This window comes from Amphibalanus amphitrite, unplaced genomic scaffold, assembly GCF_019059575.1.
Source record: "Amphibalanus amphitrite isolate SeventyFive unplaced genomic scaffold, NRLGWU_Aamphi_draft 000493F_arrow, whole genome shotgun sequence".
NCBI lineage: Eukaryota > Metazoa > Arthropoda > Thecostraca > Balanomorpha > Balanidae > Amphibalanus > Amphibalanus amphitrite.
In genome coordinates, this window is record NW_024881987.1 from 220,872 (window position 1) to 501,040 (window position 280,169).

At 50.5% G+C, this 280,169-nt stretch overlaps 11 protein-coding genes across 19 annotated transcripts; 4 read left to right on the forward strand and 7 right to left on the reverse strand.

Moving 5' to 3' along the window:
• Positions 1–17,222: 17,222 nt before the first annotated feature.
• LOC122392616 (coiled-coil domain-containing protein 96-like) lies at positions 17,223–19,509 on the reverse strand. The gene has a single exon (XM_043387668.1). The coding sequence runs from the start codon at positions 19,267–19,269 to the stop codon at positions 17,530–17,532; it is 1,740 nt and encodes a 579-aa protein (XP_043243603.1). The 5' UTR covers positions 19,270–19,509; the 3' UTR covers positions 17,223–17,529.
• A 525-nt stretch (positions 19,510–20,034) lies between these two features.
• Positions 20,035–47,729, reverse strand: LOC122392617 (collagen alpha-1(XI) chain-like). Of its 2 annotated transcripts, none has more exons than XM_043387670.1 (28): positions 47,593–47,729; positions 36,875–37,057; positions 35,755–35,849; positions 35,464–35,567; positions 34,290–34,455; positions 33,764–33,946; positions 33,245–33,457; positions 32,687–32,872; positions 32,331–32,466; positions 31,816–32,138; positions 31,362–31,478; positions 30,901–31,089; positions 30,254–30,460; positions 29,724–29,930; positions 29,129–29,380; positions 27,819–27,980; positions 27,314–27,475; positions 26,748–26,964; positions 26,195–26,508; positions 25,758–25,874; positions 25,108–25,269; positions 24,628–24,843; positions 24,107–24,339; positions 23,406–23,587; positions 22,521–22,705; positions 22,018–22,121; positions 21,479–21,596; positions 20,035–20,801 (listed from the first exon to the last, which is right to left on the reverse strand). In XM_043387670.1, the coding sequence occupies exons 1-28, from the start codon at positions 47,663–47,665 to the stop codon at positions 20,658–20,660; spliced, it is 4,950 nt and encodes a 1,649-aa protein (XP_043243605.1). In that variant the 5' UTR covers positions 47,666–47,729; the 3' UTR covers positions 20,035–20,657. The 2 variants fall into 2 exon arrangements, with proteins under 2 accessions (XP_043243605.1, XP_043243604.1); XM_043387669.1 differs by having other exon boundaries at positions 36,875–37,060; positions 47,593–47,728.
• A 9,640-nt stretch (positions 47,730–57,369) lies between these two features.
• Positions 57,370–61,193, reverse strand: LOC122392619 (cytochrome P450 2J4-like). Its single transcript, XM_043387675.1, has 2 exons — positions 61,035–61,193; positions 57,370–59,171 (listed from the first exon to the last, which is right to left on the reverse strand). Exons 1-2 carry the CDS (start codon positions 61,117–61,119, stop codon positions 57,799–57,801), a joined length of 1,458 nt encoding a protein of 485 aa, XP_043243610.1. The 5' UTR covers positions 61,120–61,193; the 3' UTR covers positions 57,370–57,798.
• A 1,250-nt stretch (positions 61,194–62,443) lies between these two features.
• On the forward strand, positions 62,444–95,703 carry LOC122392618 (glucose transporter type 1-like). Of its 4 annotated transcripts, none has more exons than XM_043387671.1 (21): positions 62,444–62,629; positions 66,876–66,998; positions 67,205–67,708; positions 73,712–73,872; positions 74,342–74,445; positions 77,916–77,936; positions 78,185–78,341; positions 78,895–79,041; positions 80,092–80,187; positions 80,503–80,663; positions 80,938–81,062; positions 81,472–81,587; positions 81,900–81,954; positions 82,255–82,362; positions 88,886–89,073; positions 90,869–91,199; positions 92,315–92,400; positions 92,563–92,699; positions 92,976–93,020; positions 93,526–93,602; positions 95,289–95,702. In XM_043387671.1, exons 3-21 carry the CDS (start codon positions 67,216–67,218, stop codon positions 95,528–95,530), a joined length of 2,850 nt encoding a protein of 949 aa, XP_043243606.1. In that variant the 5' UTR covers positions 62,444–62,629; positions 66,876–66,998; positions 67,205–67,215; the 3' UTR covers positions 95,531–95,702. The 4 variants fall into 4 exon arrangements, with proteins under 4 accessions (XP_043243606.1, XP_043243607.1, XP_043243608.1 ...); XM_043387674.1 differs by having other exon boundaries at positions 62,611–62,629; positions 93,526–93,662; positions 95,289–95,703; XM_043387672.1 differs by lacking the exon at positions 93,526–93,602 and having other exon boundaries at positions 62,446–62,629; positions 95,289–95,350.
• Positions 95,704–97,575: 1,872 nt separating this feature from the next.
• Positions 97,576–130,100, reverse strand: LOC122392596 (protein argonaute-2-like). 4 transcript variants are annotated; one of them, XM_043387647.1, is made up of 14 exons: positions 129,776–130,095; positions 112,383–112,532; positions 110,944–111,094; positions 110,221–110,657; positions 103,111–103,481; positions 102,703–102,918; positions 102,579–102,611; positions 102,169–102,363; positions 101,639–101,762; positions 101,298–101,464; positions 100,921–101,073; positions 100,124–100,486; positions 99,545–99,744; positions 97,576–99,218 (listed from the first exon to the last, which is right to left on the reverse strand). In XM_043387647.1, exons 1-14 carry the CDS (start codon positions 129,948–129,950, stop codon positions 99,083–99,085), a joined length of 2,871 nt encoding a protein of 956 aa, XP_043243582.1. In that variant the 5' UTR covers positions 129,951–130,095; the 3' UTR covers positions 97,576–99,082. The 4 variants fall into 4 exon arrangements, with proteins under 4 accessions (XP_043243582.1, XP_043243581.1, XP_043243583.1 ...); XM_043387646.1 differs by lacking the exon at positions 102,579–102,611 and having other exon boundaries at positions 102,670–102,918; positions 129,776–130,100; XM_043387648.1 differs by lacking the exons at positions 102,579–102,611; positions 129,776–130,095 and adding an exon at positions 120,600–120,784 and having other exon boundaries at positions 102,670–102,918.
• Positions 130,101–135,784: 5,684 nt separating this feature from the next.
• Positions 135,785–141,712, forward strand: LOC122392601 (protein OSCP1-like). The gene is made up of 7 exons (XM_043387653.1): positions 135,785–135,978; positions 136,579–136,733; positions 137,016–137,180; positions 137,568–137,727; positions 138,089–138,242; positions 138,576–138,824; positions 139,062–141,712. The coding sequence occupies exons 1-7, from the start codon at positions 135,867–135,869 to the stop codon at positions 139,216–139,218; spliced, it is 1,152 nt and encodes a 383-aa protein (XP_043243588.1). The 5' UTR covers positions 135,785–135,866; the 3' UTR covers positions 139,219–141,712.
• Positions 141,713–144,006: 2,294 nt separating this feature from the next.
• LOC122392602 (insulin-like growth factor-binding protein complex acid labile subunit) lies at positions 144,007–156,612 on the reverse strand. Its single transcript, XM_043387655.1, has 8 exons — positions 156,477–156,612; positions 153,583–155,661; positions 153,122–153,222; positions 152,611–152,806; positions 152,205–152,293; positions 145,730–145,901; positions 145,195–145,423; positions 144,007–144,831 (listed from the first exon to the last, which is right to left on the reverse strand). The coding sequence occupies exons 2-8, from the start codon at positions 155,651–155,653 to the stop codon at positions 144,501–144,503; spliced, it is 3,189 nt and encodes a 1,062-aa protein (XP_043243590.1). The 5' UTR covers positions 155,654–155,661; positions 156,477–156,612; the 3' UTR covers positions 144,007–144,500.
• Positions 156,613–160,550: 3,938 nt separating this feature from the next.
• LOC122392603 lies at positions 160,551–189,399 on the forward strand. 2 transcript variants are annotated; one of them, XM_043387656.1, is made up of 8 exons: positions 160,551–160,725; positions 175,274–175,375; positions 175,550–175,656; positions 176,226–176,398; positions 181,852–182,082; positions 182,900–183,047; positions 187,362–187,509; positions 188,131–189,399. In XM_043387656.1, the coding sequence occupies exons 1-8, from the start codon at positions 160,665–160,667 to the stop codon at positions 188,292–188,294; spliced, it is 1,134 nt and encodes a 377-aa protein (XP_043243591.1). In that variant the 5' UTR covers positions 160,551–160,664; the 3' UTR covers positions 188,295–189,399. The 2 variants fall into 2 exon arrangements, with proteins under 2 accessions (XP_043243591.1, XP_043243592.1); XM_043387657.1 differs by having other exon boundaries at positions 160,556–160,725; positions 188,112–189,399.
• A 12,294-nt stretch (positions 189,400–201,693) lies between these two features.
• LOC122392595 lies at positions 201,694–225,187 on the reverse strand. The gene is made up of 3 exons (XM_043387645.1): positions 224,877–225,187; positions 202,707–202,834; positions 201,694–202,504 (listed from the first exon to the last, which is right to left on the reverse strand). Exons 1-3 carry the CDS (start codon positions 225,172–225,174, stop codon positions 202,403–202,405), a joined length of 528 nt encoding a protein of 175 aa, XP_043243580.1. The 5' UTR covers positions 225,175–225,187; the 3' UTR covers positions 201,694–202,402.
• Positions 225,188–244,022: 18,835 nt separating this feature from the next.
• Positions 244,023–246,161, reverse strand: LOC122392604. Its single transcript, XM_043387658.1, has 3 exons — positions 245,579–246,161; positions 245,084–245,241; positions 244,023–244,469 (listed from the first exon to the last, which is right to left on the reverse strand). The coding sequence occupies exons 1-3, from the start codon at positions 245,591–245,593 to the stop codon at positions 244,337–244,339; spliced, it is 306 nt and encodes a 101-aa protein (XP_043243593.1). The 5' UTR covers positions 245,594–246,161; the 3' UTR covers positions 244,023–244,336.
• Positions 246,162–260,952: 14,791 nt separating this feature from the next.
• Positions 260,953–275,324, forward strand: LOC122392600 (influenza virus NS1A-binding protein homolog A-like; the record flags this gene model as incomplete). Its single annotated transcript, XM_043387652.1, has 3 exons — positions 260,953–261,166; positions 268,203–268,361; positions 275,107–275,324. Coding segments are annotated over exons 1-3 (431 nt in total), but the record flags the coding sequence as incomplete, so codon positions are not given.
• Between the last annotated feature and the right edge of the window lie 4,845 nt (positions 275,325–280,169).

A 280,169-nucleotide genomic window follows, 5' to 3' on the forward strand; every position in this document is an offset into this window, starting at 1 on the left:
TTCGAGATATAAGACTTTTATTTTTGTTTACTTTTTGGGAAATCCGCTGTTTCTATGACGTCACATAAAGGTTTTCTTTACGTCGGCATTTGGAAGCAATAGTTTGGTATCAAAGTGCGACAAATATTGCGCGAATGATGCGTTTATCTTATCAAATCAAGGTCAATATATGATGGCCAATAAAGGATTCCAGGACAATTCTTATGGCATTTCTTCGTATCGCAATTCTTCGTCTGCAAATCTTCGTCAGGGCATTTATTCGTACCTATCGCATTACTTTGTCTCGCACCAGGGTATATGAAAATCGGCTCGCATTTCTTCTTCAACGCAAATATATGCAAGAGTAAGCATTGAGGGACAAATAAATGCACCGACGAAGATTTGTAGACGAAGAAATGCGGACGAAAAATTGTGCTACGAAGAAATGTCATGCGAGGATTCGTTCGGGCACCATGACATTTATGTGATTTCAAAGTCAAGGTTCACAGCTGATCTGCTAAATCAAGCCAAGAATCCAAACTATCAAAAAACTATAAATATTTGTTTGTCTGTCACAGAGGTCTCAAGCAATATAAGGTTGACATATGTTGAATCAAAAATCTACTGCCACAACTCACATCTCCTGCCTTAGTTGTTTTAACCGTTTTAACTTGCTTTCAAGAGAAACAGAAGCCAGTATCTGATATCACTTCAGATGATTGTTACAATATCTGAGTTCAAATGGAAATAAAAGCAAGAGCAAGATGAAACAGGGATTATTGCTGTAAAAGTAGTTTGGCCATGATACAACAAGCACATAAATCATTAGTCAAATCAAATACTGGTTGGTTTGTCAAGATGTTTGTTGTCTGTCGTCTGTCGAGCTGCTATGAACACTGAACGCTCTCACTCTTACTTTAAAGAGAGTAGTTTAAGTTGAATGGTAGTGAGCTGTAATTAGACAAAGCAGCTATTCAGTGCTCACATCAAGCCAGGCTAGGAAATGGCATGAACTGTGGTGGGAGGAAGCAGGTTCGGCAGCCCTATGTTGTAAACTTCTGTTATGTCTTGTGTTTGATCAACTGATGTTTTCTGCTCTGTTTTGTGCAGTGATAGTAGTAGGTAACTGCATGCTTGTCAAATTATGTGAATAAACGAATTCATAACATTGCATTTTTCTCTCCATGCAAGGAACAAGTAAGATGTTGTAGAAAATGTAATAGAGGGCTGCATTGCTGATTTTGCACTTTATCAGAGCTTTATTTAGAATTGCTTTCCTGAAAGCTACACACAGGCCACAGTGCTGAAATTCACAATGTCATAGCTTTTGGCAGAAAAAAGAAAAGACTTACCTAGGTAAAATTGGCTGAAAGTATGGCAGAGCAGGTCTTGATGCGTATGCCCATCCGTGTGCTTGCCGAAGCCGAACTGACTGCAACACATTTAACTCTGACCCACCATGGTGGCTGGCATATCCTGAACTTTCACCACTCTAAACAAGACAACTTTCACCCCTCAGCATTGTATTAAAACACTGTACAAAACACTCAAAATTTGTTTCAGTGCCATCCACGGACAACATCAGTCGCCATTCACCAGGCCAGTAAAAACAGAATAGATAATAGCTTCAAACCCATGTAGTCAGAGTTACTAGGTCTGCACCTCAAAACAAAATCCAGGTGACATTCACCACGCCAGTAAAAAACAGGTACTTAGGTAACGTAACAGCTTCAAATCTGGTAACATGTTGGTCGGACTTTACACTACCATATTTACATGGAATAATATGATACCAAGCAATAGTGCAACCATTCTGGACAACAAAAGTGTATGATAAAATTAATTTAGAATACTCTGGCAGCATGATTTACGAGCACAGGCAGGTGTTACCTACCAGCCTTCTCAATGCTCGTAAAACCAACATTGTAGTTTTGATTTTACCTTACATGATAACACACTTGGCTGCAATGGCACATTTAATTTAATACTGTGAAAAGACCAGTTATAACCACTTCACAAGCATAATTGCACCTCATGCCAACATCCTTTTCCAAAGACAGTCAGCAGCGTCTTTCGTCAAAACTGGAAGATAAATCCCCTTTCAACTGTTAACATCAAAAATATTTCTTCATGGTGTGACTGTGATCTCCATATGGAAACCTTGCAGGAAAAGAATTAATGTCAATTGTCAGCTCTTCAAATTTCTTTGGACTTTAACTTGCAGTACCATATCCAGTTTGCTTTGATAATTGATATTTTGTTTTTTATTCAATGTTGAAGTTGAACACCAAGCTCCAGATATAGCAGGCAGCTTGATCATCTTCGGCCTTGGTATAATATCAGTCCAAGTTCCAGTGGTGGGTATCTTCTAATATTCAAATTAAAATGAAAAGCAATAGGCTTTCTCAGCGCCGACGACGGATTTCACGTTGATAAACAAGGGAGCTCAAGGTCAGCAAAACTCGGGTTCAAGGAATGGCGGGCGTTGAAATGACTGCTGACGTCATCAAAAAACCGCTAATGGTTAAGAGATAGGGACTAAGCTGGTCCCACCCTGCAAGTAAAGGGAAGAAATTTCTTGAACACCATAAAGCTGCGGGGGTTGCGACCAGGATAAATGGTGGTTTCTGAGCCTGGCCGCAAACTTGGCTATCTCAACTCAAAACTAATGTTAAGGTGGGATGGTCCCTTTAATAGGGATCACATTGGTATAGAAAGAATTTTTCCAAGTTTAAAAATCAAGCGTTGGCATCGTAAGAAGCGTTAGGGTGGCCGCTTTGCCCCACCCTCCCCTACAGATATGATACCAGGGGCACTAGAGGGTTAAAATCTTTCCGACTCAGACTCCGGAGGAGTAAGCACTTCATGGCTCAGTCATGTCCTACACGTGGCTGCTTGACGACATTTTGCTCCTTTACCTTTCAAAATCAGATTTTGTTGAAGCTAACGACATACCCCTGATTTGGACGAGAGTTTTCATTAAAAAATCTAAAGACGGCCGCTTCGTCAAGACTTATTTTTATTTCTGCATGCTATTTAACCCGCGCCCGAGTGGCGGTCTCAGCCAACTTGGCCCTAGTGGGGGGGGGGATATGTTACCACCCACCTCTAACTCAAAAACTAAGAGGGCTAGAAAGACGCGGTAAAAAGCAGTCGATAGCTCTCAATGCATACGTTTGAAAGTATTTCAGTCATTTTTAACCTTAGAGCAATATTGGGGTCACCAGAGGTCATCAAAGGTCAAAATTTGCCAATGGCCATTATATTTTTCAGAAAACATGCCGTTATCTCAGGAACTATGGTAGCTAGAAAAACGCATTAAAGAGCAATCGATAGCTTTTGAACTCTTCTTTTGATAAGGTTATTATCAAAATTGACCTCAGGTCAACGGTTTAGCCTCCAGAGGGCAAAAACTCCAAAAATAGCTGTTTTTACGAAAAGTGTTTTTCGACAATAACTTTCGACTACAAAAGGCCACAAGATTTATATTGCCAGAAATGGGCTCCTCTCGCTGAGACGCGTCGAATGAACTATAAATTGACCTTGAAAGGTCAACTTGAAAATTTGACCTCAGGTCAAGGTCATGACCTGACCGGAAAAGGTCATGTTGCATATCAGTCGATGCGTCTCAACAAGACAAACACAATGAGACCATCCCCAGTGTTCTATCCCTTTCCAATCGCGAGTTATTGGCAAAAATCTGTTTGTAGCCTCAAATGACCTCGGATGACCTTTCTAGAGGCTACCCGCAAAAATGACACCTTGGTCGTCACGGGTGGTCCAAATCATTGTGATTCTGAAATATTTGGACTGTTCCTATGCGTACACACGGATCTAGAGGCATTTTCATTTTTCTCCATTGACTTGTAATGGAAAGGTCACGCCACTGACCTGACCTTAGGTCACGGATATAAAAAATCCGAGATATACAAATTGTAGGCGCCCATAACGTCATGCAATCCACCAAGTTTAAAGCCTTTCTGACAAATACTGCAGGCTGGACATGATTGCAAACTTTTTTTAGGCTTGGTCAGTTAACTTGACGTGCAGGTGACCTGACCTGACATGACCTGGGGTCAAAAATTTCACACATTGTCCAAAATTAATGTACCAAAAGCTACCCCAAGCGGCGCGGCGCTACGCGCCGCGGTTTTTTATTCACACGCAAAAACGCGACAGGGTGGTAACATATGCCCCCCCCCCCACTGGGGCGAAGGTTAACCCTCGCCCGCACATGCCATTTTCCCATCCTAGAACGCACATGGGGGGGGGGGGTGGTTGCCACCCCCCCCCCGCGCCATTTCGTTCCTGTTGGAGATAGAGCTTAGCAGTAAAGACCAAAAAGATTCTTTGGGAAGAGACGAATCCAATGATACCCAGTTTTACCTTCTCAGGTCAGTCATTGACCTTCCAGGTCAGGTCAAACTAAAAAATGTTGCTGTTTTGGGTCACCGTTGGATATCAAGTGCGCTGCTTATCAAATACCGATGACGACGCTGTTTTCTGGTGCCAAGCCAGCTAGAACCTCTTTGTCACACTATCCGACCAGAATTTTGCTGCTGAGGTCATGTCAGGTCAAGTTAGGTCAAGGTCAATTATATGTGTTTGTATGTCTGTGTGTGTCTGTGTGTATACTGATGTGTGCACCGATTGTTTTTGGGTCCATATCACATGAAATCATGATCTGAGAAGCTTTTACCAAAAATGCAGTAAAAAAAACTTCACAAAAAAACAAATTCAGCTTGCCTAAAACGCAATTATCTTAGATGACCTAGGTTGACCTTGACCCTGACCTTGACCCCTGTACATCGTCGAACAACATGTTCCATGATAGGTGGGAGGTAAGACTGGCAAAAAAGGCCGAAAACAGGGTGTCAAAAGCTCACAAGGCCCATGGCAAACGCAAGATGTTGAGAATTGGCCATTTGGGTCATGACATGACCTGAAAAACAAGGTCATATCTCCGAAACCAAAAATCACAGAAACATGAAATTTTCAGTGGACATCAAGAAAGGATAGACGAGCAGCTATACGAAAAATCAGCCTTCTAGCTCTAAAAATGTTGAGTGCAGAGCAGAAAGACTGCCTGGGGGGGGGGGGTGGCAACCACCCCCCCCCATGTGCGGGCGAGGGTTAAAATACTTAGGCACTTGCAGTGCAAACCCTTGTAACGCGCAAACGGTCGCTTCAGGAAAGATAAAAAGATATCCGACATGAAATTCCATTTCATTGTATGGACTTCATGAGCAATGTCCGGAGTCGAAGACGGAGCTGGAGCTGGAGTCGGAGTCGGAGGCGGAGTCGATTTTTGAAGCCGAAGTCGGAGTTGGAGTCGGGGTCGCCTAAAAATCCATCGACTCCGCTCCGCAGCCCTGCCCGTGACCCATCCTTATGTCCCTGAGGTCATCTCAGGTCACGATATTTATGCAACAGTTTTCGCTAACAACTTTTGATAGAGGCATGCTAGAGCGATGATTACACCTTTGATGTGTTCAGCTCGACGACACGAATCAATTGATATGCGACACGACCTTTTCCGGTCAGATCATGACCTTAACCTGAGGTCAAATCTTCAAGTTGACCTGTCAAGGTCAAATTCAAGTTCACTCAATGCGTCTTGACGAGAGGAACGGGAGCTGGTAAACGAACCTAGGCTCGTACAAGTTTTCAATCAAAAGTTATTGCAGGAAAATTTTCCACAAAAGAGTCTATTTTGGCAGTTTTTGCCCGCTGTAGGCTAAATCTGAGACATTCTGAGAACTTTTAACATTTGAATAACTCAAAATGAATGACCTTTTCCTCGAATATAGAAAGTTTAAATGTCGAAAATGATGTATTTAGGTGAATTTTCGCCCACAGGGCATCATCAGACAAGCCATTGGCACAAATTGAACATCAAACACCATATCTTCAACAACAAACACAATATCAAACACCATACAACATCAAACAATCTGAGGACAATTAGGGAATGAGCGTAAAAAGAGCTAGGTAGGTATCGAATGTGCTTTTCCACGACGCTGTAACTATCCGTTCCTGAGCTTTGCACCGGTTTGTTGACAATTGTCAAAGTTTTACCAGGAAATCGGCGATTTTTTACCTTCGTTGACCTCTGGTGATCTGACCTTTTACCTGACTTAAATTAGACCGAAGTAATTTCTTCATTATTTTTGACGATCTTTCGAGCGTCGCCTACGGCGTGTCTCTAGGTGACCCAGGAGCCGAGTTAGTGTTCAAACCGTCCCCCAGCAGCCTGCGTGGAAATCCAGGAGCCCCATGTGGGACGCGGGTTAACCCTTAGATATTAAAGAACTAACCACAGTAGCTGCATCGTAAACGCTAAACAGCAATGAATGTTTTTTTTTTTTGGAACTCTTTACATTCATCAAGGACTTCGATGTCCGGGCTCCATGGGCCTTGACCCCGTAACGTTGCGTGAGTAAAGAAAGCCGTGTCGCGCAGCACCCCGAAACTTGGATCAGATCGTTTTTGACCTTAGGTCATATCAATAAGGTCAGTTCACCAGTTCAAATTAAGTGACCACGCCAACCCGCGCGGGGCTGGGGGGGGGTTAAATTTTACCCCCCTCGCGAATTTTTGCGATATCTCAAAAACGGCGGCGCGCAGCGCCGCCAAACTTTCAGTACCTTTTCTTACATCAATTTGACACGTTCCCTGAAAATTTGAGCGAAATCCGTCGGAAAATTTTTGAGAAATTGACGTTTTAGTGACGTCATGTTCGCCATTTTCGCCTCAAAAACGGCAAAAGTTCAAACGCCGCTAACATCTTCATTTTTAAAGGAATCAAGACGTAACAAAAAAGGTTATACGTAATTTTACTTTGTCTATCAAATGGCTATCTCGGTTTTTTGAAAATTTTGGATTTTGGCCTGAATTTTTTTCAAAAAACTGACTTTTTTGGGAAAATGATTATAAAATCCAACATTTTGAGTCCATCGAAAAAAACGGAATATATGTTAGAGAAGTGGTCTATGTGCACCTACATACCAAATTTTAGAAGAATCGGTTCAAAAATGTGGGAGTTATTCAAAATTTTATGACGTCACGACACACAAATTTTTTGAAAAATGACTTTTTTGGAAGTTCTAGACCTCGTACGGAAATAAAAATAGCACCATTCGATTCGCCGTGAAAAACTGCATCAGATAGACACCTTTTTAGGCCTTATCAACCAACTTCAAAATTTGACCTCACTTGACCTGACATTGACCTGACCTCGACCTGAAATTCATCCAGAGGTGGTCCATATCACTTATTGAGTGTGCCTTTTGAATTCTATGAGTAAATTGACCCATAAAACATGTGTCGCACATGCCCTTTTCTATATTTTGTTTTTTGGTGACCTGACCTGACCTGACCTGACCTTGACCTTGACCTCTGAATGATATTGTATGCAACGAATATTGTCTTGGTAGCCTAAGAACACGTTTTGGGCGATCAGTCTCAGTCCATGACTCCATTCTTCGGCAACTACGGTGCAAGGCCGTGGCCGATACTGTAGGAACTTGCAATTTGTACCCTTGACCTGACCTTGACCTTGACCTCAAACTTAAAATTAAGTACATGTTTTTAGTTGTTCGTGATGAGAGCTTTCGATTGGCGTTTGAATTTTCCAAATCGGATCATTAGTTCGGGAGATAACAGGGGGGTAAAATTTACCCCCCCCCCAGCCCCGCGCGTTCGGCTGGAGACCCCAGCCCCGCGCGGGTTAAAAAAGAAACTTTGTGATTCTGTCATTTCTACAGTTTATATCCTAGACGTTTGAAACTTGAGTTATTGCATGAGGGAATCAGTACCAACAATTTGTATGCTTTGGAATTTTGATATTGATGACCTAGGGTCAGGTCAATGTTGCGATCTTTCTATTAGGTATACATCATTGAAATAAAATTGAGAGGCGCTTTTTTGGACGAACGTCATTTTGATGAGCTTAAGTGATATATAAAAATGTTTTATATATAAAAGGTGTAGAATTAACAGGGCTATAAAACTGCAATCTTGGATTTGTGAAATTTTTGGGATTTTGACCCCCAAAATAATTTTGTTTAAAATATAATAGCTAAAAAACCCAAACGTTTTTTGAATTTCGAAAAAACGAAATATATGTAATAGTCCCTACCGCCTTCTATTCACATAACAAATTTTAGCCACACCTCTTTTTTTTTGGCCAAGTTATAGCGAAAAACTTCAAAATTGATGACGGGGAATTTTCGAACTCAATTTTTAGCAATTCTAGACCACGTAGTTGCTGTTTCATTACAACTGTCAACTTTGTAGTGAAAGCAAGTGCAAGGAATGTCTATCACAAAAATGTCTATCACATTTAGTCCTCGAAAACGCTCGTTTTGGAATAGAATATGGTGTTAAATCTAGCATGACATTCATATTCGCTTAACTGCTGTTGTTGTACATCCGATAACCGATGAAAATAATGCTGAACTTGAATCACTGCAATATCCACATCTTTTTTTTACAAATATTCCCACGTTAGTAAAACAGAAATGCCCTTGAGCCGAAAGTTTTTTTTTACCAAATACCTATGACACAGAGCCTCAAGCGGGCAGTAAAACGTTTACCGCCGTCACGGGTTTATCCTAAAACATGCTTCGGCATACGGTAATAACTGTTTTTAGCTGCTGGCTTACATTTGGTCACCTTTGGTATGATTTGGTCAAATCCGGTTCGTAGTTGTTTCTTAGTAGTTTTCAGCTTGGGTTGCACTAGTTGCTTATATACTTTATGTATTGAATTATCTGACAATGTTTTCGATTGAATTAAATTCATGCCATGAAAACCTTCACTGTAAAAGAGATTTGTTTATATTTGGTCAATGTTCTGTCTGCGGGTACTGGCCGCCCCGACACAATTGTTCTGTCTGCGGGTACTGGCCGCCCCGCCACCTAGTGGTCGGCTGGCCACCCGCGCTCGCGCCCGGCGCCGGAGTAGGCGGCCGGGCAGTCGGTATTGACGAGGCTTGGCGCAAGCACGGTGGAAATACAACAAGTGGCGACAAGGATGAGATCGGGAGTTAGTGCAGCCCACTGATTCCCTATTGCTTAGTGCCCACCTGCTTAGTGCCCTGCTTAGTCGCTTAGTGCTCTGTGTGGAATCTGAGGCCCAGATAACCGCACAGAAACCGGCTCGCTCGCTCGCTCATTGCCCGCTCACTCATTGCCCCTCGCTAGTGTCGGAATGGCGCAAAGCCTGCCCATTCCGCCGCCTTTCCAACGGGGAGAGGACTTCTCGCGGTGGCTTCGCAGCTGTGAGTGCTATATGCTAGCCGTGAACATTGATAAGCCGGCCCGTAAAGCAGCTACAGTGCTAACGCTTCTCGGCACAGACGTACAAGATCTTGCCAGGACTCTGCCCGCAGTGGAAGGTGCCGCAGCCGATGACTACAGCCAACTCACTGCCAAACTGAAAGCGCACTTCGATGCGTCAGTTAACGCAACGTATGAGCGAGCGCAGCTGCAAGCCCTGGTGCGCAAAGACGGTGAGAGTTTTGCGCTTTTCGTCAGTCGGCTAAGGCTGCAAGCCGATAAATGCAACTACCCGCCCGAGCAGCGGGAAAGCAGTGTGCTGGAGTGTGCCGTAGCCCGCTGCGCTGACAGGGAACTCCAGCGCAAATTCTTCGCTATCGCTGATCTCACGCTGCCCCGCGCCCTAGAAATGGCAAAACAAGAGGAGGAGATCAGAGCTCAGGTCAGTGAACTCAATGCCGGATTTCAAAGACACGCGCCTGCAGTGCACGTCGTGCAAGAGTCGTGCTGCTCGAGATGCAACAGCCGAAAACATGCAGCCGCAGAGTGTCCCTTTCGGAACAAGCTGTGTTTCCGGTGCAACAAGAAAGGACACTCGCAATCTGCCTGTCGGGGTGCGGCCCCGACCCAGAGCAGGTCAGCAAACTCAGCAACAGCTTCGCCTGCCAGTCCATGCTCAAGGTGTCTGAGCAAACGTCACCAGCCTGCCAGCTGTCCGTTCAAGTCCGCTCAGTGTTTCAAGTGCCGCAAGATAGGCCACACCCAGGCGGCCTGCCGAAGTGTGAGGGGTGACGGTTCTGCGCCTGCAAGGGACCGTGCTCATCATGTGTCCGACGCCAGTGAAGTCGCTGAAGCGCCTGCCGACTCCAGCCTGTTCACGCTCCGCACAGGATCTGATCGCATGGCTCCAATCGAAGTAAAAGTCTACATCAACGGAGAGCCTGTCACAATGCAAGTGGATACAGGTGCCAGTCGCTCTATCATGAGCAAACGTCTGTTCAAAAGTCTACCACTCCAGCCCCAGCTGCAACCACCCGATCGTGCTCTACTAACGTACACACAGGAGGAGGTGCCCGTGGTAGGTGTCGCTGAAGTAGAAGTGGTCTACCAAAGTCAAAAGGCAGTGCTCCCGCTAGTGGTGGTGGAGACGCCCGGACCCCCACTACTGGGCCGGGAGTGGCTACAAAGGATTAAACTGGACTGGGCGGCCCTGTTCACACAGGATCCAGTCCTATCTGTCGAGCCTAGCGCGGCTGAACAGGATCTCTCTGCATCGCTAGCCTGTGTTCGTGCCGAGTTCCCAGAGCTGTTCGAACCCGGCCTGGGTCACTACAATGTTCAGAAAGTCGCTATCCAGCTCGACCCGGAAGTAAAGCCAATCTTCCATAAGCATCGCCCTCCGCCCTTTGCGCAACGAGAAGCAATCGAAAGGGAGTTGGATCGCCAGGTATCACTAGGCATCCTGGAGCCTGTCAAAACTTCACGATGGGCCGCTCCAGTGGTTGCGGTGAAGAAACCTGACGGCAGTGTTCGACTGTGTGGCAGTTACGACTTGACTGTCAACAAGGCCAGCAAATTGGAAAGGTATCCTCTGCCCCGAGTTGAAGAGCTGTTCGCCGCCCTGGCAGGCGGGAAAAAGTTCACGAAGATAGACCTTCGAGAGGCCTATCTGCAGCTCGAACTGGATGAAGACAGCAAAGAAGCGTTGACTATCAACACGCATAAGGGCCTGTTCCGCCCTCAGCGTCTATGCTATGGAGTCAAAAGTGCTGTCAGTCTATTCCAAAGAGAAGTGGAGACACTCCTGGCTGGCATCCCCAATGTGGCCGTCTTTCTGGACGACATAGCCGTGACAGGCCCAACTCCAGAAAAACATCGCCAGAATGTGCAAGCAGTTCTGCGCCGTCTCAGTTCAGCCGGTTTGCGCGTCAACGCCGACAAGTCGGTGTGGTTGGCTGATGAAGTCAACTACCTCGGCTTCCGCATCTCCTCAGCAGGAGTCCAGACCACATCCGAAAAGACACGAGCCGTGCTCGAAGCACCTGAGCCGTGCAACCTGTCCGATCTGAGAGCGTATCTCGGCATGCTCCAGTACTACGGACGGTTTCTGCCCAACCTGGCTACAGTTGCCGCCCCGCTGTATGCGCTGGAAAAGAAGGACGCTACCTGGATCTGGTCATCTCCTCAGCGAGCCGCGTTCAACGAAACGAAGGAAATGCTAGCAGCAGCTCCGGTGCTCGCCCATTACGAGCCTGACAAGCCACTCGTTCTCACCACCGATGCAAGTTCGTGCGGTGTGGGAGCCGTCCTCAGTCACCCAGATGCCACGCTCAACATAGATCGCCCAATTGCGTATGCAAGCCGTACTCTGTCTAGTGCGGAGAAAAACTACAGCCAACTGGACAAGGAAGCGTGTGCAATCATGTTTGGAGTGACCAAGTTCCATCAGTTTCTCTATGGCCGATCGTTCGTCATAAAAACGGACCATCAACCACTGCTGGGTCTGCTCAGCCCGGACAAAGCCCTGCCTCAGACCGTCTCGCCCCGGCTGCTCCGCTGGCGCCTGCATCTGAGCGGCTATCAATACAGTCTGAAGTTCACGCCGGGAAAGCTGATCAGTAACGCCGACGGCCTCAGCAGACTGCCGCTACCAGAGCCGGCAGACCAGGACAATGCCCAATACATCGCCAATGCAACGGGGAACAATGCCGTCCCCGCTGACATCATCCAGATGTTAGAAGACGTCTCAAAGTCCGTGGACGTGGATCACGTCCGCGCTGCAACTGACCGTGATCCTGTTCTGTCACGTGTTCGCCGCTGGCTGCAAACACAATGGCCTGAGTCATCGCCCGGAGATGAGTTCCAGCCATATCATCATCGCCGTCTAGAGCTCAGCTTGCAAGATGGCTGCATTCTGTGGGGGTGCCGGGTCATCGTCCCTCCCCCTCTCCGGGATCAAGTTATCACAATGCTACATGATGGTCATCCCGGCATCAGTCAGATGAAACGTCTGGCGAGGAGTCACGTATGGTGGCCCCTACTGGACTCGGACATCGAAACGTGTGTGAGAGCGTGCCACAAATGCCAAGCAAACCGCAGCGCACAACCAGAAGTGCCCGCTCAGCCCTGGACATTCCCACAGCGCCCATGGCAACGAGTCCACGTGGACTTTGCGGGTCCGCTGGAGGGAAAACAGCTTCTGGTGGTCGTGGACGCATATTCCAAATGGTGTGACGTTCACATCTGTCACTCTACCTCCAGTGCAGCTGCAATTGAAAAGCTCCGAATGAGTTTCAGCTCCAAGGGACTGCCAGCAGTGCTGGTAACCGACAACGGCACCGCGTTCACATCTGCCGAGTTCCAGGCCTTCATGAAAGGAAATCGCATTCTGCACAAGTTCAGCCCGCCTCTCCATCCTGCCTCAAACGGTCAGGCAGAGGCACTGGTCAAGGTCGTCAAAACAGCGCTCGCAAAGCGCACGGATGGCTCGCTTCAAACAAGGCTATCTCGTTTCCTGTTCTCATACAGGAACACACCGCATAGCACCACAGGTCGCTCGCCAGCTGAGCTGCTCCTGGGCCGCCCACTTCGCACACCCCTGGACCAGCTGCATCCAGATATCGCTGCAAAAGTCGCTCGACAACAATACTCATGGAAACACCGCACGGACCAGTCCGCATCCGACAGACAGTTTCAGGTCGGTGACTGGGTCTACGTAACAGCGATCACCAACGCCGTCGACAAATGGCTACCAGCAACGGTCGCCGCCGTGCTCGGTCAAAGCTGTGAGGTACAGCTAATGGACGGCCGACTGTTCGTGCGTCACCGCTCCCATCTCCGAGCCCGCAGCGCGCCGGCCTCGGCCCCAGCGGCCGTCTCATCCGACCTCAGCCGGTCCGGTGCCCGGCCGTCACCGCCGCAGCCTGGCCAGACGCCACCTGACACCGGTCCGGATCAGCTGACTCGTGCACCGCCGCCGCCGCCCGCTGGTGCACCGTCGTCGCCCGCTCGTGCATCGGCGCCGCCTGCGGCCGAGCCGTCTCGGTCGTCCCCGGCGCTGACACCTGGACCCGCGCCGCGCACATGGACTCCGGCCCGCCCCGTTCGTCAGAGGCGGGCCCCTGACCGTCTGATCATGTGATCGGCATACTGTAACGTGCTTCATCGTGAAAATGCTGATCGCATATTTTGTTCTGTGCCTCTTACGGCCTTATGTACTGCTTGCTTTGCGTTTTACCAGCTTCTCACGTGTTGCTTGTTTCCTCCCGATGTGCTATACCTAAGAGGGGAGGAATTGTTCTGTCTGCGGGTACTGGCCGCCCCGACACAATTGTTCTGTCTGCGGGTACTGGCCGCCCCGCCACCTAGTGGTCGGCTGGCCACCCGCGCTCGCGCCCGGCGCCGGAGTAGGCGGCCGGGCAGTCGGTATTGACGAGGCTTGGCGCAAGCACGGTGGAAATACAACAGTCAATTTTGGTGCATTCGCCAGATAGGCTGTCGTGAAAACGGTCACTGACATTTCGGTGGCGATATCGGCATGTCTTTAGCAATTCGCATATATTTGAGTTAGCAGGCTTGGGACCGGCTCCCCTTTTCCCGACGGCCACGGGGCGCGGCCTAGACTGTGCCACTTCCTTCCAGAGGCGGATCCAGCTCAGAGTTTTGCGGGGGGGGGGCAAACCATAGAAATTTATCGATTCTTTCCATGCATCGTCCATAGGCGTAATGTTAAAATCATGCCGTTTGTGGGGGGGCAAATGCCCATTTTGCCCCCCCCCCCCTGGATCCGCCACTGCTTCCTTCTCCGTATCTACGTCGGCTCTTCGCGCTGTGACGCACGTTGGACGCAGCTGCGTGCGCTCTGGTGTGGTCAGCCGTGCCCGCTGGCCCACTGGCCACAGTGCATCAGTTCCGCACTGCGCAGTTGCAGTGAGCGCATGCGGTGGATTCCAAGGCCGAGCCGGTGCAACCAGATAGAGGCCCCGCCGAGCGCCGACCCAGGAGTATTAGAACGTAGGCCCGACCGGCCCCTGTCCGCCTGACCGCAGCCGGCCGGTCGGTGGGCATCACAGAGGCTCAGCTCGGGGAAACGCCGTGGCAGAACAGGACTGGGCGACGCTACTTGATTGGAGCGCGGCAGGCTGTCCTTGATTCGGAGCTACTCCGCGGTAGTCTATTTTTAGCCCGTCTGTGTGTGGTCGTCTGACAGCTATTATGACAAAGCCGGTCACGAATGTCGTTCGGCAGGTCTTCTATCAGCGGCTGTGTGCTGCACTACTGTCGACTAATGTAGGTATGTAGATAGACGGGATTTCTAAATAGCTGGTCTTTGAATCGTATAACGCGACTGAAAGTTTCAAATCAATAGTTGATTTTTTATAATAGCGTGAGCTCGCTGTCAAGTACCTACAGCCTGTAGCTAGTCGGTAGAGCAGGTCTGTGGTGTGATGGGTAGGGCATGCATATCAGTGGACACAGATGGCCGCGCAGCTGTAGGAACGCGTTTGGCCAAGTGGTGACACATCGATAAATGCCCGCATATGTACTGTACTCATACCCTGTATGTAGGTGCCTAAATGTCGCGGAAGTTTCACAAAGATGGAGTAAGTGCACAATAAATATAGCAAGATGTGTGAGTGAGTGAGTGAGTGAGAGAGTGAGTGAGCGAGTGAGTGATAAAAAAGGAGTGAGAGGGGGAAGAGTCCTCCAAATAAATAGACAGGTCAACATAAGCACGACAAAATTTCTATGTTTTTTTTTTAGTATTTATTTACAAAACGACATTCATGTTTGGTTTGACATTGCACAATTCAAATCGGACGCGCACATGATTTCGCAATTCCGTCCTTCAGCAGAAAAGACTCACGGACGAGTGTAACATAGTCGCTTAGCAAAGCAACTTCAACTTTAGCTCATATCACAGAATCGCGTCCTGTCTTTCAAATCCGTTTTACCTGACCCGTGCACATATGGAGCCCTGGCCTCGTACATAAAGCGCCGGCGCGACATAGGAAAAGGAGGACAGTGACCGCGCACACTACACATTGCACACCAACGAGCACGATCCCAACTACGGACCGGCCAACAACAAGGCGTAACTTTCTATCCGCCTGCGCACTTTTCTGAGTTACAGTAGTGTTGCAACCACGGGGTATAGCGGGGCGGAAGGAGCCAACACCTACAGATAACTTGTCAGTCAATGTCCAGTGACGCAACGCACACGTGCGCACACAACCTCACACACCGTTATCGTTCAACTGGTTATCAACATCGCCGCCTGGACCTCATGCGGCTTCTCTGAGTTGGCAGCCGGTGTCGCCTGCTGGTGTGAGACGTCTACTGGTCTCTGGCGCTCGGATTCCCGTCTTGAATACAGACTGTCTTCGACATGTCGAGATGTCTGCGTCTGTCTGCACCGCCTCGCTGCCCTGAATACAGAACTGTCTGATGGTTGTCCTAGCCAGCTCCTCACTCGTGCCTGAGTGTCGACTGTCGACGGTTTCCGGCTACACGCACCTCTGCTCGAAGTGCCAGTCGCACGTAAGGTTCGCACCAGAGCCATCGAAGTGCCAGTCACTTCAGGTCCATACCAGAGCCACCAACAGACTGACGACGGCGAAAGACTATAAACAACTGACTGACAACAAAGTCTCCCGGCATTTTGCGGCGGTTGACCTGGTCTCCTCGTCTTACCAGGAGCCCTCGGTGCCGCAGGACCCTCAGCGCCGCTGGGGTTTTAGTGACTCTGGGTCCGGCAGTGCCTCTGAGGACCATCAGTGCCACTGACTTCTCAGTGCCGCTTGGGCTTCAGCGTGGCTGGGCCCCTCAGTGCCACTGCAGGATCCTCTGCCATTGGGGCCTCAGTACCTCCGAGGCCCTCAGTGCCGCTGGTGCCGGCCGCTGCCGGGACCGTAGCCGTTCACCTTGTGGTAGTAGGCGTAGGCGGCGGCTCCGGCAGTGACCGAAGCCATCAGCTGCAGGGCGCGGCCGGCCGGCGCCGGTGCCACCGCCTGCACGGGCCGCGCGCCGTACCCCCACGGCCTGCTGGGACAGCCGGATGGGTGCACGGCCCGCCACGCCGCCGCTCCGCCCTGGCCGCGCGTCTCACCGGTCGACGGGAACATGGCTGCACCTCGGCACCGCTCTAGGACTGGTCTCCGCGCCGCGCGCGAGAGCACTGACGGGGGTGTCGGCGCCGACCTGCACCACTCGCCGGCGCCGGCACCGGCCGGTGGCAGGCCGCCAATCGCCGGACAACGACCGGCCGCCTGCGCGCGCCGCCGCCAGGGGCCGGGCGTGCACTGAGGCCGGCCCGGGGCGCCTTTCTCTGCACCCTGCACGCCCCGCCGGTCATGGGTATACGTGAGCCGGTTCACGCAGTTGCTGCGGGCGTCAGGCGCTGCGCAGTTGATTTAAGCCGCGCGTCAGGCCAGCCGAGCGGAACAGAGCACGTCCAGCCAGATGCCAAGGAGCCTTGTCCGCTAATTTTGGCACTGGCTTTGATATCAGGACCCGGCTCTTTGAAACGGAACCAGTGTTCATTATGGCTCTGCTAGATCGTTTACAGACCCTAGCGTTACCATCTCGTTATCTTTTAGATCTGTTGCAGAACATAATGCGTTGAAAACAAAGGTAGTGTGCAAAATGGTCCCCTAGAAAATGCCAGCCAAGCCACGCCCACGTTATCAAATACCGGACTACGATAACTTGAACTCAGCTCATGCACCATAGCCCTGTGAGCTTGCTATCCCAAGATGAGGTATGAGTTTAATTTCGTTTTCCCTTGTGTTGGTAGATAACGGTACCTACCTATGGTATATTTTCCTGTTACCTTTAAACATCAACATTTGTCTCCATTTCAAGATATACACAAATCGACATGAACTGTTTTATTAAACAAAACAAAAAATCATTGCATCTTTTCAATAGATAAATCTGACGTTCTTTTTCTATAGAGTAGGTATGTATCAGCGCGTTGGCTTGCCACCGTTATGCGTCGGGCTCTGTTATAATGTCTAACGTCAGTGTCATTATTTGCAACAGGAACGTATTCCCCGGTGGAACATGACCGTCATGCATTATTTTTACTGCCGTCCCGTCAGTGTCTGCCCATATTTACTCTGCTGACCTGCGCCCTCCAGCGTCTGCTGACCGTCCTACGACTACTCCACTGCTTTCTCAGCGAGTGTCTGTCGCTGCTCCGCTGCTCTCCCGGTCAGTGTTTGCTGGCCGACCTGTGCCGTTTGTCGTGCTGCTGCTGCTCTCCCGGTCAGTGTTTGCTGGCCGACCTGTGTCGTTTGTCGTGCTGCTGTTGTTTGCGCGCGCGCACCGTCTGACGAATTTCCTGCGTCATCCGCTGGTGGTCGGCGTACTCCTTCTTCAGCGTCTGCAGCTCGCGCACCAGGCGCGCCTCCTCGTCCACCCGCGCCTCGAAGTCGCGGAGGAGCGCCTCGTGCCCGAGCAGGCCGGCCGTGGCGCGCTGGCTGGCCGTCCGGTTGCGCACCTGGTCGCGGCGCTGTTTGAGCTGCGCCAGACTCTCTCGGCCGTGGGTGACCTCTGCCGACACGGTCTCCAGGTGCTCCCGACGGCGCGTGTTCTCTGTCTGCTCGAACTGGATCCGCTCCTTCAGGTGGGTCAGGATCTGCACGGTGCTGCTGATCTTCCTTCGCAGCTTGGTGAGGTCCTCGTTGCGCTCCTCAATTTTCTCGGCGTACGTCTGATTCTCGATTTTGAGCTGCTCGAAGTCGATCAGGTGGATGCCGCCGGCGAGCTCCTCGCTCTCGCGCAGGGTCTGCTCGAGACGGTTGAGGCGCGTCTCGCGGCGGAGGCTCTCCAGGCGCGCCTCCTGCACCTCGACCTCCTTCTGCTGCTCGCGACTGATGAGCGCCTCCACCTCTGAGGCAGCCATCAGGCGGCCGGTGCGACTGCTGCGCGACTTTAGAGCCACCTGTCTGCGCAGGTCCACTACCTCGGCGTAGGCGGAGGCCACCAGCTCGCTCTGCTGCTCCACCTGGGCGCGGAAGGCTGCCAGCTCCTGCTGGCGCCGCTCTCGCTCCTCGTCCGTGAAGCGCTGCTGCTCGCGGATGCCGTTCAGGTAGCGGCTGTAGCGCGCCTCCAGCTCGCCCACGTTCTTCTCCACGCGCTCGGCGGCGTCGTCCGTTTTGCGGCTGAAGTGCTGGCTGAGCCGCTGCTGGAGGCGCTGGTTGCGCGCCAGCAGCTGGCGGCGCAGCAGCAGCAGCGCGCGGTGCTGCTGCTCCAGGTTGCTGCGCTCCACTAGACGCGTCAGACTGCTGCGGCCGCCGCTGTCCGCGGAGCCAGGCGTGGTCGCTTCCTCTGCCGAGGACCGGTCTGACGTGCTCTCGTCCTCTGGTGTGTGGGCGGATGTGCTCTCCGCTGATCCGCGCTCTGTCGTCTGCTCCGCGGCACTCGCTGTGTCTTCATCGTCCGCAGGCTGTTGCGATGTGATGTCAGTGACCCCGTCCTCCTCTTCCTCTCCCTTTCCAAGTGAGGACGCGTCGTCCTCTGCGACCGTTGGCTCCCCTCCGGTGGTGGAGTCGTGAGCAGCCTCGTCGGTTTCCTGTTGACTTGCGTTAATGGTTGGAGTGACTCCAGGGTCAGCCTCCTGAGGAGTGGCATCAGATTGCGGCGCAGCACCTCCCGCAGGATCTCCGTCTGTCGGGGCGACATTCTCTCCCTCTGTCACTCCCGTTTCTGGGCTTGGTTGGACTGCGCTTTCCTCATTAGGTTCCGCCGCCGGCTGTTGGCCTTCTGGGCTCAGTTGCGCAGCGCCTTCTCCCGCTCCCTGATCGCCCGGATCGGGAGGTCCCTCAGGAGGGTCGGCTGTCTGGGAGTGCTCGACCGCCTCCGCATCCGGAGCTGCGCCAGCCCCTTCCTCAGCAGGTGCGGACGCGTCTCCGCTCGGGACCTCCTCCGTCTGCTGTGCGGGATCTTCGGCTGCAGTGGCCTCTGCAGGGACCTCCTGTGCTTCACCTTCCTCAGCCATGCTCATAAACGACAATAATTACTTCAATGCTGCATTTGGGTCAAATTGGGCGACATGGATATAACAGGTTCTAGAAATGCTGTATCAAGTAATAGGCCGTGGGGAACAATTGATGCAGAAATAGCCCTGATATAAAAGAACGAAGTATATAGACGAATTCAGATAGTATTTCAGCTTATGAAGGATATTTCGTGCCCGGGTGAGTGCAAATGAAATGGTGCTAAAGTCCGTAACTAAAATTCGCTGACGAACAAAAGCGGACAAAGCGTCTCCAAATTTCTGTGTTAATTTGAAGTTTGAGCAAGGATTGAAGCGTCTTGTTACCTGTAACGTGCTGCGTTTTACAGAACCCCTCCTGCAAAAGTGATTTGTAGGTATGGGCTCTGATTCGCCTTGACTGGTTTATGCATAAAGATCATAAGATCTCTAAGATCTCTATGGGTATTTGATCATTCCTGTAGGTAATAAAAACATGCATGTTTTACTTATTATTAAAAAAAAAAAACTTCTGAAACATACCAGTACCCTGAGGTTAAACTGAGCTCAAAAGATGCACTATCGGGTTCTATCGAGTCTAACTTTGCATAAATCATCAAGCGTGTGCCTCAACCGTCCATGGCCATTGTCCAATGCCTCATTTACAAGTTTCCATGCTGAAAGTCTTCGCCGTTTGTTGAAGGCTTTCCATTTCCTATGGGTGACTTCGAATCCTTCAAAGTCATTCAAACGTTCGGCTCAGATCATGTTCATTGCATAAAAACACGACCTTTAATGTTGTGCATTTTTATTGATTTTCTTAAAAATGGCAGTACTTGTGCTCTTAACCTATGGATGACACACAATAATGGTACACAGTTAAATCCCTGACTGGGCTGTTAACGATGCCTTATATTACATACGATGCAACAAACCTACCTAATGAGTGGCCAGGGGCTGCGGGTTCGCCGCCGGGCCGGCCGGCCCGCAGCAGCAGCAGCCGGGCCGGCGGCCGCGGCGGCGCCCCGCGCCCCGGGACGCCCTATAGCGCGCCCCCGGCGCCCGACAGAGCCCGAGGGGCGCGGCGGCGCCCGCCCCGCCCCCCGGGCGCACAGCCACCCAACCGTGATGTGTTCTGCAGCACCACCGGCGCTCTCCAGCGCTCGCTCCGCCCTCTGTCTGCTCTCTCCACTCCTCCGTCCGCTCCCTCCGTCCCTCTGTCCGCTCCTGACGGTCTCCCTCTCGTCTCTCCCGTCTCCTCCCTCTCTCCGATCTTTCTCGCTCCACTGTCGGCCTGGATCCGGCCCTTTTCCCGTCGCCCCGCTGGTCTTCAGTTGTTGTGTTCACCAGTCGCTGTTCTGGGGCGCTGGGAACCTCCTGTCTAAGGCGCTGACCGTCTGGTGAAGCGCCCCTGCCGCTCAGCGCAGACACAGGGGGCCCACCTCGAAGCCGAACGCCTGGCTGGGCACGCCGTAGTCTACCGGCAGGAAGTCCTCGAGCGGCAGCTGGTCGAGCTCGGCAGAGCTGACCTCGAGCACGGTCTGACCGGGACCGCGCCGCGTCTGTCGACACACGGGTGCGCATGTGATGCTGATAGCATGACACGCTGACACTTGCCATGAACATGACACACTGACTAGCAAAAGTAGACTACGACATGACCGGCAGTGGTACACACTGAAGTCAGTCTTAACAAGACCGTCAGCTCACAGACAGACGTTGAGTCAAGCATCTTCTGACACGGCAGGGACCGTACAGTTGTTTGTGATCTGCGTGTAGTTCCTGCTGGCCGTCGTGATTCACAGCTTGGCACTGATAATGGCCGGTCTAAACATCACCACAGCCGTACTGCTTGGGCCTGAACTTAAGCATAACACTATCGTTTCTCACTGCCTGATGGGGGACTCTGTTTCATAGGCGGCGGAACGGAGGGCACCGGGGCACCGTGCCCCCCTTTGATTTAGGCATTTTAACATTAGCCCTATGGACATTGCATGGAAAGAATGGGACCAAAAGTCGGCAGTGCCCCCCCCCCCCTCTTAATTGAAGGTGTTTCGCTGCTACTGCTCTGTTTGTGTTTGTCACTGTGTTTAATAAATGGTCATGGAGTTGATTATAATTTCGGATGCTGCCAACACAATACAGCTTCTTTACGGTGCAGATAATGGCTATTTTCTTTAAATGCTTCTAAGCCCAACTGATCGAAGCATAAAATGTCATAAAATGTAGTAAGACTTACGCGGCATCCATCCTCTTGTATTCGAATATTTCTTGCGTATTCTTTGCTGCTGAAAACAACGCCATTCGATCCGAGGAACTTGATACTTTTGTCGTGATTCTTCTCCTTCGTGTCGTACCTGCAAGCATGCCATAATTAATTATTCATTGCGCTAAGCTGACTTAGGAAATTCCTGTTTATAAACTCATTAATATACATACATAGTTATAGCATCGTATGGCTAGAAACTGTTAAGAAAAGCGTTCTTGTTTCGTACACTGTCGTTAACTTTCGTTAACTTTCGACTAACTGCCACTTCACAGTTAGTAAGAAAGGAAATATCCGTCTGCAATCCAGTGTTGTTACATTTGAGCCACAATGGCAGAACAAGTCGGGTTTAAAATCGGCACCTCACGTCATGCAATACGACGTCTGGTAAACACTTCCCGCCGCCGGCGGCTCGCTCAGCCAACAGAGACTGTGAGCTGCCGAAACTGACGCCGGCTGAGCAGGAAGCGCACCTCACGCGTGTTGCTGTTGGCAGCGCTGGACGTACTCACCAGGCGGCAGAGTTGACGCATGAGTAGGTGAAGTTCTGACGCCCCTGCTCCGAGAGCAGTCGCAGGAACGTCATCTGAACAGGCCCGATCGATTCGTACGTCATCTGAAAACATACGCACAGACGGGTGTAAGTGGAATCACCGCCAGGGTGAGTGACCGATGACTGATCGGAAACAAGGGGCAATGAACTCAGTTTCGCCGTACCACGTACGAGCAGTGAAAATCGAACAGGCATTGAGTTTTCTCCGAATGAGGTTATCGTATTGAGATAATCGATGCAGCATGTGTTTGCTATTTTTAGCGTCGGCTTTTTATTGCCAACTGACTGTAAACAATGACTCAACTCCTGAGCATAACAAGCTCGCATTTCTGCAAACAACAAATTGCAGGCAGTTGGAATGGACACACGTTTCGAAGGCTTCGACTTCGTGTTCTGTGCATAATCAGGCAATTTACAAAATCACACTGCGTCAGCCATCATTTGTGTTCTACAATTACTCACCTTGAAGCCCCCTCTTAGCGTGGAGAACCAGTTGGCCTGTTCGGTGGTCTTCCTCCAGGGTATCCTGGGCATCTTGCTGGCGTGGGGGTCCGGGTAGACGCACGTCTCGCCGGAACTGGTGATGTTACAAAACACCAGGATGGCGTCGTCCGGCATCCCCAGGTTAGGGTCGATCCAGTACCAGCCTGCGCGGTGAGAGAAAATAATGGTGCTACAAACGCTGGTGCACTAGCTACACTTAGCCAGGGGCGCGGGAACTACTTTCCGACTGGGGGGGGGGGGGGGGGGCACACCATAATAGAGATTAACCTAGGGTACCCCCAAATCTAGTTTTCTCACCGGTTTTAGGCCACTTATTTTTCACCCCTCGGCTTTTTCAACAAAAAAAGAAAACATTTGCAAAAAAAGTGTGGTATTCCGTCTCAAAGCTGCGGGGGCACCGCCCCCACGGCCCCAGAGTTGGGGGGCAAGCTGCCCCCACTGCCCCCCCCCCGGCTCCCGCGCCTATGACTTAGCCGCATAGCGTGACTAATGACGTCCGTACTAATTACAATACGTGTCAGTGGATTGCACGTTTTCTAGTTTGATTCTGTTACATGAAGGCTAATTATGAGATAAAACCTGAATAAACAATTTTCAAAACTACTCAGTGATTTAACTCTTGTCGAGTTCTTGCTATACAGTATACCCTATTCAGAATTATTAGGTACCCTGTAAATGTTTAGGTCTTTTGCCTCTCGATTGGATATTTTTCATATCTCCTTTATTCTGATCGATCGATCTGTTTTATTCTATGACCTTTTTTCTCCCCTTTATTCTGGTCGTTAATCTTACCAACGTCTGACAACTTCAGTTTCGCTTTAACAGATGAAAATTGGACTGTACCGTCTCCGAATTGCGGGTGTCCGTAGAAGAGGTCTCGGCACGTCCGGACCGGGTTGTCCTTGGTTCCGATCGGCTTCTTGACTCGCTCCAGGTCCTGGCGCATTGTGTAGATACCGCTGTACATGTCCAGCAACTGCGAGGAGAAGGCCGTCTCGCCCTTCACCTTGGCCGCCTCCTCGTCCCTGCCGCGCAAATTGACACGTAGGTAAAACATTGCTCGTTGCTTCTGCTCCTACTGACATATGTAAACTTCTCCATCATATCCATTTAAAAACGCTGCTTTCATTTCTTTACCTGATTAAAAGGCATATCAAGTTCCCCAGTTGCCACCGCCGATGAGCAAAGCTATGTGTTTCTGTAAAATTTCAGCCTTACTGTATTGCGGAACAGCATAACTTCAGGCGTTACCGCTACCGCCACCTAGCGGCAATTATGAAAGCTCTACTTGTCAAATTACTGAGGCGGCGCTGCTGTAGCATCGCAGTCTGGGAGCGGACGGACGACGATGCCATTGACTGGGTTGGGCCTAGTTTTTTTTTCAAATACAAATACTATACAGAATAATTGTATGTGTTAACGGTACGACTGCCCGTTTCCTTGTAATTCCTATCGAGTTTCGGTTCTCCCACTGCATTTTTTTCCCTTTGTTACCCGGCGTATGCCACTAGTTTGATCCCCTGGGCCCTGGTGTGCCTACTCACGTCTGCCTCCTCTTGCGCACGAGTCCCTTGGTGTTGGACTGCTGGAAGAGCAGCTCGGGCGGGATGATGGGCTGCTCGCCGGGAGGACCAGGTGGCCCGGCCGGGCCCGGCATGCCGCGGTCTCCCTTGTTTCCGTCGGGGCCCGAGCTGCCCTTCTCGCCGGGACGACCCTCGACTCCGGGCAGACCCTGAGGCCCCGGGTCGCCCCTGGGGCCCTCGTTGCCGATCGGACCCTGCAAGAGATGAAAGGGATTAGTGTGTCAGAATGTGCTGTACAGTGTACAGATAGCTGCCGTCTTTCACAAAGATATGACTGGATAATTGACGTGGCACGATGTGATTATTCTGTTATCGGAATAGTGGATACGTAATATTCCCAACAACTTCAACAACTTGCAACATACGCTAAAGCTTTGCTTTATTCATTTCGTTTGAAACCACACTTTGTAGCTACTTTTGTAGTCACATACTAGTGTAGCTAGAGTCAGACGCTCAAGTCGCTTGTACTGGAGTGGACTCACCATTTCGCCCTTTTGTCCTGGCGGGCCCACCGGACCTTTTGGTCCCGGCTCGCCCTTCTCTCCGATCTGGCCCTCCTTTCCGGAGATACCGATCTCTCCGCGGTGGCCCTTCTGTCCGGGCCGGCCGGGGCGGCCCACGCGGCCCGGAGGACCGGTGTCTCCGGGCAGACCGGGTTCGCCCGGCTCTCCGGCCGCTCCGGGCGCGCCGGCCTCGCCCTGAGGGCACAGCGAACAGTCAGTCAGAGGATTTGACCAGGAAGGAACACAGGCTCGGCGCTCTGCCGGATTCTAACAGCTGGAAAACTCCTGGCGCATTTTTTTTTTTTTTTAGAGTGAACATGCTTTGAAGCTGGCAAGACTGTCAATAAAACCGAGGATTATTGAAAGACATCAATTTTCATGAGAAACAATTACACATCATGTCAGAGGCTTCCAACAGCAGTAAAAAAAGCATTGATCAGTCAATCGCTGAGCCCTTACCGCCGGTCCTGGTGATCCCCGGATGCCGGGAGGGCCCTCGGGGCCCGGCAGGCCGCTGGGGCCCACGGGACCCGGAGGGCCTGGCGGTCCGTCCGCGCCCAGGTCGCCCTTCTGTCCGGTCACACCCTCGCTTCCCTGAGGTCCGGCCGGTCCCTCTGGTCCCTGGAAACGGACTGCGGTCAGCGGCTGGAACTCCCGCGGACATACTGATGCTTATAGAGCTGAGAGGGCTGAGTCGGTTATGACGACAATTGGGTTGGGTTTTTGACGGCACACAAAGGCCCTTTTGATACACATTATGAAGAGCTGACTAAGCGTATCATTCACCTGAGAACAAACTTTGGTTCGAGCCCGATCCTTGAGGCATCAGTAGCACACTTTTTAAAACAAATCCTGAGAAGTTATACACATAAGCTAACACGGACTAATCAAGCGACTAGCGAGTAATCCTGGTTAATTTACACTTAATGACTGCTTTTTGCAGGAATGCCAAAGGCAATCTGATTTTGTGAACAGCTATCACCACCGTTGGTTTTGTTCTTATAACGATACGTTTGCTATCGAAATAGCGATACAATGCACGGTCCTCTTCCCGGCATTTTGTGGGTGCGAGGGAGCGGAGGAAGTCACGACGTTTGGGAGCTCCTTACCGGTGACCCCGGCCCGCCGTCCTGCCCGGGCTCTCCGCGCGGTCCTGGGTCACCAGGGGGACCGGTCGGCCCCGGCTGACCGTCCTGACCTGGTGCTCCCGGCTCGCCCTTGGTGCCCTGAGGAGCCATTGGATAGATAAGTGTCAGTCGGTAAATAAGGGCAGACCGGTCGTCGAAAATGGAGACGGGTCAAACAGATCAAGGGAGGTCAGCGTAATTTTACAGCTCAAACTGGGGTATGTAGACAATGAATGATGTGACCAATACATATAATGCCGATGAGCGAATTCGGATTTGCGGATTAAAAAAAAAGAAGTTTTTTTGCACCGTCATGAAAGCAACTTCGCTGAGCTCTGAGAGCGCAATAAAAGACCAGGCTAGTGCTGTTGAGGACTAGTCACATCATACCATTTCACCCGTCACCACTCAGTGCTTACCTGCACTCCAGACTCTCCGGGCGGTCCGGGGGCGCCCTCTGTGCCGGGGCTGCCGTTGGGCCCCTCGGGGCCGGGCGGGCCGCGGGTGCCGGGCGCGCCCTGCAGACCCAGCAGACCCTGCTCGCCCTTCTGTCCCTGCCGGCCGGGCCGCCCGTGCTTTCCGTCGGGCCCATCCGGTCCTGGTGGGCCCGTGTTGCCTGGCTCGCCCTTGGCTCCCTGCAGGCCTTCAGGGCCTGTGGGGCCCGGGAGGCCCTCCTTGCCGCGTCCGCCGCGATCTCCGCGCTCCCCGACCTGACCCGGCGCTCCCACCGGACCTGCAGACGTCACCCCGGTCACCATCAGTGAATGATGGCATAGCGTGATGAAAGGGACAGTTGCAGTTGATGTTGCGGCAGTTGTAAACTTCAAAGAAGTAACCGTACATTTTTTTTTTAAACAAGAACAATTTTTTTTTAAACAACACGTTAGCAGCTCGTTATCATCACTCCCAAGTCCCAATACCTCCCGAGAGCCTATTATACCCGTCCCTGTCGCCCCCTGCGTCCCCTCTGACCTTTGTGTCCGCGGTCGCCGGTGCTGCCCTTCTGACCGGCGATACCCGGCAGGCCCTGTCTGCCCGGGGCGCCGGCCACGCCCGGCTTGCCGTGCGGTCCCGTCTCGCCCTTGCGCCCCGGTCGGCCCATCTCTCCGATGAGACCGCGCTCGCCGGGAGACCCGGGCGGACCGGGCTCGCCGCGGGCGCCGATCGGGCCCGTCGGTCCGGGTACTCCCTGCCAGACGGGTGGGTCAGGCGCGGTTAGTGCACAGAGCATTGCGCTCTTAATGTAGTCCACATATTTTCTCCCAAAGCTAGACCCTTTTAGAAATATTATCTAAAGAAGGAAGTTCGCACCACTCGGGACACCCAAAGCAGCATCGTTTTAAAATTTAAGTAAAATTATATATAATATTAATTCTTATTTGTGATCAATGCCAACCAAATCGTACATCACATACTCGTATATGTTCGGCAAATACCTAATAATGGCGCCTGGTGAGATATTCCACCTCTTTCGACGCAGGTCTCAAACACTGTTCATATGCTCTCCTTTAGTCCACTGCACCCCTTTCCGTCCGTACCATGTCACCCCGCTCGCCCTGGTGGCCCTTCTCTCCGGCCGGTCCGATGTCTCCCTTCTCCCCGTCTTCTCCGGGTGCTCCGATGGGCCCGGGGGCGCCGCTGAGACCCCGCATACCGGGCAGGCCGTCCCTTCCGGTGGCACCAGGTAGTCCAGGCGTGCCCTGGGGGAAGGCAGCATATCGGTCAGGGTACAGATCGGTCAGAGCCTGCGACTGGGTGTGATAGCGCTGTTTTGTTCTTCCTTGGCTGTGCGGTGCTTGGAGCTAATGTTCCGATTGAAGTATGTTCTTTTATGGTTTGATATTAAGTTTCAAAGTTTGCTTCACTTTATTATCCAGGCGTGCACGTCCTCTGCAACTGTAAATATTCAAGTTTCTAAGCTTTCTTCATCCAAACTAATTTTTTTTGTAAGACATGCATTCGAATGAGCAACATCTCGGTGACAGCAGTGAGTAGGGGTTCACATTAGCACTTGTAAAAAGATCTTCTTCCGATTTAGCTCACCTGATCTCCCTTGGCGCCGGCGGGCCCCTGACCTCCGACGAGTCCGATGGGCCCACGAGGTCCTCGAGGGCCCTCCTTTCCGGATGGACCCATTTGACCCTTGTCACCTTGGACTCCTTGGATGCCCTCTGGTCCCATTTCGCCCTTCAAGCCTTGAAGACCCTGCGAAGTACAGAGATGTTGTAAATGTCATGAATGCTTATTACGGAGCGAGCGAAGCGAGCGGAGTCTCATACTGAATTAAGGGAAAATCCTGAGTATGAGCGGCCGGCCGGCCGGCCGGCCGTGGGGACGCTCTTCAAAAGCTAATATCTTAGGAACGGGACATCCGATTGACAAGCGGTCTTCTTTACTGAATGTCACTTGGACGTAAAAGTTCTGTGGTGTGATGGCCACCATGCGTTCTTGCCAACCACCGCACGTGGCGCGTGGTAAAGTTGGACATTTTTTAAGAACCCCCAAAATTGCAACCTCAATAACGGCACAACGGTTGGGCCGATTGAATTGAAACTCGGTACACAGTTAGGTCTCCATCAGATAATTCATCTGCATGTGTTAAGGTTGGGGTGCTACAGCACGTGCGCACGTGCAGGGGGCGCTCCCAGATCTCGAGAACGGCTGGGCCGATTGCGCTCAAATTTGGTACACGGTTGGGGACCAGTTAGTAGGGTGCCGTGCAAAAGTCAGTTTGGACCCCGCTTGCACGTGCGCACGTGCAGTGTGCCGCTTCCAGATCTCGAGAACGGCTTGGCCGATTGCGCTGACATTTGGCACATCGCTAAAGACCGGTTAGTAGGGTGCAGTGCACAAGTTAGTTGGAGGTGCCCCCTCGCAATTTCGCACGTGCAAGGCCCATCCTCTCGCTCGCTCCGTTAGTCGCCCAAAAGGCGTTTTACTGGTATTTACTAAATATCTTTGAAAATCTGAAGCTCTTGGCCATTTAAAGTTTCTAAATAACCGAATGAGCTTCACGGCTATAATTAGCAACTTCTCAATTAATTCTGCAGCTTTTTTTGATTTTTTTTTCTGGGATAATTTATTATCGCACACTGCATTAGTAAATCATGAACTTGCACCGTCCGCTGTGAACTGTTCTGCAAATTGCGGAAAAAACTTTTCGATCAATTCTGCAGCTTTTTTGATTTTTTTTCTGGGATAATTTTATGATCTCACACTGCATTAGTAAATTATGAACGTGTACTGTCCGCTGTGAACTCTTATGCGAATTACGGAAAAGAAAACATCAGACCCGTTCCGCTTGTTAGCAGCTACCAGCAGTCAGTTCAGTGCGGTGCCGTAGCAGCACGTACCGGCAGTCCGGGCAGGCCGCGGTCGCCAGGGAAGCCCGGCAGGCCTGGAGAGCCGATGGCCCCCGTTTTGCCCTGCGGTCCGATCGGCCCAATGGGTCCCTCCTTCCCGGCGGCGCCCGGAGGTCCAGGCTGACCCGGCTGACCGGGCAGGCCGGGCGCTCCGTAGTCGCCGGTGGGACCGGGCTCTCCCATGGTGCCGGGAGGGCCCACCACGCCGGCAGGGCCCTGGCGGCCCGGCGGACCCGGCTCGCCCTGCCGATACACAGATATACACAGTGTGTCAGTGGAGGGAATGTAGACGAACAAACGGGACAGACGCCTATCGGCCATTATATGAAATAAAGTAGGTACACAGAAAGGACAACAGTGGTACGGAAATGCCGTTGGACTCTACGGGAACCGACATCAATGAAAGCGGCAAATAAAACCAAACAATCTGGGAGAAAATCGTTCCAAGTTGTAAGTTATAATTGGCAGGCTGTGATAGAGTATTGACAAACTACTTTTTCGACCTTTTCGATTGATAAGCTACTTTTTCGACTTTTCTGCCCCCGCTCCACCCTGTCCATTGTCCAACCCATTCTTCCCCACTCACCTGCTGGCCTCGTTCTCCAGGCGGTCCCGGCACGCCGTCCTTCCCGTCGACTCCCGGTGGGCCCTGCTCTCCCTGGAAGCCGCGCGGGCCCTCGGGGCCCACCAGCCCAGACTGGCCCTGGGGCCCGGGTGGGCCCGGCCGGCCGGTGTCTCCTTTGGGTCCGATGGGCCCTCGTGCTCCACGGCGGCCGCGGGATCCGCGGAATCCCTGCTCGAAAACGACACAGAATGGCGGGTCAGATCCGTCAGAATGATGCTGCTATATTATAACAGAAAGTGTGTGATATTTCACCCATTAACACTCTGCAATGGTCTGCTTTCAGCTGAAAATTATTCCATGTTTTACAGGGTTTGATTGATTCACATGTGTGCCGTTCGAATGAATGGCGCTGGCGACTGGTTTTAGCCGGCTATTCCACTAAGCTGAAGTTAAAAGCTCGTATGCAAACTAGTTCTGCTCTGATAGACCCTCCCTGGCGACTGGCTGCTCGTCACCGCTACTCAGAAAGTCTCTCATCTCGGTCGACTCACCCTCGGTCCTCGCTCTCCCCGCTCGCCGGGAGGCCCGTCCGGCCCGTGCTCGCCCTTGTGGCCCGTCTGACCCTGCTGGCCCTCGGCACCCTTGTCGCCCTTTTCGCCGGGCGAGCCGGGGTAGCCCTGGAAGCCCTGGGCGCCGGGCGTGCCCTTGTCGCCCTGCAGGCCGACGGGCCCCACCTCGCCGCGCGGGCCCTCGAAACCCTGGATAAACGGGGAAGGGTAGGGGTCGGTCAACATCGCTCAGGGACTGCACGGCAGGTGTGGTTGCTACAATGTACTGCCTTCCTTACAGCGTTGCTCGACAAAGACATGTCACTTAAGCATGCATGTTATGGTTGAAGTAAACTCACAGGTTCGTACACAAACTTCAAAGGCTCGCCTCTAAGTCTACACGGAACACATGCATGATAAGAATGGACAACATTACGAAATGTCTGCAAATATTTCGCGATTTGTACAACGCTAGCAAACACATAACAGACACGGGCGCTAGTGCCAATTCATAATTTATGTTTGCAGCCAGAAAGTGCCGGTAGCAATTCATTGTTGTTGATTGAGCTGTATGTCAGAGGCATGCCGGTTACATATTTAACGCCATGAGGTGCTGTGTCATTACAAGCCAGTTTTCGCCCGTCTCTTACCTTGGCTCCCTCGGGCCCCTCGAGGCCGGGGAGACCCTGCGGCCCGGTCTCTCCGCGTTCTCCCTTCTCCCCCATGTCTCCCTTCTGGCCGTCCATGCCCATGTCTCCCTTGGAGCCCTTTTCGCCGGACGGTCCGCGGCCGCCCCGGTCACCCTTGGTGCCGCGGGGGCCCGGGAAGCCGACGGCGCCCTGAAAACACACCAGAGAGTGGTCAGGTAGGGAAACGAGCGTGATCACAGGATGAGCGTGTGAGGAACTCGATAACTTCATCAGCATTTACCTGAAAACATTATTTTTATTACCAATGCAATCGTTCGATCAGTCGTCACGAATGACAACGCTCTCCCAATCACTCTCCTCTGTGTTTTTCTCTCCTTCTGTCCATCGCTCACTTCTCTTCCTCTGCATAGTTCTCCCTCCCTGTCCCTTTCCCGCTCCCTCCTTCTTCTTCTCTTACTCACCGGAGCCCCGATGAGGCCTTGGTCTCCCTTGGCGCCGGCCTTTCCGGGCAGACCCGGCAGACCAGGTGTGCCCTCGTGACCCGGCAAACCCTGGAGACCCTGCTTTCCAGGCATGCCCTACAGACACACACACAGCCCAGGTCAGCAAGTTTGTAGGGTCAGAAAAGATGGGGTCAGATGGTAAGATATGACGTATGGAGCACTGACTGGTAGGTCATACGAACTGAGTTGCTACTCATAGAACCTAAAAAATGCATACTTGCTTTTGATTCTGACTAAGCAATTCAAACAGCTCGCCCTTGCATTTGGATATTTGCTTATGAACGAAAATGGAATTTTCAGATTCATACGTGTACATTGCTGAGCTAGATCGTGAGCAATATTTGTGAGCTAGCTATGCGCAGGGTTCCTGATCTACCAGCCACGGCCAGCTCTGCTGCCAGTGCGGACTCACCGCTGGTCCGGTGGGCCCGACGGCGCCCTGGGGGCCCGTGGTGCCCGGCGGGCCCCGCGCGCCCGGCTGGCCCGTCGAGCCCGCCTGGCCAGTCGGCCCGGCGTTACCCTTGATGCCGGGCGGGCCCTCCGATCCGGGAATGCCCGGGTTTCCGGGCAGGCCGCCGAAGCCGCGAGCGCCGGGGAAGCCGCGCGGTCCCATCTCTCCGGGCACGCCGGGGGCGCCCTGGGGGCCCTCCTCTCCGCGGGGCCCGTCCCGGCCGGTGGTACCCCGCTCTCCGCGGGGGCCCCGCCGGCCGCGGTGGCCCTTGTCGCCGGGAAGACCTGTCGGGCGGAAAGGAATATGGTGATCAGCCCATCAATAAACCTCGGCTAGCTGTCAGCACGCACGCACATCACGCACAATGTAGCATTCACTTGGGCAATCAACGGTATCCAATGGATCATGAAAGCAATCGAAATACTGGAAATAACACGAGACTGTTCTCGAGTAAGTTCGGCAGCCGCCGCACTCACCTGGCATGCCTCTCAGTCCCTGCTCTCCCTTCTCGCCGGTGGGTCCCGAGAGTCCCCTCTCGCCGTCCCTGCCGGCGGGCCCCCGACGTCCGTCTCTGCCGGTGGGTCCGGCTGGGCCGCGCCGACCGCGAGCGCCCTGCAATGGAGGCGGAACGGCGGTCAGTTGTGGGCCCTCACTAGAGCCAATAGAGACAGATTCGACCAGCCATGGACCCTCAGCAGAACAAAAGAGACACGAGAAAAAAAAACTAGTAAATGAAGCGCCCGTTAGCTCCAATGAACACAGAGAGAAACACTTCAACGCATAACTCTGTCGTTTCATCCGCTATTCTAAAATCGTACGATGTCTCACTCACCGGCTCTCCGGGTTCGCCAGCCTCTCCTTTGACGCCGGCGTGACCGGTAGGGCCGACCGGGCCCGGCAGGCCGGCCATTCCTCTCGGACCCTGGGCGCCCTTCATCGAGGCCATGTGCTGGTTGAGCATCAGTCGCATCGACTCCACCTCGGCGTCGGGACCCTTCTCGCCGTTAGCGCTGTTAATCTGCGAGGGGAAAAGGGGAACGGGTTTGTGACATGACCGATGTCGAGTGATGAGGAGGAAAGACGCGCGAAGTTTGCAGAGATAGATGATTACGCAAATACACGCTTGATTATACGTCATGCATCCATATACATAGAATCAGGAAAATAATAATTATGGGCACCAAAAAGTGAGCAGCTATTCAGACAATACCGATATAAGTTACATGAACTTTTTGCCCCAAAACAAACAACAGTGAAACTGCACAAAAATGCTTCACCCGCCACCAGCTCAAGAACCCCCTTATTCATGACTGGTTACACCACTCAGCCAGTCTTATGACCCAACCACCGCATCAGGTGCCGCTCAAGAAGATGGGCGCGTGCCACTGACCGGGATCATGAACACGTTGCCCGGCGGACCGGAGATGCCGTTGCTGCCGGGCAGACCGTTCCTGCCTGGCTCTCCCTTGGGTCCGGGGGGCCCCGGCGGGCCGGGAAGGCCCCGCAGGCCCTGCTGGGGAGGTGGCCGCGGCGGTCCGGTGGAGTCGGAGCCTCCCAGAGGAGGAGGCGGCTCCATCGGCGGCAGTGACTCCTCCGGCGGGGGCTGAGAATGGGTGGGGTCCGGTCAAATCACAGGGTTCGTCATTTCACAATTTAATTTAGTGTCATACTTAAGCGGGGTTCAGAACATGTGACTGATCATCCCACCTGATAATAGACAATGATTGGATTTATTACACGATGGTGACTTCACAAATGCAAAACGTTCACAAATGCCATTTCTGTTTGTGCCTAAGTCATAACATGAATCCTGTACTTGTGATTTCATGAAGAGACTGGCAATAATACCCAAATGCGTAAACCATTCACCCAGACATGCTTTCCTCCCGCCTTTCCCCGTTGTTCCCACCTGTGACTCGGCGTCGTAGTCAATGTCCTGTCCGTTGTAGTCTCCATAGTCGGTGATGGGCAGCTGTCGGTCGGTTGGCTCCTCCAGCACGGGTAGCGGCACGGTGCAGTCGGGCGAGAACTGGGTACAGTAGTCGTAGGCGGCCGCCGGGCTGGGCACGACCAGCACCTGCTGCAGGTCACCCTGTGGGGAGGGAGAGGCGAAACAGGCGTTAGCTGCTGGCTAGGCGCTACGTTATGCAACGGTGCATGTAATTACCACGTAACAGCGTGTTGTTAGTGATAGGTATTATGTGACTGTATGTGACAACTGACAGCGCTTTCATGACAGTGCTCTTGGTATATGTACTTATATAAAGGTGTTGGTTATATTATATATCTACATAAGAGCGTTTTAATGTGACATCCTCCCTACGTAACCTGATGTTTGAATGCGACAGGTGCCTGTGTTAGACTGTCACTTACAAATGACAACATACCCCTGTGACAGTGTTTATAGGAACATTTAGTGGAGTCGATGTCCTCACCTGGAATGCCTGGCTGCCCAGCAGGTGCTGTCCGACGATGGTCACTCCGGCGGTGTCCAGACGGAAGTCGGGCCTCCTCTCCAGCGCCTGCGTCAGGGGCTGCTGGCCGCAGTCGACAAACAGGGTGGCAGAGTCGCCCTTGACGGCCACCGACAGACGGTGCCACCTGCGCAGAGAGAGGTGAGTTAACTGAGTTACACGCTGAGTTAGCCGAGTTACACGCTGAGTTAGCTGGCTATTGACGACCACCGACAGACGGTGCCACCTGCGCAGAGAGAGGTGAGTTAGCTGAGTTATATACAGAGTTAGCCGAGCTACACACTGAGTTAGCTGCCATTGACGGCCACCGAGAGGCGGTGCCACCTGTACAGACAGAGGTGAGTTAGCTGAGTTACACGCTGAGTTAGCCGAGTTACACGCTGAGTTAGCTGGCTATTGACGACCACCGAGAGACGGTGCCACCTGTACAGAGAGAGGTGAGTTAGCTGAGTTACATACTGAGTTAGTCGCCCTTGACGGCCACCGAGAGACGGTGCCACCTGCACAGAGAGAGAGGTGAGTTAGCTGAGTTACACGCTGAGTTAGCTGAGTTATTGACGGCCACCGACAGACGGTGCCACCTGGGCAGACGGAGGTGAGTTAGCTGAGTTATACACTGAGTTAGCTGACATTGTCGGCCACTGACAGACGGTGCCACCTGCGCAGAGAGAGGTGAGTTAGCTGCTATTGACAGAGACAGAGAGAGGTGAGTTAGCTGAGTTACACACTGAGTTAGTCGCCTTTGACGGCCACCGACAGACGGTGCCACCTGGACAGAGAGAGGTGAGTTAGCTGAGTTACACGCTGAGTTAGCTGGCTATTGACGACCACCGAGAGACGGTGCGTGCCACCTGGACAGAGAGAGGTGAGTTAGCTGAGTTACACGCTGAGTTAGCTGGCTATTGACGACCACCGGCGTCACCTAGACAGACAGAGGTGAGTTAGCTGAGTTACATACTGAGTTGGCTGTTATTGACGGGACGAGGTGAGTACCGAGCTAGTCGCCCGCTTATGAACCAAATGATCCATCTCGTTTAAGTTGCATTCTCACATGAGTGAAAACAAACGAAGATAAAAAAGCTGCAGAAGTAGCGAACCTGCCGTTCGTCCGCCTGATTGCAGTGTGGTAACTCACTTTCCGTTGTTGATCTTGGCTGGGAATTCGATAGTTTGCGCCTTTCCATCGTCTGTTCCGATCGTGAGTTGTACTGTATCGCCGACAACTAGCAAAAGTTGATCCTGTAAAACACCGGTGACCAATTATCAACTGGTAGTTCTGGTTTTCTACGGCACTGTTCGACTCTGGATATATCCGCTCCTCAGTTTTTACTTCGAGACTTTACAAAGCAAAAACATGGTAATACAAATACAAAGACTAATGCAGATAAGCATAACCGTTACAAAGAGGGAAAAGGGTCATTCTTACCTCTCCTTCGTTGCTATATACACCGAGTACGATGCCAGTCGTTCCTTGTTTTGATCGTATTGTTGTTAAAATTGAGAAGTCAGGAGGAAGGCTCTCTGAAGAAAAAAAAAACAAGACAAAGGTTAACAGTGCATCCCGTAAGTTCTGTTCTGTCATATAATGTTCCCAGCACTTAAATAAATAAGAACGTAATTATATGGCACTTATGAAAAACTAACATTTAACTATGGGTAGCCAGTTTAGGGTCATTTGAGTATAGTCAAGGCCTCTAGGGACATATAATTTGTAGGCAAAACACGCAAGTCTACAAAAAATGCCGGGGATTTTGGAGCTATAAGAAGGATACACACATGAAAGACGCTCCATTAGGTTGTTTTGCGTGCAATACTGACCGGAGGTCTTTGCAAGTACTGACCGAAGGTCGTTGCGGGCACGGAGACATTGCGGGTACCGACCGAATGCCTCTACGAATACCTACTAAACGGCACCTACTAAACAAAGGCCTGTGCGGTGTACTGACCGAAAGCCTGTGCGGTGTACTAACCGAAAGCCTGTGCGGAGTACTGACCGAAGGCCTGTGCGGTGTACTGGCCGAAGGCCTGTGCGGTGTACTGACCGAAAGCCTGTGCGGTGTACTAGCCGAAAGCCTTTGCGGTGTACTGACCGAAGGCCTGTGCGGTGTACTGACCGAAGGCCTGTGCGGTGAACTGACCGAAAGCCTGTGCGGTGTACTGACCGAAGGCCTGTGCGGTGTACTGACCGAAGGCCTGTGCGGTGTACTGACCGAAGGCCTGTGCGGTGTACTGACCGAAGGCCTGTGCGGTGTACTGACCGAAGGCCTGTGCGGTGTACTGACCGAAGGCCTGTGCGGTGTACTGACCGAAGGCCTGTGCGGTGTACTGACCGAAGGCCTGTGCGGTGTACTGACCGAAGGCCTGTGCGGTGTACTGACCGAAGGCCTGTGCGGTGTACTGACCGAAGGCCTGTGCGGTGTACTGACCGAAGGCCTGTGCGGTGTACTGACCGAAGGCCTGTGCGGTGTACTGACCGAAAGCCTGTGCGGTGTACTGACCGAGAGCCTGTGCGGTGTACTGACCGAAGGCCTGTGCGGTGTACTGACCGAAGGCCTGTGCGGTGGGCACGCTGGCGATGACGCCCGGCTGGATTGAGTAGGCCACATCGTCCGCCAGCGAGCCGTCCGTCTGTGGCCGGTCCTCACAGCGGCCCTGCTGCGGGCTGACCTCGAGCAGGCCAGAGGAGATGCCGGCCGCCCAGAGCAGGTCGGACGCCGCGCCGCTGCCGCCTGCTGCAGGGAGGGACACACACAGGGGGAGTCACCTTATGTAGGGGTACTCCACTCACTGCAGGTCAGACGCCGCGCCGCTGCCGCCTGCTGGGGAGGGACACATACAGGGGGAGTTACTCACTGCTGGGACACTCACTATAGGTCGGACGCCGCGCCGCTGCCGCCTGCTGGGGGACAGATACACAGGAGTCACCTTATGAGGGACACTCACTATGCTGAGTACTGAGTGTATGGGGATGGTTGACACTGCGCCGCTGCCGCCTGTTGGGGACACATTCAGGGGGAGTCACCTTACTGCTGGGACACTCACAATAGATCGAATGCCGCCGCTGCCGCATGCTGGAACATTATGGTGGGTTATTGGTCACTGGTCACTCATTGTGTGAGGAACACTCACTTCTGAGTCTTAAGGACAGTGGACACACACAGCGCAGTTTGCATGAAAGACACACGGGTTAGAGAATCGCTCACCGCAGGCGGGGCACACACTGTGCCAATGTTGCCTGCTGAAACACACGCCGAGTGGGGGAGGGGCCACTCACTGCACGGAGACGGAAGACTTAGGATGAGAAGCGGAAAATTTGTATCAACATTCAACTGCCGCTGGCTACCTGACAAACGCAGAATGATCTTTAGGATCTTGGCCTGATTCAAGCTGATTCGGGCCTCCGCTATGCTTCGAATGAAGCCATGCTCTAAGCATTTAACTGAAACGTGCAAACTGTTAAGTGCGCATGTTTCTGGAAGTGCGCTGGCGCGCATAGCGTGTCGGGGTCGGTTGCTCCACTGTTTATCTGTGCAGGGGTCGGTACCGGTCTCGGAGATCCGCAGTGGCTGCAGGATCTGCCGGCTTCGTGCCGAGGAGGCGAGTGCAGGACCCGCTAGTGACGGACAGACTCCACAGGGAATCAGAGCAGCACGGGGATTCTGAACTGCTGCCGACGTCTTCAGACGGAGCAATTGCAGAGACTGACATGTCTCAGCGGTTGGAGGATTTTGTTTAGTTTGTATTGAATGAAACGATGTACGAATAGGCTTGGTGAATCATTTTCCGCTATAGGTCAGTTCAAGTAGCTTTCAGCGGTGACACTTTCTGGTTCAGAAACTATGGTACCGGTAGGCTAAGAGAGCTCCCAATTTTAAAACTATTGGTCTGGGAACGCCATCACAGGGAAAATTTGCATCACTATGGCAGACGTTGGAGAAACTTCATCAGCTGGCATCGCTGACTTAAGTGATAAGTCCGCTAGGTTTCAAACCATAATCCATTTCTTACAAACAAACATGCCTTTTGTCGAGTGAAGTTCTTCCTGACTATGTTCAGAGCTTATTCTTCTTCTTCTGGTTGCACTGACCGCCACTGCCGGGCCTCCGCCGTCAGTCTGCCTACCCTCACCCTCCAACAACGCTCTCACCAGTCAGCAATTCTACACCCCGCCCCGCGCCCAGGCTGAGCGTGAGAGTGTTCCGAGGTGGGGATGGGGTCCGCCGCGGAGCCAGGCGGCACTGGTCGCCGGGCTGCGACCCAGTGGCGCGGCTGGAGGAAGGTTTTGCCGCTGGGGTCGTCGGCCGCAGCGCCGGGCCGGCCGGACGGACACACGGTGAATTCGTTAGAGTGCTCAGCTCGTCAGAGCGGCTAGGAACAACATTGCAGCGGGCCGGCGACGGCTGAGACGAGCCAGGCGCGCCCGGACGCGCGCCGGTCACCAGGAATTTGGGTCTCCGTAGTGTAAACATTCAGAAGACGAGCCGAGCGCACTGGGCACAGAGCGGACTCGCCGGCCGGCCCGAAACCCGTGAAAGACCGCCCTCGGCCGGGACGACGGCGGACAGCTGTGTCAGGGGACTTAGCACGAGTTTGACTGAGCCAAGGACTGAGCCACAGACGTGCGTAGAGATAGGATGAGGGTTCAGAGGAAACAGACTTTGTGGGCAGATACCTAGATTTCAGCCCTCGATGCGGTCTTTCGGTCATAGACATGTCAAATACGCTCGCCAAGATGGACGTCAAGTAAGTTCGTTTCCCGTTTTTGCTCGGCTGACTTCTAACGGTGCTGCTGCTGGGACTGTAGCGATCCGGCTGTTTTCTGAGGCCGGCTGCAGCTGGCGGCGAGCGGATCCGGCGTCCGCAGACGCGCTCACATGCAGGCGGCGAGGTTTGTTTAATTGGCGGCGCCATCACGTCAGCCCGGACACGGAGCCGGCACTGAGCGAGCCGTGGCTCCGGGCCGGCCATGCAGCGGCCGCCCCCGCCGACCGCGCCGGAACGAGTACCGGAACAGCGCGGCTGCACCAGCGTAACGGCGTGCTCAGCGAAAACACGCCGAGCGGCGCACAGCCGTCTTAGTTTGTGTCGTCACGCAGGCTTGAGTGTAAATGAATCGTATAGCAGTCGGACCTGCGTGTTTTGCTCAGATAGAAAACAAGACTGAGTTTTCCCTAAAATCCTTTTCATTCCCCCAATATTTGGAACATTCGGAATAATGTTAGGAATTCAATTAATATTTTCCCACTCGTGGGTAATCGTGATCTCAGAAAAAAATACATTTTATTTGGTTGTCTAAACCATGAAGCAAGCTCAAGATGACACTTCTAGGGCAGCTCTGGGATAAGGGCATATGTAATTTAACAGGCGCTTTTACAACCTTTTTTACTTTTTTCAAATGATGGTGACAGACAAAAAAGTGAAACACCGGAACCGAAAGTGATGTTCACGAAATTCAATCGGTGGCACTTTGAATTCACCTCTTGCAAATTTATGTTCATCTGATTGGAAGTTTCTATCAAACAATTGGTCTCATAAATATCCACCAATCACTGAGATTTTTACTGTCAATTATCATGGTTTGCCATTTAAAACACGTGTTTGACCAAACATTATGTCGCTCTGGGTCACACAACATCTCAAAACGTGAATTGTCAAACCGCGTCCATCTTGGCTTGAACATGAACACCTCCTGGAGGTTTTTTCGTGAAAATCTTAACCTTCCAGGCGGTGGGGGGGGGGGGCAATTTTTTGCCCCCCCCTTTAGTTTTTTTCGATATATCTCGAGAACCGCTGCGCCGATCGTCACCAAACTTTCAGTACCCTCCCGGGAGCAGCTAGCGCACATGGTGACCAAAATTTTTTTTCCAAAGGCTACGATAGGTTGGCCGCTAATGACGTCAGAGTGACGTCATTTTTGCCATTTTCGACCCAAAAAAAGGTTTCGCGGGAAGAGCTGTCAGGCCTACAGCTTTAGAGATACAGAAAAATGTTTTTAACATAAAAGGTGTGGAATTGACAGGGCTACAAAACTGCTATCTCGGTTTTTCGAATTTTTTGGATTTTGACCCCCAAAAATCAAAAAATAGATTTTTTGAATATAATAGCCAAAAAATCCAAAAAGTTTTTTGAATTTCGAAAAAACCGGAATAAATGTGATAGCCCCTACCGCCTTCTATCTACATACCAAATTTGAGATCGATACCTCTTTTTTTGGCCAAGTTATAGCGAAAAAACTGTTCAAAATTGATGACGTCAAATTTTCAAACTCAATTTTTAGCAATTCTAGACCTCGTAGCGCAACACAAAGACCACCATTAGACTCCCCGTGACGAGCTGCATCGAATCGATACCCATTTTATGCAAAAATATCAACTTTGATATTTGACCTTTTTTGACCTGACCTTGACCTGACCTCCACCAGAAAGTGACCTAAACCGTACCTGATGGTCTTATAACCAACACCATTGAGCTTGAAATGAAAAACTGGCCATAAAACATGCATCGCCTAACCTTAGTAAAGTTGGGCTCATGTGGTGACCCTTGGTGACCTTTGGTGACCTGACCTGTGACCTGACCTGGTATGACCAGTGACCTCTAATAGCAACATATGTACTAGACAACTGACGCCTTATCGCTGATTTTCGACAAAATGCGTTTTACTCGGTGTTATAGCGCTTTCCCTAGAAGCCCCTTGAACGGTGAAACATTTTATCTTTGACCTGACCTATGACGTCATCGGTGACCCCGAGGTCAATGAAATTTGGTTTCCCTCGACAAATTTGACAGGGCTATCGAACGCCGTTTGAATTTTCCGGATCCGTCCAGTAGTTTCGGAGATACGGGGGGGCAAAAAAGTGCCCCCCCCCCCACCGCGCGGAAGGTGGCTGGTAGGCCCACCGCCTGCCGGGTTAAAAAAGGTTTAGCACACCTTTTTATACATTCTTTCTGCACATGTTTTAAAAATGCCAGACCCGGTTCATTCAAGGTTAGGTCAGGTCGACAGGTCACGCCAAGTAGCATTACGCTAGAAAAGCTTCTATGCTTGCCATAGCTACACCGATTGGCCGATCGCTTTAAAACGTTCAGTAAATGTGGAGGGCAAGAGTAAGTATGTATTTATAATTCAGAATTTTCAAATCGTTTACCTAATGTCAGGTCAATTTTGCGACTTGTCCATCGTCCATGGGATAACATTGGACTGTGCCTGTTTTGGACGAAAGTCACACTTAACTCCAAAACATCTGGATGCAGGCTATCATTAAGCATTTAATCGAAAAATTGCACCCGTGATCCTGCTTCATAGTGCTGAGTGCTGAGGTCATCTCGAGGTTACGAAACGTCATCAGCAGTTTTTCGACAACTTTTGATAGAGGTCATGCTAAAGTGATAACTTGAATGTATTCAGTTCAAGGATCCGGTCCGGATCGACTGATATGCAACACAGCTTTTTTTTTGGTCAGGTCATGAGATGGTCTTTAGTCAAAGTGTGAAGTTGACCTTTTTAGGGTCAACTGGACTCTCAGCATTTAACCCTCGACCCGTTGGGGGGGGGGGGGGGCAGTATGGCTCCCTGTGGTTTTTCCTGAATAGCAAGAAAATACATTTTCAGTACCTTTTCGGGCATTCACTTGACACCTTCACACAAAATTTAAAGTCCTTGTCAGACTTGGTCAAACTGAGGTCATGTTCGAGCAAAAATGAGCAAAACACATGAAATCTTGAAAGGCTCACAAAAGATACAGTAAACAAGCAATTTCAAATTTCTTTATATGGTCGTGTAGAGAAAAGACGGCACTACACAACTGCTATCTCGGGTGTTCAAAATTTTGTGATTCTGACCCAAAAATAAAAGATAATTTAACAGCAAAAAATCCCAAGTTTTTTCCAATAAAAAAAAACGGAATATATATGATAGTCCCTGCGCTCTTCTATCTGCATAACAAATTTCGATCGATACCTCCTTTTTTAGCCAAGTACTAGCAAAAAAACTGTTCAAAATTGATGACAATTTTTTTACCTCAATTTCTAGCAATTCTAGACCACGTAGCGCAAAACAAAGACCACCATTAGACTCCCCATGCCGAGCAGCTGCATCGAATCGATACGCATTTTATGCAAAAAATATCAAGTTTGAAATTTGACCTAATTTGACCTGACCTTGACTTGACCTTCACCAGAACATAACCCTAACTGGCCTCAAAGGTTGCCTGACCCACATAATAACATTTGTCATTTGAAAAGGACCATAAAACATGCATCACATAGTATTTTCATATTGTGACCCTCAGTGACCTGACCCATGTGACCTGACCTGGTATCAGTGACCTCAGATAGCAAGATATGTGTTTGACGAACATAACTCCCCATCGATGATTTTCAATGCCATGCATTTTACTCGATTTTACACCACATTTCTTAAAAGGCCTGTAAACGGTGAATATTCGACCTTTGACCTGACCTGTGACGTCATCGGTTTGACCGAGGTCAATGAACTTGGGTCACTCACAAGCTAGTTCCCGGTTGGGGCTATCCAACGCCGTTTGCTGCTTGTCGCTATGTTGCGTTGTTCTCGAGATCTTGGGGGGGGGGCAAAATGCCCCCCCCAATGGGGCACGCTGCACGGCAGACCCCAACGGGGCGCGGGTTAAAGTCAAGTGTCGGTAAATATTGATAGAGAAATGCTAGATTTAGATGCATTCAGTTCAACGATACGGATCGACTAATATGCAACACAACCTTTTCTGGCCACGTCATGACCCTGGTCTTAGGTCAACTTGTCAATTTGACCTTTTAAGGTCAACCTATAATTCATTCGACAGGTCTCGATGAGAGAACAGGATGCCGGTAAAAGATCTATCGCATGCATCTTAACGCGATTTTGTGGCTCAAATAATTAATTCAAGAGCTAAAAACTAGATATTTACCTAGCTATTCAAAAAGGTCGAAATGGGGAGATTTTCCTTTTGATGACCTGTGGTGACATGACATTTCACATGACCAAAGATGATTGAATTATGTATCGTGATATTGGACGTGATATATCACCTGCTTGAACGTTTGAAATCATGAAAAGACTGCAAACGCGCGGCTAATGCGAGCCGACATACGCCGAATCGCGATTCCGGCCAAACATGGTCTCGGAAAGTAGGTCACAGGCCAAAGGTTATTTGAGTCAGGGTAATGATATTTTTAGCGCAGGTGTCAAATTGATTAACTCGAGGGTACTGAAAGTTTCGTTGCGATTGGCCGCTTTTTACGTGAGTTATTTTTTGAAAAACCGAGGGGGTTCGTTCACCCCCCCCCCCTCCATACAGGCGAGGGTCAAGTAGTGTTACAAGTCACTATGTCTGTCGGACCATTCACTGAACGAGCTGTGATGACCCGGTGGCCGGTCTGCTGGACCATCGGACCATGTGATCACTCGGTCCTTTGGACCGCTCCACACCGCCGTTCCTCACGCCGCCTCTGGTGTGTTTATACTGGTAGCGGTCTGCCGCAGTGGCGGTCCCAGGGTGATCTGGACTGCGTGCTCGGATCTGCAGTCACTGCCCCCTACTTGATAAGAATTGGTCAAATCAACCGCAAATGATCACTGGAGTAGTACCCCTTTGGACGGACGGAGACGTCGCGCCGCAGTTTCCTTGGATGAACTGAAGAGGACTTATAATGCGTCCTGAAAAGCGTATTATGCCAAGCGCTTAGATTAACAGGTATTTTAGATATGCGGGATATCCATGTGCTTTGTGCACTTTGTGCCATTTTTAACCCGCGCGGGGCTGGGGGGGGGGTAAATTTTACCCCCCCCTCGCGAATTTTTGCGATATCTCAAAAACGGCGGCACGCAGCGCCGCCAAACTTTCAGTACCTTTTCTTACATCAATTTGACACGTTCCCTGAAAATTTGAGCGAAATCCGTCGGAAAATTTTTGAGAAATTGACGTTTTAGTGACGTCATGTTCGCCATTTTCGCCTCAAAAACGGCAAAAGTTCAAACGCCGCTAACATCTTCATTTTTAAAGGAACCAAGACGTAACAAAAAAGGTTATACGTAATTTTACTTTGTCTATCAAATGGCTATCTCGGTTTTTTGAAAATTTTGGATTTTGGCCTAATTTTTTTTTCAAAAAACTGACTTTTTTGGGAAAATCATTATAAAATCCAAAATTCTGAGTCTATCGAAAAAACCGGAATATATGTCAGAGAAGTGGTCTATGTGCACCTACATACCAAATTTTAGAAGAATCGGTTCAAAAATGTGGAGTTATTCAAAATTTTATGACGTCACGACACACAAATTTTTTGAAAAATGACTTTTTTGGAAGTTCTAGACCTCGTACGGAAACAAAAATAGCACCATTCGATTCGCCGTGAAAAACTGCATCAGATAGACACCTTTTTAGGCCTTAACAACCAACTTCAAAATTTGACCTCACTTGACCTGACCTTGACCTGACCTCGACCTGAAATTCATCCAGAGGTGGTCCATATCACTTATTGAGTGTGCCTATTGAATTCTATGAGTAAAATGACCCATAAAACATGTGTCGCACATGCCCTTTTCTATATTTTGTTTTTTGGTGACCTGACCTGACCTGACCTGACCTTGACCTTGACCTCTGAATGATATTGTATGCAACGAATATTGTCTTGGTAGCCTAAGAACACGTTTTGGGCGATCAGTCTCAGTCCATGACTCCATTCTTCGGCAACTACGGTGCAAGGCCGATACTGTAGAAACTTGCAATTTGTACCCTTGACCTGACCTTGACCTTGACCTCAAACTTAAAATTAAGTACATGTTTTTAATAGTTCGTGATGAGAGCTTTCGATTGGCGTTTGAATTTTCCAAATCGGACCATTAGTTCGGGAGATAACAGGGGGGGGGGGGGGTAAAATTTACCCCCCCCCCCCAGCCCCGCGCGTTCGGCTGGAGACCCCAGCCCCGCGCGGGTTAGCCTTCGCCATGGGGGGGGGGGGGGCTGCCCATCCCCAGCTTTCTGCGTTTGTAAAGAAAACCATGCAATGCTGCGAAACTGTAGGAATACCTACAACTCGTCATTTGTCCATTTTGCATCGTGTGCAAAAATGTTGACCCCAGGCGATCTAAGATCAATTGTGCAGCTTTTTGAAATTGCAGTTGTTCGTTTCTACAGACAGGTACCTCCTAGTTCAAGTTTTAAAACTCGCTGTGTTGCACAATGACATTAATTCCAACAATGTGTATATGTAAATTTTCACAGTGTCTCCCACTCGGAGTCAGGAGAGAATTGAAAAACAATGGGGAAAAGTATAAATCCCTCCTATTATGAACACATGCGCCAATACTTCAAAATGTTTTCGGAATCATGAGATCTTCACACATATGCCTTTGACAGGGTGTCGATAATGGCGGCAGCGATCACGTGAAAGATCATGGTAGGTCATGCCATAAGCAGCTTTTCAATGGCAATCAAATTAAATTCAATGGCATCTCATAAGCAGAAGATCAACTTTTGATTGAGCCAAGGTAGAGCAATGAAATCTCCTGGCACATCTTGAGCTTTAGCTTTGATTTTGAGGACGCCTCGGCGACGAAGGCCATTTGGCATTTGTTGAGGTTGAAAACACGGATCGAGAGATATGCAACGCGGCCTTGAGGTTAACTTTTAAAGAGAGACCAATTCAGGTCACTATTGTAAATCGTTAACTTATCCACATGGTGAACAGTTGAACATGGTGCTGCTAAAATAAATGTCATATATCAAAGAAGGCTAAGGCGCAAACGTTTCGGGAATATCGGTCAATTTGGGTGGTTTTCGTGCTCTGCGGGTCAAATAGTTGAATTGACGTCAAATATGAGGATATGTCTGATGTCAGTCAGCGGAAGAGCTTTGATAGATATATCGAATGCGCTTTCCGTGACGTTGCAGCTCGTTTGGTAGCTAAGGTCGTTGTAAAGCTGAGATTAGCCGTGGTGAGCTGTAGCGAGTTATGCGCTGGCTTATAAAGCGTTCCAAGATCGGGAAATTTTAACAAAACCTTGCATCTTTGCATTTGATAACCTCTAGTGACCAGTTTTGACTTGAATGAAAAGCGACTTTATACCTGTAGAGCAGTTGTTTAGAGCTATAAATTGCCCTTCTGTGTCTTTTTAGCCTTTGAGATAGTGGGATGTGGTCGTCACCCCTCCTCGTTCCACCATGGTGAAGATGCCTGAAACCACACTCGGCATTTGAGACCCATAGTTATCGGAACTCCTGATTGGTTAGATGATTCTGAATAGGTGCGACGGCGTTTATTTTATGGTGATAATGCAAGCTTGTGATCGCTATAATGGCAAATGATAAAAAAATGCCCCCTTTACGTTTTGTGGAATAACTCCCAAATCTAAAAAGCTATTAACGTGAAACTTGGCATAGCTTCAAATAAATACCTAGACAATGTTTGATAGACGTTTGGTGGCTATAGCACTTAATATAACGTCACAGTGACGTCATAAAGTTTTGTCGTTTTCCAATATGGGCCGTTTCTGTTGTCGCTGAGCATGAAACTCAACTGACAACTGTAAATGAACTAGACAGCACCTGCTGTCATCCTAAAACATCTAAGTACACTTTCAGCTAGTTCCTGACCAATAATCGGCCCTTTATATTCGGTCTCATATATCAGATATATCGTGAGGAAACTGAGAGTCGCAAATCTATAATTTGACTTCTGACGTCACTATGACGTCTTTTTACATGGCATCGACACCAAAATGGACACAACCTTGGTTGGGTATTCAGGAAGATGTGTGCAAAGTTTCGCTTCGCTATCTCTTCGCGTTGCGACGATATCGTCGCAGAAGTAAAGGGGGGCAACTATATGCCCCCCCCCCCCAGCGGCCGGGGGGGGGGTGCGGAGGCCCAGCGGCCGCTGGGTTAAATTGACCTATTTAACATTCAAGCCTGCAGTATGTAGCGAATATTTAATTGATAACCTTTGGTAGGAAGTAAGAAAAAAGGGGAATGCCAAGGAACAACGATGCTCAATGCGATCGACGTCAGCTTTGACTGGATTTACACCCAACACGCATAGTCAGATGATGACAGCGAAACGGAATATGTTGCAAGCTGAACACATGTTATACCTTCGCCTGCTGATCTGCCGGGTGTGCGGCGTGCGCACTGCGCAGGGTCACCTGACTGGGCTGCCGGGTGGCCGGGGACCGGACTGACCTGTCTGGGGCGCTGGGCCGGGGGCGGGACTGACCTGTCAGGGGCACCGGGCCGGAGGCGGGACTGACCTGTCTGGGCGCGGACCCGTGCGCTGAGGCCGCCGCCGACAATCAGCAGCAGCAGCGGCAGCCGCCAGCTCATGGCTCGGGCGGCGGGCGGCGGCGGCTCAGCACGCCATGCTGCCGCCGGCGGCCTGGCGGCCTGTCTGGCGGCGGGCGCCGAGCGGCGGCCGCCGCGCCACTGCCGCGCCGCCCCGCCACCGCCGCCGGCCGCCCGCCCCGCCCCGCCCCGGCCCGGCGCGACGTACCGCCGGAAACGACACCAGCCGCCCCGCACACGACAGAGGAGGGCCCCCAGTGGCCCCCTGGAGACTTCGCCTTCAAGTGGTGGGGGGTGTGGACCTGGGGCTCGCCTCGGGTCTGCCCCGGCGCCGGCCGACTCCGGTTCCGGGGAGCCAAACGAAGTCACGTGCCCTCTCCGGGGCGCAGCTGGGGGTGGCTGCCCGCCGTCGCCGGCTGCTCTCCCGGATCTCCTCCTACCGGAAGCTACTCTCCAGCTACCGCAGCGGGCCTGGGAGCCGCGGCGTCGCACGCCGCGGCCCCGGCCCGCTAAATGATTAGACCCCAGGCCGCGCCCCCTCCCGCTAGCGCCGACGGGGGGAGGGGCGCCGCTCCGGGGGGATCGGCCCGGCGCCCGGACCACCACAACCGTCGCCTCAAGAACCGTCGCTACCACCGCAACAGGAACCGGAGAAGCCACGTGAGAATCGTCTCATGGAATGCGGAGGGGCTCCGCACCAAGCAAGCGGAGCTCCAGCGCTGGCTCACGACTGTCAGAGCGGACATTGTGGCGATACAAGAGGCGCAGCTTCCCGAGGTGGCTCCGAGGCTGGCCGGCTATCAACCCCCGGTAGTAGTGCGCCGTGCGCGAGGCCGTACAGCAGGCGCGGCGGTGAAGGGCGGAGACGTCTGCATGTACGTGCGGGCAGGCCTACACTTCACCGTCCTGGAGGGCCCGTTCCTGGCGAACACGGACGACACGACCGAGATATGTGGCGTTCGGGTCCTCGGCCAAACCCCCCTCGACGTCATCAACATATACAGACCGCCCATCCGGGCGACGGGAGACGATCGACAGGACCACTTCGACCCGCACTGCCTCCCTGATGGCCCCCGAGTGCTCCTGGTCGGCGATGTAAACGGACACCACCCTTCCTGGGACGACAGCTGCGGGGAGGCTGATTCGGTCGGGGAGCGCCTGGCCGACTGGATGGAGGACATCGGGTGGAGGCCCCTCAATAGCGGCGCCCCGACCTTCATCAGTTACCGGACCGGGAGTCAGACGGCCCCCGACCTCGCCGCCTGCGGTTTCGAACTAGCTGCCAGGACCCACTGGACGCGGGGCTCCGACCTCGGGAGTGACCACCTCCCTATGGTGGTCGAACTCCGTGGGGCGGATCCCCCGCGAAGGAAGAGGAAAACGCGGTGGGCCCACCACAAAGCCGACTGGGTCGAGTTCGGGAAGTCGTGCGAGGCAGCCCTCTCCGTTCCGGCCCCCCCACAGGCCACGGTTCAACTTCTGGCCACCCGATTCACCGCAGCAGTCCAGGACGCCGCGAAGGAATTCATCCCCCGGGGAGCTAGGAGAGACGCCAAACCGTGGGCACTCCACCCGGATCTCCAGCTGGCGATTCAGGAACGCCGGGCAGCCAGAGACAACGTGAAGTCGGGAGACCCCCAATCGAGAACCCGCTGGATTGAGGCTAAGCGCCGGGCCAACCAGGTGGAGAAGCGAGTTACCAGGGAGCAATTCCGGGACTTCGTTACCACCGAGCTGAACCGACCTACCAGCGTGGGCCGAGTCTCCCGGCTCCTGAAGAAGTGGGAGGGTGCCGTGGACGACGACCACCGAGAGGGCGAGGCGATGCGGATCGGAGACCGGTTACTCGTAACAGCCGAGGAGAAGGCCAATGCGTTCGCCGCCCAGTACGCCCATGTCTCCCGCCAGGTGAGGGCGCCGAAGATCGACCGAGCTGCGCGACGACGACTGTCGGATCTCAAACCGCGTCGCTGCGCCGACTGTGACGGCGACCACACCGGGTGCTGCTCGCCATTCTCCGAGGAGGAGCTGACCAGAGAAATCCAACTTCTCCAACTGAAGAAGTCACCAGGACCAGACGGGATCACCAACGAGATGATCAAGTACCTCGGTCCGGTGGCGCGCAGAGCCCTTCTCCGCGTGATTAACCTCTCGTGGAGAGTCGGGGAGGTCCCCCGGGAGTGGCGCGCGGCCACCGTGATTCCGATCCCCAAGGCCTCCAAGGACAAGCGTCTGCTGACGAGTTACCGTCCGATCGCGCTCACAAGCAGCGTCTCCAAGCTCGCCGAGCGACTGATACTAGCTCGGCTTGCGTTCGTGGCGGAGAGTCGCGGCCTTGTTCCTGACGAACAGGTGGGCTTCAGAGCCAAGCGGTCTGCAGAAGATAGCATTGGCCGGCTCGTCCAGAACGTCCAAGACGGATGGCAGCGGCCCAAGTATGACAGGCGTGCTGAGCGACCGGACGGCAGCACAGCCCAGAAGTACCTCCTCACCGCGTACGACTTCAGCCGAGCGTACGACGTGGTAGACCACAAACTTCTGAAGCTGCGCCTCCTCGAGCTGGGCCTCCCTCTGTGCCTGGTTCGCTGGGTGTGGAGCTGGCTACGAGACCGTCGAGTGCGGGTTGAGGTACAGGGTGCGCTCTCCAAGGAGCGGATCTTCCGCGCGGGCCTCCCTCAGGGAAGCGTCCTGTCCCCCCAGTTGTTTTTGTTATGGGCGGCAGGACTAGCCGAGGCCCTCCGCGCACCTGGCATCTCACCGTACATATACGCTGACGATACTGCTGTGCTCAGCTCCGGCAACACTCTGGAGACGGCGATACAACGCGCCCAGACAGCGGCTGATGCTTTAGCCGCCTGGGCACACCGAAACAAGATGTTGGTGGCCGGAGAGAAAACCCAGCTGCTAGTACTGTCGCAGAACGCCAAGGACGCCGTCGGGTGCACCATCAAGGTGTCAGGGAAGACGGTGCGGGCGGGCGACTCACTGGTGCTCCTCGGCATCGAGTTCGACCGCCGACTCCAGTTCGGAGCACACTGCCGCCGTCTGAGAAGACGAGTCCGCCCCCGCGTCGCCCACCTGAGACGCCTAGCCGGCCGCAGCTGGGGGCTGGACGAACAGGCTCTAAGAACAGTCGCCAACGGATATGTTCGGGGGGCTCTGGAGCACGCTGCCGCTGCATGGCTGCCCGCAACCGCGCCATCTCACGCCGAGCTCATTGAGCGCGAGATGAGGGCGGCCGCGAGGATCGTCACCGGATGCCCCCGCTCCACGCCGACACACGCGGTGATGGCGGAGGCGAGGCTGGCCCCCATGGAGGAGCGGAAGAAAGTCCTCGCCGCTCGGCTACTGGGTCGTGCCCTGGCGTTACCGCCGACCGACCCCCTGCGCAGGACAGCTGAGGCCTCGGCGCCCTCGCGGCTGTCTTCTGTGCGGGGGTGGCGAACGCTGGGCCGCCAGATGCTGGCTGAGGTGGAGGTCACCGCACCGATCGAGCCGGTGCTGCCTCCTCGCATCCCGCCGTGGGAGCGCGGAGGAAACGTCACCTTCTGCCTGGACGTGGGGCCACTACGAACCTCTGCGACAGAAGGAGAGAAGATACGGGCTGCCACCCGTCATCTTATCTTGCCGCTCTACCACAGAGAGCAACCTGGTTGTGGACGGACGGCTCCGTGGAGGGTGGCGTCAAGGACGGAGGCTCTGGAGCAGTAGTCATCTGGTCGGACGGAGAGGAGGAAGACCTGAAGACACCGGCCGGACGACACTGCTCCAGCTACCGAGCAGAGATGCTCGCCCTGGCGTCCGGGCTTGAGCACCTGCTCGACAATCCACGAGACCGCGACATCCCCATCGTGATCTGCACGGACAGTATGGCCTCCCTGGCTACCCTCCGGGCGGGGCCTACCGCGCAGACGTCACCGCTAGGCGTCAGGATCTGGCGGGCGTTCTCGCGGCTGTCCCGGGAGGGTCACCGCCCGATTCACGCTCAGTGGGTGCCTTCCCACTGCGGGATCGAAGGCAACGAGCGGGCAGACGCCATAGCAAAGGAAGCGGCGGAGCTACCACAGGAGGACATCCCCGTCGACTCCAGGACCATCTGCCGAGCAGTAGCCAGAGCCGCCAGAGAGGCTACTATCAAGAACTGGCCAGCCGGGTGGTTCCGGTCCGTGATGGGCGACCGCCTACCGCCCCGAGTTACCGGCTTGGAGCGGTCCAGCGCGGTGGATGTCCACCAGCTGAGGGCCGGGCACTGGTCTGGTGCCCGGTCCTACCTGCACAGAATCGGTCGCTCCCCGTCTCCGATCCCAGGCGGATGCCAGGGGTGCAACAGAGATGACTGCAGAGAGTCCTGGTGCCCCCTGTGCCGGGAGGAGCCGGACAGGCCGGACCATGTCCTCCTCCGCTGCCCCGCCCTGATGGGGACGAGATCAAGGACGTGCTACACCATCCACCCGGAACCGGAGGAGGTCCGGGAGACCGCCGTGGTGGCGGCCCTGGCGGCGGCCGCCAGAGGCGCCCAGAGCCGACAGGCTACACTTCATTAGAAGCGGAGGGAAGAACAACAACAACAACAACGTACCGCCGGAAACGACACCAGCCGCCCCGCACACGACAGAGGAGGGCCCCCGCCCCCCAGTGGTCGGAGAGGAGACCACCGAGATATCCGCAACCCGCCAGTGGCTGGTGGGGGCTGTTTTACCCTTCGGTTATCGAAATTTGGTACCTTATCTTATTCAGAAGTTCAGCAATCAGCCATGAATACAATATTGGTGTTCTTCTTTCACTGTGAATTGGAATGTCCTGTTTGCCGTGACATCCACTTATCACACTTTTGTCCATGTTTTTAGTCAACCTCCGCTTTCAAGAAAATGAAACTAGTAAAACGCCTTTTTGGGAGAGCAACGTAGCGAGCGAGAGGGTGGGCCTTGCACGTGCGAAATCGCGAGAGGTACCGCTAACCAACTTGTGCACTGCACCCCACTTACCGGTCCCTAGCGATGTGCCAAATTTGAGCGCAATCGGCCTAGCCGTTCTCGAGATCTGGAAGCGGCACCCTGCACGTGCGCACGTGCAAAACGGGTCCCAACTGACTTTTGCACGGTACCCTTCTAACCGGTCCCTAGTCATGTACCAAATTTCAGCACAATCGGTTCAGCCGTCCTCGAGATCTGAAAACGACCCCTGCACGTGCGCACGTGCAGCAGCACCCCAACTGTGGCACATGGATATGCATTGCCTAGTGGATGCCTACCTGTATGCCAGCTTTCAGCGCAATCGGCCCAGTAGTTACCGAGATATTGCATTTTTTTGCAGAAGCCCGGTAGGTATTTTTGACGACTTTCGAACACCGTCTATTGTTCGTTATTTGTTGCTCCAGAGCCGAGTAAGATATTGCAGGAAATATCCCATCCGTTCAAATGTGATACGGTCAGACTCTTCGCTTCACCGATAGGTGCATAAAGCACAATTATAGAAAGGAAAAACGGTTGTAGACGGAAATCAAAAGTTGCACAAAACATAGTGAGCAGTTTAACTAGTTGTCGGACATTGGAAGCCTTCCGTTATTTCGCCTGACGCCTTGTGAATGTATAGCAGCGATAGACTTGAAAGTTACGTTCAATTAATGTATTCATCAATGTCATCAATCAGTTTCATAGCTCGTCATCAATGTATGTAATTACATGTGAGCCGGCGTTTAAAGTAAATGAAATTGCCTTAACCCTACAACTTGCCTAGGTATGTACACCTTACATCTTTATAGTAACAGCAAACCTTTATTCTAGCTACACAGATGAAACGGTCGCCTACAAACTTCGGCGTTACTTATCGTATCAGTGTTTATAAATGTTATCTCAAACTTAACCCGCGCGGGGCTGGGGTCTCCAGCCGAACGCGCGGGGCTGGGGGGGGGGTAAATTTTACCCCCCTGTTATCTCCCGAACTAATGGTCCGATTTGGAAAATTCAAACGCCAATCGAAAGCTCTCATCACGAACTACTAAAAACATGTACTTAATTTAAAGTTTTAGGTCAAGGTCAAGGTCAGGTCAAGGGTACAAATTGCAAGTTTCTACAGTATCGGCCTTGCACCGTAGTTGCCGAAGAATGGAGTCATGGACTGAGACTGATCGCCCAAAACGTGTTCTTAGGCTACCAAGACAATATTAGTTGCATACAATATCATTCAGAGGTCAAGGTCAAGGTCAGGTCAGGTCAGGTCAGGTCACCAAAAAACAAAATATGGAAAAGGGCATGTGCGACACATGTTTTATGGGTCATTTTACTCATAGAATTCAATAGGCACACTCAATAAGTGATATGGACCACCTCTGGATGAATTTCAGGTCGAGGTCAGGTCAAGGTCAGGTCAAGTGAGGTCAAATTTTGAAGTTGGTTGTTAAGGCCTAAAAAGGTGTCTATCTGATGCAGTTTTTCACGGCGAGTCGAATGGTGCTATTTTTGTTTCCGTACGAGGTCTAGAACTTCCAAAAAAGTCATTTCTCAAAAATTTTGTGTGTCGTGACGTCATAAAATTTTGAATAACTCCCACATTTTAGAACCGATTCTTCTAAAATTTGGTATGTAGGTGCACATAGACCACTTCTCTGACATATATTCCGGTTTTTTCGATAGACTCAAAATTTTGGATTTTATAATGATTTTTCCAAAAAAAAATCAGTTTTTTGAAAAAATTTAGGCCAAAATCCAAAATTTTCAAAAAACCGAGATAGCCATTTGATAGACAAAGTAAAATTACGTATAACCTTATTTTTGTTACGTCTTGATTCCTTTAAAAATGAAGATGTTAGCGGCGTTTGAATTTTTGCCGTTTTTGAGGCGAAAATGGCGAACATGACGTCACTAAAACGTCAATTTCTCAAAAATTTTCCGACGGATTTCGCTCAAATTTTCAGGGAACGTGTCAAATTGATGTAAGAAAAGGTACTGAAAGTTTGGCGGCGCTGCGCGCCGCCGTTTTTAAGATATCGCAAAAATTCGCGAGGGGGGGTAAAATTTACCCCCCCCAGCCCCGCGCGGGTTAACATTTTGATCCGGCCTACCGACCGCCTAACCAACGCTAATGGAAACAGCCACTGTTGAATAAACGCACATGGGGCCTATATAGGCCCTGGACAGTTACCTACATATAAACATCTGCGTTTTGGAACGCACGCTTTCAGTACTAGCAACTGCAGTGGTTTTGTGCACTGAGGCACAGGAAAAACTAGCTCCAACTCCAGAGGACTCGCGAGGATTGGGGTCTGTGTTTGTCCCGTGGTAGGTGGTAGGTAACCAGGCTGTTACTGCTGCCTTACCCCTATATACCAAAGGACCATTTAACCCTCGCCGGACCTATTGGTTTTCTACATACGCGCCGGCCGAGGGGGGGGTACGACCCCCCCTCGCCGTTTCGCCCCTGGTGGAGCTAGCGCGTCGCGGAAAAAACGAGCGTGTGCGCCGTTACGAGACGCAGAGATTGGTACCCGATTTTAAGGTCCTAGGTCAACCGGTGACCTCTGAGGTCAGGTCAAGTGCCCCAGGGTACGGTTCAGTTTTTGGTGAATAACTTCGCAAAAAACGGCCGCAGAGCCGCGATTTTGGCAGCATCGTGTTCGCCTCGCTCAGGCGCGTCGAATGATATACTTTTTGTCCGGGTCAGGTCAACTTGGGATGTTGACCTCAGGTCAAGGTCAGGTCAGCACCCCCAGGTCACGAAGTTGGTCGAAAGAGGTCATGTCGCATATCATTCGATTCGGCAGGTCTTCCTGAGTCCATTGGTGGCTTTCTCGACTCGATAGCTCAATTTGATCAAGAGTTATTGACGAAAAACTAATATGACCTTGATGACGTCATAAATGACGTCACGCAAGGTCAACATTGCAAAAGTGACGCATCTGACCTTGCAAGGAGTGCATCAAATCACGATTCTGTGTGCTTGAGATAGTTGGAGATCGTTCCCGGCGCCAGAATAGCAGTTTTCATTTTTCCCCATTGACTTATAATGGTGAGGTCACGAAAATGACCTGACCTCATATGACCTTTAGGAAAAATCCGAGATATACAAGTTGTGAGACTCATAATGGATACTAGATCCTGCAAGTTTCATTTCCCTGTGACATCTCCTCTGGCAGTGAGGGCGTTGCGAAGTTGCGACATCTGAAGACCGTGCAGAGGTACACTTATGACGTCATAGGTCAGTGACCTGACCTGACCCAAAAATGCGGTTGGTGTCAAAAGATGCGGCTTGGATCAAAGGTCAGGTATGCCAAGTTTCAGCTCTCTATCGCCAGCGTGTTCGGAGCTATCGCGAAAAAACCCTATGGGGGGGGGGCGGCACCCGCCCCCCCCCCTCGGCCGGCGAGGGTTAAATGTGGTAGACATATGTGACAGTGTATCTGGCTCGGGTCGTCCTCGTACCATTGGCCGACCTCTCTGTTGGAAACAGCTGCACTGCAATGGATCAGGAATATTCGTTCAGTCTGTAATTAATTATATTATTTTTAATTAATTTCAGTCTATAATTCGGCTGTTCAATATGTAATTAATTTCGTTTTGCCAGTGACCGTCTCTTATGAATGTAGAGCCGATGAGAGCTCAATGACCTCTGAATAAATCCACTGATGTGTTGGTCTTGTCTTGTATGGATGTCCCCATGTCTCTGACCCAAATGGGAGACCTGAGCATCCTAGGATGAGCCCAGTGTGTGCACCAGTGCCACCTACAGTCCATGAGAGAAAGCCTCTGGCCAAGGTTGTGCCCTCGGTCCGCGCATGATACTGATAACGACGAAACTTGATGAGCAAAAGATGTTGGAAATGGAGGCTTATATGACCGACCAAAATATAGACAAGTGCATGAAGATTACAAATGTGTTTTCATCACATGGTAAAATGATCATTCTAATTACCTGAGAAAGGCTTTACATTGCATTTTGCGTAACGGAAGACAGTTTGAGGCGTACACATTTATTTCTAATGGGTAGGTATATTGGCCCGCTGCGACCTGCACGGGAACGAGAAATCGTTCCGATATTTGTTCCGAGTTTTCGTTTCGTTTAATTTCGGGCGCAAAAAGGCTCCACGAAATTATCATAATCAACGGTCCCTTTTTGAAAAACTGCTCGCCTTTGCAAAATCTGGCCTTACCGGGGTGAATCGTTGACGTAGAGTTCGATTTGATGCTGAGAGCGGGCAGCGTTGCTCCACTTGCTCCTGGGGTGAGACGAGGGCGTTAGGTGCTGAATAGTGAATACCGTAATGTTGTCGGCTGTCGGTTATATAATCTTTACCTATATCATACAAACATGAATGTAAAAATGGATGCTGTTATGTTGATTCTACCTGTAATGCTCAATGTAAGTTTTTTTTTAATTGAGTAGAAAGCACACAAAAATGAAAACGGAAACCCATATTCGTCCCCATGGTATACGCACACAGGATGTGATTATGAAATATTACTCTGGCGTTGTGTTTAATTGCCACATTTCTATACACCAATAACTTCTCATTACCGCTTATATGTATGCCATTCTGGCAGCGTATTTGGCCGTTATTACTACGGTGATGGTGGTAAAATCGGCACCATAAGACATACCGACAGGACAAGACGGCGTAATCGAGGCGGCATTACGGCCCAGTGCCAGCCACGCCCGACGTGGATAATAATGATGAGTTTGCTGATGGTGTCAATATGTCAGCGAGGGGCCGACTAGAATGATCTGAAAACAGTAATATCTCTGGATGAACGTCTTCGTCCATCGATCGGTGCCGAGAACGCCGAGAGCTGAGTGAATGGATGCTAAATGCTGAACGCTGATGCATCACAGCGATGTCGTACTTACACTGCTTACAATTTCAGGCAGCATATAACGACAAAGCGGATTCCTCCCAAAACACCAGCCGTCGTTATTCACCGTTTACTGAAACGATAAACGCCACACAAAACCGGGCCGTTACACTCAACAAAAAGAGTTAGTGGCTCCGACTCGCGGCAAAGTGCATACAACTATCAAATTGTATGCATTCATAGCGCATGATCGCGACCGCCCTATGCATTGAATTTTTTGGCTCAGCGCGCTTCAGTTCTCTCTTCTAAATATTTCTAACCTTATAAGCATGGCCGCGCTGTAGGATATTGTCTTCGTCACCTGAACGTGTGCATCTGGTAGACACATAACTACCATCGCCTCTCCGGAATCAGCTGGTACGGACTCGGCTCCTTGACAAAAGGCTTGGACTCGTTGATGGCGAAGTCGTGCTGGAAGCCGTCGGGAAACCGGAGCCTGTAGCGCTGCACCACGCTGGTGACGAACAGGAATAGCTCGGTGCGCGCCAGCGTCTCGCCCAGACAGGAGCGCTTGCCCACAGAGAAGGGCATCAGCGCGCGGCTGGGTCGCAGCTGGCCGCGCTCGTCCAGGAACCGCTCGGGCCGGAACCGCTGTGGCTCCGGGAACAGCCTGCCGTCGAGGTGGACGGCGGTCAGGTTGGAAATGACCTGGGCGCCGCGCGGCACCGTGTAGCCGCCCAGCTGGAACTCAGCCGTGCTCACGTGTGCCACCCCGATACCGGCGATGTTGGACAGACGCTGCGTCTCCATGAGGAGGGCCTCCGTGTATGGCATGCTGGCCTTGTCGGCGAGCTCTGGCGGCCGCTCTCGGCCGATGACGCCGAGGATCTCGTCGTGGAGCCGCTGCTGGACCTCCTGGTGGCCGCAGAGGAAGCAGAAGGCCCACCGCAGCGTGCTGGCCGTGGTGTCGAAGCCGGCGGTGAAGAGGTCAAGGATGCAGCGCAGCAGGTGCCGGTCGGTGAACAGCTCCGGTTGGCGGCTCTGCTCCTGCAGCAGACAGTCGATGTAGTCGCGCGGCTCTCCGGTCAGGTCCACGGTGCGCCGGTGGCCCTCCAGTGCCGGCAGCAGCAGCTGGTCGATCGGGTAGTGGAAAATAGCGCGGATCTTGTTGATGCCGGTGATCCACTCCGGCAGCAGCATCAGACCGGGCACGTTGGCCATAAGGAAAAACAGCCGGGCTTCCTTGAAGAACTCCTCCTGTTTCTCTATGATCTTGAGCAGTTTAGCGTCCTTTATGCTGACGATCTCCCCGGCGACCAGTGCCCAGAGGATGTTCAGGATAGCGATGTTCAGGCTGTGGTCCACCGATCTCGGCTGCCCTTTGTTGGGCTCCAGCACCTCCTCCATGAACTCTTTGATTTGATCGTGGATTATTTCCACCGACCTGGACCGACCCATACCAAAGTTTCTTAGCTGAAAGAGAGTGAACCGCCGTGTCTGGTGCCATATTTCACCACTGGTGAAGACCATCCCCTTGTCGGCATAGATGAGCTCGAAGCCGGGGCTGCTCTGACGGGCGACGGCCATCGGTCCGTTGAACGCCTCTCGGATGAGGTCCGGGTCGGAGAGGACAATCATGGTCTCCCAGCCGGCGGTCACCTTCAGGATCGGCCCGTATCGGCGGCTCCACTCGGTGAAACTGCGGTCCTGGTGTCCCCAGTCGATGGAGAGCGCCTGGCCGAGCAGAGGCAGGCCTCGCGGACCTGCGGGAGACAGACAGACCGAGTGACAGACAGACGACATTATTATTGATACACTCTTCGGAGCAAAGAACTTTGGTAATTCCAGAACATTGTTTATGCTCATTTCGGAATGAGATACGGAGAAGACAGTTGGGGCGTCAGCGGCCGGCTATAGCTATACCCTGGTTCTAGCGGGCAATACTGAAATTTGCATGAGAGGGTACTCATGAGTTTATGACACAGAGAACCCCGTACGAATGCAAGGAGATAAATGAAAGGTGTGCCGTTTTCTACATACCTGTGCTCTCTATCTGTTCCCATGTCCGATAAATAATGAATCTATGGGTGTCTCGGCGTCCATTTGGCGATGCCTATGTTTCAAAAACTCATTTAATTTTAAGTGGTTACATTTATCCCGGCAGTTGCTGGGGTATTTCGACACCCACCGTTTGCTGGGGGGGGGGGGCGTTAAACGCCCCCAGCCGATAACTCGAGAACCAATAGGCGCAGCGAAACGCACTAGGCGGCAAACGAAAGAACGCGACAAGACGCTTCAGATGAGTACTTTAAAGTTGAATTTTGAGGTCACAGGTCGGGTCAAGGTCAGGTCAAACACCTGAAATCGGGCTTTCAGTAGCATGGACTTCAGGACTTCGCAATGGGCGCCTCTCGTCATTAACTATGTCAATACGGTGCACAATCCATCATATAAGGCCTACAAGAGTGTCAGCTCCATGTAGGGGTCAGTCAAGCATAGGTCAGGGTCAAGGTCAGGTCAACCGGGTAGGCAAATATCCCCGAAAATCAAAACTGATATTTGCAGCCTGTGACACATGTTTTATGGGTAATTTGGGGCGTAGAACACGATGGTGACATTCATTTTATCATATGTGTACGTGTTTGGCTCAAAAAGTTCGATTTAAGAAATGCATGTATCATGGTCGTGAGGTAGTCACGAGAAATTGCCAAGATTCACTTCAAGATTTTGGAAAATGCGGAACGATAATCAATAATCGAAGATAGCCATTTAATTGTTCATGGTATTGACAGTCTAATGGCGTTTACGGCATGTCTGTATGTCTATTCTGTGATTTTATATGATTTTTTTAACATATGCCGTTTTTGGTCGAAAACTCAGAAATAATGACGTCACCAAAACCTCGATATCTCAAAAATTATCCGACCGATTTTTTTTGAAACTTTGTCACAATGAACTTCAATCAATTCCCTACAGGTACCCAAAATTTGGCGCGCCTGCGGCGCGCCGTTTTTATGCTATGGCCCGGCGAAAAAAGTGGGGGCGTTTAACGCCCCCCAGCAACTCGCGGGTTATAACGCAAGTGTTGCCACAAAATAGTGAAAATATAACTCTAACATCGCTTATCAAATTTGTCAATTATACAACATCGCTAACAACCGAAAGGAGAGATAATGAAAGTGCAGAAATGTTACACTCTTTGAAAGTGTAAGCTACACTATCAAAGAATGTTGCACTTTTTCGCCTTCGTATATTCGCGATGTTGTATGTAAATTGAGAAGTTTGATAAGCGAGGTAGATACCAAAACCGTCAAAGCCCGGTCATATTAGCCGTTTTCACGACGGTCATCTGGTACACATTGGGTGCACATCTGGTACAGATTAGGTGCAGATTTGGTCAAATCAGGTTCAGTGTGTCTCCTAGCAGCTATCAGCTAAGGTTGCACTAATTGCTTATATGCCTGCTTTATCATATTTTCAGAGAGCATCATCGATTAAAACACTGAAATAAATTCATAAAATAAAGATATTTGCTGTAAAAGAAATAAGGTGCAGATTTGGTCAAATCAGGTGCGTTCGCCGGATAGCCCGTCGTGAAAATGGCTATTACTGCTTATAGCACTAACCTGGCGGGTGGTTGTCCTTCTTGAACACGCTGTAGATGGCGGCGGCCAGCACCGACAGTGTGATGATCAGCAGCGCCACGAACATGACGAAGCCGAGGGAGACGCGCTGGAGCGCCGCGCTGGCTCGGCGAACGACCCTGCAGCCCGCCGTCACAGCCGTGGAGTGTGGTGCTGCGCGCGAGCCTGCGTCACGAGACCCGGCGGCCAAACGTACGGCCTTGGAGCGCGGTTGGCGCTATTTAGTCGCAGATTTAGCCAAGGTCACATAGTAGTTATGCATGTGCTGTGTCATTCACGCTTTGGTCGGCTCTTCTAGACAATTTTATGACGAATGAGTTATGATGAGCCAGTCCAAGGCCAACAGAGTCCGTGATTTTGCGAGGCATATTACGCTTTTTACAGAATATGAATTAATCTTGCGTGAAAACCACACGCTCACGTCTGTAACATCGAAGAGAGGTGCCTATTTGTTTGTAAATCCATTTATTGTTAGCTACAGATAAAGAGAAACGCTATGACACTTAAAATACAAAGTGTTAGGTCGATACTGAAATGGATAAGATGCCGATTGAGATGACCTTTTCGTCCTTCTCTCGCTATAGGACCTTTGCTTTCCAGCTTCTGCTGCACCTCTTGCTAGGTGCCTATAGCTGTGCTTCCGGGTCGTATAAAACAAAACATTCAGTGTCTTTCTAAAGTGCGCAAAAGCAACAAACAGGCATTTCAATTGGTAATTTATCTGGTAAAAGCATTGCCCAAGGGCTAGCAAAGAAAGAGAATCTTTAACCGCAGGTTGTTTGAAAAGACAAACACATCGTTAGAATATGATAGATTACCGCTCAGAAGTTCGTGAACTTAAACAGAATAACGTCGCTAAGATTTTAGCTGACACGACATCATTATCTCTCATAGCAAGAACTCACTAACCGCTTCGTTGACAGCGAATTCATTTATTTTATTTCATTTCATTTCGGCCAATCGCATGGACTATCGCACTTGTATGGGCTTGAAAGTCATCTCGGAGAACAAAAGGAAGCCTATAACAGCGCTCACTCGAGCAAGTCGCGCTATGGAAATGCAGAAGTAGACGGGACGGATTAATGCATGTGTATAAGTCGTGAGTTTGAGTGTTCACACCTCTAGTATGACCTGAAATGGTCGCTCCTTCACCTCAGGCAGGCCAAGAGGCGCTCCTCTGCCTCTGCCGAGCTGAGGTGGGCGTCCGTCTGGCTCCGACGGCCAGAAATTGGCGTCCATTGAGTTAAAACGTCGGCCGGCTGCGCCGGCGGCGGTGCGGCGCGCAGCCGGTCGTCGGCGCCGGCGCCGGCCTCCGCCATCGATCGCCGACCGGCGGTGGCACGACGGCGGCCCATCGAGCCGGCCGACGGCCATGGTGCTGGCACCCGGTGACGGGCCGACGCGCCGCTGACGCCCACTGCTCCGTGCACCCGCGGCCGTCCCGTGCACCCGCCGGCCGTCCAGTGCACCCGCCGCGTACCCAGTGTGACCGTGTCCGGCCCTGGCGGCCCAGTGACGGTGACCGTGGACGGTGTGATACGGCAGCTGAGGAGCTCACCCTCCTGGATCGGCCGGCGGTGAGGAAACGCTTTGATTTGGTCACACTCTTGTCATATTGGCAGATGATGGAATTTAGATGGACTGCCGAAGAATGCGTACGTTGCTTGAACAGTGCTTAGGATAAAGGGAAGGGGAAACGGGATGGATATTGAATAATAAGCGCCAGACCTAGAAAGCGATGGAGCCTTGGAAATGGACAGATAAAATCGGAACTACACGTAACGATGGGATAAAAATAGATGGCACCGAATAAGAAGCTTTTTGGTACCGATCAGGTGTTGTGTGTGACACATAACTCTTTGGTTCTTCGTCCGGGGAAACTGACACCCCGGAAGATGCTGTTTGAGTTTCGGGGACAGTTGAAAATCACTTGGAGCCAGGTCGGAGCTGTTAGATGGTGGAGGGGGAGGGGGCGACGGCTCTTATTCTCAGCTTCCCCGCGCCTCGCTTGTGCTTGCTCTGACATGGAGTCTCTGACATGCCGAAGAATGAAGGATGATATGTTGGATGTCGATCCGAGTCGTGCTCGAACGAGCAGTGCACTGTGCAGATATGTAGGTATAGGCCGCAAGTGCAATAATCAGCCGTAACGTCCGCAGTATCGGAATCAATACTTTGTAGGGAGACGTTACCTCTAGGGCAAAATCGTATCTCTAGGTCTCACAACTGGCATAGGTACCTATCTCAGGCTTTCGTAAAGGTCACCTGAGGTCAGGTCGGTCAAGTGACGTCACTATTATAAGTCAATGGGAAAAATATGAAACTGTGCTATGTATTTTAGCAGGTCGTAAATGATCTAAGACTATCTCAAACACATAAAATCGTGAGTTCGTACATTTTGTGCAATTTGCGAGGTCCAATAATCAAGATTGGCATTGTTGACCTTATGAACATAGTGACGTCATTTATGAAATTACTATATTATAATGTTCAATGGGATTTTCGTCAATAACTCCCCATCAAATTGAGCCGAAATGCAGCATGGCATCCATCAACCAGCCTCAGCGTTGTGACTAAGGTGGCTTTGAGATAACCTTGAACTGACTATGAGGTCTACACCCTTAGTTGACCTCACCCAAACAATAACAAATCATTCGAAGCGCCGGAGCATGACAAACATAATGGCACAAAACCGCGACTCTGCAGTCGCTTTTGTCGATTTTTTTCATCGAATGCCGAAGGTATCTTGGGGTACTTGACCTGACATCAGACAGAGGGCACCAGTTGACCTGAGACTACCAGTTCGGCTACCAAACCAATCACTGCGTCTTGTAACAACACACACGCTCTGTTTTTAAGCGAAATCTTAGCTCAGTTAGAGCCAGGTCAAACGTAGAGGGGGTTTCACCCTCTCCCCCCCCCCCACTCACACTCGGTGTGTTTGCAGAGTGCGGCCAGCCTGTTGAACCTGTCGGTACGTCGAAAACCAATAGGTTCGGCGAGAGTTAAAGAAAATATTGCACTATCGACATGTTTCATGTCAGTTCACCTGTGAGGTCAAAATAACCTTATTTGGAATGGATCGTTTTTCTTGTTTTAACGTTACCATTTGGAGCTATTTCTGACATCATTTATTGACCCTTAACCCGCGCATGACTGGGGTATTTTTCCATAACGCGAGTAGTGACGGGGGGGGGGGACTCTCCAGAGCCCCCCCTCCTATCCCCGAAACTACTGGGCCGATCGTGAAAATTCAAACGGCGTCTGATAGCCCTGGAAAAACTGTCGAGCGAAACCTATTTTCATTGATCTCGAGGTAAACGATGACGTCACAGGTCAGGTCAAAGTCAGGTTTAGCCTGTCCCGTAGCTCAGTTGGTAGAGCATCGGACTCCCGGTAGTGAGAGCCCGGGTTCGAGACGCTCCGGCGCTCGATATACGAGACTCCTGACGGGGATGGTCTGCGGTTGGTGGGAGCAGCCGCAGCCAGTTGAAGTCAGTTGAGTGGGACAGGCCGTGTCCGGCTTTGAAGGGCACGTTAAACTTTGGCATCTAAATTCTCCCGTTACCCGGAATTGCGCGATCGGACGGTAGGGGTCGGGGTCTACGCAACAAGCTCTGCTTAGCGTGGGCTCCGGCTCTGTCAATCCGTCCATTCAAACATTCGAGCTAAATTTAAAAAAAAAAAAAAAAAAGTAAAAATTATCGAATTTTTGCTAGTTCACAATTTAGGCTCTGACTGCCGGACTGCCGGTCCGATCAGGCTCATTTTTGGTTTACGCACTCCTTAACGGATGCCTTAGATAGGTACCCTGAGGGTACCGAACTTTTACTTCGAATTGTTAAGGTCAAGGCCAGGTCATCCTAGGTCACGAAAATTGTATATCATGTATCGGTCACGTGACGCATGTTTTATGGTCCATTTTACTCGTAGATTTCGAAAATAGTGTTGTCTGTGTCATTTGAGGTCATTGTCAGCTGAATTTACCGGAGGTCAGGTCACTTTCAGGTCAGAAAAGGTCAAATTTTGAAAATGAAATTTTTCAACAAAAAAAGGTGCCTATCAGATGCAGTTTGAGCTCAGGAACACGATGGTGCCATTTATATTGCTGTACGACTTCAGAAACGTACTGAAAAATGGATTTGAAAAAAAAAAACATTAAATTGTAAAATTTTGACAATAATGCGAATAACTTAGCTATTTTTGAAGACATGGGGCTAAAAATTGCAAAGGTAGTTCATCGGTGTGTGTTATATCACATATATTCCGGTTTTTGCGAAAAATCAAAAACTTTTTGAAAAAAAAATCCATTTTTTTTTTGTAATTGTAAATACATATTTTCAAAATTTTCGAAATTTAGAAAATACGAGATAGCAGTTTGATAGCTACGTGTATTTGTAGTTCACTCATGCAAAGAAAATGGATCTAGCTTTAAAGGTAGTGTGCCAGCTTTCCTGGACCGTATGGAGTTAATGGCCCAGATAAGGAGAACCGGATTTTTAGAACTTATCCATACCTTCAAAACTCATGGAAACGCCTTAAATTCTTCAAATTTTGAGTACCCCAGTGCAAAATTCGCCCCGACGGGTTGTCGGTCGTACCCCAACCACATTTCACACCACTATGAACAATAAATGCACACACTGAAATCGCTATTACCGATATGCTCATCCAATCAAGTTTCGATAAACCCGTTCATCATCAGCTCCTGCGGTTTCGAACACGCCTGTTAGGTAGTGCGGTAGACCACGCCCAAAGCCAGGGCCCCGGTAACGTGAGGTAGCCGAGTCAGGGCAGCGTGCGCTGACCCAAGCCGGAGCCGCGCGTCCTCCCGGTGTCATGTGATAGCCCGGGGCTGCCCGCGGGGATGCGGTAGACCGCGCCCCCGGCTTGGGTCAGCGCACGCTGCCCCGACTCGGCTACCTCACGTTACCGGGGCCCTGGCTTTGGGCGCGGCTTCTGCTCATACTTTGTGGTGCGGTGGTGGTGCGTCGGGCTGCGCGCTCTGACTTCGGCCAAGAAAAATGCGTCAGCTGATCATTGTCATTTCTGCCACTTGCGTGTGGTGAAATGGGGTCATGACTTATGAGACGGCTTTTTCATATCAATTATTTTACATAAAATCATATTTCAAACCATAAATAATGTTCGACAGCCAAATAAAAGAAACAATACCAATACGGGCTTACAGTTTAAGGCTCGACATTGTGTTGTCTACGATTAGACAGCTGATAACTCATTCCCGTACGTCGTATGGTCGTAACACTATAATGACCTTTGCTTATTGTCACAAGTGCGCCGCATTCGCGATTGTTGCCGACGCCTGTTTGCAGGTGAGCCCACTACAGTTGTTAAACATATCTAAAAACCGATAAACTTTTAGGCGAAAAAGGCACTATTCCAGGCCCATTTTGTATTTTTTTTGCGATATTAGGTAAAAACAGAAGCTTCCTATCCTAGGAAAAATAAAATGGGAAATCTTTCAAAGGTGGCACACTACCTTTAAAACTGAGCTCTTGAGAGCGTTTGCCGTAATTCAGTATTTTGCATGAAAATCGGCCGACATGACGTCACTCTGACGTCATTTCCGGCCAAACTATGGTAGCTAGAAAGTTGAACTTTTAACACAAGGTGTCAAGTTGATGCCTCTGAGGGTACCGCAAGTTTCGTGTTGATCCGTCCAACGGTTTAGAAAATATTACTGAACAACGGGAGGGGGCTCTGCAGAGCCCCCCCCCCCCCCCCCACAGTCATGCGCGGGTTAATACATATTTACATTTAGACTGATGTATGTATTTGATGATTGTGTATATTTGTTTTCAGAGCGCGGAAGCGGTGGCCCCGATGTGAGGGTTCTGCCTAACAATCGGTCTCCGAAAGCTGCCACCATTCTCTACACCTTCCATTGGTCCATATTGCGCAATGGGTCGGACCAGCCGGCAAACAGTACGTGCTCTAGATATATTGGCTTCGCTTGATCTTTCTTCCCTTTACCTGTTCATGCTCTTTTGCTTATGTCTGTTTTGTCATTTTATTTATTTTGTAAAACTGTTTGCTAGGTATCCAAGAGAGAATGTAGTATGTACGAACTGCAGTACTTCCCAATGAGTTGACTGGCGCGTTCTTAACCTCACATCTTCCACCCATCGCAGGTGACACGGAGATGGGAGAGACGAAAACGGGCTCCCGCGTCATGAGCACGTCGGGTCGCTCGACGGCCGCCTCTGCTGAGGTGAGCTCTCTGTCGGCCGCCGAGGGCCGGCTGGCGCCCGACTCGCCAGCCACCTCCTCGGACACGGTGGAGCTCGATGAGCGCTCCGGCGAGATGGTGCAGGTGACGCTGGGCCACCCGTCCGGCGGCGCCGGCATCGTTTACGGGCCGCCTCCGCCCACCCTGTCCACCTTCTCCGCGGCGGCGGCGGCGGCGGCGGCCGCGCGCAGCCGGCCCACCAGTCTCGAGCGCGCCTCCAAGAGTCGCCAGCAGAGCCTGGAGCGGCGGCCCGGCTGCTCGCGCTCGCAGAGTCGCCAGTCGCACCACAGCGTCAGCTCGCAGCTGTACGGCGCCGGCGGCAGCCAGTACGGCGCGCAGGCGCACTACGAGGCCAGCTACGACCCGTTCGACGACCCGGCCGTCGAGGTCGCCATAGAGCCCGCAGGTGGGTTCCTTATGGGCCGTAGAGCCTATCGATGGATACACGGTCGCCATCATAGAACCCGCATGCAAGTTTGTTCGGGGTAACCAAAAATGGAAGAGCCTGGCTTCCACCACTGCACTCATGTTGTATGGTCTAAATTCGCTGGGGTAGATCTGACAGGCCTATAGAATAATTATTGATTTCCAAGGGTGATAATCGTTTTAAGCGGTACTGCGCACGTATAAAACAGAGCAACTTCTACCCTTAGCTCTCTCCGGCCCTATCGCTTTTATAGGGGAGGGTGGGTGCGACTACCCTTCGCCGTTCCTCCCTAATTGAGCTAGACTTTCTCGGAAAAAGTGAGTAAGTGTGCCGTTACGAGGCGTACTGATTGGTATCCAATTAATTTTTAACTCTTCACTTATGAAGGGCAGGGTGAAGTTGGATGGACTACTCCACTCGGTTTTCCTCGTATTACTCCCGTAATATCTGCGGGTTACGACGACACCGTCTCTACTCTCGGTTTAATCAGTTTTACACATACACTGACAATTTCATGAACCTGAACTAAACGACCTTTGACTTCTGACGTGTTTCTCGAGACCGTTAGGCCAGAATGGTGACTCGGCGTGTGTGGACGTAAAAACACCCTTAGAGGTAATTTTTAGCTGATTTTAAATTTGTCATTCATTTGAGCATTTTGGAAGTAGTTTGTAAGTCCTGTTGTGAAACATTCAATATGGCTAACACCTACCCAGAATAGCCGGCCTGATGGCTGACCTGACCTGAGCCTGACCTGACCTGACCTGACCTACCTCAAATAAAAATACATCGTGATTTAAAGACCGAAATCCAAAATTCAGGATCAGGGGCCGAAAATATCACAAACAAATTTCGCTGCATGAAGTACTATAAAAAGTACATATATAGCAGAAAGTACACATATGTGATTGCAGATTTGGATTTTTCGTGAGTTAGGTCACTGCCCTGACCAAGTTCAACCATTGACCTAGGACATTAATCCGCGCTGGGCTGGTGCTCGGCGCCACCCGCGTCGGGCCAGTGGTGTTTGAATTCATCTCCATGTCCGCTAATTCGGGTCTCAAAATCATGAAGAAAGGGCCTCAATAAATGTGTAGGTCAGGTCAATTGTCAGGTCACTAAAGGTCATCAAATGTCAAATTTTGCCTCTTTTAGCACTTGTTTACCAATCGGCCCATAATTAGGTAACGAATAGGAGCTACAAAGCTGCGGAAAAGCGCACCCAACAGCTATTTGAGGGCTCTTTCTAATTTACATTTTCATATTTGACCTGACGTTAGCCTTCATGTATAAAAACTGTCCAATATGAATTTTTTCGTTTTTTTTTTACTCTAAGTAAGCAGGGCACTTACTTTATAGGTATCGTGTTCCTTTCGTCGAGACGTCTAATGAACTCTAACTTGACATTAAAAGGTCATTTTTAAAATCTGACCTCAGGTCAAGCTCATGGGTGCATGTCATGGTGCATGAAGGTCATGGTGCATATTAATCGGTTTGTATCGTTGAGCTGAACACATCCAAGGTGTTTTCATTGTTCTATCATGTTCCTATCAAAAGTTATCGTCAAAACCTGCTGGAGACCTTTACTGACTTGAGATGACCTCAGGGGCATAAATAGGGGCTACTGGGTGCAATATTCAGGTTCACTAACCGCAAACTGTTGGAAAATTTTGTCAAACACTATTTGTTAGAATTATGTTTTTCAGTGGAAAAACAACTGGAGTCACTTCGTATACAACATTACCCTGTTTTAGTCTTACAAAAGTATTAACGTGTTTACAATGGTTTTCGTCCGAAAACGTCGCAGTTCAAGTTCATCCCATTGACTTATTTGGCCTGACCTTAGTTCACTGATTTCGAATATCCGAGATACACGTTTTGGAATTGGATATCATGTCACTCTTTCAATCTCTAAAAGCTTCAAAGCAGTTATTTGGTGTAAATGTTACGATCATGAAATTGTTTATGGCTGGATCATTTAACATGATCTGGTGACCTGACCTTGAGCGACCTGGGTCTGAACTTTTCGCGGCATGTGTTATAAGATGCAATTCCGCGCGGGTTAACCCGCGCCCTGGTGGGGTCTGTTTATAACGCGACCTGGTGGGGGGGGGCTATTTTTTGCCCCCCCCCCTCGTATCTCCGAAACTACTGGACGGATCCGCAAAATTCAAACGGCATTCGAAAGGCCTGTCAAATTTGTCGAGGGAAACCAAATTTCATTGACCTCGGGGTCACCAACGACGTCACAGGTCAGGTCAAAGATAAAATGTTTCACCGTTCACGGGTCTTCTAGGGAATGCGCTATAACACCGAGGAAAACGCATTTTGTCGAGAATCAGCGATAGGGCGTCAGTTGCCTAGTAGATATGTTGCTATTAGAGGTCACTGACAATACCAGGTCACGTCACAGGTCAGGTCACCAAGGGTCACAGGTCAGGTCACATGAGCCCAACTTTACTAAGGTTGTGTGATGCATGTTTTATGGCCAATTTTTCATTTCCAACTCAATGGTGTTGGTTATAAGACTATCAGGTAGGTCACTTTCTGGTGAAGTTCAGGTCAAGGTCAGGTCAAGGTCAGGCCAAAAAAGGTCAAATTTTAAAGTTGATAGTTTTGCATAAAATGGGTATTGATTCGATGCAGCTCGTCACGGGGAGTCTAATGATGGTCTTTGTTTTGCGCTACGGGGTCTAGAATTGCTAAAAATTGAGTTTGAAAATTTGACGTCATCAATTTTGAACAGTTTTTTCACTATAACTTCGCCAAAAAAAGAGGTATCAATCTCAAATTTGGTATTTGGATGGAAGGCGGTAAGGACTATCACATATATTCCGGTTTTTGCGAAATTCAAAAAACTTTTTGGATTTTTCGATCATTATATCCAAAAAATCTATTTTTTGATTTTTGGGGGTCAAAATCCAAAAATTTCAAAAATCCGAGATAGCAGTTTTGTAGGCCTGTCAATTCTACAGCTTTTATGTCCTTATCATTTTTCTGTATTTGCAAAGCTATAGGCCTGACAGCTCTTCCCGCGAAACCCTTTTTTGGGTCGAAAACGGCAGAACATGACGTCACTCTGACGTCATTTCCGGCCAACCTATCATAGCCTTTGGAAAAAAATTTTGGTCACCATGTGTAAAATTGATGTCCGGGAGGGTACTGAAAGTTTGGTGACGATCGGCGCAGCGGTTCTGGAGATATATCGAAAAGTCTGGAGGGGGGGGGGGCAAAAATAGCCCCTCCCCACCAGGTCGCGGGTTAATAAGAACGCTACATAGGAAAGCAATGAAGCCGCTTCATCTCACAGGCTCTGTGCTGCTTTTACTGATATTGGTCCCAGAATCGGATTGATAGAGAAGGATTTTATATGATCCCGCCGGCCACTTGTATTTTGCGAATGACAGATGCACTGTAGATACGGATGAACGCAATACTTCCGCATGAGATGAGGGGTCGCTGTTCGATACTATGAAAAGCTGGGTTTTGCTGATCACAACGTATTACAAAAGCATTTACTTGAGCAGCATTATTGACATGTGTCGAGCTGGCCGCCATTAAACTGATTGCGCGGTCAGCTGATGGCGATAAGGTGGCGCGGGCTCCTGTAGGTATATACCGCTCAGCTCAGCGCTGCGGGCGCAGTCCACTCGGAGGAGGAGGCCGGCTGACGCTCCGGTCTGCCCGCGGCCCAGATCGATCAACGTTCTGTCTCCGGGAGGGGTGGACGGCCCCGGCTCCGGCGGCCGCTGCACAATCATCATAGAGATGGCGCACAGACGACATAAAATGGCGCGGCAGCGCCGCCGAGAGGACAAAACAATGACATGTCTGATGGCTATCGTATGTATGGATATGGGTAAACGCAGGGGTGGCGCAAATCTGACACTATAGGTACTACTGTTTTCCGTAGGTATTATGTTCTTAATTCTGATAAATATGTATTTCATAATGAAATGTTCATCATGCGTTGAGCATTCGGTTCCTTTGTGCAGGGATTCCACACGCTCACTACAACCAATGTTTGAACCCGAATCTATTGGACTTGAGGATCGACCTTCTTTCTAAAAATAGATATATTAAAAATAATGCAAATATTGTCTGAACTTTAGATTTGTCCGAGAAACCACTAATTTTCAGATTGCACGGAAGGCGATATTACAATCAAAGCACTCAAAAGCAAGCCAGGTCGTAAATGTATTGAACTTTAACGCTTTGCCGAGACGCATCATGAGGTAACTTTTTTAGACCGCTCAAGTGTAATCAAATTAAGAAATTGGCAAGCATTAACCGTGCACCACCTGGGTTTTTCCTTACCCACGACAGCTTGTTTTTGGATCTGACCCCCCCCCCCCCCTCATCCACCCCCATCGTCGGTTGCGGGTTAAAATAATAAATTGCTCGGCAAGTGACTTCAGTTGGTCAGAAGATAGCAAATACAGTACTGATGCAGTGGTAGATTTCAGTACCACGGGTAACACAAAGCGGCTTAGCACAGCAGCGACAGCACGGATGCACAGATGCACCTATGGTCCAACAGATAATACAGTACCCCAGTCATAGTTGGTATGGATCGTACGACATCCGAGACCGACACCAATCAGCCATTCATAGCCCAGGTCCCGTCACTGATCACTCGGTGATGACACCAACTCCATCCCACCTATATCACACAACAGAGCACAATCAGCACACAAGGAGCGTCGTTCTCAGTCGGTAGACATTATCTGGCTACGGTCCAAGTGCAACACTGCATCCAAAATACCCCTTCACTTTTGCGCAGAAATCGGCATCAATACGTGCATTACGGTTCCATAAATCAGGCCGTAATCGCGGCTGCAACAGACGGTGCCTGACTCACAGGGTAATAAATGTAGCGTATTCCTGTCATATTTGCGAGCCCGGCCACTTTGCACCTTATGCACCAGCATAGGGCATTTTTCCCTTATGAACATACATACTAGCGACAATTGAACGTAAGGCATTTGACAATATTTCATTCAGATTACCGTATCATTTCTATAAGACACACGATCGCAGCCTTCGTCCATTCGATAAATTCTGAAAACGGTTTCGAGTATTTAGTACCCACTGAGGTTACCCAGGTACAGGGCTTGTCTCAGCCTGCGTGTTACCAGTAGGCATCCTTTTTCCAACACAGTTGGGAATATCTTAAAGGCTATGTTATCGGTCTCTCGGAAACCATAGCAGTTAGCACCGAGACGCGCAAAGCTTCCCGCCCCAGATTGTGCTAGCCTTTGTCTAACTGTTGCACCCGGTTAGTGGCGATTGGTGAAGGTTTATAGCTGGCCAAAAACAGAATTGCTTTTGGTTCCACAGTGGGGCGGAAAATGTGTTTAATGTTTGGCCCAATTGAAAGAATTGAGCATTGCGTTTCCCAGTACTGCGTTTATCGATCGATTGATAACATAGCCATTCGATTTACTCTCTGTTTTATCGAGGAAAAAACAGTTAGGTACCACGCAGTGAGAGGACCATGCACGTGGCCGTCCGGCGTTTACGAACTGACAGCGTTGGCTCCCCTCCCCGCTACCGCTATGGGGGAGGGGGCGGAGGTAGAGGGAGAGAGTCCGTCGTTCGGCTGTGACCCAGCCAGGCTCTGCCCCAAAGGCATAGGGAAGGGCAGGTCACTGGGTGCAGTCGCCGGGTTACTACCGGGGAGGGGGAGCGCGCCGAGCTGGCACCGATCTGCGCCGAGAGAGAGAGAGAGAGAGAGAGAGAGAGAGAGAGAGAGAGAGAGAGAGAGAGCCAGGGGGATTGAAGAAGAGAGAGAAAGATGGAGAGAGAGAGGATTGAAGGAGAGAGAGAGGTGTAAATAGAGAGGACGAGATAAAGAGAGAAAGTGAGTGATAATTGGTAATTGGAGAGAAAATGGAGAGAGGGGATAGAAATAGACAGGAAAAATATAACAAGATAGTTGGAAGGAAGAAGCACTTAAACCCACACCAGTCTGTGTTCCAGGCGCCTACCTGAGCCGATCGGAGAGCCACGCAAGCCACGCCAGCCACGCGAGCCACGCCAGCCACGCCACGTGTCCTCCAGAGGCGCTGGCCGGACCGCACCACAGCCACTCCAGCCAACGGGACGAGAGTGGCCGGCCAAAGCCGCCCGCCACCTTCAAGGTTAGCGCTCGGCGCACTGCTGATTCACAGAGGGACACTGCGGTAGTGTGTGACGTACCGCTACACACAATACTCACCGTCTCTACGGATCTGGGATGGGTTAGAAAAATTGCGGCCGCCGGCCACGCATGATATTGAACATATGATAGGCTTGGACGTTTTGTGGTAACTAACACTTTTATCATTGCTTAATAACATAAAATCAGCTACAACAAAGCGCTGTAATTGAAAAAGCAGACCTTGGTACGGAGCATGGGTGGGCTTAAAATCCACGTGTAAGTTACGCCTGAACTACCGTTCCTTATTACATAAATTATGTTGTGAAGTATGTACATGTATGAAGAAAAAAAATTATATCAGAAATAAACATCTGTCTTCGCGCTTAGCTATCCACGCCGCTTTGATTTTGGCCTGACATGACCTGGTAGGCTACAGCCCCGTTGTTGACCGGAGCCTCTGTCACGTTCAGGACGATCTGAAGCGAGCCCCCATAGAGGGTGCCAGCGGCACGGACCAGGGCTACACGGCAGATGACGAGTACGAGGAGAGGACCGTCAAACAGCTGCTCAGAAGGTGGGTGTGGGAAGGCGTTCAAAGGCACAACCAGACGGGACCGATGGGGTGCGACAGTGTCTCCGAGGCTACGACTATGTTAGCATTTCCTTACCAATTCCTCATCTTATCTCTGCATGCGTGCGTGCTCCTTCGTCTTTCCCGCCCCGTCCGGTCCCGTCCGGTCCCCATCCTGCCTCCGTCCCGTCTCAGTCCCGTCTCCATCCCGTCTCCGTCCCGTCTCCGTCCCGTCTCCGTCCCGTCTCCGTCCCGTCCGGTCCCCATCCTGCCTCCGTCCCGTCTCAGTCCCGTCTCCATCCCGTCTCCGTCCCGTCTCCGTCCCGTCTCCGTCCCGTCTCCGTCCCGTCCGGTCCCCATCCTGCCTCCATCCCGTCTCCGTCCCGTCTCAGTCCCGTCCCGTCTCCGTCTCGTCTCCGTCCCGTCTCCGTCCTATCTCCGCCCAGCCTCCTCTCCGTCTCCGTCCCGTCTCAGTCCCGTCTCCATCCCGTCTCCGTCCCGTCTCCGTCCCGTCTCCGTCCCGTCTCCGTCCCGTCTCCGTCCCGTCCCGTCTCCGTCTCGTCTCCGTCCCGTCTCCGTCGTCCGACCCACAGAGCAGATGATATGAGGGCCCACCCACTGCGCGACTCCCTTACGACGGAGCTCAGCCAGCGCGGCATTATTGCATTCCGCTCTCCCTGCGAGGCATGGCATATCGGCGTGTCATAGCGGCGCCAGACGACAGACAAACAGACACGCATACACACACAGCGCCACTGCTGCACTAATAAAACGCAGTTCACACATGACCGTCAGTCTGTCGGTGTCGGGCCCGTCACCGTCGACCTGACGGCCTGCAGCCCGTCAAACGAGAGTTGGGATTTGGTAGCTCCCATTGGCTGCCATATATTGTGACAGAAATGGCGCACCATTTTCGAGATGGACGCAGATGGGGGAAGGGGATGGGGGAGGGTAGAGGCCGAGAAGTTAAAAAATATTCTTTGAATTACAGAAATAAAATACCACGCTTTTACATTTTTATGTCAAATAATGCTGCAATTTTATTTTAATGAAAGACACATCGGTTCGCTAACTTAAATCAGGGAGCGAATCTCAAGATATCGTGCCGTAATAAACACTTCAATCTCCACAAATGGATAGAAAATGATATAAAATATCTTTAAAATGCATTTAACCCGGCCGGGCCCGGGGGGTAATTCCAACCACCGCAGCCCGGGGGGGGGCGTTTTTCGCCCCCCCTGTCTAACTCCGTAAATAAGGGAGCTAGGGAAACAAAAGCGACACCAAACGAAAGGTCCTTACGAGACGATTCTAAAGCATCCAAAATTTTTGACCTCAGGTCAATTTTCAAGGTCAGAGGTCAAGGTCAAAGGGAAAAACCGGCACATGTGTAGTGACCTCAAAGCAAGCGTTCTAGAGGACGGCAGGATACATAAAACCGGCAAAATTGGGTGTCCAACGAAAGAAGAGAATCTAAAGATTCCGAAAATGTGCTCAACATCAAAGGTCAAGGTCAAGGTCATGCTCAAAATTGACCTCAAACTTTGCACTTTTTCGTACATCTTGCGTGCTAACTTCCAAGATGTTTTGAAATGTTTTGAGGCTTATCAGGTCCCTATTTGTGGTTCATCTTACGATACAAGGCTGCTCAAAGGTCAAGGTCACAGAAGAGTATCCTTGCTAGAGGCTATTTCACTTATTCAAGTTAGTAGTCATAAATAAGACAATTTGGCCATCCGGGGGCTCTAAATGAAGGCTTAGAGGAAAATAGATGCCAGATTCGTGATCAGCGGGTACGAATCCATCATAAACGACCTTTCATGTGTCAAGGTCAACCAAAGGTCATTCGAGGTCACATGAGGTCAACATAAAATTTGACCTTTTCCAAACAAAATATATATCATTCGACGCGGCTTGACGAGGCGAATACGATGGTACCACTGCCGTAGCTCTAGGACCATTTTTGCCAAAGTTATTTGCGAAAAACTAAAACCACATTTCGGGGTCGTTGACCTGACCCCTGACCTCAGGTCACCAAAACTATTTTTATATTTTTCTCTAGGTCAAACGCTACACAACCGTGCTCGTAATTTGTCTTTATCTCTAAAACTCTATTTTTAGCAGCTATTTGAAGTTCGCGTCTGTGACGCCGAAGTTTGCCGTGCAGGGGTCTAGAAAAATCGACCCTGTGACGTCATCAAGAGGGCTAGGTCCAAATTTTTTACTTCAGAAGATGTCAAATTGATGGGAGAAAAGGTACTGAAAGTTTCGTTTTCCTATCCCTAAGCGTTTGGGAGCTATCGCAAATATTCGCCAGGGGGGGCGAAAAACGCCCCCCCCCCCGGGCCCGCGAGGGTTAAGCTTCATGCTGCATGATTACGTTCCTTTTCCTCTTCCTCCAACACGCAGACATTCAAACCGACGGGCCCGTCACCGTCAAAAGTTGAACATTGCTGAACTTTCCAAAGCGACGGCCGTCAGGTCCGGCGCCGGCGCAATCAGCTGTTGCCGGCCGTCAAACGCTGCCGGTTCACACATGCCCGTCGACCTGACGGCCGTCGCTCCGTCGGTTTCGGCCGTTTTGACGGTGTCGGGCCCGTCACCGGCAGACCTTACGGGCAAGTGTGAACTGCGTTTAACACATACCGACCGATCATGGCGTATGCATTATCAGGAGCGTTCTGTTAGGTAGGATCTAACTCGTATCCCTGGCTCTCTCCTAAGCTGTGACTCCACTTATGATGAGAATTTGGGTCATCACAACTTTTACATAACCTCCCCGCCCAGTCATTGGCAAGCATATAAACCCCAATTTTATATCGGGATCGGTCCTTCTATCGCACCTTCAATATTTACTCGGTAGACATTTTTCGCCTTTCTTGTCTATAGATGTCCAATGAGCCGTCAGCATATCGAGCTGCCCCAGTTCCTACTAACCTGAGCCCAGCCCTACAGCTCCGAGTGCCCTACCCGCAGCGGCAGCGACCGAGATAACTGAGACAGAACGCGGAGGACTTGCCGCGCTCAGCGCAGGCCATCAGTCAGAGTCTATTAACGAGACACAGCGCATATGCCCGTAACGAAATTCCCAGAAAACGAGCCGCAGGAGGACGCAATAATATCGCTGATGACGGTGATGACCATGGTCATCTTCGGGGAAAGAGAGAGAGAGAGAGAGAGAGAGAGAGAGAGAGAGAGAGAGAGAGAGAGAGGAGGAGGAGGAAGAGAAAGGATGGGAGAGACGATGACATGAAGATAGATGAACACGTTGAAAGATGATTAGGCATTAGCCAGTCAGGCAGTAACAATTTAACAGACCGTCATGCGTTATATGTAGATTACATAGCGATGCACGGAATTATCAAGGACGTGTTTCGTCACGGTAGCCCGGCAAATAATATGCCCCATCGAATTCCTATGACTTGCTAGGCATGGCGATATTATATTTTGACGCTTTTTTTCCGTTGTTCCAGAGCTCCAAGTGGTGATTTCAGGTTAGTTCTGATTCATGTGTCGGTAAATGGTGCATTACATATTTGCCACATTTCGCAAATGCTTATATTGCGGATGTTGACGTTCAAGTGCCTTTCAGATCTTATGTCGATTTCTCTTGTAAACAAATTATGCTAACCGTCACTTTTAACTAAAAGAGCGGTCTGTCGTCTGTATGCTAGTCAAGATACCGTCCCTGAAATTCTCTCTGCGTCAACATATCTACAGCGTCTACTGACTGCTGTTTCAGCACGGGTCAGAAGGGCGGCAGCACCCTGTCTCGCCGCATGTCGGCCAAGCTGGACGGCCTGTCGGACGACCGCTACATGGACACCAACGAGACGCTGCTGGTCATCCGCTCCCAGCTGCACAGCCTCACAAAGTCGATGGAGTCGTGTCAGAGCGAGGTGGGTGGAGAGGGGAGAAGAGAAGGAGAGGGAGAGAGAGGGAGGGGAAGGGGAGATAGAGCGAGGAGAGAGGAGAGAAGAAAAGGTGAGGGAGAGGCGTGGCCAGCGAGGGTGAAAGAGAAATAGGAGGGAAACAGGAAGAGATGTATTCGGAAGAGGTGGATGGGTGATCTGGCGACGCTTCCTTATCGGAGAGAGCAGAATCGTGTAGAGGTTTTTGTTGTTTTTTTTTCGACCGTGCTGCTACCACTTAGGAGACATGGGAAATAATGGATTACATAGACTAACGAGAGGTGGGCTACATGAATTATTGAAATAATCGAAATGCTGCTGCTTCGGGGGAGAGCTTATGTATGGAAACGTGTTGGAAGATAAACATATTGTCAGTGATGGTCAAATGTATGGTCAGCGATGAAACCCGATTAGCTGTTTGTTTGTGTTTGTCCGACGTCCCGATGGTGTACATAAGTGTGTTTGTCTGAAGCCCTGTTTTACTTGTTTCACTGTGTTTGATGACACACCAGCGTTTTTTTTTTTTCGCGACGTCCCTCAGGTGACCGAGGTTCGGAAAGACGTGCACATGATCCACCACGAGATCGACCAGCTGCAATCTGCCAAGGACGAGATGCTGGACCTGCGGGACTCGGTGGTGCGCCTGGAGCAGCAGCAGCGCCGCAGGAAAGCGCGCTCCATCGACCAGGTGAGGTCGCGACCGGTGCTCCGAGTGAGAGGAAAGATAGGGATAGGTAGTGTAAAATATGGGGGCTAATATGGAGGCTGTGCTACGGCTGTCTCAAAGGAGGATGAGGCAGGACGGAGGGACGGTGTGATGTGGTCTACAATTTAGTGAACAGCTGCAACGGAAAAAAAACAGACAAGGAATTATATATTGCGTAGCTATTTTGTATTGCTATGTTATAGCTATTTTGTATTCCTATTTTGAACTCCCATATTATTTTTTTTTTTTTGTATTCGGGCAGAAATTACTGACTGTAGAACTGAGTGTTCCGGAAAGAAGTAAAATTGTTGTGTGTAAGTTCCGAGGTCCCTGCCTGGCTGCTACCCGGCCCGGGGTTCTCTCGGCTCGTTAGAGCCGCTCGCGGCAGTCGGTAGGCTGGCGCTCTTGGCACCCGACGGTGGCTGTCGGATTACATCGCCGTACGCAGAGCTGGTCCTCGATGGAGCGGCTCCGACTCCCCCTCTCCTCGCTCCCTCTCCGCCCCCCCCCCCCACCACCACCGACCGCCTCCGGGGCTACGCTAATCCGACAGTGGGGACAACGAGGGAGATGTCTGTCGGTCTGTCGGTGTGTGTGTCGTCTAAGTGCTTTGAGGGTCGCTACGGATTTTAGGTCGACTGAATTCGTAGAATGGAAGGAGGTCAGGGTCACTAACGTATGTATGAAATATCGTGTTTTGTAAATAACGGAGGCCGAGCGGGGGCACAGCGGAAAGATGCGATAAATGGTTTGGTAATGAAACGATTAGCGCACGGGTGAATTAGCCGTTTGGAAATATTGGTAATGCTGCAATGCAGTAGAGGGAAATTCCCATCAGCGATTGATGTTAAGGAGCGTTTTCACTCGAGACGTTTTTAGGAAATGACTGAGTTAACCGTTTCATTGGTTCTAAAAGGAAGTTTTTTCTCTTCATCTAAACATCGGTGCTTTGTTATCCAAATATCGGTTCCTCGATAGAAATGCTTCGAGGTAATCCTCGTCCCATCTGACGTACTTTCTGCTGTTTTCCAGGGTCTGACGTGTTTCCTGGTGTCGGCCATCTTTTCGGCGGTGCTGGGGATGTTTCAGTTCGGCTACAACACGGGAGTCATCAACGCGCCCCAACAGGTCAGACCTTCCATCCTTATCGACATCAATTCACGGGTGGATTAGAAGACATCGTCGCATAATGATAGTTTTGGATAAATGTGTCAACATATAAAGAGACAAGCAACACTCGTAAGATAATCAAAATGACGAAATCTCACAGTTTGTGGAATTTCCATTATTTTGTAACCATCGCTGATATATTAATGGTATAGCTGATGGTAATGCATATTATGAGGGAATGAAAGAACGTTCCCATGCTCTGCAATTGTAATGGTCTCACGCTTCTTAGTTCCTGCTGTTTCTTTGTCACTGACCCTGTCCTCCCCTGCGCAGATAATCGAGGACTTTATCGCGTCGGTGTGGCTGTCGCGCTACGAGACGGAGATCGCTCCGACGACGCTCGACTTTATCTGGTCGGTGGCCGTGTCGATATTCGCCATCGGCGGCATGGTGGGCGGCTTCTCGGGCGGCTACATCGCCGACAGATTCGGCAGGTCAGCACAGTCGGCAGCACTGATGAGTTGTGTAGGCACATGTGTTCGCCTTTTGTCTGTGGTATGTGCCGGTGATGGCTTCCTTAACGTAACGTATCTTGCAATCGAGAAATCTGGATGTTTGCGGTAAAAGTTAAACATTTGGCTTCACAGTTGTCCTGCAATCCGGAGACTTGGGCCCCACCATGAAAATCATTGCGCTTGTTGAACGATTTAGCTTACTTATCAGCCAATTATGTTACTCGTGATCTATTGCATTGTTTGGATTTTACAGAAAAGGGGGTCTGATTTTCAACGACTTTGTGGGCCTGGCGGGGGCGACGCTGATGGGTCTGAGTCAGATCTCCTCCTCGTTCGAGATGCTCATCATTGGACGGCTCGTCATCGGATACAACTGTGGTACGTAAAAATCCACACGGAATAATTGTAAAGAGTACAACTGCAATATGTCCCAAGCACAAATCTCCATTGATATATAGCCGCGGTTCATTCAAATATTATGCTTGCAAAATAAAAATTGACTCGGAAGGGGACACAAAGCGGCATGAACGATGGAAAAAGTCCTCTACAGATGTAATGCCTGACTTTTGTTGCCGTGCTTAGGTGCGACCCGTGCTTCACAATCGTACGTTGTCGTGTGCTCAGAAGTCAGAGGTCCGGTGCCCAGGTATGTGTCTCAGACGTCTGAGATCACTCCAGTGAACCCAATGTGTTCTCACACCTCACACTTCACAGGTCTGAGTACATCTTTGGTCCCGATGTATGTGAGATGTCCGAGATCGCCCATTGAACCATCTTGCTTTCACAGGTCTGAGCACATCTCTGGTGCCCATGTATGTATCCGAGATCGCCCCAGTTAACCTGCGCGGCGGCGTGGGCATTGTGAACCAGCTGGCGGTTACCATCGGCCTCCTGTTGTCACAGGTAAGTACGGTAATAGATGACGCCCGTGTGATTACTGGTCATTACGTGACCTTCTGATTAAATAATAAAACACGTGATTAGTCTAATCATTATAGTAAATGTGTGGGTTTTTACTTTTTAGGGGTTAGAGGCGAATCAACGGCGATATAATTCTCATTATGCGCTCATTTATGTAGATGTGTGCCTATCAATGCAAACACAAATATTAGTAAGAGTAACGACGTAATGCATCATGAGAAAACGATGATTTCGTGGTTAATCACGCCGTGGTCGTTCTGCATTGACCCACCTAACGGTCTGTTTCCCACACAGGTGCTGGGCCTGGACCAGTTGTTAGGCACCGAGGAAGGATGGCCTCTGCTGCTCGGTGAGTCTGATACAACCCATGGACGTGATTACAGCAGTGCGGTGCTGTTAATTAGACGAAAGTGCAAACATTGACGTGTTTTATCAATGCTGCAGTATAGGATGAAGCATTACGGACCGTTTAGCCGCCTCAGTGAAAAATAGAGCGGTAAGGTCACAACTGCGCTCCATAAAGCAGATAGGCATAACATTTCATTGGTAAATGTCGTTGCTTGTTTACGGCTAAATGTTACAGTAGGCGGAGCTCCCTACATTCAAATCCATGCATTGTAACTCCTTGCCCGTGTTCTGACCCTCGCAGGTCTGGCAGTGTGTCCGGCTGCACTACAGCTGCTACTGTTGCCCATGTGTCCCGAGTCACCGCGGTATCTTCTCATTACCAGACAACGAGAACAAGAGGCCAGGAAAGGTACAGTGGGTCTATTTAAGATCTCCAGAGCCACCACGTGGCGCTACGGTCGGGGTAGGGCGAGTCCAAATCCGGAGGGAAGTGAGGTCACCGGTCATTGTGGGGGAAGGAGGGAGGGGGAGTGACGCGGTATCACGGCGCATGGGGCGTGCGTAGCGCCGGGAGTGGGCCGCCCGCCACTGCGCCGAGGCTGAGGGGAGGGGATGATGGTTGCGAGTGCGTTCACTCCGGTATGGTGGTATCCTGTTCATGTGGAACCAGCAAGAATGCGACTGAAGGGAATCATTATCTCAAACAAACGGACAAGCGAGAGGCAGCGCCAGTTCCAGCCAAAATCTTGAACAATGATAATTGAAATCTAGGACGTATTAAAAGCATGCAACTATTCAGTCGATAGTTGCATGATGACAGTCTTAGGCTTTTCTAAAATGTTATTTGAGTTGGGTATTTTTTCATTTGGCACGTTCAGTTTTGATGAGTTTATCGGGTCGAAAAGAATCCGAAAAGAAAGAGTTAAAATTGCTCCAGAAAAATGACCAAAAAATATTTTCTTAAAAATGAAACTAAGCTAGACATTTATAAGCGAAAATTTTGACTTTTTTAGAGGATTTTGGGGAAAGATGTTGGCGAAAGATGTCATCGTGCTTGTCTGTGTTGCAGTAGAAGAAAAGGTTTTGGTTCGTGTCCAGATAAAACCAGACCCGGGAGTGGGGCTCGAACTCACGACATCGCGTTCAGCTCGCAGGTGCCCCAACCTAAACGCTACGAGCACCTATCGCCCTGCGCAGCTTGCTCAGTGCTACGGCTATAGTTCGGCCAAAGTGTCTGACGTCTGTCAATGTCACGAGGCGAAGCCCCTAGGCAAATGTCCGTCCCGGTAGCTCGGTCGGTAGGGCTTTGGACTCCGTGTGGTGAGAGCGCACGTCCCGGTTGCAAAAGTCCGGGTTCGAAACACGACGTGTGCTTGACGTTTTTGAGCTCCTGACGGGTATGCTTGTGGTTGGTGGCAGGCCGCTGCCAGGCGAAGTCAGTGAGGGGATCGGCCGTGCGCGGCTTTGTGCGCACGTTAACCCTCGCACGACCAGGCCATTTCTCATAACACGAACGACCAGGGGGGGGGGGGGTTGTTACGACCCCCCCCCCTGGCGTTTCGAAACGGAAGGTCGTAGAGCTTATCGGAAAAAAACCAACGGATTGCTCTCAACGAGATCTCGCGATTGGTGGTATATTTTTTGGTCCTAGGTCAACATTTGACCTACTTTTGACCGGTCAAAGGTCAAATTTTCGGAAAAATAGACTTTTTTTCAACTTTCGGCGGCGATTGCGGCAAAACGGTGGGAGATATCGACTTGAAACCTTCACTATCGTGTTCCTTGATCAATTCTCTATCGTTTGGTATGTATTTCGTTTCCCTAGCTCTAAAAATGGCGCGTTGGGAGCGCCGGAAGTCGGCAAGGTCACAGTCGGCGGCAGAAATTCGAAAAATCAAAATTTAAATTTTTGAAATCTGATTGTATTTTTGGATTTGGGAGGTCCATTTGCTCCCTATAGAAGCTAATATTGCTGCATATTCCCATTGAGGTGACAAGAATTAGCAAAATAGTGGTTCGGGCGCTTTTCAAAAATAGTACCGGACGCTGTTCCTCTTGTGACGTCATAGCTCCGTGACCTGACCTGACCCGGTCAAATTTCTTATACCATATGATAGCCAATACTTGCCCCAACATGCATGGGAAGTTTCATCACGATCTATCAACCGATGTCCGTACCACCGGCAGGAAACCTCGGGCGTTGGCACTCAGTTTGTGAAAATCCGGCCGGAGGCTGTACCTCTTATGACGTCATAACTCCGTGACCTGACATGACCCGATCAATTTTTTTTCGGCAAAAGATGCGCAAAGGTTGCCCCAGAGGGCATTGAAAATTTCAGCCCGCTACGACAAGCCGTTTAGCGTGCACTTTGAAAAAACCTCAGGGGGGGTTGATACAACCCCCCCCCCCCCTAGGCGTTCTAGGGTTAAACTTTGGACTCTGAATTCTGCCATAGACCAGGAATTGCTTGATCGGAGGGTAGAGGGTAGGGTCAACGCAACTAGCTCAGCTTAGCGGGGACTCTTTCCTTATGATTCCTTTCATTCAAAAGGTTCGGGCCAAATATATATTAAAAAAGGGGGAGCCGAACCATGTTGGGTCGGGTTGAACCCGGAATTGGACCTGTGTCTTACACGCAATCATGGTCAGATAAAACAGAGGCCAATTTCGGGTCAAATATTTTTATTAACTGATCTTGTTGTTTTTTAGCTTACACGTATAATAACTTTAAGCTTTTTTTTAATCGAGACTTTATGCACAAAAATGTGGCATTCGTCCGCTTTTCCTCATCTCCTCTCAGCGACTTGATTTGACCTTAACTCTTACCAGCAAAAAATAAATCACCTGCGTGATAATTATTTGCCCAAGGGCGCTCTACGGAAGAAACGCCAGCCGGTCAAAAAATTGGCGAACGATACGATATTTCTAGTGCTTGAATTATATTCAATGAAAATTTCAGGAGACATAAATAATATTAATCCTTCGGGCGCTCGGAGCATTCGCTAGCATTCCATTGCCAGCTGCATTACCAATATCATATTTGCATTACTTTGGGTCATAGATAACATGAACTACCTGGATTGGACACTCGTTTTTGGCGCGAAAAATAAGAGGCCACTTTGGCCTCTTATTTTTAATGACGGATTTTTAGTCAGTATTTTGAGAGGCTGATATCTCAGCAACCGCTGGGCCGATTCGCCTGCGGTCTTTTTTGTTGGGTAGCTCCATCCTTTCTGCCCCGCAATTCACTTATCGTGATGCATTCAGGTGACCGTCGTGGCACGTGGCACGTGAAAAGTCGGGATGTTCAAGTCGCTCTGCTGGAGTAACAATTTTGAGAGGCCTATATCTCAGTAACCACTGGGGCGATTGACTTGCGGTAACTTTTGTAGAGTAGCTGTATCCCTTCTAACAAACATTGGATACTCTTGGTGCACGTGAGTGACCCCCGCTGCACGTGCAAAGTGCAAAAAACAGAAGAGGTGTTCAATTTGTTCCCATTACAGTAATTTAGCAACTACTGGGGCGATTTCGCTGAGACTTGGCATTCATGTAGGCAGTAGGCACCCACCGGGCAATGCATATCCGTATGTCATGGTTGGGGTGCTATTGCACGTGCGCACGTGCAGGGGTCGCTTCCAGATCTCGAGAACGGCTGGACCGATTGCGCTCAAATTTGGTACGCGATTAGAGACCGGTGAGAAGGGTGCCGTGCAAAAGTCAGTTGGGACCCATATGGCACGTGCGCACGTGCAGGGTGCCGCTTCCAGATCTCGAAAACGGCTGGGCCGACTGCGCTCAAATTTGGCACCTCGCAAGAGACCAGTAAGTAGAGTGCCGTGCACCGGGTAGGTTGTAGCTCTGCGCGTGCTCACGTGCTCACGTGCACACCCGTCTGTCATATCTCAGGAACGGAGTGACCGATTGCAATGAAATTTGGTGTGTGATTGGATGCTGGATGTGTATGAGTTTTTCTAAGTCGATGTAGGTGAGGTAATGCACGTGCGCACGTGCAGGTGTCGCCTCCAGATCTCGAGAACGGCTGGACCGATTGCGCTCAAATTTGTCACACAATTAGAGACCGTCGAGAAGGGTGCCTTGCGAAAGTCAGTTGGGACCCATATTGCACGTGCGCACGTGCAAGGTGCTGCTCCAACATCTGAAGAACGGCTGTGTCGATTGCAGTCATATTTGGCACATCGCAAGAGACCAATAGGTAGGGTGCCGTGCACCGAGGAGCCTGTAGATCTGCGCGTGCTCACGTGCGCACGTGCACACCCATCTGTCATATCTCAGGAACGAACGGACCGATTACAATGAAATTTTGTGTGATTGGATGCTGACCGTGTATGAGTTTTTCTAAGTCGACGAAGGTGTGATAATGCACGTGCGCACGTGCACACCGCACGCCCCATATTTACAGCTAAAACGGACAAGCCGATCTCAGTAAAAACTGGTGTGCGATTCGGAAATAACAAAGTGCATTAATTGTGTGCTCTAGCACTGAATATGCATGTGCGCAAGTACACACCCAACAGCAACAGCTTAAAAACTGGAAGGCCGATTTCGATCAAATTTGCCGTGCGATTAAGGGATAAGATGACAAAGTTAATTGACTGTGTGCATCATAATGGGTGTGAGTATGCACATATGAAGGTGCACAACCCATTTTTAGAGCTGAAAAACGGGCAGAGGCTGGTGGTGATCAGATTCGGGTCATATTAATAATAATAATAATAATAATAATAATAATAATAATAATAATAATAATAATAATCGATTGCGTAGCTCGCTCAGACTAGGGATTTCAGTTAGGTCAGGTATATACCTGACCTGAGCGTACTACCCAGCCTGAGTGAGCTACGCTATCGATTATGAACCGAATCTGATCACCACCTGCGTGCTCATTTTTCAGCTCTAAAAAATGGGTTGTGCTTATTCACACTTATTCTGATGCACACAGTCAATGCAATTTGTTGTCTTATCCCCTAATCGCACGGCAAATTTGATCGAAATCGGCCTTCCAGTTTTTAAGCTGTCAATGTTGGGTGTGCTCGTGCACGTGCGCACGTGCATTATCACACCTTCATCGACTTAGAAAAACTCATACACGGTCAGCATCCAATCACACGCCAGATTTCATTGTAATCGGTCCGTCCGTTCCTGAGATATGACAGATGGGTGCGCACGTGCGCACGTGAGCACGCGCGGAGAGCTGCAGGCTCCTCGGTGCACGGCACCCTACCAACTGGTCTCTTGCAATGTACCAAATATGATTGCAATCGACACAGTCGTTCTTCAGATGTGGGAGCGGCACCTTGCACGTGCGCACGTGCAATATGGGTCCCACCTGACTTTGGTAAGGCAACCTTCTCGCCGGCCTCTAGTCGTGTGACAAATTTGAGCGCAATCGGTCCAGCCGTTCTCGAGATCTGGAGGCGACCCGTGCACGTGCGCACGTGCATTACCTCACCTTCATCGACTTAGAAAAACTCATGCACATTCAGTATCCAATCACACACTAAATTTCATTGCAATCGGTCAGTCCGTTTCTGAGATATGACAGAGGGGTGTCACGTGAGCACGTGAGCACGCGCAGAGCTACAACCTACCCGGTGCACGGCACTCTACTTACTGGTCTCTTGCGAGGTGCCAAATTTGAGTGCAATCGGCCCAGCCGTTCTCGAGATCTGGAAGCGGCACCCTGCACGTGCGCACGTGCAATATGGGTCCCAGCTGACTTTTGCACGGCACCCTTCTCACCGGTCTCTAATCGTGTACCAAGTTTGAGCGCAATCGGTCCAGCCGTTCTCGAGATCTGGAAGCGACCCCTGCACGTGCGCACGTGCAATAGCACCCCAACCATGACATACGGATATGCATTGCCCGGTGGGTGCCTACTGCCTACATGAATGCCAAGTATCAGCGAAATCGCCCCAGTAGTTGCTGAGTTACTGTAATGGGAACACATTTAACACCTCTTCTGTTTTTTTGCACTTTGCACGTGCAGCGGGGGTCACTCACGTGCACCAAGAGTATCCAATGTTTGTTAGAAGGGATACAGCTACTTTACAAAAGTTACCGCAAGTCAATCGCCCCAGTGGTTACTGAGATATAGGCCTCTCAAAATTGTTACTCCAGCAGAACGACTTGAACACCCCGACTTTTCACGTGCCACGTGCCACGACGGTCACCTGAATGCATCACGATAAGCGAATTGCGGGGCAGAAAGGATGGAGCTACCCAACAAAAAAGAGCGCAGGCGAATCGGCCCAGCGATTGCTGAGATATCAGCCTCTCAAAAGACTGATTAAAAATCCGTCATTAAAAATAAGAGGCCAAAGTGGCCTCTTATTTTTCGCGCCAAAAACGAGTGTCCAATCGAGGTAGTTCATGTTATCTATGTTTGGGTTTATCATAGTTGACAGTAGATGAACCGGCCACAGTAAACCCATGCCTCATTATCCTTTCCTCCAAGCAGCCAAGCTCGGCCGCCCCGGCCCGGCCCACCACCGCGATATGGAACAGCACTGAAGTGCGCCATTTGCCTGCGGCAGTGCCCCACCGCGCCGGGGCTGTTTGACAGGTCACCCGCACCGTGACCTCGCCAATCGCCCCCCCCCCCCGCCCACCTCCCCATCGGGCCCAGCTCGGTATTGACCTCCCCTTGAATTTGGCATGGACTCGACTGAGGCTCAACGCCATCTAGTAACGTCTGGAGATCCTTACTAGATCCACTGTACGCAGAAAATGAAGAATGGGAAATATACCGTCTACCGATGTTGGCACCTTTGTATGGTCGCCATGTTTGCTCAACACTGGTCACCTTTCACGTGTGACCTATGTGACCCGTGACCTATGAGCATCTGACTCGTGACCGTTCTGACCTCTGACTGATGTGACCTCTGACCCGTGACCTTCACCCCGACAGCGCTGCGCCAGCTGCGGAACACGTCGCACATCGAGGACGACGTACAGGAGATGAAGGCCGAGGACCGGGCGCAGCAGTCGGAGGCGCGCATCACCATGGTGCAGCTGCTGCGCTCGCCCTCGCTGCGCGCGCCCCTCATGATCGCCATCATCATGCAGCTGTCACAGCAGCTCAGCGGCATCAACGCGGTCAGTGAAATCGAGAGGGGCACGGGCAAAGACGGGTCACCGGCTGGCTGGAGCTAGGAAATGAGTTGGTCGGGACGCGGGACCGGCTCATCACAGCGACAAGATGCCACCACCAGTGCAGTGGTTCTCTCTCGACTCGGTAGATGACGGTAGGGATAGACGCCTGAATCTAGACTGTGCCGCCGGTCTGGTAATGCCGTTTACGGAGACGAGACCGTGAGGTAAGACAACAAAAGCGCTAGATTGGACACATCTCACTTATGATTCTGCAAAAATGAAGTATTTGGATCGCTAACGGTAACATCGTCCGACGACCGACACCAAATGTACCGACGGGCGGTATTCTTAGTTACAGCTATTGCCGATAGATGGCACTAAAAGCGGACGCCTGAAGGTAGGCTGTACCGCTTGGCTCAGTCACAGTCTGTTTCAAAACGGCGTAGGGGAAAGTGGGGTAAGACGGGCACCTTAACTTTGGAGCCATTTTTCGGCCGGTTAGAAACATCATAGAAACGGGAAACTGGGTGAAAACCTTTTTCAGACATTTTACTTTCATTTGCCAGAAGATGAGACTTAGACCTGATTCAACAAATAAACTGCAGCTATTTTTGCAAAACCTTGCAAAAACCCGTCTTACCCCACCCCATGGGGTAAGACGGTCACATGGGTAGGGCAAGACGGCCAGCTTCTTTCACCGATCAGCGCAGCTCGCAACAAATGCCCGAGATTAGCCGCATTTATACAGTCGCTCGTTGGTCTCAAGTGCTTCGGAAATGGCAGTATACGAGATTCGTGCAGAAGGCGTATGCTCCTATATAGGCCCTAGTTCAGAAGCCATGTAGAACCGTTTTTCACATTCATTATTCGAGAATAAACTGTGCCGAAGGAATATTGCTAACATGTCTGTGAGTATCGGAATCGAACATATTCTTATTAGAAATGCTTCTTTTTTCCTACAGCAACAAAAATATTTTCACCATTACAGACCCATTGGGTTCATAGTTGCCCGTCTTACCCCAAACTCAATGTCAGAAGTTCAGCACGATTTTTCGCTGTGGACAATTTGATGCAGACAAAGCAAATCCGCCGTAAATGAACACTGTTGGCATATGAGTGTACCACAAGTGATTGCGAGTTTTTAACTCTATAGTGCTGTACACAAAAGCTTGCACAATACATTATGGATGTTTTCAATGAAATGAGTGTTTTAAAGAAATCAAAATAAAAGATTATCGACTGAACACAAATTCACCAGACTTGAATGGTGGTGTGTAGTGGGAAAGGCAATTCTGGTCCTAACTTTTCTTGCTCGTAGCGCTATTGGTTTGGTCTGCAGAAGGGGTGCCCGTCTTACCTACCCTGACCGTCTTACCCCACTTTCCCCTAAATATAACCTTTTACCTTTCTGGTCTCGCAATGTCGCTCGCACAAATTGTTCAGTACCGTCCAGATACCCGCTGGAAATGTCTTGCTTACTGATAAACAATGATCCGGTCGATGCGATGCTTGCCAAAACTTTGCAATAAACTTTTCTTCTCTCTGTTGATTCAAATATCAATACCTACAAATGATATTCGACAGTTTTTCTTTGATAATTATCGAAAAGGTGAAAATAAAAATCACTGTATTTGATGGTTGTGTAAGATTACAGGCTCCAATACCATATAAGTAATTTATCTGAAAGTGATTCTCCGTGTTATCATCGGTAAAATTTGACGTCACAACAAACCCGATCATTTTGAATGGCAAAAAGATCTCTTCATGCATATCTTATTTTTCCCTCCGCCCTCCTCAGGTGTTCTACTACTCGACCAACATATTCAGCGACGCTCAGTTGTCGCTGCAGAAGGCCAAGTACGCCACCATGGGCGTCGGCGTGGTGATGGTGCTGATGACAATCGTCTCGATCGCGCTGATCGAGCGCGAGGGCCGGCGCACGCTGCACCTCTGGGGCCTGGGCGGCATGTTCTTCTTCTCCGTGTTCATCACCATCTCGTTCCTGGTGAAGCAGATGATCTCGTGGATCGCCTACCTGGCCGTCATCTCCACGTTCGGCTTCGTCATCTTCTTCGCCGTGGGGCCCGGCTCCATTCCGTGGATGATCACCGCCGAGCTCTTCTCTCAGGGTGAGCCGAAACGGCATGCTCGTCCACTTTGTAGCGTATCAATCATATATGCTTGGTTCTGGTTTAACCCTCGCATGTGTGCGGCGTTTGCCAGCTTCTAATGTGTAGGGGGGGGGGGTCGGTTGGACCCCCCCCTTGCCGTTTGGCCCCTGATCGAGCTAGAGCTTCGCGGAAAAAAACGAGCGTGTTGCCCGTGACGAGAGGAAGCCGATGATACCCAATTTTAAGGTCCTAGGTCATTGGTTGACCTTCCAGGTCAGGTCAATGACCCAAAGTCGGGAAAATCGGGACCTGTTAGAAAGTCGTAAAGTGTGGCTGCTAAGGGGTTTTTCGGGGTGCTGATCACGAACATCGTGTTAGTTTTGATCACAGATGATGTCTTTAAGCATTTAGACCAGGTCGGGTCAGGTCAGGTCAGGTCAACCAGTATGCGTCGTGACGGGTATTCGTAGTACGTGTCAACCGCCTCTGACAGCTTCGTAACATGTTACGAAGGCACCAAAACTACTTCGTAAATGTTCAAATGGTTGCTAAATTCGAATTCAGCTCCAAAAACTAGCCTAGAAACATGTACAGCTCGAAAAAGTGAACCGAGGTCACCCGAGGTCACCAAAGGTCAATGACCTGACCTGACCTTCAGGTGACCTTGACACCCACCCTAATGCATGGAAGCAACATCAAATCACATGTTTAAACGTTTGAAACCACGAAAAGCTTCCAAACACGCGGCTAATACGAGCTGACATACGCAGAATCGCGATTCCGGCCAAACATGGTCTCGGAAAAGAGGTCACAGGTCAAAGGTCATTTGGGTCAGGGTCATGAAATTTTCAGGGTAGGTGTAAAATTGATCAATGTGAGGGTACTGAAAGTTTCGTCGCGATCGGCCGCTTTTTACGCGGGTTATTCGCGAAAAACCATGAGGTGGGTCCATCCGACCCCCCCCCCCCCTACACATGCGAGGGTTAAATATTCGTTTTAATTTCCTGCCGGCTGGAAATCTATAACGTTATGAGGTAGAGTGATATCGACAAATCCGAGCCGTTTTGTAACAGGTTATGTGCATTGACAGGTCAGTGTCAGCAGCGTTTGACACGGGCCGCACCCATTCCCAGGACCGCGTCCGGCGGCCATGAGTATAGCTGTGCTCATCAACTGGGTGTGCAACTTCCTGGTTGGCATCGCCTTCCTCCCGCTCAAGGTGAGAGCCGGAGTGAGACGTTTGTTCTTGTACATACCTCCGTCGTATGTAATGTCCTCAAAGCTCACCACTGGCTCAGGGCTCTGGTCCGACATGACATCGTTCTTTGGATGTGATAGCGTTTGGAGATGACCTCACGAAGAGTGGCTTGGATCTTTTCAGAATCTTCTAGAAGATTACACATTTCTTCCGTTCTCCATCCTTCTCGGTGTATTTTGGATCTTCACGTTCAAAAGCGTGCCGGAAACCAAGGGGAAGACATTTGAAGAGATTTCAGGCATTTTCAGACCTTCACAACTGTACGTATTATCTTGCTGGCCCTTTTTTGCAGATTGCTGTAACGGTTTTCACTCAACACTGACAGGTGTTTGAAGTAACACGCGGATGCACTTCATCATTAACAGCATTGTGTGATAAACTTTATTTATGCATCGTGAAGTCGAACGTTTGTAATAGTTTTTAACCGACCTAACACTTACTGACTACCCGTTGGTCAGCTTTGTCACTTGAACACACGATTTGTGTATCGACTGTATATGTGACCGACCCTGTTTGTGTGTGTGTGTCGGTGCCAGGCTGGCCGGCGGCTCGGAGCCTATGCTGGAAGACCACAACTATGGGTATGTAGCGCTGTGAGCACAGTGGTCACAGGGCACGCATCCATTCAACTCTGACCGACTCGTCACGTCATTCTTGTCGTTCGTGACATTTTTTTCTGTCAAGTATAGCAACATCTTCGTCTGTCATATTTCGACCGTTCCCCTCGACCAAAACAGCGCTCTACATCAAGTCAGGTAGTCGCACATTTGCACTCTAAGTTGGACTAGGAACATTCGGATGTTCAACGGCAATTTTGAAGGTCCATGCCTGATCATTACGGCCTTTGCTGTGGAAACGCTTTTATGTGCGGCATAATAACGCGGGCGGCATACTTCTATGACAAAACGCTTAGATGACTGAGCTAACTTACCATAAAGTTAATGAAAAAATAAAATAAAGTGTTTAAGCAAGCCACTGGATATTTTGCACATTCTACTCAGTCCCACCAAATGTGTGAGCAGGGTAAATACGCGACATTTCTGTCCCCGAGGTGGGCGGCTGAGCGGTGACGGTTGCCCGTTTCAGGAGCACAGTGAACTGTTTGAACGCTGTTGTGTACGACGAGCACCCGATGCTCGAGGCGGCCAGGTTCCACGGACAATGTAAGCGGCCCGACAGCGCTGCTCGCTGCTGCTCCGAACACCCGACGCCGGCCCCTCTCTGTTAGTCGTCTGTCTGTCTGTCTGCCTGTATGTCTGTCATCTCTGCGCGCGCTCTCTTCCCTCTCTTTCCACTTGTCTGTCGATCCTATTTCCATTGGCAGGTCTGCTATATGTATGTTCCCTGCCCTGTCCCCGCTCTCTGCACTCCCTTTCAAAGGATGGTTCTCCGGTCCCCACCCGTGTTTCGCTAGATGCTCTCCTTTCTTGATGTTGTGGTGTTTGCTTTGTTTGGTGTGGTGCTGGATGTAGTGTAGGGCATGACGATACTCCAGAGTCCAGTTACAAAAGTCTCATTGTGTTGCTAAGAACGAGCATCTTAGAATAGGTACACTACACGTACGTACACGTATGTACTTGGATACATTATCCATGGAACGTCCTAATGGGCTTTTATGCCTTAAAATTGTCATTCATTTTTTTCCGGGTTACATGTCAGGATTACTACAAATCGGCTCAAGAGACGATCTCATTTCAACTGTCGATGCCTGGTTTATGCATGTTTACTTCTTCAAAAAGATATACTTGTTAAAAACAGGCATTTTACACATGTACATATCACAGCTCTGCAGAGCTAGAGCATGGTAATTTACATTATCTATGTAAAACCATTAGCTAAAAACTGAGAAATTCTGAGTTTGTGGAAGCAATAGACGACTTAGCGTAGGAGACCCGTTTGGATGCACGCGACACGTTTGGACACAGCAGATTGCACGTCTTACACACCACAAGCTCGATGGACCGTTTAGCCCAGCCGGTGGCCGCATCGTGCAAGTGACATGGATGTTGTTGCCGCGTTCATTGTAATGGCGTTATTCGTGCTCTGTGTAATTGATTGATGTAAGACGCCAATATCAATATTTTATTTGTTTTGCGTGTGCGTGGTGGCTTGGAGTTAGTGCGTTTCTTTCGCCGTGCGTCGTTTTAGCTCCGCCTGCAAGTTGTATCGGTTTCTGTGGAAGACCATGGCCTGACAGTCTCAAGGCTATAGAAATACGTCTACTTCAACAGCTGATCCATAGAAATAAGTCTACTTCAACAGCTGATCCGAGTTGCTGGGCGCTGGCTGCAGTTTATTTCAGCTGCGTGTGACTTTGGAGAGGTTCAGCACATTCACGAAGTGTTCCGGTTTCCAGCTCCTTAATTTGGCGCAACAATGCAGCTCGTCTCCGCTCCTGTCCGCGTCAGCTTCCATCTGTGTTTAGTGTTCACGTTATGGTCACTTCATGTCCATCCATGTAGGTATCCTGCTCGAACAGTGCACGACGAACTTCGTTGCATTTACCAACTGTTCCAGTCCCCAGCGCGCTCGTTAACGGCGTTTCACATTTCTTACAAAGCACTGTTCCAGCGGTGTTCGGCTTCATTTCAACGCCGTTCATCGCGTTCCTTCTGTATCTATTTCAGCTCAGTCTATGATCACTTTCATCATCACTACTCATTTAGCCCCTTTTTAGGCCCGTCAATGCTCATCATCAGGATTATTCTTCCAGCTCCGGAAAACTATCATTATTTGCAGGTTTCTTGGTCGCTTCATGTTTCATCGCCAGCCCACCCTGTGCCATTTATCTCTTTACGCGTGTCTCATCGCTTTCGTGACGCTGATCCCGCTGGTGTGTCCGGTTGCAGCTCCGTCTGAGCGGTCCGAGAGTGAGCCGGAGCCGACGCCGCGCTGCACCAGCCTCCACACGTCGCTGGAGCGGCCGTCCCGGTACGGCGGCGCCTCGAGCGTGGCCGGCGGCGCCACGCCCACCCTGGGGCCGCGGCTGCTCGACCGGCGCAGCCTGGACCGGCTGGAGCGGCGCAGCCTGGATCAGCTCGACCGGCTGGAGCGGCTGCAGGGCCGGCCGGCCGGCGCGCCGCTGGCATGACCGACGCCCGGTGGTGGGCCCTCGCAGGACTCTCCGCGGCCGGCGCTCAGCGACGAGCGCACCAACAGCGAGTCGGAGAGCGTCAGCGGCCACGAGGAGCTGTGGCGGCCCAACCACCTGCTGGCTAGCGACGATACCAGCTCCTGAGCGGGCGCCGCCCGCCGGCCAGCCCCGCGGCGCCGCCGGCATGCGGCGCGGCTCCGGCGCCCCGCGCGGGCCACGGGTACGGGCCGACGGGCGCCGAGAGGGCGCCGCCGCGCCCCGCAGCAGCGGCGCCCTCGCACACTCGATAATCATAAGATGATGAAGCTCAATATTTCTAGCTGGCGAGGGCTTGGGTCTAGCGATTAGAGTAGCGCTGCTGTTAGCTGTAGATAGTTCTTACGATCCTCTTTGGCCTTTCTCACCAGTGAGGGTGTTGGCGGGGACGCCAGTCCTGTCAGCAGGTTCGCTCACTACACACCAGGTCGTTCATTGTTTGACAGCCTCTCAGTGACTCGACTGATGCTAAAACAGTACTGCACTGCCCAGACACCTTTACAGAAGCTTTGTCCCAGTGATTGTGACACCATCTTCCAAATGGTTCAACGATGGAGCTCGTGGCAGCGAGGCCGTATGTTTGTGTATGTGCGTGTGTGGATGCGCGCGAGTCCGGGCGTCCCAGAGCTGCGGGCGAGATGCAATGAATACGCTTACTCTGAACAGTTGTGTTGCAGCCCTGTAGACCGCCGCCTGCTAGATATGCGATCGAGTCGACGCTATTGGATGAGTGCGATAGCTGTGTGGAGTGCTAGCGGTATCGGACTGCGGGACGATGGGTTTGACGCCGGTGTTATGGGACGGTGGGTGAGACTCGGGCGTTACGGGACGAGTAGGGTGGGACGCCGGCGTTACGGGACAGCCGCCGACGTTCTGTGATGGTCCGTTCTGTTACCGAGCGCCCCGGACAGCCGCCGGCGTTCTGTGATGGTCAGATCTGTTACCGAGCGCGCTGGTCCGGTCGTGCTGTTGTTGATCTCTCCGCCGTCGCGGCTCTGAGCCGTTCCACGCCCCGCCGCGCGCCCTGCCCCGGACTGATGCGGCGGCGCGCGGCCGGCCAATGCTTTCATCGCCCCGGCGCGGCCGTGCGTCTCCGGTGGCCGTCCCCCGCGGACTGTCAACTGTCGTGTCGTCGTGTCGCCGTGCGAGTGTGAGAGCGGGGAGTGGGTGCGTCCGGGCGGGGCGGCCGGCGGCCGGTGCTCTGAGCGCCGTCCGCCGGCCAGCAGTCAGCAGTGCCGCGCCTGTTTTTATACCGATCCCTGTGCCAACAGCGGCCGGCCGCGGCCCGCCGGGCGGGCGCTCAGCGCCGCCCCACGGGCCAGCGCACTCGATGTAGGCTTCGTCTCGAGTGTCTCTCAACGCGTGTCAGGATGTAGTGAGAACGGTACCAGTGCAATAGAAGCTCCAAACGACGCTACCGCTGACGGATTTGGAATACGGCCCGGTGCTGACACTCTTATAACGCACACCCAAATATATCATCTGATCAACCGGAGTGTGTTCAGTGTTCACCAGGAGGGGCATCCGCATATCAGTATCTGAAGGAGTCAATTTAGGCTGCCGATTAGAGACCACAGTCTGGGTGGCCCTGGCCAGTGGCCACGGGTAATTCAGGTTTTCCAACACGCATCTGAACCGATACCGACATACAGCCGCACGTCATGGCCTGTTAAGAAATTAACGTTAGCTGATGCCCTGCCAGCAGAATGGTCCTCGATTGATTCCACTACGACTAAAGAAAGATCACTCTGGAGGTCAGTGTAAACCAGATCAAAAGTCATCAGCTTCATTCAAACAGCCCTCTTTGATAGGCAAAACATGGTGTATCCGTACCAGTCCAAGAGCGTCATATGCGTCGAGAGATGTGAGGTGTGACGTTGATGACTTCTGGTGGTCTGGTATAGCAATCAATGTGTCTCTCGTCCCTGTCAGATCCATTTACCCTTCCTCCCCTCCGCCTAATAGTCAGTTCAAGTTGCCCCACCCCCATCGTCACACACACGGTCTGTCGGCGGGCAGGGTGAGATGTATTGAGCTGTCCAACTGTCGGCCCGGCCACTGCCGGCCGACCGGCTGAGATCCCCACCGCTCAGATATGTCTGCGGCACCGGGCACCGCTCACAACGCCGCCGCTGCCCACACGCGCACACACTCGTATACACACATACACCAGCCGACCCCGGAGCACGACCTACGGTAGTCTCGTCTCGTCTACTTGGCTTGTCGGACGGCCTCCAGCACACACCCTACCGTCGAGGCTGCTCTGGCCGGCCCGCCGCAGGGCAGACTGGCCGGCCCACTGGACGGTCTACCGAAACACTACCGTTAATACACACTACCAAAGGAAGAGACAGCGCGAACGAGCGAGGCGCGCCCGCGGCGAAAACCACACCACTATTAGGCGAAGAACCTTGTACATAGGTCGTATTAAAACACCCACTATTTTCCCCTCTAAAAAAGCAAAAAAGTCTGACAGTGCCCGCGGTAAAATGGCGAGCCGGCAGTCTTTGGTTTGCCATAAATAGAACTGATGATGATAGACAACAAGGCCGTGGCCGGTGTCAGCTCCGGAGCTGCGGAGCGACACGCTTATGGTTGCGCGTAACGGCGGAGCAGTCCGCCAGGCAGGTACAGACACTCCTTATCCTTGGCTTTATGCGCGGGCTGTGAGGGAGGGCAGGAAAAAACGCGCCAGCCACGGCGGTGGCGCGCCCGGGAGCACATTGTGAGAGTTCGTGAATCAAGCACTAAGGCAGGACATACCTAACCTAGCCTGTCCACTGATGTGATGAGAGCTGTCAATTTCGGCCGGCCGTCGCCCGCCCGCGGCGGACGCGCGCATGGTGCCGCCGGCGCCGCGGGACCAGTCCAGGCCGGGCGCCGGACGTTGGCAGTAAGAGCGTACACTTCCCATCTCAGGCCATGGTGTGGTGTGCGGTCCCAGTCCGTGCGCCCGACTCGGGCCGGCCCCCGGCACCGGCGCCGCCCGCCGCGAGGCAGAAAGGTCACGGGCCGGTCACGGCCGAAACGGCCCTCCGGTGAACGGTAACTGTGGCTGGGTGAATGTGGCGTGATGAGTTGGCAGGGAGGTGCAAGGTGAATTTATCAGACGCCCTCGCGCACGGACGAGGAAAAATGGCATGGGACGTTGTTTGTGGACTATGTGCCTGTGCTACGCTGAGGAGTGATTAAGAGCTCGGATGGACACTGCCGAACCCAGGCAGAGCTCTCAGAGACCCGGAAGACAGATCTGAGCGACGCGGAAACGGGGGACGGAAACCGGAGAACGGACGCGCGCGTCGCGACGAAACACACCACCCCCTGGGCCAGACCGGACCGGAGCCGACCCGGCTCGCCGTCCTGCGCGGACGCGGGCTCGCACTCGGCACACTCGCACACCCGCGCGCCGCCGGCGGGACGGCCGCGCCGGCCGCCGCCGGGAATGGCGCCTCTGTCGGCGCGGCGCCGGCGCGCGCTCACTCGCAGACGCGGCGACGGACGGCGGCGGCGCGCTCAGGCGAAGTACATGACCTGGTTGGTGTCCTGGTGGACGGTGACGGCGCGCGCCATCGCAGACGGCGTGCGGTCGTCGGAGTTGCCGGACAGGTGAGAGCCCTCGCCAGAGCACGACGAGTGGTACGTCGGGTCGCTGAAATGGAAACATAAACAGGTTAGTAGGGGATTGACCAGGGGGAGCAAAGCATGTGCCATCACGCGCTGGAAGGGATGTCACGCAGCAGCCAAGTGATTTAATAATATCCGCTTCTGCGCTGCAGCTGCTGATCATGACTCCATTGTCCGTTGACACAAAAATGTTCGAAGAAGCAGGCTGTTACCCGCTTGCAGGTCGCAAAGACAACTAAAGCATGTAATGTTGTACCGTGACATTTTGAATGAGCCACTGATCAGTCCCTCATATCAACCCCCAGCTGCACTCCTACCCAGTCCAGCTGCCGCGAAAGTGCGGTGACTGACCTGTCGTGCTCCTTCTCCACCAGGTGGTAGCGCGCCCGGAAAGCCACCAGGTGGGCGTAGTAGGCCGGCGCCGGGATGCTGACCGAGCGCGTGCAGCGCACATACGTGTGGCACAGCTGGTAGGTCAGCTGCTGCAGCTCGTCGCTGTCGAACCGGTTGTCGTCCCACAGCACGTGGTAGTGGCTCGGACGAGAGGTGCCCTGGCGGAGACAGGGAGAGAGGCGGTCAGGGTGAGTTGGTAGCTTTACTAGCCATGGGATGGAAGCATTGTGATGTTAATTGCCAATGGTGACAGATTGCAATCATACCGGAACCAAGAACAAAAACAAGATAACAATAACAAGATATAATAACTAACTATAATAATAAGATTAGATAGCAAACAAGATATAAGCACTCGTTGGTTTCCGTCCCACTCCCGAGCTCTTTACATCATGTCTAATTCCAAGGTGCCAGAACAAAATGAGATATCCATGGCTACAACGTTTGCCTAAATGGCAGCGTTAAACAGCTCACGGAACCACTCTCATACAAATCCGCCCTCACAACCCGTCAGCCGACGTATGACCGGCCACGCACCTGGATGCCCTGGTGGGAGCAGAGATAGAAGTCGAACTCTGTCGGATGGGTGATATGAGAGTCCACAGTGGTGCCGGCCGGGATGTTGCCGCTCTTGCCGCTCTGCTCCTTCTTGTCGGAGCAGAAGAGGCGCGTGTGGTGGCGCTTCTGCACCACGATGAACGTGATGCCCGGCTTGTAGTCGAGCTCCAGCTTCATGCACGCCTCACGGATGGCAGTGAGCTCGTGCTGCAGCACCAGCTGGAACTGGCCCTCGGACACGCCGTCCCGGTACATGATAATGCGGTTCGGCTTGAAGCGGGTCGACTTGAAGAACTGCACCAGCAGCTCGCGCACCATGTAGCTCAGTTCCTGAATCACCTCCTGATAACGGCACACAGAGGTTGAGTCAGACTTTAACTGCTTGCAATAAATACAGGTTTTCACAGAGATCAGCGCAGCTCATTCGAAAACCACGACCAGATCTATAGGTAGTTAACAGTCAGGATTCCAAACGATGTTCGGATAGTTTGGACCAAACGGACGCAAGTTGGGTCTGGAGTAAAAGAAGCTATAACCCAGCCGCGAGCTGCAGTGTTCGATAGTCATTTATCCAATCTAAGAGCACGAAGCTGTCTGTGCTTCAGTCGCTAGTCCCGACTACCACCAACGTTACTCGCCTGGGCCACTGGACCGTCTGCGTCTCAAGCAGACCGCACCACCCGATACCGACAATACCGGGTCACTGTAATTGACCCGTCTGTGCTGCTGGACGGACCCCACGGCCCACTGCCACTTCCGTCTGTAACCTGACTGACCTGTCTGTGCTGCTGGACGCGGACGGTGGCCGCGTACCGCGACGGGTGGCCGTCCATGGAGCCCACCACAGCCGCGATCGACGGCTTCTTGTTGTCGCCGGCCGGCGGGTGCGTCACGTCGGCGCCCAGGAAGATCACCGGCTCATTGAACACCTGCCGGAGAACGAGGGACGGTTGGGTCAGATTGGGAGACAGCCGGACATGTCGTACGGTAAGCGACCGTCAGGGAACATTACAGGACTACCACCTAAACACGAGGCCAAATGAGGCTTAAAAAAACAAAAACAAAAAATATTTGAACTCTTCACCGAAGTAGATTATTTGTAGTCCGTCGAGTGCAGCTTTTCAGCCTCGTCCGCAGCTGCGGTTGCTCTTACCTTGGGTCGGATGCTGGGCACCAGGATGCTGTTGACGCCTCCCAGCTTGACGTTGATCTTGAGGCAGAGGTTGGAGAGCGTCTGCGGCGACGTCTTGTTGACGTTCTTGGCCTGCACACACTGCGTGGCCAGTCCAAGCACCGTGTCGCCCACTCTCTTCACCTCGGCTGCAGGGGCGGAGAGAAACCGTCAGCGGGCGCAGTCGATAAAAACATACTAGGCACAGGCGGAAGCCGACACGGAATGAGCAGAGATCACGTCTGGCTGCTGCCACAACATATTGTCCTTCCGTTAAAACACTGACAGAGCAGCAATCAGAGCCAGTTGATGACAGCACGTACCGTAGACGGGCGTCTTGCCGGGCAGCACCACCACCACCAGCTGCAGGCCCTGGAAGTTGGTCTTGAGGTAGCCAAACATGGGCTGCACCTGATCAGGACCCGTGGCATACTTGCAGAAACACGGCTGCGACAGAGCGAAAAACAGGGTTCGTGACATGGCTCTGCGCGGTGTTTTCTTAGACATTTGGCCTTGGTACCGGTTAATGACCGGTGGCGGTGTTCGACCTGTTTTGTTACATAATACGCCCAAAAGTGGTTGGCGAAGGCACAAGGACGGACGAAAAACGAGGAAATTCAACCGCCCACGCGATAAAACACAAACCGGTCGCCCCACGTCTTCAGAACCGCCCTGTCTCTGTAGGTCGCCAAATCCAATATCTCGTCCCGTGCCACTGCCCACTGTCCTATAATGGGCTTGAAGGCCTTAGAGCCCCTCTCCTTTCCTCTCCCATCCACTCCTCCCTCTCTCCCCTCGCTCCTCCCTCTCTCCCTCCGTTCCGCTTTTTCCTTCCTCCTCCTCCTCCCCTCACCTGTCCGATGATGGGCATGCCGGCGTCGGTGGAGATCTTCTGGAGCTGCTGGGTGAAGTTCCGCAGCGCGTTCTCGCTCACGGTCCGCTGAGGCGCGAAACAGGCGATGGCCCAGACGCGGATCTCGACGCCGCTGTAGAACTGCTTGCCGCGCATGTCCCAGACGCCGGCGTTCGGCACCGCCTGCTGCTTAGTCTGTGGAGAGTGGTAACAGTCGGCGAGTGTCACCCCATGCCTCAATCGCCTGCTGGTAATTCGCCGGTCTCCGGATAAAATGACCATTTAAGAGTCGCTGCACGCATAACACCGTTCAGCTGGCAGGCACAACAGATAATTTGCGAATTCTGAACTAATCCCAGACATTCTGCACCCCCTGCAGACAACCGGCCGATTTCCCGTATTAAACTCACCCGTCCGCCGTACTGGAGTCTCGGCGGCGGCAGTTATACACGGTCGATACCCTCCTGTTACAACTCCCCGGTCTCCCCATCCCGAACTCACCCGTCCGCCATACTGGAGTCTCGGCGGCGGCAGCACCCGGCCGCGCACGTCCATCATCTTCTGCTCGATGTTGAGCCCGAACTCCTGGACGTACGGGTCCGTGTTGAAGTCGGCCCACACCTTCCTGATAAGCGTGTTGATCTCGCGCTCGCGGTCGGGCGCCGAGCGCGCCGTCGCCTTGATCATGGTCGAGGTCTGCATGTCGGTCAGCTTCTTGATGCAGCGCTGGCCGGCCACGATGGTGCACACCTGCGGAGAGAAACGGACGCGTGAAAGAAACGCCGTGAGCCAGATGACCGCTCGCCAGATGGTACAGGTTGGGACACTCTAGGACCTCACACAGTGCAATTTATGAGCTAGAGTTGAGCAGAAAAGCACTCCGCACCATCCAAAGACCACAAAATATTGTAGAAACACCCACCACCACCACTCAGTACTCACCTCCAGCGGCAGGTAGGTGTGTTTGTGCTCCTGGCCGACCTGCAGACAGGGCAGGTGCGGGAAGCGCAGCTTCATCCGGTACTTGTCCAGGAAGTACTTGGCCACCGTGCACTCCACCGTCTGACCATTCTCCAGCTGCAGAGGGAACGACTGCATCTGCGCCGGCCGGCGGGTGACGTTGCACACGCGGTACTTGCGCCGCATCGAGCCGCAGTGCGTGATCTCGATCTTCAGGCCGCGGATCTCCTTGGTGAACTTGACGCGCTGAGAGTCAGTGAGCGGCTTCCGCTGTTCGCTGACCTCGCGGATGTCGAGAACCTCGCACATAAAGTCCACCACCGCCTGGGACTTGTAGAAGGCCGTGGCAGACACTGGAACGGGTCAGAGGCGGCGGTCAGAGATCAGGTAGGTCGCGATGGAGGGATGGACGAGCGGCAGTCTGCGTACTGCAGCGCACATACGGCAGCGGCGACGAAGCAAATATAGGGGTGAAAGACGTGGACGTCCCATGCCAAAAGCACTTCCACCCGAAGAGCGCTAAAAAATAGATGACCGGTGCAGACATAATAAAAGACATTTTATAAGTGCTCCAGAGTTACTGAAACAGACGTCCATCCGCTCCAGTTTTTAGTCATATAGCACACGTACGGCCCTCCAGGTATTTAGTGGTGGGTTGCCAACATCACAAAAGCGATCTGCATTGATGAATACGTTTAAAGGTAGTGTGCCACCTTCCAATGATTTCCCACTTTATTTTTCCTAGGATAAGAAGCTTCTGTTTTTACCTAATATCGCAAAAAAAAAATCAAAAATGGGCCTGGAATAGTGCCTTTTTCGCCTAAAAGTTTATCGGTTTTTCGATATGTATAACAACTGTAGTGGGCTGACCTGCAAACAGGCGTCGGCAACAATCGCGAATGCGGCGCACATGTGACAATAAGCAAAGGTCATTATAGAGTTACGACGTACGGGAATGAGTTATCAGCTGTCTAATCGTAGACAACACAATGTCGAACCTTAAACTGTAAGCCTGTATTGGTATTGTTTCTTTTATTTGGCTGCCGAACATTATTTAATATTTATGGTTTGAAATATGATTTTATGTAAAATAATTGATACGAAAAAGCCGTCTCTTAAGTTATGTCTCTTAACCCTCGCATGTGTAGGGGGGGGGGGGTCGGATGGACCCCCCACCCCCCACGGTTTTTCGCGAATAACTCGCGTAAAAAGCGGCCGATCGCGACGAAACTTTCAGTACCCTCGCATTGATCAATTTGACACCTACCCTGAAAATTTCATGACCCTGACCCAAATGACCTTTGACCTGTGACCTCTTTTCCGAGACCATGTTTGGCCAGAATCGCGATTCGGCGTACGGCTCTCCAGTAAAAGTCTTGTTGGTTTTGCTTTTCCGGACATATCTGGTCCTATATAATGTTTAAATGCATAAGTATCAACCCAGATTATGTGTATGCACATTTACCACGAGACTGTGAAATTTCATCGTTGTATGCCAAATACTTTCCGAAATATCCACCAAAAACCTCATTTTCTGCCGTTTGGGGTATTCTGGCCGCAATCTTCCTGGGATCGCCTATGACATCCATGGTGCCACCTAGCGAGAGGGACGCGGAAACACAGAATCATGAATGAATCGAGCGCATAGTAAACGGTGTATGGAAGGGAGACTCGGCAGAGGCTATCCGGGTGGCCAGCGCGCGGCGCGCCCTTAGGCATCGGCCGACCCTTCGGACCGCGTGGGGCCAGAGGTCGCGCTCGGGAAGTCTCGGCTCTGGATTTTAGCGCTGTGCAGTCAGGAAGGGAGGGGAGGATAGCGCTAGCCCGACTGACTAGTATCTCGGCTGATTCGTGTTGGATGGAACGGATCACAGAACGGGATGGTGGCTAGTGGTGGATGATGGGATGGTGGTTAGGTTAGTGCGTACTGCGGAACGTAGCTGAACATGCTTTTTTCATGGCAAACAACACGCAGCATAATGTGCAGGATTATGCCAGAACTCATACAAAAAGGAACTAATATTTCGGCCGAGGGAGTGGATGAGTGCCGTGACAAAGCATGACGATGCTGCCAAAATCGGGATGCTTGTTTGCTCCCATTTTTTTAAATTAAGTTTTAACCCTAACATGCAGCGCTTGATCCGAACTTAGAGGTCCCCGACTGACCTTGGACCTTAAAATCGCACCCGTCCGGCGCGCCACCTTTTCTTCAGGGGCGCTCTTCTTGGTTGTGTCTGTTCTTACCAATAACAAAAGCAAATCGAATGTATAATAAAAAAGGCATACCTCAAACACAGTTTAATTCACATCCGCTCGTGTGCATACTTGTTTTTACCTATACCTTCTCGCATCATAATATATCACTTCAGTGCTTAACCTTCAACGGAATTTTGGGTTTTCTGCATATACCCCGGCCGAGGGGGGGGGGGGGCGATTACGACCCCTCTCCGTCTTTTTGCCTCTAATTGAGCTAGCGCCTTGCGGATAAAACTGAGCGCGTGCGTCGTATGAGATGCAGCAACTGGTACCCGAGTTGGATGTCTCAGGTCCACCGATAAACTCTGAGGTCAGTATAAGTGCTCCAAGTCGCGGGATCGGTTTTTGGTAAACAACTTCACCTTAAGTGGTTACAGAGCCAAGAGTTTTGCATGCTCAAACGCGTCGAATAGTTTACGCTTTGTTTTTGTTGAGGTCAATTTAAGGTGTTTACCTCAGGTCATGTCAGGGCAGAGCCACTCAGGCCACGAGGCTGACTCAAGGAGGTCATATCGCTTCTTCGATGCGGTAGGTCCTTACAAGTCCACTGGTGGCTTCCCGACTCGCTAGCTCAATTTGATCGGGACTTTTTGGTGAAATCTCCTGTGACCTTAGTGACGTCATAAATGAAGTCGCCTAACTTTAAGAATGGAAAAGTGAATGCTGGGGCTTGCAAAAATTTTATAAAATCGCGAATTCATGCGCTTGAGACAGCTTTAGATGGCTCCCGGCGCTAAAATAAGTTTTCATAGTTCCCAATTGATTAATAATCGTGAGGTTGCGTGACCGACCTGACTTCAGGTGACTCTTAAGAAAAATACGAGATAGCTACACACAAGTTGTGAGGCCTCTGGGAGATAGCACTAGATCATTAAGCTTCATTCCCCGTTGAAAAGTCCCCTGGCACGAAGGGTGCTGCGACGTCGCGACATTTTGGGGCCTTACAGAGGTTCACTTTTGACGCCATTGGTCAACGGCCTGACCTTAACCTTCGCACTTGTAGGAGGGTGTCGAACAGACCTCCTACCCTCAGTTTTTCGCAAATAACTCGCGCAAAAAGCGGCTGATTGCGGCGAAACTTTCAGTACCCTCGAGTTATTCAATATTACGCCTACCCTATAATTTGCATGACCCTGACTCAAAAGACCTTTGACTTGTGACCTGTTTTCCGACACCATGTTTTGCCGGAATTGCGTTTTGACGTATTTCGAGTAGAACGCGTTTTATTGTCTTTTTGTGGCTTTAAGCGATTAAACATGTGAAAGGATGTTGATCGCATGGATTCTGTGGGTATCAAGGTCACGTGAAGATCAGTCAGGTCACTGACCTTTGATGACCTTTGTTCACTCTTTCGAGTTCTACATGTTTCTAGGGTAGATTTTGGAGTTGATTTCGCATTTAGAAACCGTTTGAACATTTAAGAAGTAGTTTTGGTTCACTCGTAACATGTGACCTGACCTGACCTGACCCGACCTGGCCTAAATGCACGAAAACATCATCTGTGATCAAAACTAACTTGAATTTCGTGATCAGCACCCAGCAAAACCCTATAACAGCTTCACTTTACGAAGCTCTAACAGGTCCCGATTCCCCGACTTTTGAGCTATATTGACCTGTCAACCAATGACCTAGGACCTTAACCCACGCCGGCGCAGGCCATTTTGCGTCCTTCGACGGCACAAGGGGGTTGGTATGACCCCCCCCCCTCGCGTTTGGCCCCTGATCGAGCTAGAGCTTCGCGAAAAAAAACGAGCGTGTTGCCCATCACGAGAGGAAGCCGATGATACCCAATTTTAAGGTCCTAGGTCATCGGGTGACCTTCCAGGTCAGGTCAATGACCCAAAAACCGGGAAAATCGGGACCTGTTAGAAAGTCGTAAAGTGTGGCTGCTATGTGGTTTTCCGGGGTGCTGATCACGAATATCGTATTAGTTTTAATCAGAGATAATGTCTAAGCATTTAGACCAGGTCGGGTCAGGTCAGGTCAGGTCAGGTCAACCGGTAGGGGTTGTGACGGGTATTCGTAATACATACGTGTCAACCGCCTCTGACAGCGTAAATGTTCAAATGGTTGCTAAATTCAAATTCAGCTCCAAAAACTAGCCTAGAAGCATGTAAAACTCGAAAAAGTGAACCGAGGTCACCCGAGGTCACCAAAGGTCAATGACCTGACCTGACCTTCAGCTGACCTTGAAACCCACCCTAATGTATGGGAGCAACATCAAATCACATGTTTAAACGTTTGAAACCACGAAAAGCTTGCAAACGCGCGGCTAATGCGAGCCGACATACGCCGAATCGCGATTCCGGCCAAACATGGTCTCGGAAAAGAGGTCACAGGTCAAAGGTCATTTGGGTCAGGGTCAAAAATTTTCAGGGTAGGTGTAAAATTGATCAATGCGAGGGTACTGAAAGTTTCGCCGCGATCGGCCGCTTTTTACGCGAGTTATTCGCGAAAAACCTTAGGGGGGGGGTTGCATCAACCCCCCTGTGCCGGCGATGGTTAAAATTGGGTATCATCGGCCACTTCTCGTCACGGGCAACACGCTCTTTTTCGGCGAAGCTCTAGCTCGATTAGGGGCTGAACGGCAAAGGGGTCCAACGGACCCTCCTCCCCCTCTTTACGACAGACGCTGGCAAAACACCAATATGGGCGAGGGTGAAAATACAGCTGCTGTCATAAAAATTCAGCTTGAACCAAAGGTCAGGCTTGCCAAATTTCAGCTCTCGCAGCTATCAACAAAAATAAACTTTTGGAGGCGGCACCCGCCTCCCCCCCCCCCCCCCCCTCCTCTCGGCCAGACTGCCAGCGAGGTTGCGTATCATACATGTTACAAAGCATCATATCAAGATGACACACCCCAGCAGCCTGAACAAAAACTTTTTACCCACGCTAGTCTATCGGCACCATAGCACATGGTCGAGACTGTCGTCAGCCACGGACGCGCACTCGACCAACCCCTGAGCCCGTTGACTGCGGGTGACCTTGACATGTCTAGCCTGATCGGCGGCCGGCCGCTGTCGTGCGGTCGTTACACGCGGAGGGGAGAGAGACACAAAGTTCTACGTTATAGCTGACCTCTGACCTTTCCCTGCGCCCTGGTCACCGACCCCGCTCCATGTCGCTGGGCGGTGGCATGGCGGTGGAAACCGGTTCTAGCCTCTACACATGCCACCATTCTAACCCTCCCCTCCCCACGCTACTACGCGGCGTGGAGTACGCTCGTGCGTAACTGGGCGGAGCAAGGGGTCACGCGATACAGGGGCGGAACTGGTTGCCCTCCCGCTCGCCGAGCGACCAACGACTAATACCCTGGAGAACCGTACGTCGGCTCGCATTAGCCGCGCGTTTGCAAGCTTTTCGTGGTTTCAAACGTTCAAACATGTGATTTGATGTTGCTCCCATGCATTATGGTGGGTGTCAAGGTCACCTGAAGGTCAGGTCAGGTCATTGACCTTTGGTGACCTCGGGTGACCTCGGTTCACTTTTTCGAGTTTTACATGTTTCTAGGCTAGTTTTTGGAGCTGAATTCGAATTTAGCAACCATTTGAGCATTTACGAAGTAGTTTTGGTGCCTTCGTAACATGTTACGAAGCTGTCAGAAGCGGTTGACACGTACTACGAATACCCGTCACGACGCCTACTGATTGACCTGACCTGACCTGACCCGACCTGGTCTAAATGCTTAAAGACATCATCTGTGATCAAAACTAACACGATATTCGTGATCAGCACCCCGAAAAACCCCTTAGCAGCCACACTTTACGACTTTCTAATAGGTCCCGATTTTCCCGACTTTGGGTCATTGACCTGACCTGGAAGGTCAACCAATGACCTAGGACCTTAAAATTGGGTATCATCGGCTTCCTCTCGTCACGGGCAACACGCTCGTTTTTTCCGCGAAGCTCTAGCTCGATCAGGGGCCAAACGGCAAGGGGGGTCCAACCGACCCCCCCCCCCTACACATTAGAAGCTGGAAAACGCCGCACACATGCGAGGGTTAAGTTATGACACCATTTCACCACACGCAAGTGCCAGAAATAACAATGATCAGCTGACGCATTTTTCTTGGCCGAAGTCAGAGCGCGCGGCCGGACGCACCACCACCGCACCACAAAGTATGAGCAGAAGCCGCGCCCAAAGCCAGGGCCCCGGTAACGTGAGGTAGCCGAGTGACCAGGGCAGCGTGCGCTGACCCAAGCCGGGGCCGCGGCTTTGGGCGCGGTCTACCGCATCCCCGCGGGCAGCCCCGGGCTATCACATGACACCGGGAGGACGCGCGGCCCCGGCTTGGGTCAGCGCACGCTGCCCCGACTCGGCTACCTCACGTTACCGGGGCCCTGGCTTTGGGCGCGGTCTACCGCACCACCTAACAGGCGTGTTCGAAACCGCAGGCGATGATGATGAACGGGTTTATCGAGACTTGATTGGATGAGTCTATCGGTAATAGCGATTTCAGTGTGTGCATTTATTGTTCATAGTGGTGTGAAATGTGGTTGGGGTACGACCGACAACCCGTCGGGGCGAATTTCGCACTGGGGTACTCAAAATTTGAAGAATTTAAGACGTTTCCATGAGTTTTGAAGGTATGGATAAGTTCTAAAAATCCGGTTCTCCTTATCTGGGCCATTAACTCCACACGGTCCAGGAAAGCTGGCACACTACCTTTAATGGCTGTTGAAAACCATTGCCGAAGTGTGTGCACGAGCCCTCTTCTCATTTCTATCGAGTCATTTTACAGGAGTATCTCTGTCATTCAAGGTTATTACACCAAAAGCACATAGGCTAACCAACCACTCTTTTGCTGGAGGGCCATACACTCACACCGCCACTTACCATCGATGTTGAGCATCATTTTCCACTGGCTGGGCCGGACCGACTGATGGAAGCCGAACCACACCTCCCGGCCGCCGCCCAGCGGGTGGTAGTAGCCCTCGGGCGCCGAGAAGAACGACCGGCCCACCGGCGTGTACTTCATGGACGGCAGGTGACGCATCACCACGTCCAGCGCCTGGACGGCGTCCGTGGGGATGGCACGCTGCCGTCCCTCCAGCGCCTCCTCCAGCTCGTACAGGGACACCTGCGCCTCCCACCGGATCGACACGTGGAACACGCGGTCCTTGGCCTCGCCCGGCAGCGTCACCTCCAGGTCCATCTTGTCCTTGCCGATGGGGAGAGGGTCGCGCGTGTACATGTTGCTGCGGCCGTCAAACACGGGCTTCATCGTACTGAAGATCTTGGCGTACGATGTCACCATCGTCTCGATGATGTCCCTGGTGTGGGAGAGAAGGGAGGATGTCAGACGATGCCTCTTCGACAGCGTCACACACATCGCGACTACCTGCACACTAAAAAGATCATACACACAAAACAGCAGGCAACCGTCCTGCAAAACGAACTATCCACATATTCTGACCGTGCACTGCTCGACAGACGTTTCAGAAGAACGAGTAAGAATAAACCTGCTACGACTCGGCTGGTCGTAGCATTGGCTACTCGGCTGGTCTCGCCCTCTTCAAAGGACGGCCACTCAACTCCGGCCAGCCGCTGGGGACGCACCTGTTGACCTTCCTGGGACACTTGTCGGGCTGGATGCCGATGACGTAGTGGTTGACGAAGCCGCGCGGCATGCTGATCTGGAAGTGGTTGGCTCGCAGCTGGATGCTGCGGCCCTCCCGGCCCAGGTTCGGCCGCCGCGGGGCCGAGAAGACTGAAACGGCACAGGGATCGGTCAGAGGCGCAGTCCTCAGATGGTGCCAGATAGTGAAACAAGAGACCATGGTCAGGGCAGGGCAGGTCAGGTCAGGTCAGGGCAGGGCGCCGGCAGTAAACTGGCAGTATCGGACCTAGGACGCAGCACACGAAATTAGGAACTGATCGACCCAGATGCAGCGATCTGGAGGCAAAACAAACGGAAAACACGACAGCCAGTATTTTCCTAAGCGATGTACCGATTTAAGTATGTCGTTGCGATTGTTATGATGGGGGATACTTTACAGTTTACACTCGGGTAATTGCAAATCGGCTGACCATTGCGGACTCGGGAATTCATAGGCATATGCGGTATATATAATGTATGACATGCATTAAAAGACCGCAGGTAGTTCCCTGTGCATTTGCAATGTCTGCGACCGGGTGCAAGCGGCCCGAACCCGCTCGACCGGCTGCTTCACGCAGAACAGAGCGGGAAGAACCAGTTCGACGCGCACCCCTCCCCCCTCCCCCACCACCACCGTACGGTCGAGCGGTGACCCCAGACACCGACCGGGCTGCACGCACGTGCCGGCCGGCGGGACGGGACGAGACAAACACCTCATCAAAGCAGTCAGCTGATGAATAACGGTTCGCGGACGCCGCAAATACGAGGACAAACGCAACAGCTGTTTACTGGCTACTGCATATCTTAGGAAGTTTTTAAACCCATTTCAAATGTGCTATCATCAATCATGCAATGTCATGAAGTATACTGCGCTGACTCATCTTCTAGCATGCTTCTTCGTTTTCTTAATAAAAAAAAATGAGGCAAGTGTGTTCTTGTCAGAAAGGACAATTAGTGAAATTACAAGCTTGATGTCTGTTTACGTTCTTTTGAAGGTTGCTAAACACGGGACTAAAATTCGGATCGCACACGAACACGCCGTCCATCAACGTTCCGTTGTGAGGGCAGCGTGGTGACACGCTGATTCAGGGGATTAACTGGACAGCTGCGATCGGCGGACTACTCACAGGGCATACCTATCGAGCTCGGGGCAACTCCCTGGGCGTCCAGGGCTACTCACTGAGCGTCCAGGGCTACTCACTGGGCATGGACCAAGAGGTTCAGTGCGGTCGGAGCCCGGAGGGCTCTGGGAGGGCTGGGCATGTCGGCCAGGGGCCAGGCATGACTCAGGCTCGGTGCTACTCACTAATGTCGGCCAGGAGGGGATGTGAGGACTCTGGGCTACTCACTGGGCATGTCGGCCAGGAGGGCCGGTGCGGTCGGAGGACAGACTACTCACTGGGCATGTCGGCCAGGAGGGCCGGTGCGGTCGGCGCTACCGCGGATGGGGCGCTGCTGCCGGCGGCGTGCAGCAGTGTGACGGGAGTCATTCCGGCCGGCGGTCCCACCGAGCCGGCCGCGGGCAGCGCCGTCTGCCCGGGCTGGCCAGCTGAAAAACACCGATACACAGCCGTCAGACATGGGGACAAGGTGCCAGGCACATGAGCTGCAGTGAGCACACAATCAGACACAGTGGCCAGTGCTGGACAGGCAGGGAATGCACAATTAGACACACAGGCCAGCAGCCAGACACATGGGGAACACACAATTCGACTCAGTGGACAGAGTTAGCAGTTAGCACACACATTGGTGGGCCCTGTGGGATATGCCTCAATTGAGCATTATTGACATTGAGAGGAAGACCTCACCATATACTCCCAGCCAAGAATGGGTGCTCAAAAGTAAAAATATATTAATCGGCGTCGGGCCGGTGCTCCGCGACTTCCACATCGGGCCGGGGGGTGTCAGAACCCCCCCCCCTCCCCTCCCCCCGTCTAACTCGGGTCCTGGTGAACGTAGCGACACAAGGTAGGCAGCATTCGAAAGTGCGTAAAAAAAATTGATGGAAACATTTCGGTCGTTTTTAGGTCAGGTCAAAGGTCAGGTCGCCAGAGGTCATCAAAGGTCAAATTTAGTCCATTTCAACAATTTTGGAACCTGCCAATGGCTCATTCGGGAACCAATAGAGCTATAGCGCCGCGGAAAAGCGCATTCGATGGCCCTTAAACAGACCTTTACTACACCTTTTTGCAATTGAATTCAACCATTGGCCATAACTGTTTGAGGAGCCATTTCGGCAATCGGCATTGAGCACAACTATTCCACCGTTGCGTGTTTCATTTCAGCTATTCGACAAAACAGATTGAACCCTGAAATGAGCGATCTGCAAAACAGTTTGACACTTCGCCATGACTTCGGCAATGAGCAAAACACATCGGCATTTGGTGGTATCACTTAAGCAATGTTCAAAACAGAATAAAAGGATATCCAGGCTAGTTTTTCAAATGGACTTAACACACATCGACCATTCACCACTTAAGAATAAACATTATGGGCATTTCTAAGCAATAAGTCAGCCGTCCCTTATAGCTGCCTTCTAAATGGGACAGCACGGTAATTGCCAGGCAAGCTTACATGCAGTACGTCTATCTTACCAGCGAGCAATGCCAATCAATGCGGCCGACATATTTGGTTTAAAATTACCTTTGACGTCATTTTAGTCAAAAGGAAAAACAAGTTGTTCCCTTCACGTTTTATTTTTGCTTGCAATATTTTGCTTTTTACATATAATGCTACACACACAGCTGAATTAAATATGTCCAATGCATGCATTAAAGTCATTTCCGTTAGTAGGGGAGACCCGGGAGGTATGGGCCGGTTTTGTGAAAAGGCAATTTTCTTCCAGTGGGCAGTAGCTAGACCCGATTTTTCACTCTGTGTACGTGAAATTGTCTTTCGCCTGCAACGTGTGCCTGATATTAGGCATCTGGGATCAACTATTTTGTCTCGAGACAACTTTCAATAAATCATGTGCTTTTTCGATTCATCAAAATACACCGGGAGGTATGGGCCATGGCCCGGGAGGTATGGGCCGCTGCCATGTTTCATATTCTTTTCTCGACAATGAGAACAATACTCGTGGCTGGTATCTACCTTGATCTCTCTTAGAGCCCAGGAACCGCATAAGCGGCCAACAGCTTACTTCATGGAGGTCACTTGGGCCCATATGTATTTTGGTAAACTCAATCATCCACCATGAAATCAGATCAATAATATTTTTCTGTTCCAATGAAAGTTGAAGCTAAATTTTCGACCTTGCGCGACAAAAATAAAACTTATTGACGGGGACATTCAAAGAAAGCATCATTTTATTGATTTCGGATCACTGGAGGTGGGTGGCCCGAACCTCCCGGTAAGGACACCAGAATGTGCGTAGCATCTCAGCTCATAATCTTGCAAGAAAGCTTCAAATTACCTATCCAGTCTTAACCCGCGCCCGGCTGGGGGTCCTGGATTTCCACGCCCTGCTGGGGGGGGGGGTGTCTGAACACCCCCCCTTCTAACTCGGCTCCTGGGCCACGTAGCGACACGCGGAAGGCGGCGTTCGAAAGAGCGTCAAAAATAATGAGGAAATCACTTCGGTCATTTTTTTGGTCAGGTCAAAGGTCAGGTCACCAGAGGTCATTGAAGGCAAAATTTCGCCGATTTCAAGGTCGAATGTCGACAATTTCCAAGAAGCCAACGCATAACTCGGGAACCAATAGAGCTACAGCGCCGCGGAAAAGCGCATTCGATAGCCCTATTAACGCCCTTTCTGAGTAATTCTCTCAGATTTGACCTAACGTCAACGGTTTTGCCTGCAGGGGGCAAAAACTGCAAAAATAGCCGATTTTTTCGGAAACAGTTTTTCTGCAATAACTTTTGACTCAAGCCTTGTACGAGCTTACTTTTACCGGCATCGTGTTCCTCTCGTCAAGACGCATCGAATGAACTATAACTTGACCTTGAAAGGTCAACTTGAAAATTTGACCTCAGGTCAAGGTCATGACCTGACCGGAAAGGGTCATGTTGCATATCAGTCGATCGGTATCGTCGAGCTGAACACATCTAAGACGTTTTCATCGCTCTAGCATGCCTCTATCAAAAGTTATTTGCGAAAAACTGTTAGATACCATTCGTGACCTAAGATGACCTCAGGGCATTAACATGGGTCACGGACACCATTTTCATGTTCAGTGTGTCTAAACCACTTGTAATTCAGTGTTTGGGAGTGTTTATAATGTCTTTCGTCCAAAAGAGGCGCATTTCAATTTTCTCCCATTGACTTATAATGGGGAAGTCGCAAAATTGACCTGACCTTAGGTCATCGATATCAAAATTCTGAGATATACATTTTGTACATGCTATTGCTCTTAGCAATCGCTGAAAGTTTCAAAGCGATCGGTCACTCGGTGTAGCTATGACAGACATTGAAACTTTTTATGAGGTGAGGTCACTTCAAGTGACCTGGTGACCTGACCTTGAATGACCTTGGTCTGAAATTTTCACAACATGTGTAGAATTGATGTATGATAAGGTGTACCAAAAACGGCGGCGCTCCGCGCCGCCGTTTTTGAGATATTTGCGAAAAACCACAAGGGGGGTGTTCAAACACCCCCCCCCAGCAGGGCGCGGGTTAAGTTGCATGCTTTACACTTAATGTTAGCGATGATCGGACATCATAAAACGAGCCTGGATCAAATTTATCACAAATTTTATGTATGTACCGTATGTTACTCGAAGAGGGCAAAACGCTTTATCACCGCTCATTTCCAAAGAAGACTGAGGAAGATTTTGAAAATAACGTGGGCTGTATAACGGAATGGCTGCTACCAGTTAACGCCATTAAAAGTGTAAAAATACGCAACACTTCTTCAAAACTGTGGTGGCCCATACCTCCAGGGGGCCCATACCTCCCGGGTCTCCCCTACCATTCCAGCCTGGCACGCCTACGTTGGTCGGTGGGCACTTAATTACAAAAACTTCGATTATGTTATTCGCCTATTCAAAGACGAGCTCTTTATTCGCGCATCGAATAAACAAACTGTCCTCATGGCGCATTGCTGACGGGCACCATGCACATGTCTGCCACGACGGTCGCCTTGGCATCCCGGAACTCTCATGAGGGCAAGATTTTGCCAACTTATGAGGCCCATCTCATTTCAAACCTCAGGGCAATACCATTCACCTGACTAATGACTTAGAATGAGCGCAAAGTGTTGTTTACCAGTGGGGTTTACGCACAAAGAAACATGGTGAGCTCCCGGGCTCAGCCGGACGTACGCTGGGCGTGCAGGCTGAGGTCGGTCTCGTCCAGTGAACACTCACCGGCCCCCCGGTGCGCTAGTTCCATCATCCACTCTGTTGTATGAGGGAAATGGCAAGGATTGGGCCCCATGAGCTGCTCCATGCCCTCTGCGGCCGCCAGTGCACGCGTTTAATTGTTTTGATCATTGCTGATCTGTTTTTAAGAATGCTGAAATTTCCATAGACGGTTTTGGCCAATAATGAATTCCCGGCTGCTCAATGACGAATAGTTTCGACCATTGACGATTTGTTTTGCACAATGTTTAACCATTCGCTCAATGTCGAGGTGTAGAGGAGGATCGCCGAACAGTTTTGAACAATGGTGATTCTTTGTGACCAACCGACCATTTGTAGCGCCATCTACAGGGTGACACAAAAAAAGCGGTCATCACCAAAATTCGAATAACTTCGGAAGTTTTATTGAGATCATCACCAAACTTCGGCCACTTTAGGTCACACCTATGTAGCAGACATCCACTAAGTTTCAAGTCTTCACTACGAATACTTTTAGTACAGTGTGTGTTTTACTGACGCTCCACAATGTCCTCCAGGTGAGCGCCCCGGCGCTGCAGGGCGTAGGCACACCTGCATCCGGCGGGCAAAGTCGCCGATAACCCGATAAGAATAACGTTCCAGGGGTAGCACACCCCCTGAGCACTGTCTCCAGAGGCCATTGCACTCTGTAAAGTGCACAGCCATCGGGTTATCGACAACTTTGCCCGCCGGATGCAAGTGTGCCTACGCCCTGCAGCGCCGTGGCGCTCACCTGGAGCACATTGTGGAGCGTCAGTAAAACACACACACTGTACTAAAAGTATTCGTAGTGAATACTTGAAACTTGGTGGATGTATGCTACATAGGTGTAACCTTAAGTGGCCGAAGTTTGGTGATGATCTGAATAAAACTTCCGAAGTTATTCGAAATTTGGTGATGACCGTTTTTTTTTTTTGTGTCACCCTGTATATGGCGAATGTGTACAAATGTTTTGCCCAATGGTCAAAAGCTAACGCAAAAAGGTGTAGTATTGTCCTCAGACTTGACCTCAGGTAACGGTTTAGCCTCAGCGGAGCAAAGACTCTAAAAGTAGCAGTATTCACGAGAAAAAAAACGGTAATTACTTTTGACTCAACAGAGCTGTGACATTACTTTTGCCAGCATCATGTTCCTCTCGTCGAGACGCGTCGAATGAACTAGGTATTAGATGACTTTGAAGGGTCATTTTAAAAAATTGACCTCAGGTCAAGGTCATGAGTATGACCAGACTGGAGAGGGTCATGTTCCATATCAGTCAATTTGTATCGAGCTGAACACATCGGAGGTGTTGACATCGCTATAGCATGTCTCTATCAAAAGTTATTGTAGAAAAAACTGCTGTGGACCTTTCATGACATGATATGACCTCAGGGACATAGGAGAGGTCACAGGTGCTATTTTTCTATTCCGCTTGTCAAGCATACCAGTAACTTGATGTTAGAGTGTTTGGAATGACGTTCGTCCAAAAGAGGCTTTTTCAATTTTCTCCCACCTTAGGTCACTAATATCAAAATTCAAAGATAAACATTTTGTAGATACTGTCACTTATCAATCACTGAAAGGTTCAAGGTGATTGTTCAGTCGGTGTAGATATGATGAGTATTCATACTTTTTCTGAGGTGAGGTCACTTGAAGTGACCTGTGACGTATGAACAGGTGTGCCAAAAAACGAAAAACCGGAGGGGGATGTGTGTTCAAACACACACCCCCAATATATAATGGCAAATGCATGTTAGGACATAAGCACAGGCCTGAATGGTGGACCTATGATCCCAGTGGAAATGGAAGGTTGGGCATTGGGACACATTGGATCCACAAGACAAACAGCATGCATCTATAATCCAAAAGAAATTGATAACAAACCATGGGAGAGGCCCTATTATCTCTGAGGCTCCCAAAGAGCAGCCTGTGAACCATGATTTCAGTCATTAACATGTCAATTAGAGTAACAGGCCATCAAACCTTTATGACTTGGCACTCTTGTGAAGAACTATGCTCAAAATGATCCATAAATAAGTGTTTTGCTAAAACTGTTTAAACTATGATAAAAAGATCATAAAATAAGATGTTTTAAACATGATCCTAGCACAAAAACCAAGAAGGTTGAAAAATATCCAACTAAGATAAGTTCATTTGAGCCATTCAGGCAAACATCAGTGCAAAGCAACTGAAACAAACCAAAACAGTAACAGTAAAGGTGGAAAACAGCAGTTATTCAGCTCAGTGTTTTTTGTTTGTTTTTTTACAAATCATGGCAGTAGAACTACTATTTTGGTAAAATTACAGAACATTTTTAGATAGATACAGGTGCTTGATGTATATCAATAGGTGTTTGTTATTTTCTTTTCAGCAAAGTATTGCAACATTGCACAAACTAGGAAATGATCTTCTGAAAAGCAGGCCATCATATTAATGGAAAAGGTCATTTCCCTCTTTTGCGCTCTTTTAAAATGGAAGAAATCCACAAAACAAAATTATGAAAAGAAAGAACACATCTTAATAAGGTAGAAAAGTGAGATCACACATAGATACCAGATACCTTTTACACAAAACATTTATAAGTTACACCCAACCACATGTTGAGTCAGACAAGGTTGTGTTACGTTAGGAATGGTTAGGTGAGGTTAGATTAGGTTTTATCATTTCTGCTAGTAGTGTACCCGTTTTTCAGCATTAACCCGCGCACCGACGGGGGTCTGCGCCAACTTCGCACCGATGGGGGGGGGGCGGATGACCGCCCCCCCCCCCCTGAGATCTCGAGAACGAAGCAAGATAGCGACAAGCGGTAAACGGCATCGGATACGCACGGCCAAGATCTACAATTTTTACTAAGGTCATTTTCAGGTCAGGTCAAAGATGACGTCACAGGGGTCGAAAGTCAAAATGGCGGCGCGAGATATGGAGAGTTTTTCTCGAATAACTTTCGAATTAGTAAAGATAGGAACAAACTAAATGCATCATCGTGATCCTCTCGTCAATCCGCATCGAATGATGTATATGTTGACCTCGAAAGGTCAAGGTCAAAGGTTGACCTCAGGTCACGTGACCTCGAGGTCATCATGTATATCATTCGATGCGTCTTGACGAGCTGAACACAATGAGACCATCCACGCGTCTGTATCTTGTTCCTGTACGGAGTTATCGGCTAAAAACCTTTGGTGACCTTTGATGACATCACATGACCTCACAGCTGCCCAACAGCAAAACAGACCTCAAGGTAGTGAAGGTTGATCGTATATGAAGTCATGTATGGTACCTATGTGGGGCCATTCCGACCCGTTTTAGTGGTAAAAACAGGGAGTTGATTTTTCCCCCATTGACTTATAATGGGGAGGTCGCGAAATTGACCTGACCTTAGGTCACCGATATCAAAATTCCGAGATATACAAGTTGTAGCTACTAATGACCTAATAATACCTTGCGACTTTCAAAGGCCTCTGACATCTACTGTAGCTCTGGCACAGTGACAAAGTTGCAAAAAGTGACTTGAGGTTGGGTCATTCAAAGTGACCTAGTGACCTGACCTTAAAAGGTAGGAGGTTCAAACTTGCACACCTTGTGTAAAATTGATGAGGTTATAGTCATACCAAATTTCGCGGCGCGTAGCGGTTTTCCCGCTATTCGCGAAAAACCTCAGGGGGGCGGATATCCGCCCCCCCCCCCCCGTCGGTGCGCGGGTTAATGATTGCATGAACAATTTTCTAGATTGATGCATGGTTTGTGAAATTATGGTGTTGGTGTGGTTTTTGTTCAATTTTGAGCATGAGGCGCAAAAGAGGGATTTGACCATGGAAAATGCTAAAAGTGTCATATGACAGCATTGAAATTATAGCAGTGAAGTAGACTAATTCCAAATAGTTCTTATTTTCAGAAAAAAAAAACTGAAAAAGGTTAGGTTAGGCGCGAAGGCATCAGTTTAATTTCTAGGCACTGTCTGAAATAGGTAAACATAATGTTTGTTTTTCAAGCATTAATCATGACCAAAAATTATTTGTTTTGTAAGAAAATATAACAAAAAGCAAAATGTTTTTAAGACACTGCATGTAGGTACTGGTACTTGACCTTCTTTCTGGATACCATATCTACTTATTAGATACCTCAACCTGCACCTTGATTGAGCAAACCCTAGAAAATGCATCATACGACACACGCAGGGAAAACCTTATCAGTGTAAATTGAGGATTCAGGTAATGGAATCGGAATAACGACTCAGAAAAGTTCACTCGATCATTGTTCAGTCTCAACAACAATGTAAACATAAGGAGACGGCGCGAGAACGAGAATCAGACTGACTTACGTTGCCCGACCGGATACATTTCGTTTCTCCTGTCCCGACCCGTTTTAAAGCCACATTTAACCGCGAATCAAAACGTCCTCCCCGTCCTCCAAAACCAAGCCACCAGCAGCCCGCCGCTCCGCGGGAGCCTCGCTCGACAACAACGGCCAATTTACTGCGAAGTTTCCCAATATGGCGTCATTAGTGATGGACAAAAGCTTGAAGTATTGTTAACTCGATACTTGTTCAACTAAAATGTGGAATTGCTATATTTATCAGCTTGAAGAATTTCGTTAACCCTATTAGTGGCAGGCTCCTGGCTACCCCCTATTAGTGGCAGGGGGGGGCTGTTTACGACCCCCCCTTGATATCTCGAGATCTAACGGGCCGATTTTCAAAATTCAAACGGCATTCGATTTCGCTCAACGTGATCTACATTTCTAAAAAATAAAAAATTAAAAAATGTCAATAGGGGGGGTAGAGGGGGGTAAAAACGGGCAAATTGCAGATACATTTTAGACTGTTTATCACGGCCAGGTTTCTGAACCAATCTTAACGCAACTTTTGCCGATCGATAGAGAATGAACCAAGAATTCACATGGATCCTAAAAATATGCATTTTCAAAAATCATAGGCGGATACAGATAATTGAGATTGGGGGTACACAAAAAGTATAGTAAATAAGGTTTTTGTTGGTACTGTTTCTAAAAAGGGTGGCAATGGTCTTGTTATGTTACAATTTTCTTATGAGAAAACGACTACAATTGTATTATTCTTGCATAGGCGGTGTCAGGGCACCTATGTTTGTTGGGAGGTAAAACATAACCCCCCTTTTTGGACGCCTGGATCCGCCTATTATAGCAAAAACGTGTCAAAAGAGGATGCACAATATCTGTATATGTTATCACATGATACCTTTCATTCACTGTTCGTAAAACTGGTGCAGCATCGTGATCTTCGCCCAAATGACTCGCTTCACGAATAGAACCCCCCAATTCCCAGTGCTCTGGAGCCGCCCCTGGTAAAGTTATGAACTTGAAATTTTCAGGGAATGTGCCCAATTTAGTTTTAGGAAAAGTCAGAAAATTTCAGCATCGTAGCTTCATCGGTTTCGGAGATATTCCCGAAAAACCTGAGGGGTGGATAAAAACAACCCCCCCCTGCCACTAATAGGGTTAAAAGTGACAAGTCCTTCAACTTTTGATATCTATAAAATATAAAATTGATAATTTGCTATGGTGAACCTCCGCTGAATTTCCGTCACAGCGAATTCTCTGTTGCCCACGCCATCTACTGATGAGACGTAACTGCCCTCTGGCGAGAGAATTATGTGACAACATCAGCCCGTGGGGTAACCAGACAAAAGATCGTAAAGCAGAAGATCGTAAGGCAGAAGATCGTAGGAAGTTGATCGTATGCAAAAGATCGTAATGGATAAAGACCGTGCGACATAATGCTCGTACGGACAAAATATCGTATTCGCTAAAGATCGTCAAGGAAAATGATCGCATCATAGGTATGCCAAAAAGTCGTAATCGATAAAGATCGTACGATATAATGCTCGTGCGGACAGAAGATCGAATTCGCTAAAGATCGTCGAGGAAAAGGATATTTAGCCAAAAGATCGTATGGGATAAAGATCGTATAGTACGGCTATAATCTTCGCATAGACGAAAGACCGTATTCGCAAAAGATCGTCGAGGTAAATTATTGTACGCCAAATGATCGTATGAGATAAAGATCGTACAGTCAAAATATGGTAGGGGAAAGTGGGTGTATTGCGCCCTCCTGACCAATTGCGCCCACCAACATTCCCACGAATTCAATGGCGTGTTTATAATTTTGTGTTCGAAAACAATATTTTCACCACCTGATAGTTCATTTTATGGCCCAAGCTCTCCGACGAAGCCAATCAGCAGGGCTCGGTCACGCCATCAAAGATATTACGGCGTTTTCTTAGCTTTTTTGCAGTATTTTGAACCGTTGGCTATAAAAATCTGTTATACGTGTGTGATTTTCAGAGTGATATTTAGAAAGAAAGCCCATTTTTTCATTATATTTCACTTAAACAATAAACTTCCTTCAGCATATTTATTATAACTTCTACGCTTTTATAAAAAAAGTACCTCAATTCTAATTGCGCCCATGGCAATTGCGCCATGGGGGCGCAAATAGAATAATGGTGTAGCTATTGTATCACGACAGTATGAATGCATCATTAACTGATTGCAATAAAGAAGGAGTTTAATGCCCGGCAGGGGAGCAGCCCGCTGTCGCCAGTCCGCAAATTATTTCCCTCGTAAAACTTATAATGCAACTGCCATTTAGGCTGCGAACTTGTGATGTAATTGACAAAATACGGCATTTTCAACATTGACTCGGGCGTGAGGGGTGACAGCTATGATCAAAAAGTAAAAACTGATGTCAATAAGTTGTCGAAATGATAAAAATTAATAATTTTGAGAGAAACGATTGAAAATTTAACCGTATAGGGGCATACTTTCACATATATCTAGTCGGTTACATAAAACGTTTTCGTTGCACTTTTACAAACATACGGACACATGTAAAGTTATTTACCTGGGCAAAAAACATCACGATTTATATCGACATTTATTATTTATCCAGCCTGATTAACATTATAAATGTTTAAGTAAGCCGCAATGACATTACACTGCCGGGGTGTATGCATTCCATCTCATTCGCTTGGCCATGTTTAAGTATAGGGCGCAATTGGATTCTAATTGCGCCATCCCCCTGGCGCAATTTACAGCAGTTGTCGGTAAATGCGCCCTTTTGTATGCTTCTGAAAAAGCAGCTGTCGGAAGCAAACGAAACATTCTTAATTGATCGGGAGGCTCTTAAATCGTAGCTAATGAGTTCCTCTTTGAAGTGGTTACCAGTGCATGCTTATATCTCCAGCTGTTTTCTTACAATTAGCGTTTTCCCTTAAGGTGGCGCAATTCACCCTCCTTCCCCTATTCACATGGTGCAACCCAACTCCAGCGCAAACAAATCTTATCAATTTCTGTGTTCGCGTACCTAGTTAGTGGCCGTCGTAAGCTCGACCATAGGTACATTGATGTTATTTCAGAACTTGGATGGCTCAATGACACCTAAAACAACGCAACGCGATGTATAAGTGCATGTACCGAATAAATGAATGCATGTGCTGCCGTTTCATGTACCTATTTTCATGCATTGTTTTTGAAGTGCATACAACTAAGTTAAAGGAAATAGTTCACTTTCACGAAATTATTTTTTTGCAATGGATTTATGATTTTTTATGTTCAAAATGATCAGCAAAGAAAATAAAACCTATTTATAACAAAAGATTATTTTCTATATTTTGATATAGGAAGAACTTTTCAGTTTCTGTAAGGCACAGGCGATCCAGTATGAAAAGAGCATGGGTCCCGAAAATTCTTCAGAAACTAGAGAAATTATCGCGGCCACCGGCATTTGGGCGATCTGCTGCTGCTGAATGTCCTTATTGATCAGTACGAGAATTTCTCTAGAGTTCTCGTAGATAATTTCTCTAGTTTCTGAAGAATTTTCGGTACCCATGCTCTTTTCATACTGGATGCGAATATATGCAAGGCACACATCGACACCTTTTTCGGGACGAGAAATAGAATATCTTTGCCTAGGGTGATCGTTGGGCTGTAAAAGCTCCTGATTTATGCTCGTCTCAGCCCAGGCTACGGAACTGCTATTCCAGTTCAAAACCCATGTTAAAAAGTGAACTATTTCCTTTAACCCTCGCCGGCACAGGCCATTTTGAGTCTTTCGACGGCACAAGGGGGGATGGGGGTTGGTACGACCCCCCCCCCCCTCGCGTTTGGCCCCTGATGGAGCTAGAGCTTCGCGGAAAAAAACGAGCGTGTTGCCTGTCACGATAGGAAGCCAATGATACCCAATTTTAAGATCCTAGGTCATCGGTTGACCTTCCAGGTCAGGTCAATGACCCAAAAATCGGGAATATCGGGACCTGTTAGAAAGTCTTAAAATGTGGCTGCTAAGGAATTTTCCGGGGTGCTGATCACGAATATCGTGCTAGTTTTGATCACAGATGATGTCGTTAAGCGTTTAGACCAGGTCGGGTCAGGTCAGGTCAGGTCAACCGGTAGAGGTCGTGACGGGTATTCGTAGTAGGTACCTACCTGACATCCGTCTCTGACAGCTTCGTAACATGTTACGAAGGTACCAAAACTACTTCGTAAATATTCAAATGGTTGCTAAATTCGAATTCAGCTCCAAAAACTAGCCTAGAAACATGTAAAACTCGAAAAAGTGAACCGAGGTCGGTCACCAAAGGTCAATGACGGTCCTGACCTGACCTTCAGGTGACCTTGACACCCACCCTAATGCATGGGAGCAACATCAAATCACATGTTTGAACGTTTGAAACCACGAAAAGCTTGCAAACGCGCGGCTAATGCGAGCCGACATACGCCTAATCGCGATTTCGGCCAAACATGGTCTCGGAAAAGGTCACAGGTCAAAGGTCATTTGGGTCAGGGTCATGAAATTTTAAGGGTAGGTGTAAAATTGATCAATGCGAGGCTACTGAAAGTTTCGTCGCGATCGGCCGCTTTTTACGCGAGTTATTCGCGAAAAACCTTAGGGAGGGCTGTATCAACCCCCCCCCCCCCGTGCCGGCCAGGGTTAAATACATGTTCCAGACGGAAGGAACTTCATGTGGGTAAGCGATAATGAAAATGTATGTAGGGGAGGGTGGGGCAAAGTGGCCACCCGAGGCAAAGCGGCCACCCGGGGCAAAGCGGCCACCCATCGTTTTAGCCCTTCACAGCTGGCGTCAGTTTAGTTTTAATAATATTCTTCGATATTCTTCGATATTCGATATTCTTCCAATAATATTTCTCTTCGTGGTCGTTCGAATGAGCCAGACCGAGTTTTCAGGCCCATCGCGGCCATTATTCTGTGAAACACGGAAAAAAACATTTCTTGCCAGGTTACCAACATATATGTTTACAGTTTTTAACCCTCGCCCGTAAACGGCGATCTGCCACCTTCGCCCATGCAGGGGGGGGGGGGGGTTGGTGCGACCCCCCCTTGGCGTTTGAAAACGGAGCGTCGTAGAGCTTAGCGGAAAAGACCAACGGATTGCTCTCGCCAAGATCTCGCGATTGGTGGCATATTTTTTGGTCCTAGGTCAACATTTGACCTACTTTTGACCGGCCAAAGGTCAAATTTTCGGAAAAATATACTTTTTTCAACTTTCCGCGGCAATTGCGGCAAAACGGTGGGAGATATCGACTTGAAACCTTCACTATCGTGTTCCTTGATCAATTCTCTATCGTTTGGTATGTATTTCGTTTCCCTAGCTCTAAAAATGGCGCGTTGGGAGCGCCGGAAGTCGGCAAGGTCACAGTCGGCGGCAGAAATTCGAAAAATCAAACTTTAAATTTTTGAAATCTGATTGTATTTTTGGATTTGGGAGGTCCATTTGCTCCCTATAGAAGCTAATATTGCTGCATATTCCCATTGAGGTGACAAGAATTAGCAAAATAGTGGTTCGGGCGCTTTTCAAAAATAGTACCGGACGCTGTTCCTCTTGTGACGTCATAGCTCCGTGACCTGACCTGACCCGGTCAAGTTTCTTATACCATATGATAGCCAATACTTGCCCCAACATGCATGGGAAGTTTCATCACGATCCATCAACCGATGTCCGTACCACCGGCAGGAAACCTCGGGCGTTGGCACTCAGTTTGTAAAAATCCGGCCGGAGGCTGTTCCCTTTGTGACGTCATATCTCCGTGACCTGACATGACCCGGTCAAATTTTTTTTTTTATCAAAAGATGCGCAAGGTTTGCCCCATAAGGTACCCAAACTTTGGCGGCGCTGCGCGCCGCCGTTTTTGCACTATTTCCGAAAAGCGTCAGGGGGGGTTGCACCAACCCCCCCTACATGGGCGAGGGTTAACCCGCGGCCCTGTGGCGGTCTCAGCCAACTTCGCCCTAGTGTGTGTGTGTGTGTGTAGGGGGGGGGCATATGTTACCACCCACCTCTAACTCAAAAACGAGGGCTAGAAAGACGCGGTAAAAGCAGTCGATAGCTCTCAATGCGTACGTTTGAAAGTATTTCATTATTTACTTTAACCTTACGATCTTTTATCGTACGATCTTTTACAACATACGATATTTATATTACCTACGATTATTTTCCTGCGATATTTTTCATACGATCGTCGATCAATTGCTTTACGATATTTTGCTTACGATCTTTTACAACATACGATCTTTATCTTACGATCATTTTCCTACGATCCTTTTCTTGGTTACCAATATAAATAATCCGACACATTAGTGTTCCAAATTCCTTCACTCTCATACAGGTCTCCCGCGGAGCGGAAGGTCACCGGTTGACCAGAGACCTCTGGTGTCAGTCGCTCAGTCTCGTGGCGGTGAAGAACTGAACAGCTCGTCTTTCCGCGAGGCTCTATATAGCTTAACCCGCGCCCCGTTGGGCGAATTATGGACACTACCATCAGACACCTTCTCCCTTTCCAGATCTCGGAAAGTTATCGACAGATTTTCAAAATCAAAACGGTGTTCGATAGCCGCACCGAAAAAAAAAAAACAGGTGACGAAAATTCCGTTTACTCAATGTTATAACACATAAGGCTATAACAATGACAATTAGGGCTTGTATTGTGCATTTTCTGTATCTTCAAAACTGTAGCCATGACAGCTTTTCTCGCAAAGCTTTTTTTGCGTCGAAAATGTCGGACCATAACGTTATTCTGACGTTATTTGTGGCCAACTTATCGCCACTTAAAGAAATTGTTGGAATCTGTAAAAATGACACTCGGGGGTCTTGAAACTTTGGCGACTGTATCTGCAATGCCTTAGGAGATATCGATGGAAACATGGAGAGGGGCCGTTTTGCCCCTCCCCCTCTCAGTCTCAATGGCGCACGGTAATTTATGGGCGAAACAGCGAGATGGTGACTTCACCCACTCTCCTTCTCGACCAACGCCGATGGGTTTGGCGTCGGATAACCCTCGTGTATAATTATACGATGAATTCGGATGGGCCCCTCGGCTCATTACTAGCAACTATCATACAAAGTTGCGGATCTCGCCAAAATTTTAAAGTACCCTCGGGTTAATCAAGTTGACACCTACCTAAAAATGCATGACCCTGACCCGTTGCGACCTGATTAACCGCTCAGAGACGCCCGCTGGCCTGCCTGCTGACCCGACGAGGCACTCAGAGCAGCCCGCTGACCCTTTGCAGTTGAGCCGCCCGCCCGCTGACCTGACGAGCCACCGCCTCCCCCCGCCCGCTGACCTGACGAGCCGCCGCCTCCCCCCGCCCGCTGACCTGACGAGCCGCCGCCTCCCCCGCCCCAGCCCGCTGACCCCTTGACCCGCCTGCCCGCTGACCTGACGAGCCGTTCTGAGCCTGAGCCCGCTGACCAGACGACCAGTCGAGCCACCCACCCACTGACCTGACAAGCCGCCACCTCCCCCTTCCTCCAACCGCGGCGCCTGCCCGCTGACCTGACGAGCCGCCGCGCCGCCTCCCCCCCCCCCCGCCCACTGACCTGACGAGCCGCCACCGGACGCCGGTGAAAACAGGGCGCCGGAGGGCATATTAGTCACGTGACATTTGGAACTTCTCCCCCCTCCGTAGACCTTCTACATGCTAAACGTCACGTGTGAATTTCACGAACCTACAGGGTGTAACGAAATTATCCGGGCATCGTTCTTCCCGCTCTTATTAGAGAACAAAACAGTCGGGGGCTTTCTCGTTTATTTACCGATGTAGCCACCGTTCATCTTAACACAGTCACTCATGCGCTGGGGCATCCCAGCCACTAGACTCTCCAGCACACTGCTTTTGATCCGGCGCCACGCCGTCTTGACCTGTGTCTCCAGGTGATCCGTGCTGGTGGCGGGTGGCTTCTGATTCACCTCCTGCTGGATAATAGCCCACAAGTTCTCAATGGGATTGAGGTCAGGGCTATTCCCAGGCCACACCCCGTTGGCCCAGAAGGATGGGAGGTTCTCACGGCACCAGTCTTGAGTCCTTTTGGCGCTGTGAGGCGGTGCGCCGTCCTGCATGAACACCGCTTGGCTTGGATCGGGCATCAGCGCGCGTTTGGAAACCGGGCCCTCCTGTGCAATCCGGTTGAGCGCCTCCAGACATTCGTTGGCCAGGATGTTGCTCCGATAGTACTCGCCGTTGATGGTCGTTTTTTGGGGCACCACGTGCAGCTGGGACAGCGCACGGTAGCTGAACATGCCCCAGACGTGGATTTTGGCCGGATGCTTCACGCTGGGGACCGTCGGTACGTCCGAGCTGCTGGCCGCCCACACACGGTCGTTTTGGCGGTTCGGAGGATGAAATAGCTCGAACGGTGACTCGTCCGACCAGACCGCCTTCCGCCATTCTTCCTCCGACCTGTGCAGGTGCTCTCGAGCGAACTTCAGTCGGTGAGCTCGTTGTTTTTCAGTCAGTTTTGGCGTCCTTTTCAGTTTGAACGGGCGCATGGCCAGGTTGTTGCGCAGGTAGCGGTGAATCATCATATGGGACGTCTTGTACCCTGCCTTGGTAAGCCTTCGAGCCAGTTTTCGAGTTGATTGGTGACGTTTCTCCGTCGCCATCCTGATAACCCTCTTGGCCACTGGGTGAAGGGCGGTCTTGCGGCCACGGCCGGGCTGGGTTTGCAGCCCAAGTCCCAGCTTATCACGCTTCAGCCAGACGTGCAGCTGGCTCCTGCTGATACCCAGCTGCTGGCAGACCATCTTCTGGCTCATGCCGCCATGGACCATCCCCACAGCTTTGCTGCGAAAGGAGAGGCTGTACTCTTTTCTCGTCATTGCTCTGAACGAAAACTGCCAAGTGACACCGGCGGTGGCTCGACCCGTACTGACGGCATGGGTCACCACCCAAGGTCAGGTCACCCTGGTGGTGATGACCGGAACCATAGGTACGAATTTATCTAAGTTCCACGCTCCTATCGTCAGAAAGAAAGCAATGCGAACGGATACGGCGAAAAAATTGATGTCCGGATAATTTCGTTACACCCTGTAGATCAAATCGCCCCAGGCACCCTGTTTTCACCGTCGTCCCCGCCACCTCCCCCGCCCGCTGACGTGACGAGCCGCCGCCTCCTCCCACCCACTGACCTGGCGAGCCGCCGCCTCCCCCCGCCCGCTGACCTGACGAGCCGCTGCGCTGAGAGGACGGCGACGTGCTGACGGTGAGTTCGCTGCTGCTCCCGCTGGGCGACGGTAGCTCCGGCGGCGACAGCCGCGGCGGAGGGTAACGGGCCATCGCCTTCATCAACTGATCGTCGATGTAGTAAAAGCTGAACTGTTTGGCGGCTTGATCCATGGTTGCAGGTTGTTGATAAAACTCCTCAGCACAGTCACAGGGCGGTAAAATGTTTCCCGCACACCGTCAATAAGTAAAAGACCAGGCGTCTCGGTAAGGAACGCCTGGACGGCCGTCCGCTCGCTAGCTCTGATGCGGCGGCACTGGGGGCGGCCGTGGCCGGCGGCACCGCCCGGGTCAGACGGGTCACGCCCGGAGGCGGGACGCCGCAGAGGCGCACTCAGGGCCGGTAACGCGGGGGGAGGCGAATGTCCGCGGCTCGTGTGGTAGGCAGGCTGAGAGGCCGGACCGAACCAGACTGCGATGTCTCCGCTCACCAGGAACATGTGATTTTAAGTGATAAAATCATACATTAGTCGGGTTATATACAAATATGCTCGAAATGAGAATAGAAGTGATAATGGCCGGTGAAGGTCATGTCACGATTAGACAAAGGAAAATTGAACTTTAATCTGAAAAACATAAGCAATTGAAGCATCATCAATATACCTACAATCTGAGCTCAGAATCCAATGGAAGCATTTTTACAAATTTATTCGGTCCGATCTTATTTTATTGATGGTGATTGACGTGTTTCCTTCTGCTTGAGAATACATACACCGTCTACAGCTGAAAACTCTTGCACAGAAAGCTTACATAAAATTTAAAAAATGGGGGGAATAGCAATGACGTCATTGCTATTCCCCCATTTTTTAAAATTTATGCGCAATGTTCCAATTGGCAACAGGTATTTGATAACACCTTAACATTTTCAAATACACAAAATTTCTAAATTTCGAAAGCACCATGGCAAGGTGCTTTCGGGAGGCGAAATGGCACTACAGTTATTGTTTATTCTATAAGGAAACAAGTAACCTACTAAAAGATAAAAAATAAACTAGACTGGTAATTTCAGTAGTTTATTCTTGCATAACTTAATGTCGATCAAACATCAAACCGATCTCAGAAGTTATTTCCAATGACAACCAATAATGCAGCAGGTTTGTCAACTCACAACAAAACATTTAGGTGTGGTAGATATTACAAAGAACGAGAGAGAGAGAGAGAGAGGGAGAGAGAGAGAGAGAGAGAGAGAGAGAGAGAGAGAGGGAGAGAGAGAGAGAGGGAGAGAGGGGGAGAGAGAGAGAGAGAGAGAGGGAGAGAGAGAGAGAGAGAGTGAGAGTGAGAGAGAGAGAGAGAGAGAGAGAGAGAGAGAGAGAGAGAGAGAGAGAGAGAGAGAGAGAGAGAGAGAGAGAGAGGAGACGCCCGTAATTGTCGACCGAAATGCGACATGACTTTTTCCGGTCGTAATGACCTTGACCTGAGACAAATTTTCAAGCTAACCTTGAACCCGCGCCCCGCTGGGGTCCTGGATTTCCACGCCCTGTGGTAATGGTGGTGGGGAGGGGGTCGAGTACCCCCCCCCCCCCCACGCACACACACTAAAGCAGCTCGTGGGACACGTAGCGACACGCGGTAAACGGTATTCGGAGGACGTTCAAAATAAGAACGAAAACACTTCAGTCATTTTCTAGCTAGGGTCAAAGGTAACGTCACCAGAGGTCATCACAAGTAAAGCGTTACCTATTTTAACATTTTTCGAAACAACGGCGCTCATAACTCGGGAACCAATAGAGCTTAAGCACCGTGGAAAAACGCAATCGATAGCGATAGCCCTTTTTTCCGTCTTCTGGGATGTGCTCCCAGATTTGACCTCAGGTTAACGGTTTGCCTCCAGAGGGTAAAAACAAAAAAAAAACGTTTAAAAAAAATCCTTCAATAACCTTTGACTCAAGATAATTTCTTTTGCCAGCATTGTGCTCCTCTCGTCGAGGCGCGTCGAATTAACTATATTTTGACCTTGAAAGATCAACTTGAAAATTTGACCACAGGTCCAGGTCACGACCTGACTGGGCAAGGTCATGTTGCATATCAGTCGATCCGTATCGTCAAGCCGAACACAGATAGGGCGTTTTTCATCGCTCTGGCATGCCTGTATCAGAAGTTGTTATAAAAACTGTTAGATACCATTCGTAATTTGAGATGACCATAGGGACATAAGCATTGGGTGTCATTTGTCATGTTCAGTGTTCGTACTTCGGTGTTTGAAAGTGCTTAGAATGACGTTCGTTCAAAAGAGGTGCCTTTCAAATGTCTCCCATTAACTTATAATGGACAGGTCACAAAATTGACCTGACCCTAGGTCACCGATATCAACATTCTAAGATTAATATTTTGTACATATCGATGCTCTTATCAATTGCTGAAATTTGCGAGCCATGACGTTACTGGGAAACCAAGTCAGAGAAGGACGGTTTTCTCCCCCAGCCCGCGCTATATGCCGGTTTTCCGCGCGAGCTGATTACTGCATTGTCGACACATGCAAGGCTCTGGCAAATGGCCGTTGCAATCATCCTCTGAAGTCTGACGTAATGAGTAATGACCACACACTTCTGGCGTCATTTGTCCAAAGCACAATCAGCTAGACCTGATGACCTCTTTATAATTCAACAAATGACCGGCAGAACGGCCCAGCATATGTGCTTATGTGCTGCCAACGATCGAATGTAGTGCCAGGTAAGGTGTACATATGCACATATGCAGCTGGCCTTCACCTATACGATAAACCATTGAGTGTCCTTTAGCAGGTTATGTTTGATGGATCGCCGTCGTGAATGACCACCGGGATAGAAAAAAAAACAAGACAGAGCAGAGCGAGGAGGGACTGTCGGCACGGCTGTCGGCACACAGCTGTCGGCACGTGTGGGAAATGAGGCGAGGAAAGGGACAAATCTGGGCACACCGACAACTGAGGCACATGATCCCACTGGTATAGAACAAGTTCAAATGCCACTGCAACTTCATATGATCACTACACCACTTGCTCAAATATGTGTTTATTGCACGTAGGTAACTACATATAGGGTAATGCCACCGTTTTGACCAAACTATGCATTGATCCATCTCATTCTCAAACCTGCATTAGCGGACAATGCTATAAGTTAAAACTAGCATTCCCTACCAATGTGCTTCAAACACTTTTTGAACGAAGAACGAGCGGGCGCAATAGTGAGCCTTGCACCGTGCGACCGCCCATAATGAGCCCTGCAACTGATTGTGTGGGTCACATATTTATTCGGTCCCTGATAGTGCACTGCTTTTTATTTATAGTGACCGTGCTGCTTTCATATAGCGCAACTGGCCAAACTATTTTTGACTAGTCGTAGCGGCCCCTTGCTCGTGCGCACGTGCAAACTGAGATTCAAACTGACTTCTATGGGGACCAGTAAGACTGCAAGGATGTCAAAATCGGACGCGGTGTTCTGGATTACATTCTCTTACTTCTCTTACTATGCACTGCCTGGCCTCTCCCGCCGTCCTAATTGAGGACAGACTGCGGCAGTGGTTTCTCTCCCCTCCGTCTGCCGAGGCAGCTGTGCACCAGCAGCTCGAGGCCGAACGCGGCGGCTGCCAGCGCCCAGCCGGTGACCAGCAGCTCCACTGTGGCGCGCAGCCGGCTCAGCGGCAGCGCGGAGACGCGCGGCGGCCGCTGCGCGCGCTGCAGCGCCGCCGTGACGCGCAGCTCGTCCGTGCGCCGCATCAGCCGCATCCAGTGCTGGATCAGTCCGGCGGCGTGCAGACGCGAGATGAGCGCGTTGAGACGACCCAGCAGGGGCGTGTTGCGCTGCATGGAGAACCCCACCAGGAAGGTGAAGGCGCGCTGGTCGGCCAGCCGGATGCTCTCCGGGTGCACGCGGCCCTCCGTCTCGATGATGAGCCGGTGACGCAGTGTGATGTAGTACTGCACCTCCTCTAGCAGACAGACGCGGTCGGACGGGTCCAGCATGCGGTACATGGTGCGCAGGTTGTTGCCTTTGACCCAGCGCGCGCGCAGACCGTCGAACAGCGGTCCCTGCGGCGCCAGCATGGCCGCGTCATAGGCGCCGTACTCGGAGTGCGTCACCACCTGGTAGTCGTGTTCGACGGCGTCCCAGAGCGTCATCGGCGACCAATAGACGCGCGGCGCAGTCAGCTTGGCGGCCAGTCCGGTCACCAGCGCCGTGCTGAGAACGATACACGCGGCGCTCCACACCCCCACCAGCAGCCGGCGTGGCGTGTCCGCCGGCAGCCGCGTCACCGGCTGCGCCCACAGACCCCGGAATGCGTCCTCCACCTGTCTGAGCAGCTGCCGTCCAGCGGCGGCCGGGTCAGGGCGGCTCATCAGCGTGCCGCCGAGAGCTACCAGCAGCCCCAGGCCGGCGACCACCGCCCAGCTGACGGGGGGCAGCAGGCCGCCAAGACTGACCTGCTGTCCCAGCGGTACGCGACCAGAGACCAGCGCCACCTCCTCGAGGAAGGTATGTGCGCTGAACTGGGTGGCCGCCGCCCGCTCGCCGTTCACGAACAGACCGGCCACGGCGGCGTCAGCGCGGCCGCGCCACACCTCGCCCACGTTTCCCGTCCACGTGCCGTCGACGATCTGGCCCCAGCCGCCGTCCGGAGAGCGACGGAAGCGCAGTGTGAGGTTGACGCGCTCGGCGAACGTCTCTAGGATGAGCGCGTCCGGGCCGGGAAGAGGGTGCTGACACAGCGCGCCGGCCTTCTGAATAGCGTCACCGCACACAAAGTACGGCTTGAAATCGACGAAGTAAGCCTCGAATGGTCGGCCGTGGTAGCTATTCCTGTCGAGCAGGGAATGAGGCTCTCCGGAGAGCAGGCGAGACGCCGGTTCGGAGCGCATTGAGCCGTCGTAGCCGCGCTGGTGGACGGTAATGGCCCCGGCGCCGGCTGAGGGTACCTCCACGCACAGCGGCAGAGCGGCTTTGGAGAGCAGCGGCATCTGGAACAGCCGGCGGCAGCGGACGGCTGGTGATGGCAGCAGTACCACCTCCCCGCCGATCCAGTGGTGCGGTTTCACGGCGCCCAGCTGTTCAAAATCCGTCAGGTCACCCACCACCAGCTTCAGACCGTCCTTAGGAGTAACCAGGTCTCGGTAGAGCGTAGCGTTATCGCAGGGCGCGCAGTGATGAATGGTGACGTGGAGCTGCCAGTGAAGAGCACCACTGAGCGCCACCCCATCCCCGCCGCTACCGGTCACCAGCGTCAGAGGCTGATGGTGCAGCAGGCCGGCAGTCACCAGCCCGTGCACCACGTCCGCCTGACGCTGCGCCCGTCGGGCTGCGTCGGAAACGTCACCAGCCTCCAGCAAGGAGTTGCCGTGGGCACCGACCAGCGGCAGGACGACCAGCAGGACCAGAACTACCGTCCTCCACATTCTGAGCTGTGCAGGTTTAGCTTGCTTATTCATTTCAGTGAGGCTTCAGCTGCTGCCGCCAGAAGCCAGCGATGTCGACTGTGAGCCCGTTCCACCTCTGCCGACCATTTATCGCCCCTACGTCGGCGTTTAGAATCCAATCAGCGCAGGATAGCCGCATGTCTATTGATCGACTGCTTATCATGGTCATTTCGAAAACTAATCTCATGAAGACAGCTGGAGCAACATTCGTTGAAGCGTTAGCTCTAAATACCCACTAGCCATGCCCATGCATTGAATACCAAACGCTGTCTTGCGGGCTAGCATACTTTCAGGCGTTTTCGCACTGCCATCTAGGGGCTCTCTTGGAACTATAGCATTTTTTGTTCGACAAATATGGCGCAGCAGACAGCTCATTAGAAAGAGCTTTGTGTTCTAAAATCATGCTAGTGCATTTGTTTTCGCTGACGATATCTGCAGTACGCTCATTCATTCGCCAGATGTCATGTTATTTAGCAAAAGCAGGCACGCATGTCAAGTATAGAATTAAATATTGAATCCGGGGTATAGAGCTATCTGTTGTGATCTTAAAAACCGAGGGTTAAAACGCCAAAAAGAAACTTATTATTCAGTGATAAGTGTGCTTTCAGGCTTGAAACCGTCCAAGGACGAGCAACAGAAAAATGTCTTTAAAAGCGATGCCCCTGCTTTTCCTCAACATGGGAGGAGAAATGATTTATATTCTAGACCAGAGGTTGAGGGCACAAGAAATCCATCAAGCAAAGGCTGAAAAAGGTAAATATTGAATTTGCTATGCAACTGCATGAACGATATTGTAGGGGTGGAACAGTTTCATGCAGTATTTTTCTTATTTCTTACTTAGTGTAAGACTATACTGATCTCTATTCTCTGGTTTCTTGTACTGGACTAGGCCTGGGCCTTGTTCAAGTGTCTGCGGCTACCGCAGCTCCTGCGGTCTAAAAGGCAGGGCTTAGCTAGCGGCCAATCAGGGGACATATACAGACTCCAGTTTCTGCCCTCCTGATTGGCCGCTAGCTTAGCTAAGCCCAGCCTTTTTTACTGTGTGAGCTGCGGCAGCGGCAGTCACTTTAACAAGATCCTGTTATTGTGCAGGCAATTTGTATGTTTAGGCTTTTGGAAACGTTTGTAACTTCTGCTGTAGTTCAAATATCAAGTTTTTTCCTTGTTTGAAAAAGTAAGTTTTAAACATTCTACATTCATGATTTTATTATCGAACTATTGCTGCCTGTTGGTAACTGTATTTTGAATCTGATGTATTTTATACATTAGGTACCTAGGTATGTACTTAATTAATTTTTGATCCATCAGAAATTCACAGGTCCAACAATTCTTAGGACCTTGTTTCTCCTGCAGTGCTGGATGACATCCTGGGTCTGATGTGCACCAGCCGGTTCATTGAGGAGCTGTTCAGACCGCAGTCCATCTACTCGGCTCAGAGTCTGCGGACCATCTTCTACCGGCTGGCCCACAGCTCCATCATGAGGCTCAACAAACAGAGCATGGACAAAGTAAGCCAAAGCTGTTATGAAAAGCTTGCAGACCAGACATGCTAGATAGTGAAATTAAGACAGATTTTGTTTAGCAGAAGCTTACAATGATATGCTATTATCTTTCTTATTTCTGTACAGTTAACCATGCCTTTTTTATCTGTTACCATCATTCCTTTTTATGGTTTACAATGAGCACCCTCTGGTTATCAGTTATTTCATGGCCGGTGGCTGGTGACCTTTGGTGTCTCTCAATATCTGCGACCCTGTCTGACCAGTGACCTGCTCCCCTCCTGCCATTAGCTGTACGACCTGATGGCCATGGTGTTCAAGTACCAGGTGGAGCAGTGCTCACACCCGCGCCAGCTGCTCATGGTCACCCTGAACCACCTGGACAGCATGGCTTGCTTTGCCACCGCACCCCGCGTCAGCAAGCAGGTGCAGACAGCTTACGATCTGGCCGTGCAGGTGAGCTGGAGGCTGGAGCAGCACTATATGGACTGGGTTCTGCTTTTTGTTGGGGAAGCGTAAATAACAATGGGCAGCAGTGGACTCGCTTGAAAGGGGATCACCAGCATTTGAACGGTAAAATGCTGATTATCGGTTTTTATGATCAAATGTTACGGGTGAGGAAAAGGAAACAACCAATGCCAAAAGCCCAGCGGTGATGAAGGAACTGTCTGATCTGGACTTATTATTTTTTAGCCTTATGTGTTTTGCGCCGATTTAGGTAGCAGGTAAAGGTTTGAATAGCTTGTCCTATTCAAAACTCGATAAAATTCGTAGCCTTTGACGTACTTCGATCGGGTGTCTCCACGGTTGGGTGACCGTGCTGGTGGCCCGTCTTCCCCACAGTGTTACGGCAATCTCCCCGAGGGAGAGATGCAGGACATCCGCTACGACATCCTCAACTTCTTCCTCGACTACCGAGTCAAGGTGTCCATCTTCCTCAAGGAGAAGCGGCAGAATCCCAGCGGCACGTTTGTGATCGATGTCACCGGACCTCTGCCAGAGGGTAAGAGTGGGCTCTGCTGGAGGGTAAGAGCAAAGTTTAGCAGAAGGTCAGATCGGACTCTGATTGAGGGTAAGAACGGGGTCTAACAGGGGATAGGAATGAACGTTATCTTAGGATAAAGGCAGACTCTGTCAGAGGGTAAGAGCAGCCCGTCTTCAGGATGGAATGGACGTATGCGTCGTAAGGACGAGAAGAGAATAAGTTTTCAGTCGCAGATAATTTCGTGGAATGTCGCTGGCCCTCGATGTGGCCGTATTTCGGCAGCACTGCGTTTTGTTCTCAGACGTGTCGATGCCCAGCTATGTCAGCTGGTTTACACTATCAGACCGAGCTTTAATATCGTTGTATTCTCCTCCATCAGGTGTGTCGATGCCGGGCGAGATCCGCTACTTTGACGAGCGTGGTGAGATCACCAGCACCTGCCGGTACCCGTGTAAGGAGCTACCCGGTGAGCCGGCGCGCTCCGGAACCCTGGCGCAGAACGGAGACCGAGGCACCACGCTCGGCACCAACATGTCAGTATGAAATACCTACGGGGTAGTGTTCATGGATGATGTCGATCTGAGAGGACTCGGTGGTGATGGCTGGAAGTGTCTGAGGACATTAGGATCGGAGTGCTATCTGAAGTTCATACAAAAAGGTGTAGGACAGATAAAGGGTAGGTATTGAAAGGCATGTAAACATGGCAACAGCCTATTTTTGAGTCTATGTTATATGTTAGATAGCTAACCGTCACATGGTATTGCAGCACACTACGGTAGCACATTTTTTTGTGACCGTTTCTGGAAAATTACGCACTATTCATTTAACGTTGATACGTTATCTGACAGTTTCCCGTCCGTCTGCAGCTACAGCAGCCAGGGCAGCGAGCCGGTGTCGGCGGGCCCGACCGGCAGTGGCGGTGCAGGGGACGAGCCGCCCACCACCTCGCCCTCGCCCTCTCCCGCCTCGCCGGTCTGTGGCTCCGGTCCGACGGCCGAGCGAGCCGCCCAGGCGCTGGAGCTGCTAGCTCAGCTGATCGGCCAGGGCGGCCAGCAGAAGTGCGAGATTCGTTTGAACCTGCCCGGACCGGCCGCTGCTGCCGCCGCTGCTGCCAGGTCAGTACGGTTGGCAGCTGTTGTACTCACAGCTTCTGATGTGTTTCTTCATAGATAACATGATTCATGTTATCTGTGGTTTCTTATATCCCTGCAATGTGGTATTGTTACTGTCTACTGAGTGTGTCGTCCTCACTCGTCAGTTTCTCCCCGGAGCTGTGTCTGTCAATGTCTCTTCACTGCTAACCCTGGTCAACTAACTGTCGTCACTGACTGTGAGTCTGTCTCCTCTGGCAGCGGCGCGGCGGCCGACGGTAGCAACCAGCCGGTGCAGGGCACGCGCGGCCGCAGCGACCACCTGCAGAAGGTGATGGAGGACATGACGATCGGCGAGCCGCCAGCCAGCGGCGGGCAGCAGGACCTGCTGAACATGATGGACGCTCTGTCGGAGTAGCTGTGTCCGAGCCGAGCGTCTGGAGCAGATGGAGCCGCAGCGGATACCCTGCAACGGTCAGCGGGAATGGGACGCTGCCTCGGCGGAGACCGACAGTCAACGATTGTTTATCGAGCAGAGGAGGCGCGCTATGCGATTAGAAGAGTAGTTCTGACGTCTTACCTTCGTCGCGGTGTGCTGTCCTGAAAGCGGTGTCCCTTTCGCCCTTCCCCGGACAGTTCAGTTCAGTTCGTGTCCACTGGCCTGCGCCGCCATAGGCGATTTTGGCCGCGTTGGCGTTTTTCCGTAGATGGTGGTGGCTGGTGTGTCCTGTCCTTTATCCACAGTGTGCTGTCCCCTTTCCGCATTGTGTGCTATCCTCTGGCCGTGTGTCGGTGTGATGTCCCCTTATCCCAATGTGCTGAGGCCTCTCTGTCGGTGCAAAATCCCCCTAACTGCAGACCGTCTCCCCCTGCCATCTCCCCATTGACGGTGTGCTATCCCACCATCACAGTGTGCCGCCCTTCTGCAGTGTTTCCCACCAGTGTGCTGTCTGCCGCACTCTCCCTGCCCCATTGCCAGCCCGTATCGGCCGTTTGTCCGGTGATCTCATTTGCTGTGACTCTAGTCTGCGCATTGCGTCTAGTCTATCAAAGCTAGTTCAGACCGTTCTAGGCTATCGTCTACACAGACTAGGCTGCGCGTCGCGTCTGTCGATTGCCGCCAGTAGCGTGGGACAGCTTACTGCTTATAGCCGAGCTGCTCGCCATTCGCAGCCCCCTGGCTTGCACCATGCGACTCGCATAGTGCCTGCCGCAGTGTTGTGTTGCTCTCTGTAGTGTAGCGCGATGTAGTGTAGTGTAGCTAGCAGTGTGCAGTGTCCACTGTCCAGGGCGGTGCCGGCGCGTGCGAAGTCTGCCCCACTGACAGGGGCACAGGGGCGCCTACCTCCGCCGCGTCTCGCCCTCCCACCTTGCCGCTGTGCCGCACTGTTTGCGGTGTAGCCCGGTGACACTGCCGCGTCACCAGTCTGCCGTCAAAGCTGGGATCGGGTGTGGAAGCTGGAAGCACGTCAGTGGACGTAAACGCCACCGCTGCGACAAATATTGATCCAATTCATGTCGTGTTCTCTAGCCTACCGCCACTCCAGAGTCCCGACTATGCTACGTCTAGTCCAGCGTCCCGGTGCCACTCAGCTTATTGCGTGATTTGGCCTTTTATATAAAGAGTGACCATTACCGGAGTCAGCCAATACTCCGCCCTGGCCGGCTGCGATAGCCACATGTCGGCTTCCATTCCGTTACCGTTTTGGTTCGCCCGGCACCGCTTTAACCCAGCGTATCCCTGCAAAGCAGCCTTCCAGTAAAGCACAGCATCTACCGCTGCGGTGCAGTCCAATCCAGCGCTGGTGTGATTCAGCCTATTTCAGCCTAAGAACATTCCATTACTCTGCCATCCAGACCTGTCTAGTACCGGTTCGGTGCGGCATATCCCATTACTATGGCGTCCAGAGCCGCCCAGTACCACTGAGTTACAGTCCACACCAGGAGGCGGTCATGAGATCCAAGCCAATTCCGTTACTGTGCCGTCCAGACCCGTCCAGTACATGCTGACGTCATTGCCGGCGGGGCGGTTGAGTGGTGACAGCTGTTTGCTGTGAACTTTCCGTCCAAAATAGTGTATATCGAGTGTTAAAGATGTCTAGGTGTCTAGTCGAGAATCAAATCTAGTCGGAAAATCTAGTCTTCTCCATTTCTGTCAATTGGTTATTCCACTCTCTCGCTTGGTCATACACTGTTTCGCATCTATCTCATTCTCTCTCTCTCTCTCTCTCTCTCTCTCTCTCTCTCTCTCTCTCTCTCTCTCTCTCTCTCTCTCTCTCTCTCTCTCTCTCTCTCTCTCTCTCTCTCTCTCTCTCTCTCTCTCTCTCCCTCTCCCTCTCTCTCTCTCTCTCTCTCTCTCTCTCTCTGTCTGTCTCTCTGTCTCTCTGTCTCTCTGTCTCTCTGTCTCTCTGTCTCTCTCTGTGTCTCTCTCTGTGTCTCTCTCTGTGTCTCTCTCTGTGTCTCTCTCTGTGTCTCTCTCTCTGTGTCTCTCTCTGTGTCTCTCTCTGTGTCTCTCTCTGTGTCTCTCTCTCTCTCTCTCTCTCTCTCTCTCTCTGTCTCTCTCTCTCTCTGTCTCTCTCTCTCTGTCTCTCTCTCTCTGTCTCTCTCTCTCTCTCTCTGTCTCTCTCTCTGTCTCTCTCTCTCTCTCTCTCTCTCTCTCTCTCTCTCTCTCTCTCTCTATCTCTCCCTCTTAGTCTCTCCTTTCCCCTTTTCTCCCCTGTCTCCATCTCTGTCTCCTCTCCCTCGCTCTTATCCTCCCTTTTCTAGCGCTCAATCTTCCATCCGTTTTTCCTTCCTATATCTGGTATTTCACTTTTATCTGCTCCCGTAGCTACTGCCACGGAGCTCTATTGTGTGATGTTGAATGGTTCATGTACGAATTAGTGTGCATCAAATATACGCGCTTCTGCTTCGCTCTTTCTATTAATAGCGGCTTTCAGCAATGCTTGAATTTGGTGACTTTTTGATTGGAGTCATATAGATGACTTATGTTAGTGTCAATGATTTGCTTCGTAAGCAGTTAGGCATCTAAAACAATGTTCCTGGGACCTGGGATGACATATATTCTTAACATCAGCGAACTATGAATGTCAACAGACTCTGGAAACTACACCGCTTTGACAGCGGAATTCTATTGATGATACGAACCTCAGCTACCCGACTAAATCACAGTATAATCTCACTGGACAGCTTGACCCACCAGCGCCGCCTGGCTGTGCGGGTCGAGCTGTCATCACTGTACGCTATCACTGCTGAAATGGGTACTCGTATTGCACAACTGGCGTCTCTTCTGGCGCGGGCTGTACAGTATGTCTAAAAAGAATGTACCGTCGCCACTACGTGGCGCTGGTGTCGCGAGCCGGTAGTTGGCTGAATCCGCACCAGACCACACATTCCCAAGCGCTAGGTGACAGCTGCGCAGCGGCCGGTAGTAGCGTAAGCCCGAACCTTCGTGACACGACCCCGGGGGGGGGGGGGAAGGGAGAGAGGGAGGGGAGCGGGCGGGGCAGCGCGTGCTGGGAGGGGTGCTCCGGCAAGCTGGCAGTTGCCGCGGCCAAAGGTCAAGGGGTCACACACCAAGCGAACGGACGCTGATGTGGGTTCGTGGGGATCGTGAACTTGTGTGTGGTAGGTGCGTCTTGCGATCAGCGATGCACGGGTGATACGCCATGGGTCTAAGCCAAATGATTCGGGGGAGAGCTGAAGAAAAATACCTGGTTAACTACGGCGAATAATGGTGCTGAAAAATGGAAAGTATGGGTCAATGCAAGCCTTCATGACTATAAACTTTTCCGAGGGCGCAAAGGCCAGCATTGAATAACGACATCCGGATCGAAATTAGCAATGATTTATAATTACATGCCGAAGTAATAGCGTTGCAAAACCCACCTAGTAAATTGTCAAATCGGATTCATACCGACTTGAATTAAACTATCATAAATTAAATTGTTTATAAGATCTCTATGCTTTGACCAGCTTCGTGACCTGACGGGCTGTGACCTGACCTTGACCCGAGGTTAACACCTTAACTTGATCTCACCCGAAGAAAAAGTATACCATTCGACACGCCTGAGCTAGACAAACACGATGCTGCTAAAATCGCGGATCTGCGATCATGTTTAGCGAAGCTATTTACCAAAAACCGAACCTGTGCCTTGGGCCACTTGACCTAACCTCAGAAGTCATCGGCTGATCCTGGTCCTTAAAATCGGAGACCAATCGCTGCATTTCGTAACGACGCGCACGATCGTTTCTTTCGTGAGGCTCTAGCTCATTAAGGGGCGAATCGGCAAATGGGGTTGTTCCCTCACTTCCAACCCCCCAACGCCCCCTCGGTATTCAGAAAACCTGAAGGTCCGGTGAGGGTTAAAACGTTGCTCCTGAACGAGGAAGAAATGTAAAAGTCAAAGCTCTATAGACGTCCTGTAAAAGTGGCCATAATAAATAAATTGGTTAGAGATAAGATACTTTTTAAACGACTTCCTCATATATAATCGGGTGCTGGGACCAATCTTATAAACGCTTTAGAATGGACAGGGCGTCACTGGCTAAAGTTTGGGTGCAGGAAATGGCTATTAAATGCAAAATGATTTTCATGCATTTCAGTCAATTGTATATTGACGGTCCCAGTGGCCGAGCTAAAAAAGTTTGGTAGTGTTTTGCATCTTTTACGCCCTAAGAATTGAAACTACACCATCTATTGAAGTGGGCGGGCTTATTTGAATGGGAGGGCGCATTATGCGTCAATCGTGTGCTTTCGTTTGTTTTGGACTGTATTTTACGACATCCACTGCTGGTATCACTATTAATATTATCTAATGCCGTGAATACGACAGCATTCCATTTATAAGATTGGGCCAATGGAGTCGCGCCCTGCGAGCTCGGTTTTCCGCTCGGCCGCTACGGGCCGAGGAAGTCGGTCTTCGCCTGAGGGCAGGACGGAGGTCAGCGAGGGAGCGCGGGGTCAGCCAGGTATCGCCCAGTGCCGAGCAGATGCCGCTCCCTCCCCTCTCTTCCCCTCTTCTCCCCTCCCCACCTCTGTATAGATGGGGAGGGACCGAACTGCCAATGACATGCGAGCGGTCAAGGCCGCTCGCGCGGCAGCGACCCTGGCGGCCGGGTGCCGCAACTGGGATTCAGCCAAGTTACCGATTCGCCTCCTGTGGGAGAGCCAAACCAGGGGACATACTTTTTAGACATACTGTACCTTACGCACGTTTGCCCTCTGCTTCAAATGTTCTTGTGGTATCGGGGTCACCCGGCGTTTGCGCCAAGCGAGCCGCGATGTCTTAGCAACGTTACTCCATCGGACACCAGAGATCGCAGACAGAACCGAGCTGGTCGCTTGCCGATTCACGACAGGTTCCCAGCTATTGAATCCCGCATCTTTACTAGAAAATCATGTTCTTTTTCTTACAGTATCCTGCTGTTTTTCGTCGATCAATGTGTAGCTGATTAACTGATCGGCATTCCCGTATTCTTTTGCGTGATTTCAGGGATCATATTCGCTTGATCGTCGCTCCAATGTCATGTCGACCACAGCTTTATCTCCATCTTTGACTAGATGCTTCCGTATTTCCGTCTCCGTGCTCTCGATGTCTTGTGTCGTCGAGCGAGCTCTAAGACTTCTTCGGTCACCGGTCGACGCTCGGCCGTCACCGATCCTCTGCAATACCCCGACTCTCCTCCTCCGCTCTCTCTTCACTGGTTCACCAGCCGTAGTGACACCAGTGCCACCATCACCAGCACCAGGAGCGGTGGTGCGGCAGCCACTGGTGCCGCTGGTGACACGGTGCGACACTGACCGTCCCTGTGGGGCCTCAGCTCTCCGCCCGAGGTCAGCGCGCGCACACACACCAGGTACTTTTGGCCGGCGAGCAGCGGCGCCAGGCGCGCTGTGCGCTCCGTGTAGGACACCGCCTCGGTGGCGCTCGGACGCGTCTCGTTCAGCGCCCGCGCCAGGATGACGAAGTCGCCGACGTCCTCGCGGGTGTTGACGTACCAGGAGAGCCGTAGCGCGCCGTCCTCCTCCCTGAAAGTAGAACGGCGGGAAGAGGTGTGAGGGGCAAACATATTTGACAGATTGGCCGTGTCCACGAGTGCTTGTTTCTGAGAGGTTTAGTTAGTGAAATTTACTTTTTGGTTTAGCGTTTTCTACTTTATCCCGATTGAGGTTTAGCCCATTGTTCTCACATGGCTCTCCTGAGGCCTGCACACTATTTTCTTTATTCTCAATGTTCCTAGACAGTTAATGCGCACCAGCGTCCCTCACCGACCCCCCTCCACCCTCCGTCCAGCCATTACCACACTATCCCTCGCTCTTCTCTCACATCCTATCCCCACCCCCAGTTCCGTATCCTGTCGATCCCTCTACCGTCCCCGCTCAACTCCTCACCCATCCACGCTGCGGAACACAATGTCCGGTTTCTCCTGGTACACGCTGGCGTCCTGCTCGGGTCCGATGCAGGTCAGAGCCGCCACGTCCAGCTCGGTGACGATCTGACCGCGCATCTCGGCCGGCGTCTCGCAGGCGACGGAGGCCCACGGGGAGTCGGGCTCGGCCGTCCGGTCGTCCATCCAGGAGCGGAGGCGGCGCAGCGCGCAGTCGCACCGCAGCTGGTTACCTGCGGGATAGGATGGACGGGATAATTTGTAACGAGCTGGTTAGCTGAAGAAGGGATAGTTAGGGAACGCGCAGGTAATTTCGGGAGGTGTGGTAAATCTTGTTAGCGCTGTTACCTTGGTGAGGAACACGCTGGAACACGTTAGAATGTGACGGTACATGACGTCGGGGTGATGTAGCATGACAGCACTCGCATAGATGAAGCTGACAATTCTGTCTGCTCAGTTTTCTCATTAGTATACTGAAAGACTGATGGCTCCGGCGCTCCAGGGTGGAACAATTGACTGCCATTCTGGCGTTCGTTTACCTTGGTAGAAGACCTGCGTTCCGTTCTCGATCCAGGGCATCAGCTGGTCGTAGAACCGGCGCACCCGGTTGTTGGAGACGTCCAGCAGCGTGAGGTTCACCATCTCCGACATCGCCTCCACCGGCAGCGTGATCAGGAAGTTGTCGTTCAGCTTCAGCTTCAGCATCTTCGGCTGCAGGCACATATACACGAAGGAATTGTTGGGCGACCTACACTACGGAATAGTTGTTTACATAGTGGCACACTAGGGTTACCCGCGTGCTCCGCAACGCGAAGGGTTATTTTTGACCCGTGGGTATTGGGTTGGTCTGTGTCGATTTGGTTGGTATCCATTTCGTTCGATTGCTTTTTGACGGCCAAGCATTTTGTAATAAAAAGATACATCGCATCGAGGTGCCCGTGTCGTATTATCCATGCGTTCTACTTTATGAATGATTCGAAAACTGGCGTGAAGCCTTTTGAGGGCCATCGATGAATTTCGCTAAAAATGGCAATGTAATGGTTTGGAACATTTACATTTTTAAGAATACTGTTGCCCGTCATGCAAAAATGAAGAGTGAATATTGGACAGAATTGAATGCTCTTTCCAACGGTGCCATTTTTAATTGCCAGAGATATCAGATCATGGAGCAAAACCCGTGTGATTAATAAAGTAGCACAAAATTGACAAACACCATTTTCTCCCGTGATTTGCACCACCTTGATTTGGATCAATAAGCTTTTCGCAATTTTTCCATGAGAGGCGGTACATTTCTCTTGCCAAAAGGCGTTGATTCAACTCGCTCCATTTAACGGTCACCTAAAAATAAAATTAATTCCAAAATCCCTCAAAAACCGCAATTTTTCAAATAAAAGTGCCCTCTCCGGTGCACGTGGCGCGTGCTATCCTCTGCGTTGCACACCGTTCAATAGCTCGTTCAATTCTGTACACGATGCTGTTTTCCCCGTGCCGGTCGGACCCCTGGTCACCAAGATATTGCACGGGAACTGGACCCGTGTCGGCCAAAATTAGCCGTTTTCGCCCGATTTCGCACGCCGATTTATACATGTAAAGTCTATGACGCGAATTTGCACTTTTTGAGCACGCGCCACGCGCTCCCTATCAATCCGATCGAGCTGAGACCCCTCAAAGGCACGTCGCGCATCCTTGATCTATGAGTTGTGCAAATTTCAGCGCGCTAGGTGCAACAGTCTGGCCTGTAGTCCACGCAAAGCACCACCAAGTCGGGACCTCGGTAACGGACAGACGCACCCTCCTCAAATAGTAATATAGACTAGGGTTACCCGCGTGCTCCGCAACGCGAAGAAGGGTTATTTGTGACCCGTGGGTATTGGGTTGGTCTGTGTCGATTTGGTTGGTATCCATTTCGTTCGAATGCTTTTTGATGGCCAAAACAAAAAAGATACATCGCATCGAGGTGTCCGTGTCGTATTATCATGCGTTCTACTTTAGAATGATTCGAAAACTGGCGTGAAGTCTTTTGAGGGCCATCGATGAATTTCGCTAAAAATGACAATGTAATGGTTTGGAATATTTACATTTTTTTAAAGAATACTGTTGCTTATAATGTAAAAATGAAGATTGAGCCTTGGACAGAATTGAATGCTCTTTCCAACGGTACCATTTTCAACTGCCAAACGTATCAGGTTATACAGCAAAACCCGTGTGAATAATAAAGTGGCACATCATCGACACACACCATTTTCTCCCGTGATTTGTACCACCTTGGCGTCGATCAATTAGCTTTTCACAATTTTCCCATGAGAGGCGGTACATTTCTCTTGCCCACAGGCGTTGTTTCAACTCGCTCTGTTTAACGGTCACCTAAAAATAAAATCAATTCCAAAATCCGTCAAAAACCGCATTTTTCAACAAAAGTGCCCTCACGGGTGCACGTGGCACGTGCCTTCCTCTGCATCGTACACCATTCGACAGCCCGCTCAATTATCTACACGATGCTGTTTTCCCCGTGCCGATCGGGCCCAGGGTTACCGAGATATTGCACGGGGATCGGACCCGTGTCGGACAAATTCGGCCATTTTCGCCCGATTTTGCAAGGCGATTTATACATGTAAAGTCTATGACGCGAATTTGCACTTTTTGAGCACGCGCCACGCGCTCCCTATCAATCCGATCGAGCTGAGACCCCTCAAAGGCACGTCGCGCATCCTTGATCTATAAGTTGTGCAAATTTCACCACGCTAGGTGCAACGGTCTGGCCTGTAGTCCACGCAAAGCACGACCAAGTCGGGACCTCGGTAACGGACAGACGCACCCTCCTCAAATAGTAATATAGACAAGCGGCTGCGCCACTTGCTTTGCTGCGTGGTAGGAAAAATTGCGGCACCAGCCAATTTGCTTTCGAATGGTGTTTGATTCATGTCGATGTGTCGTCTAGAAGCATAGATATGGACGGAATTGTGAAGAGAATTTAAAAAAGAACTGTTCTGAGGGCGTTGGTGGATGAAATTTGGGTGATACGGGGTCAAGACGGGTCAAAGGGGTCAGCCCCGGTCACTTTGGGTCAGGCCAGGTCACATAGGTCACCTCTCGTCCGCTGGGATCAGCCCGGGCCACTGTTCTGCTTTTGTCTCCACCACTACCCCTACCCCTACCACTACCCCTACCACTACCCCTACCCTACCCCTACCCCTACCCCTACTCCTACCCCTGTCCCCTACCACTACCCCTACCACTACCCCTACCACTACCCCTACCACTACCCCTACCCCTACCACTACCCCTACCACTACCACTACTACTACCCATACCACTACCCCTACCACTACCCCTACCACTACCCCTACCACTACCCTTACCACTACACTACCCCTACCACTACCCCTACCACTACCCCTACTCCTACCAACACCGCTGGGTCATGTCAGGTCACAGAATAATTCGTGCCATTCCATTGCCCTTACTCGATTTTGTCGGAAATGGCGCTTTGTGGCAAATGTGGCGCATTGCGGCAAATGCGGCGCATCTGTACCTGTTGTTTGAGCATGCATCTTGACACCAAATTACACCCATATCGGACTATATTTGACAAAACTGTGCGAGTTGCGGCGAAAATGACGCCCTGAGATAATTGTGGCGCATTGCGGCAAACGCGGTGCATTTGTAAACTCGTATCACAAACTGTTGCCATTCAACGAAAATCTACACAATCTCTCGCCACTATTTATTCAAATTAAAACTTGCCCATCCGCCAATGCGAGGTACTCGCCGCCGATCGGCATGCATTTAGTCCCCAAAGTTTGTCGACCCCGGCTCTCAATGAAGATCTACGAACCGATCAAAATTTCATTGGCGTTCTTCCAGCGCGCCCCACGCGCGAACCGTGCACCCCAGCGAGTCGGAACCTAGAAAAGGCGCTGACCCGGTCTATCACCTATAAGGTGTGCAAATTTCAACCCCCTACGATATACCGTCTGCCCTGTAGGCGAGTGGAATTGAACCCACTACCCATCCAGGATGATGCGCCTGGATATATTGCAGACGGTGCGAACTGTAATATATTGGGGAGACCAAGTGCGGACAGACAAACAGACAGATGGATCCTGTTCGATTAGTTATTTAGACAAGCGGCTGCGCCACTTGCTTTGCTGCGTGGTAGGAACAAATTGCGGCACCAGCCAATTTGCTTTCGAATGGTGTTCGATTCAAATCGATGTGTCGTCTAGAAGCATAGATATGGACGGAAATGTGAAGAGATTTAAAAAAGAACTGCTCTGAGAGCTTTGTTGGGTGAAATTTGGCTGATACGGGGTCAAGACGGGTCAAGAGGTCAGCCTCGGTCACTTTGGGTCAGGCCAGGTCACATAGGTCACCTCTCGTCCGATGGGATCAGCCCGGGCCACTATTCTACTTTTGCCTCCACTACTACCCCTACCCCTACCCCTACCACTACCCCTACCACTACCCCTACCACTACCCCTACCACTACCTCTACCCCTACCCCTACTCCTACCCCTACCCCTACCACTACCCCTACCACTACCCCTACCACTACCCCTACCACTACCTCTACCCCTACCCCTACTCCTACCCCTACCCCTACCACTACCCCTACCACTACCCCTACCACTACCCCTACCACTACCCCTACCACTACCCCTAGTACTACCCCTACTACTACCCCTACTACTACCCCTACCACTACCCCTACCACTACCCCTATTACTACCCCTACTACTACCCCTACCACTACCAACACCGCTGGGTCATGTCAGGTCACAGAATAATTGGATCCATTCAGTACCAATATCAGACTTAAAGTGTTCCCAGCCCTGCCCCTATTCGTGCCATTCCATTACACTTAATCGTATTTGTCGGAAATGGCGCTTTGTGGCATATGTGGCGCACTACGACAAACGCGGCGCATTTTCACCCGACGATTGAGCATGCATCTTGGCACCAAATTGCACTCATATCGGACTATATTTGACAAAACTGTGCGATTTGCGGCGAAAATGACGCCCTGAGATAATTGTGGCGCATTGCGGCAAACGCGGTGCATTTGTATACTCGTATCACAAACTGTTTCCATTGAACGAAAATCAACACGCTCTCTCGCCACTTTTCATTCAAATTAATAACTTGCCGATCCGCCAATGCGAGGCACTCGCCGCCGATCGGCATGCATTTAGTCCACAAAGTTTGTCGACCCCGGCTCTCAATGAAGATCTACGAACCGATCAAAATTTCATTGGCGTTCTTTCAGCGCGCCCCACGCGCAAACCGTGCACCCCAGCGAGCCGAAACCTAGAAAAGGCACTGACCCGCTCTGTCACCTATAAGGTGTGCAAATTTCAACCCCCTACGATATACCGTCTGCCCTGTAGGCCGGCTAAATTGAACCCACTACACGGCGTGGCGGACAAACAGACAGACAGACAGATGGATCCTGTTGAAATAGTAGTATAGACAAGCGGCTGCGCCACTTGCTTTGCTGCGTGGTAGGAAAAAATTGCGGCACCAGCCAATTTGCTTTCGAATGGTGTTTGATTCATGTCGATGTGTCGTCTAGAAGCATAGATATGGACGGAAATGTGAAGAGAATTTAAAAAAGAACTGTTCTGAGGGCGTTGTTGGATGAAATTTGGGTGATACGGGGTCAAGACGGGTCAAAGGGGTCAGCCCCGGTCACTTTGGGTCAGGCCAGGTCACATAGGTCACCTCTCGTCCGCTGGGATCAGCCCGGGCCACTGTTCTGCTTTTGTCTCCACCACTACCCCTACCCCTACCACTACCCCTACCACTACCCCTACCCTACCACTACCCCTACCCCTGTCCCCTACCACTATCCCTACCACTACCCCTACCACTACCCCTACCACTACCCCTACCACTACCCCTACCCCTACCACTACATCTACCCCTACCACTACTACTACCCATACCACTACCCCTACCACTACCCCTACCACTACCCCTACCACTACCCCTACTACTACCCTTACACTACCCCTACCACTACCCCTACCCCTACTCCTACCAACACCGCTGGGTCATGTCAGGTCACAGAATAATTCGTGCCATTCCATTGCCCTTACTCGATTTTGTCGGAAATGGCGCTTTGTGGCAAATGTGGCGCATTGCGGCAAATGCGGCGCATCTGTACCTGTTGTTTGAGCATGCATCTTGACACCAAATTACACCCATATCGGACTATATTTGACAAAACTGTGCGAGTTGCGGCGAAAATGACGCCCTGAGATAATTGTGGCGCATTGCGGCAAACGCGGTGCATTTGTAAACTCGTATCACAAACTGTTGCCATTCAACGAAAATCTACACAATCTCTCGCCACTATTTATTCAAATTAAAACTTGCCCATCCGCCAATGCGAGGTACTCGCCGCCGATCGGCATGCATTTAGTCCCCAAAGTTTGTCGACCCCGGCTCTCAATGAAGATCTACGAACCGATCAAAATTTCATTGGCGTTCTTCCAGCGCGCCCCACGCGCGAACCGTGCACCCCAGCGAGTCGGAACCTAGAAAAGGCGCTGACCCGGTCTGTCACCTATAAGGTGTGCAAATTTCAACCCCCTACGATATACCGTCTGCCCTGTAGGCGAGTGGAATTGAACCCACTACCCATCCAGGATGATGTGCCTGGATATATTGCAGACGGTGCGAACTGCAATATATTGGGGAGACCAAGTGCGGACAGACAGACAGACAGATGGATCCTGTTCAAATAGTAATATAGATGTGTTGTATATGTGTTGGCAAACCCGGCGAATTACCAATACCTAATTCATAACGATTCTTCACAAATCATCACCCAAAGTTCCTTCTTCATTGCATGATGTCGCTTTTTTCTACAGTCCAAAACATACACCCTTAACGTGTCGGTTGAAAATACCTATCATCGTTTAATAGCCGAATTTATCCCGGAAGGCACTCACTGATGCCATGTACCGCTCCCAATGCGTGCTTGGATCGTAAATGAGTACCGCTACTCACATTGGGTCCGATGGAGTCCTCCGGGAAGTGGGCCAGCTGGTTGTGCGACAGGTCCAGCTCCTCCAGCTTGGTCAGGTTGCCCAGCACGTCTGCGGAACATCGGACAGATGGTATGCTAGTGAGTCGGTGACGGAATGACGCATTATCCAGAAGATCGTGTTTTCTACAGCGTGCTATTCATTGAAGATTGAAGGTCTTCAGTTCTTTTAGACGTATTTTATGGACACAAACTCAGGTTTACCTCAGGTTAAAACTCAGGTTTTAGTTTTGGTATGAATCAAATGAAGTGAATAACTATTATCTTTCGATTTGGCAAAAGCGGGCGGACGCACATCATGCCTCATTACTTTCCTCTAAAAATTATTCCAATTATATGCTTCGGACAGAATTCTTAGAGTATGCTCACATTGTCTGGTCTCGATGAGCGAGTTGTTGGCTAGGTTCAGCTTCTTCAGGTCCTTGAGGCCGGTGCTGAAGTCCCTGCCGATGACGGCCAGCTTGTTGGAGGAGAGGTCGAGCTCCTCGAGTCGGTAGGGGATCCACTTGCTGTAGGGGAACGTCTTCACGTGGATCTGGGAGACGTGGTTGTGCGACAGGTTCACCTGCAACAGCGGCGGAAATGTGGCGTGTCGTTGGGTCATTCATAGGGCCACTTTGATAGGTTTTCAGTCATAAATGGCAGGCTATACATTATACACTGAGCAAGTCGTGCTAATTTTGTATTAGGAGAATGTATGCCAAATAGTTGCGAGACTTGGCGTGGATAAGAGTAACACTCGATAAAACTTGCACCCGCTAAAGCAATCCTTACATCATCGCATCGAGGCATAGTTAGCAGTTAGCACTTAGGCCAGCTTTACATCATCGCAAACTTTTCTCTTCTCTGCCTGCCAGCTCGGCGAACCAGGCAGTCTTACCTTTCTCAGCGAGAGACAGTCGTCGAACAGGCCGTGTGTCTGGTTATTCATCACCGACAGTCGGTTGTGGGACAGATCGATTTTGTTCAGGGCCACCAGACCTGTTGGAAAACACCGGGGCATAGAAAGTCAGTGATTGGGCTCGGCAGTGACTGTACGAGACTTAGATGTGATAGGAATGGATGCATTTTTCGCAATGTATTATATGCTATTGACTTTATTTGCACTTATTCTAGTGATGACAAAGAATATATTTGGTCTAAAAAATATTGGTGGCCAAAATAAATCGATTTTTTATCAATGTTGGCGTCAATACAATATGTAATCGTAAGCTTTGCGGACATGCATTGGCTGTACGATTTCCATCAGTCGGGCTGCATTTTAACGCTCATTCATGCTCTGATGCAAATGTCTGTTCGTGCTCCCTTCTCTCTCAATACTCTTTTATCCGCATGGCTCACCTTTGAACGCCTCGTTGGGGATGAACTCGATGTCGTTCTCGGCCAGGGTCAGGTTGATCAGCTGCGCGTTGCCCTCGAAGGCGCGCTGAGCCACGTCGCGCAGGCCGTTCCGGCGCATTGTGAGCTCGAACAGCACCAGCAGCTTGCCGAGCGCGCCGCGGCCCATGGTCGTGATCCTGTTGTCGTCCAGGTAGAGATGCTGCAGCGTCGTCATGTCGGACAGCGCCTGCCACGGCGGAAGCGTCATGGAGTTGTTGCGCAGGTGCAGCAGGCGGACGGTGCGCAGGTTCTCAAAGGCGCCGCCCTCCAGGTTGTCGGCCAGCAGGTTACTATCGAGGTCCAGCTCGATGAGGGAGTTCATGGTCGGCCAGCTGCGTCCCGGCCGGATGGAAGCGATCCGGTTGTGGGACAGGTACAACACTGACAGCGACTGCGGGATGCCGACCACGCTCTCCAGGTGGTTGTGGTCGAGCCGGAGCTCCCGGAGCGAGCTGAGGCCCTGGAACGCGCTGCGGGTGGTGGTGCGCAGCCGGTTGTGGCTGAGGTTGACGTCCAGTAGTGAGGGCATAGTGCCGATCGAGGAGGCCCGCAGCTCCTCCAGCATGTTGTGACTGAGGTCGAGGTGGCGCAGCGAGAAGAGCGTCGTAAACACGCCGCCGCCGATCTTGGCGATCTGGTTGTGGCTCACGTCGATCGTGTGCAGCTCGTACAAATCGGGGAACGTCCGCTTCGGGATCTCCACGATGCTGTTGTAGGACATGTTGAGGACCCGAATGAGTTTGAACTTGTCGAACGGGGCGGACATGTTGGTGAGGTAGTTGAACTCGAGGCGCAGCTCGGTGAGGTCGGAGTTGTCGTCGAAGGCCTTCTCGTTGAGTTCGGTGAGGTTGTTGTGACTCAGGTCGAGGAACGTCATGTTGTTGCAGTTGATAAAGGCGTCGTCGGCAATCTGAGACAGCTGGTTGTGGCTAATGTTCACCGTGGTGAGGTACAAATCCTTGAATGTGTTCTTCTCAATCTCAGTGATTTCATTCTCTTGAGCATTGAGAATCTCGAGGTACTCTAGCTCCCAGAACATTTGATAATCGATCTTCTTGATATGGTTGCGCGCGATGTCTATGGTTCCGACTTTGTTCAGCACTTTGAATGCACCTCTGCCGATGCGTTTGATGTTATTGTCGTTGAAGAACAGCCGACGCATGGAGCGCATTGTTCTGAACTCATTAGAGTCGATCTTCGGGATTTTGTTGTGACTCATGTCCAGATAACCCAGGGCTCCGTTCCTTGAGAAGGTCGCCCTTCCCATATCGGTGATGGCGTTATTTGACATGTTGCACCAAATCATTTGACGGATGTCCCTGAAGAATTTCGAGTTGAGCTTGTTGAAATTGTTGTAGGCAAGGTCCAGATTGTTGAGTCGCAAATTGAATTTGAACGCGTTTGGCGGCACCGACGTTAGATTGTTATACGCCAGCGATATTTTCTTCAGTCTCCTCAGTCCAGCGAAGGCCTTCTGGTGGAAGGAGCTGATCTGTGACTTTCTCAGCGTCAGGTCGGTCAGCTTGACCATGTCCTTGAAGGCGTCCTCGGGGATGTAGGTGATGTCTGACCCGACGATCTCCAGCACAGACGTGTTGGTCAGCACGGAGAGCGCCTCCACGGGCACCTCTGTCAGCCGCGTGTCCCACATGGTCAGGTTGAGCAGCGTGTTGTTGATGCCCAGGAATGTGTCGGCGCCGATGTTCCGTATCGGCGTGTGCTCGATGTGCAGCGATCGCGCCGACACCGAGTGGAAGAGGCTGCCGTGCAGCCGGCTGATGCTGCAGCGGGAGAGCGTCAGCGAGTCGAGCGGCACGCGCACGTTGCGCAGCGCGGCCGACAGCTGCGCCAGGTTGGAGTTGTCGCAGCGCAGGTGGATGCCCAGGTCGCCGCCGGCCGTACACACGCACGGGTAGTGCAGGATGGCGCGCTGCGGACACGTGAAGCGGGGCGGCGGCGGCTCCCACTTGGCGGCGGCCGGCACCGCGGCCAGCGCCGCCAGCAGCAGCGCGGCCAGGCAGCGGTACAGCATGGCGACGGCTGAGGACGGGCGGGGGAGGGAGTCAAGGGAGGGCATAGCGCGGCCAGGCAGCGGTACAGCATCGTAACAGCTGGGGACAGGCGGGAAGGGAGTCAACGGAGAGCATGACATGACCAGGCAGCGGCACACTATGGTGAATGCTGAGGATAAGGGAAGGGGTTCAGCAGAAGGTACGACATACCTAACTGGCTGGATGAGCGTTGCTTGAGGACTGAGAGGAAGGGAGAAAACAGGACGGGAAAGTTCGTCATAGAGTTTTAACCAACAATGACACCTTCTACGCCATGGCTAGAACGGTAAGAGGAGGAAAGACTGAACCCATTATCTTATCTTCCCTCTAAGAGTAAAAAGGCATAGCTACTGGCAAGTAGCTGATACAGTTACTGCAACATTTGCAGTCGTAGTTTGCGATGTGCGATGCGCACACAATAGTAAAAGTTAAGTTTTAAAGGATTTAAATTAGGTATGCCAGCAGAAAGCATATTAAAGCCGCTTGACTTTCTGTGACACATTTAACTATAAAATTTCACTTCCGCCGGATGAAAGCATGCATTGTTTTCACTAAACGGACGGTATGACGTCTGTTCTTAACACTAGGCTTAAAAAAGATCCATCCTAAGTTATCCTAACACCATATGCTAGTTGATAACAATGGACCAGAAGTGCCCATCTCCGCACCAAATTGTAGCAAGGTCACTGACGCTTTCAGGCAGAGAGAAATCAAGGTCAGCTGAGATTTCCCCTCTCCCCATCATATATCCGAAGTCCCCATGCTTTCCCCCACGGACACCAACAAGAGCTGTCACTGTCTCACCTGTGTCCAGTCCAGCTGTGTTCAGGTCCCCTCACACGCACACGCACATTCAGCGGTATCGGTGTGTCGCGGTGTCGCTGCCGTGCTCTCGGCGGTCTCTGTCGATCTCGGCGGCTGTGCCGGGTGAAAGTGGCCCCGCCCGCGGCCGGCGCTGTGCCGCCAGGAGGCGCTACGGCGCCGGTCGTGCCGCTGCGCCGTGCCGAGCCGGGCACAGAGCAGAGGTCCAAGGTGAACGGGCCGGCTCCGGCGAGATGCCCGGTCCCGATGGACGGCCACTCCCTCCAGCGGCACCCAGCGCTGGGATGCTATACTTCGGACACAGCTCTGTAGGGGTTGAGCACTCCGGAATGCGAAAAAAGTTGGTCGCTGCTAGGGTGATATGCCGTTCTTTTTTGTGCTGAGGCGTTTTTTCGTCAATGGGCATGAACTATGAAGTTCCATTATTATGCTTCAATACTTATATGCGATATGTGCATACATCTTATCCCTCATACCTCCTGCAACATCTTATCTACACCCACATTCTTCTATCTGCCAATAATCGGTGCCTGCAGCCTCTTACAAACTTCTGATCACCTCCTCCGTATCAGCGAGGCCTCAGACTTCCCGGGACCAATAACGCTGGCCAGTCCGGCGGCCATTCCAGCCGAGCCGGTCGGTGTACCACCCCAGTGACGTCACTAAAATGACCTCGCCGGACGCGGACCCGCCCTGTGACGCAACCTGACGTGACCCGGCCTTTGTGACGCTGCTCCGTATTGTAACGTCACCCACAGTCAGACGGAACCTGACGTGACCCCATCTTTGTGACATTGCTCCGTATTGTAACGTCACCCACAGTCAGACGGAACCTGACGTGACCCAACCTCTGCAGTTTGCACCACTCTGCCGCGGCTCTATCGTCGGTATGACGTCATCCAATGATGTCACCCGCCTGTCTCGGCGCCGGTGACTTGCCACTGTGTGCCGTCCTTTGTCCGTCTCGGCCCAGAGATGGTATCGGATGCGGGGAATCTGGCGGGTCGTCCGCCTCTCTGACCTCCCCTCCCACGCTCTCCCTCACCTGTCTCCCACACTCTGCCTCGTCTGTGACGTCCCATCCGTGACAGCTGCTGCACCTAGTCAAGGAGCTCTTTGTCTGTCCTGCGGGTCACCGGGATTGCCTAATGTGTTTGCACATGCCTGCGAAATCCATCTTTGCTCTATCAGGTGTCTTGCTCTCTGCTTGGTTCGAAGACGACAGACGAAAATAATTATCTATCCCGACAATCAATTGTGTAAGTCAGACATTACACCTATTTGTCAAAAACTCTACGATATATTCTATCATGTCTAACAAGTTCAGCAATTAGCGTAATAAATAGTTTCAAACCACTTACCACTAGAACGAAGGTAGCTGTCATGTTTCGAAACGGATTTAGCCAAGGAGACTGCAACTTTGCAACCGACAGTAACCAAGTTGGCACCTTTGCTGTCCCGCAACACATGGAAGCTGCGACGCTACATTAGCATGTATCTCGATACTGTATCGCAACACAAAAAGACTGCAATGAAACAATGGTCTCTATACAGACATACTGCACCGCAATATAGAGAGACTTCAACGCTGTACTGGCTTCGGCCTTCGACAGACAGGCTGTGCCGCAACACACAAAGATTTCAACGCGGAGTTGGCCTGTAACACTGCTAAAGTATCCGTGACGCATAGAAACTTCAACGTCGCAGTGGCATATATCAGTGGATTGGCGACTGCAACGCTGAGCACTAAGTGCATTCCGATTATTATGCCTAGGATAAACATTAAGCAGGGAACTTGAAACAGCAAGCAGATGCTTGCATTCAAGAGTCAGCTACTGATCGGAAACGCCATGTTTGCAGCGCGATGCATGACAAGGTAAGACGGAAACACAAATTCTCGACGTGTGCAATCTCGACAATGTGCCAGTTGTGCGAATTTCCGGCCCGTAGTGCCCATCGGTAAGTATCGTTAAGAGCGGCAAATACTATGAAACTCGTCTAGACATATTGGAACAAAGAACGGGTGAGCACTGGCACTGGCACTGGCACAGCACAGGCTAAGTTTTTTATTATCGGTGGTCTGGTCCGCTGCCCAGGCTGATTAAGTTCAATGCACATTTTACATGAAGTGAGAGTCGCGTGTTTTTGCCACGCTAACTATTTTTTTTTGCCTGGATGCATGCTGATCAGCTAAAGTACGTTTCCATCCGCAAACTGTGTTCTATTGCGGCTGGCCGAATATCTTGTTCTTGGTTTTCTGTGTGAAGACGGCTAACTCACGGAGATCTCGGGCTGCCGACGAGGCCGTCTTGATTGTTGAGGGAACTGCGCCCTGCCTGCTGCTGAATCTGCACGTTTCCCGGTCTTTCCACGAATATTTTTTTTTCAGACTAGTGCAGGATAGCTGTCCCAACGTCTTCAGTGAACCTTGTCCATGACAAAATTGGCCAATTCGGCTTGTATTCCCGTTATAGTAGGTAGTTACAGGTAGCTGTTATAGTTGAGGTAGCTACAGGTAATGAATCCTTCCAAGTTCCAACAGTCAGCGCCAGACCAAAATCAAATGATTTAGCATCAAAGCACCTATCTTATTGATGTTCAGATTAAATCAGCATGTTATGCATAGAGCTGAAACAGATTTTTCATAACATATCCTTTGCCGACGACAAGATATTATGTAATCTAGAACACATTTGATCCACATCAACAAAACCATGCGTATTTGTCAACGGGAGCTATGGGAGCTATCGGTTCTAACATAATTATCCTGATTCCGTTCCCGTGTCTGTGTCCCAGTAACCCAGCCGACAGGACTCCGGGTAATCGGTCCTTCCGCTGTCCGTCTCCGTCATACATAATGCCGTAGCCGAGCTCCCTGGTGCGTGACGTCGCGCTCTGACCATAGTCCACACCTCGGCGGCGCGAGCGAGCCGCCGTGCGCTCCCAGCGGCCGTGACGGTGACGGGACGGCCCGTTACCGCCCCCGATAGTGGTCGAGCCGCCGCTCCGGCAATATTTGTGTTAGCGGGAACCGCTCCCGCTGTGATAGACGCGCGGTGGGAGCGCGCATCGGACCGACCGCGTCCCAGACTGAGCCGGGCGTTCATTCATATAAATTTACGGAGAACCGGATGTCTGAATACACACAGTCGGACTCATTAGACTCAGAGTGGGACGCAGTCTCACATCAGACTGACAGATTGACATACTGCAGACAGACATAGTAACTAACAAACGCACGGACAAATTCAGCTGGAGCTTGAAAGCGCAGCAAACCCAAATAAGGGTTTATAAGCTACCACTCATTACGACACTCATCTAAAGGCGAATCGGCTATCCATACGCACTTCAGAACCCAACTAGCCAACTTGGACTGGCGCTATAGGCATTAGAGATTCTGCAATATCATGCCAATGACATTTCACGTCTCTGGTAAACCAGCTTTTGGTCTAGTAATACCCCCAGTCTCGACCGTGACCTGTGGGACAGTCACCCATTGACCCCTGTGATGACATTGGGCGTGGCGTGCCCGCTCGTTCGAGTGTGTCTCTAACAGTGTCAGGGTCGGGTCAGCGCCGCCCACGACACCACCGACGGCCGACACCACCGTGACCGATTGGTGTCGGCGGTGGTGACGCCCGCTGGTGCTCAGACGGCGGCGGGTGGTCGGTTGGGAGTGGTTGCCTCCGCTGACCGGGTGGTGCTGGTGCCGGTGGTGACGCCCGCTGGTGCTTGGACCGCGGTTGGGTGGGGTATCGTTATACCGCCGCTGACCGGCAGTGTCGGTTTCGACGGCCACGGACGGGGTAACGGGTCTCTGTGCGTCGGCCGGCTCGCTGCGGTGGTGTGCGCCGACCGGCGGGGTTCGACTACACCGCGATCACCGCCGTCCCTCCCACCCACCATCTGTTGTGCCGAGCCGAGCCGGTGCGGTTCTCAGCCGGTACCATTGCCGCCCACTCAAATCTCGGCTGAGACGGCGACACCGCGGCGGCGGCGGCGACGGCGGCCGGCGCATGCGCGCTGGACAGTCTTCTGCTGTGGCCGGGTGGCCGGTCAGTCGGCTCGGTGCAGCGCGCGCGAGGGCATGGGAGCCGCCCAGTAGCCGAGCGAGCGACTCAGACAGTGAGCAGTGTCACCGTCCCGTCCGCCGCCGCCCGCTCTGCCACCATGGTGTCGCCAGCGCCGCTGCTGCTGCTGCTGCTCGCTGCAGTAGCCACTCACGGAAAAGGTAGGCCCGCTGCCGACCCGGGGGCACCTGGCACTTTCACCTTGGGTGACCCCGGCCCGCTGCAGTTGCACAGGCCCCAGACGGAGGGACGTTGCAGCGGGGACTGCGTGCGGGCGCCGCCGGACGCCTCAGGGTGATTATTATGCATGGCCAACGGACAAAGGGGCAGCGCGGGCCGAGGGCCGAGGGTTGGGTGCCTCCGCCGCGCTGGCTGACACACGGAGGGGCCCCTCTGACTGGCAAACGTATAGGGGCTTTGCAGTTTGCATGGCTTTGCAGTTGGTGTGCATACGTTGGCTTTACACACTTAGGGACCTACCAAGCTTTACGTTGGGTACTACGCTAGCTATACACGAAGGGGCCTCCATACCATTGCCGCCCACCAAACCCACCAAGGTGGTTGGATAGAGTCTGCCTGACACCTGAAGAAGGGATGTAAGGGAGCCTTCTTAAGAAAACAGAATGCCTGCCGAAAGGTCGGTTTGAATTTTGAAAGAGGCGTCAAAGAAAGGAAAAAGTTGATTGATTGCTATTGCGGAGAGCAGAAGGGAGATGTTCTATTATAGGAGCCCTTTATAGGATACCTCTGTATCCCCCCTTCCCCCCCCAGGTGAACACCGCAGCTCAGAGGTTTTTAATCTAAGTACAGATCGCTTATGTCTAATAACTTTCCTTATCGATGTTAAATGCTTATGGTTGCGGTCCCTTAACAGTTAGCCCGTTTAGTGCCGGGAAAGGTGACTGATTTCTTGCCTTTTTTAATGTTCCAGCGCAGCTTTTCGAACTTGAAACAGCGTAATAGATGTACGGCGTACATCTATTCCTGACACTTGTTATGGAGATCTTAACTATCGTCCGACTTCTCTAAAGTACCTAGTCTCTATCCTCTTCCCTCACCTTGTTTTCATTTTAGTATTTTGCACCTTGAAATTATGATTCGTTTTAACCAATCGCTATGCCTCGAACATATGACGTTCGGTTTGGTCTCTCATTTGGTCTCTGGTCTCCCGTACGTTTGGTCTCTCAAAGCAAGAAAGGAATGGTTGAAGGTGTTTTTTTTTCTCTCTAGATGTGAAACCCATTTGGCTGAAAATTATTTTCATCAAGGTATTTGGTAGACTTGAATGTGCCAACCCACTCACAGGTATCAAAAGCATGTAGTTACTTTGCACCGCTGCCTAGCTGTGTGTACAACTGAATGTCATTGCGCGCCATTCAGCGTAAATTACAACAAAAACGGCTCGTCACATGTCCATAACACTATACGTGTAGCTGGGACCGGAAGCCCAAAACGCCGCCAATCACATAACTGGCGCCGTTTACGACAGTCATCTCGGCGTCAATCTTCTGAGTCGGTCACTAATTCTGACCGCCACTGTAACGGTTTGACGGTGTCGGAGCCGGCAGCGTGCTCTGCGGGCAGCGGCGGCGGCGGATGCCGGTTCCCAGGTCTGTGGGACGCCTGCTCTGGGCGGCTGCGCACCCTGCACGTTCACACGGTCCGGCCAGGCAGCCGCGAGCTGCTCCTCCGACGCAGATGCGGACGAGGTTCTGCTCGACCGAGCGCGACGCGGACTGTGCCGGTCAGCTGCTGCTGGATGCTGTCCATGGAGGTCCGGTTAGATCGCTACTATAACAGGTGCTGGACTCAGTGCATGCGCGACTTGGTAGCTCCTGAAAACAGGTGTTCAGTCTTCGTGCAGTCTGGGATGGCTACATAAGGCAGGTGCTAAGTCCACCCCAAACTATGTCAAGGACATCCCGCAGCGCATTGCCTGTAAGCCGTTACATGTGCTGGCGAATCGTGATTGACAACTGACAGACGAGTTGTCCATCGACACCTAAAAAGGAAACAGTTCGACGCTCCAATCTCAGCGGTTCTCTCAAAATGCAACTCGAGTCTATAGTGCAATTTTAGAGTGCTAACTATAAGTATAAGTCTCCACCACTCCTTCACCGGACTGTGGGGAGACTCATGTTGGATTCATTTCGAATAACTCGTCCATTTCCTCCTCGCATTCCTGCGCCAGCCACCCGACCTGAACCGTCCCCTCATTAGGACACGTATCACTGACCGGCACGCGCCGCGACCCACGACACGTGGCGCCGGCACCGTGTCGTTTTTGTCCGTGCCGCGGCTCGGTCGACCGACACTCAGACAGGGAGGGAGGGAGAGGGATAGAGAGGGAGTAGGAGAGGGCCTGTCCGACTGCCTGGCGCCGCTGCAGACCCCACTGCAGCCGTGAGAGCCGGCGCATGGGCCGTCAGTTCGTGTCTGACCCGGGCTGCTCGCCAGCCAGAGGCGGCGTCCGGCTCTGGAGGCCGGCCGGCCGGCGGCAGAGGGGCGCTGCCGCCGCAATCTGTCAGTCGGCGCCTACTCTCGGTATGTGGAGACGCCCACAGACCGAAGTGGGGTCTGTCTGAGCTCGGTTAGCAGCGGACGGTGGACAATGGACGTTGCCGCTGATCTGCAGTCCGAGATACACCTCGGCCGGACAGCGAACAGTGGGATACGCCGGGCTGGACAACGGACAGCGGACAGTAGACACTGGACATTGTCCAACCATCCCCGCCGAGTCGCAGTCCGAGATACGCGCCGGCCGGACAATGGGCACTGTCCAGTGTCCAGTGCCCGGTCCAGCCGCCCCCCGCCGAGCGGCAGTCCGAGATACGCGCCGGCCGGACAGCGTCACAATGGCTTCCTGCTCATCGGGTGACGGCGTCCACAGCGGCGACCAGCGTGTTTCCGGCCCCACCATCGGCTCCTCTCGATAACAAAGAGCGCCGGGCGGTGTGGGCGGCGCAGGGCGCTCTTTGTGCCGCAGATGTGCCGTACCCGGCGCGGCTCGGAAAGCCGGGCCTGGTTAACGGTGAGCCGGCCGATACGGCGCGGCTCTGCGCCGGATTTGGTGCCGGTCGCGCCGCCACCGCCGCCCTGGCCGGCCTGCAACCGGTCCGACCGGGCCACCGAGGAATTTTCTGCCCACGGCCGGTGAAAGCCGCGGCTTCGAGGTGCGGTCTGGCGTCTGCACTGCACGAGCCGTCTGCTAAATAAGCCCCCTGGCTGAACATGCTCGACTCGATGCTGACTAGAGGCATAAAGCATGCCAAAGCAATAGTCCTGACCAAGGCCGTATATGTAGGGTCCTGACCAGATAATCATTCATCATACCCAAGCTGAACCTTTTCTCCTTAGTTTGGCGATATTCCAAAGTTTTCGTTGTGCGGTGCACGGTTGGGCTTCTATGTAGGTGGATATGTTTCGTCATACGTAATCCGCTTTTCTCTTTGTCCGATACTAATTGGGTCGTTAACCATACATAACCATCCAGTGTAAGATCCAGGTCATACTAACTACGGCTATGTAGAACTGTCAGTATTGAATAGTTAATAACTAGGGTTACCCGCGTGCTCTGCAACGCGAAGGGGGGATTTTTTGACCCGTGGGTATTGGGTTGGTCTGTGTCGATTTGGTTGGTAGATATCCATTTCGTTCGATTGCTTTTTGACGGCCAAGCATTTTGTAAGAAAACAAAAAGATACATCGCATCGAGGTGCCCGTGTCGTATTATCATGCGTTCTACTTTAGAATGATTAGAAAACTGGCGTGAAGTCTTTTGAGGGCCATCGATGAATTTCGCTAAAAATGACAATGGAATGGTTTGGAACATTTACATTTTTAAGGATACTGTTGCTAATCATGCAAAAATGAAGAGTGAATATTGGACAGAATTGAATGCTCTATCCAATGGTACCATATTCAATTGCCAAAGGTATCAGGTTATGCGGCAAACCCCGTGTGATTAATAAAGTGGCACAAAATTGACAAACACCATTTTCTCCTGTGATTTGCACCACCTTGATTTGGATCAATCGGCTTTTCACAATTTTTATATAAGAGGCGGTACCTTTCTCTTGCAAATAGGCGTTGATTCAACTCGCTCCATTTAACGGTCACCTAAAAATAAAATCCATTCCAAAATCCGTCAAAAATCGCAATTTTTCAACAAAAGTACCAACATGGGTGCACGTGGCGCGTGCCATCCCCTGCACCGCACACCATTCAATAGCCCGTTCAATTCTGTACACGATGCTGTTTTCCCCGTGCCGGTCGGACCCCTGGTCACCAAGATATTGCACGGGGACTGGACCCGTGTCGCCCAAAATTAGCCGTTTTCGCCCGATTTCGCACGCCGATTTATACATGTAAAGTCTATGACGCGAATTTGCACTTTTTGAGCACGCGCCACGCGCTCCCTATCAATCCAATCGAGCTGAGACCCCTCAAAGGCACGTCGCGCATCCTTGATCTATAAGTTGTGCAAGTTTCACCGCGCTAGGTGCAACGGTCTGGCCTGTAGTCCACGCAAAGCACCACCAAGTCGGGACCTCGGTAACGGACAGACCCTCCTCAAATAGTAATATAGACAAGCGGCTGCGCCACTTGCTTTGCTGCGTGGTGAGCAAATGCGAAAGCAAATTGAAAAAAACGCCCGTCCGCCGACGAACGCAAACATCGCACAAACAAAAATAAAAAAACGACCGCCTCCAACCGCGAACAACACCGCAAACGCCGCAAAAAATGAAAACCGCCCGCATCCCGCGCCCGCCCGCCGCCAACCGCAAACGCCGCAAAAAAAATTAAAACCGCCCGCATCGCGCGCCCGCCCGCCACCAAACGCAAACGCCGCAACAAATGAAAACCGCCCGCATCGCGCGCCCGCCCGCCACCAAACGCAAACGCCGCAAAAAATGAAAACCGCCCGCATCCCGCGCCCGCCCGCCGCCAACCGCAAACGCCGCAAAAAAATTAAAACCGCCCGCATCGCGCGCCCGCCCGCCACCAAACGCAAACGCCGCAACAAATGAAAACCGCCCGCATCGCGCGCCCGCCCGCCACCAAACGCAAACGCCGCAAAAATGAAAACCGCCCGCATCCCGCGCACGCCCGCCGCCAACCGCAAACGCCGCAAAAAAACGCCCGCATCGCGCGCCCGCCCGCCACCAAACGCAAACGCCGCAACAAATGAAAACCGCCCGCATCGCGCGCCCGCCCGCCGCCAACCGCAAATGCTGTAAAACTGAAAACCGCCCGCATCGCGCGACCGCCCTCCGCCAACCGCAAACGCCGCAAAAAAACGCCCGTACCTCTACCCCTACCAACACCACTGTGTCACGTCAGGTCACGGACTAAGTTAATATAATAATAAGTACTAAAAATAAGACTTGAAGTGTTCCCAGCCCTGCTCCTATTCGTGCCATTCCATTACGCTTAATCGTATTTGTCGGAAATGGCGCTTTGTGGCGTATGTGGCGCATTGTGACAAACGCGGCGCATTTTCACCCGGCGATTTACCATGCATCTTGGCACCAAATTGCACCCATATCGGACTACATTTGACAAAACTGTGCGATTTGCGGCAAAAATGACGCCCTGAGATAATTGTGGCGCGTTCCGGCAAACGCGGTGCATTTGTATACTCGTATCACAAACTGTTTCCATTGAACGAAAATCAACACGTTCTCTCGCCACTTTTCATTCAAATTAATAACTTGCCGATCCTTCAATGCGAGGCACCCGCCACCGATCGGCATGCATTTAGTCCACAAAGTTTGTCGACCCCGGCTCTCAATGAAGATCTACGAACCGATCAAAATTTCATTGGCGTTCTTCCGGCGCGCCCCACGCGCGAACCGTGCACCCCAGCGAGTCGGAACCTAGAAAAGGCACTGACCCGCTCTGTCACCTGTAAGGTGTGCAAATTTCAACCCCCTACGATATACCGTCTGCCCTGTAGGCCGGCTAAATTGAACCCACTACACGGCGTGGCGGACAGACAAACAAACAAACAGATGGATCCTGTTCAAATAGTAGTATAGATGGTGGGTACCTAACGACAATCTCGTCTAAATGGGTCAGATACGCGGTCCAACAACAGTTTGGTCATTATGACAATTATAAACAGCCTTCCGTTTGTCTTCAGGTGTCTGAATGACTGGCTTGGTTCGTTAAGCTGCAAAGCTGATCCGTCGTGAAGCTACGAAGTTGACCGGTCACCCCTCTCTGTGGAAGCACCATGAGAGACCGGTTGTGAAGTTGGATGACTTGTCGCCTCCCTCTGCATCCCATGCCATATAAGCTGACCCATGCACTCAGCTGGCCCTTATGCGCTGCCGCCGTGCATAGTTGACCTGTTGGCTGCCGCCTCCTTCCTTCCTGCACACTCAGCCATGGCCCTTATACCTGGAACTGTGCACAGCTGACTCGTTGATTGTCCTTCCCGAACACTCAGCCCTGACTACCATGCCTGGAACTATGCACTGCTGACCTGTTGACTGCCGCCTCCTCTCCCTCCCTTCCAGTGCACCGGGGCTGGTAAACCGGTCAGTGGTCACTCAGTTCGTCGTGCCGGTGCGGTATACTTACCCAAGGGCTGCGAATGGTCTCCATCGAGCGCAGACAACAGTCTCGGCTCATTGAGCTAAAGGCACGGCCACACACAGACACACAAACACGCCACCAATAGGGAAGGAGGACATTCAAACGGCGGCTGTGTCTCTGTGTGTGTGTGGGAACTGCCCTTGGCGGCCGTCGGACGACATCGAGGACGAACGGCCGCTCCGTTCCGGTCGACGGCAGACGGCCGTATCAAACAAGGAAAATACCGGCCTCTGTGAGATTTACACTGCGTGCTGTCGTCGTTACCCGGCTTATAGCTGTGGCTGGTTTTACTGTGAGGTATGGTTCGTCTTTACCCGGCTTAGCTGTGGCTGATTTTGCTGTGAGGTATGGTTCGTCTTTACCCGGCTTAGCTGTGGCTGATTTTGCTGTAAGGTAAGGCGGGTGTAGCGATTTTAATAAAATAGCTTTCCCGCGGATCGTGGCCTAGCGATAAGAAAAGGATAGATATTAATTGCAGTCATCCCGATCACCTGAGGTTAATCAGGTTATGATCACGAAGTTGGACTCGTCAGTTCCTGTAATTGGGGCGATTTCCTCTTCAACCGTAAACAAGGTCATTTCCAACTGTCACGAAGAACGTTTGTGATTTAACGTTTGTGAGCTCCTCATGCCTCGGCCTCGGCCCATTGTTGTTCAACATCGTGAGCAACAGCATCGGCTGTTACATTCCATCCAGCGTCAACGGCTTCCGCATCTTGGCCGTTCGCTATGCAGACGACACCCAGGTTGCGATAACTGGCCCTCGTAGCCGGCTTCCAGAACTGAAGCTTGCTCCGGAGAACGTGTTGGACACGCTGTGCACATGGTTTCTCCAGCACGGTATGATGGTCAATGCCAGCAAAACAGAGCTCCTCATGTGCGGTGACCGTCGCCAGCTGGCTCGGATCGACGAGCCTCCTCAGATCGAGTTTATGGGTCAGGTCCTTGCGCTATCGCGAACTGTCAAAAACCTTGGTGTGGTCATGGACCCCGAGCTCACCTGGGAAGCGCACATCAACACCATCATCAACCGCTGCTTCGGCATTCTTATCGGTCTCATGCACATCAGACACATTGTTCCACATTCTATTTTACCTCGGCTTGTCGACTCTCTCGTTTTGTCCCATGTGCGGTACTGTGCTCCTGTATATGGTAGCGCCAATCGCACGACCATAGCCAGATTACAGAAAGTTTTTAACTTCTCAGCCAGAGTTATCTCCGGGCGGCGAAAATTTGATCATGTTTCTGATGTGCTAGACGAACTTGCATGGCTGCGTGTACCCGAGTTTTTAGCGCATGTGGACATGTCACTGATGCATGGCATTCTTAAGTCGGGGAAGCCTGATGTACTGCGCTCTTATATATCCTATAACCATGAGCACGTGTGTCGAGACACCAGACAGTCGCACCTTTTAGCCGTATATCGTGCGAAAAACAACCATGGCAAAGGTCGATTTGTGCACCGAGCCACCTCCCTGTACAATCGAATGGCGCTGCAAAACGGCTTGGCTGGTCTGAGTGTGGCAACGTTTAAGGCCAAGATGAAGGACTTACTGTGCCAGAGTAACGCAGTCGGGTAGGTCTATGCCGTGATAGTGTACTTTGTCACTGCTATGCCGTCATTGTACCTCTCAATTTATCTGGTGTCAATCAATCAATCAATCAATTTTATTTAACATCCCATCATATAGGGACAAAGCATATTGGCATGATACAATACAAGGTGTCTCACACAGTTACACAATACACATCATATTCATGTGACACAAAGACGTACAAACAGCTGTTCCATGCAGCCTGTTCAGCGCAAACCAGTAACCCCGCAAACTTTAACAGGAGTGCTACGATGACACTCGTTGGGGTAAGACGAGCATATGGATCATGGCCCAGGCGTCGCCATTGTTCTGGGCCAGTAGCCAGCGCAGTGAGTCGGCAATACCATCCACTCGTCTGGGAGCGCTAATCAGGTCTCGTGACACATGCCCCCCAGCAACTCTCAATAGTGTTTCATAGTTCATCCCACACAGTGAGAGCATGTGACTTACAAGTGAGCCTGGGCAGTGCAAACGGGCCGAATTGAGCGCAGTGTGAGCCAAATCACTTAACAAAACACGACGAAGGCGTGTTTGTATGTGTGTTTGTGGTGTGTGTATGTGTGTTTTTTTCATACCTATGCATATTGTCATGACGATGATCGGAGAATAGCCCTATTTTAGCGGAACGATCTGATGAAGTGCAATAAATAAATAAATAAATAGCAACAGCAGCCGTTCTAAATGTCACGGGAACCATCCGAAACTATCATTCAAACTTTCCGTCCCTGAATCCCTCTCCGACTACAATCAGCTTCTTGTCAGCCAGCACTATTCTCCCAGGATCTGTCTCTCCCGTGAGCCGTCGGCCGCGGCACCCACAGACGAGCTGCTCTCGCCGGGACCTTGGGCCGAGAGCGTGGTGACGGTGACCGGCGGAGACGGGGTCGCCCTTCGACCCAAGGCCGCGGAGGCGCGGACCCGCGACCCGCGCCCGAGGCGGCATATCATTGGTCACGTCATCAGTTCACACAGGGCGAGTCGTCATGACCGGTGGCGTGGGATGTAGCATATTCACGGGCTAGTTAGAGGCCGTAAGACGTCAAACTAGGAGCTAAGACCATGCGGGAGCAGATGGCATAGTCACTACGGAGTGACACGTTCAGTTCCTGGTGTTAACAAACTCCGTGGTGTTTCCGCGTCTTACAGTAGCACCCACGAAATGCCACTAATGACCGGTAGTTTTACACCCCTCGTCTGTATTCTGTCGGCCCTTCTGTCGTCGTTACGACAGCCCGCATGGTTCGGCCGAGCGGTAGAAAGTACCGGGGGGCAGTGGCGTATCCAGGATCTTGAAAAGGGGGAGGCCAAACCTGCTCAAGGGGCCCCACCCTTACCTAAGGGGCCCCATTAGTAGCGTACTTAACCTACGCCCAGGTGCGGTTCTTTGCCACTTTCGCCATGTGAGGGAGGTTTTTTAGGCACACTCGGCAATCTAAAAAAAAAAAACTATTAAAACGTGAAAAAGCCATCGACATCTTTAGCTCTGTAGTGTACCTACAATTTATTTCAGCAGTAGGCATATCCTACAGTTTTTTTTTTTGCTTTGGTCGTCGCTGGGGTCACTAAAGAATAAAGATTATCAAAAGCAAAATGTTTTTTTTAATTTTTTTTTTTACGATTGTAACATTTCTCAAAGGGCAGATGTCAATCTATTAGTGTCTTGCGCTGGTTGAGGGCTGATACCCTAACCTTTAGAAGGGCCCGCCTCGGGTTGAGCTCTGATCTAGATTGATGGCTTTATGTCGCCCACATTGGCCTCACTCAACCTCTGAAGGCTAATTCTGGCCTCTGAAAGCCCCACATCGGCAACAAAATGAACCACGCTGGCCTTCGGGCCCATAATGGCCTCAGGACCATGCTATGGCTGCTCACAGGGCCCCCGCGGGCTCTTGGGAGTCTTTGATTCAGCCAGCGCGGACCCTCTGTCGCCCATTGGTACCGCAGGGCCTCTCGGGCCTGAAGGGACCCTAAACCCTATAACGGACACCTGCCCCCTCGCCCTTGGCTATACCATTGAATTATCCAAGTGATAAGGGGCCGTTCAGGTAATCAGCGGCCTCTCAGGTGACCAGGGGCTTTTCAATTGACCAGGGGCCCACCATGCGACCAGGGGGCCCTCTGATAACCAGAGGCCGGCTATACCAGGGGCTCCATGGGTAACTAAAGGCCTTCATGTGACTGCAGGGGCCCTTCATATAACCAGGCATTCCCCGGGTAAACATGGGCCCCTCAGGTGACCAGGGTTTCTTCAGATCACTGGCCAGGGATCACCCAGGGCATCAGGGCCCCTCAGGTAGCTAGGGGCCCTTCAGATAACCAGGGGCCCCTCAGGTAACCCGGAGACCCTCTGATAACCAGGGCCCCTCATATCCCCAGAGACCCCTCTGGTAACCAGGGGCCGCTCAGATAACCAGGGGCTCGTAGGCAATCACGAGCCCCTTCGGTAATCAAGGACCCCACAGCTAACCAAGGGCCCCTCAGGTAGTCAGGGGCCCCTCAGATAACCAGGGCCCCTTAGGTAACCAGACACCCCCTTAATCAGGGACCCCTCACGTAACCAGGAGTCCTTCAGATAACCAAGGGCCCTGTAACCAAGGGCCCTGTAACCCTTCAGGTAACCTGAGCGTGAGCCCCTCAGTTAACCAGGGGCCCTCAGATCACCGGGGGCCCCTCAGATAACCAGGGGCCCTCAGATAATCAGGGGCCCCTCAGGTGACCAGGGGGACCCTCAGGTAACCAGGGGCCCTTCAGGGCCCCCGTGTCCCCCTTGTGTACGTCACTGCACTCAAGTGACCCAAAGGACCCACTTGCATGCTTGATCCCAAAGGGGGAGGCCATGGCCTCTTGGCCTCCCCCTGGATACGCCACTGCCGGGGGGCCCTCGGTCCAACATCTGACCACCCGACGGTGGCTGTCTGTGACTGCCGAGTGTCCATAGTGAGTGTCCGTGTAATGAGTGTCCGGGGTGGGTGCACAGAGTGTCCGGTCACATGGCGGCGGAACGGGGAGGGCACTGGGGCGCCGTGCCCCCTTTGATTTTGACATTTTAACATTAGCCCTATGGGTGTTGCATGGAAAGAATGGGACCAAAAGTCGGCAGTGCCCCCCTCCCCCTTAACTGAAAGTGTTCCGTCGCTTCTGTCCGGTCATGGGGAGCCTGACGGTGGCACCCTAATTGCTGGCGAGTTCGGCCGCCCCGCTGGGCCCCTCTGTCGGTTAGAGTCTACCCGAGACGGACGGGACAGCGGCGAGTGGCTGCATTGTGCGCCCGAGCACCCTTTCATAGGAGATGACTGGCAATCAACCAATTACACGGCTACCGGCGGCTGGTTAACAGCCCTGGTTACCGTAATTACATGGCGAGTTTAAACGACTGAACACGCCGAAGCACCGCCCTAAAGGTAACGACTCTCGAGAAGGGTTACGATTTCTTCCAGAGAAATTTGATTGGGATTGCTAACGAATGGACACTACATTTCGAAGAGCGACTTCGGATGGGTATAGAAGATCTCAATGGTAATGCTTGAAAGCAGCTTCCGCTATGATTGGTGAAAAGGAACCAGGGCCTCGTCTAACATGCTAACTGGGGGGGGGGCAATTGCCTCCCCAGTGGAGCGGATTGCCCCCCCAGTGGCCAACATTTGCCCCCCCAGTCAAAACGTTAACTTCTCACAAAATTACCTTCTCCGCAATACGTTTTTGTTAGGAATCTTATATGGATTTAACGAGAAACATTAAATGATTTGTTCAGTAACTGTTCAGTGTTCACTGTTCATGGCTACGGGAAAAGATAGGGTTTTGTGATTTTCAGAGCTGTGCCCTGTTTCACGGCACGCCGCTTCACTCCGCTTCAGCGCGCTTCACTGAAGCGGCGAGTTAAACGGAACCTCCGATGCTAAGGTAAGACGTCATCACTAAACGCCAGCACGCTGTATTATATTGCTTGCAGCAGGTATTGTTTCGCATTGAAATCAGAAATATGGCTGTTGCATTTCATGTTTGTATTCCGCGACATATATCAATGCGAAGCAATACTGCAAGCAATATAATACAACACGCTGTTGTTTTGTGATGAGGTCATACCTTAGCATCGGAGGTTCCGTTTACCTCACCGCTTCAGTGAAGCGCGCTGAAGCGAAGTGAAGGGGCGTGCCGTGAAACAGGGCCCAGAGAGCGCCGAGTAGCAAACCATAAAATGGCAGCTGGCCAGCAACCCAGCTCGTGTTTGCCTCCCCCCCCCCACAAACATACAAACTCAATGAAACGCCCAACACGGATAGTACCTATGTTTATCACTGTCTGGTGGGTCAATGTGAAGGGGTAGCACACTAATGTTAACCCTCGCCGGTATTGGCGTTTTTCCAGTCGCGAACGTATAAGGGGGGGGGGAGTCCGTTGGACCCCCTTGCCGTTTCGCCCCTGATCGAGCTAGAACTTCGCGGAACAAACGACCGTGTTGCCCGTGACGAGAGGAAAACGATGATACCCAATTTCAAGATCCTTAGTCATCAGTTGACCTTCCAGGTCAGGTCAATGACCCAAAAGTCGGGGAAATCGGGACCTGTTAGAACGTCGTAAAGGGTGGCTGTTATGGTTTTTTTCGGGGTGCTGATCACGAATACCATGTTAGTTATGATAATAGATAATGTCTCCATGCATTAAGGCCAGGTCGGGTCAAATCAGGTCAGATCAACCAGTAGGGATTTTGCCGGGTATTCGTAGTAGGTGGCAAACACCTCTGACAGCTTCGTAACATGTTGCGAAGGCACCAAAACTTCTTCGTAATTGTTCAAATGGCTGCTAAATTCAAAATCAGCTCCAAAAACTAGTCTAAAAGCGTGTTAAACTCGAAAAAGTGAACCGAGTTCATCAAAGGTCAATGAACTGACCTGACCTTTCGGAGACCTTGACACCCACCCTTGTGCATGGGAGCAACATCATATTCCATGTTTAAACGCTTGAAACCACGAAAAGACTGCAAACGCTCGGCTAATGCGAGCCCACAGTGTATATAAATATTGCGAGCCGACGTAGGCCGAATTGCGATTCCGGATAAACCTGGTCTCGAAAAGTAACTCACAGGTCAAAGGTCATTTGGGGCAGGGTCATGAAAGTTTCAGAGTTGGTGTGAAATTGATAAACGCGAGGGTACTGAAAGTTGTGTCGCGATCGGTCGCTTTTTGCGCGACTTATTTGCGAAAAACCGAGAGGAGTCCGTTCGACCCTCCCCCCCCCCCCCGCACCCTTCTGCTATGCATACGGGCGAGGGTTACGGTATGGCGCAGATCGCCTATTTTGGTTTTTGTTTTGTTTTCTTTTGTTAAAAAAATCATGTTCTCAGGGCTGTGACGAAAAACAAGTGGCCTAAATCCGGTGAGAAAACAGGATTTGGGGGTACCCTAGGTTTGGCTCCTTCAGTCTCTGCCCCCCCCAGTGAAAATTCCTTAGACGATTCCCTGAAAGGAACTGTTCCAGTCCTGAGTCAAGGTCCATTATTCTTTTCTCACTGTCGATATGTTTTTAATTCCTCTTGAGATAAGACGGATAATAATGATTCCGTGTGGATGCTAAAGGCTGAAGTGCAGAATCTGTACACACCGTTTTCCTATCTCCAGCAAAGCTTACCTATGTTTTTTTCGTCCATTCAGTTACGTTCACCGTTCTCTCTACCGACTGTCTTTTTAGCTCAGCCGGCATTCGGGACTATTGCATTCAATACGCGATCCACCACGGGTAGTGGAACGTCCTCGCCACCACGCTCAGTACCCGTGGGCTGTATCCCGCATAGTTGATGAATACAATGATCCAGTGTATCTGATTGATTGCCTACAATCTACATATTAATGAGTGAACCACAAAGAAGTCGCAATCGGTCTACCACTTACGAGTCTACCACCTACGACTTTGTACAATCAGTGAAGTCAGTGAACCATGGTGAATATTTATTTTTTAATTATGATCAACGATACAATTATGACACACGTGACGCAGCACGCCTTGTGGGGGCAGCGTTGACTGAAATTCAAGCGGGCGACGCTGCTGACTTATCTCTGACGGGCATACCAGAATCTTGGGCGTCCTGTCATCCCTTTCATGCTTTCATCTGCGGCCGATATCTGAGAACCGCGAGAGGTAGCAATGCGGGGGACTGGCACGCAGGCAAACGCAAACACAAACAAGGCACTATCAACATACCAATTAGCGGCGACTGGCTCACGAGTTCCAAAGTTCATTAGGTGCATTCCAATATTCATCCAGCGTAAGCTGGTTACTGAGCACTAACGTTTTTTTCATTCATTCTCTTTCTGACAAAACGTATGACACATTTTTATTCAGAAAATCTGCATATTTTCCCCACTTCTAGAGAGCTAGAGCGGCATTGTCGAGGCCTGTGTGTCGGGGGCATTTGACTTTTCTCCGGTGTCACTCGCCGGCCCTCCCCTGCTCCACTGACCCCTCCCCTCTCCATCTCTCTCCCCTCCCCCCACTAACCCCTCCCCCTCTGTTACAGCGCGGTACCGAATCGACTGCGAGCGGGAACATATGTACGCCATCGTGGACGTCACACCGAGCATGAAACAGCTCTACCTTCACCGGCTCAAACATTTTCCAGGTATGTGCCAGCTGGGTGTCATAGTGGTGCATTAGAGCAGGCATTGTTTGCACCGACCGGATACATGTAAAAAGAGGAAAAGGTTACGACTGTAATCGTGCTCTGTTTCATTTTTCAGAACATTGTACTGTTTTGTTCCGCGCGAAGCACTAACTCAACTCATGTCGCTCACAGGCTGTGAACCGGATATGAGAAACGAAAAGGCGATATTCCACATCAATTTGGCAAACACCAACGATTTCAGCGCCTGTGGAGTTACCAAGATCGTCAACACTAAGACGGTAAGTGGGTGCTGATAGTTCCCTATACATTGTTCTATGAGCATATTTACACAAGTACACACTCTGTGCTCATTTTTCAGCTAACATATCTCATCTTTGGTAATCAGCTCACACGACCGCATTCGATTCTCAATACGCCAGTCTTTGATGCAATTGCGTTGGATAATTGCTTTAGTTTTCAAACTCATTTTACATACTTCAATACCTATGTCAATCTGTCGTATGTCGCGTCAGCAATCTTTTACAGTTGCTTTGAATCAAGCGTGCCTAAATATTACATAGACATATTGTGAAAGTGGCCTTTTTTAACTCTTCCTTTGTCCACAGTAGGCATTGTCTTGCTTTTGTGATTTCTATGAATGGAAACCTCCTCCTCATGTTCCATTTCTGACGCGGAAGGAGCAAAAAGCCCGTCATCATGGCCTGTTTCGGGCTGCCACCGGCGCGACTTTTTCCCAGCCCATTTCGCCGCCACCCAACTCTCAGTTCACCCCGTGACACACGTTTCTCTGTCGGTTTACCCAGCGACACCCCCTCACTCCCTGTGACCCCACCCCTCGTCTTCGCAGGGCCAGAGGATGTACTCCCACCAGGTGGTGATTGAACACGAATCGGGAATGAAGGAGGCTCTGCGCCTGCACTGCGCGTACAACGGTAACGGCACCGTCCAGCACGAGGCACACAACATCGTCCGGCGGTCCCCGCAGGGAGACGGCTGGCCCAGCGGCTTCCAAGAGCCCGAGTGAGTGTGAAATGGCATAAGCAGAACTATTTTATTATTATTTCACCTCACCCGGCACCACAAAGAAGAAGGCGGAAGAGTAGTGGTTAAACACATCGACAATCGGCACATAGAGCCCATAATTGACGCTTGAAATGCATACAGTGTAGTTCACAGTGAACCGCACAGTTGCGCTGTCTTTTGGAGCTCTATCTCATCGGCACACGTTTTATCCACCATATGGCAGTAGGTAATCGACATAATTGACATCAATGTGCATTATTGTCACTTGCACGGGCCGATCACTAGGCGATTACCGTCATTTAGGAGGGCGGCTAAAACTCTGTATTGCCCTCAAAATAAAAGCTGTCGGGCCAATAATGGTCATTATCCGCCCGACAGGTCATTAGCGCCCGACAGCTCAAATATGTTCAAATATATATTCTCATATGAATACCACAAATTATTTTAATGAAAATTGCGGTTATTGCAACTGAAAGAAGTAGGCGGTTCTGTACAAACAGTTTTTGATTTATATTTTATTTACAATACTTGTCATAGACCGATGCACGACCGATTGCACATTTGATGCGTTTTCGCTATGTAATCGTACGGCGTACCTATCCTTACGCGTGAAAGTTCACATTGATAACGCAAGACCCGTTGAACGTTGCATTCGGGAGCAGTGACGACAGAGCTGTTCTCGCCGTTACCAGTTGCTGGCTTTGACGGACTTCCGATGGGTCAGGCACCCGATGTTCCTGTTCGTTCATGTTCAACCAGTCATCCACTTCCATCCCACCGATGGTCAGATTAAAGTTGGGCTTTTCTTCGCACAACCGTCGTGAGGTAGCAGGCCCTCCGTTCTGTATCACCGTGGCGCTGCACCCTGGGACTACACTTGCGGCTGTGTCGGACTGCCTGGTCATCGTTTGTGCCAATATCTCAGAGCAACGCCTTTTTTGAGGAACTGACATGTCGTCAATGTAATGTGAAAGGCTTGCGGTCCTTTTGTGTTTTGTTACTTTAACGATATCTTCAGCTGCCACTCCAGCTTGATGCAATGTCGTGACGGTGGTGGCACGAACGCTATGACATGTATAGCGTTGTGATAGCTTAGCGCTATCAGCTATCCTCTGCATGATTGTTGACAGGCTGTTCTTCCCCATTGCTTCGTTTCTGAACCAACATTCATCTTGCGTCCATGCTCTCTTTGGTGTTTGGAACAGCCTATCACTATTATGATTGATCTTTTGCTGGTACATCTTGAAAACTTCTACACCAGGCCCGTACATCCTCTGATCAGAAAAGTCTACATCTCCCTGCTTGCTTCCACCCTGATGGTTTTTTGTTGCTTCAGTTTTCGAAATAGTGACATATTCCTTTCCGTCTGGGTCTTCTCTGATGACGAAATGATCTTTCCTCATCTGAGCCCAACCTTCTCGACCTCTTCTCCCGAAGAAAAAGCAGAGATAGAACCATGTAGCCTGCAGGAGGATGGTTGGATTTGACGCGAAATCCGAGAGGTAGTCACCCAAGCGCTTCATATCGTCCTCTGTGATAGCAGCCTTATGCTGAGGCTTGGGGTTGCCTGCCTTTACGTACAGTTTGCAGCGAGCGTCAAAAATGTTGTTTGCTGCAATAAACTCTCTATCGGTTATGATGTTGATCGGTCTGCTATGTGGAGCGCTGGTCAGGCAGCGATGGATGGCCGCACGAATGCAGGTCAGTGTACTGGGCGTTAGAGTTTCCCCCGCTTTCTTCGCCTTCACTTCAGCGTAGAACCTTCTTAGTAAACTACACAGTTCTTCATGAGTAACTGTTCCAAAATCGCATGCATGGTCTCTCAATGCAAGCCATTCATTAAATTTCTTCATCCCATACTGAGTGGCCTTCGATGTGTTGTCAGGTACAACACTTCTTTCCAGCTCTAACGCTCCGTTATTTCGCTATCCATCTGGCGTTTCCACGCGCAAAGGAGACAGAGCCAGGGCTGCGGAGTCGATGAATTTTCGGCGACTCCGACTCCGACTCCGACTCCGGCTTTCAAAAACCAGCTCCGACTCCGACTCCGACTCCGGGCAGAATTGTCGACTCCGACCGACTCCAACTCCCGACTCCGACTCCGCAGGCCTAGCAGGGCTGCGGAGTCGACAGATTTTCGGTGACTCCGACTCCGACTCCGGCTCGGGTTTCTAAAATCGACTCCGACTCCGACTCCGACTCCGGTCACAACTGTCGACTCCGACCGACTCCGACTCCGACTCCGACTCCGACTCCGCAGCCCTGGACAGAGCTATTATTACCTCAGAAGCTAAACCGAAAATGATGCACCGTTCGCTCTGACCTGCCTTATATACTCTAGTCGTGAGTGCTCGCCCTAAATTCCCGAAAAGTCACGTGCTTAACAATAACCAGTATTTTACATTCTCGCGCACTACGAACTTGCTGACCGACCTCCAGAAGATTTGACTACAGCAAGCTATTGAGAAAAAGGTTAATTATGAACTAGATAAGTGACAATAATACAAATAACGTGACTTTTGTCGGGCGATATGAGTTTTGAACGGCCCTTCACCATTATCAGAAGCCCTTCATGATACTTAGCGTCCCTCGCTACGCTCGGGCCGCTCAGCATCATGTCGGGCTTCTGATAATGGTGTCGGGCCGTTCAAAACTCATATCGCCCTCCAAAGTCACGTTATTGTACTATTATTGCGGCCTACGGCGCCTAAATACCCGGAAAATGTGCAATTCCCTCAGTGAATTGTCTCAATGGCTGACAATTCGCGGCTTCCTAGTGCCATAAAGTACAGGAATGCCATTTTTCACAGCATGCACATTACACCAGCAAATCACATAAGGCAAAATCGGCAGCCTCATTTACCGCATCAACGCATGTGAAATCCGCGGTGACATGTTATCGCTGCCATTCTTTGTGACTTGCCACCGTGTCTATTCCCTGAGCCGTGTCAGCACTGCAGTTCCTTGTCGACTAAAACGTGAATGTGCGGCGCCCGCGGCTGTGTCTGAGAGTCACCGCAGCACCGCGACCTCTTCACCCGTGGAGCCCCTCCCCACCGCAAACACCTCGTGTGGGCTGTATTGTGGGGAGGTCGGAAGGTCGCGGCCTCTGACCCCGGAAAGGTCATCAACAGGAAGACCGCTATACGCTCCAACCACAGAGGAACGAGGTGGTGGCCCGCAGCACGCGCCCCGCCGCGACAACAGCCGAAAAACGGACCGCCACTTACCCGATCGGCGCGGCAGATAGGAGGCCGTCTTCAATAGCGTCTCTGTCCCGCTGGTGGCCACGAACACTGGCGTTATCACCCGCTGACAGCACTATCAGCTGGTGGTCTGTATTCCCACAGCACCGGGGCGGGAGAAGACACGGCGGTGACACAACCCGGCGGACACAGTGTCGGGCCGGCGTGACATCTGTGTCACGCCGAGCCGTCACGCTGCTCTCACGGCTGGGAGCTGGCCGCGTGACGACCATTGTCGGGTGACGTGACGTCACCGCCGGCTGCAGCGTGGTCGGGTGTTACCGGCGGGACCGGCCGGTGCTGGCTGCTGTACGGTGGAAGGTTTCGGCACGGAACGAAGGATAAAGCCGAGTCTCTTTAGACGTTGACGCAATCCACTTTTGGTAGTTTCGGTGGGTTGCGCAACGCCTATGGAGGACTACAGGTGACTAGGAGACCGGAGCCACTATCGGTGGACAACTACACTAGCGCACCATAAACAAATGAGAGACCGATGAATATTGAGTCATCGCTCCTTAGAGGTTGTCCCTAGTAGAGTCTCTAGCATGACCGCGCACTATCTAGAGGACTAGCTAGTGCATTGACAGCTAGTGTAGTATCGACACATCAAGCCTTAGTTGTGAGCAAACGTGACACAGTCACCGCTGTCGCCACCTCCCTCCGCTTACACTGCCGTCCCCTCCCACAAGGTAAACACTAAACACAGACGTCCGCTGCGAGTCCTACGGTACTTGCTCGGTCGGCGGCGCTCGCTGCTGCTCCGGGACCGCTGTGTCAATCCAGTGGGTCAGCGGGACGGCGTGTATGTTCCATACTGGCCCAAGCTTCTTCACCTGGCTTCAGAAGCAGAGCACTGGCGCCTGGCTGTGTTGGGTCTGTTAGATATTATTGCCAGAGGCTATTGATTTGCTATGGTATCGCTACTGTCTTCTGGCTGTAGTGGTATGTGTTTCCAGTTTCCACCGGCGGACCATAGGAATGACTTAACCCTCGCATGTGTAGGGGGGGGGGGGGGTCGGATGGACCCCCCCATGGTTTTTCGCGAATAACTCGCGTAAAAAGCGGCCGATTGCAACGAAACTTTCAGTACCCTCGCATTGATCAATTTTACACCTACCCTGAAAATTTCATGACCCTGACCCAAATGACCTTTGACCTGTGACCTCTTTTCCGAGACCATGTTTGGCCGGAATCGCGATTTCGCGTATGTCGGCTCGCACTAGCCGCGTGTTTGCAAGCTTTTCGTGGTTTCAAACGTTCAAACATGTGATTTGATGTTACTCCCGTGTGTGTCAAGGTCAGGTCAGGTCATTGACCTTTGGTGACCTCGGGTGACCTCGGGTCACTTTTTCGAGTTTTACATGTTTCTAGGCTAGTTTTTGGAGCTGAATTCGAATTTAGCAACCATTTGAACATTTACGAAGTAGTTTTGGTGACTTCGTAACATGTTACGAAGCTGTCAGAGGCCGTTGACACGTACTACGAATACCCGTCACGACGCCTACTGGTTGACCTGACCTGACCTGACCCGACCTGGTCTAAATGCTTCAAGACATCATCTGTGATCAAAACTAACACGATATTCGTGATCAGCACCCCGAAAAACCCCTTAGCAGCCACACTTTACGACTTTCTAACAGGTCCCGATTTTCCCGACTTTGGGTCATTGACCTGACCTGGAAGGTCAACCAATGACCTAGGACCTTAAAATTGGGTATCATCGGCTTCCTCTCGTCACGGGCAACACGCTCGTTTTTTCCGCGAAGCTCTAGCTCGATCAGGGGCCAAACGGCAAGGGGGGGGGGTCCAACCGACCCCCCCCCCCCCCCTACACATTAGAAGCTGGCAAACGCCGCACACATGCGAGGGTTAAAACTGTGTCACAGTTGTCTGCACTACCCACAGCCATGTCTATTGTATAGGTCACCTGACCTGTCTTACACCAGTCTGTCTTCACAATAATCCAACTGTCTGCTCTGTCCTCTGAATGCAGTGCTCCCATCAGTCATGTCATATACCGCTAACCGAACTGTCTGTCCTGCCCTTCAATTGCGACGCTCCCCGCAGGATCCTGGAGATCACTTAAGAGATACTTTACTGTCCTGTCTGTCCCCTGACTGTAGTGTCATCCCCCACAGGATCCTGGAGATCACGGATGACACTCTACCGTCTCTCCTGCCCCCTGACTGTAGTATCCATTCACAGGATCCTGGAGATCACGGAGGAGATCACGGCCACGGCGCCGGAGCCGGTACTGGGAGTGGTGGTCCGCCAGGACGGTCAGGAGATCGATACTTCACTGAACGTGCGGCCCGGCGCGCCGCTCGACATGGAGATCTCGCTGGACAACAAATCCTCCAGCACGTACGGCATCATCGTCAGTGACATGATCGTCAGCGATACCAGGAAGCAGGAGGAGCTGCTGCTCACCAACGGGTGGGTGTGCGGGAGGGAGAGAGAGATAGAGAGCGAGAGAGAGAGAGAGAGAGGGGGGGAGATGGAGAGGAGGAGCTCCTGCTCACCAACGGGTGGGTGTGGAGAGGGGAGGGGAGGGGAGGAGCTGCTGCTCACCAACGGGTGGGTGTGTGGTAGCGATAAGGGAGATGAGAGGAAGGGGAAGGAGAGAGGACGAGAGGAATTGGCCTAAGAAGGGTGTGGGTCGATGGGGTGGAAAATGACGGAGGGAGAGATAGATGACGGAGGGCAGAAGCTGAGGAGCTGCCGCTCACCAACGGGTGGGTGTTGGGAATAGAGGAGGGAGATGAGAGGAAGGGGAAGGAGAGAGGACGAGAGGAATTGGCCTAAGAAGGGTGTGGGTCGATGGGGTGGAAAATGACGGAGGGAGAGAATCATAGAAGAGACGGAGGAGGGACGTGAGGTGAGGGCTGAACTGGAATGCCTAGGGTAAGATGACTTGCTGTTACGTGTTTCGTTTTCAAAGTTCACCATTAATCTCCATCCATTTCTCATGATCATTATTTGTCGCCATTGTCGACCCTAATAACCATATTATTGTACTCCCTTCAATTGAAGTTCTGAGCTATATTTGGTTGTCCGTCGAAGGCTCATCATGACTCAGTTAATGATCTTACTATTGTACGGGAGTCTTAATTAATTCCTGAGACAACAGGACAGGAGTGTAAATCATACCGATAGACAACTTTATTGCTGGGTGCTCATATTCTTTTGTGTGAAACCACATTGTGAAACGCATAATAGTTCGGTTGTAGTTGACTTTTAAATCTCATTTCAGATGTTCCGTGGATCCGTACCTGTTTGGGAACTTTGCCACCGAGACTGGCGACAAGCTCAAGGCCAACTTCCGGGCGTTCAAGTTCCCTGAGACCAACTACGTGCTCTTCAAGGGCATCCTGAATGTGTGCATCGACGTCTGTGAAGGGGTGAGTTCCGGCTGCTGTCGGCGGGCCTGACGGGTCACGGCGACTCTCACGCAGACTCACAGACATCCGTGCACAGTGCACTTACAGTGGGCAGGGAGCGGTGGCCTGGTAACTTTCAACAGTTCCATCACCGAAAAGCACAGTCATTTAATATGGAAACATAGTGGGAACTGGGAGCATCTATTTGTTGATAGCGAAATAGCCGTGAACCGCCAATCTCAGCTATTTTTATATTTGCAGGTCTTAATCACGTTATCAACTAAAGCACTTCATCGTCACTCAATTTCCAACTCAGGTTTGGAATTTTTGGCAGTCATAGCGGATTTTTTCTTTTCATTTATTCTTACCTCGACGCCCTTAATCGAAGTACCGCTCAAAAGAAATGCCAGTTATTCATCAGAAGTCCCGTAAATCGTACGCTGGTGGTTGACCCTACTTACCGGTTTTATTCTGTTTTGTTTATGCATTTCATTGCAGTTTTTTTTTTGCCCTTCCCCTAGATCGTGCCCTGTTATCGCCGGGACATGGAGAAATGAATTGTACCGCACGGTAGATTTTGGTGCAGAGCAGTGCAGCCACTATGGGTGCGCTGATTTACAGCCGGAAGAAGCAAAAAAGCAAGGCAGTATGGAGACTGCAACAGGACACAAACAGCTAACACCAGATGGGCGCGAAGCAGACATCGAACAGGATTAGGGTAAATGTCATATTAGGCTATCCAGACTACTCGCTCATTGTCACCATAGTTTACGGTCATCATTTATGCTATTTTCCGCGCTCTGCACAGCCGTGACCGGTCAGCACGGCTGTTCCCGAGCTCCTCACCAGGTGGTATTCAGGTCATTTGTGAGCCCTCTGCCTGCTTCCCTCCCCCTCCCCCAGCACCGTCATTGGCCGGTGCCAATCTCAGTCACTCTCTGGGAATGCTGATTGCTGGGCCAAACCACCTGTCTAGCGGCTCTCCCTCGCTCTGTCCCGGCGCGGCGGGGCGGTCACGACTGCCCACGATCCACCTATCCGACCTTGGCAGACCAGACCGAGCCGATATACTAGGGCGGGGGCGGCGGCGGGGGCGGCGCCCTCCGTCAGCGCCGCCCGGGCGGCTGGCGTGCCGCTGGTGGGCGGCCGTGGGCGGCGCAGCCCTTATGGAGCGGCCCCGGCGGCCCACGAACGACCCACGGCGGCACGGCACCGCCAGCCCCGCTCACAGGGAGCGGCACGGGTTCCTGGAGTAGCACAATCACGGGCTGGGGAAGGATACAGGGATGCAATTGCAAACTATAGGGAAATCCAAGCAGCCACACTCACGGACCAAATGCAACTTCTTCTGGGTAATGGGTTCCTTAGTGAGGATGAGTTTATGCTGTAGGATGGCCCTCGGGAATAAATTATGAGCTAGACTGATCTTAATTAAACGATTTCTTACGATTCAAATTGGACTGGAGTAGTGGCTTTGAGCTAGAGTTTTGCGTTACGATTGTCTGCATTTTTAACCCTCGCCCTGGCAGGGGGGTCGATGCGACCCCCCTAAGGTTTTTCGAAGATAGCGTAAAAACGGCGGCGCGCAGCGCCGCCAAATTTGGCACAGCCTATGGAGCAACCTTTTTACATATGACCTGAAAATTTCAGGTCCGGGTGACCTTGGGTCAGGTCACCAGGTCAGAAAAACCGGTACAAGGTCATGGTCAAATTTCAATTTTCTTTTTGCACCTGTCCAACTCACAGTTTTGGACTGATTTCCTTCAAACTTGCAGGATGTGCTAAGCTCACCGAGTTGTATAACATATAGTTCGGGTTTTTTGAGGTCACTGACCTGAGGTCAGTTAGAGGTCATTACGTCGTAATGTTAAGCCTATGGGAAAATACTAAATTCGGAAAATACTGGAGATATCCGCTTTGTTCTATCACTTTTGTGCTTTGAAACCACAGTAATTAACAGCAGGTCACTTGGTGCTGCTTTGTTTGGTGTACTTATCCATGGGTCAGGTCAAATGAGGTCAACTGAGGTCAAATGACGTTTTTGCCAATAACTTGGCACATAATGACGCTAGAGCTTAAAAAATGGTATCATTGTGTTCCTGGTGATCAGCCAAATCGAATGATATGCGATATGATGCAATTTGGTAAACTTGAACTTAATTTGTTAATTTAAGTTTACTTAAAATTTAAGAAAAACTTTAAGTACACTTAATCAAGCTAAAAAGTATATCATTCGACGCGCCTTGACGAGCTGAGTTCACTGGTGCTTTTCTTTTTGCTCTATCTTAATTAGATCAAAAGTTATAAGCGAAAAACTTTTGACCTGTTTTTAGCGAAATTTTTACATTTATACCCCCCAAAACCCCCCTAAATATTGACCTAGAGCAACCAAATTTGCACAGGGGCGAGAACTCCAAGGGGCCCACCTACCTACCGAATTTGGTGTTTCTAGGTGCCATAGGAGCCAATCGCGAGGGGGGGGTCGCATCGACCCCCCCCCCCTGCCAGGCCGTGTTATGAAAAATGCCCTGCCAGGGCGAGGGTTAAACGGAGTGTGGCACATTCTCCAGTGTGGCCTTGGCCAGCTTTGGCCCGATGAACCAGAGCAGAGACCTTCCTGTTCCAGTGAACTAAGGTGAACCGCAGACCTGTTTCGTCCAGTAACTTCAGGCATTGTCCTTGTGTAATAAATCGGAGACCTGGCTGGTCTAGTCAGCTGGTGTATTTATTGTCCAATGAACCGCAGACTGGTATTGCGGGACAAGAATGTGTCTGTCGAAAAGGAGCCGGTCCTGTAGACTGTAGTCAGACCTGTGAGCCAATCGCGGAACTACGTGTGCTGCTTCGCGATTATGAAACGGTACATAGTTGACTGATCGCATCATCAAGCGACTATGTGAGCCTACAGGTCAACCCACAGATTGACAGGTCAGAAGACTGCTGTTTGTTTCTAACAGACAAAACAACAATAGCGGGACCTATGGACCTGCGACTCAATTTAACCAGTCGTCGTCAAACAAGTAGCTCTGGAAAGAAGGCTATTACTGCCATACTCGTTAGGAAACAGCACAATAAAACAACCCTAGATCATAATTGTCCCTGTCACATTGAGAGCTTAGACAATGCAATTCATTACGCAACCGACATAGGAAAATCTGGCCTGTTCTGTAACATCTTTGAGCGATTGCTGGCAGCGCCTCCATTGTAAGTACATAATTAAACCGAATGCTAGCATTTTTGCACACAAATGTCGTTGGAGCTGAAATGTTAACTACCTTTCTGTCAATTATGTAATGGCTCATGTCATGACATTAGCTTGGTGTGATCGGGTTCTCGGCTTAACCGCCTCTACAAATAACGCTGTTATCCATGGGGTGCGCATAACTAACCTGTTGAGAGAATCACGGTCTGCAAACTACGTATACTGGCACTTGACGGAGCAAAAGCCCGGCTGACGTCAGCTGGTCAGTGACGACACATTAGCGGTAGGTCAGAGGTCGTTGGTCAGGTAACTAGAAACCGCTACTCTGCTGCCTTAATCAATAAATCTTAATTAAAGATCAGACATCAGCGCTTGTTGGGAATATCGGTTTCCTATAGATCGGCGGGCAGTTATCTGTATTTCGCTCCTCACGATTGCGGAATCTCTGCCCCCAATGTGCATAGGTCCGTGGGCGGCGGTCGCTCCCAGTTTGGTGAGCTCGCGTTGGGCGGACAGGCTCTGGCACCGATCGGGGTTCGTCCGTGCTGGGGCGGCACAGTAAAAATGGCCCCGATAGACCGGATTCGTAAGGAGTGGAGGAACACCGGAGTGTGGCCAACGGGGAACGCTGCACGATGCGCAGTTCACAGTCTCACAGTCAATGCACAGTCACAATTGTTACCCATTCCCCAAAAAGTGAGTGACAATTACCGACTCCCCAAAGGCTGCGTTTATTATCCAGCGCAGAAGGCGATTACGTTCAGATGTGTCGCAGCCGAAGTAAATTCAGCGTGCAACGGATATTTGAGTTACGGAAGGCGTTGGTGGGATGTGCCTCCTGTAAATAATGATCTTACCCGACCCGTCCTTCGTTCTCGGCTGCAGTGCAGTAACTTTGAGGTAGGTTGCTGGGTGTAACACCAACAGTGACCTTACCTGACCCGTTCGTCCACAAATGCAGTGCAGTAAGGTAGAATATTGGTACGGTCGAAGTTGGCAACCTGACCTGACCTTTCCCCTCCCCACAGGTCCAGTGCAGTAACGGAGAGCTGGGGTACGGCCGGTGGCAGTGACCTGACCTGACCTGGCCTGACCTGTCCAGTGACCTAACCTGCCCCTTCCCTCGCCCCCAGGTTCAGTGCAGTAACGGAGAGCTGGGTTACGGCCGGCGACGGCGTCGCGCCGTCACTCCTAGCAGCGACCCGAACCAGGTGTTCCAGGTGGAGATGAGTACCATCCTCAACGTGCAGTTCGAGGACGCCGAGACCAACGTCAAGGCCGGTAAGACGCCGCCACCGGGCGGGGTCAGCTTTCACGGAACTTTATTTTTACTCTTGCACAAGGACTCTTGTGCTTTCTCTTGTGCTTACTCTTGTGCTTATGACGTCTCAGCACCGGCTGTCTTTATTATATATGTCACAGGCAATGAATGGAATCGGGCATTCTTCTGTGCTCCCCTTTCACGTTTAAGATTGCTTGTGTCGTGGTAACAATAAGTAGCTAAACTTAACAAGCCGTCTTAATGAGTCCTGGCGCCATTTTACTTGCGTTTTCTGATATTCGTGTAGGGTTTTGTTTGTCGCCAGCTTTTAGGGAAGAACACGTTTGATCACCGTGTCATTAGCGGCTGGGCATTTTTATAGTGTTGCATCATCTGTCCGCGTGTCTCGTCTGTGTGCTGTACTGGCCCACCTATCCCGCCTGTGTGCTGTGCTAGTCCACTATCTTGTCCACTATCCTTTGTGCCGTGCTGTCCCGCCTATCCCGCCTGTGTGCAGTGTCGGCTCGCCTATCCCGCCTATGTGCCATGCTGTTCTGCCTGTCTCGCCTGTCTGTGTGCCGTGCCGGCCGGCAGACGAGGCCGGCATGACATCTGTCTGCAGTCCACGTCTCTGCCCGCAGGTTTCATTGACGCCGAAGAGCCCTTCTCAATCGGCTACGTCGACCCCCTGACCTACTTCGCCGGCCGGCGCGGCGAACGGGGCGTCATCTATAGCTCAGCGCCGGCCACAGTAGTACCAGCAACGGCCGCCGCCTTCCTGGTGGCGCTGCTTGTAGCTCTGTAGGCGGCCGCGTTTCAAGCTGGATGCGTTGACTGGGATTGTCCGTGGCATTTCGCCACTAGAATGTTCGCCTTCAACATCCGAGTGAGTCCATCTGGGCGCAGCTTTAAGTTATTTTTAGTTCATCGAACCATAAATCAATAGTCTTCCATAAGGATCTGGTCTCTCGCTTATTCCGATGGAAGCTAACATCGTTATTGTAGGAACCTGTTCGGTTATTCAACCCATTGCATTTTGGCATGATTTTCTACCAGTCTGCCGGGTATCAGACGCATACGTCCAAATCGTCAGCTGGGTTAGTTCCGTTTCTGAAGTGCTGTGCTAATGCAGGCGAAATTCTAGCTAGCGTCGGAGCATAACGACTAGTGGAAGCTCTCGACTGGCCATAGTGTAAGCATCACTCACACCGACTCAGTAAGAGCAATAACCGTGCCTTGTGTGGCTGCCGACCCTTCGGCAGCTGCCCTGGAGTGAGTGTCTTACTGACAGTTAACAGAGCGTCACAGCGGCGACATGGAAAATGTGATATAGCGCGTAGATTGCTGACCTCAGCGGGATTTTCGTAAGCCGGCCGTCTCGGTTTATTAGCAAAGCACATGAATGACGCGAGTCCGACTGGCCGCTGCGGCGCGGCGGCCGGCTGTCACTCAGCTGGCTCATTACTGGCGCGGCTAATCCGAACGATGGCGAATGTGGCGCGGTCAATCCGAGCGGAGGCGAACGCGGCGCGGCGAGCGGCCCCGGACGTCACGTGACCGGTTCAAGTGCTGTTGTTGCCGCGAACCGCGCCTGGCGCCGGCCGGCCGCCCTCACACGCACAGACACACACACAGAGGCGCACTGGACCGTCGCCGTCGCTTCCCCGCGGTGCGGGCGGCGGAACGGCCGGCCTGTTGTGTGGTGCGCGTGTGTGCCGTGCCGCCCGGAGGCCCGCGGGTCGCGGGCAGGCGGCGTCCCCGACACGCGTGTGACGTGCATGAACTAAACGGACTGGAGCAGTGATGAGAATGGTCATTACTACGTTGTGTATGTAATGTATGCCCTGTGTATCTAATGCATTATGTACCATTGAAGGCTTACTAACAAATAAATACAACCATAAACACTATACGATTTTTAAAGGTAGTGTGCCACCTTTGAAAGATTTCCCATTTTATTTTTCCTAGGATAAGAAGCTTCTGTTTTTACCTAATATCGCAAAAAAATCAAAAATGGGCCTGGAATAGTGCCTTTTTCGCCTAAAAGTTTATCGGTTTTTAGATATGTATAACAACTGTAGTGGGCTCACCTGCAAACAGGCGTCGGGCAACAATCGCGAATGCGGCGCACTTGTGACAATAAGCAAAGGTCATTATAGTGTTACGACCATACGACGTACGGGAATGAGTTATCAGCTGTCTAATCGTAGACAACACAATGTCGAGCCTTAAACTGTAAGCCCGTATTGGTATTGTTTCTTTTATTTGGCTGTCGAACATTATTTATGGTTTGAAATATGATTTTATGTAAAATAATTGATATGAAAAAGCCGTCTTATAAGTTATGACCCCATTTCACCACACGCAAGTGGCAGAAATGACAATGATCAGCTGACGCATTTTTCTTGGCCGAAGTCAGAGCGCGCGGCCCGACGCACCACGCGTATTTGGAAATTCCGACCTCGACGAGCATCACAAGCCACCTAACAGGCGTGTTCGAAACCGCAGGAGATGATGATGAACGGGTTTATCGAAACTTGATTGGATGAGCATATCGGTAATAGCGATTTCAGTGTGTGCATTTATTGTTCATAGTGGTGTGAAATGTGGTTGGGGTACGACCGACAACCCGTCGGGGCGAATTTCGCACTGGGGTACTCAAAATTTGAAGAATTTAAGACGTTTCCATGAGTTTTGAAGGTATGGATAAGTTCTAAAAATCCGGTTCTCCTTATCTGGGCCATTAACTCCATACGGTCCAAGAAAGCTGGCACACTACCTTTAATGCACTGGTAACGACGAAAAATCAATATGACGGAAAAAAAATCAAAACTGGCGCATTCAAAGAAATATTTATCGTAGAACAGCATTGCGAAAGTAGTCCGTATGCCGCCCGCATATGCCTTCAACGATTACATATAGGAAATAGGTAACATCATTATCGGCTTTATAGATACCGGAGCACCTATTCCCACCTCGATTTTCACTCACAATAGCTTTGTAGGGTTATCTGTATTGCGTCTTGAAAAAAAAATCTTGCATTATTGGTGTTTTAGCTACCATGGCGTATATTTAGCTAGAAGTGTGAAATTAGGACAATAATCCTGAGAAGCGAGTCAACGCCATATGAATAAAGAACCGCTATTTTGTAAAACAAACACGGTGGCAGAATAATTGAATTTCTCGCCGTCTTTATGACGCTGAATCTGTGAGACGGCATCTTTTCATATTCATCTGAGGCACCGACTCCCACATAAAACTAAGCAGTAGACTGCATAAGAAGGACGGTGGTCATACAGCCACTAGGTAGGTAGGGGAGAGAGGTCATATTGCGCCACCTTAACCCGCGCCCGGCTGGGGGTCCTGGATTTCCACGCCCTGCTGGGGGGGGGGTGTTTGAACACCCCCCCCCCCCTTCTAACTCGGCTCCTGGGCCACGTAGCGATACGCGGAAGGCGGCGTTCGAAAGAGCGTCAAAAATAATGAGGAAATTACTTCGGTTAATTTTTTGGTCAGGTCAAAGGTCAGGTCACCAGAGGTCATTGAAGGCAAAATTTCGCCGATTTCCGGGTCGAATGTCGAAAATTTCCAAGAAGCCAACGCATAACTCGGGAACCAATAGAGCTACAGCGCCGCGGAAAAGCGCATTCGATAGCCCTATTAACGCCCTTTCTGAGTAATTCTCTCAGATTTGACCTAACGTCAACGGTTTTGCCTGCAGGGGGCAAAAACTGCAAAAATAGCCGATTTTTTTTCGGAAACAGTTTTTCTGCAATAACTTTTGACCCAAGCCTTTTACGAGCTTACTTTTACCGGCATCGTGTTCCTCTCGTCAAGACGCATCGAATGAACTATAACTTGACCTTGAAAGGTCAACTTGAAAATTTGACCTCAGATCAAGGTCATGACCTGACCGGAAAGGGTCATGTTGCATATCAGTCGATCCGTATCGTCGAGCTGAACACATCTAAGGCGTTTTCATCGCTCTAGCATGCCTCTATCAAAAGTTATTTGCGAAAAACTGTTAGATACCATTTGTGGCCTAAAATGACCTCAGGGCATAAACAGGGGTCACGGACACCATTTTCATGTTCAGTGTGTCTAAACCACTTGTAATTCGGTGTTTGGGAGTGTTTATAATGCATTTCAATTTTCTCCCATTGACTTATAATGGGGAGGTCGCAAAATTGACCTGACCTTAGGTCATCGATATCAAAATTCTGAGATATAGGGGAAGCCGGGGGAAGCCCGGGCGCGGGGGAAGCCCGGCCACCCCGTTTCCGGCTAAATTATTCACAATAAAATTCTCAACTGTTTGTCCTTTCAGCGTGGCAGCTAAGGTGACGCCAGAAAAAAAGTTAAGGCTGACAAAAATTGCATATTGTTAAATTTATAGCGCAAAAATGATATTTTAAGGGTTTTTAGCTAAAAAGTGAGATATGTTTCACTGTTAATGTTATACCATACAGTACTAATATTTATACGAATGTTATGTAAGGACCGTTTAAGTGTTTGTAGTGAGGGGTGACTAGGCAGGCTGGCTTAACCCTATTCCTGGCGGGCTCCGCCGGGACAAGAAACTGGCGGGGGGGGGCCGATTCGGCCCCCCCCTGAGATCTCGAGAACGAAGCAAGATAGCGACAAGCGGTAAACGGCATCGGATACGCACGGCCAAGATCTACAATTTTTACTAAGGTCATTTTCAGGTCAGGTCAAAGATGACGTCACAGGGGTCGAAAAAGTCAAAATGGCGGCACTAGATATGGAGAGAGTTTTTCTCGAATAACTTTCGAATTAGTCAAGATAGGAACAAACTAAGGGCATCATCGTGATCCTCTCGTCAATCCGCATCGAATGATATATATGTTGACCTCGAAAGGTCAAGGTCAAAGGTTGACCTCAGGTCACGTGACCTCGAGGTCATCATGTATATCATTCGATGCGTCTTGACGAGCTGAACACAATGAGACCATCCACGCGTCTGTATCTTGTTCCTGTACGGAGTTATTGGCCAAAAACCTTTGGTGACCTTTGATGACGTCACATGACCTCACAGCTGCCCAACAGCAAAACAGACCTCAAGGTAGTGAAGGTTGATCGTATATGAAGTCATGTATGGTATATGGGGCCATTCCGACCCGTTTTAGTGGTAAAAACAGGGAGTTGATTTTTCCCCCATTGACTTATAATGGGGAGGTCGCGAAATTGACCTGACCTTAGGTCACCGATATCAAAATTCCGAGATATACAAATTGCACATACTGGTACCCTAACTAAACCCTGAAGAGAAGAAATTGATCGGTCAAAAACTCTAGCTCTGGCGTGATTGCAAACTTTTCTGAGGTAGCGTCACCAAACCGCCTCTGGTGACCTGACCTGAGGTCAGATCAACTCAGAATTTTCAGACATGTTGCGTAGAAGCCTTTTAGGAAAAGTCAGAAAATTTGAGCTTCCTAGCTCAACGCGTTTGGGAGATATAACCAAAAAACCTCAGGGGGGGGGCTCCTGAGGCCCCCCCCCCGCCAGGAATAGGGTTAAGTATGACATTTTTTTTCGAATATCGCTGTTCTAAAATAAAAATTGGCACATTGGGGTAACCCCGGGCGAGTGGCCAAGCTTACCCCCAACCGAGAGCAATGCCACTAAACCACTGTTTTCCATGAGATAATAGGTACTGAGCAGGTTTGGTTTACACCTAGATCAAAGATAAATTTCGAAAATAAACATGTTATCATAGACAAAGCCAGTCATGTCACTTAAGGTCAACTAGGGTCAAACTACGTTTTTGCAGATAACGCGACAGACAATGAAGCTACAGCTTCAAGAATGGTGTCGTTGTGTTCTTCTTCATCAGCCGAGTCGAATGATATGCAATATGATGCATTTAGGTAAATAAAAAAATAAGTTTTAACCCTCGCCGGCCGAGGGGGGGGGGCGGGTGCCGCCCCCCCCTAGGGTTTTTTCGCGATAGCTCCGAACACGCTGGCGATAGAGAGCTGAAACTTGGCATACCTGACCTTTGATCCAAGCCGCATCTTTTGACACCAACCGCATTTTTGGGTCAGGTCAGGTCACTGACCTATGACGTCATAAGTGAACCTCTGCACGGTCTTCAGATGTCGCAACTTCGCAACGCCCTCACTGCCAGAGGAGATGTCACAGGGAAATGAAACTTGCAGGATCTAGTATCCATTATGAGTCTCACAACTTGTATATCTCGGATTTTTCCTAAAGGTCATATGAGGTCAGGTCATTTTCGTGACCTCACCATTATAAGTCAATGGGAAAAAATTCAAACTGCTATTCTGGCGCCGGGAACGATCTCCAACTATCTCAAGCACACAGAATCGTGATTTGATGCGCTCCTTGCAAGGTTAGATGCGTCACTTTTGCAATGTTGACCTTCCGTGACGTCATTTATGACGTCATCAAGGTCATATTAGTTTTTCGTCAATAACTCCCGATCAAATTGAGCTAGCGAGTCGGGAAAGCCACCAATGGACTCAGGAAGACCTGCCGAATCGAATGATATGCGACATGACCTCTTTCGACCAACTTCGTGACCTGGGGGTGCTGACCTGACCTTGACCTGAGGTCAACACCCCAAGTTGACCTGACCCGGACAAAAAGTATATCATTCGACGCGCCTGATCAAGGCGAACACGATGCTGCCAAAATCGCGGCTCTGCGGCCGTTTTTTGCGAAGTTATTCACCAAAAACTGAACCGTACCCTGGGCACTTGACCTGACCTCAGAGGTCACCGGTTGACCTAGGACCTTAAAATCGGGTACCAATCTCTGCGTCTCGTAACGGCGCACACGCTCGTTTTTTCCGCGACGCGCTAGCTCCACCAGGGGCGAAACGGCGAGGGGGGGGTCGTACCCGCCCCCCCCCCCTCGGCCGGCGCGTATGTAGAAAACCAATACTGGTCCGGCGAGGGTTAAGGAATTTTGAAATGCACATTTTTTGTCAATTTTGCATCACGATTTTCATCGACCTGTACTGTATATGTAGTAGACGCTAGCTAAAATACCAGTAGTGACATAAACTCTAAGATGTCCAGAGCTAATCAGTTTCACTTTCCGTTAATATTTGGAAAACACATAATGGTTTCATCAACTCGTTGTAAAGCGCTGGGGAGGTGGCCGGCGTTACCCCTATGCCGGGCTTACCCCAGAAAAATCAACACTTTTTTAAAACTCGATTTTCTCAACCTTATACTTATTCCACGAAACCGAATTTTTGGGAAAACACGGCCAATGAACTTAGCTAGCTAGCAGGATATCAACATTTTATACAGCACGTATGGTATGTAATAAAAATGAAAAAGAGCTTACTATGCCGGGCTTCCCCCGGCTTCCCCTACATTTTGTACATGCTATTGCTCTTAGCAATCGCTGAAAGTTTCAAAGCGATCGGTCATTCGGTGTAGCTATGACAGACATTGAAACTTTTTATGAGGTGAGTTCACTTCAAGTGACCTGGTGACCTGACCTTGAATGACCTTGGTCTGAAATTTTCACAACATGTGTAGAATTGATGTATGATAAGGTGTACCAAAAACGGCGGCGCTCCGCGCCGCCGTTTTTGAGATATTCGCGAAAAACCACAAGGGGGGTGTTCAAACACCCCCCCCCCCAGCAGGGCGCGGGTTAATTAAGGATATCGGCCTATTGCGGCTAAAGTTGACCAGCTGTCATGCTTGATGATATCTCAAATTGTACCTCAGTTATTTTGGCATCAAATTACAACTCCTAATTTGTATCACACCCATAAAAATTAACAAGAGAAAAGTTTTCCGACACACCTGCAAAGGGCGCATTTACGGACTACCCCATCAAAAAGCGCCCATGCCTCCCATGTAAAAGCGCCCTATTAAAAACAACGGTTTGCCACCTAACTAAGTAGCCTATTTGAACGTGTCAGCCCATTAACACTCGCCCCGTTGGGGGGGGGCCATTTTGGCCCCCCCCCTGTGGTTTTTCCTGAATAGCAAGAAAACGGCGGCGCGCAGCGCCGCCAAATTTTCAGTACCTTCCCGGGCATCAATTTGACACCTTCACACCAAATTTCAAGTCTTAGGTCACCTTAGGTCAGGAGTTATTGAGGTCAAACTGAGGTCATGTTCGAGCAAAAATGAGCAAAAAACATGCAATCTTGAAACGCTCACCAAATCTACAGTTATCAAGCAATTTCACAGTTCTTTATATGGTCTAGTAGACAAAAAGCGGCGCTACAAAACTGCTATCTCGGATTTTCAAAATTTTTGGTTTTTGACCCAAAAAAATTCAAAAAATTGATTTTTTTAGAAAAACTTTGGAAAAATCCAAAATTTTTCCGAATTTCGAAAAAACCGGAATATATGTGATAGTCCCAGCGCTCTTCTATATACATACCAAATTTCAGATCGATATCTCGTTTTTTGGCCAAGTTATAGCGAAAAAACTGTTCAAAAATGATGACGTCAAATTTTTGAACTCAATTTTTAGCAATTCTAGACCTCTTACGGCAAAACAAAGACCACCATTGAACTCCCCGTGACGAGCTGCATCGATTCGATACCCATTTTATGCAAAAATATTAACTTTGAAATTTGACCTAATTTGACCTGACCTTGACCTGACCTTGACCTGACCTTGACCAAAACGTGATCTAAGCTGGCCCCAAAGGCTGCCTGACCCATATAATCGCATTTGTCATGTAAAATGGACCATAAAACATGTATCACACGACACTTTCATATTGTGACCCCCCCGTGACCTGACCTCTGTGACCTGACCTGGTATCAGTGACCTCAAATAGCAAAATATGTGTTTGAAGAACATTTCCCCATCGATGATATTCAATGAAATGCATTTTACTCGATTTTACAACGCATTTCTTGAAGTGCCTGTAAACGGTGAAAATTGGACCTTTGACCTGACCTGTGACGTCATCGGTTTGACCTAGGTCAATAAAATTGGGTCACAAGGTAGTTCCCCGTTGGGGCTATCCAACGCCGTTTACCGCTTGTCGCTATGTTGCGTGGTTCTCGAGATCTTAGGGGGGGGCCAAAATGGCCCCCCCCCCCAACCGGGCGCGTTGCTCGGCAGAGCCCAACGGGGCGCGGGTTAACCATTTATGCTGTGAAGGCTAAGGTAAAGTTAAGGTGAGCGCTCTAATAATCAAAGTGTTCAATGAAATGTGTCCCAACCACCAGATGCTGTTTCTCTGGGTTGAAGAATAGGGCGCAAATAGGGTTTGCGCAATTACGAATGGAACACATTTTTCATGAGCTTCAAATATGGCGAGGACAGCGAAGCCACGGTGGTAATAAACTTTCAAAACTACCATTAAACGAGCAATTTACATATATAAAAATCAAAATGTCCGTATGTATGTATGTATGTAACGCGTCAGTCACGCTTGGCGGGCTATTGCTCCGGAACGGTGCGGGCTACGGGGGTGAAATTTTGGGCGCAAGTCGGACGCGTGCATCTGTTTGTTGTATTAAATTTTGGTGGGGGTGCGCTCGGCGGTTTGCACGCGGCGGGCGCATCTTTGCGGGAATTTGGCCGCGGCCGGCGCCGGGCAGAGAGCACGTGCAGTAGGCTCAGTTTCTTCGCTTTCAAAACTGAGGGAAATCAGAGCCGGAAGGTCACTGACCTTTGGCAATGAATACCGGAACAGGGCACCGCCGGCCAAGAGGAGACGCCAAATTTATTCTGGCCATAACTCGGCCGCTACTGGGCCAATTTTAATGAAAATTGATTTATTACGCTGCACGTAATGCTGTCCCTCTGGTTCACATATATAAAAATCAAAATGTCCGTATGTATGTATGTAACGCGTCAGTCACGCTTTAACCCTATTCCTGGCGGGGGGGGGCCTCAGGAGCCCCCCCCCCTGAGGTTTTTTGGTTATTTCTCCCAAACGCGTTGAGCTAGGAAGCTCAAATTTTCTGACTTTTCCTATAAGGCTTCTACGCAACATGTCTGAAAATTTTGAGTTGATCTGACCTCAGGTCAGGTCACCAGAGGCGGTTTGGTGACCCTACCTCAGAAAAGTTTGCAATCACGCCAGAGCTAGAGTTTTTGACCGATCAATTTCTTCTCTTCAGGCTTTAGTTAGGGTACCAGTATGTGCAATTTGTATATCTCGGAATTTTGATATCGGTGACCTAAGGTCAGGTCAGTTTCGCGACCTCCCCATTATAAGTCAATGGGGGAAAAATCAACTCCCTGTTTTTACCACTAAAACGGGTCGGAATGGCCCAATATACCATACATGACTTCATATACGACCAACCTTCACTACCTTGAGGTCTGTTTTGCTGTTGGGCAGCTGTGAGGTCATGTGACGTCATCAAAGGTCACCAAAGGTTTTTGGCCAATAACTCCGTACAGGAACAAGATACAGACGCGTGGATGGTCTCATTGTGTTCAGCTCGTCAAGACGCATCGAATGATATACATGATGACCTCGAGGTCACGTGACCTGAGGTCAACCTTTGACCTTGACCTTTCGAGGTCAACATATATATCATTCGATGCGGATTGACGAGAGGATCACGATGATGCCCTTAGTTTGTTCCTATCTTGACTAATTCGAAAGTTATTTGAGAAAAACTCTCTCCGTATCTAGCGCCGCCATTTTGACTTTTTCGACCCCTGTGACGTCATCTTTGACCTGACCTGAAAATGACCTTAGTAAAAATTGTAGACCTTGTCCATGCGTATCCGATGCCGTTTACCGCTTGTCGCTATCTTGCTTCGTTCTCGAGATCTCAGGGGGGGCCGAATCGGCCCCCCCCCCGCCAGTTTCTTGTCCCGGCGGAGCCCGCCAGGAATAGGGTTAAGGGCTATTGCTCCGGAACGGTGCGGGCTACGGGGGTGAAATTTTGGACTTAAGTCAGACGCGTGCATCTGTTTGTTGTATTAAATTTTGGAAGAGGTGCGCTCGGCGGTTTGCACGTGGCGGGCGCATCTTTGCGGGATTTTGGCCGCGGCCGGCTTCGAGCAGACGGCACGTGCCGTAGGCTCAGATTGTTCGCTGCGAGAATGAGGGAAATCAGAGCCGGAAGGTCACTGACCTTTGCCAATGAATACCGGAACAGAGCACCGCCGGCCAGGAGGAGACGCCAAATTTATTCTGGCCATAACTCGGCCGCTACTGGGCCGATTTTAAAGAAAATTAATTTATTACGCTGCGCGTAATGCTGGACACCTAGTCACTTATATAAAAATCAAAACGTCTGTACGTTTGTATGTATGTATGTATGTAACGCGTCAGTCACGCTTTAAGGGCTATTGCTCCGGAACGGTGCGGGCTACGGGGGTGAAATTTTGTACTTAAGTCGGACGCGTGCATCTGTTTGTCGTATTAAATTTTGGTGGGGGTGCGCTCAGCGGTTTGCACGTGGCGGGCGCATCTTTGCGGCATTTTGGGCCGCGGCCGGCGACGATCAGACGGCACGCGCCTTAGGCTCAGTTTCTTCGCTTTCAAAACTGAGGGAAATCAGAGCCGGAAGGTCACTGACCTTTGGCAATGAATACCGGAACAGAGCACCGCCGGCCAGGAGGAGACGCCAAATTTATTCTGGCCATAACTCGGCCGCTACTGGGCCGATTTTAATGAAAATAGATTTATTACGCTGCGCGTAATGCTCGGCACCTAGTTTACATATATAAAAATCAAAACGTCTGTACGTATGTATGTATGTATGTATGTATGTATGTAACGCGTCAGTCACGCTTGGCGGGCTATTGCTCCGGAACGGTGCGGGCTACGGGGGTGAAATTTTGGACATAAGTCAGACGCGTGCATCTGTTTGTCGTATTAAATTTTGGTGGGGGTGTGTGCGGTGGTTTGCACGTGGCGGGCGCATCTTTGCGGGATTTTGGGCCGCGGCCGGCGCCGATCAGAGAGCACGCGCCTTAGGCTCAGTTTCTTCGCTTTCAAAACTGAGCGAAATCAGAGCCGGCAGGTCACTGACCTTTGGCAATGAATACCGGAACAGAGCACCGCCGGCCAAGAGGAGACGCCAAATTTATTCTGGCCATAACTCGGCCGCTACTCGGCCGATTTTAATGAAACTTGATTTATTACGCTGCGCGTAATGCTGTCCCTCTTTACGCTGCGCGTAATGCTGTCCCTCTAGTTTACATATATAAAAATCAAAACGTCTGTACGTATGTATGTATGTATGTATGTAACGCGTCAGTCACGCTTGGCGGGCTATTGCTCCGGAACGGTGCGGGCTACGGGGGTGAAATTTTGGACTTAAGTCGGACGCGTGCATCTGTTTATCGTGTTAAATTTTGGTGGGGGTGGGTTCGGTAGTTTGCACGTGGCGGGTGCATCTTTGCCGCATTTTGGGCCGCGGCCGGCGCCGAGCAGACGGCACGCGCCTTAGGCTCAGTTTCTTCGCTTGCCAAACTGAGCAAAATCAGAGCCGGAAGGTCATTGACCTTTGACAATGAATACCGGAACAGATCACCGCCGGCCAGGAGGAGACGCCAAATTTATTCTGGCAATATAACTCGGCCGCTACTGGGCCGATTTTAATGAAAATTGATTCATTACGCTGCGCGTAATGCTGGACACCTAGTTAACAATTATTTTTAGTTGAATCACTTCACATCTCTAAGATAAACCATGACACTAGCAAAGGTCGAAATAGACTGTTTCGCGTAAGAAAATAGAGGAAATCACAAAAAAATGGTCTGCGAGAAAGCTGAGACACCTCACCTGCCCCCGTGGACCGGAATAAGAGCGAGTTATTGGTGGTGAAGTAAATGCATACATTTGAGTATTCATTCGAATCGAATTTTGGACAGGAGGAAGGTGTGGCGCATTTAACCCGCGCCCCGTAGGGGGGGGGGCCGAAACGGCCCCCCCTGTCCTTTTCGGTCGATATCTCCTAAACGGCTGGAGATATCGCCACCAAACTTTCAGGACCCCTCCGGGCATCAATTTTACACATTGTGACTAAAAATTTTCCAGAGGCTATGATAGGTTGGCCACAAATGACGTCAGAGTGACGTCATGTTCTGTCATTTTCGACCGAAAAAAGACCTTCGCGAGAAGACCTGTCAGGACTACAGCTTTGAAGATACAGAAAAATGATCAAGACATAAAAGGTGTAGAACTGACAAGGCTACAAAACTGCTATCTCGAATTTTTGAAATTTTTGAGTTTTGACCCCCAAAAATCAAAAAAGCATTTTTTGGATATATTCGCCAAAAAATCCAAAAAGTTTTTTGAGTTTCGAAAAAAACGGAATATATGTGATAGTGCCTACCGTCTTCTATCTACATACCAAACTTCAGATCGATACCTCGTTTTTTGGCCAAGTTATAGCGAAAAAACTTCAAAAATGATGACGTCAAATTTTCAAACTCAATTTTTGGCAATTCTAGAACTCGTAGAGCAAAACAAAGACCACCATTAGACTCCCCGTGACGAGCTGCATCGAATCGATACCCATTTTATGCAAAAATATCAACTTTAAAATTTGACCTAATTTGACCTGACCTTGACCTGACCTTCACCAAAACGTGACCTAGGCTGGCCCCAAAGGCTGCCTAATCCACATAATCGCATTTGTCATGTAAAATGGACCATAAAACATGTATCACACGACACATTCATATTGTGACCCCCGGTGACCTGACCTCGCTGTGACCTGACCTGGTATCAGTGACCTCAGATAGCAAAGTATGTGTTTGACGAACAATGCACCATCGATGGTTTTCAATAAATTACCAATTTATTCGCTTTCACAGCACATTTCTTGAATTGCCTGTGAACGGTGAAATTCTGACCTTTGACCTGACCTGTGACGTCATCGGTTTGACCTAGGTCAATGAAATTTGGTCACAAGGTAGTTCCCGGGTGGGGCTATCGAACGCCGTTTGAATTTTGAAAATCGGCCGGTAACTTTCCGAGATCTTAGGGGGGGGGCCGAAACGGCCCCCCCCCCTACGGGTGGTAGGGTCCGCCGGTAGCCCTACGGGGCGCGGGTTAAGAACATGGCGCAATATGACCTCTCTCCCCTACTGCGTTTTGTGATGAAATTCCGCTACGCTAGCGAAGGGATTCTCATTCATTTGGTATGAATGTCGAGTTGTGCGGTGTCATGGCCGAAATTACGAATCAATCGCGACAATCCTTGCCTATCACTACTTCCTTCCAATGCCGGGTAGCATTTCACACGCCAATGTGGTTGTCTCAGCTGTTTTATTTATTATTTCGATAACACACAGTCAGCCTCGTGTGCATATTTACATCGATTCGTTCCTATTGTTTCTAAATATTACGAAAATATTCGCACGCTTTGTATCACCTTGTCATGGTCTGCAACGAATTACGGGAAATATTCGAAGTAAGGACTGCGAGCCCGTTCCACTGAATTCTGATCGTCGTCCTGTGAATGAAGCTATTGGCGTCCCACACTGCAAACAAACGTCATCCTACATAGCTCCTGAACACTTTTCGCCTCCCACGCGCTGCACATTGTCCCGACATGGACTAATCCGAGTCCGGGAGAACTAGGTCGATCGCGTCCGTTCAGGTCTGACTGGATCAAACCACGTCAGACTGAGGAGACTGACCGGACCGGACTGGGTTTACGAGCTCAGCGCAGGCCTGACTGGCCGAAATTAATAATGTCACGGCTATTTACACAAGGTTTGTGCCTTGGCCAGAAAATACCACTTGTTACATACCGACCGCGCATGATTATTATCTGGCACGCAGACGTTATGTTATGGAGATCGCGGTGACTATATGATGGAGATCACCGCCGCCTCGGCCGATCAATAGCACCAATCCACCCACTGACCGGCCCACACACAGGCTGGTCAGTGGCGCTTTTCTCCTCCCGGCGAGAGCCCGCGCCGTTTGTCATCAGGCCTGGCACTTGGGCCGCGCTATGCTCTTACGTTCTCGATAAACACTCGCTCCCCGGATGACGTCGTCGCGAAAGGCACCAGATGCAGGATTGTCCCACTTCTCGTTTCCAAAGCCAGCACCTGACGACAATCGAAACATGCAAGATTGCATTTTTGTAGTAGGTAGCTAAGCAACAAACACTAAAAGATGACAGGATCTCATGAGTTCAAATTAACGCATTGAATTACAAAAATGGCATTTTGCACTCCGTTTACATTGCACACGCATTTATAACAATGACTTGCGATGGGTATAGGTTCGTCCCCAATGACTCCTCCTTACCTCATCATCTCCGACCGGCATCTGCTGGGTCCTTCTGACGCGCGGCATCACCTTCATCGTTCCCGTGTCAGTGAAGAACTGGGCGTCGATTCGGGCCAGCTGAACCAGCAGCAGGCACAGGATCAGTACTGGAACGGAACCAGACCGAACATCAGCAGACAGTGGATCAGCACGTTGGAACGAAGGCCGACCGAATTTCAGTCACTCGGAACACCCGCAGACATAAGACTAACGTTCGAACGAAAGCCCACCAAAAAGAGCATGAACATGGATCAGCATTGGAAGAGAAACAGACCGAAAACTGGCAGGCATAGGGCCAACACTGAAACGGAAACAGACTGAAAACTAGTAGGCATGTGACTGAACGGAAACATACAGAAATGAAGCAGACCCACAATAAGCGGCGTCGCGGGCACGGGCTTCATTCAGGTAATTGGACTTTGGATAAAGAGCAGATCGATGAGCATGAGGTGGTGACTTACACAAAATGATAATGAAGCATTGCCGTTAAGTGGTATTGCTCTCTAAATCCACTTAATTTACTCATGTTAACGAGAGCGAATTCATGTTTGTCGCTGGTAGGCGTGACAATGCTAGATATAAATAATCCTCTCAATCAATCGCCCTAAGCGGATTAGTCAACAAAGCACATTTACCGATATTTAACCCGCGCCCCACGGGAGAGGGCTATTCATAGCCCCCCTCCCGTTTTTCTGCAATAACCTTTAAACCGCTTGACATATTGCCGCCAAACTTTCAGTACCTTCGGCTGCATCAATTTGACACCTTGTGTCAAAATTTGAACTTCGTATCTATCATAGGTCATCCGGAAATGACGTCAGAGTGACGTCATGTTCGGCCGATTTCGACGCAAAACATTGAACCACGGGAATCACTCCCAAGAGCTCAGTTTTTTAGCTAGATCCGATTTATTTGCATAAGAGGACTCAAAATAGACTGCGCTATCAAACTGCTATCTCAAATTTTCAAAATTTTTCAACATTTTGAAAATTATATATATATTAAAATTCAAAAATTGTAGTTTTATTTTTTTCAAAAAAAAATTTACATAAAAAAACGGAATAAATATGATAGAAAACATGTTTATAACTTACTCTAGCAAGTTTTAGCTAGGTATCCTCAAAAATGGCCAAGCTATACGCATCATAGCAAAAATTTCACAGTTTCAAATTTTCAAATCAATCTTTATATACGAATTTGATGTCGTACACCAGTATAAATAGCACCATCGTGTTCCTGAGCTCAAACTGCATCCGTGATCCGATAGACATGTTTTTTGTTGAAAAAATTCAACTTCAAAATTTGACCTTTTTTTACCTGAAATTGGGACCTGACCTGAACTATATTCAGATGAAAATGGCCTCAAAAGACACAGGCGACACCGAATTCGAAATCTATGGCCCAAATGGAACATAAAACATGTGTCACGTGACCGACTTATGACATAAGATTTCCGTGAACTATGATGACCTGACCCTGACCTGAAAATCAAAGTACAGGTTTGGTACCCTCAGGGTATCTAAAGCATCTGTTCACGAGTGTGTAAACCAAAAATCAGCCTGATCTGACTTATAAGACGGCAGCCAGAGCCCAAAATATGAACAAGCCAAACATCGATAATTTTTACTTTGACCTGACCTGTGACGTCATCGGTGACCTCGAGGTCCATAGAATTAGGTTTCGCTCGACAGTTTTTCCGGGGCTATCAGACGCCGTTTGAATTTTGACAACCAGCCCAGTAGTTTCGGAGTCAGCTATAGGGTAAGGTGCCTAATTAGCGACCCTTTCCGATTTGCGACCTACCTCCCTACAGAAAAACTGGCAAGAGAAAACGGGGTAAAAACATCGTCAAAAGGTCAGCCAAACTTTGGTTATCAAATTAAATTACTTTCCGGTCGTCGATGTTTCTTGTGGGACGTTTCAGGTGAGTTTAAATAAAAATGACTAGTTTCTTATCCAAAATGTGTGTGTTTGGGCCCTCTCTGATGAAAAGCGATGCACATTAGGATGATGCACCCTTTTTATTCTGAATCGACATTCCTTTTTCAATGGATTGCCATTTTCCCATAGTGAATCGCTCAACTGTGCACAGCATGGCGGTTAAAAATGTGTCGCATCTCATATTTGCTATTTGCGCCTGACATGGTCGCAAACAGCTCAAGAAGGGAAAGAAAGGGGAAAAGAGAGAAATGAAAATGAGGTGTTGCTGAAGCTTGCAATGTGTGGCAGGGGATGCCAAATGTCGTCACCGACTGCGGGGGTGCCGAATTCAGCGCGGACCTCGAATATCCTACGAGATAGACCGCAAAATTTGGGTTTCCGCCTTCTTTTCGCCTTCGGTGCATTACGTGATCAGTTTTTACTTACGCAAATGTGTTGGATAAACGTCCCTGTTCGAGTGATTGAGTGCTTTGCGTAGTAGGTTACCTTTTTGAGATCATATTTTATCTTTTCAGGCGTCGCATTTTTTGCCATTTTTAATATGGGGAAACCCATAGACTTATTAGCGACCCTCCCCGGTCGCTAATCGGGAAGAGTTCCCTATTAGTGTTTTTTGCAATGGTTTGCCAAAATGCTCACTACAAATAAGTTAGTGAATATTGGGGCAGAAAATGACTATATTTTAATAGAAAAATGAACGATCTCTCCGAAAATCAAGCCAGTAATACAGTGGCACCCACAGAGCGTGAGCAATGACGGTTCAAATTAAGGGGGTCGCTAATTAGGCACCTTACCCTACTATAGCTCAGCCAGTGGCGTAGACAGGGGGGGCCATGGGGGCCATGGCCCCCCCTTTCCGCCCAGCCGCCCAAATGGCGCCCCAACAAGATATCTTGGCTCGCTCCGCGTCGCTTTGGCCATAAAAAGATTCGGGAGAAAATTTGGGATCGAATGGTGTTTTTCCGGTGACGATCGGACGTCTAGAAGCTTCGATATTGGCGAAAAACTTGCTGAACTTGCAAAAGTACTTGGTACTTGCTTGGTACTTGCCAAAGTACTCGGTACTTGCTAAAGTACTTGGTACTTGCTTGGTATTTGCATAAGTACTCGGTATTTGCCAAAGTACTTGGTACTTGCTTGGTATTTCCATAAGTACTTGGTACTTGCTTGGTACTTGTAAAAGTACTTGGTACTTGCTTGGTACTTGCGAAAGTACTTGGTACTTGCACTCGCCCCCCCCCGTTCCCCCGACTCTACTCCCACACCTACCCCCTCGGGATAATTCCGGGTTCGTCGGGTAGGAAAACTTGCCACTCTACTCCCCCCCCCCACAGAGCCATTTGGTATCGATCGGTGTTGATCCCGTGTCAATCGGTCGTCAATAAGCCGAGATATGCACGGCGAATTATTTCAATCGGCGTCGATCAGAATCTTCAGAACGGAGGGACCCACACTCATTTCTGGCCGTATCTCACTTTTCCGAGATGTACGTCAAACTACCTATTTGAAACTACATATTCTACAGCCGAATCTTCAAACTGGGGGTACCTCAGACCGTGGGAACGACTCGGCTCAGCACTGCCGCACGCGCATTCAGCGGCGGCTTGTCGATTTTTCGAGTGTCGGCTGCCGATCTCCCGAGAGCCGGCCACCTGTCAGCCGCCGCTCGGCTCTGTGTTAAGCATATGGGGACGGCGAATTTCTCCCGGAGGGAAGCACCTCGCTCACAAAAGCACGTGAATCAGCCGCATTCCTGGTCATCGTCTAATGCTGAAGAGATATGTGTGCACGCAGATATCTCGCAAGCCCTAACAGGAAAAGCTCGCTGCGAAAACTGAGCGTTTCAAAAAACCCGCAATCCTACTCAAATGGTATATTATACAAGATATCTTGGCTCGCTCCGCGTCGCGTTGGCCATAAAATGATTAAGGAGAAAATTTGGGATCGAATGGTGTTTTTTCCGGTGACAATCGGACGTCTAGAAGCTTCGATATCGGCGAAAAACTTGCTGAACTTTCAAAAGTACTTGGTACTTGCTTGGTACTTGCCAAAGTACTCGGTACTTGCCAAAGTACTTGGTACTTGCTTGGTATTTGCATAAGTACTCGGTATTTGCTAAAGTACTTGGTACTTGCTTGGTACTTGTAAAAGTACTTGGTACTTGCTTGGTACTTGCGAAAGTACTTGGTACTTGCACTCGCCCCCCCCCCGTTCCCCCGACTCTACTCGCACCCCTACCCCCTCGGGATAATTCCGGGTTCGTCGGGTAGGAAAACTTGCCACTCTATCCCCCCCCCCCCCAGAGCCATTTGGTATCGATCGGTGTTTGTCCCGTGTCAATCGGTCGTCAATAAGCCGAGATATGCATGCACGGCGAATTATTTCAATCGGCGCCGATCAGAATCTTCAGGACGGAGGAACCCACACTCATTCCTGGCCGTATCTCACTTTTCCGAGATCTACGTCAAACTACGTATTTAAAACTACATATTCTACAGCCGAATCTTCCAACTGGGGGTACCTCACTCACAATCGCACGTGAATTCAGCCGCATTCCATGTCACGCGCAATGCTGAAGAGATATGTGTGCACGCAGATATCTCGCAAGCCCTAAGAGAAAAAGCTCGCTGCAAAAACTGAGCAATTCAAAAAACCCGAAATCCTAGTCAAATAGATAATTAAACAAGATATCTTGGCTCGCTCCGCGTCGCGTTGGCCATAAAAAGATGTAGGAGAAAATTTGGGATCGAATGGTGTTTTTCCGGTGACGATCGGACGTCTAGAAGCTTCGATATTGGGGAAAAACTTGGTGAACTTGCAAAAGTACTTGGTACTTGCTTGGTACTTGCCAAAGTACTCGGTACTTGCCAAAGTACTTGGTACTTGCTTGGTATTTGCATAAGTACTCGGTATTTGCCAAAGTACTTGGTACTTGCTTGGTATTTGCAAAAGTACTTGGTACTTGCTTGGTACTTGTAAAAGTACTTGGTACTTGCGAAAGTACTTGGTACTTGCTTGGTACTTGTACTCGCCCCCCCCCCTTGTTCCCCCGACTCTACTCCCACCCCTACCTCCTCGGGATAATTCCGGGTTCGTCGGGTAGGAAAACTTGCCACTCTATCCCCCCCCCCCCCAGAGCCATTTGGTATCGATCGGTGTTTGTCCCGTGTCAATCGGTCGTCAATAAGCCGAGATACGCACCGCGAATTATTTCAATCGGCGCCGATCAGAATCTTCAGGACGGAGGTACCCACACTCATTCCTGGCCGTATCTCACTTTTCCGAGATTTACGTCAAACTACGTATTTAAAACTACATATTCTACAGCCGAATCTTCCAACTGGGGGTACCTCACTCACAATCGCACGTGAATTCAGCCGCATTCCATGTCACGCGCAATGCTGAAGAGATATGTGTGCACGCAGATATCTCGCAAGCCCTAAGAGAAAAAGCTCGCTGCAAAAACTCAGCGCTTCAAAAAACCCGAAATCCTAGTCAAATAGTATACTATACAAGATATCTTGGCTCGCTCCGCGTCGCTTTGGCCATAAAAAGATTCGGGAGAAAATTTGGGATCGAATGGTGTTTTTCCGGTGACGACCGGACGTCTAGAAGCTTCGATATTGGCGAAAAACTTGCTGAACTTGCAAAAGTACTTGGTACTTGCTTGGTACTTGCCAAAGTACTCGGTACTTGCCAAAGTACTTGGTACTTGCTTGGTATTTGCATAAGTACTCGGTATTTGCCAAAGTACTTGGTACTTGCTTGGTATTTCCATAAGTACTTGGTACTTGCTTGGTACTTGTAAAAGTACTTGGTACTTGCTTGGTACTTGCGAAAGTACTTGGTACTTGCACTCGCCCCCCCCGTTCCCCCGACTCTACTCCCACACCTACCCCCTCGGGATAATTCCGGGTTCGTCGGGTAGGAAAACTTGCCACTCTACTCCCCCCCCCCCCCACAGAGCCATTTGGTATCGATCGGTGTTGATCCCGTGTCAATCGGTCGTCAATAAGCCGAGATATGCACGGCGAATTATTTCAATCGGCGTCGATCAGAATCTTCAGAACGGAGGGACCCACACTCATTTCTGGCCGTATCTCACTTTTCCGAGATGTACGTCAAACTACGTATTTAAAACTACATATTCTACAGCCGAATCTTCAAACTGGGGGTACCTCAGACCGTGGGAACGACTCGGCTCAGCACTGCCGCACGCGCATTCAGCGGCGGCTTGTCGATTTTTCGAGTGTCGGCTGCCGATCTCCCGAGAGCCGGCCACCTGTCAGCCGCCGCTCGGCTCTATGTTAAGCATATGGGGACGGCGAATTTCTCCCGGAGGGAAGCACCTCGCTCACAAAAGCACGTGAATTCAGCCGCATTCCATGTCTGTTGCAATGCTGAAGAGATATGTGTTTCCGCGGGTATCTCGCAAGCCCTAAGAGAAAAAGCTCGCTGCAAAAACTGAGCGTTTCAAATAACGCCAAATCCTAGTCAAATAGTATACTATACAAGATATCTTGGCTCGCTCCGCGTCGCTTTGGCCATAAAAAGATTCGGGAGAAAAATTGGGATCGAATGGTGTTTTCCCGGTGACGATCGGACGTCTAGAAGCTTCGATATTGGCGAAAAACTTGCTGAACTTGCAAAAGTACTTGGTACATGCTTGGTACTTGCCAAAGTACTCGGTACTTGCCAAAGTACTTGGTACTTGCTTGGTATTTGCATAAGTACTCGGTATTTGCCAAAGTACTTGGTACTTGCTTGGTATTTCCATAAGTACTTGGTACTTGCTTGGTACTTGTAAAAGTACTTGGTACTTGCTTGGTACTTGCGAAAGTACTTGGTACTTGCACTCGCCCCCCTCCCCCGTTCCCCCGACTCTACTCCCACACCTACCCCGTCGGGATAATTCCGGGTTCGTCGGGTAGGAAAACTTGCCACTCTACTCCCCCCCTCCCCACAGAGCCATTTGGTATCGATCGGTGTTTATCCCGTGTCAATCGGTCGTCAATAAGCCGAGATATGCACGGCGAATTATTTCAATCGGCGTCGATCAGAATCTTCAGAACGAAGGGACCCACACTCATTTCTGGCCGTATCTCACTTTTCCGAGATGTACGTCAAACTACGTATTTAAAACTACATATTCTACAGCCGAATCTTCAAACTGGGGGTACCTCAGACCGTGGGAACGACTCGGCTCAGCACTGCCGCACGCGCATTCAGCGGCGGCTTGTCGATTTTTCGAGTGTCGGCTGCCGATCTCCCGAGAGCCGGCCACCTGTCAGCCGCCGCTCGGCTCTGTGTTAAGCATATGGGGACGGCGAATTTCTCCCGGAGGGAAGCACCTCGCTCACAAAAGCACGTGAATTCAGCCGCATTCCATGTCACGCGCAATGCTGAAGAGATATGTGTGCACGCAGCTATCTCGCAGGCCCTAAGAGAAAAAGCTCGCTGCAAAAACTGAGCGTTTCAAAAAACCCGAAATCCTAGTCAAATAGTATACTATACAAGATATCTTGGCTCGCTCCGCGTCGCTTTGGCAATCAAAGTATGAGGGAGAAAATTTGGGATCGATGGGTGTTTTTCCGGTGACGATCGGACGTCTAGAAGCTTCGATATTGGCGAAAAACTTGCTGAACTTGCAAAAGTACTTGGTACTTGCTTGGTACTTGCCAAAGTACTCGGTACTTGCCAAAGTACTTGGTACTTGCTTGGTATTTGCATAAGTACTCGGTATTTGCCAAAGTACTTGGTACTTGCTTGGTATTTCCATAAGTACTTGGTACTTGCTTGGTACTTGTAAAAGTACTTGGTACTTGCTTGGTACTTGCGAAAGTACTTGGTACTTGCACTCGCCCCCCCCGTTCCCCCGACTCTACTCCCACACCTACCCCCTCGGGATAATTCCGGGTTCGTCGGGTAGGAAAACTTGCCACTCTACTCCCCCCCCCCCCCCCACAGAGCCATTTGGTATCGATCGGTGTTTATCCCGTGTCAATCGGTCGTCAATAAGCCGAGATATGCACGACGAATTATTTCAATCGGCGTCGATCAGAATCTTCAGAACGGAGGGACCCACACTCATTTCTGGCCGTATCTCACTTTTCCGAGATGTACGTCAAACTACGTATTTAAAACTACATATTCTACAGCCGAATCTTCAAACTGGGGGTACCTCAGACCGTGGGAACGACTCGGCTCAGCACTGCCGCACGCGCATTCAGCGGCGGGTTGTCGATTTTTCGAGTGTCGGCTGCCGATCTCCCGAGAGCCGGCCACCTGTCAGCCGCCGCTCGGCTCTGTGTTAAGCATATGGTGACGGCGAATTTCTCCGGAATGGAGGGACCGCCATCGAGTTTGTCACGTGAATTCAGCCGCATTCCATGTCACGCGCAATGCTGAAGAGATATGTGTGCACGCAGCTATCTCGCAAGCCCTAAGAGAAAAAGCTCGCTGCAAAAACTGAGCATTTCAAAAAACCCGAAATCCTACTCAAATAGTATACTATACAAGATATCTTGGCTCGCTCCGCGTCGCTTTGGCCATAAAAAGATTCGGGAGAAAATTTGGGATCGAATGGTGTTTTTCCGGTGACGATCGGACGTCTAGAAGCTTCGATATTGGCGAAAAACTTGCTGAACTTGCAAAAGTACTTAGTACTTGCCAAAGTACTCGGTACTTGCCAAAGTACTTGGTACTTGCATAAGTACTCGGTATCTGCCAAAGTACTTGGTACTTGCTTGGTATTTGCATAAGTACTTGGTACTTGCTTGGTACTTGTAAAAGTACTTGGTACTTGCTTGGTACTTGCGAAAGTACTTGGTACTTGCACTCACCCCCCCCGTTCCCCCGACTCTACTCCAACCCCTACCCCCTCGGGATAATTCCGGGTTCGTCGGGTAGGAAAACTTGCCACTCTATCCCCCCCCCCCCCGAGCCATTTGGTATCGATCGGTGTTTGTCTCGTGTCAATCGGTCGTCAATAAGCCGAGATATGCACGGCGAATTATTTGAATCGGCGCCGATCAGAATCTTCAGGACGGAAGTACCCACACTCATTCCTGGCCGTATCTCACTTTTCCGAGATCTACGTCAAACTACGTATTTAAAACTACATATTCTACAGCCGAATCTTCCAACTGGGGGTACCTCACTCACAATCGCACGTGAATTCAGCCGCATTCCATGTCACGCGCAATGCTGAAGAGATATGTGTGCACGCAGATATCTCGTAAGCCCTAAGAGAAAAAGCTCGCTGCAAAAACTGAGCGTTTCAAAAAACCCGAAATCCTACTCAAATGGATATTTAAATTAGCGCCGACTAGGCTGATGCCGTTTTACAGAGAGAACATGAATTAAAAAGTGATGTGCAGGCAGGGATCGAACTCAATATCTCTTTGGGGGTGCCTGGACACCTAAATAATCTCCAGGGCACCCCCAAATACGACCTTAGCCCCCAAATGTTGAAGGGCGCCCCTCCGGAAACCAGAATATTCCGAACCCCCAGGGTCGATGGCGCCCCTGACGAGCCGCTGGCACCCACCTAAACGGAACAGTCGCCCCATTAAAGCTTGATGGCGCCCCTCTAGAGCACCCGGCGCCCCTCTGAAGTTCACAGCTGCCCCAATCGACCCACCCAAGATCGATCCCTGAAACCACTGGCGCCCCTCTAAAGCACCCGCATTCTTCTCAAGATCACAGTCGCCCTATCCGAGATCAATAGCGCCCTCAAGAGCCACTAGCGCCCCACCCCCTTGAGACTGAAGTCGTCCCGCTTGAGACTTAAGTCGCCCCATTGGCCATTCAAGCCCAATGACGCCCCTCCAGAGCGTCCGGCCCGCTTCTGAAGATCACGCCCATCTAAACGAAGGTTACAGCTGCCCCATCTTAAGATCGATGGCAGCCCTCTGAAACCAATGGCGCCCTTCTAGACTACCCGGCACCCCTCTGAAAATCACATTCGCCCCATCCGAGACAACGCCCCTGGAGACTACAGTCGGCCCACCCAAGCTCACGCCCCTCCAGAGCCTCCCTGCGGCGCCCTGCTGAAGGCAACAGTGGCCCCATCCATGCCCAATGGCGCCCTTCAACGCCGTTCTAAAGATCACAGTCGCCCCATCAATCCTAGGTCGCTGGCGCCCCTCAAGAGCCACTGGCGCCCACCTGAACCGGGGCTTCAGTCGGCCCATCCTTAATCAATGGCGCCCCTCTGAAACCACTGATACTCCTCTGAAAATCCCAGTCGGACCATCCGAGATCAATGGCGCCCCTCCAGAGCGTCCGACGCCCTACTGAAGGCAGCAGTGACCCCATCCAAGCATTGCACCCCTCTAGAGCACCCGGTGCCCTTCTGAAGATCACATTCGCCCTATCCGAGGTCGTTGACGCCCTCCAGTAGTCACTGACGCGAAACTGCATGGGATACTTCGGTCGCCCCCCCCCCCCCCGAAACCACTGACACTAGGCAATTATTTGACAATGGGGCTTTCTCATCGACACCAAGGGCCCTTTTCAAGATGCAGCAGCTAGGCGGCGCCGAGCTGGGCTTGGATGTGCCAAGCGTTCCTTATTAGGCATCCTTGTAAGTGCCACCCTCGTTGCGATACCGCCCCTCAATGCGACGCTGCCCCTTCACCGTACAATGCCATCCCTCAATGCAAGTGGCGCCCCTCAGCGCTGTGCCGCCCATTATTGCCATGCCGACAGCGCCTAGCAGTGCGGTGCCGCCCCCAGCGTAAGCGCTTTTTTTATTGAACCTGCTGGGAGTGTTTGAACACCCACTTCTAACTCAGCTTGTGGGCCATGTCGAGACACGCAGTAGGCGGCGTTCGAAAGAGTGTCAAAAACTATTACAAAACTACTTAGATCATTTTAAGGTTAGGTCGAACTGGTCGAAGGTCTGGTCAGGTCACCAGCGACAGCCGAAAATCAAATTTCGCCGATGTTGACATTTTTCGACAAAGCGGCGCATAAGTCAGGATTCAGAAAGAAATTGAACTACAGCGCCGCAGCAAAGCGCATATTCGATAGCTCTTTTTTATGCTCTCTCTTATTGATTATCACTCAGATTTGACCTAAGGTAAACGTTTTAGCCTCAAAATATGCGTTTTCGCGGAGGACGTTTATCTGTAATACTTTTGGCTCAGACCTGCACGAGATTAGTTCAACCAGCATCGTGTTCCATTTTTCGAGACAGACGAGTCAAATGAACTAGAATTTGACATTAAAAGGGCATTTGAGAATTTGACCTAAGGTAAAGGTCATAACCTAACCGGTAAAGGTCATATTGCATATTAGTCGATCCATATTTTCGAGAAGGAAAATAATTATATAGGGTGTTTCATTGCTCTACCATATCTCTATCAAAAGTTATTGTCCAAAATCTACTGGAGACCTTTCATGACCTGAGATGACCTCAGTAACATAAAAGTGGTCACATCACGAGTGACATTTACCGATTAAATGTGTCATATTTACCTGCATCCCGATGGTTGATGTTGTTTTCGTTCAGAAGAAGAGCATTTCAATTGTCTCCCATTAATCCGCGCCGTGCTGGAGGGGGGGGGCGGGGTTACGCCCCCTTAGGTTTTTTTCTTGCGAACATCTAAAAAACGGCGTCGCGCAGCGCCTGTGCTGTCTTTGGTACACCTGTTCATACATCTTTTCTACACAGCTTGTTAAATTTCAGATGAGGGTCGTTCAAGGTCAGGTCACTAGGGCACGTCAAGTGACCTTACCTCAAAAAAGTTAAAAGACCCGCTATAGCTACACCGACTGAACGATCACTTTTGAAACTTTTAGAGATTGATAAGACTAACAATATGCATAAAATGTTCATCTCGGACTTTTTATTTCTGTGACCAAAGGTCAGGTCAATTTTGGGACCTCAAGTCAGTGGGAGAAAAATGAAATGCGCCTCTTTTTGGACGAATGTCGTTTAAAACCCCCTTAAACATCGGTTCATAGGTAAACATAGCACACTGAATCGTAAAAATGCACATGTGTCCTTTTATTCGCCCTTGAGGTCATCTCAGGTCATAAACGGTCACCTATTTTATCACCATAAACGTTTTTTTTTTGGCTTCAACTTTTGATAGAGACGTGCTAGAGCGGTGAAAACACGTCAGATGTGGTCAGCTCGACGATACGGATCGACTGATCTGCAGAATGACCCTTTCTGGTCAGGTCATGACCTTGACCTGCGGTCAAATTTTTTAAAATAACCTTTCAAGGTCAACGTATAGTTCATTCGACGCGTCTCGACGAGAGGAACAAGAGGCAGGCCAAATAAATATCGTCACTGTCTTGAACCAAATGTTATTGCAGACAAACGCTTTTCATAAAAACTGTTATTTTTGGAATTTTTGCCCTCTGGAGGCTAAACCATTGACCTGAGATCAAATCCGAGAGCAATATTCAGAAAAGCCTGTAAAAGGGCTATCGAATGCGCTTTTCCGCGGCGCTGTATGTACAGCTCTATTGGTTCCCGAGTTAGCCGTTGGCAGTTTCCAAAATTGTTGAAATGGACTAAATTTTACCTTTGATGATCTCTGGTGACCTGACCTTTCACCTGACCTAAAATTGAAACGAAGTCTTTCCATCATTATTTTTGAAGCTCTTTCGATTTCCTCTTACCGCGTGTCGCTACGTGGCCCAGGAGCCGAGTTAGAGGGGGGGGGGCGTGAAAACACCCCCCCCCCAGCACGACACGGAAAGCACAGGCCACCAGCACGGCGCGGGTTAACTTATAGGTAATCGGTAACTTATAGGTACTTATAGAGAGGTCGCAAAATTGACCTGGCCCTCAATGAAGATATTTGGTCTGGGGATTACGCAAGGCGAATGTTCGGTGAGATCAGCAGGTTTCTATGGCACTTATTCAAAGTCGACCATGCACACTCACATCATCAAAAGTCGTCTTCTATACTACGCCGGCCGAAGACATTCTTAACCTTCGTGCCACTATGTGGGACAGTTTTACGCCTCACCCATCTGGCACTCATGCAGTCATGAGTGTCTGAGATTCTAAGCACGGCCACCCCGGTCGACCAGAGGCTGCAGTCCACAGGTCACTTTGGTTCAGTGAGTGAACCTGTATGCTTTTTTTGCAAAGAATAAAGATTGTGCCTATCGATCAACGCATATTTTACCGTTTCGAATTCGAATGGGTGTGTATTTTGAGAATAACATGTCCGTAGCCTGAGCTCGTTTCCTATATCGTGCTAAATATGCATAAAGATAAAGGCTTTTGATAAAAAACACTGGGCTGCAAATTGCATTAATTGGATTTTATGAAAAATCAGTGAAATCTGGTTCTGATACTCGTGCCGGTTCCGTAGTAACACTTAGTACCTAAATCATGCATGAATATATATGACGTTACATTTTAGACTGACCCCCTGTCACTAGCTCACTATGGCGCCCCTCTCAAGGGAAAAAGTCGCCCCCTCGAGCACCATGGCCCCCCCTTTCGCTGATTTCTGGCTACGCCACTGAGCTCAGCTATACTATAAATAGCCCCTCCCCGTTGGACGCTTTACAAAGCATGTACCCCAGTCTGGCGTTGATTAACGTTTGCTATGTTTCTGATGCTTATAAGGTTTGCAGTTGTGACACTTGTTGATATTTGCTATGCTTTATGAAGAGTTTCATTGTGTCTTACATTGGTCTCGTAAAAAGTTATTTTATTTGAATGAGTTGAAATGGCTAGACTTCAGGAAGCGAATTGTTATCAAAAACATATTTTGGTACTCAATATCCACGTAATAAATAATCAATCTCCACTCTTTACGTGCACGGTGAGGGTCGCCTCGGAGCTTTTTCTCGATTCATTTTCATTCGTGTCTTTCAACCTTTTTTGTACTTAACATTTCTATTTTACAGGTTTATTACTCGTATGTGAATAACTTGACCATTTCAATTCAACTAAGAAAAACAAGGTGATTGGAAAATCACAGAGCGACTTTGATCGCTAGGAGATGTCGGGACAATGTGTTCAGCAAAACGTTTGCTTATATGTTTGCTGTTGTTCAAAGAAACTTGGTCCCTGCTTGTTGACAAAGACAGCTCTGCGACAAAGAACTAGTTGCAAAATGTCAGCGGGGAGTCGAGGGGGCGTCGGCGACGCCCCCATACAAAACTCGCCCGGATGTCTCCTGTCCCGGAACGTATCTCTCCAGTCACCGAGGATACATTTATCGGAGTGATTTGACGGAGTTCATAATCACAAATAATATCAAGTTTCTAAAACATTTGATCATTTGACATCCTTCATATACAGCAAAGCACGCCCTCCCAAACGTATACAAGCTACAGAGGCCAGGTTATAGGTAGGCATTGTTGTGGTTTTAGCACCTCCGGTTTCTGCATTTTTCGACGCCGTGCTTCTGCCGGCCGGCACAGCGTAGTTCCGGCTGAACAAGAGCGATTGTCTTGTTTGTTTCCGAATGCTGCCTAAATGCAGCCGAGAGTGCCTACCTGCCAGAGATTATCAAACTACCGCCAAACGGGGCGCGCCAATGTGATCGAACGCTCTCAATAATTCAATGAAAAGTAATTGTTTCATACCAGAGATTTATGGCATTTTTGGATCAGCTGGCAAAAAATAGGCCGCTTTACGATTATAATCGTTGAAAACCTATGATTTCTCAGACTATACCTCCTTACAATAAAAAATACTCGTCGATTGAAACGCATCAACAAACTGTGTTCCATGTGAGCAGATGCAGCTGCATGTGTGCTAAACTGTTACATTAACCCGCAGTTGATTAGAGAGGGACTCTACAGAACCCCTACAAAGGAAACTTTCGTAGCTGCCGTCATTGTTTGGTTGATTTTGATGTGAAGCAATGCGTTCTCAAGAGCCTATTATTGCTGGAGTTCTAGCACTGATATTTTTGCGTTGGATGATCACACAAGGGCCACCAAAGTTATGTTTGAATTGCCAATTTATTTGACAATTCTGAGATGTGCATGTGTGAAATCTTAACCCTCGCCGGCACAGGCCATTTCGCGTCCTTCGACGGCACAAGGGTATAAGGGGTTGGTACGTTGTACGACCATTTTCCAGGGTTGCTACGACCCCCTCGCGTTTGGCCCCTGATCTAGCTAGAGCTTTGCGGAAAAGACGAGCGTGTTGCGCGTGACGAGGGGAAGCCGATGCTACCCAAGTTGAACCCTCGCCGGACCCATTGGTTTTCTACATACGCGCCGGCCGGGGGGGGGGGTACGACCCCCCCTCGCCGTCCGTTTCGCCCCTGGTGGAGCTAGCGCGTCTCGGAAAAAACGAGCGTGTGCGCCGTTACGAGACGCAGAGATTGGTACCCGATTTTAAGGTCATAGGTCAAAAAGTGACCTCTGAGGTTAGGTCAAGTGCCCCAAGGTACGGTTCAGTTTTTGGTGAATAACTTCGCAAAAACGGCCGCAGAGCGCCGATTTTGGCAGCATCGTGCTCGCCTCCATCAGGCGCGTCTAATGATATACTTTTTGTTTGGGTCAGGTCAACTTAGGGTGTTGACCTCAGGTCACGGTCAGGTCAGCGCCCCCAGGTCACGAAGCTGGACGAAAGAGGTCATGTCGCATATCATTCGATTCGGCAGGTCCTCCTGAGTACATGGGTAGCTTTCCCGACTCGCTAGCTCAATTGGATCTGGAGTTATTGACGAAAAACTGACCTTGATGACGTCATAAATGACGTCACGCAAGGTCAACATTGCAAAAGGGACGCATCTAACCTTGCAAGGAGTGCGTCAAATCACGATTCTGTGTGCTTGAGATAGTTGGAGATCGTTCCTGGTGCCAGAATAGCAGTTTTCATTTTTCCCCATTGACTTATAACCCTCGCCGGCACAGGCCATTTTGCGTCCTTCGACGGCACAAGGGGGGGGGGTTGGAACGACCCCCCTCGCGTTTGGCCCCTGATCGAGCTAGAGCTTCGCGGAAAAAACGAGCGTGTTGCCCGTCACGAGACGAAGCCGATGATACCCAATTTTAAGGTCCTAGGTCATCGGATGACCTTCCAGGTCAGGTCAATGACCCGAAAACCGGGAAAATCGGGACCTGTTAGAAAGTCGTAAATTGTGGCTGCTATGTGGTTTTCCGGGGTGCTGATCACGAATATCGTGTTAGTTTTGATCAGAGATGATGTCTTTAAGCATTTAGACCAGGTCGGGTCAGGTCAGGTCAGGTCAACCGGTAGGGGTTGTGACGGGTATTCGTAATACGTGTCAACCGCCTCTGACAGCTTCGTAACATGTTACGAAGGCACCAAAACTACTTCGTAAATGTTCAAATGGTTGCCAAATTCGAATTCAGCTCCAAAAACTATCCTAGAAACTGATGTAAAACTCGAAAAGTGAACCGAGGTCACCCGAGGTCACCAAAGGTCAATGACCTGACCTGACCTTCAGGTGACCTTGACACCCACCCTAATGTATGGGAGCGACATCAAATCACATGTTTGAGCGTTTGAAACCACAAAAAGCTTGCAAACGCGCGGCTAATGTTAGCCGACATACGCCGAATCGCGATTCCGGCCAAACATGGTCTCGGAAAAGAGGTCACAGGTCGAAGGTCATTGGGGTCAGGGTCATGAAATTTTCAGGGTAGGTGTAAAATTGATCAATGCGAGGGTACTGAAAGTTTCGTCGCGATCGGCCGCTTTTTACGCGAGTGATTTGCGAAAAACCTTAGGGGGGGGTTGCATCGAAACCCCCCCCCCCCCTGTGCCGGCGAGGGATAATGGTGAGGTCACGAAAATGGCCTGACCTCATATGACCTTTAAGAAAAATCCGAGATATACAAGTTGTGAGACTTGTAATGGATACTAGATCCTGCAAGCTTCATTTCCCTGTGAAAACTCCTCTGGCAGTGAGGGCGTTGCGAAGTTGTGACATCTGAAGACCGTGCAGAGGTTCACTTATGACGTCATAGGTCAGGGACCTGACCTGATCCGAAAATGCGGTTGGTTTCCAAAGATCCGACTTGAATTAAAGGTCAGGTATGCCAAGTTACAGCTCTCTATCGCCAGCGTGTTCGGCGCTATCACGAAAAAAACCCTGCCCCCCTCCTCAGTCGGCGAGGGTTAAGGTCCTAGGTCATCGGTTGCCCTTCCAGGTCAGATCAATTGCCCAAAAGTCGGGAAAATCGGGACCTGTTAGAATGTCGTAAAGTGTGGTTTCTAGAGAGGTTTTTCAGGGTGCTGATCACGAATATCATGTTAGTTTTTATCACAGATGATGTCTTTATGCATTTATGTCAGGTCGGGTCAGGTCAGGTCAGGTCAACCAGTAGCGGTTTTGCTGGGTATTCGTAGTAGGTGTCAACCGCCTCTGACAGGTTCGTAGCATGTTTCGAAGGCACCAAATCTACTTTGTAAATGTTCAAATGGTTTCTAAATTTGAATTCAGCTCCAAAAACTAGCCTAGAAACGTATAAAACTCGAAAAAGTGAGCCCAGGTCATTAAAGGTCAATGACCTGACCTGACATTCAGATGACCTTGACATCCACCCGAATGCATGGGAGCAACGTCAAATCACATTTGAACGCTTGAAGCCACGAAAAGACTGCAAACGCGCGGCTAATGCGAGCCGACACACGCCGAATCGCGATTCTGGCCAAACATGCTCCCGAAAATTAGGTTACAGGTCAAAGGTCATTTGGGTCAGGGTCATGAAATTTTCAGGGTGGGTGTAAAATGGATCAACGTGAGAGTACTATAAAAGTTTCGTCGCGATCGGATGCCTTTTACGCGAGTTATTGGCGAAAAACCTCAGGGGGTTGTATCTACCCCCTGTGCCGGCTAGGGAGTACCTGTATATTTCTAAAATACTTACTATATAAGTTTGTTTTCGAAAAAACTGCTCTTATGTAACAGATTCAAATACATACTCAAGACAGCTTAACCCGCGCCCCGTAGGGCTACCGGCAGACCCTACCACCCGTAGGGGGGGGGGCCGTTTCGGCCCCCCCCCCTAAGATCTCGGAAAGTTACCGGCCGATTTTCAAAATTCAAACGGCGTTCGATAGCCCCACCCGGGAACTACCTTGTGACCAAATTTCATTGACCTAGGTCAAACCGATGACGTCACAGGTCAGGTCAAAGGTCAGATTTTCACCGTTCACAGGCATTTCAAGAAATGTGTTGTGAAATCGAGTTAATTGGTAATTTATTGAAAACCATCGATGGTACATTGTTCGTCAAACACATACTTTGCTATCTGAGGTCACTGATACCAGGTCAGGTCACAGCGAGGTCAGGTCAACGGGGTCACAATATGAAAGTGTCGTGTGATACATGTTTTATGGTTCATTTTACATGACAAATGCGATTATGTGGGTTAGGCAGCCTTTGGGGCCAGCCTAGGTCACGTTTTGGTGAAGGTCAGGTCAAGGTCAGGTCAAATAAGGTCAAATTTCAAAGTTGATATTTTTGCATAAAATGGGTATCTATTCGATGCAGCTCGTCACGGGGAGTCTAATGGTGGTCTTTGTTTTGCTCTACGAGGTCTAGAACTGCCAAAAATTGAGTTTGAAAATTTGACGTCATCAATTTTGAACAGTTTTTTTCGCTATAACTTGGCCAAAAAACGAGGTATCGATCTGAAATTCGGTATGTAGATAGAAAACGGTAGGTACTATCACATATATTCCGGTTTTTTGAAACTCAAAAAACTTTTTGGATTTTTTGGCTAATATATCCAAAAAAATGTTTTTTTGATTTTTGGGGTTCAAAACTCAAAAATTTCAAAAATCCGAGATAGCAGTTTTGTAGCCCTGTCAATTCTACATCTTTTATGTCTCGATCATTTTTCTGTATCTTCAAAGCTGTAGGCCTGACAGGTCTTCTCGCGAAGGTCTTTATTCGGTCGAAAATGACAGAACATGACGTCATTCTGACGTCATTTGTGGCCAACCTATCATAGCCTCTGGAAAATTTTTTGGTCACAATGTGTAAAATTGATTCCCGGAGGGGTCCTGAAAGTTTGGTGGCGATATCTGAAGCGGTTTAGGAGATATCGATCGAAAAGGACAGGGGGGGCCGTTTCGGCCCCCCCTACGGGGCGCGGGTTAAGCCCGATCATGCCAAAAATGTAAATTATGGGCTTTTATGTTTTACCGTTGTTAACTATTTGATCATTATCAACATTTCAAATGCAATTTTTAGTACGTTTTAACCCTCGCCCATGTAGGGGGGGGGGTGCACCCCCCCCCCCCCTGAGGTTTTTCTTAGCTACACGCCGAACCGTTTCAGATAGCCTGCTCAATTTTTCAGTACCCTTTGGGGCATCCTTTGCGCAACTTTTGGTAAAAAATTTTTTGTCAAGGTCATGTCAGGTCACGGAGTTATGACGTCATAAAGGGAACAACCTCCGTCCAGATTTACGCTAAATTGGAGATTGCTTCACATTGGTATAAATGCCGACTGACCTGACACACTAATGGATTGTTTTAGAATCACAACTGGCTGATTTGACATTGGCACAATGTCCGTTGACATTTTGAAGGTTACTAAAGGTCAAGGTCAGGTCAGTGACCTCGGTTGACCTGTAATGACTTCTTGCACTTGTATGCCTTTTCGGGGTATTTTGATGCCCTGAATTCGAATTTGCTATCCATTTCAGGCATCGTCAGTTGTTTCTTGTAGTTCATTTTGGGTCAGGGTCAGGTCAGTGACGTCACACGCCTGACGTGACCCAATGCACAAATGGCCTTGCAGACTTTGTATGCCTTTTCGCGGTATTTTGATGCCCTGAATTCGAATTTGCTATCCATTTCAGGCATCGTCGGTTGTTTCTTGTAGTTCATTTTGGGTCAGGGTCAGGTCAGTGACGTCACACGCCTGACGTGACCCAATGCACAAATGACCTTGCAGACTTCCGATGCTCCCAACGCATCATTTTTAGAGTTATGACATCGAAATATACACCAAACGATAGAGAATGGATCACGGATCACGATAGTGAAGGTTTCGAGTCGATATCTTTTACCGTTTTGCCACAATCGGCGCGGAAATCTGAAAAAGTTAGATTTTTCCGAAAATTTGACCTTTGACCGGTCATAAGTAGGTCAAATGTTGACCTAGGACCAAAAATATACCACCAATCGCGAGATCTCGTTGAGAGCAATCCGTTGGTATTTTCCGCTAAGCTCTACGACGCTCCGTTTTCAAACGCCAGGGGGGGTCGCACCAACCCCCCCCCCTGCATGGGCGAAGGTGGCAAAACACCGTTTACGGGCGAGGGTTAAGCATCGTACACCAAAAACATTAGCATCACCGTATTCCTGAACTCATCCTGCAGTTGACAGACATGTTTTCGGTTAAAAAAAAATACTTAAAATTTGACCTTTTTACCTAACCGTGACCTGAGGTTCAGTATAAGCAGCTGAAAATGGCTTCGAATGGCACAGACTGCATTGTTTTCGAATGATACATGGGAAAAAATACAATACCTACATGTCGTATGACTTGTGATGCTTAAAATACAATTACATTTTGTGACCTAGCGTGACCTAGATTTAATCTCAAACATGAAAAACAGGCTGCTCGATAACCACAGAGTACTTTCAGCATGATTTTATGAGCGTGTAAACAAAAATGAGCCCATGTGACTTGTTTAGTGTCGGTCAGAGCCCGCAGATTTAACAAACTGAACAATGAACATGTTAGAATATTGATAATATTTACTTTTGTCTGAACTGTGATGTCATCGTTGACCTTGAGGTAAACAAAATTAGGTTTTTCTCGACAGTTCTCGGACCATCAAAATCAAATGCCGTTTGAATTTTCGGGAGATAGGAGGTGGCTCTGAGGAGTCACCCCTCCAGTCACTCGTGTTGTGAGATATTTATCAGTCGTGCGCGGGTCAAAAAGGAACGTGGCGTGTGTTACATCACTGTGACCGTCTGTCCCACGCCGTCCGCAGACCTCACTGTTTTCGTAGGGCTGATCCAGCGTAACATATGCGCCCTGCTAACGGTGGCTGGCCACTCTTATAACTCAGACTTATCCGGGCCATTTCTATTTACCGGCGTACTGAAAATGCACCAATGAAATACTGCATGTCTTTGTCCGCAACGCCCGACATGAAGGCCATTTTAGCTTAATTATTATTTAGGGGTAATCCGAACCAAGATTACTTTACTACAGTCGTCCGAACTAGCAGAGACTGACGACTGCCGTTAACGAAGTTCAAGCTGTAACTTTGGTGATGTGCCGACCATTTTAGCGCTTTGGCGTACGGGGTGTCATGCTGGCTACTGCGAATCCCTCTGCCAAATTCGAAGTTACCGTAGTTATGCCTTTCAGAACAAATTATTATTATATCAATGGAGATCAAAAGAAAAATAGCAATTTGGAGCAGCATAGTGCGCAAAAAGCTTGATTTCTCGACATATAGCCCTCAAGGTGCGTTCTTGTTTGAAGGCTGCGTCCCGATGGGCCTTACAGCGAATACATAACACTCAAGTAACATGCTTATTGCTTAGGTCATTTTTGACAAAGTTGCTGGATTCAAATGCCTATATGTGTTCAATCACCAAGATTTAATGCAACCTGCATTGCAATGCAATGACTGATAAAGCACGCAAGTTAACCGCAAACCACAGACGACCGCGTGCACATGCAGCTGGCAGCGAGTTCTATGCAGCATTTCTTGTAAAGCACGCCTTCGCCACACCAAGCCGAGACATACTGCCAAGAAAGTAGCTGCCCGGCACTTCGCCAGTTACTTGGTAATGGAGTTTGTGAAAAATGTGGTTGCTGGCCCGTGTCTCTCTGATATGACTTATTTATTTTCGGACCACGTCTAGAACAATTGTAGAACGTTCAATACTAGGTATGTACAGCGTTTAGCAGTAGTGACAGTCACATCAAGGAGCTAGGAAGGGACATCAAAACACATAGAAGCGCTAGCCTTGTGTCTATGGATTGATGCATTTTTTATATTTAGTGTTTTGGCACGTGCATTTATAGATGCATGAGTTTGGAACAGGCTTCCGGAAACGGCAAGGGAGCGCAGAACTAATACATGTCAAGGATAACTACAATATCATGTTCGCACAGCTGTAATGACGTCTCTCCATCGGGATGAGCATGTCTCTGAGTTTCGATGCTGCCTGCCAGAGGAACACATTCCAGAGTTTGGAGGACGTCTCTCTAACGGAAGTTCAGCTCTCCTGTGAGCCCGCCTCTGGCCACTTACCGCGGTGGAGGAGCGACATGTCCGGTCTGTCGGGGCGGCCGCGCGGAGCTGTCGTCGCCGGCGGCGTCGGGACTCGGTCTGCTGTCGTCGCCGGCGGCGTCGGGAGTCGGTCTGCCGGCCGCCGACGCCGGCACCGACTCCTGTACGGCGGCGTCGACCTCGACCCGAGTGGGTACGGGCGGCCGGGTGCGGGCCGCCGGTGACTGACACCGCTCCTCTCCTCACTCCCCCGCCCACAGCGGCGCGCGACAGAGCCGTCACTTTGGAGCGCCGCCGGCCCCGCCCGGACCGTCGCCATGGGTCGTCAGAGCAGACACACCGACCGAACTTCCTGGTTCAGCTGGAAAACACGGCCCGACCGGCGCGGTGGCGGTCCCACATCCGACACCGGTGGATGATTTGCTGCAGAGATTCTGTACACAGATGTCACTGCTGTTAATTTGAATCTAGGTGATGTAAATTCATAATTACCTGTTCCGTGATACCTGATACCGTCCGTTAGGATCTTCGCAACAAAAATGGTCAAGGTAGGTAGTTAGTATCGGAAGGAAACGATGCCTATAGAAGACAACAACTGATGTTCAACAACTGCCGTGATATTCTGAAACTTCCATGCTGTTCGTTGCTGGAGAAAAGCTAATCAATAGTAAACCCAACCCCTGTCTTTGAGGTCCTAACTTTTGCCATGCTCGTAATTCCCTTCTATATAGGTCTGGGAGGAAACCTGAGATGACAGGCGATGAACCATGGTCAGGAACTCAGATGAGGTCATGGCCATTCTTATAAAGAAAAGAACGGAGGGACGCTCCGTCATTTCTAAGATTAGACGGAATTTGGTTATCATAAAAGGACGAAGACGAAAGACGGAACCTGTTAAAAGAACGAAGCCAGATTGACGCTACCCCCACCCAAAAGGACGCGTTTCCGTATCATAAAGAGACAAAGACGCCTCTGGTGACGTAAGACTTTGCGTTGTTCGTGAAAAATGACGCACCAGAAATAGCGCTGCTCTTCAGCAGCGCTTTTTACGGCATAGATACGATATTTAGCTGGTTGCGAGAGCAACTTGTGCGAAATGTGTTTCAAGCTGCATGCTAATCGATATGTGAACTGTATAACATTGGTCGGGAGTTATTTCAGACGAAAATTAGTCAATTTGACATGCAGACCAAGTGCCTATAGACCGCCACCTTTTTTATCTCTACCACCTGTCCCGAGCCGCCACGCTAACTCAGGGTGTCTGCGTTGTTCCCTTACCGCTTATTAAACACCCTATCACTGAGTAAGACATAGGCATTACCACATTTATACGCAAAAACAATCTATGATGTGTTTCAGCCTAGCAGGAAAGACTACAACATATTACATACTTCGCCTATCTATATTATCCTTGATCGTAGCCAAGGCAAAGGCTATATATCGTAGCAGACAACAGCCCCCGGTCCCACAAAAATTCAAATATGATCCCAAATAATTGCAGGTTCTCATTTTATTATACCTATATAGCGATCACACAGTATTTTCTTAGTCTTATTGCATTCTTTGTGACGAAATTTATAAGAAAATATTGCAGGAAATAATTCCTGTTTCATTTACTAAAGCTCTTGATCATTTAGACGAAAAACGCATCCTAGAAAAACAACGAAGGGGGAGGGGTAGAGGGACGGAACCTTTATGATAACCAACAAGGACGGAATCGTTTAATTCATTGAGTTCTTTTTTTCCTTCCGTCCCTCCGTCCTTTTTCTTTATAAGCATGACGTACCTTTTTGGCAGTCGTGACTACTATGATGAATACATTTCAAGGGTAATTTTGCTTTTTTGTCATTATGCGCAGAAAAAAAGTTGGCAACTCGCACTTCAAATGTGATTTCTATATACTTGAAAATGCCTCGCTTTTTAAACAGAATCACGTGTTTACAGATTATGAATATAAAGTAAAGCTTTCTGCTGCTCATCAGATGACGTAGCGGTGTGGGGAGGGGAGGGGGTGGGAGACACAAGGGAGGGGAGGAGGGGAGCGGGGACACAGTGGGGGACCTTGAGGACGTCTGTCTGGTGCGGGTCATGTTAGCTGCATGAGCGGGTCGCCCCCTGTGACGGAGACGGGCAGACACGGGCGACCACCTGCCGCCCCCAGCGGCGACGGCGGCCCTGCCGGTATCCTCAGACCTACCCACCAGCGCCCTGCCTGCCCACCGTCCCCACCCTCCCACCTGCTGCCCCGGCAGCGGTGGCCCCGCGGTGTCCTCAGGGCGGCCTACCTACCACCAGCGACCCACCCTGCCCACCGTCCCCACCCTCCCACCTGCTGTCCCCAGCGGTGGCGGCCCTGCCGGTGTCCTCAAAATGCTTCTCACCGACCCACTGTCCCCATCCTCCCATCCTCTCCTCATTCCTCCCGCCTGCCCCCTCACAACCTCTCTACCTGCCCTGTCCATTCCCTTCCACCCTCCCTCGTCTCTATCTATCCCCATCCTCTGCACTGCCCCTTCCTTCCTCATACCTCCCCACTCCTTCGGGCTTCTATTTATTCACACCTTCCCAGCCTCCCATTCTTGCACCGTCCCCAACCCTTCCCACCCGACCCAATACACTCCCACTCTTATCCTATTCAGTATTCTTCCACCGTCTCCATCCCTTCCCGGCACGCTTCCATCTTTTTTACTTGCTTCCATCCCATTCTCCCATTCTGTCCCTTCCACCCCTCCCATCCTCATATCCACACCTATGTATAAAGTATATGTTGCAGGCACTTTAGAAAATCAGTCATTTTGTAAAATGCCTAGGCATTTTGCAAAATGCCTGATTTTCCAGGCTTTTTGCAAAAAGCCTAGGCATTTTACAAAATGACTGGCTCTCCAGTCATTTTGCAAAATGCCTAGGCATTTTACAAAATACCTAGCCATTTTACAAAATGACTGAGCAGCGTGTTGTAGATACGAGTACCTAATTATATACGTTTTGGTAGCGTGTAGGTGGACCGAGGAGTCCAGCATTATGACCAGAGGAGTCCAGCAGTGGGAACTGGGAAGTCCATACCTACCTCTATTTTGAGAAGTGCAGGCCCGCGACATTTCCAAGCCCCACGTCAGCGACGCTGCTGGATTTAAAATGATCGATCTGGAGCGTCAACAAACGACTGGCCCTATGCCGGCCTGTATCTGTAAAACTATTAGAGGTCGCGAGGATTCGATCCCACACACTTAGGCGTTAGTGTCTTCTGAAACCAACGCTCTCGTCCTACGCCAAGCGACCTGATGATTCTCCCGATGTGGAGCTTGATATTTTTAAAGGAAATAGTTCACTTTTAACATGGGGTTTGGAACTGGAATAGCAGTTTTGTTGCTTGCGCTGAGACTAGCACAAATCAGAAGCTTTTACGGCCCAACGATCACCCTAGACGAAGATATTCCATTTTTCGTTCCGAAAAGAGTGCCTTGCAGAGGAATGCGTGCCTTGCGGAGGAATGCAGTCACGTCATCGTCAGCCAATCAGAATGCTGCTTACAGCCGATGGGTTTGTCCTACGCAATATGATTGGTCAACGCGTAATAAGCTTCCGCGTCAAACATTATTTTATATAGAATATAGTTCTTCTTATACTAAAATATAGAAAATAATCCTTTTTACAAAAACGTTTTGTTTTATTTTCTGATCATTTTGAGCATAAAAAAAAACATAAATCCATAGCAAAATACTAATTTCAGGAAAGTGAACTATTTCCTTTAACTGGGACCATGCAAGTAGGTACTCAAAGCTGTTGCCACAGAACAACATTAATCGTGTTTTGTTAATTATTGTTTAATATTCATTGTGATCAGAGAACTTTTTATTCCAAAGAAAAGCTAGGAAGAAAACCTAAACAATAATGCTGTAAACAATTGCGTGGACTAGGCCTAGGGTAGACTTGTTGAAGTTCCTTAGAGCCAATGAGCGCTGTCCAGTCAACTGAGGAGGGGAGGGGTGGTCCACACTGGGCTTCTTTGTTGATCCATGGGCTGTGAGTGAGCGTCCGTGCGTGTCGCGAGTGCCTCGTGGACCGTTATGTCGCGTCCAGAATTCGACCGTAAGGTGGCGGAGATCATAGACTCAAGTGCTGGCAAAGACCATCAATTCATAACGAACCAGGAACGGATAGAAATAGTAGACTTTTTATCAACCTACAGTCAGTCAGTCTAGTTTCTGGCAGAACATGAACGGCGTTGATGTACTTGGGAGTTTTTACAGCGTTAAAGGGACTATCCCACCTTTAACATGGGGTTTGAGTTGAGATAGCCAAGTTTGCGGCGAGGTTCAGAAACCACTATCTATCTAGGTTGCAACCCCCGCGGCCTCTTGGTGTGGAAGAAATTCGTTCCCTTCATTTGAAAATGGGCCTTGTACAAGGCCCTATCTTCAACATGGAGCGACCGTTAGTGTGACGTCACCTCGTTTAGTCATTCTGATTTAAATGGGTTTGTTCGTTGAAAAATCGCTTAAAACTTGGTCTGAACTTTGTTGTGGTGCCTACAGAGTAAAAAAAAAATCAGCTTTATGACAGTAATGTGGCCTGGGGAAGGAGGTAATTTTGGGCTGTGACGTCACATATTTGAAGGTTTGTGTTTGGAATATGGGAAGCCTAAGATGTTTAATGAAAAATAAATGTCAGAACCGTGTTCCTGGTCATCCAATCTATAGAGTCGGGCACAACTTAACTGGTTTTAACAACATTTTAGAAGGTGGGATAGTCCCTTTAACTAAACAATACTTTATGCTACAGCCGAGTCTGCAACTCAACCTGGTCGTTACTCAGCATTGTCGTCATCACAGAGCTTCAGATCGATCAGCTACAGGCTGAACACGCACCTATAGGGTATAGGAAGACGTCCAAAAACTGTTGGCCATAGTATCTGTAGTGGGATCTACGTTCCATGCTGGTCAGGCATTTTGCAAAATGCCTAGTCATTTTGTAAAATGACTAGCCATTTTGAAAACAGCCTGGTTGCGTTCAGTCATTTTTCAAACAGCCGTCTTTTTGTAAAATGCCTAGGCATTTTACAAAATGACTGATTTTCTAAAGTGCCTGTAACATATACACACAGTGTGTATGGGTGTGGGTGATTGTAAAAAATTAAACATTGCCCCAACGGTGCTGATGCAAGATAATTACTTAGTAATTATAATATCTGCATCATCACAAGCAGTAATCATGCTCAGTTGCCTCATATGCCACACAGCAACTGCAAGTTTTAATTGATGCCTTGTTGGGCCTGCACGGGTCAGATAGACAACTAGGCCAATGTGATGAAATATGTCTGGAGCATTGTCTTCATCAAGAATGCGCTTATTCTTGGCGTCTACCTACCAAAATAACATAATCGTGAAGCGGATTATGCAATGAAAGCATTATAATGACCATTGGTGATTGATTCTATCGACAATTGTCCAACATTTATTTACCCGTTCTGAGACTTCCTATCAGACCTCAAGAATACAAGCTACAAATTTAAGGTTATTTATATGTTTCCGCATATTTGTCATTTTCGCAGCTCTGCGTCCCCCTCTCACTGTAATATCCAATGAAAGGTCCTGCTTCAACTACGCTGATGCGATTTCTTAGCGACGTAAAGCGTGGTAATAGTGAAGTAAACTGAGCGATTGTGCTGGCCACCATCCACCGGTGAAGTACGAGTAAATGTCCGCCCGTCGTTCTCGACTATAATCTTACGCCGACGGGGGAGAACCGAGTGCAGGACTCCGGAAGCGACAGGAGCACACCGGTAGCACGTCAGTCGTTCATTGTTCAAGGTCCGCCCGCATTCGGCATTGACCCTGTCCGCCGGGCCGTGAACTCCTGTCCATAGGGGCTGCTCTGTGCAGAGTGCAGACTGCACCGGGAGACTGCGACGCCAGACTGGCCGCCAGACTGCATCGATAGGCTGCTGGCGCGTGCTCCGGTCAACACGCCGCGCCGGCGGGCTGCGTCGACAAACAAACGCACTCAAAACTTTTTTACTACCTCCTGCAGGGTTCATTTTCTTCAAACCCGCAAGAAAAGAGTATATTGAAAGGGTAACTCGCTGCTACCATTATCTGCATAGTAACGGTACGTGGTTAATATGAACTTATTCGCCAGCGAAGAGTATTATTACCATGTAAATATCAATATTACTCTCGCGATCCAGAACATCACGAAAACTCTTTCCTTCTGGGTATCGTGACTCGTGTACAGATAGTCGTTTCATGCGTGGATCTTGTTTACCCTCGTGAAGATGATATTTGAAATTGAATCAATCAGCCAATCAGAAACGAGATCAGCCGTTTGCGGTTTGAAGGCCGCGCGCATCTGTCAGTTTTCGGCCGTTGGTCTCCGAGAGCGGGTGTGAGCAGTGTCGGTGCCGCGCGGCGTGGCCGTTGGTGATTGTGCTTGTGTGTTGTTCATCGCCTATAGAGCCTCTGTGGACATTTTATTGTAAGTACCGATGTGCTAGAGCATTGCGTGCCGTTGAGTGGTGCTAATTTGACCTGGTCAACAGGACCCCGTGCACGGCCACGTGGCCTAGTGCTGTGAGTACGTACCTACATTAATTTTGTTGTGATGCTACAAGTTTATGCATTGTGTTGGTGACTTTGAAAAAGCCTTGCACTGTAGTGATCCAGTCTCATTATCTCACGCAGACGGGCGACCACCCAGGAACGCCGTCGCTCACTTCAAATATTGTGCGCTGTGCCTTATCCAATATGAGGGCGCTGAATGTCTTGTATTCATATTCAAATTGCATTCAAGTTGTATCGTGGTGTTTATTTACCGCTTGTGCATTGCTGAACGCTTTGTATAAATTCGTATGAATAATTGAAGAGTCTCACAATGTTCATGGCTGGTGTGTCCCTCGTATTGTTTGTACGGAAGCCTAATATACATTGTTGCTCTTGAAGCATGTTTTTTTAGTTGGTGAGCTCCGGTTAACAGAAGCTTCGTAAAGCTTCTGGAGGAAGCGTCTGTGAGTCTGTGACCATCCTCTGGGGGGTTTACACTAAAGGAAAGAGTAAACATTACCATGTGACAAAGGGTAGGCCAGAAGAATATACTCGCTGTAGGAGGGTAAAGCACAGAGTAGATGATGCGTTACTCCCTAGAAAAGGGTTCCGTTAAAGATTTACCCTTTCAAAGAGTGTAACCCAAAAAATGTTACACTCTAGACAAGAGTAAATCAAAAGAGTTTACCATTCAGAAGATGGTAAAAAACGTCTGTGTATCATGTTACCCCTACCTGGCGAGTTTACTCTTCATGAAAGAGTAAAATTTACCATCTAGAAGGTGGTAAAAAACGTCTGTGTGTCAAGCTACCATGCTATGGCGGGTTTACCCTTCAGGAAATGGTAAAAAAGTTTTCAGTGCGGCATATAACTTTGCATCGGAATACTAATCCGATAGCCGGCAAGGCCAGTCTGGAAATCGTCTACGGAACTTTGCATTCAGACTGGTTTTTAGATCTGAATTTCGTGTTTGGTCTTTTGGGTGGCTCATACCAAATTGATAATGACGCCATAGCCGTTACGGTCGTAATCGGCTAGTTACTTCCGAAAACTTCGAGCATCGTGACTTTTCCCGACGAAGTTGAAGTGCGGCAGCCAGTCGCTGTAAACTAGCATCGTCTACCGTACTTTTACGGAACGTAACATAATTTGGGAAATTGAGCTCGTCGTCCCGACCATTTGATCTACATGCATCTCCACAACGACTGGCCTGATTGATGAGGCATCTTCTTTGGAGAAGGTCAGTATCCTTTCTACCCCGAACTGCTCTATTGATATAGCCCATGAGTGCCTACTACGGCACGTGCCACTTACGGCGTGATTCTCATATCCTCGCATTCTATCCTATCTCCTATCCCATAGGTTCCACATTTTCTCATCTTATTAGTTATAGTTCGAAATGCTGGAAACTGGAATGTGTTTTAGGGTTAGGCTGGGAAATATGATATGAGTGTGATACACCAGCGACCGATGCTTTTGTCACAACAATTGCTCAATTTTGTGCTATCTCGAACCTCTGACTGGAAATGTGTTCTTATCTGGTATGCACAATACTAGTCAGGCCTCCCGAGTGAACAGTTGGGCCGTCCGTCCATAGATGGCAGCAGCGGTTTCGCATGGAGGTAGGCTGTGCCGCAATGGCAATGTCCTAGGACGTATAGTAGGAGCCTAGGCCCTTATTCGATCGAGATGAGTTTCTTGCAGAATGCAAACAGAGGAATCATATGCGATATAGTGTATTCATTCACTTCCCTCAGTTACACTGATCATTTTTATACAAAATGATCATATTGATCATGGATTTGTTCTTTTAGTTGTAGGATGCATAAGATATTCGCACAGGGTATAGACATCTGGCGATGATGTGCATTTCCGAGCAAATATAAATAATGCCCGCAGTAACGGTCGACGTTGACTAGTATAGTGTCATTTTGTTGCTTGCGTCTACCACTTATAAGCCTCTCAGTCTCAGGGTCAGAAGCATCTCGATATAGCAGCTTCTCAGCACAGAGCAGACGAGCAGCCGATGAGTTTTAAAGGCATTCGGCAAGAAGACAGTGACTTGCGTCCGCACGCAATTTAATCAGATGTTACGCCTTGTAACTATAGGAAAGACGATATGCTTGGGTCGACAACAACACATTTTTTCAATATGAAGTAACGGCTTTTCAGCACCTGTGTCGGAAAGCTCTGGACTAGCGACTGAAGCCCCTTCCGAATGAGGTGGCCTGCCACAATAGTTCACTGTCTTTGTTCTTAGAAAGTCCCGAGAGCTGCTCATTTGTTTCGCCGTTGGGGGTCGCGTCAGAGCCGTCACTGGAATTGAGTCGGTATTCGAGTTCCATCTGAAACAGACAAACACAATCAGACTATCAAAAAGCAGGACGATTGGACGTGAACATCATTTACTCACAGGAATGACGTTTTGTTAGCGTACATTTTAAAATATTTTCTACATTTTAAGAATATTTTATATCCTTCGCATATTGCGACATCGTATGTGACTTAATTGCACAGGCACTAAACGAATCAAATGTTATTTATTTTGTACCACTAAAAGTGTTTCATTTATTCTTTTAAATTTTAGTTAATTCAAACTTCAAATTCACTTCAAAACCATCCGGAGATGAGTTATTGTAGAGCAAGCATAGGTACCTACAGCTGCCATAAAAGCTGTTTCGACAATATAGATGACAAAATGTGTGGGGAAGCACGCTGCGTTTCATCCTGTGTATTGCACAATGTGCAACTTACACGGGTAATTATTCGGCGGGAAAACCACAGACTGTATAGGCGGCTGCACACATGCGGGCCAGGCCCTGGGCCGCTTCCGCTTCTGCAAACAGAACGGGGAGAGGTCAGCTGAGCAATGATGCCCCACGGGTCACGGGTCACATTACATCAGCCTACACCGAACACTATACGCAGATCCGGCTGGGCAATGGTAATTCATGCTGAATATTAGCCGAATAATTCCACAGGTAAGCGCCACACCTGTCGAAATCGGACCTTTTGCCATGTGCTCATTAACACAGGAAATATGTCATTATCATGGCTCACAGGCAAAGCAAATGGGCGTTTATGGCATTTTACACCTGCTGGCTGCTGATAACATCTTTATTCTGTAAATATAGATAGGTATACCGATGGTAACAAATGAAAACCGGCTTCAATTAGCTGATTATTGACAGCTTTCTACGGATGGTGGCTTTGCTGATGGCGTCAAATAATTCCTAGGGATTAGTACAAATACTTTGAAAACATGTTTATTTCCTGAAAATCTATGGAAAGTAAGGTATTATAGCTGCCAACGATAATCCTACTCAACCCACGTGGTGAAACTAGATCTATGTGTTAGCGTTATCTCTCAACCTAGGTTGGATTGCGTATGGGTCTTTATCCTATCGGGCCACTGCTCTTTTTTCAATTTAGTCCGAACCTTTTGAATGGAAGGATTTACAGCGGGACAGAGGCCCACTAGGCACTAAGTAAATCTTGCTTTGCCCTCCAATCGAGAAATTCCCGGTCTATGGCAGAATTCAGATTTCAAAGTAAATATACGCACGTAGGCCGTACGATCGGTCCCTCTCACTGACTTCGGCTGGCTTATAGTCTGCCACCAACCGCAATCATACCCGTGGCCGTCAAGAAGCTGATAAACATCGTGATGACCGGAGCGCCTTCAAGATGGCTTCTTCCTTCATTTTCCCTCGACGGCGGGGTGAGGGGCATGCAGCTAAGATACTAAATTATTCCATAAATGTTCACTGCAGAGGGTAGCTTCAACACCTTACGTTGACATGGAATAATAATATCGTGTATCATACTGCATGAAGTACTTTCCTTGCTTTCCAATGTCCATGCATAGACGTTTTCCGAGGTTCGAGTCTCCAGCGTAGCTTTGATAGGTACTATCACCGTCGGAAGCTACCACTATCTAGTGGTAGCTTCCGACGGTCACGTTTATTTATGTCGCGTGGACAGCTGGAGGACATAGGCGGCGGAACGGGGAGGGCACCGGGGCACGGTGCCCCCCTTTGATTTTGGCTTTTTAACATTAGCCCTATGGGCGTTGCATGGAAAGAATGGGACCAAAAGTCGGCAGTGCCCCCCCCCCCTTAATTGAAGGTGTTCCGCCGCTACTGCTGGAGGAGTTTCCATTGCACCTACCGGCCGCGGCGGCTGCGCGTTTGCCGAAAATGCTGCCGTTGAACGTCGGCTTGCGGTAGCCGGCTTCTGTCAGCGGCGCCAGTAGCGCCATCGCTACTAGCACCACCACCAGCACGGCGGCCACTTGACGAACTGCGCACCGGCTGCCCATTTTGTTTCTGCAACACAGCGAACTCATTTATTAAGAAGGAGTGCTGAATCCCCATCGACACATATGCACCTTGCACATACCCACAAAGTCTCACTCGACTGTTGCATAATATCAGCCTGTACACATCTTTTCAGCGATTTGTCTCAATCTCAATCTTCAAATTTTCGGTGTTCAGGTTTATCGCAAACCCCATGCATTCACCTATTCATCCGTTCTTTCTATTCTACGCGCCAACCCATTGCTTTTCTTGACCATCCCGCCTATTCTGGTTGATCGTTGCCACGCCAAGCCCGCGATGAGGGTCACCTTCAGTGGGAGCACCCTCCCCGTCCCCCGTGGATGACCTAACCTAGGTTCTACCGAGGCACACCTGTCTCACGAGATGAGTTCAGCAGTGGCAGCACACCAGTTGGGGTTTGCCCTAATCATTCACAGGGCATACACGCTGTTCTGTATGTCAGACGAACTTTTTTCCGGTGCTTTATCAGTATAGTGATAAGATGAATTATTGAAAATTAACTGCAAAACTATAATGCATATTCACTTTAGTGAAGCATCTGCGCTTTCCATAATTTTTGTCCTTGATTTTCTTAACCAGGTGTTCAATGAAACGCTTAACCCTCGCCGGCCGAGGGGGGGGGGGGGCGGGTGCCCCCCCCACCCCCCATAGGGTTTTTTTTCGCGATAGCTCCGACTACGCTGGTGATAGAGAGCTGAGACCTAGCATACCTGACCTTTGATTCAAGCCGGATATTTTGACACCAACCGCATTTTTGGGTCAGGTCAGGTCACTGACCTATGACGTCATAAGTGAATCTCTGCACGGTTTTCAGATGTCGCAACTTCGCAACGCCCTCACTGCCAGAGGAGATGTCACAGGGAAATGAAACTTGCAGGATCTAGTATCCATTATGAGTCTCACAACTTGTTTATCTCGGATTTTTCCTAAAGGTCATATGAGGTCAGGTCATTTTCGTGACCTCACCATTATAAGTCAATTGGGAAAAATGAAAACTGCTATTCTGGCGCCGGGAACGCTCTCCAACTATCTCAAGCACACAGAATCGTGATTTGATGCACTCCTTGCAAGGTTAGATGCATCACTTTTGCAATGTTGACCTTGCGTGACGTCATTTATGACGTCATCAAGGTCATATTAGTTTTTCGTCAACAACTCTTGATCAAATTGAGCTAGCGAGTCGAGAAAGCCACCAATGGACTCAGGAAGACCTGCCGAATCGAATGATATGCGACATGACCTCTTTCGACCAACTTCGTAACCTTGGGGTGCTGACCTGACCTTGACCTGAGGTCAACACCCTAAGTTGACCTGACCCGAACAAAAAGTATATCATTCGACGCGCCTGAGCAAGGTGAACACGATGCTGCCAAAATCGCGGCTCTGCAGCCGTTTTTTGCGAAGTTAGTCACCAAAAACTGAACCGTACCTTGGGGCACTTGACCTGACCTTAGAGGTCACCGGTTGACCTAGGACCTTAAAATCGGGTACCAATCTCTGCGTCTCGTCACGGCGCACACGCTCGTTTTTTTCCGCGACGCGCTAGCTCCACCAGGGGCGAAACGGCGAGGGGGGTCGTACCCGCCTCCCCCCTCGGCCGGCGCAAACCAATAGGTCCGGCGAGGGTTAATTACTGATTCGGTTGAACATTTCGTTACAAATGCGCTAAAGATGCTAGCCTAAATGGCAACCCTTACAAACAACCAACAAAAAGCATTATGAATAATGGAGGCTCATTGGGCCTGGATGTTTTTTCTGCGTGTTGGACACGTACTCCGCAGGGCGCAGGATGTCTTAATTGACTTTCAACGCATTGTGGTTTGTAATGACAGCAATAATTACCATGGAACTAAGGAAATACAAATTGTACAATATTTCAGAACACAATGTTGTCGTTAAACCTACGAAAAGACCGTCTTTAGGCACAACAAAGTCCTCCTCAGAGCCTTACCTGCCGCTATCAACTGCAGCCACCCCATGAACTGACACTCGTGTACCGATCTCCACACCTGCTGTTCGCTAAGTGCACTGTCCGGTGCAGTGTGTGACCCACAGTGTGACGGACTGACCTGCGGAGCTCTGCGGAGCGGAGGACACTGCAGACCAGCCGGGTTCACCGTCACAATGGACCTCAGCAGCCGCCGGGTCCACCTTTATAGCCCTCCACACCGGGTGTCATTTCCAGTCAAATTGACCCGCGATTGAATTACTGGCCAAGATGAGACCGGTGACCGGCGCGGCGGCGCGCGGCGCCCGCGTCAGATTGGTCACGCGCCGCGCCATGATTGTGTCATCTGCCGGCCTCCTCCCAGCTGTATTGTGTGACCGGGTAAAATGGGAGCAGCGGTCCACTGCGTGGGTGAGGAGGTCAGGGGTCACCAACACCGATAGAAAATATAGCCGAGTGGTAGCCGGTACGCTTGCACTATATCGCATGAAGGGGAAGCTGTGATCTTATTGTAAGATCACTTTGTAAGCAAATAGAGCGCTAACACAAGCCAAGATTGAAAGTACGCTTCACCTACATACTCGCATATATTTGCAGATAAATCTCTGATCATGCAAACTCAAACCAGACCATCAGGTCACGTTCAGTGACGTGACTTAGAGACAAGGATACATTCTCATCCTAACCACAACGACTAAATTAACAATATGTGTGATTGCAATGATGTTTCTGATGACATTTAGAAATGGAAGATATATGATATACCTACATTTACGATATTGATAGGGTAAATATTTGCAAGATGTGGGGTTTTAGCTGCATTGGTTTTATAAGATATAAGGATTAAGGGATGCCATGAAAGCATGTGTAGTCACCTCGTATTGACCATTAAAGGCTACATCGGGACAGGGTTGTTCTGCTCATAGTTTTCTGACAAAGTTAAAATACACATCTTACCAGCTAATACAACCAGTTTGTGTCATATTTGAGACGGAAACTTGGTGCAAAACGGTCGAGACGACCGGTCAGGGAATGCTCATAAACACACTCCGAGTCCCATTCTCTATAAAACGTAGAAATTACACAAGATGGAATGTACTTACTTACTGAAGGAGTTAGCTTTGCACCATATAGTTCTTCTGAATGCTTGAGACGAGGTGTTAGTATCACTGATGTTAGTTGTCGGACTTTCGTCCCCGTCTTGAGTTGAGATGTTAGTTTCACAACGTTTCGGCCAGTTACTTCTCCGGCCGTCGTCAGGTGTTCTTTGGCCCTTAGAAGGACCTGGATGTTGGTGGCGCTGCGCCGTACGCGTCATACCGTTCGAAAGCTCCTGTAGTCAGCGGGAATCGAACTCGGGTTTCCCCGGTGATAGTCCACGGTTCTAACCACTCCACTATCGAGGCAGACTGTCTGCCTCGATATGTACGGCGCAACGCCACCAACATCCAGGTCCTTCTAAGGGCCAAAGAACACCTGACGACGGCCGGAGAAGTAACTGGCCGAAACGTTGTGAAACTAACATCTCAACTCAAGACGGGGACGAAAGTCCGACAACTAACATCAGTGAGCTTTGCACCACTTACATCAGGGTTTAGTTGTGCAATACTACCACTAACCACTATTCCTGAACATATCGTGAGGTCACGCAATCGTTGAAATTTATGCTCGTTATTTAGCATGAATGTGTAAATTGCATAACCAGAGCAGCTTCCGTGTTGTGATTTTCACTATCGCTTTCACCCCTTTTATCTTTTGTCTCGCTCTCCGAATGGCGAATAACCCTGTTCCTGGTGATAATAATTTACGCTGTGAGTCGCTCCTCAAAATATCAGCAACGTCTCACGTTAATACCAATCACCTGAATTGGAATTTCATGAAACATTACGTCCATGAATTATACGGAGTCCGTAGTATGTTTGGCATTGACTGTTTATAATTACATCAATCTCTCCACTTATAAAACTCTGTATCTAAGCCAATGAGATCCCTCAACATAGACCTCATATCACTGTAAAGCCAAGCTGCTGCATGTATATAGGTGCAGAGGAGAAGATCTGCCGTTTCAATTTCCAGGGCCCGCCCCATGAGTGTAAGAAAGGTGCCCACCTCCGCACCACCGCACAAAGCGGTGGTGAGAGTCCGCTTCGAGACGCTTCAACGCTCCCTGTTTGTTTCCAATTAGGATGGTCTACAGTCAATGACGGTGGTCACGATTAGTGATGTCAAATACAGAAAATCTGAATACCGATACCAAACCAAATACCAACATAAACCATGAAGAAAACCGATACCAAACCAACTTCATAACATGAGGGAAATACCGACTTTTAACCAATTTCTCAGCCTCTAATACAGGTGAGGGTTCACAATACCAACAAAATACCAAGTACATTAGGATTGAAATACCAAATACCAAGTTGGTAATCGGTTTGGTATCGTATACCAAAAAGTTGGTATGTGATTGACATCTCTAGTCACGATATAAGGCATTGGCTACCTTCGGTAGGTAAATACTGATTCGTTTTCATGATTTGAGAGAGAGAGAGAGAGAGAGAGAGAGAGAGAGAGAGAGAGAGAGAGAGAGAGAGAGAGAGAGAGAGAGAGAGAGAGAGAGAGAGAGAGAGAGAGAGAGAGAGAGAAGAGAAAAAGAATGAAAGAGAGAGATAAAATATAAATGGAGTATGGCGCGCGAGATGAGTGCCCTGAAGGTGAGAGTGAGGACGGAATGGTGACTTTCATGGCCCCGTGTGTGCCGTTCTGGCTCCGCCGTGAGAGTGAAATCTCAGTGGTCACGGTTCGGTGCTCGCACATGGGGCCACTGCACAGACGCTGTCACGGCCCGGTTCGGCCCAGGGGAGCCCGCCCGCCCGCCCCGCCCTTCCCCGCCGCAGGCCGCAGGCCAGGGGAGGTTTCACCAGTGCAGCCGACTGCTCCGACCTGCACCCTGTCTCGGCTGGGTGCCGACCCATGACCGACCTCAGGCAACGGTGGGTTGATCCGGTAACCAGACAGCTGCCAGCTGATACACCATACCTGTATAGAATCCATCAACACCGAATTAGCGATAGCCATGTGACGTTATACGCTTATATTTAACCTACAAGAAACGAGTTCAACCTCTTCCTAGGTAACCGCCTGGCGTCAATTTCACCATGGAACAAACTCATAAGCCACAACGCTTAACCGCTTTCAATAATTAGCTCACAAAATATCCAAGCGCGATACTATGGTGGTGCTGAAAATTATCGCTTCTTTTCAATTGTCTTGAAAACAATGGGTCGTAGAAGCATAAGTTATGGTGCATTTAAACCACCGGTCCTTCTCACGCATTTCATGACAATTTCATAGCTTTCGCCGCATGGGGTTACGTAAGCTGAGTTACGAGTGTAAACAGTGAGGACGATGATGGAGCATTGCCACAGTCGATTAGGTCGCCATTCTGTCACATACCGAATGCAACAACATGCTGTAGCCAACTTTTGACGGCAAGGAAGAAAAAAAGTCAAGAAAGTCAGTTTGATCAATCAAAACAATTATATAAGTATGACATTGCTTCCAGTGATAGCGACAACATTTTTATGAGTAGTTTCCGCAAAGCAGTTCACTATTTATTATCAATATTCAGCATGGAAGACACTCCATGTCAGCGCAAGCGGACGTGAGGCGGCCAGGAACTTGGCGGAAGCCGTCGCTCCCGTTATACAGCCCTCACCTGGCTCCAAGTGTGTTTCATTTGTTTCAATTTCAACCAACGTCTCCGTGGGGCATCAGTTTCTCCGCCGGACGAAAAACGAACTGTGTAGGCACGCATGGCGCTGGCATCAGTGATGACAGTGGCTTTCTTCGGCGACCGTTTCAGAAGAAAAGATCGACGTTGGCGATTGGTAGACGTCTTTTAATTGCACTGGTGACTTTGTGCGGTAAAATTGTGCTCAGCTGATGGATAAATGTCCCAAATATCCCACGTATTTGTTCCATTTCAATACCCTCAGCCGTTTTCGAGTTATGGGAAATTAGGCTAACTTTTCTCATCTGTAGTTATACCTGATGAGATAGTCCGAAGCTATACGAGTACCTATATTGCTCTGTCTTTCGCCATTGGTCGTGAGCTCGTGCCTCTTATACCATGCAGACCCTATTTATTCAGCAGCTGTTCTTTGCAGCGCGAAGGCATCGTAGTAATCGTGGTTGATATGCACATTACCATTGGAAAACGTGCATACCACTCCCTTGACTAAGGTACGTACCTTGAACTCGTACTTAGCATTTTTGAAGGTCAATGGGGTGAAGCGTGTCCAATGCACTGTCCCCAATGGATTGAATGTGACGTAGCACGTGTTCGCTCATTAGAGACATATTTTCAAGTCATCAGGTCAGGTCAAGCAAATCTAAAAAGAAATGTTTTGGTACTGCATGTGCTGAAAAAGGGATTTGAGCTTTTCAGCAGCCGATAAACGATAGAGGATGTACCAAAAGCACACCAATGATCTTAGCTTAGATCAAGATCAGCATTTCAACCGTCTCATAAAACGGGCACGTGTTTTCATTCTCTGTTTATGTGTACTTGATGTTAGATGCATATCGTACCATCCAGTAGGTATATCCGGGGCTCTAAAACAGCCTACCGTACATATATGTACCGTCTACCTACAGAGAGAGCGCATTGATGAAAGTTCATTGACACGAAACTCGCTCAAATTCTTCACGAGATGTTGAATGCCTCAATCACCATGCTTAGATTCCAATTTTGAGTCCCTGCTGATCTTTGAACATGCACGTTGAATTCCAAAATTGATCCCATTTGATCGGTCTTCAACGTCAAGAAACTTTAAACGGTTCCGACCCACCCATGCCCCAAGATAAATAAGTGGTGTGCTAACCCTCGCCCCGTTGGGGGGGGCCATTTTGGCCCCCCCTGTGGTTTTTCCTGAATAGCAAGAAAACGGCGGCGCGCAGCGCCGCCAAATTTTCAGGACCTTCTCAGGCATCAATTTGACACCTTCACACCAAATTTCAAGTCTTAGGTCACCTTAGGTCAGGAGTTATTGAGGTCAAACTGAGGTCATGTTCGAGCAAAAATGAGCAAAAAACATGCAATCTTGAAACGCTCACCAAATCTACAGTTATCAAGCAATTTTAAAGTTCTTTATATGGTCTAGTAGACAAAAAGCGGCGCTACAAAACTGCTTTCTCGGATTTTCAAAATTTTTGGTTTTTGACCCAAAAAATTCAAAAAATTGATTTTTTTAGAAAAACTAGAAAAAAATCCAAAGTTGTTCCGAATTTCGAAAAAACCGGAATATATGTGATAGTCCCAGCGCTCTTCTATATACATACCAAGTTTCAGATCGATATCTCGTTTTTTGGCCAAGTTATAGCGAAAAAACTGTTCAAAAATGATGACGTCAAATTTTTGAACTCAATTTTTGGCGATTCTAGACCACGTACGGCAAAACAAAGACCACCATTGAACTCCCCGTGACGAGCTGCATCGATTCGATACCCATTCTATGCAAAAATATTAACTTTGAAATTTGACCTAATTTGACCTGACCTTGACCTGACCTTGACCTGACCCCTTGACCAAAACGTGACCTAAGCTGGCCCCAAAGGCTGCCTGACCCACATAATCGCATTTTTCATGTAAAATGGACCATAAAACATGTATCACACGACACTTTCATATTGTGACCCCCCGTGACCTGACCTCTGTGACCTGACCTGGTATCAGTGACCTCAAATAGCAAAATATGTGTTTGAAGAACATTTCCCCATCGATGATTTTCAATGAAATGCATTTTACTCGATTTTACAACGCATTTCTTGAAATGCCTGTAAACGGTGAAAATTGGACCTTTGACCTGACCTGTGACGTCATCGGTTTGACCTAGGTCAATAAAATTGGGTCACAAGGTAGTTCCCCGTTGGGGCTATCCAACGCCGTTTACCGCTTGTCGCTATGTTGCGTGGTTCTCGAGATCTTAGGGGGGGGGGCCAAAATGGCCCCCCAACCGGGCGCGTTGCTCGGCAGAGCCCAACGGGGCGCGGGTTAATGCGTGAGCACTACGCAAGTTCAAAATAAACATCCACTAGCTTGTGCGGTTCTCCCATCTATAGTTTGGCTCAAAACCGTACACATTAAGCGCAGTCGGTTGAGCCCTTTTTGCAGGGGTAGAAGAGGGCCTTTGTTATGCGTGCGCATAAGAAAAATGATATTCCAGCTGGCTACAACCCTTAGCCTGAGTTCAAATCGAATTTTACTTTTCTGAAGCAAACGCACGTTTCTATAGGCGGTTTGTTTTCATCGTGCAACAATAAATGAGCTGAAACAATCAGATCTCACTGGTTACGTCGTTTTATTGCACATTCAATACACATTTCAGCTGAAAGACAGCTGCCACTGCCGGACACATAACAGCAAACAGACGCCTGTGGCAGCGGCTCATCGTTCTCAACAAAGGCCAGCTCGGTGGCGGTGCTGCACAACTCTGCAGATCGGTGGTCGGGCTGTCGATTCGGTGATGTGATAACGACTCGCCTCGGTCGTTTTGATATGTTCTGCCTTGGGCGATATGATGATGACCTGCCTATAGGTCACGCTGGCGTCTCTGCCGGCAGGCGGTGGCTTGGTGCGGAGGTCAGGTGATGGGTTTAGCGGTGGTACTTGTCGTACGAGTACACTGGGTAGTCGGCGTACCAGCCGAAGGCGCCGTACCCGCCCGTGTACGCGCCGTAGTCGACCTGGTCGCCGTAGCCGCCCGGGTGGCCTGCCTGACGCGCCGGCCTGCCGACAGGTCAGAAGAGGTTAGCGGCACAGCTGTGACATGGTTACAGAGGAGTCAGTCACACCTAGTCATCGAATGGCTTAGATGTTACGCCCACATATGCACCCCAGAAATGAATCTGGGGTGCAGCTGCAGCCTGCATCTGTCAGTGATAAATGATTTTATTGACACAGTTTGCCAGTCATTAACCAATCTGACTCAGCCCTTTATACGGCTGGTCTGTCTCAGTTTCTCTCTTATGAGTGAGTCATGCACAAAAGATCACACTGACCGATGAGAGGGCGATCGATTTCTCGTGAAAGTGGTCTCTGCACAACGGACCGTCCACCGCACCTTTGCGTATCTTTCCTGTTAGCTGGCTGATTTGTGGGGCCTAGGGCTTTAACTCAACTAAAACACGTCTAACCTAACCTGTCTAACCCGAATCTCAATAACATCATCAATCCCGGATGAAATCAGTTGTAACAGCAGCTCCAAGATCATGCAAGCATTCACATGGGTGATATCGCCAGTTCCAGACTTTCTCGGCAACCCCAAATCTGTTGGCACCTCCAGACTATTCGAACACCTCCCCGAACTTTCCCGGCAGCCCGTCTCTGTCGGAGCCACTCACCTCAGCTCAGAAGGCTCCGGCTGGTAGATATCCCTGTCGTACTGCTGCGCGGCGCGGGCCACCCTCAGTCGCGGAGGAGCGTAGGGCAGCTCCTCGATAGGAACCAGGGCGTAACGCGGCATGGCGACGGCCACCGCGACCAGAGCGGCCAGAACGAGCTGGAAGAGCCACCGGGGACGTCAGTGCACGTAAAAAATGGAGTTATGAGCTGGGAGCACAGATGTATGAAAATCAGAGAGGCTAGCAATAACGGCAGCGGATGGCCGTGACATCCAACTGATCGAACGTTTCCGAAGTTTTTTTTTTCTGAGACGTTATATTTTTACAAGTAAAAAGGCGCTTTATTATACTCACAAGCTTTGCACAGCAGCTGATGCATAGCACGGTGGTCATGGAGTGACCCATAAGATGTACGTAAACACCAAATACCACTGGAAAGTCACAAAGCAGAGAAGAGAAGCAGTCAGAGAAGCTGCTGCCTTCTCTAAAACTCACCAGGCAGGCCTTCATCTTCGAGCGGAGGGGAGATACTGAGCTGCCGAGCAGAGCCGACCGCGGGCTTTATACGGCGCACCTGCGCCTCCAGTGGAAAACGATATCTACTCGACGGTAGCTCGAGCGTGGAGAGAAAACCGCCCGCCTCCGCTGCCAATCGCTGCCACTGGCACTGTGAGAGAGCTACTGCACTGGCAGCTCGACCACCGCGCTGCCAGTCGCTGTCACTGGCACTGTGATAAGTCTACTGCTGGCAGCCCCTGCCAATCGCTGCCACTGGCACTGTCAGAGAGCTACTGCTGACAGCTCGGCCGCCGCTGACCGGGAAGGAGTGGTGGTCAGTGGTCACCATCTGCTTTGCATAGCCTGTCTGACTTGGTCACCGCCAATGTCAATGGCATTGGTCGTCAGCTTGTCTTGCGAGGTCCGGCGTGCAAGCTGCAAAACAATGAGGCATGCAAGTTTCATACATGACTGTTTATTTCGCTGCTACCTCATAATAGGTAATTTTAACGCCTTTGGACCAGCTAAAGTGACCTGATAGGCTTCAAACTGGCCTTCATCTTATTGTGGCCTTATTTAGCAGTGAAAGGAGACAAAAGAAAGGATACCAAAATTTTAATTAAGACCGGGACACAGTGGCGCGGGAACCGGGGGCTAGCGGGGGCTGAGCCCCTCCAACTTTTCGGCTGGGAGGGGGGGGGGGCTCGTAATGTATTTGAGCGCCCCCTCCCCCCCCCCCCCAGCTGGAGGAATCGAAATCGGAAATCTACTAACATAATCTTATAGATTCATACATAGGCGCGGGAACCGGGGAGGGGGCAGTGGGGGATGCTTGCCCCCACAGCCCACAGCTCTGGGGCCGTGGGGGCGGTGCCCCTGGCCCCACAATTTTTCATGAGGTCAGGAACCGTTGGGGCAGCTTGTCCATCCCAAACTAGGGGTTGTGCAGTCACAAAGGAAGAAAGCATGTAAGTGAAAAATCCACCTCTTTCACTGGCTCGGCACCTCATTTGGCAGATTAAAACCTGTATTCCAGGTTGCCAAAACGGTAGTTTCTTCACTCAGCTGAGACGGAATACCTGACTTTTTTCAAATATTTTCGCTTTTTTTGTTGTTGAAAAGGCCAAGGTCTGAAAAATAAGTGGCCTAAAACCGGTGAGAAAACTAGATTTGGGGGAAGCCTAGGTTGTTCTCCATTATGGTTCAGCCCCCCCCCCCCCCCCCGTCTGGAAGAAGTTCCCGCGCCACTGTCGGGACAAATGATTATAGATTAGTGCCCACAAACTGCTGTATAGCAAAAACAAAATGCATCGATTGTTGGCACAAACGTTTCCAATTTTACAGTTTCGCAGCGAGAAGACGATCGCTCAGGATGGAAGTGGGAACATCGCCCGCGGTGGACCTCGCCCAGGATACGCTCTAGTGCCCATTTGCCCATGCTCGGTCATTCGTTGAGAGAATGTGAGCCGAGAAACCGGGCCTCCAGCGGCAGAGACTAAAACTACAGTTGTCATGTACCGCCGCATGCGTCGCTGCTGCTGCCCCTTTATGTGCCCCGACTCTCGCCGCAGTTTAGCGAGCGTAAATGGAAACATGGGCGTAGGAACGGCTGGAACATTGTGGGTGCATGGGTGCAGAAATCCAGCCATGGCCGGTGAAGCGGGGGGGGGGGGGCGACACCCGAGCGAAGGCTCGTTACGAGCTTTGATGGTGTACCATGTCGAAAAGGTACCAACCGATAAGTGCATTTGGAAGTCACCGTTCCGTGATTCTATCCTCAGGATACTGAAATCCTTCTCCACGCCGCAACCCCCCTCCGGGCTGGACAGGCAACTCTATCTCATGCGGGCTGCTCCCTTGGAGCGGCACCGCTGCTCCCGAGGGAGCGCACCCCGTAGCCGGGTGCAGTGAGTGCCTTGGGGCTGGATGGCCTGTCTTCGGACGGGCTCAGCCCCGGCGACTCACTAGGGTGCCTGCCCAGACCAATGTCTCCCCCTATATCCTATCATCCTCCCGGCTCTGAAATGGTCTTACTGGACCGAAAGGGCCTAACCCAACAAAACAAACAAACATTTGGAAGCATTGACCCTCGCATGTGTAGGGGGGTCGGATGAACCTCCCCCCATGGTTGTTCGCAAATAACTCGCGCAAAAAGCGGCCGATCGCGACGAAACTTTTAGTACCCTCGAGTTGATCAGTTTTACACCTACTCCAAAAAATTCATGACCCTGACCCAAAAGACCCTTGACCTGTGACCTGATTCTCGAGACCATGTTCGGCCGGAATCGCGATTTGGCGTATGTCAGCTCACATTATCCGCGCGTTTCCAGTCTTTTTGTGATTGTAGACGTCCAAACATGTGAAATGATGTTCTTCCCATGCATCACGGTGGGTGTGAAGATAACCTGAAGGTCAGGTCATTGACCTTTGATGACCTCGGTTCACTTTTTCGAGTTTTACATGTTTCTAGGGTAGTTTATAGGGCTGATTTCGAATTTGGCATCCATTTGAACGTTTAAGAAGCAGTTTTAGTGCTTTCGTGACATGCTACGACACCGTCAGTGGTAGTTGACACCTACTATGGATAGCCGGTAGGACGCCTAATGGTTGACCTGACCTGACCTGACCCGATCTGGCCTAAATGCATGAAGAAATCATCTGTGATCAAAACTAACATCAGATATTTGTGATCAGCACCCCGAAAAACCCGATAACAGCTTCACTTTACGCAGTTCTAGCAGGTCCCGATTTTCCCGACTTTTGGAATATTGACCTGACCTGGAAGGTCAACCAATGAAGTAGGACCTTAAAATTGGGTATCATCGGCTTCCTCTTGTCACGGGCAACACTCTCGTTTTTTTCCGCGAAGCTCTAGCTCGATCAGGATCCGAACGGCATGGGGTCCGACCGACCCCCTCCCCCTCCCCCTACACATTAGAAGCTGGAAAACGCTGCACACATTCGAGGGCTAATATTGTCAATATTGACTACCGCAAAAAGTAAAAGCGGCCAACTTAACCATTTTCGAAGATATCGGGCTAAAATTTTTGACAGTGGGTCATCGGTTCGGTATGTGTTCAATCACATGCTCCATTTCCCTTTTTTTCAGCACAAATGTAAGTTTTGAAGACCAACATCACTGATCACAGTAGCAAATGCTTCGAAAGATGGATAGTAGGCAACATATCCTGAATTTGCCGTGCTGCATGGGAAGTACATAGTGTTGATGAAAAAGGGGTTTTTGGTTCAGATTATTGTGGGTGCAGAATACATTGTCTGAACCCACTGGATAAATATTGTGGGTGCAGCTGCACCCTTGCACCCATGGTTCCTACGCTTATGAATGGAAATAATAACACGATGGGAGTGGCGCATCCGTCCTCGCCTCACTCAGGACGAATCCATTCGCATCCCTCTCACGTTTCCTTTTCCAGACTGGTGGAGTCACGCCCAGGCCCCACCAGACAACCGGCGGTGACGGCTAGTCCTTGTTGGACTACATTTACAATCCCTCCGGGGTGGCCGTTTGAGCGGCAGGACGGGCTGTCCCATCACCGGACGGTCTTTACTGCTGATGCACACCGTCTCGATGGTCCACACAGTCCGATGTCTTCACTCTAAACAACCATTCCACTTTCCAGCAATCTTTTTTTGATGTTCGGCTAAAAAATGTACTAGTTTCCGAAAAATCTGAGATAGTCATTTTATAGAGCGTTCTAATTGGCACATTTCAAGGGTTTTATTTGCAATGAGAGGGCGTTGACACTTGACCAGTAATAATTATCCCAGTCGACTCCTCGCAATAACACGATTATCATCGAGATCGTGATGTATTGATAACCAGCAAAGAGCACTGAACGCTGATAGAATAGGGGAAGTTGGGGGAACGCCGAATACTTTTTTTCTGACGCCCGTAGCACGCAAGGTAGACAACATAAGCTATTCCTGTTGGCGTCATTCGAGAGGCCAGTCTTTTGTCTTTCAAACATACCAGGCGCATTTGATGAATTCGCATACCGTTAAGCGCAAAAACTATCAAAGATCAAAAAGATCAGATAGAAAAAGAAAGATCAAAAACTATCAAAAACTATCATATCAAAGAACTGACTTTTTCGGCGTTGCCCCAGACTGCGGGGAAAGCCGAAAATGGGATAAATGATCTACGAGGAATGCCGACATTGATGTTTTGCCAATTTATCTCAAATTTTATCCAAAATTCATCAAAGCTGACTCGCGTTTTAAGAGCTTGAGGACGCTTGGTGCACACTGTGAGCTATAATTGTGTGATATAGTAAGAAAATGCCAGGTAAATCATTCCTTATAGGTAACAGGCCGTTGTGCCGGCTGAAAGTGTAATTTGTTTGACTAAAAATACACGTTGCTATTCTACAGCAGTAAAGTCCACGTAGCGTGCTTTAACGTGCGTAATTGCACGTTTTCGGCATTACCCCAGCCAGCCATACTTGCATTTGCAGGCCCATAACTTTTAAACGTGCTGTATAAATTTCAAATAGGCAGCACACTTATGCAAAGACATGCTGAAGATTACTTGACCGAAGTGGCCAGACAAACGGTAGCATAATGAGTAAGAAATGCAGCTTCAAAGGCGCATGTAGTACAAGGGAAACGTACCTTGAAAACGCTTTTGCCGCCCTTACAGCCGAAGTATTACAAATGACGACTCGTAACAAACATGCGATAATTGTAGTCACTTAAGCTTCAGAGCATCACTGAGACGTGGCATCCATGTCTTACGGTTTTAGAAATATCTCGAATTTCGGTTTTGCCCAACTCCGGCATTGCCCAAACTTCCCCTAGCTTATGCCGTAAGCGTGTCAAACAGCGATTCAGAAAACAGCGACTTAAAGCAGCGACAGAAAAATAGCGACTTAGGTACCGTAAGGTGGGGCTATTTGAGACAGTGGGGCTATTTGAGACAGTATTTAAAATTGCTATAAAATAAAAGCCACTTAAAATTTATGCTTAATTTTTTGCTCAGACGATTTACTGCTCGATTCCACACCTCCCTGAGCAAAAATATCACACAAAAATCAAACGATCTTTATTTTATAGCGATTTTAATGCTGTCTCAAATAGCCCCACTGTCTCAAATAGCCCCACTTTACGGTACTCATAACAGCGTCCGCGTCCACGTGTAGAGCGACCGCGAGAACCGCGACTCACATGTTTAAGCGATTATTTAATCGGTGTAGCTATAGCCCGCGAGTTGCTGGGGGGGGGGGCGTTAAACGCCCCCACTTTTTTCGCCGGGCCATAGCATAAAAACGGCGCGCCGCAGGCGCGCCAAATTTTAAGTACCTGTAGGGAATTGATTGAAGGTTATTGTGACAAAGTTTCAAAAAAATCGGTCGGAAATTTTTAGATATCGAGGTTTTAGTGACGTCATGATTTCTGAGTTTTCGACCAAAAACGGCATATGTTCAAAAATTGTTCAATTTTTGATTGTCGTTCCGCATTTTCCAAAATCTTGAACTGAATCTTGGCAATTTCTCGTGACTACTTCACGACCATGATACATGCATTTCTTAAATTGAACTTTTTGAGTCAAACACGTACACATATGATAAAATGACTGTAACCATCGTGTTCTACGCCCCAAATTACCCATAAAACATGTGTCACAGGCTACGAATATCAGTTTCGATTTTCGGGGATATGTGCCTACCCGGTTGACCTGACCTTGACCCTGACCTATGCTTGACTGACCCCATTCATGGAGCTGACATTCTTGTAGGCCTTATATGATGGATTGTGCACCGTTTTGACAGAGTTTATGACGAGAGGCGGCCATTGCGAAGTCCTGAAGTCCATGCTACTGAAAGCCCGATTTCAGGTGTTTGACCTGACCTTGACCCGACCTGTGACCTCAAAATTCAACTTTAAAGTACTCATCTGAAGCGTCTCGTCGCGTTCTTGGCGTTTGCCGTCTAGTGCGTTTCGCTGCGCCTATTGGTTCTCGAGTTATCGGCTGGGGGCGTTTAACGCCCCCCCCCCCCCCCCCCCCCCAGCAAACGGTGGGTGGCGAAATATCCCAGCAACTGCCGGGATAGCGAGCCTTTGATCTTTTCTGAGGCAAGGTCACTTGACGTGACCTGGTGACCTCGGACCATGAACGACCCGGGTCTGAAATTTTCACACCATGTGTGGAATAGATGTATGAACAGATGTAGGTACCAAAAACGGCGGTGCTGCGCGCGGCCGTTTTTGAGATATTTGCGAAAACCCTGAGGGGGAGGCGTAAAAACGCCTCCCCCAGCGCGGCAACAGAAAATACCAATCAACTCTGTTACATATGACTTTAAAAAGTCTCCGAAATGTGTATGACAGATTGATCCGCTTCATGACTGGGGCCGTCAAGTACGTTTTCTCTATTAGCTTCGAAACCATATCAGTAGCAAGTTGTAACGTATCGACAAGTATGTAGCATTCAGCCCTTTAATGCCTACCTGTCTTATATTTTGCTTATGTTTAGCTAAATATACAGCTTTAATATTTATATTTAGTTGGATATATTTAAGTATGCATATGCAGTTAAAATAGTACCCAATTATATATAGCTTCATCAATTCAACACCTTGCTTCGAGAAAAAGCGAGAAAAAGTAAGTCGCAGAGAAACGAGTCACGACGTCAGAAACCAGCGTGACGTCATATTCGGTCGGTTTGTCGTCCTTATATATGACGCTTCACATAGTCAAACGGCTTATTTTTGGCCGAACGCTTTTTAACGGGTAATAAACGGTAAAACGCTTGGTAGGAAAGCGAGCTAGTGTAAGTGTACGGTGAGCCACGTTTGCCGAACATACAAAGTTGATATACTAATTCGTATTGAATTGAAATGTTTACGAGCTACGACGTCTTCTACATCAGTGCTTAGCTTACTTACGACGATTAAGTGCTATTATAGAATAGATGACCTTGCTGGCCTTTTCATATACCTAATCTTTGGTAAGAGCTCTATGAATGCTCCCGTGCAACATGCAGCCGTGAAGTGACCTGAAGTTTGATCAAAGGGGTCATTTATTCCATGTCACACAAAAGTAAAAGCAAGTTGAAGGCCATATTATACACTAAAAGTACAGTCCAGGCTATGGATTACATTACCTATAATCTAATACTACCTACCTATGCTATTGGAGCTCCGAGCTCAAACCAGGTCAACGCCAACGGAAGTCAAATTATAGAGGGCATGAATTACTGTGGCGTAGCGAGGAATCCAGAGCTGTTTAGGTATCCGTTGCTCAATTTTTGTGCAATGAACGTTTCAAAATAACCATTTTCGCAGCACCCGGGATAAAACGCATATCCGAGAGAATCCTCGAGTTTTCTATACGGTGCTGCCATCGAGCGCCGTCGCTTAGAACTAACCACGAGGGAAGCCAAGGGCCAAGGAGCTGCGGCTTTTACTACCAACAGCTATCAATGTGGTGATCAAAGGGCTAAGTTGGTCGTTTGCTATACTAATGAAATTGGTGTAGCTAGAATAATGAGGTCGCGAAAAAACATTGATTAGACGCTACTTCTTTTGTGAATTAACGGTCAACGGAAACCGCCAAAACCGGCACCGACCGGGCCTCATTCGGGGCGAATCTGGCCACTCTAGTCTCGTCTGCCGCCGGGCGTGCGAAGCGGTGTGGGCGAACCGGGCTTCTTGCCGGCGTCCGCGTGCGACCGCCGCCACCTCCCCGGCAGTTCACCGCTGAAACGCGGAGAGAGAGGGCCCCAGGGCCGGGCAGGTCAGCTCTGGAGACTCTGACTCAGACGACTCACCTACTCAACTCATCTCGCCGACCTTCAGCTGCACGCGACAACATGCCGGCTTCCAACACTCTGTGGGTAAGTACTGAAAATAGTGTTATGACTCATGAGTCACAAGGACAATGTTGACCGACGTTGCTTTTGTTTTCTTGCATGTTGTCTCTACGGAGGATTACAAGCTGTAAAGCTGTAGCCATTACATATTGAATGTTGCCACGCGGGCGCCGTATCGCTGTACGAAGCCACGTGGTCGGGTCCTGTGTTGTGGTTACGGACCACGGGTTACGACGGGCCGCCGCGGCCCGTACCGTAGCCTCAATACGACGGGGCCATTCAGAGTTCGGCTGGTGGCGTGGGCCCACAGCGTATCCACGTTACGAATCGCCGCGCTCGTTCACCAATCCGATGTTTTTTTTTTTTGCAACGGTGAAACCCTAGTTCGCTGCCGATACTCGATAGGAATAAGGATGTTTCCCATGCTGCAGGGCAATAAGTACGGTTTACTTTACTATGTTGATAATGCAATTTTTGTGATCAAAATTCATGTAAAAGTAATCCCGCAAAGCCTACACGCCGCAAAACGTCACCGCGTCCCTTTATGAAGAAATTATTCCTCGAAATTAACCACCATTCCGTCGATATCGCAACGAATAGCAACGAATAGCCTTGTTTACGAAAGGGTCCGTCTCTGAATCAACGATTCTGTTTTTCTTTCTATGGAGAGGTTTATTCTTAGTTAATTGAAATTATTTTGAAACGCTTCCATCTATGCAAATACAGATTTAGAGTAATGTATTTTTAGTCCATAGCCTTCATACACATGCAACTATTAAAAATGGCTCAGTTATTGGCGCATCTGTAAGAATCTCGGGCGCATCATCACTTAAACGCTTGATTTTTGGCGATGCACCCTCGAGACTTTATCCTTGCATGTGAGAGGGATGCAAAGATAACAAATACCTACGCATCTTTGCACCTCAGAGGAGTGCGAGATAGAAGTATTGCTGCACCGTTGACCTAATGGCAAATAATTCTCTACTAGAAAGAGATATATATATATATATATATATATATATATATATATATATATATATATATATATATATATATATATATATATATATATATATATATATATATATATATATATATATATATATATATATATATATACATACATATATCACTCACTTGGGACCTTCGGTTCCTCGTGAAAAGATTACCACACTCGTGCTGATAATTATTCATCTTCACGGCAGACCCATGCATAATTTTAGTTCTTACACACTATTAGTTGCTATAAATTCTTTAATTCTTTAATTCTACAAACTCAAAAACGGATGATCTTGTCCCGGCCGGGAAAAGATCAAGTGATCTTTTCCCGGGCGTGGAAAGATCAACTGTTCTTGCCACGAATGGTTCATTACGATTTATCCTCGTGTCTTTGGCCAATGGATCTTTCGATTCGGTGTGTAAGAAATAGGATTATCCATGGCTCACTTGTTGAAGTTGAAGACTTTTCAACTATGTTTATTACACTGGTGGTCTAGAAGGGTGATGCTTGGTGTCGCGGGGTTGAGACCCCCCCCCCCACACACACACACACACTCTAAAAGTTATTTCATTCTCCAAAACCTCTCGGATTGCGTTTCCGTACCATCAACAGGTTAACTGAAATTAATTACATAATAGTCTGAATTTTTGTTAGCACTGTTCTGAGAGACATGCATGCCATAAACATATAATCAAGTAAAGTAACCGTACTCTCATCATTAATATTAAAATCTGAAGAAAAAGGCGTGTCGGAATTATCATGCTTTTTTCTTACGATTTTTGATATTTATTATGAGAGTACGGCTACTTTACTTGATAAGGTACGTAATTACACAACTACAAAATTGAACAACAGTGTAGGTTAGAGCAATTTGTATTATGTTTGGCCTAGATATTTATTTCTGATACTTTTAATTTTATGTCAAGAAAACGATAGAAAACGGCCCTATATATTCGTTGGTCGCTGCTGGAGGCGCTAAGACCCAAATACACTAACACCCCCCCCCCCCACTCCTAGATACGCCAGTATGTTGACATATACTGTCCTTGGGTCGTTGTGTGCATTCTGTTTGACGACAAATGATAAAGCATTTGAAAGTACAATTGTCCGTATACGTATTCAGTAGATATTGACCGTTGCAGTTGAGTGTGTCGGATGTATGGGTGTTCAATGTATAGTATACCCGAGGTCTGACGACACTGCTAGGTTTACATACATGCCCAAATCCATTCTTATCTGCTTCTGACGGCACAGCGGCGTGTGGTGATACACGCCGACCACTGGCCTCCCGGATATGCCGCTGCATTCATCGAACACACGCGGCTTGGCGTCGCATAGTACCTATGTCCTTCAGGGACATATGATTTGGGCAGTGAGCTTTGAGTGCACAATCCGCACCTATACTTGATGAACTGTATTCCTCCCCTTAGGCCTTAGGGGATGGGGAGGGAGGCGTGTTCCTCGCCATGTTGCATGAGTGCAGGAGATGTCCTCCTGGGTCTTGTTTATCCGATGGTCGATACGCCGTCTTCCTGTAGTATAATCGGTCGCCACCCGCAGCAGACATGGCGGCGTCTATGGCACAGCGCAGCTTATCTTCAAACATGGTGTTTTGCTACGCCCCAGTGCTGTGTTTTCCGCCTGTGAGCAGAACTGGTCGCGGCGGCGGACTGGAGGCCCACCTCCCATTCACGGCGCCAGCGGCAGGGGCCTAGCAACAGGCTGTTCGAGAACCTGCCCTCGTGGGTCACGTGACCGGTGCCGGTCGGCCATCCCTGGGTCACGTGAGATGACCGATCTCGATCAGCGATATAGACAGGATGGCCTGAGAAAGCTGTCCCACAGAGAGGGCGAACGGACGCACCTGGTAACAGGATTCGGAGACGGTTGGTCCGGACGCCCGAGATAGGCAGGGTGGTGGGAGAAAGGGAGGAAAAAAGAAGAAGAAAACAGATAGGCAGCATAAAGACATGTGTGAAAAGAAAGGGGTCGAAATAGGAACGCTAGGAACCTGTGAAGTTATGATCGATTACCATGGGTGTCGATTTGTATACCTTTGGGGGTGCTGCAGCACCCCCAATGCTCAAATGAGCACCCCCAATGGTTTTCCGGGCACCCCCAATGGTTTTGTCCCTCAATAACTCTGCTTGAGGAAAATAATTGTTCTGCAGTAGTTCACTACTAAAAATAAAACAATTACGCAACTTACAAGGCATGAAATAAAGATGTAAAGAAAAGAAAATTTAGATTTAAGAAGAAGGGCGAAAAAAAACGTTAAGTTGCAAAGATGGTGTGGGTCCGTCGTACACGGGTGTCGGACCCTTAGAGCTGCTGGCGCGTACCCTTTACAAGCCGGCAGGGGGCTCCAGAGACCGGCGACGGGCCCTCAGAGGCCGGCAAAGGGTCATCAGAGGCCGGTGGTATGTACCTTCAGAAACCCTGTGGAGTCATCTTTAGAGACCGGAACGGGCTCAGGCGCTGATGGGGCCCTCAGAGTCGCCGGTGTGGGGCCTTCAAATGTCACCGGTGGCAGGGTGGCCGTCACATGCGCACTTGTGGGGCCTTCAGAAGCTACGATGTTGGGCCCTCAGAGCCGCCGATATAAGGCCTTAAGAGGCACTAGTGTGGGGCCCTCAGATATGGCAATGTGGGGCCCTCGGACTGGAGGCGCCGGTGTGGGGGCTCTCAGAGACACTGGTTTAGGGCCATCACAGGCGCGCGTTGGGCCCTCAGAACTGCTGTTACGGAACGGATCCTTCATAGGCCGACAAGAAGATATCAAGAGGTCACCGGTGCCTTCAGGAGAGGGAGCATTCATTCTGGCCAGGGTTCATAATGTCCAGGGTACGCTATGCCCAGTGTCAAAATGGCCAGTGCCTTGAATGGGCCAGAGTTCATAATGTCCAGGGATTGCATGGTCCAAATGTGGCCAACTGGCTGCAGATAGGGTATATTCAAAGAGGCCAGGGTTCATAATGTCCAGGGAACGATGTGTCCAGTGTTCAAAATGGCCAGAGTTCATAATGTCCAGGGCACGATGTGTCCAGTATTCGAAATGGCCAGGGTTCATAATGTCCAGGGCACGATGTGTCCAGTGTTCAAAATGGCCAGTGCCTTGAATGGGCCAGAGTTCGTAATGTCCAGGGATTACATAGTCACTGAAAGTGACGTCATTATGTAAAAAACACGGAATCAGCTCAATGCAAAGCAGTGCAGTGCCGAAGGCAATGCCTTAGGAGAGATTACAGGCAATAGTAAATCAAATATTTTTAGGTTAAGTGGTTATGTATTTCCTTATCTGCCGGAACCTAATTAATTATAATTTCCTTAATTTAATAATTTCCTTAATAATTTCCTTAAGCCGGAACTATTTCCTTATCCCTGGTAGGCAAACATCATTACCTTAGGTTAGGTTAGGTTAGGTTAGGTTAGGTTAGGTTAGGTTAGGTTAGGTTAGGTTAGGTTTGGTTGGGTTGGGTTGACTATGTAATCCCTGGACACTATGAACTCTGGCCCATTCAAGGCACTGGCCATTTTGAACATTGGACACATCGTGCCCTGGACATTATGAACCCTGGCCATTTCGAACACTGGACACATCGTGCCCTGGACATTATGAACCCTGGCCATTTTGAACACTGGACACATCGTGCCCTGGACATTATGAACCCTGGCCTCTTTGAATTTACCCTATCTGCAGCCAGTTGGCCACTTTTGGACCATGTAATCCCTGGACAATGTGAACACTGGCCAATTCAAGGCACTGGCCAATTCGAGCACTGGACACATTGTGCCCTGGACATTATGAACCCTGGCCTAAATAATACGCACCCCTTCAGGAGCCTTGTGGGGTTCTCAGAGACTGGCATGGTGCGCTCAGACGCCGCTGGGACCCTCCGTGTCACCTGTGTGGGGCCGTCAGGGTCGCTGGTAACTGTCAAGGGCCCTCAGAACCGCCCATGTAGGGTTTTTAAAGGCATTGGTATAGGGCCTCAGAGTTAGGGGTGTGGGGCCCTCAGAGACACCGGTGTGGCGCTCAGGGGCGCCGGTGAGGGCCCTCACAGTCGCCGTTATAGGGGCCCTCAGAGAAATGGGTGTGGGGCCATTACAGGCGGGTGTGCAGCTCCTAGAGCTGGCCCCCTAGAGGCCGGTTAAGACCCCCAGAGGCCGGCAAGTGGCCCTCAGAGGCTGGCTTGGGGCCCTTATGGAGATCTTAATGTTAGTACTTTTGGGCCCATGAGGTGTTCTTACGAGCCCTGTGGGGCCCTTCTGAGTCCAAATATAGCCAACGTGGACCCTCAGTGGCCAATTGGCGCCGCAGTGCCCCTCAGGCCCGAATAATCCGATGGGCCCCTGAACCTGATGGGGCGGGGGGGGGGGGGGGGGCTCACGGGCCCACCTGGCTACGCCACTGAGGAAAATCGTAAACCCATAAATATCGAATTGCAATCACCTGTTATTTTTTTCAGCGATTATTGTGATCGTCTGATCACAATAATCGCTACGAGTAAATATAGCTTTAATAAATATAGCTACGAGGCTCTGAGGCCAGAGCCTCGTAGCTATACCGTTGCCTCCCGCGCAATGTCCGCCCCTGCGGACCGCAGGGGCTGCTGCACCGGTGCTAATCGCGGTCATCGGTTTCTGTCACCTTATTACAGAGGTGTCGGGGCTGCTGCCGAGCTGCCGGCAAATGTACGCGTTTTTTTCGGAAAGATGTTTATGTAATGAGGTAGCCAAGTACTAGGACGAGCAGAATGATTTTGAAGAACGTTCAACCTTTGGGAAATATTAGTGGAAATCCCGGGATTATCAGTACCTTATGGGGATACACAACCATGCCTTGTAGGTACGGTTGTGCCCCATGGCAAAGCTACAATCTTTCACCCGGTGCAGGGGTTGAGCACCCCCAACCATTTTGAAAAATCGACACCCCTGTCGATTACTCTCCATAAATTTAGTAATTGAATTTTGTCACGGTTCCTGTTCAGTTTCATTATCTTGAAGAATCTTGGTTTCATCCATACTTTTCATTTTGCATTAAAGCTGCCTCAAAGTCGAGCCTTCTTATTCAAGCCCCTGATCCTCCACATGATGCTGATCGGGCTGATCGGACTTTGAGATGAGTGTCCCTTCTCGTATGATTACATCCTTGATCCTATTATTTAGGCAGTTATTATAACTACCTAAACTAAATAGTAAATACCTATACTATCTAAACTATGAAAGTATAATATGAAAGTCGTTTTTGGAAATTATTTTTATTGCCTACATATTTTAAATTAAAAAAGTCTTTAATCAAACATTCGCGTGCATTAGTTGGGGACACCTTTTGAATATTCAGCACGTGTCTGTTTGCCTAGTTCACAAGAGATAATACCTACGCGTTCCACCAACTGCTGCAAAACTGTTGCACGTGTTGTACAGCTGGCTGTTGATCCGGCAGTGCATCATTGTACCCTGGTTGAAGACCCTCTGGCTGATGTCAAGTCTACTTGGTAGTGCTACGGGTGTGTTGGTCTCTGCGCCAATTTGTATTATAATCTATTTGACCTATAGATTGTTGTAAAGGACCAAGAAGAAGCAGAGGATTACGTTCTACGTCTTCAGGTAGGTAAGTGCTTTCCCGCCCTCTTTACCTAAATCTAGCGCTGCTCGTTTCCAAAACTGCAGCTCGTCGAAGCCGGAAAGCAACTGAAAAAAATATGAGAAGCGTACCCCAATAATAGTTTTAATTCGCGCATCCGGAATCTTTGTGGCTCGTTACTTGGTTGCAAGCTGTGACAATGAAGCAATCCAAGCTCCATGCATTATGCAAGCCCATTCGTCTGCCGAAGCTTCCAATGTTTCCGTTCTACAGGTGAGCCGTTCTGCTGTGGCTCTTCGCGCCGGTCTGCGCGGCCGGCTCAAACCGGTTCTTACCGGTATGGCTAGAGGCGGCCGATCGTCGGCTTATGAATGGCGATTTGTTTAGTTCGTAGCTCGGCCGCACAGTGGGAAGGACGGCGACTTGGATGGACCCTGAGCTCGCTGTCTTTTAGGGAGGTTTCTGTGGTGTGTGTCCATAAAGGACAGGTCTATATCCTGGTCTCTGTCTATGTGTTGTGTGCCCCGCGCTGCCGGGCGGACGCTGGAGCCCGACGCGGGCCGCGGGTGATGTATTGATCCTGTTCACCGACCGTGGGCCGCGGCTGCGCGCTGGTCGGGACGGCCAGGGTCCCCGGCCGCTGACCCAGTGGCGGCTTTAGCGGCGCCGCGGACCGTGCCAGGACCACCGGACCATCGTGGGGACCACTGGACCGTGTCACCGAGATCCCGACCGTTTCGTTGACCCCAGCAGATCTGCCAGATTCCAGTAGATTCCGGATTCCGACACATCCACTGCACCCGTCACAGCAGACTCAGTGATCCGGGAAGCCCTACGGAGCCCGACCCCGCTCTGTCTGATCCCTGTCGGGTTCCTGACCGGTCCCTGTCTGCTCCCTGCCTGCTCCCACCCCGCCCGGTCCCTGCCCGGTCCCTGCCTCCCTGGCCGGCCCGCTAGGATGGACTGCGCCGGTGGCTCGCGCGCCCCGGCCGCCGCCGCTCAGTGCCAGTGTGAGCTGGTCGGCGCAGCGCTCGGCGCCTCCTCGTGCTCCGCTCCCAGACGCAGCTGACCGAGCGGCCCCGGACCGACCTGACCTGACCTGACCTGGACAGCATGGAGCCGCGCACCGAGCCACCGTCGCCCGGACACCCCTGGGACAGACCAATCGTAAGGACGCCCGCTGGCGCACATTAGTCCCCCTCCTTTCACACAGGTGCGCTTATAAAACATCCCTGTTGCCAGCGCCCGGCAGCGTTGTTCTGTTTTCTTGTGTTGTTACTGTTCTTTCAGTCCCTGCTTACTGATCAGATGTTCCCTTTTGGAAGTTTAGAGCATTGGTTTGTTGTGTTTTAGGGTGTTCTGCATTTGAGCTTCGTTACCTGTCACATGGCTATATGTTAACGGGTTTTAAGCCATTTTTCTAGTCTGTGCTGTGCTGTGTTATGATGAGATATACCTACCTAATAACTACGTGCTGTGCTGTGATGCGTCTTCTAGCGAGGCATGAATAGGTTCTAGTTTTTAGGTTCTATTGTGCCGTCATGTTGAGTCTTTTCGGGGGAAAATTGATATCTACCTATTAAGAATTCAGACAGCCACCTATTTAGGTATCTGTTCTAAGACGTCATCTGGTTTTATAGGCGCGTTTCTTCGCTGTGCTCTTCTGTGTTACACCATACCCATTGTTTTGAGCTGTACCGTGCGGCTGCATGTGCAGCCGTTACTCGTTCAGCGTTAGATCGCCTGCCTCCGACCAGTGCCGCGCCGCTCGCCAGTCTCTGTCGAGCTCTAGACCTGGACACGGTGATTGATGGAGATTGAACAGAGCCGCCGTCTCGGCCGGCGGCGGCGGCGCCTGTAACGGCGCCCGTCAGGGAGCGCCGGTGCCGGTCCGAGCCCTGTCACGAACCGGGGCATCTCACTAGAGCGCAGTTCACCGATCGATGGACTAACGAACCAGCGGACTGACATACACGGTGGTTCACAAAGTCCGCCGTGGAGCGGGAAACCGCCGATAACCGGTGACCTCCAGTTCCGGATCTATCTGGAGCCCGCTCGGAATGGTGCACACGGCACCCATTCCTGGACATCAGGGGCCAGTAGTTCAGCGGCAGCCGTTCCGGGCATTAAATGCCCTGTCCATTTTCGGCGGTAACATTTGTTCGCTCGTTGAGCTCGGATCATCGGTCGAGGTAGGCCTTGCATCCGGTTAGAGACGCCGAGTGGGCGGGCTCACAGCTCACATAGAGTCCCTGACGGCCTCACATAGAGTCGCTGAGTGTTGAGGGCCGGATAGAGTCACTGGGATAGGCGGGTAGAGTCGCCGAGTGAATCGGACTGTGACCGACGAGGCCAGAACCGACGTCGTCTCTATACGTTCTGCAAACTTCTGAGAAATTGACGGTTGAAACACGACTGGATGGCGCAGTTACCATACCGATTCGGACTGTATGTAATATTGCAATGTATTATATCCTAAAATAATTTGACTTACGAAAAGCTTGAGGTTATTGCTTTTATGTGATTGGAAAATGGTTATATTTGAATGTAGAATAAAGAACTGTTCAACTGAGGTAATCCCGTCTTCGCAATCTCATCCAAACCAGTTATATCTCGTGGCGCATGACTCTCCGCTTCTCTCGAGAAACTCGATAGCGCATCTGTTTACTCGATTGGACAAACAGTTGGATTTCCGTTACTCAATGCATTACCACATGCCTACGTCACCAACGGAGACCGACATAGCGTCTTCCTAGCATAGGCGGCACCTTGATCGGTGACCTTTGTGACCAATGACCGGTGACCAATTATCGGCGGTGACCTCGATGTCCAATGACCGGTGACCTCGATGACCGTTGACGCAATAGGACAACATCAGCGATGGGGACTGGCCAAATGACCGCGGTCCTTGGCTCCCCGCCCCCACCTCCTCCCCTCCCCGACTCCCCCTCTGGCAGGCCTCGGGTGACATTCCTTCCCCCTCCCCTCCTTGGATGTCAGCAGGACCCTTTTTACGGTGTGTTTATCTACCTGTTCCGCGACCGGGGCAGGCTTGGCATCGTTCACTCGGAGTGGGAGGGGGAGGGGGCAGTGGACGCCCCCGCCTGTCACTCTAATGGCTGGTCGATTCTGTTTGACCTTTCCGCGCCCTAGAGGTGAAACGCACTGCTTTGTTATTCACCCTTCAGAGTTGATTAATGCTGTAATATGTCGAGAGAAGTTAGACTCGTTTCATCGTATACGGATTACGGTAAAGATTACAGCTGTGAAGATAAGATACAGTTGCAGAGCTGCAGATAAATGTCGAGGGTTAGTGTGGCTGTACCCTGTTGAGTGATGCAGCGGCGTCCCTGGGTGCCTTACTCTGCTGTTTGTATAACCCTCTGCGCGGAGTGGGAGGAGGGACTGACGCCTGGCCGCTGTTTGGACAGAGGACCTGTGCAACGTTCTGCAGCCGCGCTGCCGACGAAGGACCGCCGCCGCGGCGGCGATTCAAATATTTACCGGTTCCTCGTGCGTCCTGGCTATAAAGCTGGCAGTTCATGCAGTCAACGCTGCGATAGCTGCGCAAGGTCGTCCGTGGCACCGGCGGACAAAGGATGGTCCGCTGGTGGGGTAAAAAATGGCCGCAGCTGGCAACAAAGGAGGCCCGAGCTCTGTGCTGCACCTGAGGGCAATTTTAGTTGCATTCAAGCGACGCAGTTGTGTTAGGTGCGACGCGCAGCGTGCGTTTCGGCCAGATCTATCTCATTCACCTGGGGGGAGTGTGAATTTCTGAGGTCTGCTCAAGCTTGCAGGTCGCACTCCGATCCGGCCGACCAGCTTCTCTCAGACCTTTGTTTGTTCGAATGTCGTACCGTGAGTACGGCACCGCCACTGGTTACGACTGTGTAAACGGGCCACCTTCACTGCCCGTTGTATTTACGAGTCCCTCACAAACACTGTCATCCATTCATGGGCTGTCCGAAGCTAGGAGGGACGGCTGTTACAGAAATATTTGCGTTGTGGTTGAATAGGAAGGGGTTTGATTTGAGAAGGCATGTGAGACATTTGAGAACGTGGAAAGGGGCTACGGTGCCAGTGTAATATGCAGAAACGGAGGTAGTGCTGTTCTTCGAATAGCGAGTGATATTCAAAGGATCAGACAAAGCTCATAACATTCAGTGAGTTGCGGAGCTATTGCCTAACTTGGATATCAACCAGTGGCTCAAGAGCTACTTAAAACGAGTGCCACTATCAATCAGAATTCAGAGCACCAAGCAGACCTCATTCAGCTCCCGTCAACAGTTTTGAAGCGATGCAGCGATAGTAACCGCTTTGCACCCTGACAGGGTTGGTGACAATCTGTTCCTCGGCTCTCAAGTACTGCGTCCGTGTTTCGAGGGCCACTATAGATAGCCGTCGAGGCGGCGTCACCCCGTCACGTGTCGTTAGTCTCTGCCGTCACGTGTCATTTTCATCTGTCACGCGGTGCGGTGTGTCACAGAGTGTTCCGGACAGAGATGGTACGGTTACGAAACGGCGAGTTGTCCGCGGCGGCCAAACATCGTAAAACGAACTCTGGCAGTCCGCGATGTGGCCATCTTCTGCGCCGCAGCCCTCTGGATTCGGCTGGAGAGTCAGATCGGGCGCTGACAGGCGGCAGGACAGCCCAGTGTGATGACCGCGTCCGAGGCTGACCCGTGACCTCAGTGACCTCTCCGGCGTACCGTCTGTGACCTCGCCGTCACCTAACGGTACCCGCCGCCCGCCGCTGCAGACGCCGCTGCTAAGGCAATAAGGCATGTAACATGGAGCTGACTGACGAATGGTCGCCGAATATTCCGGAGCTATCTGGTCGGGCGCACTGGGCTATCTATCAGCTACAGTGCACGTGGTTCGTGCACGTGCGTGGTGCACGTGGAGTGTGCAGACGCCCGTTCATGCTACTGCAGACGTCTCAAGGACGAGTCGTTGACTGGGGCTGCCAACCCGGACCGACCGTCTGTGGTCTTCCCGCTGCCGCGCAGAAATATCAGATGAAGTTAAATAATTACGCCTATGCCGCTATGGCTACTAGCCGGATATGGATGACTAATCAACTTTAAATTAACAAACGGTTCCTATTCTATAATAAAATACGTGAAATTTTGTACAGGACGTTTACATTTTCACGTCATCATCAGAAGTTATTATCAGCGTAAGGATAATCTCCGATGGCATCTGAGGCATCGGACATGGTACGAAATTGCGCAGCACTCGTCTGAGAGTGGGTTTCCCGATGTGTCTGGACCGGCAACGTTCGCTGCGCCACTGTCTGCCCTTGCTGAGAGGACCACTGATGAAAGGGACCTACGTCTCCCGTATATTCGTAGCACGTTGCGCCACGCCCGTACCGGCGAAAAGCGGCTGGTCTGGCCAGCCAGCCTGGCCCACTGGGCGCCACTGCGCTGACCCGGGGGCCGTACTCCGGGGTGAATCCTACGGCGCGGGTACGGGCTTGGGATGGAGCATTTGAAGCAAGACGAATGCGTTTATGTTTCACTCAAGGAACTTGCGTGTTGCACGAAAGTCGAGCCATTATTCTCGTTCATTTAGCTAATCGAGCTTCTTTGATGCTTCTGACCCAAATGAAATTTTACGTATTAGTATAAAATGATTTTATTTAAATTTATTTCGTTCATCTGTCTCATTCGTTTCACTTATTTTATTTCATTTTGTCTGTGTCAGTCGTTTGAGCTAAATTCAGTGCTGCCTAATCTCTGTGGAATTTGGCCACGGGACCAGAGTTATAGCGACTGACCTGCATTTTATTTTTTTCACTTTGGGTCCGAGAGTGGGGTCATCTTTCATGGAATGAGGACATACATACGTCTGCTATAGATATTTGGGCTATGTTTTTCAATCGAGATTTATAGATTGCACGTTCCTGTAATATTCTTTCATTTTCAATTACGTGAGCCAGTTCGAAATTTAACCTATCTCCTTTCTTCATCAATCTTCTGGTGGCGTCCTCGTCGCATGTGTCTATATGCATCAAGTTGGTAATTGTTGTTTTGTCCGCCAATTCTGCTCAAAATATGTGTTTCTTCCATTCATCGGGAGCCACTTTTGTCTCCGTCCCAGAAACACACGCCATTATTGTCGTCGTCCCAGTAACGTGCGCCGTCTTCTGGAGCGGTCCTGCCTGCCGTCGTCGTTGGCTGGCCCGGTTCGACCGCTCCCGGCAGGTCGACAGGGGCCGGGTCGCCGCGCCGCCCTGTTAAAGCCGGCTGACCCGGTTGGCTGCCGCGCCGCCCTCCCACAGTGCCATGTGGGCTGGGTCGGGTGGCCGCCCTCTGCTGACCGCAGGGCGTTGGGAGGGAGAGAGCGACCCTTTTTACGGGGAACTAGCGCCTTGTTTACGAAATGAAGTGCTTCTTGTAAATCTGCAAGCTACGAGCACTGCTTTTCGGAATGGTTACTGGCATAACTGGAAGCCTTATAAAGCGCAATGATAATCTTGTTAGATCAACAGTCAACATAGTCGTACTGAATCGATGCCCTCACATATGGTATGAGAGAAATATATCTATGTTTTCTGTCCTTCAGCTGGCAGCTGCAATATTCTCATCTGAGTATGGGTTATACAGGCTGCAGTTGAGATGCCTGAAAAGACTGCGACGCACTGCCTACCGTGCTTACCGCCTGAATATAGACTGCGCCGCAGTGCGTGCCGCCCGTATTTAGACTGCGCCACATAACAGGCGGCCGAACATTTGTGCACAGACTGAATGTGTAGTATTTATTGAATCTTCAATGTTTTTACCATACCTTCAGTTATGCAACTACACAATATTTGTAACTACACGAGCTGTCAACCTCGCCATTAAGTTATGGCGAGGTAGTTAACTTTTGGACTACTGATAATTTGATCTACAAAAAGACGGCGTCTGCGTATCGTCTCGGCATTCTGTCGCTTATTTCGCTGTCCATTGGCCGCACCGACGCTGACCTGTGACCTCAGACTCCGTGACCCCCTCCCCCTCTCGGGACCTGTGTCCGCTGTCGTCGGGCCCGCCTGGGGTATCTCTGCGGCTAGGAACAGGACCCGTATCAGGGCGCGTATCATCCTACTGTGACCCCAAATTGGCCGCCCGGGCTGTCTGTCTGCGTCCACCAGAACTGTCAGACGCCGACGCTCCTGGCAGCGACAGGCGAACGGTGCCATGTGACCGGCCACGTGCTCGCCCCCCCCCCCCCCCCCCCGACACCCCCCCCCCCACCTCCGGGAGCGGGCGGCCAGACATGGCCCCCCATTGGCCGACGGGCCGGTTGCTATGGCGGACATACGCCCGGCCTTGAGAGGGTACTGCTGATTTCCTGATATACAGTGGTGATGGGAGTTGAACTGCGGTTCTGTCCAAACTTAGCCTCTCCCCGGCCGGCCCGTCGTCTGATGGGACTGATGACGTCAGCTGACGGTGCGTTTTTTGTGCTGTGACGTCAATAAAGCGCGTGATGGGGTGTGTGTTTGAAAAACAAAGTGTCCTTTATCGACCACGCAATGCCTCTCTGGGGAGGATGTTGACACAAATGAAGTTTGATACGTGGCAGTATACCGATGTGCACTCTACCGAAGGACAGTTTATAAATCCAGTGATGTTTGGACGGATGTTGTGCTGGGATAAATGCGTATACAATGACCCCGCCTCGCTGAAGTAATGGTCTGGTCGTCGATACGGTTATGTCACTGTCACACGCCATGTAAACATGCGCGTCTTTTTATTTTTTTATTTTTTTTTCGTTCCGCTGCGAGCGGATCATTCTGGGAGATTGTCTTGCCATAGTATTGAGCTCCTTTTGTTCCCCCTCTCCCCTCCTAAAAGAAATGTGCCCCCGGTACCCCAAGCCGTTCAAGAACTACGACTAACAGAACTGCACAGTGGCAGTGCACATCATCTGTCGGACACGACGTTTCCCGTACACCTTTTTATCCTATAGTTTTCCAAGAGGGATAGTTACGCAGGATCTGTGCTGCACTTTTGCAATGCTCCCCGCTCTTCCTTCTCTCCTCAGGTGCCCACGTCTGAGATGCTCGGGACCGGCGCTGCCCGCACCCCTCTGACCCCGCTCATCCCTCTTTCGTCAGGTACCCACGTCCGAGATGCTCTGTCCTGCTCCGCTGCTGTTGTTAGCCTGTTGGTCTGCAGTCCTCTGACCCGGCCCCTCCCTCTCTCGTCAGGTGCCCACGTCCGAGATGCTCGGTGACGACGCCGAGGTCGAGCTCAAGAGGAAGGTGCCGGACGCCCTCGTCTTCGCCGATGACGAGTTCGTGCCGGCGCTGCTACGTAACCTCAACGCCATGCGCAAAAACAACCAGTTCTGTGACGTCATCCTGCAGGTGCGTGATGCCGCTAATTGTCTTAATGAGGTTGGACAGGTTCTGCTGCGGCCAATTAGGTGCTTTGGTGTGAATTGGAGTTTTGACTGGTTACCCATGCTGACGCTGAAGACGTATTCGAATACGTTGCTGACGCTGACTTCACAGACATTGATTGACGCACGCGTTTTTACGCTCCTTGTACCCATGACTTGCACTATGTAGTGGACAGTGGGTAGGTGCTTGACACTGTCAACTATTTATTTGAAGTGCTGAAATTCCATCCTCTATCACATCTGAGTAGAAATTGTTGGCTGATAATGATCGATCCCTCGTTGGCGCTGCCGCCACCGAGTTCACGACGAATAGGTAGGAAAAAAGGAGGGGAGAAAAAAAAAATATGGAGTAGGTCCCTGTGTCGCGCCGTCACTCCTCTCCTCTCGCGGTCGCGGCCGCTCCCCGACTGAGCTCCCCATGTTATTGCCCGCCCGTCGTGTTTGCGCGCGTCCGTCCCCCGGCTCAGTGCCGGCTGGTCGCGGCTGGAGCCCTCAACGGGTCTTATCGGCGGCGGCCGATAAGACGGTCATTGAGGTCTCCGGGCCGGCGCACCGCCGGCGCCCACTATACGTGCTTTGGCTGATAATGATCGATCCCTCGTTGGCGCTGCCGCCACCGCCAAACCCGCCAAACGGAGAACCCTTCGCAACATAGGGCAATCGACACCCCGGAAACACCAGGGCAGCGTGACTCGCTGGATCTCGTTCTTGTGCTCAACATGAAGTTGCAAGAGTGTCTTTCGAAATGGCTAGAAGCAGATGGCTGGCCAGCTTTATGCAAACGACACAGCTATATATAAGTAAAGGTGATAATAGCATGTGGGATGCCCAAGCAGATTCCTAAAGCGCGGAATACCTAATAAGCATGAACATTACGGTCACTTGGGTGAAACATCAATAAACCAAATCGTTCAAACGCCATCAGCACGTTCTTACGTGTAACCGCCTGGGGATATCCAGTGATACGCCGTAACTCGCGGGACAAGGAAAAGTCCGCTACTTGGGACGTCACACGACGAAGCGGCTCGCCGAGGGACACGCTGACACAGGGCAGGCCACGCCGCCGACCTGACCTAACCCACCAGGGCATTGTCGAGCGGACCCCTGCTAGACCAAGTCACCGAACGGACCGAACATGCCAGGCCCCGGCCGCCCGGACCTTGTCAGGTCACGCCACTCGCCGAACCGCCCGAAGTTCCCAGGTCGGTCGCCGTCCGGGCCTCTGCCAGGGCACGTCACCGGACTAATCTAACTCCAGTTAATGGCCACGCCACTCGCCCCAGGTCATTGCCGTTCGGACCCCTGCCAGACCACGCCACTTACCGTACGAACTGACCTTACACTTCAGGTCATGTCGAGCGGGCAAGGCCATGTCACCGAACCGATCCAGATTCCAAGGCATGCGGTCCGGACCCCTGTCAGGCCACGCCACTCACTGAACGGACCTAACTCCCAGGTCAGTCGCCGTCCGAGCTCCTGACAGGTCATATCACTCACCCAACTGGCCTGACCTACCTGATCATACGCCGGTCGAACCTCTACCAGGTTACGTCACCGAACTGACCTAACTTCCCCCGACCTCCTTGTCCCAGACCACTGGCGTGTTCCAGGCCTCCACCCCCGGGCGATAGATCGGAGCGGGTACCTACCGTCTCAACAGCCGTAATAGGCGCCGCTCTCGTGCCGCTGTCCCATCTCCTCCCCCCCCTGGCCGGCCGAGCCCAGCGAAGGCACGCCGCGTTGGGCCGCGGTGCCGCCTGGGGCGCTCCGTCGCTCCCCCTACAGGCATATGACGCTCGTTCCGAGCCCGCCGAGCCAGCCGGCGGGCGCCGGCCCGAAGTCCGCAGCTGTATGGGACACTCCAAGTCAGTCACGTGACACCCCCCGCCAGGCGCGAGGTGCCCAGACGCGTGCCCCAGAGAGTGTCCCGACCGACGCCGAGGGCCGACCTGCCGTAAAAGGGGCCAACGGTCATAACCAGCTGTAAGCGGCGGCCCGCTCGCGTCACCGCTGCCCGTTGACGCCCAGCGGCCGGCGCTGGGCCAATGAGAACAACGATCCCAGTGCCGGCGGTGCTCCGCCCGCCGCCTCGGCGCTCCCACGACGCGGCCGCTAGGAGGGGGGGGGGGAGGGGCATCCCGATCGCTAAGGCCGAGCCCACGGGCGATGAAGGCATCTCACTGCTGCCAGCGGCTGCTAGGTACTGGCCGCTGCCAGTCCCTCCGACTCATAACATATGTCTAGGGGCACATCACTGTTACACGGGGGCCACCCATGGCCGGGAGCCCGGCCCACCCGCTCGCCACCGCGACGGTCCGTATTGTCTCAGGACTGTCATACTCGTCCCGCCTTCCCCTCCCCCCGGGCCCCCCTCCTCCTCCCGGCCGACCGTCCAAGCCCAACGAGGGCGGCGACCCCGCCGAGCCGCCGCGCCGCGGCCGACCCGGCGCGGCGGTCGCCCGACGGTCATATAACACGTCCCGCGCCGCCCCGGTCGGCGCCGAATACGGCCTGCCATAAAAGGACACCGTCGCTCATAAACCAGCTGTGGACACAAACCAGCGGATCCCGAGACGGTGACACGCCGTCTGCGGCGTGCCGCGCCCGTGGTGGACGCCCGCTTGCGCCGCAGCCAGCGTCCGCCGCTGGGCCGCTCTGGCCGGGTCGTGTGAGAATTATCCCCCAACCCACTCGTCGGGTCAGTCACTATTCTGGCGCAGGCCAGACCAGCCGGTAAGCCACCACGGCCAACCCGGCAGCCACCGGCCGGTTGGTCATCTGGCGTTACCAGGCCAGCCGCCTCAACCGATCCATTACCACGTAAAGCTGGGGCGCTATCCGATCACCCGCCGCGGTGACCTATGGCCCGCTCGCCCACCGGCCGGACCAGTTCCCAGGTCAGGGCCGATGCGACCGCTGCCAGGCCACGCACCGAAGTGACCTAACATTACCAGGCCATGTCGCTCAGACCCCTCCGTGTCGCCCGCCGTACTGACCTCTCATTCCCAGGTCCGTCGCCGATCCGGCCCCTGCCAGGTCTACCGAACTGACCTAACAATCCCAGGTCAGTTTTCGAGCCCGTCTATGGCAAGCCACGCGCCGCTGAAGTAACATTTCTCTGTAACCGGCCTCACCGAACCGGCCTCAGCCCGAACTGGCCTCCGCCAGGCGTCGTACCGAACTGACCTAACATTCCCAGGTCCGTCGCCGAACCCAAGTCAGTCACCGAACCGTTCCGGCCGAGCCGGCCTCGCCGAACCGGCCTCTGTCCGCACCGGCCTCTGCCAGGCCTCGCGCCGAGCTGACCTAATATTCCCAGGTCAGTCGCTGAACCGGCCTCGCCAACCGGCCTCTGTCCGCACCGGCCTCGCCGAACCGGCCTCTGTCCGCATCGGCCTCACCGGACCGGCCTCACCGAACCGGCCTCTGTCCGCACCGGCGCCGTCACTCCGCCGCGCCGGCGACTGTCGCAGCTAACGCAGGCAAACACCCCCGGGCCGGTCCGAGTGCCCGTCACCCCGGGCCGGTCCACAGCGCCCGTCCAAACAAGTCGGCGGGCACCCCCGCCGACGCCCCAGAAACCGCCCCGCGCGTGTCAACACCGGCGCCGCGCGGACGGGAGACCGCTGCCCCGCAACCCCCCCCCCCCCCCCAGGCCGGCCGCCACGTGGACGGGAGAGATAGAGAGAGAGAGAGAGAGAGAGAGAGAGAGAGAGAGAGAGAGAGAGAGAGAGAGAGAGAGAAAGAGAGAGAGAGAGAGAGAGAGAGAGAGGGAGAGAGAGGGAGAGAGGCGATAACGTCTCGCGGAGCGTGAAATACAAGACGGTTCAGTTCGGCACGAACTCCGACCCGGCCAGAGGCGTGAGCACGACCACGCCGGTCCCGCCGCGTGCACGGCCAACAGCGCGGACCCGGGCGACAGTTCCGCACTGACTCCTGCAATACGACCCAAGTCGGTGATTGCATAGCCCCCCCCCCCCGGCCAGCGCCACCGCGCGCGCGCCACGCAATCCGACCCAAGTCGACGATTGCATAGCCTCCATCCAGCGCCACCGCGCGCGCGCCTTGCAAATCGACCCAAGTCGACGATTGCCTGCCTCCGTCCAGCGCCGCCGCGCGCGCGCCTTGCGATCCGACCCGAGTCGACGATTGCGTGCCTCCGCCAGCGCCACCCCGCGCGCCACCTTGCCACTCGGCCCCGTCCGCCGCTGACCTTGTTCCGCACTGACTCCTGCAAACCGACCCAAGTCGGCGATTGCATAGCCCCCCCCCCCGCCAGCGCCACCGCGCGCGCGCCATGCAATCCGACCCAAGTCGACGATTGCATAGCCTCCATCCGGCGCCGCCGCGCGCGCGCCTGCAATCCGACCCAAGTCGACAATTGCATCCGCCTTGCCATGCATATCGACCCAAGTCGACAGTTGCATGGCGCGCCAGCAATTCGACCCAAGTCGACAATTGCATAGCCTCCATCCAGCGCCGCCGCGCGCGCGCCTGCAACTCGACCCAAGTCGACAATTGCATCCGCCGCTTACCTTGCCATGCAATTCGACCCAAGTCGACAATTGCATAGCCTCCATCCAGCGCCGCCGCGCGCGCTCCTGCAATTCGACCCAAGTCGACAATTGCATCCGCCACTTACCTTGCCATGCAATTCGACCCAAGTCGACAATTGCATCCGCCACTTACCTTGCCATGCAATTCGACCCAAGTCGACAATTGCATAGCGCGCCAGCAATTCGACCCAAGTCGACAATTGCATGCCTCCATCCAGCGCCGCCGCGCGCGCTCCTGCAATTCGACCCAAGTCGACAATTGCCTCCGCCACTTACCTTGCCATGCAATTCGACCCAAGTCGACAATTGCATGGCGCGCCAGCAATTCGACCCAAGTCGACAATTGCATAGCCTCCATCCAGCGCCGCCGCGCGCGCGCGCCTGCAACTCGACCCAAGTCGACAATTGCATAGCCTCCGTCCAGCGCCGCCGCGCGCGCTCCTGCAATTCGACCCAAGTCGACAATTGCATCCGCCACTTACCTTGCCATGCAATTCGACCCAAGTCGACAATTGCATGGCGCGCCAGCAATTCGACCCTAGTCGACAATTGCAAAGCCTCCATCCAGCGCCGCCGCGCGCGCGCCTGCAACTCGACCCAAGGCGACAATTGCGTCCGCCGCTTACCTGCCATGCAATTCGACCCAAGTCGACAATTGCATAGCCTCCATCCAGCGCCGCCGCGCGCGCGCCCGCAATCCGACCCAAGCCGACAATTGCATGCCTCCCCAGCGCCACCGCGCGCGCCACCTGCGACTCGGCCCCAGCCGCCAGACCCCTGCAATCCGACCCAAGTCGGCGATGCATAGCCCCCCCCCCCGCCAGCGCCACCGCGCGAGCGCCATGCAATCCGACCCAAGTCGACGATTGCATAGCCTCCATCCAGCGCCGCTGCGCGCGCGCCTTGCAAGTCGACCCAAGTCGACAATTGCATAGCCTCCATCCCGCGCCGCCGCGCGCGCGCCTGCAAATCCGACCCACGTCGACAATTGTATGCCTCCGCCAGCGCCACCGCGCGCGCCACCTCGCAACTCGGCCCCGGCCGCCACTTGCCTTGCCCCCCCCCCCCCCTCCCCCGGCGCCCGCCGCCCCCCCCCCCCCCGGCGCCCGCGGCCTCCCTACCGCCGCGTACCCCCCTGCCCGCACCCGTGTTGCTTCCCCGCCCCGCAGCCTATCGCTGCGCCCACCTGCCACCGGTCATCCTGCTGTCCGCCACCTATCTCCATTGTCGTTGTCCTGTTGTTCGATCCACTAGGCCAAGTATCCGCCGTGCACACCGTGCAACACTCAACCGGCGTCTCCTAAGCCAGAGCACTGCTCTCCGCACTTCCATCACAAATATGGAGTAGGTCCCTGTGTCGCGCCGTCACTCCTCTCCTCTCGCGGTCGCGGCCGCTCCCCGACTGAGCTCCCCATGTTATTGCCCGCCCGTCGTGTTTGCGCGCGTCCGTCCCCCGGCTCAGTGCCGGCTGGTCGCGGCTGGAGCCCTCAACGGGTCTTATCGGCGGCGGCCGATAAGACGGTCATTATTTACCGCTTAGTCACTCAGCGATTGCTGTTATCTAAGAACTCACGAGGCCTGCGTTCCCCACTCTACTGATCACTGGGTCACCGACTTTGACCTTTGAGAACCGTAATTACTGAAACCTGGAGTTTGGCTGTGAGTTGTGATTAGTGAATGCATCTTCACATAAAACCTATTCGTTCACACGATATGTGTCCGGACATCCCATTTTTTCCTATTATCTAAGATATTATTTTTCGTGAAACGATAATCCATAAATTTATGCATAGGTACTTAAATCTTACTCACAGCCATTATCCTACTAAGATAATCCCTCTGAATCAAAGGTATCTACTGTTCGTTTGGTAGATCTTGTCATAACCTCTTCTCTGCGCCACCCTAACCTCTCCTGACTCTCACCCTGGCCTCTGCTGACCTCTACTCTGACCTCTGCTGACCTTGCCCTGACCTCTGCTGACCTTGCCCTGACCTCTGCTGACCTCTACCCTGACCTTTACCTCGACCCCGCCCTGACCTCTGCTGACTCACCGTGAACTCTGCTGACCTCTACCCTGACCTTTACCTCGACCCTGACTGACCTCTGCTGACCCTGCCATGACCTTTGCTGACCCCTACCCTGACCTCTGGCAGGTGGGTAAGCAGGAGATCGCCGGCCACCGCTGTGTGCTGGCCGGCAGCTCGCAGTACCTTCTGAAGTTGTTCGGTGACGAGCACCGCCAGCTTACCTGCGACGAGGCAGCCGTCAAGTCCAGCGCGCCGCGCCGCCAGGAGCCCGTCGTCTACAAGCTCAGCGACAAGCTGGATGGAGAGGCTACTGAAGCACTCGTCCAGTTCGCCTACACTGGAAAGTGAGTACCGGAAGAGAGTTGTACGGGGCCAACGAGGGACTAGGCATTTAGGCATTCCCGCCAGATCAGTTTGGTCCTTGCGTTCCTTTACATTCTAAGCTTCATTTATTGCTAGAAAGCTTTACCAGGTCATGTGTAGAGCCCTAGAGCTCCCCGCATCACTCAACAAAGCGAACCCGATGCCGCTCGATCGACTGGCTTCGGGCCCGGTCTGGGGCTGGGCTGTGGGTCGATCTCCGCTGTAGGCCATGTTAGATACCGCCCGGACCTGTCCGACCTGATCTCCGCCGGGTTATACGGGCGCGGCGGCTGCCTCGTTGTAGCCGATAGTGACCGGCTCTCATGGGCCATTGGAGGCGGCAACAGACGGCCGCGCCGTCCAGGTCAACGACCCTGTGGTGCCCGGCGCGGCGGCTGCGCCCTCTCTCTATGCCCCGCGGCGGTGCAGGTCGCCGCCACCTCTCACCCAGCCGAGAGAAACTACCCCGGGCCGCCCCAGCTCCGGGCCGGTCGCCGGCGGGCGGCCTCTGTCGCTAGGCGGGTCTCGTAATACGAGGGAGCTTACACCGGCCGTTTGATACTGAAGTATCGACGTCGCTAACCGGTGGCCATCACGCCTGTCCTCGTACAAGTGGGGGTCCCAATTCTCTGACAGGAAAATCAAACGAGAACCATTTCCAAACTCGGGATTACATATAATTATTCAGGTCATGGCAGCGTATTGCGAAATGGTGGCAGTATTAGTTCAATGAGGACCATAACTCATGAGTTTAGTAATTATGCCACACAGCTGAAGCTGCCGTCGCCAGCAGACCTGGCTGGCCGTTATTGTTCATGGCACGATATACGAGTTCACGTGTGCCGGGCCGGCCACAGACGCGGACCAGCGCCATATTTGGCTGGCGACGACCGTGTGCCAGTTTTGTGGCGACTGCGCGGGCGAGCCGGACCGGAGGGCGCGTTACCAGGCGCGCCGCGGTGTCATGGTAGCGAGGTCCATGAGTCTGGGACGCGCCGGTCGGGTCAGAGGAGCGGGCCGTCAAGGCCACTCTCTGCTGGGTACACAGAACGACAGGCCGGGGTGAGGGGAGCCGTCAGGTTTCGGGCAACACGGCGATATGATCAGCCAACATGCAATCAGTGTGTACGCTCGGAGCAGCCTCAGTCGCCCTACTCCGATCTCATCTTTCCTCGAACACACACCCCTTTTTTCGTCCATCCAGCCCTGTCCCGCACCTTGTCCCCTCTCTCCCCTGTCCCCGCCCCGCCTCCGTGTCCCCTGCTGTAACCCTATATCACTGTGCCGTGTCAGTTCGGCCAACTGCTGCAGCCAGACTTGTGCCGGGACCAAAAATCAAGATCCAGGATCCTCAAGGTCCCACGGCAAATTCAATTTTTAGAATCCAAGGTTTCCAAGGTCCAACGGCAAATTCAATTTCTAGAATCCAAGGTTTCCAAGGTCCCACGGCAAATTCAATTTCTAGAATCAAGGTTTCCAAGGTCCCACGGCAAATTCAATTTCTAGAATCCAAGGTTTCCAAGGTCCCACGGCAAATTCAATTTCTAGAATCCAAGGTTTCCAAGGTCCCATAGCAAGTATACTTTGCAGGGTCCACAGTCCCCAAGGTCCCACGACAAGAATGCATTGCAGGATCAACAGTCCCCAAGGTCCCATGACAAGAATGCATTGCAGGATCCACAGTCCGTAGGGTCCCACGACAAGTGTGAATTTCAGGATCCACAGTCCCCAAGGTCCCATGACAAGTACACACTTCAGAGTTCAGGGTCCACAGTCCTCAAGGTCCCACGGCAAGAATACATCTCAGCATCCAAAGTATTCAGGGTCCCACAACAAGAACTTAAACAAACTAACATTCTGATGAGCAGACTTACTTCTAAATATTCTGCCAATGGATGCCCAGCAACATTTAAAGGGGCAGAACCTACGCAAACCTGTGGACTGTGGTGGTTTTATCGTTAACCAACATAGGTAGGGGGAGCTTCAACACAAGTTAAAAATGAATCATAATATCAATCTCTCCTTCTTTAACCTGACAAATTCGAAAAAATATAGGTAGGTAATAGGTACCTTGCAATTTGTATTGTCATGTCCCTTTCAATTCAATCTTACCTTATCAGTAGGAATGTAGGATAGCACCTTACAGTTATTGAAGACAGACATTCAAGTATTCTTTCAGGCAATATAAAAAACCAGAAATAAAACCTACAGGCTTCATAGAAATGGAAAAGTTGAATTGGATAGGTATATGCTTTCGATTTTCTGCACGTTCAGTTACATAATACCTAGGATAAAAAGTAAAATATGTTCTAAGTCTTGTTTGCGCGAGCGCTCACAGAAAAACTGATCGACTAAGCCAATAGAATTAGAGTATCAGCGAGCGCAAACCTTACTTACTGTTCATTCACATTAGATTGAAGGCTCTGAACAAAATTCCATCTGACAATTTTTTCGTCAGCCGGTTATTCGTCGGCAGATTTTCGTCTGACTTTTTCGTCTGACTTTTTCGTCTTGCATTTTTTCGTCTGTTCGAATTAATTTGGTGCATTTTTCGTCTGAGTATTTTTCTGTCCGGCATTTTTTCGTCTGGACGAGGCGGAAAATGTCCTTTTGAAAATAATGCGCGGACTTAAAAATGCACAGACGAACAAATGCATAGACGAAAGTCTGCGGACGAAAATCTGCAGACGAAAAATTGTCCGACGAAAACCTGCTAAACGAAAAAGTTGAACTGTCATGGAATGATTGCTTATATTGCTCATTGCTCAATGGTGATTTGATGAATTGCAAAACAAATACCTAAGTTTGACACTTACTTGGTCAGTGGGTAGCTTCCATGTAGCTTCAAGCCCGGCATATCACAACCCAGAAAATATGTGAGGTGAGATTAGAAAAGAACTTTCCAAACCACCACTGTCCACTGTTTGACAGTTTCATAATCCATAACATTGATAATGTAAAAAGCTACCAGGTCTCTTGTTCCAGTTCTGCCTCACAACCATGGCAATGATTTTGCTCTATATATGTCTACACAGTCTGGTTCGTTTTCTCTTCGTGTAGCTATCTAGCCCCTTGCAGCTGGTCGCTCAACCATAGATATTTATTGAAGTGCTTACAGACAAAACCTAGTGCAGGGTCCTTAGTGGCCCATGTGCAACATAAACCTCATGGTCCAGCTTCCAGGATTCTTGAGGTCCCTCAACAAAATGGTGGTGTAGGTCTAGACCGTTCTCCTAAGATCCCATGACAAATAATAAAACTGGTACTGAAGGTAGGCATTCTGCAGGGTCTTGCAGCATAGGTACCAAAATTTTGAGGTCCTAACCCCTGGGTTTCCATGGTTTTATGGCATATGAAATGTTGAGGTCCTGGGTTTCTAAGGTCTCATGTCACATGAAATGTTGATGTCCTGGGATTCCAAGGTCTCACGGCATATGCAAATGTTGAGGTCCTGGGATTCCAAGGTCTCGCGACATATGCAAATGTTGAGGTCCTGGGATTCCAAGGTCTCGCGGCATATGGATGTTTTAAGGTCCTGGGATTCCAAGGTCTCGCGGCATATGGATGTTTTAAGGTCCTGGGTTTCCAAGGTCTCGCGACAAAAATGACAATGCAAGGTCCAGGATCCATCAAGGTCCCAGACCTTGGACTCTGCGAACCCTGGATCTCGGATCTTATTGGGACCTTGGCACAAGTCTGGCTGCAGCTGTGCATCAACGGCCCAGCTCTACTCTGCACAGTGCCCGTTGTAGTGTATGTGTATGTAGGTAATCATGGGGTAAGCCCACCCCACCGCACTGGACATGGGTACGATTCAGCGTTCACGCGCTCTCTCCGTGACGGACTTATCGTAAACACAGACCGGCGCACAGCGGATAGGGGCGGTGTGAACGACCCCTAACCGGCGCCCGGTGACTGCGTGATGTCATATCACCAGACGGTGGCGGTTATCGGTCGCAGATGGCGCACATAGGTCACGGGGCACACCCCTTTCTGACTCCAGACGGGCGGTGTTTCCATGTGAGCAGACGCTACCGTGGGCTGCACGCATGATTTCAGGAAGCGGTGATACAGCAGCATGCGGGCATTTTCGCTCTCTAAATCTGTTTTGGCCCGCATACTGGGTTCGTTGTGATGACATAAGCCACTGCCATCCCCCTGCATCTATTCTACTAGCACACACATGCGTAGCACACCCGCTGTTGGTTTGATTCAGGCCACATGTGTTGGCCCGCCGAGTGGCGGCCTTGGGACCGAGTGGAACGACAACGTCAGTCCGCAGGTGGTCGCGCCCTGTCGGTGATCGCCGCGTGGTGGCATATCGACCACACCGAACTGCCTCCGCGTGCGGTCGGCCGCCTGCCGCCGTCCGCCTGCCGCGCTGTCCAACCTTCGTCGTCCGCCCACTGCTTTACATATTGAAATCTACAACTGCGCCATCCGCCTTCATTCTGTCCGCCTTCCATCTTTTGCCTACAGCCGTCGCCTCCCACCGTCCTTTTTGCCATCTTATTTTGCCCATCCGCGCCCTCCACAATCAGCATGCCATTTTCCCTTTCCCGTTCGATCCACTCCTCCCGCCTTCTGCCATCCGCCTGATGTGCACATGTTCTATCAGACTGCCTTCGTTGGTCCACCCTCCAGAACCCTTCTGTGCGACTCACATCCGTTTTCACCGGCTGTTTCGCTTATATCTCTCAGGTTTTCCGACAGAATAACCAAAGGGGCTCAGAGGTCTTCTTCGGTAATAATTAGGTTTATCATCAGAAACCTTACATAACCAGACCCCGCAGTGATTATTATTCCAGATAACGGTCACGTCTTCT

Coding starts and splice junctions, on each gene's coding strand:
- LOC122392616 (XM_043387668.1), bottom strand. CDS start 19,269: ATGAGCATGGCTGAGGAAGGTGAAGCACAGGAGGTCCCTGCAGAGGCC.
- LOC122392617 (XM_043387669.1), bottom strand. CDS start 47,665: ATGAGCTGGCGGCTGCCGCTGCTGCTGCTGATTGTCGGCGGCGGCCTC. Junction 26,965..27,313: donor AGGGCGAGCGGGGTGACATG/GTACGGACGGAA, acceptor CCCGTCTGGCAG/GGAGTACCCGGACCGACGGG. Junction 21,597..22,017: donor TGCGTCAACTCTGCCGCCTG/GTGAGTACGTCC, acceptor GCATGCTTGCAG/GTACGACACGAAGGAGAAGA.
- LOC122392619 (XM_043387675.1), bottom strand. CDS start 61,119: ATGTTCGTGGCGCTGCTGATCATCACACTGTCGGTGCTGGCCGCCGCC. Junction 59,172..61,034: donor GAAGGACAACCACCCGCCAG/GTTAGTGCTATA, acceptor TGTCTCCCGCAG/GTCCGCGAGGCCTGCCTCTG.
- LOC122392618 (XM_043387674.1), top strand. CDS start 67,216: ATGGGAGAGACGAAAACGGGCTCCCGCGTCATGAGCACGTCGGGTCGC. Junction 80,664..80,937: donor ATCGCCGACAGATTCGGCAG/GTCAGCACAGTC, acceptor TGGATTTTACAG/AAAAGGGGGTCTGATTTTCA. Junction 93,663..95,288: donor CCCGACGCCGGCCCCTCTCT/GTTAGTCGTCTG, acceptor GTCCGGTTGCAG/CTCCGTCTGAGCGGTCCGAG.
- LOC122392596 (XM_043387646.1), bottom strand. CDS start 129,950: ATGGATCAAGCCGCCAAACAGTTCAGCTTTTACTACATCGACGATCAG. Junction 102,919..103,110: donor ACACCTACCTGCCGCTGGAG/GTGAGTACTGAG, acceptor TTCTCTCCGCAG/GTGTGCACCATCGTGGCCGG. Junction 99,219..99,544: donor GTGGAGAAGGAGCACGACAG/GTCAGTCACCGC, acceptor TTTCCATTTCAG/CGACCCGACGTACCACTCGT.
- LOC122392601 (XM_043387653.1), top strand. CDS start 135,867: ATGTCTTTAAAAGCGATGCCCCTGCTTTTCCTCAACATGGGAGGAGAA. Junction 137,181..137,567: donor CTTACGATCTGGCCGTGCAG/GTGAGCTGGAGG, acceptor TCTTCCCCACAG/TGTTACGGCAATCTCCCCGA. Junction 137,728..138,088: donor CACCGGACCTCTGCCAGAGG/GTAAGAGTGGGC, acceptor CTCCTCCATCAG/GTGTGTCGATGCCGGGCGAG.
- LOC122392602 (XM_043387655.1), bottom strand. CDS start 155,653: ATGCTGTACCGCTGCCTGGCCGCGCTGCTGCTGGCGGCGCTGGCCGCG. Junction 152,294..152,610: donor GCTCATCGAGACCAGACAAT/GTGAGCATACTC, acceptor GATGTTCCGCAG/ACGTGCTGGGCAACCTGACC. Junction 145,424..145,729: donor AACGCAGGTCTTCTACCAAG/GTAAACGAACGC, acceptor CCTATCCCGCAG/GTAACCAGCTGCGGTGCGAC.
- LOC122392603 (XM_043387656.1), top strand. CDS start 160,665: ATGGTGTCGCCAGCGCCGCTGCTGCTGCTGCTGCTCGCTGCAGTAGCC. Junction 175,657..176,225: donor AGATCGTCAACACTAAGACG/GTAAGTGGGTGC, acceptor TCGTCTTCGCAG/GGCCAGAGGATGTACTCCCA. Junction 187,510..188,130: donor CGAGACCAACGTCAAGGCCG/GTAAGACGCCGC, acceptor CTCTGCCCGCAG/GTTTCATTGACGCCGAAGAG.
- LOC122392595 (XM_043387645.1), bottom strand. CDS start 225,174: ATGGCGACGGTCCGGGCGGGGCCGGCGGCGCTCCAAAGTGACGGCTCT. Junction 202,835..224,876: donor CATGTCGCTCCTCCACCGCG/GTAAGTGGCCAG, acceptor GTTCCGTTCCAG/TACTGATCCTGTGCCTGCTG. Junction 202,505..202,706: donor TGCCGGTCGGAGATGATGAG/GTAAGGAGGAGT, acceptor GATTGTCGTCAG/GTGCTGGCTTTGGAAACGAG.
- LOC122392604 (XM_043387658.1), bottom strand. Junction 244,470..245,083: donor CCGGAGCCTTCTGAGCTGAG/GTGAGTGGCTCC, acceptor ACCTGTCGGCAG/GCCGGCGCGTCAGGCAGGCC.